Genomic DNA, 288,358 nt, shown 5'->3' with positions numbered 1-288,358 from the left:
GATAGGACAAATTGTTTCCAAAAGCATGATCTGACCTGCTGATGTTGCCTGTGGGGTTTTACTGATGATAAATATGGCCTAGCAATTGCCATTGAAGGCAGACATCTCTGCAGGAACTTCTCTGCAGACATCTAGGTCTGACTATCCTCTGACTTATAACCAAGGTGTTAACAGTTTTCTCTGGAAGATGAACAATTTGCTTGCTCATTGGAGTTTTGGTCTATTTTAAGACAGTAATTCAGTCCATACTTCTTCAGCAATGATCAGGATAAGATTTAATAAAGAAAAAGGGGGGAAAAAGATCCAAGTCAAACTTATTTCCAAAGATCTCTTTAAATTCATCAGCTGCAACTGGTGGCAGGATCAACACAAGCCTTGTAAATGGAAGTTAAGGATTTTTGCCTGAGCCAGCTATTCCCAGATGCAGCACCTGGTTTTCAGCTTGTTAAACAAACTTACAGTTTGGTTTATTAGAGCACAGGGAGTTCAAGTGACCTGCCAGAGGTGTGTCATACCTGCAAGCAGTGCATAGCACGGTGTCTGAACCCGGGTTCGACCTATTTCCCTAAATTCTACTCTCTACTCTCTTCCCATTCATCAACCCTGCTTCTCCCTGCCTGCTCCTCCACAAACAAACTGATGGAAGCTCCTTCCAGACCAGGTTTACAGGTCAGGTTTTTTAGCATTCATGCAGCATGTACTGAATCTGGTGAATTCAGTGAAGCCTAAATCTGTACTGAAGCTATGTTTTGAGTGCACTGGAGTGGAGGAACAGTATGAAAGCCCCTTTTGCAAGGCACCCTCCCCACTCAGCACTCTCACAGACACACTCAAGGATGTGAAAACTTCAGTAATGCTTAACCAAGGACTGCCTAGAGCTGGTAATGGCAATAAGGGTTACTGCTCCCCAGACATGCCAAGTTGGGGGTGAGCCAAAGCCCTAGAAAATGTTGGAGCAATACATGTTTTCTGTTTCTCTTAGGCAATCTGCTTCCCCTGTTGCTCTTGGAAACATTCATTAGCTGAACGCCTGCTTCTTGGAAGCAGCACTTTTCTGAGCTGCTCATCACCACTCCGCTCTGACCTGCATCCCAGTGTTTCCTCACTCCTCAAAGCCATGAGTGAGCACATCACAGGCCCAGGATGAATTGCTTTTGAAATCAGTAAGAGCTTTGAAACAGTATATTTAGGGGGAGTGGAACAAGGAAAAAAATAGTCATTTTTTTGTTCCTTATATAAGGACAAAATTATTATAATTATTATTAATTGCAAATGTAACAGTAAAGTACACGCTGCTCCATCATACAGCCCAGGGGTCTTAATAGATTTGAGTTCCAGGCTTTTGCTCGGCCCAAAGTAATAAATTTCTCCCTGGAAATGTAGAAATCTTTGGCTATGCTGGCTGTGGAATAAAATTGGAAAAAAAAAGTCAAAATAAAATCCAAGGCTTCCTGCTAAACCGCTTCTCAGTGTTAGATAATTCACCGCATTTCTTTGTGATTCAGCTCCTCTCCTGCAAAGCAGAGCTATTGAAAAACCCCTCCCTCCACCAAGCAGTGTGTTTTCCAGGTAATGAGGAGCACATCAGGTAAAATTCTTCTGAAAAATTTACAGTGTTTGAATCACTCCCTCAAAATTCAATTTATGACCTGGGGGGGAGAGGAGGGGAGGAAGGAGGGGATTGACCATCTAATAAATGACCAGTAAGAATGACAAAAACAAATAGTACCTTAATAATAGCCTGGGCATGGGCACAAGAAATACATAATGTTCTTCGAATGGAGCAGTAGAGCATGAGGGTGTGTAAGTCCTGCCTGGCCTCTACCATGGCTGTCTATAGGGCTGGGCTCTGATGCCACCAGGGGAGCTGAACCAACTTAGAAAACAAACGTACAGATCCAGATTCTTAGGGAGTTCATTTGAACCAGGAAACTCAAGATAGGATTTTACCACAAAACGAAAGGACTGATGTTTGCTAAATAACTGGGTAATGCAATATATGGCTTTCTGCTCAAACTCAATCTTGCAAGGAGGGGTCTTCAGAGTTGCTCACCCTGATGAGGATAAACACTTGCAGTGGAAACACCACTGCTGGCTACCTTGCGAAAAGCTGCCTGGGACCACCTTCGTGATTTTCAGTGGACTGGGAGTTTATCAAGGATAGACATGTGGCTTTGAAAATTCCTCTTGAAAGGCCACCACAGCTGCTATTAATGATCCTCTCCTGCTATTCGTGTTTGTGTTCACATTTTTGTCTAAAGCACCTTCTAACAGATGCTATTTTACAAATGCAGCTCTGCAAAGAAGGAAAGACAACCTTAGGTCATTTCCACATCCTAATATGATACTAGATTCAAAAGAGAACTCTCAAATGACAATTATTAAGGCATGTAAACTATCTAATTCAATCTATTCCTACTGAGCCTAATTGTTTTAGTTAAAAAAAAAGAAACCCAACACAACAAACAAAAAATATATTTAATTGCTGAGGTTTCTTTTGTTGGTCACACCCCACTACATTCACACCCTAATGAAAGGCCTTGTTGTACTCCATCACAAAGGATCTTCCAGTCTTTCAAGGCACATAGCAATTACTGCTTTTTTTAATCCCCTCACCTATATGAGATCTAGCTCCCAGTAGAGTTCAGTTGGTAAAACCTCCTCCTGACCATCCTCTTCTCAGTCCCTGTTGTTCAGGCAGTCAGCAGTACACACCATGTTACAGCATCAGATTATTCAGGACAAAAGAGTTCCTAGTCAGGATAACATAGGAGCAAAAAAACGGGTGACATGCCAGGACCACTGGTACATGTAGAACCACTTTGCTGACCCATGCTAGGCAGGTGGATGGCTGTGGCAGATGGGTCTTGTTAGCAGGAATGCACAGTGTAAAAGGGGGTTTGTGTTCTCCCTTTGAAATAAGTGAGTTTAAAGCATAAAACATCTTGTAAAGTAAAGCTTTCAAAACAGAAAGTGCCTTAAAATACTCAATGTTTGAATTTGCTTAGTTTCAAGTTACAAATAAAAAATCCAGGTCTTTCTCCAATGCAGAAAACAGAATCTTTGCACATGGTTTTTCCTGTATGTGCATGTTGCTGCATCATAGAAGTTATGTGATACATGGTCTGACATTGCTTGTAACTGTCTTCTGTTTTAGTTTTAAACTAACAAACAAAAAAGAATAGGTACGTTTCTCCTGAATTCAGCTCCAGACTTTGAAATACATTTTTTGAGATGAGCAATAAATACATTCTTCTTGTAACTATACCACTTTTTTTTTTCCTCTGAAGGAAATGAACATCAGCCAAAAAGCAAAAATATAATGCACAAGTTCCTGTATTTTAACTGTCTCTCATCTTGAAGCAATAAACAAAGGTTAATCAAATACTTACTAGCTGAGTAAATATTTTTGCTCATATGTATAAACCAACCTAGGTCAGAGTCTCATGTTTTGGCTCTGCATTAATATGTCTTTGGAAAGCTTTTCAAGGTTCATACATTCAAAATTAGTTTTTTCCATCTTAGCTCCATATGCTAAATGAGGAACTATGCATATATATACATACATATGTATATACAGACACTTGTATATACATTGGTTTTTTACAGACCCTCCAAGAACTGTTTCCTTTTCCTCTAAACAAAGCCCATCAGTATGTTCATAAAAGTGTCCCTAAGGAACTACAACAAAAAATCTAAATGCATTCGACAGAGGTCAGCATGTTCCAGCAAGGTAACACTCTCCAGCTGCCTACAATGGAGGCAGAATGATTTTCCAGCCCACCTTACAGATTGTGAGGATACGCCAAAAGCTCCACTTAGGCGACATACTCCTTACCATTCATGTTCAGTCCTACCTGGCTTTCAGCAAGCCCAGGTCCTGCATCCCTCCTACCAGAGAGAATTAATGATTTTCTCCAGGTCTGTGGAGGTTGTGCGTTAAGCTCTTAACTTTGTTTTAATCAGCCTTTCATTCTTTTCCATTGTCTGAGAGCTACATTGAAGGCCCCAAAGGGCATGCCCCCACGCTTTCTCCAAGAACTATAGAGAAGGAAATGAAGAAGTAACTGCCTGTTCTCTGAGTACCTCCCAAAGGACACTTGACCTGCCAAAGAGCAGACAACACCCTCCTCCTGTCCTACCTGGAGACAGCACCAGACAATGACAATGTCAAGTAGTATGTGCCAGCACAACTTTTTTATGCTATACAGAGCTGTGTTTCTCAGTCCTACACAATCTGTGCCCATGTTTTGAAAGCTTTCCTTTCTAAGGGCAACAGTCTCAGGTTTATTCCAAGCTCTTCCCACACTTTGGCAGATTCACATATATTGTGGTTGGGCTGAACTGCTTTAAGCTAATAGTTCTGCTGTAACCGTTGCTTCAGATAACTGATTGCTTTATGTCCTGAAAAATATCTGTGAGACGTTACTTTTGGAGACCATATCTGCCTCCTGATCCTCTAAGGCTCAATTTTTTCATGGGAAAGAAAAGGGGGTGAGCATTCATAGGATGGACAAAGTCTTTCCCCTTCTCTGCAATCACTGCAAAGCAGTACCTGTAGTATTCCTGTAGTATTCCCTAGCTGGAAGCAATGAAGCATGAAGCAGTACTTGAAACTTTTTGTAGGAGAGCTGTTATAACATGTATTCCATGAATATGGTATGTGTTGTGGAAACTGCCACCATTTTCCCCAATTACCTTAGTTCATTAAGGACCACAGCCTTGCAAACCAGCTCTGTCATTCTGCCAGCAAGTGGGTGGCCCTAAACCAGTGGGCTATACCTAAACCAATGACTCTGGATCTTAAAAGCAAAAATGCATGGCAAGTATTATCAGACCTGCCATCCACTCCCAGCCTGTAAACCAAACCTGTTGGTAAGCCATTTCAAATAAAAGAACTTCTTCTGATCTTTCTCTGGGGAAATATTGTGCCAAATCCATGGATGCCAGGTGGATCTGACACATCTGGAACATGACCCCATAAGCCAAGGCTCCACTGGAGACAGGAGGGATATTTCTTCTCCAGGAGCTGGCTGTGCTTGTTTATTCTCAGTGAGGAGGAGAATGTACAATTTGTCTTATGGACAAACTATACAAACATTTTAAAACGGAAGGCTAGACTCCAGATAGTATTCTGACATTTATATAATATAGTATGAGGCAGATCAGACAAAACAGATTGGTGAGAATCTTATTTTTTCCAATAATTGCCAGTAAGTTGGGCTGAATAGCTTGCAGTTAGCCCATTCCTCCTTCATCCACTAATCAGGCTCCGCTCTTCCTCCATAGGCCTCCGTGAATACATTTGCCCCATGGGACCCAGAAGCCAACTTTCTCTGCAGCTGTTTTTACTAGACTAACCTTTCATGGATCCAGGCCAGACCACAGGGAAGCAAGCCACGGCCATCTGCCCATTTTAGGTCTTATCCTGGAAGGATGTAACATTGCAGGTCTTTGTCAGCAGTGGTCCAGCTTGGCTGTATCCCCAGCATGGGATTTACCCAAAAGCCACTCCTGGGAAACCCTCACATGACTTCTCCTTACAGGATCTCTGTTTGAGCCAGCTTTCCCTGGATTTTTTCCTCTTTATCCACCTATTGGTTAGGGAAGGAGGGGTTTAAACCTTTTAATTTACTACTTTGTCACAATATTTTTAGGAAGACATGATTGCACCTCCTCAGTTATGAGAACTGACTTCTGACTACCGCCTTCTCTGAGGGACTACCCCACTACTGACACTGAATCCTTTCCCTCCTGTTATTCTTTTTATAAGACCCAACCCTAGCTCAATCTTTAAACACAAGCCTATTTAAACAATCCATACAGACACCAATGATGTTCTAGCTGTTTCTTTGGGCATCAGTAAATCGATCAGGAGTGGAGGCTATACATGAAGCAGTCTAACACAACCTCTTTTGGTTAAATCAGTCTAGAATAGAGAACAGATGGCAAAACTAGAACAGATGGCAAAACCAGTGAACAAAACGATAAACTGAACTTGTATTGCTTTTTCTTTCTCTCCTGATTCCATATTCTCCTTCTTCAAAGCTGAATCTCACCTTGTCTCCTCCCACCTGAAGCCTCCTCATTCTCAGTTACAATTTTCACGATCTCAGGGAAGCAGCTTTAGGACGAGTTCTGCCTGATATGGGTGATACAGGCATGCAGGATCTTCCCCAGGCTGCTGTTAGGACGTGGGCTGCATCCCTTTGCCTACATGTTACAGGGTAGTTCTTCTGCTAGAGGTGCCTTCAGCAACCCTCAGCACCCACTCACACAACACTGTTACTCACCCTTAATAAGACAGCCAACCATGGCAACTTTCCTACACTTCTTGCAACTTGCAAGTAAACCACTTTTTTTTTTTTTTTTTTTGTCTTACTGACTCCTTTGAGTAATCTTGGGGTTTTTTTCTGCTGTGGTCACTTTATGGGAAAGAGTGTGGTTGCAGAAAGAGCCAGTCCTAGTGACTAAACCAGCTGCTGTGGCTCAGCAGGAGAGCTTGCTTCTGACCTTTATGCAGTCCCTCTGCAAGCACATCCCATCAACGTTAAGGTCATAGGCCACTACCTTTTCTGTAAGAGTGAACTGCATTTTCTCAAGTGGTTCTTCCAGGGCTTTTTAAGGAATCTGAGCTTCTATAAGAGACATAGCCCTTCAGGGAGCAGCAACCACCAGATGTTTGGAGTGGAACAGGATAACATTTTCAAAACAGCAAAAAAACATCTAATAGCCAATGCTAATACATTTCTAGCAAGCCCATACCAGTCACATTATTTCTCACTCCTCAACAATGGCCAAAAAAAAAAAAAAAAAAAAGAAAAATTTCAATGAATATAACAAGCACAGAGCTTTCATTCATTGACACTTCTGTCTGATTGCATGTTCCAGTTACGTTATTTTAACTGTTTCTGAATCCCTTGGCTGGTTAACACTCTCTGTGAGCATAGGTTTTCCACAGTAAACAGGTCAAAGACCTCTGGTCATTAACAACTTTACTTAGGCATGGGTTCTCTACCACATTCACCTGCCCAGCAACTCTGGTGGACCCATTCAAGCACACATGGTGGAGCTGGTGTTGCATCACTGCAACAGGCACATGGTGTGGCAGCATAGACATAGGGGCAGAATTAAGGAGCTTCTGGTACCTGGATGGACACAGCTCTAGCTGAACATCTGCATGCATCTACGTGGCTGAGCTCAACACTGGAGGCTGAAGATGCATCCTCACTCACATTCAGTCATTTAGAAGACAGAGCAAATTCAAACAGAGAGTCAGACATCTGGAAACTGTATGGCCCAGAAGCCCTATTTCATAGAATCACAGAATAGTTAGTGTTGGAAGGGGCTTTAAGATCTACTAGTTGCAACCTTCCTGCCACGGGCAGGGACACCTTACACTAGACAAGGCTGCTCAGGGCCTTTTCAACCTGGCCTTGAACACTGCCAGGGATGGACATTCACGTACTAGGGATACAGCATTCACAAGGAATTCACAAGAGCATTCACAAGATACTTTCCATGCATTTCCAGAATTTGTTTCCATCAGTATTTGAATGACAGTTATAACTACATGCCCTGAATCAGAGGCCATATTGTGTATATATCACCAAGTGTCCCTGTTAGGGTGCGTGTTCCTTATGGATCTAAATCTGTTCTACATCTACAGCCCCTCTCTGGTCCCAGATGTCTGTCTTTATCCTCTCTGAGCTTGAAAAAAGAGAAGCCCTCATCTGAGGCTTGTCAGGCAGTAGAAACATTTAGAGGAGCAGTTAGTAACTAAATTTAGATATGCAAGAAAAGACTTAGCTAACGTCAGTGCCTTGGATCTAACTTCAAAATTATTTCAGCTATGTGTTCAAAGCTATCTCCACAGTATCTTCTCCAAGTTTTACTGTATGGCTGAGAAGATTTTCTTCTGTTGCTGCTAACTAAAATGATCATCAGCAGAAACATGTGTACAGTCCTGCAACTAAGTTGTTTACATCTGTCTCATCTAGAGATTTCCTGGGGCATGTTTTAGTTTAGATATCTTGTCTGAAACTGAGGTGACGCTTATTCCCACACAGTCCCCTTACAAATTTTCTTTAACAAACCTCCTAGATCTTCACTTCTCAGTTGCTTGTCTTCATCCCTTGAAATTGCTTTTATATGCCCTTCTTAGCGAAGAATGTTTCTTGAAGCCACTAGAAGCCTATTCTTGCCAGTTACAGCTTTGAAAAAAAAAAGGCAGTGTTTTTCACCCCAAGGAGTTTTACCATAGTCCTCACTGCATTTCAGCTCCCACTGTGGTGAGTGCTGAAGCCCCAGCTTGTGAACCAGGTTGTAAGTGGGGTATGTGTCATGCTGAGTAATGAAAACCTTGCTTCCCAGCTGTCGTGGTTTAAACCAAGTCCCCCAACTCCTGGAGAGTTAGGAAGGAGAATCCAAAGAATGTAGCCCCCACGGATTGAGATAAGAACGGTTTAATAGCTAAAGCATAACACAAAACCCCTACTGCCATTTACTACTACAAATAATAATGATACAGCAAACAGCAAGTGAAAAGAATACAACACCCCACCAGCCACCGACCCATAACTCACTCCACCCTGCCTGGCCGAGCACCACGTGCTCCCTCCTCCATTTTCCTCTAGAGCTCTCCCCCTCCAGCCCTCTCTTTCCCAGTATGCATCCTGGGCATCACATGCTATGGTATGGAATACCTCATTGCCTAGCCTGGGTCAGGTGTCCTGTCTCTCCTTCCTCCCGGCCTCCCCTCCTCCACCTGGCTGGAAAAAACCTTGAACAAAAACACCCTCAAAACATGCTCAAACCATGACACCACCTTTGCCTCTCACTTCCTTTTCCTTTACCCACCCTCCCAGCACAGCTTGGAGTTATGCTTTCACTGGCTTGCTCTAGACCCTAAACCCAGAGCAAGAATTTCCAAAAGGCAACACAGGCAAAACTGGTCTGTGTTCAGAACAGATGCGTGCACTTCTATGACACTGGGATGCCTCAGCACCAGCATCTTTCACTTACTGTCAAAAGAATGCTATATTCTATGAGGTTTGCAGTGATTAATATGAAGCAGTATCACCTTCTGAAAGAATATTTAATCAATCTCAATACAGTCTTGAAAGTAAACAGAAATAGCAGACCAAAGTTGTATCCAGCAGATGCAAATCAACTTTGCTCCGCCTGATTCTCAAGATGCCTTTGACTGACAATCAAATCTGTAAACTAATCACTGTGTTGTCACATTCAGAGATGTTTTAGTCATTTAGAAGAGAACAGCAAGGACTGCTGTGAGGGCAGGGACACAAACTTAGAAAGAAGTACAATGTTATATTCCTCTTTGGCTGTATTTCTGAGTTCTTAACAGACAGCAAAACAAGATGGCATTTATCCTCTGCAAACATACAAATTATAAAGTCCTACAAGCACAAAGTGTGCAATTATGTCTGGATTTTGCATATAGAGCACAAAGGAGAGAGTGATGTGGTTTCCTACAGATTACCTTGTCTGTTTCTGCTGGAATTAAGCCCTTCCAATTATGAGACTACTAAGCACAACAGGAAGGCACAGTCTATTTTGATCAAGTAGGAGGTTCTGCCACCATCACACAGAAAGAGACAGGGGGCAGTGGCTGGCCCACTCAGTTAGCAGCAATGGCCGATGCAGAAGGCAAAACCCCACATGGGCTGCCAAAACAGTCACCTCCCAGGGGAGTTTCAGTCCCAGGGAAGGAGGCAGCTGTGATGGCTCTTGGCAGCTGGCATGTGTCTGGTTTTGATATATAAGTCTGAATACAGCCATAGCACACATCTATAGGCCTTAATTAAAGCCATTCAAAATCTATGCATCATGACTGAGTCTCAAAAGACCATGATTTGTACTTGTGTATACACACTCACTAGAGAAAGGGTGAAGGCAACAAAGGCAATGGCTAAGAAGCAGGAAAGGTCTCGTACAGAAGTTAGGTCTAGAACAAAAATTACTTTAAAGTTATGCCAGGCAGCATTGAAGATAGAATTAATGTACAGGAATTAATAAGGAGATAGGAAACATAGACAAGAAAGATGGAGAACTCAGAAAACACTGTTAGCATTGAATCAAAGTGATCTCTAAAGAGCTGTTACAAAAAAAGTACACAATACACTTACATGTAGATACTACATTGAAACACTAGAAAGTCAGCTGCAAAACTGTAATAATAAAAAAAAAAACAAGTGTCTGAATGCTTTGGCTTGTTTCTCAAACACATGTTTAATTGAAAACACTAAAGAAACAAGGTCTATTAAAATAATCTCTTCAGAGTATCCTGCCCTAATAAAATAAATGTGAGCAAGAGTTCAAGACCCTTTTACAATCTGATCGTGATGTTCCAGGCTTACACTGAATATAGAAAATTGAATGTTAGATTATGCCAAAAAGATTGTTCCTTCTAATGATAGCTGTAAACAGTATGTCTATTTGAAACCCTGAATAAAAGAGGCAAAGCATCCTGTGTGACTCAAACACACACTGCTTGTTACAAAAAAACCCCATCACCATTGTTACACCTAAAATGAGCCCAGGCAGCTTCTGAAAAATAAAGAGCATGAGAACTTTCCCTCCTATCAATAAGGTTGGGATGACTTGCCTCAAAAAGTCTGAGAAAAGCCCTATCAAGATTAAAATAAGCTAGGTGAACCAGCTGCACCAGGCGCACAGAAGCATCTATTAACTGTGGCTATTCAATTTGTTATTGCCAAGAGTTGCTGAGTAATTTAATGAGGGTCATTTGGCTGTTTTCTTTCCTTTTTGTCCTTTTATTTTTCCTTTTCCAGTCAGCTGTCAGGGCAGGTGACAGGAACCGGATCGAGCTTGCTGGACCTGGGGCCTCCCCTCTGGCCAGCCCACTCTGGAGCTTTCACACAACCTGCTGCAGGGTCAGTACCTTTGGTTCTGCCTATGAGCATGAGAGTGCCTCTGCTGCTGCATGGACACAGTATGTGAGCATTGTGGGACAATCAGGCAGTCCTAAGTCTTTTTATTTCCCAGCTTACTTTTTCTAACAGGATTGAAACATTTGCTTTTTACTACTCACATACCTGGGTAGTGATTTTTTTTTGGCAGCCAGTACTGCTTTTTCTTAATGTGCGTTCTTCAGCTGAACTACCTTTCTTGTTGTTATCTGTACCTTCTGCATGCTTACTTGGTCTCTGCTGATGCTGACTACCAAACTACAATTTACACCACTATGTTGTCACGTCTGCCCTGTGTTATGCTGGTAAACTCTCACTGCCCACCACACTGCCCTAACCCAGCACAGTCTTCACAAGGAGAAAGACTAAAGATATTTTTTTTTCAACCATTCTGTTTCACTTCTGGAAACCTGCAAAAAATGCAGAAGGAGGAACAGAAGATGCAAGAAGAGGAGTTGAACAGAGGCCTAAGAGCCTGCACGGAAAAGCAGTGCTGCAATACCAAGTGCAGTTACAGCATTTCATAATTGCCTTAGCGAGGAGTCAGTTTATTTTTACAAGAAAGGAATCATATCTCAATGTTATTATTAAACACCCCACAACTGATATGTCCCCCTTCGGAGAGATCTGCCTGTCTACTTCTGATATGGAAAGTAGCCAAGCAGATCTCGGAGCAGGTCTTCCGTGTGCACAGTGGAGCAGCAGGAGGACTCTTGCAGGACTCCCTGCCAGCTGGCAGTGCTTCAATCTAATAATCCCATACAGCACTTTCCTACAGCGCCATGCAGGGTGTTGTAAGGCTTCATTAGCTAAAGCTTGTAAAGCATTGTGAGTGCTTAAATAAAAGGGACTGGTTTAATGTTAAGTAGTACAAGGGGTTTTTTTTTTACACCACGCAACACTCACAGTTCCAGCCCAGGGAATTCAGTTCACACCCTGCCTCAGCTCAAGTAAGGAGAGGCATCTGCCATCAGCAATAGTATCATCATCACTGTTTATGAACAGGATTGCCTGGGGTGGACTGAAAACAAGAGTGGTACACTGGTTTCTTTCACAGCTAAAGGAACATTTCATTGATTTCTTAACAGAAAGCTTATTTTTCTCCACTGATAATACTATAGCAGCTCAGCCAATTTGCAGGCACGTCATGTTTCTAACCACTACATTTATTCAATTACATTTCAAACCTTTGCAAAGAATAACAAACAAAAAAAAGTAACAAAATTAAGTAAGAGGGCTATATTTTAGTGTAAGTGAAAACTATTGCAACTGCTATTAACAAAGCAATTCACACTGAACCTTGGTAAGCTTTTACTGGTGCATTAAATAATGAAATGACAGTTTAAATTAAAACATTAAATCAACTGCTAGTCTTTGCAAATATTCCTGCACTTTGTCATCAAGGCTGTATGCCCATACACAGGACTTTTTTGTCCAGAACATCAGTTTTGAAGAGCAGAGGAAGGAGCCCACTGACTGTGACCCTAACAAATGGTTGTTCAGCATTGTACCCCCAAAAATAAACAAAGACAGATTATTTACAGGAAGTAGGTAGATCTGTGAAATTAAGAGAATCATTCTGACACCAAAGAAGAATCATACATGTCACTATCATAGAATCATAGAATCATCATTTAAATGTGTTGGAGATTACTACTATAAATTACAAGAGTCAGTTTTCTCTTTAATTTTATTAACTTGTATCCATCCCTTTCCCAACAGTCAAAGTACACTATCTTTTGCTTTCCGTAACACGAAAACCTGTAAGCATAGAGAACCAGACTTATTACAGGGGTAAAGGCAAGATCTTTTCTCAGGAAGGAGGGATGACATGAGGCTGGCTGGACAACTGGGCTCGGCCAGGGAGCAGCAGGAGCAGGACTGCTCCATGCTGAGAGGAACAAGCAATCCACAGCATCCTGTTCAGAGCATTACTGTGGGGAATGGAGGTATGGCCAGGTTCCTCTTCCCATGGTCTTCTCCCCTTCTTTGCCATTCCTCACTCCTCCCAAGTAATTACCTGTAATGACATCTGCCATTAAATGCAAGAATTGAATTTCCTTCCCTGCTTTCAATGCCCAGCAGCCTCTAAAGAGATCCAAACATGCTGACTCTGGGTGAAGTTCACTGTAGATGGCATTTCTGCTGCTGCTGATATTCTGAAAGATTTGTTTGTCAAAGAGGGAAGAAACATGAATTTGCTCATCTTTCTGACCCATAGAGCCATCCGCACAGCATCTACCCTTCAGCACTCAAGACAGCTTCTCAAAAGCAGGCTCTGGGATGGGTTAAGTCTAGCAGTCGGCCTTGTAATCCAGGTTTTGGGAATATTCACACAGCAACTGAAAACAGTGCCCACACTTTCTCCCTCTGTCTGTCAGACTGTCTCCTTCCTTACAGACACACGTAGGTTTTAACTTCATTTCACCCCAAACACTTTTATCATGGTTTTATGCAGCACGAGCATGTCAAACAGAGTAGTCATTACTTAATTACTTTATATCTAAATCAGAGAGTTTGGTCAAACATCTCAAGTTTTCTTAATTATAGCCAACTTTATATAAACATCTACTAGAAAACACCAGGCTCATAGGCTTGCAGGAAATACTCCACAAATGACAGGAAGGCACAGGAGAATAACCTGGGGTAACAAAATAAACACAGTGGTTCATCTCCACTTGCTAATCTTCTGAATATTTTCATTCTCGAGTGATTTTGACAAGCATTTTTGAAATTCAACCAGAAGCCTATGTATCATTGAAGTGTTTTACTTTGCTAGTACCACAGACTAGGGACTGAGACAGTATTTTTATCTCACATCTGGTTTCTCAAGGAATTCTGTCATCAACATTATGCCAATTCCTTCTTCCCTAAAGCATAGTTGGCAAGACCTAAGCCCAGGAGAAAAAAAGTATACACTTGGGTTTACATCTATAAATTTTGGTTTGGCCTCCTTTTCACTCACAGAACGCTCTCTTGGATAAATTCAAGACAAAATTTATGGCAGACTGAACTATCAGAACTTTTTTCCATTACTCAATGCCCTTCACCTTGTGTAATCATGCTTTTTTAAATGGAAGAGCACCCTTCAGGCGCTGAAGATCTCTACCAAGACTAGATTCAGCTCTTCCTTGCTGCTTTCCAAGAAGAGACCTTAAATCTGCAGGATAAGTAGGGATAGGTGGTAAAACAGTTCCTGACATATCCAGCCTCTAATTCAAATGGGAAAGAGGTTGGTCCCTCTCACATGCTTTGATCACCGCAGGGTGATCACCACAAGGGTAGTGACCTGCACAGCTGAAGTCCATGATGCTGAGGAAACTGGGTGCCAGTGCAGAGATGGGGGACCATGGTCAGAGCTCTCATGGGACTTACCAAGCTTCAGTAGAAAGAACCATCAGAAAAGTGGATGCCAACCTATTGAGTGATTGCTCTTTTCTCCCCTGACTGTCTTTGCTGGCAGCTATGTCACTCTGAGGAGTGCAGCCAGAACACAAAGCATATTTCCAAACTAACTTTTGTATTATGTTGTGCTTTCTAGCAGCACTAGTAACAAAAAAAAAAAAAAAAAAACAAAAAACAACAGACAAACCAAACAAAAAACCCAAACAAAAGAAAATCCAAACAAAATTATCAATTTCTTTCATCAACCTGAAGTCTTTGTCAGGCTATTTGCTGTGCAGCCCTTATCCATGCTTTTATTTAGAATCTCTGAAGGCTAGTGTCATCTCATCTCCTTGCAGCTAGTGCTATACCTGCCAAATTTAGCATTAAATAATCATTTCACCATCTTTAGTGGAGATAGATAGCCATTGACATGAAAAGTAGTTCTACCTGATGGAGGTGCCTAGGTTCCTCGGAGAGCAGGATGGCCACTGTGTGTTTTGCCCAGACAGCAGGCCACTGCATATTCACAAGATGCATTCTGTGGCTATGCAAGGGGAGGAGACATTAGATCCATTATTGCTCCATGTCCTGACTTTTCCTATCCTGTTTAGTAAGCCTACGTGAAATTAATACTTTCTGCAACCTACGTCATTGTTCATACTTGACAAAAACCTATTAGAATTGCTGAAAAATATATATGATCCTACTTACAAGTTAACAAATGGCAACACACATAAATATGAAGTATTTAACTGTGACATCCAGCCATTTCTACTGCATTGCATGACATCCCAAGGGAGAGTTGTAGTTGCACATGCAATTCTCACTCTGTTGTAACCTGGTTCTGGTCAACATGGCAGGTAACCTCTTAATATTTTGCCTGTGGAACTATGGTATTAACAGCCTATAAAATTACTAAAAACAAAAATAACAAGAAAGCAGTCTTGACAGAGTAAAGCCTATGCCAGTGCTTCTGGAGTCTTAAATCACCCACAGGGGAGGAACTTTTCCTGCTTGGCATAGTTTAATAATGGCTCCAGAAAAGAACTAATGTAGCTAATGCCAAGAAACCTAATGTGAATATTGAGCATGATGTAATTAGCTGTGCAAGTGCCAAAGAAATCTTTTTTAAAATTATTATGTGATTTTTGTTACTGTTGATCAAATTATGCTGAAAGATGTTTCACCTACCCATGATCTTATACAACGTACATTTATATAGCTTCTGCTGTGCTTGATAACCACCAAATACCTTAAAAAATTCTTTACAGGGTTGGAGAGAGATATTTTTATACCCACATGGGCAGCAAGCAATCTGTGGAAACTAATACATAAAAATCAAGCGAAATTTTAAATTCATTAAGTAAGTGTGAGTTGTCCCTGCCTATGGCAGGGGGGTTGGAACTAGATGATCTTAAGGTCCTTTCCAACCCCAAGTATTCTATTCTGTGATTCTGTGATTCTAAGTCTGTTATGTCCATAGTGTTTCAAGGTGGAAAAAAAAATCAATTCAGTTTCCTAAACCTGCATGGATCCCCTTTGCTGTGGGTGGAGAGAGAAATTTTAGTATTGAAAGTAAGCAAACACAAGAGAAAAAGAGTTGAGAATCTCTACTAAAATGCAATTTCACCCCTGCAGTTTTCTTTAATTGACTGAAGAGGCTTTGCCATACAGCTCCGTGCTATTGCCTGCTATCAATAAGCTTAAACTGCTCCTTAGAACGTTGTCCTGAATAAATTAACCTCTAGACTAACTCATTGTGATGGATACAAAAATACACATGCAGAGGAAGAGGAAGAATTACAAATACCCTCATAAAATTAATTTCTCCCATCTTGGGAATTCCTTAAAGTATCCAGATTTATCCCTTTTGCACTGCATCAGAAATGTGAACCTAAGTGTCCTTCCCTCTTCCCCACAGTAAAAAAAAAAAAAAAAAAAAAAAAATCAATGATTTCATACCAAATCAGGTAGCCACTTTTTTTTTTTTTTTTTTAATGATGTGAAACTTGCAAACAGTACTGCCAACTTGAGTTACACTCATGTAGGTAACGGTGGCAATCTTTGAAATGTTTATCAGCTTACTGTAAATTAGGTAACCTCCATCTACAAAAAGTGCCAAATTCATATTTAAGAGCTAATGTGTGTGATACTTACAGAAATGTATAAGGTAGGTAAAGGCATGAGTCCAAAATGTGCTCAAGGAATTAATGATTGCAAAGCACATAAAATCCTTTAAAAACTTGTCTGGTCTCTATATTGTAAAGGACAGAAAACCTAAATAGCTCTCAATACTCTCTCTACTAAGGAAAACCTATTCAACTTGAGATTTTTTTGCTATTTTCTTTTTTATACTTTAGCGTATTGATCAATTCTTAAACTGACATCCATTGGTCAATAATTCATTACATTACCTAATGCACTTAACTATTAAACTAGCTGTGGCAGATTCCTTATCCTGAGCATTAAAGGGAGCAACTCTGCTGAATTCTGGTTGCATCAGAAACATGGAAGGACCAAGTTCCTTCTTGATTAAAAGTGCATAAGGCTGTTAGAGACTAATCCTACTATTTTCTATTTAACTTTAAAAATCTTGCAAGTCAGGTGTCCATCTAATTACAACATGTGGAAAATGAAAAAAATTTGTTGAAGAGAGAAAAAAAAATCTTGCAACAAAGTGTGTGTGTGAAGTAAAATGAAAAAAAAGTAAAAAAAAAAAATACAACTCTTACTGCTCCCAAACCCCATATTTAGGCACACACATGTTCAGCTTTGCTCAGCCTACAAGCAGACATAATCAGACCCATCGCCAGAGCCAGTGTTTTTGCTGGGGTGAGTCCCTATACAGTAAAGATGTCAGAGCATAACATGTGGCTGTTAAAAAGCAAAGTGCTCTCTGTCACTCAGCATGAAAAGAAAATGCGTTACAGCCTGGCATGAAAGAAAAACATGTTAGCTTCCTTGTGGCAGTTTTTAGGGGGAAAATAAAATTTCATGGTTCTGAAATGCAAAGCTAAGCTGCTTGGATTTTTCTTTTAGTTTTCTTTGTTATCTAGGCAATTAAATTCCCTGGCCCCTTTCCCTCCTCACCAAATCACTTACACAGGATCACTGCCCAAGAATTAATCTCTGACAGTGAAAGGACAGCAGATTGCTGTGCCTTTGGGTTAAGAGCCTCCTGATATGTTAGGGATGTTTAAAGACAGGTTGCCACTGTCATTTTCAGACTTACTTCTTATACGACTTTTTTATGAGCTTCTTTAAGGTACGCAGGGAGAAGAGCATGCTGGATGTGTCTGGAGTGTCCTTTCGCTGACCTTCTCCAGAGCTGTGTCGCCTTGGGAAACCTGGTTAGTGTAAGGGTGTGCTGGATGACTACGGCTTTGAGGGAAATACAGTTTTCAGAAATAGTCTCTTCTCATTAATTTTCCCATTAGCACTGAGATAAAGTTGCCTGCTGATTTCTGATGCTCTTTCAGGCATCAAATTCAGTTAGATATGTACCTCTGAAAAATGAGGAAATTAAGAGAACAGATCTATGCTACAGCTGCAGAAGTAGCTTTTGCATATCCAGCAACGAAGATTCCAATTACATGAAGTATTTTCAAATCAGCTGTACCAAATTGCTTAGCCACAGTTGAAGGTCTGTTTGCATCAGTAAAGTTGATTATTAAATAAATATTAGAAAAATCTCCAGCCTTTAAGTGGTATATATCCTAGTGTAATTCCATTTCTTCAAAACAGGGAAAGGAAATTTCCAATCTGACATTAGTTTGCCAGATATTTTTCAGGATTTCATCAAAAAGGACTTAGAGTATGAAAGTACAATGAATACCAGTCAGTACAGCTTCCTGGAGAATAGGTCTCATAAACACTTGTTCTTTTACTTTGAAAAATACATATTTTAACTAATCTGTGTTGACACAAATAATATTCTTACTATCACACAACATTTTGATTAAAAATCATGCATTCTGTGGAATTAGTCAATATTTTTTAGGGATAGTCCCCCTAAAAGTATCACTCTCCAAACTGTGACATTAATGAAAAGATACCAAGAAGCGGCCCTATGAGAAAAGAAATACACTCAAGAAAATGTCTTTGGTCCAATGTTAGTTGACTTTATCGGTGACCCAGATGATCAGAATGGCAGGCTAAAATTCTTGCCAAGGGAATATGCAGGTGTCAGAAAGACTGGCAGGATGGCAAATGAGAATGGGTTGTGGTCTTCTGAACTGACCTGAATCACCCCACTAGATGGTCTTTGTACCATTAAGGATTAGTATTGCACTGCATTGCACTGGGAAAGGTTATGAGATAGCCTGTGCCCACGCAAGGACTTCCAGAAGAACAGAATGAAAGTAAAGGAGAAGGGTTAACCTAAGCTTAAAATTCACAGGTGGGAGCTGAAAAGAGATAAATGTGACTTTGCAATAAGACACTGCTTCATGGCAGTGAAGATAATTGAAAGGTAGACAGGATTACTGGAAGAATTGGTAGGCTTCCAGTCACTTGGCCTTTAAAATGAGATAGCCTGCTTTTCTAGAGTACTAGAGTGCTTTAACCCTCTTCTGGACAAATTAAATTGCCTCTGTGCAAAGTGGGTCAAGAGTAAATGGCCATAGTTGTTCCTTACGGCCTTACAGCCTGCGAATAATTTATTGGCAAGATGTTAAGTTTACAGCACAGCGGGCAGAAAAAAAAGCCAGCTTGACTTTGGGCAGCATCTGTAAAATGGACAGGCTGGCTTTAGACATATCTGAACACCTGCACAGGCCACCACCTCTACAAAAAGTCTCACAAAACAGTCTAGAAAGGACAACAAAAACCATCCTGACAAGGAATGATTTTTGAACAGAAATTCTGGTGTGTGACCTGATCAGACGTAGTGACACTATAGCATCTTAGAGAGAACAGTACTAGGCTGATGCAGAAGTGTTTCCAGCACTTTATCTGTAAGAAATAAACTGTAATTAAGAAAAACAAAATACTAGGGACTTGTATATTTCACTGTAGACTTGTGCAACTACATTAAAACATGACAGAAAAAGTTCTGCCTTTCAAGGAGATGAACCCAATGTTTTAACAATATTTTACCTTTAACTTGTTTAATAAATGCACCAATTTACATTTCCAAAATTCCTGGATTTCAGAACTGTGCCGCACTCCCCACATCATGGTTACAAGGAGACTGAGTATGGCACATCCTCCTTTCCCATAACATTCACTATGTTACACCAGGTGGTAGTAACGAGGGTGGCTATATCCCTGAATCCTCCTCTTTACAGGTATTGGAAATGTAAAGTGTTCTCATTGCCTCTGCACAGCCCCTAACAAACGGAGTATCTGAGGATAAATGACAGTGCCCTTTGGGTAAGAGTTACCATTCAAATTCAAACAAATTAAAAAAATTAAAAAATAGAGGATCATGTGCCATAGAAAGCAAGGCAGAGAAAGACAATACATGAGCCTTGAATAAAAATGAAAATCTAATCATGCTATACTGAGGCCATGGGTAGAACATTTCATCCCCTTTTTGTATTCTGATCACTCAGGCAGACATAAAAATGACCTTTCTTGCATGTGTGTTTCCAGAAACCTGTTTCAAGCAGATGTTTATTTTACCTGACTGGATCTCAAATCTCAGCTGGCCTTCAACACAGATGACAGCAGATGCTTTCTATTTACGGACTTTCCTTTGAAAAGTTAAGCTTGGGCAATATGGCATGTGTCTGTGTGCAAACAATTGAGCTTCTGCATGTCCAGGATCATCCAGTGCTTCGTGATTTCAGCAGAGGCTGCCAGTGAGCAAGAAAGCTGCCTTCCTTCACTGCTGTTTTTGCCTGAGAGCTCTGGGTATGGCTTGAAGGGTCCTGTGCTGGTTCCTGGCCCATGATAAACAGCATCAGAGTTGCTCTCCGACAGTTTACTGGTGTGGCCTTCCAGCACTGGCACTACACAAACCTTCAAGCCACTCATTTCTCCTACTAGAGTGAGGTATTCTCACTAATTAACAGGAGTTAAAACCAAGAGAGTTTTCCTTCCTTTCAGCCTCACTGCAAGGGACTCTAGACACCTTTCCCACTGTGTTTTTTCTGGAGTCCAAATCCAGATAAAGCTGTCTGCTGAAATAAGAGTATAAAAGACCACCTCTGCTATTTAGACTCATAGAATAGCTAGGATTGGAAAGGACTTTAAGATCTACTAGTTCCAACCTTCCTGTCATGGTCAGGGACACCTCACACTAGATCAGGTTGCTCAAGGCTCTGCCCAACCAGGCCTTGAGCACCGCCACGGATGGAGCTTCCTTGGACAGCTTGTGCCTCACCAACCTCACACTGAAGAACTTCTTCCTTATATGTAACCTGAATCTCCCCTGTTTAAGTTTGAACCCATTATCCCTTGTCCTGTCACAACAGTCCCTGATGAAAAGTCCCTTTCCTGCATCCTTGTAGCCCCCCTTCAGGTACTGGAAGGCTGCTATGAGGTCTCCACGCAGCCTTCTCTTCTTCAGGCTGCACAGCCCCAGCTTTCTCAGCCTATCTTCATATGGGAGGTGCTCCAGTCCCCTGATCATCCTCATGGCCCTCCTCTGGACTTGATCCAACAGCTCCAGGTCGTTTTTATGTTGAGGACACCAGAACTGCACACAGTACTCCAGGTGAGGTCTCACAAGAGCAGAGTAGAGGGGCAGGATCACCTCATCTAACCTGCTGGTCACACCTCTATTGTTGTAGCCCAGGATATGGTTGGCAAAAGTTTAGTTTACCTAGTACAATGTATAACATCAGCTGAAATGAGCCATATCAAAAGGTTTGTCTGGCTCAATATCTTATGTCTGATGGGTGCCAAAATCAGGTGCCCATGGAAGGTGCAGATAAGGTTGCACCTAGAGGATACTTCACCCAGCTAATGTCTGGTATCATGTAGCCCGGACCACATTGAGCTGGGGACAGTTCCTGTATATTGGGTAACCTCTACTGTATTTATCTGCCATCAACATTTTCAATCTCCACAAATGAACTTGGGCATCTACAATATCCCTTGGCAGACAGTTTACATTTGAGCTATATACAGTTGAGCTATGTATCACCTGATCAGAGTATCAGTGAGCATGTGAAGGTTCACATTGTGTGAATCACCTGCTGTCTGTTTTGCACCTGCCACTTGTTAACAAAGGGTTGTATAAAAGAAAGTACTTGAAAATGAGATTATTGTACACCAAAAGGTGGAATGCCATGAATTAAAACAGAGAAAATGAGGTATTGTCCTCAATACATTGCTAGTCTCTTCCTTGCTTTTAGTCCTAACTGAGGAGTATTGGAAAGCTAGAAGGGTAATGTTTGCATTTTGTTTGAGGGTTGGTTTTTATATTATTACTATGGTGCAGCTGCTTCATTTGTACTTACAAAGACCTTGACTACATCTGACTGCAATTACCTGCTGTAGATCTGCAGCAGTTCCAGTGACAAAAATGCCTGCAAGAGGAAAGGTGAAATGAAAGAGAGGCTTTACTGACTTCTAGTAAGTGAGTAGAAGAGTGGTAGAGAGACATCTGCCAGTCCTAATCCACTTATCAGCCAGGATTTTGACCTTGAGGACATTTCTTAGTCTGGACAGACAGCAGAAGGAAAATGAAGATGTCTGTTGCCTCAGTTGCACTGTTATGCATCTAAAGGATTTGACTGGAGGAATTCATCTGGACTTAGATTTTTCCAATATAAGGATCTTTGTTTGTGGAAAATTATAGAGCATGGTTCACAGAGCAGTCAAATTTCCTTGCACGTGTCATTGGGGATTGTGAGATTGTTTTCAAAACGTTGTAGCCCTCTGGAGTTTTCCAGCCATGACCCACATCTTCAGATAATGAGACATTATTGCTGCCATATCTGAGAGCCCGTAGGCAAAACTAAGCAAAAGTAATATGGCCAGAGCCAGTCTGCATGCTTGCAAAGAGTGAGTGTGTATATATACAGACAGATGTATAATCAAGGGACAAAAAATAACTATGGAAAGACATCACTACTGTCCCTAAGAGGTAGCTGTCCCTTAAACAAGATTTTTTCACCAGCATATTCCAGGATTTAATTACATTACTATGGATGACAGGAAGTCATTGTCCTTCATCCACGTGTGGATGTAGAGATTACTGAAGGATAGCTAAAGAGCTGAGTGCATTATACCATTAAAACTGTTTTGTACCCCATTAATGAACATGGTTTTAAGAGAATAAAAAGTATCACCTTTTGTTATACAGAGAAAAATATGCATCAAGACTGAAAGATATTCAGCACTAAGGGGAGCTCACATAATTTAAGAAGGAAAAATAAATAAAATAAAGACAGGAAACTGTGTGATACAGGATACAGTCCCAATAAATATTGTGAAAACAACCTAAATGCTTTTTCACATGATATTTGTAAAGCTTTTGAGGTTTGCAACATGCCACTTCCTTTATCAGTTCTAGAAAGAAACCATACACTTTCACATCAACTACTATATGTCAAAATAACTGGGACAGTTGCATAACAGTTGCTGAGCACAGAGGGAAAAAAAATATCTTGTTTTTTGTACACACAATATGGAGCAGAAGGGCTATTTGTATTTAATTTCTATAATATTGTGAAAGGGTTTTAGTGTTTCTGTGTTTTGGAGTACTTTCTCCCAGTTTGTTAAGGATGCTTTTCTACTTCATATGCTTTTTTTCTGTGTTTTGCCAGCAGCTTAGTTCTTAGGCAGATAGACCTCAATTCAAGACCAGTGTCAGTTCTTTTCTGATCAGTGCTAAGTCATGAGCCAGATGCCACAAACACTTAGGAGCTATGTCCCATATTCAGCAGGTTAGGCTGGAAGCTGGATAGGCCCTTTTACCCTGACCTAGAGGGTGTGATTGAAGCAGCCTTCATGGCATACCTGGCTCAGGTCAGCTTCATCTGAAAATACTTCTTGTTCTTAGCTTGCAAAGAGTAGCTCTAGCCCTCGAAACACCCTTAAAAACAAGGCTAATGCCACAGACTTGCTTCACAAAGACCTTTCAGATGCTAGTAATTTTATCTACCAATATTGCTGTCCATGTTCAGCTGCTTATAACACAGAAGTAAGTATCTCCTGGAGTAACATCCCATTCCCTGGAACTGGCACTTGCTGTATAGGTCATTTGCTGAATGAAACCACTGTGCTGATCCACGACATGTACATGACTAGCTCCACTCACCCTCTTCCACACATAATATGCAACAAAAATCCAGAGTTTAAATTCCATTAAGAAGTTTACTCCAGAAGTGTGATCATTTAATAGGATCATGAAATTACTTAAAATATGCTGTGAGCTTTAGCATAAGAAAGCATGGATTTTTTTATACAGACACACTTTCTATGTTTCTTTATTTATTAGAAATTTAAAAGAGGAATTACAAATTTATCTCTACACTACCTAACAAGACAAATTTAATCTTTATTTAAAAATCAGATTTTGGAAAGATAACAATTCTTGCTGAACATATCAGAGCACAGAATTCTTATATGTGTAGCTCCTGTTCCCTGAAAACAGGGCAACAATCCTTGGTAAATCCCCGGTTATTTAAGATTACTATGAACAAACACTAGAAATATCTTAGCGAAAGATTTAACAATGCCTTAGACTGTAATTATGTGCAGATAAAGGCCACTGGGTAGAATACTCTTGGCATGGTTTGAAGTTCATAAAACAGCAAGGGTCTTATTCTAAGGTACTCTTAATTCCACTCTGCATAATTGAGGTGGAAAAGTAGCAGCATGACAGCATCTGATTTAATTTTTAGGTAATTGGTATGCCTCTAATAGGATTTTTCCATTGAACAATAGGATAGGCAGGAGGTATGTGAAGCAAAGGTCAATAGGAGGAAAAAAAAAAAAAGAAAGTGAGAGTTTGGAAAGCTTTGGGTAGAAGCACATCTTGAACTATTTGCTCCTCTTCAATAAATAAAGAAGTCAGAGTTTTTGCCAGACCATGAGGAAACTTCTTTGTGCTTATCCTTCCTACATGCTTTCCCCTTTTACCCCAAGCCCTTCGCTCCTGCAGCACACACCCATTGAAAAAGGTCCCTCTAGCAAACAAGTTCAAAACAGCTGCTCCCCCACTTTTCAAAACCAGCTTGTCTCATTATTAAGACACTGGTGGTAACACTGGGATTTTTTCTGGCACCAGCTTCATGCAAAAGCAAATCTGAGTGCAGACCCTACATCCCCAGCCCAGAGACGGAGACAAGGCTGTTGTCTTTGCCTGCTGTGAGACTGCAGAGCAACACTGATCTGGATCTCCAGTGTGATTCCTGTGCACAGCCAGCTCAGGCTGTGGCATGTTAGTGCCTATCTAATAGCATGTCTATCAGACATCAACAGCTTATGCTAGGAATTGCATGGCAGCGTACCCAGTTTCCCTTGCCTTTACAGGGCAGTGGTCACTGCAGGCTGTACACTCAAGCTGCAGGCTTGTGGGCACTCTCAGAGCTGAGTGGCTGTTCGCTCCCGTCCCAGCACACCTCCTGTTATTGTCTATTCAAATGTATGTTGAGAAAATTGCACTTTTCCAACAAAAAATCCCACATTACCATGCAAAGATGGGATCTCTCATGCTAACAAAGTCCTTTTCTTCTCATTGTTAGTGAGAGTGCTTTTTGGCTTCAGCAGGATTCTGTTCAGGTCTGCTACCCTTCTAAACCACCAGCATCTAGCACCAAGGCTAACTGACCATGCATGTACACTGTAAAGGCTGCAGAGGGAAGACGATCAGTGCGCAGGTAGCCCCAAGGTCTGAAAGTCCCCACTAATCACAGCTCCTTCCTCCCACTCCCCTCAGTAATCATAGTACAAGAAATTTAAGGAGAGAAGCTTCCTTGCAAGCAATTTATGAACCAAAACCAGGTAAAAATATTAATGAATATAGTGCTCACATATCAACTGAACAAGGCTTAATTACTAGGAAACACCTACTGTCACTGTGATTAGGGTTTGGAACAACGCTGTAATTAAAGCATTAGCTTTCATTCCCAAAAGACTAATGAATCAGGGAACTGACATTCAGAGTGCTATTTAATTTTTTAAGAAACACAAAAACAATGACCTACCAAATTTGCTTTCTTTCAAGACACGGGATTTTCCCTAATATTCAAGGTTCCTATGGAAAGGAAATAGATTAATGTGGATTCATTGCAAGAAAAATAATTCATTACAGTAAAAACAATGTTTGGAAAAATTACATGTAAATTGTGTTTTGCCAGGAAGCTGAAACTAACAGTCAAATAAAAAAGTCCTGAATAGTCACCATGGTAGCACAGATGTTCTCCTGCCACACTTCACTTCCACTCTTTCTATTCAGGTTGTTCTAAAATAGGTAATTGAATAGGAGGCTGTAACAGCAAGTTACAGACATTCTGTCCAACTCGGGCTCACAGGCCTTTCCTTTCCAGCTTTATTCACAAACCTCTTATTGCTGGGCCATATTTCCTGTATATTGAACATGGTGAATGCTATTTTAAAAGAAATATGTTTCACAGAAATACAAGCTCTGCAGCTGTTATGGTGCCTTTTTTAAGCCCTCTGCACTGCATACCATTAACATTTCATAGAATTTGGCTGAGAAGTTCAAAACAAGGGCAAATGTGCAATTCTCAGAAGATCAGCTAATTCAAAGGCTTAGAGAGAGTGCTCCAAGAAATTCCATTAAAAACTGTTGAAAGTGCTGAGTCAACAGCAAACTTGGCATACAGAATCTATTAACTGTTTTCAAGGAAAATTTATGCCTGTGCCTACAAAACCTTGCTTTTTGTTCATGAAAGCTATAAAGGATTTTTGTTTCAAAGAGGACTTCAGAGATCAGAGCTCTGCAGCCTTTCTGAAAGTTCCTGAAAGTCTGGTGCCATTGTTTGCTTAGGAGTCGTATGACTGATTTTGTCAGTCAGTTGAGTTAACTCAAAAACCCCCAAACAACCCTATACACCCCCAAAAAACTCCAAAATAAAAAAAAAATCCCAAACCATCAGTTCTCTCAGCAAATCAAGAACTGGGAAAATATATTGGGCAATTGAGAGAAGCATTTTTAATGGTTTAATTTGGAAGCTGCTTTTGTAATATTAAACACAAGCAAAATTCACAGCCAAGGCTGCTCGGACCACTGCTATTAATCCTCCACCCTTTTTGAGAGAAACCCTTCCATTCAAAACCATTTAACAACTCTGTAGTTGCTTTCAAAATTGCTCACATTTACCCCAAGTTGTTTATTTTAACAGCAAACCATATACCTGACAAATTTCAACCATCTTGCTTTGGACTTTTTGGGAACGGGCAAACCAAGTTTTGCCTCCATGTAGACATTGCCCTCAAATACTGCTTCAAAATAAAACACATTTCTTTTTCTTGGACTTGCAAAAACTTCTGTGACTGACAGAGCAGGCCTTTACCCTTCCATGCTAGCAGAACTTCAAGCACAGAAACTTATCTAAGAAGTAAAGCTCTGTCCTAAAATTCACCCATGGCATGGTGCTCTGCACCAGCCCTTGCCTCATGTTCAGTCAAGACCAACAAACTGAAAAGGCTGAATTTTGCACATACTGAAGCCACTCAACACTAGCCAGACATCACATCAGGAAGCTAATACATTTGTGAGAAAACATCCTCAGCATCAAGTTATAGTCCCCAGAAGTGACCTCCATAGCCCCAGAAATTCCAGACTGATGAATAATCCTACAGGGAGCTTTGTACTGAAACCCATTTTGGGGGCACAGGCTGAGCTGTTATTTCTCATGGCTATGTACAGTGCATCTGCAATGTTTTTCTTCTGTATCTACCAGACCTTTCAGTGAGAAAAATCTCATTTCATGTTTAGATGTAGTCTCTTTCGAAAATGCTCTCAGATTCATTATTTCTGCTTCTTCTTCCTTTAACTGAAGTAGAAAGCAAGCATTGGCTGAAAGAAAGCATTTCAGGTCAGTTGATTAAATGGGGTGGCATTTTATTTACCAGTACTTCAGTTTGGACAAAAAGAAAGCAACACTAGGCTGAAAGGCTGAAAGGCTGAACTATGCCAATCCCTGTTCTGAGGACAGAGATTTACTTCTGAGCAGTTCTTGGTACTAATTTATTTTTCAAAATTTCATTCACAGCTCTTTAGTTAATTTAATTTTTACTTTCCCTGCAAGACATCGAAGTCCCAACATCATGTGTTGTCCTAGAGCAAGAAGCCCTGTGACACCAACAGGCATCTTATCTGAGGAAAACTCAGGCTAAGTCCAGAAAAGCTCCTTTGGACCTTCTTGCCTGAAAAGGAGAGAATTTGAGGAGTCCAACAGGTAATCAACAGGAGTTTGGGCCATGAGACAATTTTTTGTAAAACAAGCTGCATTCTCTAAAAAGAGTTGAGCAGCATGTCATGTTGCAACTTGGTGCTACCGACCAAACATGCTTACCCCACGCATAAAAAATACCATTTCCTTCAACTCTGTATTTGTTGTTTTCTGCTTTTTATTACAGGATTCAAGAATTGCCTCCACAGCTGCTTGTCTCTGTTAGATCTCCAACCTAAAGGATTTCTAGAGAGAGCTGGAGAATATTTTCTTGCTGTGTCTGAGAAATGTGCGTGCTGCACAAATGGCTGATGTAAGAAGAGCAGTTTCTTGCACTTCCTCTTGTGATTTATGTCAAGATTTCTACAGCATGGCTGAGAGGCTTGTGGCTGAGGGTCTCATTGCTAGCAGCTACTTGTGAGTGCAGAGGATTTCCTGTACAGAGCTCCTTACTTTTTGCCTGTGAGCTATGCTTTTTAGTACTTGCCAAAGTGAGAATTTCAAGGGTTCTTCACAGCGGTGAGGATGTCACATATTGGCCAGGGGCAGGTAAGTGACCACTCTGCTGCTTTTCATTTCACATTTCACTAGCAAATTACCTCCGGTTACCACAGTTCACAACACATTTACTGCCAGAAATAACTGCAGCCCAGGCTTTCTAGAATACATAGGTATATGCTTTTCTGACACCCACTTCAGCCTGCGCATCATTCAGAAGAGCTACCAAGGAAAGACAAGTCCAAAAGGCCGTTTGCTACCTCAGTCCCTTCTTCTCCCTAATTTTATAACCTGGAGCTGCCACAATAAACTTGCAAATCTACATCCTTGTGACTGGGAACACTCTTTGCCAGCTTGGAGCATAACCACTGCGAAACAGCTAGGCTGTAGTTATATGTTTCCCCCAAGGTCCGCTCCTGCAAGAGCTCTGCAGGACCTTCTGCTTTGGAGCTCATCACTAACAGGGCTAAGTTGCAGGATCTAGCAGCCACCCTTCACCTTCTGATGTGACAGTAAGGAATGGCACTGTCCCACACCAGGGAGCAGAAGGGCTCCGGGAGCAGGAAGAAGGCAGGGCAGAGAGCAGTTTGTCCCCAGCACACAGGCTCAGCTGCCCGCTGCTGCTTGCACTGGGGCTTCCTGACGTGTGGCTCACACGCAGAGTCTCAGGTTGGCCTATCTGCCACGGGCTTAAGTAACCCTTTGTGTGACCCTATTCACACCTTCAGCCTCCCAAACATTCTGTGGCAGGAGTTCCTCAATTGAAGAATGCATTGTGAAAAGAAGGAATTCTTTCTCTTTGTTTTAAACCTACTGCCTTTTATTTTCACTGGGTGCCTCAGACTGTGAGATCACACTGAATAGTCTTCCCCTGGTTATATTCTCTATGCCATTCAAGTTTCTTTATAAAATTCCACCATTTTTTCTCAGGCCCCAGAGTTCTCTCTCATGCAGAACACAACTTATTAGACCAGAGAAAAGCACTGAAAAGCTTCAGTTTAATAAAAAAAAAAAAAAAAAAAAAGAAAAAAGAAATCCCCCCCACACTTTTATTTCTGCTTTGTAAGCAACAACTGAACAGTGATAAGAGAAATATCTCACAGCAGCCACAGGGCAGAAAGAGAGGAGTGCTACATTTAAGCAGGAACAACAGGGGAGTTCACACAGATGTAGCATAGTGAGGAAACATTCCTGGCTTTGAGAACTATCATAGGATTTTTACTGCTAATTGTGTATTTGAAACTGAGCTTTGCACCTAGTTTCTCAGCTTCCTTTCTTCTGTTTGAACCTATAGAAAAGTCACTAATATTATTACCTCAATCTCATTTTATGGGAATAAGTGCCATCAGAAACTCAGCATAGCTTTATCACAAGAGGAGGGCTCTGTGTGCAGTGTGTTTGTACATATGCATTAAGGTGAAGAGAGAAAAATCCATTTAAAATAATTTAAGATCATTACCAATATCAAATAGCAAGAGGAAAAACTTTTGTGTTCATTGACAGGTTTTAAGCTCTAAGCAAAAAGTAGCAGACTATTTTCAAATTGTAACCATTTTGCACCCAACAGATCAAGGTGATACCCAAAGCACAGCTAAGTTAGAGTGACTGTTTAAATGCAGATAACTAGTACATCTTGCATTTATTATTAAAAGCAGCTCATTCCACCATCACAAAATTTGCAGCCAGGAATCCCCAGCTGGTTTATTTCTCCTTTTTTTGTACATTTGCCAGATCACTGCTATACTCAGCACCATGCTTCCTCCTGTGAAAGGTAAAACCTCCATGAAAACAAGCAGCAATAATCCCCAGAATGGAGCTATTGAAGCCGTTGAATTAGACAGGCGAAGCTGGCAGTAACACTGTGGACAGAAAGAAGCCCCTGGTTCAACTCCTGCCAGTGGTGCCAGCAGCGCTGTAGGAGTATTGCCACAGGCCAGGGCTGGAGGTGTTGGCTCTAGCAGGAGCCAGCACTTGTGAGAACACCTCTAGCAAACCTGCCTCTTGCTGTGCTTATCTTGCCAGTTTGCAGAGCAGTCCCTCCAACACCTTGTCACCTGTCACAGCCAGTTGACATGCACAGAAGGGAAGGAGACCTCCGTTAAGCCAGCTTCCTGGAGAAAGAAAGCATCGGTCTCTTTAGAGATGTTATATATAATAATACATGATCCATGTATTATATTATGTATTAGTATGTATTTTGATATTGGGACTGGCAGAAAAGAGGGAAGAGCCCAGGCACAACCACACAGTGCCCGCGGCTGGCCAGGTTGCCCTAGCTAATACATCTGGAGCAGGGCCTTGCCGTGGAGCCCTGCCTGCCCCTTCTGTTTGACCAAGTGGGATTCCCCAGGCAGGTCACAGACAAGTGATGAAACACCCATGGGAGAAGCAGGTTTCTGAGGATCAGATTCATTACAACTATCTTAGGATCATATTTTGACACTGACATAGATCTTATTTTGAAAGGGATTATCCTATGTTTCACCTCTGTTACTTAATAACAACCTAGCTGAAGTTATGATGAATGTGGCAAATGAGAGAAGATAGCTATGCAGATTAGATACCCATCATTAACTTAGAGAGCGATAATGAATAAGGTTAATAGCACTGCTGAGCTGAGAGAGTTCAATGTGCTGAATGTAGATGAGATCTGCAGTCAAACTTTCTGAAGATTTCTCTGGGGGATGTGCCTTTCCTTCACCCAGAGGGGATAGGAGCCCACATCACAGATCTGGACCGGATCTCTTTGATCCCGTCACTAGGACTAGTATTCTTCAGTTAGGACCCTTCTCTTGCTCTGCCACTGAAGACTCTTATTCTGCAATCTCCGGGCACTCCTTTTCATGACAGTTTTATAATACACACACAGTGGAAGCTCTTTAAACATTTCCCATTGCTTCAATGCATAGCACAATAGATTAATCTCCCAAAGACAGGACTTGTAATGAAGCTAGCAGACCAAGGTAATGCAAATGCCAGAGAGATCAGGAGTAGGGGAAGGTGAATATCACAGGCTACTGATTTATAATTACACTGGTTGACCTTGCTAAAATTTTCTAGAAATATGTGTTAGTTTAGGCAAATCTCAACCTGTCTTCTGGTGAAAATGCTCCTCACACGACAGCAGGTCTAAACAGGCATTATTTACTACTATTTTGTTCCCAGTGAATCATTCAGTGTAATTTCCAGATGCTCACTAATAATGTGTTGGACCAAAGTAATAACTCCCTGTGGATACCAAAGAAATAAAGTGCTTTACAATTCAGTCCCAACTTCCACCCAGCGAACATCCAACACTTTATGAACTCATGAATTTACCTTCACTGTCTGTGAAGCCTGGGGAGAAAAAAAATGTAGGAAAGATTCACCTCTAACACAGAGCTCTAACTTCCTTGTGAAAATATAATATAAACATGTTTTAAATCAGATCTTTTTTCCCACAAGGATTTTCCATTGCAGTTCCTCTCATCACTAATTTTAATTGCAAAATACATTCCAGAGTGACAAGATAAGTTTTGGTAGCGAATAGAAGTAGAGGCTTAATAAAACTGATCCTAACAGAGTCCTGAGTCACCTTGATCATTCTTCAAAGATAGGGCATGCTGTATCTAGTGTGCTTCTAGTTATTCACTGCAAAGCCATTAAAATACTTGTATATGGCATAACATGACATGAAATAGTAATTCTGCGCAGTTTAAACATAAGCAGCCTCTCCTTCCAAGGAGAAATCATAGTTCAGTTGCATCTGGGTCAGTGAATGTCCTGAATATCTTGATACCCAAATGAGTAGTACTATGGCTCAACAACAAGCAAAAAAAAAAGCCTCAGATAGAAACCTATTTGTCTTCCAGTAGATGCCTGAGGGATATGTAAATCATTCTTACCAAAGTGATCAATATTCCACATGACACTTCACAAAGGAATTAAAGAAAATCAATTTCCTTCAGGCCTTCCTATTTCTGAGTTCTTTTTATGAGTCAATGACAGCTGAAGTGTTTGCATCATTAATGAGGTCTTTCAGCACATAATACCTCAAATGCTGTGCAAGGGCTCTCTTGGGATGGATAAAACAAACTCGCTAGTTCTCATGTCCAGACTTCAGAGCAAGGACCAGGAAGCACGGCTGCATTACACCTTTCATATGTGCATACACATATATCTTTTTAAACCTAGCTTGCATTATGCAGGATAACATTTTTTGCTAGCTCTCTGAACCCAGCTGCATTCATATGAAATACCCCAGGCTCCATAGGAATCAAGAAAAGCAAAGGCATGACTACGTGCTAGACATTGTAAGTCTTGGAGGCAGAGCCTCCAAGGACTAGAGGAATAAAGGTAGTTCTTCAATGTCTCACAGAAACACTATGTGAATTGCAAAGCGTATTATGGTTGTTCTTTTCCTCTGCAGCAGCTATGTCTACCCCAGAATTGGAAGGTTTGGCATAGGATGTCTCAAGCCTAAATATGTAATTTGACACAGCAATTATCAGCAAATGGTTACTGCCTCTTGGAATAACTAGCCAGTAACTCCACTAAGAGGTATCCCTTGCTGTGGTACCCCACCCCCCAGAACACGAGACACGACAGCCTTCTCAGTGGCATCTCCCACAGGCTGTAGGAGCCTCCTGCTGACTGATGAGAATTTCTGAGGTCTTTAAATGCTCTGTTTCTTACTGGGAGGAAACTACAGTTGTACTCACATGCCCCTGCAGCCTCCAGCTCTCCATGGACTGGAGTCCAGTATCCTCCTCCTCATGCTTATGGTCTCCTGAAGTCGGCCTCTCTCCTGTGATCTGCTCTTTCACCTCAGTTTTTGAAGACAGCTTGCTGTGTCCTGGGTTAGTTTGCCAATCCAAAGTTCACTGTCATACTCAGAAAGCACACATATTCAGGTTTCACTCCTTTCAGAAATCTTAGTCTTTCAGAAGCCCTGTACCAACTCATGTGTTTTCTGCGATACCCTGAGATTTCTAATATTTAAGCCTCAAGGCTCTGACAGAAAGTCCTCTTTACTTTACCTGTACTGTAGCTATTCACAGCTCGGTGGTAGCAGCTGCATGGTATGCTCTTTTGGTAATTTTTCATCCCACTTGCCAACTGACTCAGTAGTACTGTGCCCACTGCCCTGGTCCTTGTCACAGTGTGCGCACAATAGGAGTACAGCAAATGGGGCAGGAAGCACTTGAACTTGCAGAAAGTTCAAACAACATTTATCTTGTGTTTCCAAAAAGTTGTCCAGCACAGAGAGCCACCCCAGCAAGTGCAGCCCTGCTATGGTCCACAGCACTTCAGTTCGCCAAGTGCCAAGTGCTGAGACATGTTCCCAACAGGGTGGTCACCAGCAGAGTTGCACCAGTAACTTCCTTTGCAGATGCTATGCAGGTCCTACTCTCCTGTCTTTTGGTTCCCTTGAGTGAAGGTTTCAGTTGAGTTTATCTTGTCTCAGCTGAATCCACCTTCTGTGCCTGATTCACCACACTTTTGTACCCACCTTATGGCAGAAAATTGCATCACAGGTCCACAAAATGGGTGAAAAGGCCCTCCAGACCCAACAGAAATCAAATCAAATCAGACCCTCACCTCTGCCTAAATATTTGGTGTTTGCATTGTTGCTTGTGCAAACAGTTGGGGTTCAGCATTTTTTTAAGAGAAACAATACAACAAAAGAGTATTTGTGTGAGTCTCATTTTACTGAACAAAAGGCTGTCACCAATGATCACAGCAACAACTGTCACCCAACCAGTCAACAGCAGCTTTACAACACAAATGCTTTTTAGGGAAAGACTGATGCTTAAGAAAAAAACTCTCTTGCTTGCTTATGCTTGAGCTGATGCACTTCATTACAAAAGCCTGACCATCCTGTTAATTGGCTAGATGATGCAGTCATTAAAATAAATGAGCTACACTTTTGCAGGGCTAGCAATTCAGGAATCCATACTACCCTATTATCTTAGAGCGAATAACAGACTGTAAATAATGCAGACATGTAATTAAGCTGACTAAACATTAAAAAAAAAAAAATTCTAAAGATTCTCTTGTTTACCACTTCTGCCAAAAGCTGTTACCTATCAGATATCCCACAGGTTCCCCAACAAGCCCTCTACAATGACTGCATAAAACAAGTCTCTCAGACATCATAATTAGTTAGACTGAAAGCTTTAATGCTTTTTCTTCATGAAGAGACTATATTAAAGGCACATATAAGGGAACACAGGTATTCCTGCACAAGAATCTCTTGCCATCTTTACAGTTTGATTGCCATCAGGCTGCTGTAAAAAGGGAGATGAGATAGGCTGGATGCATATTGAAGCCATCTATGTAATTTAAGCTATGCCAGACAGTTTTAACATGTAGTGGAAGATGTCAATCTAACATAGATCTATAGTAGATTTAAAATGCAAAAATTAAGCTAAGGTCAAGTCTCAGTCTTGCACAGAGAGTTTGCAAGATCATGTACTAAAACTAAGTGTAATGTGTATTCTGTGCAGGGAGCTTCTGCAGGCTCATCCAGCTGCAGGCACACAGCTTCTCCCTTCTTCCACCATGCAAAAAAGGATGACGTTTGGGTCTTTCTCTACAGATCTGATATCATCAGTGAGGTAGAACAAAGACTAATGATGAGAAAATACTCTGCTCTTCCAGGGAACACATTTGCCAACCAGTTACAAACCTGCTGGCATCAGCTGGGACAACTTTGGGCTCAAATCACCATCTTCAGCCCCAAATCTGCTACCATTCAAGATGAAGAACTAAAGTGATTGTTACTAGGTAGGACTGTGTACCAAAAGCTATATATTTGGACCAGAGCTGCTTCTGAAGCATTTTGTCATGAATATTTCACACAGTGAAGGAAATATGACTATTAAACTGTATATACTGAGTATTCCAGTGTTCAGGCCTGGTTGGATGGAGCTTTGAGCAACCTGGTCTAGTGGAAGGTGTCCCTGTCCATGGTAGGGGAGTTGGAACTAAATGATCTTTAAGCTCCCTTCCAACCCAAACCATTCTATGATTCTATGCTATAAAACTCAGCTCAGGGAATGTTCTCTAAGGAGAACGCTGTCCAAGTCCACAGCTACCAAATACTCTGGTGAAGGTAAGAACCATCTTACAAAGCCATGCCTGTGACTTCAAAATGTCTTTCTGCTGCTGTTTTCTTAGTTGGTTGTATACTAGCACTTCAGTGTGTCTATATTTGGGTGTGGTTTTTGTTTTCTTTTTGTCTTTTTGTCTACCAGGCTCATTAGCTGAAACTCATAGTGATTTGCATGAATGAGAAGGAGTTAGGGCCTCGCTGCCTCATCAGAACTTGTCTCTGTCCTTCCAATCCTGAATAAGGCTTTTGGTTCTTTTTAATGAGACAAAGCACACATTCATGAGACATATGCTGTTTGGGTAGATCTGAGATGCGTATGTTCTTCAGCTAATAAAAAATTTCTAGATTAAGTACACGAGGCAACATGTGCATATCTAGGAAATGATGGGCAAATATATAAATATGCATAAGTGTATATTCAGACTTCATTTCTCATATCCTGTGGCTAAGCATTACCAGCCATGGGGCAAGAGGAAAGGGAATAAAAACAAAAAGAAGCATGGGTGTCAGGACCACTTTTGCTGCCCTGCTGTTTAGTACCTCTTCTGCCCTGAAAGCGAGGCATGCAGTCTGCATTCTAAGAAATACCCAGTCCAAAGCCAGGAATAATGTATATATTTGAGAGCAATAACCCACTCTAAAATGTTCTCGTGTCACCTAACAAATGACAATTACCCATACACTAGTTATTGTAAATGAGAAAAAAAAAGGGAAAAAGAAAAGAAAAAGCCCACATAATGAGGCATGTAATATTCTCAATGGTTTGCTAAAAAAAAAAAACCAAACCAAACAAAAACCAAAAAAACAAAAGCCTTCTGTGAAGTATCAGAAATACACATCATATTTCTGAATTCTGGGAAAATACATAAGCTGATTTAGCTGAAATTTGTCTAACAATATATGTAGGCAAATACCTTGCAATTGAAAGCACATTTGAAATATCAGAGACTTATTTATTCCAGCAGAGGTCAAAACAAAAATTATATTCCAAAACATTTGTTCTCTAACTGCTTGTTTCATTTCTTATGGCTAGCTGATATCCAGAGCTAAAACCTCTCACTTCCAGTCAAAAGCAACCTCATTTACAGTGCAAACTTCATTTTTATATCTTTAAGAACAAGCAAGTTGGACAAGCATGTCCCTGTTAATTTATTATCTGGAAAGGCAACAGTGTCCTGGAGGCTATGCAATATTTTATGCAGCAATTGCTGATCAAGCCCTTAGACGTGTAAAGTGTGCCATTTTTATAGTGTCTGTCAAAAGACCCTAATGGCTGTCAGGAGGGAAATTTCAGCACCAAAAGCAATTACAATCCTCATTAAAACACTGGATTTGCCATGCTTTTTTTAGATTCAGTTGAAGAAGCAATGAAACCGCTTTCTATATAATAAAAAAAACATTTTAGAGCTGCCTTACAAGGCATTAAATTGCAAAAGAGGTCAGGCCTAAGTTATTTTGCCTCAGAGATTCTACTCGTTGCTAAAGAGGCTGGAATATTAGCTTTGCAGGATTTGAACTTTAGAGACACAAAGTCAGGTGAAAGGAATTGGAGAGGAAATTAAAGAGAGATGGGGCTTTCTGAATGCTTAAGACTGTGGAGTTACAGTTTTTGGATGTACTAAGAGCTGTACCCTGTTTGTTCTATTTTGTTAAAGTACATGTAACTGAGAGTGTAATACCAACAAGTTCAGTCCGTAATCTCAGTCTCCATATGCATGATTTATAACCCTGTAAATTCTCTCATTCACAAGCTTTATTTTCACAGTGTTTCCAGAATTTCTGAAGTTGACCAGAGTTTTCAGCTTCACAAAACAGAAAAGCTCAGCACATCTTAGAATTTACAGAAAATTAATATTTTTTTTATAGATTGTACAATTACACTACACCACATCAATGAGCCTGCAGGACTCCTGGGACTGTTGTGTCTGACTTTGTCCTGGTTCTAAAAATGGGCACGGGGCAGTGTAAAGGATAAAGAGAAAATGAAAAAGTGTCTACCAGGAACTGATAGATTAAAACACCTTGAGGATGAAAAGGCACAGTAAAGCTTCAGCGATATGTAGTAAAAGTCTATTTACACATAAAATATACATATATACATACCTGTTCTGATAGGACAAACAAGTAATAATAAGGAAAAGTACATCCATCTTTTAAATCAGGTCTCTGCTGATGTAGCAAAATATCATACTGCTCTTGTGTGGTAGTTCAGAACTGGGGAGAAGGATGGAAACAGATGAACAAACATCACCTTTTGATTGCCTTTGACTGGAGCAGTACCAGACCATTGCAACAATACGCAGTTCATAAAAAATAATTTAAAACTAAAGATCAGCAAGATTTAAAAATATTCATCCTTTTGATCCAAAGAAACCACTCGTCTTTGCTGTTTCTCTGTCCACCTATTCCCTGCTTATTAACACTCAGAAGACCCATCATAGTCCATCCTTTCTCCTCTGTCTTTAAATTGTTTTTCAGGTTTTTTTCAAGAATTTATGTAGATCATGTATGAAGTGAGATCTCCTTGGTTATTTTATTTGCACTCTAAACCTTTCATGTTCCCCTCTGAAATCTCTGGCAATTCTTTTTCTCTCTGCTCTTCTATTTATAAATTCTTGTGCTGAAGTTCTGGAATCTTCATTTGTATTTTGCATTTCAGGGCTTGAAGGATGAAGAGGATGAAGTGAGGGTTATTTTGGAGTGTTCTTTCCTGTTTGTTTTCAAGACCACAACATTTATTTTTTCTTTTTTCAAGAGCACAACCTTTTAATTTTAAGAGTAAATAACCTTGCAGCTAGGTTACTTGTTGTTTCTGCACTAAATCCTTTATGCCTTTTAGCTACGTATTATTTTACCTATCATCCAAGGGGCTACACTGCTCTGCTCTTGAACTGGAACATGCTATCATATTTCCTTCAAGACCTTGTAAAAACATCTCTGGGTTAAGCTAGATGCTAGTCCAGGCAAGGGTAGCATTTATTTGCTGTGGTTATAGCTGGTAAATAGTTACTAAGCATTCCTTCTTCTTTCTGTTTCAGGAAATATGTATTTCTGCTTTCAATATATCCCAGTCATGTAAAGCTGCAACTTGAACAGATCTGCTTTGAGCATTTACCTATTGTGCTTTTGAATGTCATCAAATAGTAGTTTGTGCTCTTACCTGCAAAAACATGGATTCTAAATCCCTTCCACATGTGCAATAATCATTCTAATGAAGTAGACAATATTTTATATCAGCCTGAAAACATTTATAAAGCTATTGACAGAGGTCATCTCATTAAATTAGATGTGATCTCCAAATAATAAAGCAAAACAAGATCTAAAAGTGTAGGTGTCCATAAACCCCAGGAGCCCTCTAGCTGACTTTTATGTGCAGGATTTTCACTCTTTGCACATTTTGTATGTGTTAACTGTCCTGTTACCTAAAACATTTATAAACCCCGACATACAAATATGTTAAGATTCAGACCTACGTAGTGTCAGTCAGCAGTTTGTCTTAATTTCACCTGCTGTGCCAGAAGATTATCTTCCCGAGAGGAATAATTCTCCACTTCAGGAAAAATGTAAAGCCAACTCCATCCAAAGAAAAAAGGTTTGGTTCAGCAGTCTCTTGAATACAGTGGCTGTGGCTTGTTCTTATTCTGTCCTCTCCCCTTGCCATGAAAAAGCCAAAGTGAAACAAAAAGTCTCCATATGAATAGGAAACAAATTTGTGATTGTTATTAATATTTGGCATGGATTTGGCTATAAAATATGAGAATTAGAAAGACTATTAGAAAGGTACAATAGCTGCATTGGAAAAGTAATCCACACAAGGTGCGTAAGTATGCCCTAGAGAGTTGTTATTTCTCCTGCTTGCTGTCCCTTCCCATCCCCCAGTCCTTGCAGTCTTGTTAAAATTGCTGCAGACAGTCCCATAACAATGTGATCCAGGGATCCCACCCAGATGTCTGCAAAGAGTGGGAGAGACAGAAAGCACATAGTCTAAAAGACCCTAAAATGTCTGACTCGGACAGATTGAAGAAATGGTATCAGTACTCACAAGTGCCTCAGCCACCACAGCTGAAACACAAAAATCTGCACTGATTCTGAACACAACATAAATTTTAAAGTAAATAATTATTCATAGTAATAACATAATGAAAGTATAATAATAGCATGAAAAATGTTGATTTATTATCACATTTGCACTAAAATCCACTGATTAGCAATACTTAATCTATTTTAAATGGAAATTAAGGATTATTTAATCATTACACACATTAAGGAAACAGACATTATACCACAGACACCAGATGACCATGATGCCAATAACCAAGATGAATGACAAGCAGGCAGTCCACCATCAGAAAAAGTAGTTAACAGCAATACTTACTGAGTCTTGGCAAAAATAGTCTGGCCAGAACCTCCTTGAAACAGACAGTGGCTCATAAAGGCAGAAAACATAGAGGATAAGTGAAGATCATAAGCCCACTGTAGGAGAGGATCAGGTTTGAGATCATCTTAGGAACCTGAATGTGCACAAGTCCATGGGACCTGATGAAATCCATCCGCAAGTCCTGAAGGAGCTGGCAAATGAAGTTGCTAAGCCACTGGCCATCATATTTGAAAAATCATGGCAGACAGGTGAAATTCCTGATGACTGGAAAAAGGGAAATATAAATCCCATTTTCAAGAAGGGGAAAAGGGATGATCCAGGGGACTACAGACCAGTCAGTCTCACCTCTGTGCCTGCCAAAATCTTGGAGCAGATTCTCCTGGAATACATGCTAAGGCACATGAAAAAGAGAAAGGTGCTTGGTGACAGCCAGCATGGCTTCACTAAGGGGAAATCCTGCCTGGCCAATTTGGTGGCCTCCTATGATGGGGCTACGGAACTGATGGACAGGGGTTCCATTGGACATCAGCAGACATCATGTCAGCAGCTGGCATCATCTACCTGGACTTGTGCAAAACATCTGACACTGTCCTGCATGACATCCTTGTCTCTAAATTGGAGAGACGTCAGTTTGATAGGTGGACCACTCAGTGGATAAAGAACTGCTTGGACGGCAGCACACAAAGAGTTGTGGTCAATGGCTCCATGTCCAGCTGGAGATCAGTAACGAGTGGTGTCCCTCAGGGATCGGTGTTGGGACCGGGCTTGTTCAACATCTGTGTCAGTGACATGGACGGTGGGATTGAGTGCACCCTCAGCAAATTTGCCGATGACACCAAGCTGTGTGGTTCAGTTGATACACTGGAGGGAAGGAATGCCATCCAGAGGGACCTTGACATGCTTGTGAGATCATCAATGCCAACCTTATGAACTTCAATGAAGTGAAGTGCAAGGTCCTGCACCTGGGCCAGGCAACCCCAGGCACAGTTACAGGTTGGGCAGAGAAGTGGTTCAGAGCAGCCCTGCAGAGAAGGTCTTGGGGTGCTGAACAGAAACTGAACATGAGCCAGCTGCAGCGTGCGCTCACAGCCCAGAAAGCCAACCGTATCCTGGGCTGCATCTAAAGGAGCGTGACCAGCAGGTCAAAGGAGGTGATCCTGCCCCTCTACTCTGCTCTCATGAGACCTCACCTGGAGTACTGTGTGCAGTTCTGGTGTCCTCAACATAAAAAGGACATGGAACTGTTGGAACAAGTCCAGAGGAGGGCCACAAGGATGATCAGGGGACTGGAGCACCTCCTGTATGAAGACAGGCTGAGAAAGTTGGGGCTGTTCAGCCTGGAGAAGAGAAGGCTGCGTGGAGACCTCATAGCAGCCTTCCAGTATCTGAAGGGGCCTTACAAGGATGCTGGGGAGGGACTCCTCATTAGGGACTGTAGTGATAGCACAAGGGGGAATGAGTTTAAACTTAAACAGGGTAAGTTCAGGCTAGATCTAAGGAAGAAGTTCTTTACTGTGAGGGTGGTGAGACACCCAAATGGTTTGCCCAAGGAAGCTGTGAATGGTCTATCCCTGGCAGTGTTCAAGGTCACATTGGATGGAGCTTTGGGTGACATGATCCAGTGTGAGGAGTCCCTGACCAGGACAAGGGGTTGGAACTAGATGACCTTAAGGTCCTTTCCAACCCAAAGCATTCCATGATTCCATGATTCTATGTTAGAGCAGGCTTTGCTTTCTGATAATGGCCCGTAGCACAGGTCTTATGAGGAACAGCTGAGGGAAGTGGGGGTGTTTAGTCTGAAGAACAGAAGATGCATGGGGGACTTTTTTTTCTTACACATTATCACTCTGTACAACTACTGAAAGGAGGATGAAGAGAGGAGGTGGCTGGTCTCTTCTTCCAAGTAACAAACAACAGGTAGCCACCTCAAGCCACACCAGGGGAGGCTTAAATTGGATATTAGGAAAAATTTCTTCACGAAAAGGGTGGCCAGGCACTGGAACAGACTGGAATCACCATCCCTGGAAGTGTAGATGGAATCATGTAGATGAGGCCTTTAGGGACATGGTTTAGTGGTGCCGTTGGCAGTTCTGGTGTAATGGTTGGACAGTATGATCTTAAGGGTCTTTTCCAACCAAGCTGATTCTATGCTGTAATTCTATGTTAATATCTTCTCACCTCCTGCCAGTCTAGAAACTTCTTATAGCTACTAGAGGACAAAAATTCAAGGGTCCTAGACTTGCTGTCCTGCATCATGACCCTCAAGCTTCCAGGACACCTGGGAAGCCAGTCCTGTGAGACTGGGAAGCATGAAGTCTACTGTAAGGGTTATTCAGCATCATGCTCAACATGTGGAAGCTCTGCCTTTGCAAATGGTTTTCACTTCAGCTATAAATGAGTTGTATTCTCCTATTTTTACATTATCTCCATGTTCAGTCTCAACACACACACAGAGCTGTGGGGTATAAAAGTCTCCAGAGAAGACTGAGTCTCCAGTCTTGGCTGGCAGACTAACGTAGAGATCAAATTTACACCTAAGAAAGATTGAAGAGAGAGGATTGTTGCAGTTTCACTGGGAATATCAAAAAGGCCTGGGGCAGCTCAAAATGTGAGATCAGAGCCATCAGGGAACAAATAACATGAGCCTAAGAAACTGGAGAAGGAAGACAGAAGTGACTTAGGTGCACTTGAGGCAGAAGATCAGAGAGATTACTTGTGAATGAAAAACATCAGATTCTAAACTAATTGAGTAAAGGGATGAGCAGACAAAAAGACAGAAGCAAATCTGGGTTTTTTTACTATCTTCTGTTTAGTCTCAACTGTGCTTATAATAGTTACTGTGATTATCACGGGAATATTACAATCAGGGTACTGAAGGAGGTGGTGGTGTTAACACACAGAATGATTGTATCAGAGGTACTCTTTGTTAGGCTAAGCTATATACTCTGCAGTTGAAACGGCACTGTTATTACTTGCCTATTCTTTTTCCCTGTTCAAATAATACTTAGGCAAGGATTACAAGAGGAGAAGCCCAGGATCTTTGAACCTGAGATGCTTTGCTTTGTCCTGTAGTCACGGAGTCAAAGGTCGCTCACTGGGGCACTAGAAGGAAGATGTTCCACGGGACACTGAGCTGGAAAGAGGCCAAGGAGACTTCCAGACGCTTCACAACATAAAGTTGTCTCTAAGATTTAAACCTCCAAGGAATGAGTCTCTGTAAAAGCAAAAGCTGTTTCATACAGATCTTTTCAGTTTTGACACACAGTTACATAAATTATGTCAAGAGATGAAGCAGCTGCTGATACTGGGGCCTCTTTTTTTCCTCTATCTTTTGCACCCAAATAAGAAAGGAGGAGGGGTGAACTAAGACCATTGTTTTAGTTTTTAAAAGCTTTTTTTCCTCAATATCCTGTTCATGCCTTTCTCTAGTCATTTTTGATAGTGGCATAGAAATCTTTTGTCTTAATTATGCTGGTGAGAGACTCTTCATGAGGGATTGTAGTGATAGGACAAGGGGCAATGAGCTTAAACTTAAACAGGGGAAGTTCAGGTTAGGTATAAGGAAGTTCTTTACTGTGAGGGTGGTGAGGTGCTGGAACAGATTGCCCAAGGAAGTGGTGAATGTTTCATCCCTGACAGACCTCAAGGCCAAGTTGGACAGAGCCTTCAGCAGCATGGTCTAGTGTGAGCTGTCCCTGCCCATGGCAGGAGGATTGGAACTAGATGATCTTAATGTTGTTCCCAGCCCTAACCATTCTGTAATTCTACCAGAAGCCAGTTTAAAAAGAAAACCACTTAGAAAACATAGCAATAAGCCGGTAATAAAAAAAATTTAACAGGCTTTGATTTAGGCTAGAGTAAATGAGGCTCATAACAAGACCTAGTTCATACATTCACAATAGCAGAAAGTGAGGCTTCAACTACAGAAAACACTTTAAGGAAGAAAGAACCCCCACTTACATCAAAAGCCTGCAAGAGAGAGACCACCCCTGCAAGGTTAGCTGCCAGTCAAGGATGGCCGTCATCTTGCTGGTCCCTCCACAAGCACTTAATGTGAAGCATGTCAGTTAAACTTCCTATATGCCTGAAATCAGGAATACGTTTGCACACCTGCCTAAATGGAGCTGCTGGTGGGAATTACAGCTCCCAGGCTATTGCCCCAACAAAATTATAAGTTACTTCAGGGCCACAAATCATCCAGGCAGATTCACTGCAAACACTAGCAATGAGTGAACATTACTGCACCTACTGCTTCAAACTGAGGAAGACAAAAGTAGGCAGTCTCCAGTATAGACAGGCTAGATTAGGAAACACCTTTTTTTCCCTTCTTACCATGTCTCCCTCCCCCAGTTCTGCAATATACACCACTGCAGAGGCATCCTCCATTTGATATTTTTGCCCATAAAAGTCCTACAAGTTGATTGACAGGCTTCTTACATACCACACACCCTGCTCCAGCTCATCACAGCAGGAACACAGAAATAGGTATATCAGTATGGCTGCATCTCAGCCCCATCAATCAACTCAGCAGTGATGATGAGGCCAAACGAAGTCTTTTCACTCATTAGATTCCTGTGGTCTATGATGTGCCAAGAGCTTGACCACAACTCCCTGGCGTACGTATATGGCTTCTGTGATTCCCAGGTGGTCTCTCATCAAAATATATCCCAGGCCTGGGTCTGGTTAGCTTCCTAGAACAGATGAGACTGACACAGCCATGAGTTACGAAGATAGTTATTTCTTGAAGAATACACACTTTTTTTTGTGTAGAAACAAAGTTCGGCAAGCAACCAGCACTTGCAGTGGCATAGATAAGAAGTCAAAGCAAACCTGATGGATAGGGTTATTAGCCCTCTTTTGTTTGGAAACAGCAGAAAAGGAAAGTTATAGTGTCTTTTTCTTAAATAAAACAATACTTTAAAAGTAAGACCTTAACAAGCAGTAATTTTTGCTATTTGCAAATAAGAGATACTATCAAATTCTTGTATAACCTAACCCCCAGCAGCTCTGATCTCTCCCTCCTCTCTGCCCAGCCTTGTTCTGACACTCCTCATGCCCAGATGATTGCAGAATTAAGGAAACAATTCTTACTGTGACAGTAAAATAGATATATCCTCTTTTTATTTTTTTTTTACAAAACTCCCTTTTGAGTGGAATTTGAAACCATTTTGTGATTTGAGTCTGTAAGAAGAACACCCAGCTGAGCCCTGAATCAATACAGAATTTGTTAAAGATATGAAACATGCAGGGAAGTTTCAGTAAATCAGTAGGAGGATATGTGGATTTTTTTATTTTTTTTTTCTTTTTTTAACAGGAGGATGAAATACAGGGAAAGAGCCACTAGACACAGGGAGGGAGAACTAGGGAAAGGCAGCAGATGTTGTAAAAGATTTACTTTCATGTTCCCTGTGCACCAGAAAAGTGCAGACGTATGTTGGCAGAGCTACAGTCGGAGTCCATGGTGAGGCTACATGTTACACATCTGGAAGCTATTTGGCAGAGTGCAGAGTTCAAATGTTTTCTGCTTCAGCTGGTTTCAGACATACCTTTAAGTGCCAGGCTGAGCTCAGGACAGCTCAACCTACAGGCTCATTAAAGAAGGCGTTCACTTCAGTGCGTTCGCTTCAGCTGTTGTCAAAAGCAGGCGCGGGGCTGGGCTTTGCTCTCCCCCCTTTGGCTGCAGGGTGCCAGTAACACTCAGCAATGAGAATGATAATAGAGAAACAGGGAGGAGAGCAGGGAGAAGAAAACGGCACCACAATTCAGCAAAGCCTGGCCTCATATCAAGAAACAAAATGTACTTGGACAAAATCCAGGGTGTGAGTTAACTCGAGTGCAGAGCAAGCCATCAGGAAATAAGAAGGTCCGTGCTGCACAGGAACACAGAGGGGTCACATTAGAGCCCATGTGCTTCTTTTTTTTTTTTTTTTTTTCAGAAATCCCTCTGTTTTAAAAAATAAATAAATACGAGCAGAAAGGAAGGGTTTATTTCTCTCTTCCCTAGAAGAAAGACCATGTTAAGCCAGCAGGAAAGAGAAAGCATGTTGCTGGATCTGGGGCTGCTGACATTGCAGTGACCCAGCATGGGAGCTCCCAGCAGTCACCAGAGGTTAACTGCTTCGGTAAGAAATGTTTCCCAGCAGAGATGCACTTTTAGGACCACCCAATATTCCAGCTAGCACAACACAGTGCCCACAAGCTACCTGCCGTGCCTAGTGGGGACAGAACAAACCACCAGCATGATGCATGACTTACCTTGTCAGGATGAGGCCCGTGGGTGCAGTAAAACTTTTAGTGACCCACCTGCCCAGCAGGTCTCTACAATTAGCTATTACCCCATTGCCCAAAATCCTGTGGATGTGCATGCATAGCAGGTATGGAACAGACCACGGCAGAGCAAGGGTTTCCCCCAGTGATGGCACAGGTCTGACTGTGCTGCCATGGGAAACAAGCCAAGGACTTTCACTGGTGAAGGTGTCTTATTTGAAGAGGTGCCAGGGGCCAAGTTTCATCCCTGTGCATTGACTTTGGAGCACACAGCCAATGTTTCCCCCATTTTCTCTGAGTCACAATTAAAGCATTCATATCTGCTTAATTTAGATACAGCTTATCATACTCACCTGCAGTTCTGCCTTCATGTTCTCTGTCCAGAGCCATCCTGGAATTAAAACAGGGAAAGAGAGGAGGAACGGGACAAAATAGCATCTAAAAGTAGTGTGCCAAGACATTATCACTGAACAACTCTTTGTGGCAGGAACACTTTGCATTACAGCACAGTTCTTGCAACACCTTCACCTCCAGCTCCCCCTACCCTCACCTCGCTACTTTTGCTCTCATTCTGATGGCACACGTACCCAAATGCAAGCAATGTCACACTTCAGCTTTCTTCCCTCCACTTCAAAGCTTGGAAAACAGCAGTTATGCACTCAATTTACGGCTAAAGCATGGACATTAGCAGGGGTGACCCAGGGCACATGGCTAAGGGACAAAGGGGTAGGAAGCCCCTGCACTATGCCATCTCTGCATGGTCACTGCAGTCATCTCTACCCTGTCTCCAGGTGCCTGGCCATGCTTTCCTGGTTTGGAAACACCCAGTGGCAGGGTCTGTTGGCTGGGCTTGTGCTCAGAGGGTGCTGCTGCTCATCTGCCAGCCCAGTCATTGAGTCCTGCAGTGACATTTTCCCTGGGTCAGCGTTTCCAGATGTTTTCTCAGCCTGACCCTACCTCCTCTCTCACCCGATCTCCTCCTTTACTGGTTCCCTCATGCCATCCCCCCACACACCCTGACAGCGTCTCCAAAACAAGCATCCATTGCCTCCCTGTCCCTCGGCTACCCATGCGCAGCCCTTCCGCCTTGGTGCTGATGCAGGGAGGACACACTATTTCTTTAGTTGACATAACAAGAAGGTCAGTCAGGCATTAAAAAAGCCCAAGAGAAACACCAAAATGTTTTATATCAACTTCAAATGAACAGCAAGACAGGTCTTTCAAAATGCTGGTCCCACAGGTCAAAAGTACAGCCAAGTCAGAGGAAGAACCCACACTTGTGGCATAGCAAAAACTGAACCCTGGAATAAAGTTAAAATATATCTGATTATGGTAGCTGGAAAATTGCAGCAGGCTGTGACCCTGATAATAATTAGTCTTTTCCCTACAGACAGCTTTAATAGAAAATACACGTAAATACCAAATCCACTTTTTTTTTCTGAAAAAAAACTTGGTATGTGGAGCTGAACAGTCTGCACCAGATAAGGGGTTTAACCACAGTGTCCAACTGCTCTGTCTCCACACAGTAGTTCACTTCTACCATCTACAGCCTAATGGAATAAAGGAAAATGGTTTTTAAATGGTAGAGCCCCCATTGAAAGCACCCCATTACCTGTGTTTGGCCTACATGTAAATGTTATGAATTTAAGAGCAAGTTGCAGGTTTTCACCCAATGATTCTTCATACAAAAGAAGTGAAAGCTCCTGCCAAACAGAGAACAAACCTATTTCTCCTCCAGCCTTGCAGAAAAAGAAAACAAACATCTCAGTCCTAGCTGGGGCCAGGAGCCCTAATACAAGGACACAGCATGAGCACAAATAATGCACAACTTTTCCCAAAGCTCAGAAAGGGTAAAGGAAAGAGGTGCTTCAGGCATTACATCATCTGTTTTCCTCAAGACTGCTTCAGAAAAACCATAACCCCAGCAGGCTGATGTGCCCAAGCTCTCAGTCACAGGTACCTCAGCTTGGCAATGGTGGTGCTGACAGTCATGAGGTACAACAGCCTAAGAACGTGAAGCAACAAGGTCTGTGGACAGAGGATACTATCTTTATTAGAGCCATTAGAACAGTTAGGGAAAAAAAAAACAGAACAGACCAGCTTTCAGCATGCCAGCTTTTCTCAGTTCTGAAATGGAAGTATGTTATCTCGGGGGAGAGCAGTGACCCAAGGGGAGAGCAGAGCATTTGAGAAAATCACTGGATGCTGCAAGTCAGTGGATTATTCACACATACTTGAAATATTGAGTAGCAGGGTGACTGGTGCAGTATTTGGCCAGAGGAAGGGAGCACCCAGCTGCCTCCCAGGGGCTCTCCAAAAGCCAGCTGGAAGCAGTCACACTGCAATGGGCAGAGAAGACCCTGCTGCAGCCAGCCAGGCTGCGATGGGGCTGGGAACCCATGTGCCTGGGACGCCAACCAAACCAGCTGCTGAGGAGGACCAAGTGCTGCCCAAGTTCTTAGGCTCCGAGGGATTTCCCAACATGTCCATAACAGCACGTACCTTTGCTCACAGCCCTGGTGGAAGTTCAGCAAGGCTGCCCAGCTTGGTGAGGCTGCAAAGACCCATTCCTCACTTCCATTAAGGTTGAGCTGGGAGCTTGTAAGGAGTTGCTGCTGCAAACTGAGAGACAATGGGGTTTAGAATTTTGCAAAAAAGAGGCTTATGGGAGAGAACACTTTTTTGCGCTGTTGATGAAACTTGCCACATCCTGACAGAACAACTTTGAAAGAGCATGAAAGCCCCATGGCCAGTCTCAAGTACAGTGAGAAAAAGTAAATGTTTTCTTCCCTCTGAGATAAAGGTCCAGTGGCACATGAAGAAAGGCATACTCTCCCTTCCTGAGATGATAAAACCTGGTGCATTAGTATTGTCCTGGAAGCACAGAGGCTGCTGCAGCTGCCCTGCCTCATTCTGCATTCTCTTTCTTGCAGCCTATACAAAGGGAAAAAGGATGAAAGCATAGCCCAGACCTGCTCCCACAGCTGGAAGGCAAACAAGAGTGTGGAAAAAAGAGTTTGTTCCTGATTTTGAACCCCTGTTCAGAGAACAAGATCTGCATGTGACGAAGACTGAAAATACTTTGTCTGGTAGAAATGTGTTAAGTATGTATCCTTCAGATCAGGGGATGAAACCAATTAGAGAAGGAAGGGTGGAGGCAGCAACTGGTAGGGTTGAACACATGAAAACCGAAGTATTTGCCATTGTCATTGAGCAGCTCCAAATCCAGTACTGAATGGTGGTTTCTATCCTTCAGTGTCAAGAAACACACCAGAATTAGAAAATAATGACTGAAGTTTTATCTAGAATTCCAAGGAAATGCAGGAATATGGATTTTTCTACTTATCAGGGTCCTTGGAAAGAGGAAAAAAGCTATATGGAGTAAAAGATGGACTATTGAGCTGGCATAATCTTTACCCATCATCTCTCCACAATATGTTTTCTGCTGTGATGAAATCTCAGGAGTTGATGATAAGGAAAGGCTGGCTGCCAAAACAAGTGCAGTAATGTCATTGCAGAGCAGTCCAAAGTTCCCAGTGCTCAGTCACACTTGCAAAGCTCAGTATCTCAAGTAGGATCTCTAGCTGACAGCTGCTTTTCTTTCATATATGAACTTTAAAAATAATTTTTCTCTTTTCAGATCACATGAAACCAGCTCACTGTTTTTAAAAATCACATATCTGGTGTCACCAAATTGAAAATAGAACCATCAACTGCCATTAAGTCACGGGGCCTTCCTTTGGCTTCTGGAAAACCAAAAGACAACAAATGATTTCTCTGTCTTTTATCCTTCATCTTTCCTAGGATGTTATCAGTTTGTGATGCTCAGTGGCACATCCTCCTCCAGAGGAAAAAACTGCCTCAGGCTCAGCTCAGGAAGAGTAAGTGTCTGAAGTGCTACCATAGGTGCAATCATCCTGCTTGGTGAAAAATCAAGTGGAGATCAGAGCACAGGTTTTGCTGCAGCCTTGCCTCTGACAGACAGCACTGGCCAGCTGAGGCTCATTTTCAGGATTTTGCAGGCAATGATTGTTTTCCTGATAATGGAGCCATGACATTGATACCTGGTCATTCACCATTGCTACACTAAGTGATTGTCCCAGAGAGAGTGAGGGGTAGGACATGTTGATTTTACTGGTTGCCAAAGTCTGTGCGGGAGAGATGTGGCTTGCTGCAGAGCTTGAAGACAGAGAGGAGATGCTTCTGCCAGTGTGACAACGAAGTTTTTCCTCCAGCTCTGGTTTTGGTTGTTCTGCCCTCTTAGGCTCAATGAAATTTATGGCAAGCTCCTCGTGGACTCAATCCCAGTGGTTGCTACAGAGGAGACACCTTATATATGATTTCTATTTTCAGTGTTTGTTTCACATCCAGTGCAGTTCTGTGTTTTACCACACAGTTTCATCCTCTGGCTTCAAACCCACTCAACCCTGTCCATTCCCTGTCCATTTGGAACGAAACAGCTTAAGCATGGTTTTGAAGAGGAAGCACTGTTGCCCTATTAGACACCAACACCTATAACCTGCATCAATAGCAGGAAGACAACCAGAAAAAATTCAGGCATTTTGAAAGCAAGTTTACTTACTACCTACCATACATTATTCCCACCTAGGAACCTAACCCAGTGCTACAGATGAGCTTCAAAGATTACAGCGTATGTAATCTGGGCAAAGCCTGCCCTGCCTGCACTTGGTGCCAGGTGCTGTGTCCCAGGAGGGGCAGGATCTGGCAACCCTCAGAGCACCCCAGTGTCCCATGTGCTCTTCTAATTGATGCCAGATATTGGCTGATGGTTTAAAGTTTATATCTATTGGTCTGCCAGACCATTTTCCTTGCAGTGTCATGGAGGCTGTTTCCATTTAAAGCATGGCTCATTTTGCTATTGTTTAACCCAGCTCTCTGTGCTATTATATTTTTCCACATTAAAATATATTGGACCATCTCTACTGAAGCATAGAGGGAATCCTGCTTTTTACCCCAGTTGCTGACTATCATTTTATACACAGAGGATTTGCTTTGCAAAAGCAGCCAGAACAGCCAGAAAGTTTGGTGTAGAAGTACTTGAGGCATTGCCAAGAAGTAAAGACCACAAATCCTCCCTGGAATGGTGAAGCAGGGTGATAGCAACACTAAGGCCTCATCTAGCTCAAAGGAAAATCTATATCTCTTTATATCATCTCCACAATGGAAATTCAACAAAACTGTAAATAATTACAACCACTCTTGCCATTGGCAGTCTCATTGCTTTTTGTTTCTGAACTTCTTTGTTTCAGAGACCACAAAAACAGAGCTAATGGGTGTGAGGGGTGGTTATGAATAGAACTGCAACAGAATAGGCAGTTTTTAAGATGACCAAAATTCAGCTGTTCATAATTCAAATCAAATAGCTTTAGCTAAACAAAGGTGGGAGAGAATTTCTAAACAAACTGTTTCAATATTTTCAGAGTGCAAAAAACACTTAATTTGAGACAAAATTAAAGTACTTGGAAATTCCAAGGTGAAATTTTCCTTTATATTACATTTCACTGAAAAATGGACAAAAAAAACTGTAATTTTTTTGTTTTCTTCCTACACCCCCCCTTACTTGGCAGCTGAAACATAGTTCAGTCCAGGCTTTCATTACTCAGGCCTTTCATATTCCTATTATCCATGTTAGTAGTTTTGCAACAGTTATAATATCTAACAAAGACATAGGTTTCTCATCAAAAGATCCTCAACAAATACATAAGATAACAAGAAGGGGCCATATTAAATTTGTTTTACCAATCCACTTTATCAAGAAATCAAGTGAAATCAAGAAAAGGTGCACTGACAAAGTTTTGCTTATGTATTTACATATGTGAATGATAACTTGATCACTTGATAATGTTTTCTGTGTAATCCAATATTAGCTATGACACCATTTTCTTCTGTATCTGATAACTGCACCCTCATGGAAGTTTTGGAGAGACAATCTTAAAGGAAAAAGCAAGCCATATGGCTCCCTTCCAAAAGGGCACTGCTTGCTTTCACCTTCCCAACCCCGGGTTTGCCGAACAGAGGTTCAGCTATTTACAAGCTCAAGAGAAGGGAGAATATGAAACCAAGGAGAAAGAAAAAAAAAAAAAAAAGCATTTTGAGAAGCAGAAGCTACAGAGCCCCATTAGCCATCAACACCTTTCCCTGACCACATCATCTCTACTTGCAAAGGAAAGACAACAGGGCTGTAACAGCCATAAAGAAGGATTTCTCTTTATCTGAAATGCTAATTACTGACATAGAGCTCTCTGAGGGCTCTCTGAGTTATCTCACCACAAACCCGAACTACAAAGACATACAAAGAACCACCTCCTTTGGGCAGTCAGGTAGAAATCCTATACCATTAAATTGTCGAATATCTTCATGCAATATCAGGATGGAAACTAGGTTCACAAAATTTTTGAGAGAAAAAAAGCAGGATATTGCAGTCTGAACCTTAGCTTAAAATAATTACCAGAAAGGCAACAAGCTGAATTTAAGTCTTGTTTCTGCCTCATTCAGAAAGGAGTCTGAAATCCAGATCTCCCACACCTTGAAAGAGCACACTGAAACACAAGCATACTGAGCTCCAGGCTTTGCAAGGAAACCCCAGTGTGCAGACAAGAAATTCTGGTGTGACTGCTGCTATTGAGGGATCCAAGTTTCAGGGTGCCTTACAACAAGTATGGTGTAAAGATTATAGGGCACGATAACAGATACAGACATTGTCCTCCTTAGCCTCTGTGAAGCTGAAGAGCTTCAAGCAGGTATTCTTTGTGTGAGAGAGAGATTTCACTTTTATTATCTTTCTCTTTCAAAAAGAAGTTTTCACTAAAACAAACAATAAACTGTCAACCAGTTCTAGCTGTCCCAGAGAGAAGCCCTGCCTCTTGCCTGCAGTAGTAAGTCAGACAAGGGGTTGTGGTTCACCCCACAGAGTGTGTAGGTCTGAGTGTTTGAATAGCTGGGACAACAGGGTGGAAGTGTTGTTGCAAAGGGAATCTGCAGCTGCAGTCTGCAGTCAGCTAGCTCTTCCTCTTGCATTCCTATATATTGAGGCGGCAGTCTTCAGACCTACTCTAAGGCCTCTTTGTTCCTTCCCCTGGGCAATAACCTGACTTTATGATACCCAGCCCTGCTCAGGAAGCCTAGAAGCATCTCAGGAGATGCACACTGGCTTCCAAAACTGCCACACTTCCTTGAAGCAAGATGCCATGTTTAACCTTGGAGGTCACAGGCAGCCAGAGACCTCTGGAGATTCCTGCTTTATCTGGAGTGGAATAAATGGGAAGATATCAACAGCATTAAACTTTCAGCCAGTAACACAGATAAGGTCAACAGACAACACAGGCTTGCTATTTATGAAGAAATAATTGGTCAGACCACTGCAGTTGCTTAATCAGCAGAACTGCAAGCGTAGTGGAACTTAACAGATATAACATGATGGTACAACCTAAATTTGTCTTCAGTGCTTGGAGGCAAACAGGGGACCTGCTTTGTTTTATTTAGTGTTTTCAGCAATAATTTTTTGGCAAACAGAAGCTGCAATCTCCAGCTGAAGAAGGAAAATGGTGCAGGAGAATTACATTATTGTCTTCTAGGATTTAAATGCACTCACTTCAAATGCATGATGAAGTGAAATGATAACTACATCAGCTCCACACAGTCCCCTCTCTGATGGGGATCTATGGGCTGGAGCTGATTCTGTGTAACAGGTGAACAGTGTTTTCTTTTATCAGCTTTGCTATATATTCTTCATAGGGAGGAGCTTGTGGTTGCAAGTTAACAGTTTGGTTAGTAACAAAGAGGAAGAAGTAGAAACGACATGTCACAACTGTCAGCTAATCCTGTTCTGTTGTGGGACTAGTTTTGTCAGGTTTGGCAGCCTGGGCTAATGCCATCACTTCTCTGGAAAGTGCTCTTCAATCAGAGCATGTCAACATCATGAGCAATATCTGCAGTCGAAACCATGCACAGCTCTACTGCATTGAGCTCTGCACACAGCAGAGAAAAGCCATCACACAGGCTCTACCACATCAGTAACAGGCATATGAGAACAGAGGTGCATGCAGGGGTCTGATTAAATATATTTTGGAGCTGGAGCTGTGTTGCAGTCCTCCACTGACTACTACAATTGCAGGCAGTGGGGATGTCCCAGGGCAGTGCCAGAGGAACACAGCAGCTGGAGGTGGAAACTTGTTCTTTAGATGGTGCTAGTTGATGAAGGCTTTGGGAAGCTTCTCACCATTAGGCTTAGTTTCCCAACTATGTGGTTCAAATTCTGGCTGCTAGGACAGCTTTGGTTCTTCCCTTTGATCTTGATGTGGAAAAGCCATGAAGTGAGAAAGATTCGAGGTAGAACTGTGCAAGACCTGTCTCTCCCCTGCCAGGATGGAGCATGGCCCTCAAGTTAACACTTCTTGAACAAGGCAGGTTTTGCAACAACATTTGATTTCCAGTCATCTTAACATTCTAGAATCCAAAAATGAAAGCATCGCAACATTATTCTGCATATTTATTTTACTGCAATGTTCTGTGTTCAGTTGGGGGGAGGGTGGGGATCTTGTTGGAATGTTTTAAAATAATTGTCTCACCAGAAAAATGTTGAACTCTTCTACTGTTATCTCTTCTTTGTGAAATTCCAGAAAAAAAGCTACTAGATTTAATAGAACTCTTTAATTTTAACAGAAATGGTTGGAATTTCATGTTTGCATGTCCCACAAAAAAACAAATGTCTGAAACCCTTCAGCATGAAACTCCAAAGGATTTGCACTAAGATTGAAAGCGTTGTATTCCAGGAGCTTATTTGACTCTTTTGACTTAGCCCTAGATAACTGCTTAAAATTCAATTATAATGCATATAGGCAGGTAAAAAAAAAAATCTGAGAAGGTAATTCCTGCTCCAGATAGACTACACAGTTGTCTTTGGTGGTAAAAAGCTGCAAATCCAGTCTACTTTTCCATGTGCCCAAGCCATTAAACCCCACCTGGGATTTTCAAAACTCATTATCTCTCTCCCCTATGCTCACCCGCCTTTTCTTCCCTTTTACAGGCTACATCTTGTTCATCTGTTTCTTTACTAAGAAAAACCACCAAAGCCACATTCCTACTAATACTATTCTTAGCTTTTTGTTTCCCCTGTAGAAGCCACAGTTCATATGTTACCACAAAACAGACTTACAGAAATTTAATTGCCAAACCAAGCTGCAACTTGAACAAAGCTCCCAACACTTTGTATTCAATAGTTACCCTTGTTTAGCCAGGCTACATACTACAAAGGTCAGTGGCATGTTGGCTAACAGAGGCACACAAAAATTGGAGCTGATGGGGAGCAGAGACATTGAAAGCTCATGATAAAGCCACATTAGAAGTGGTGGGATTCCAAACATTCAGCCCATGTCAGCCTGCAGCCACAATTAATTGCAGAAGAAACTTTTCTCCAGAATGCAGACTTCTTACTTTTTCTTTCATTTCACACTAGCGTTCCAGAGAATGAGCCAAGGTAAACTATTACTGTGAAAAGCAAAGCCACACGGCCTGACACTAAGCATATCAAGTAAGAGAAACCTGAAATCAGATTGTCTTCTCTTTCAGTTCGCTCAGTGCAAATGCTTTGAAATATTTGTGTTGTAAAATCATGACGGTATACAGTTCAGAAGGATATGAGAAACTATGAACATCTTACCACTGTCCCAGTGTGGAATCAGCTGCTTCAGTGTCATTACTGGGAGATGTTTCTCCCATTTGGTTTTGAAAAATGTCATCCTATTCCTATAGTTTATCAATATTAACATGACACATTGCAAGTGTCATTCCCTTACTCTGCAGCAGTGCTGCAGTACCAAAATATCTGTCTCTTCCCTCTTCAGTCTCCCATTCTTTGGGATAAAAGCTCTCAGCTCTTCACCATCAGATATTATTTAATGCATCCTGAGGACTCCTACTGCTCTTGTGTGGACTATTTCCAGTTGGTGCCTGGTTTCTCCACTCTTGACACAGGTCTTGAGCTGGCTTGTACAGTCTCAGACCAAGCACATCCTCCTACAGCTAGTACTGCTACCCCTAACAGCACTTTCACACCACCCACCCTCCAGCTAGAGGATAACATGTCCTTATGTTCACCTTGTGACTAACTACATCTCCCAGATCCCTTTCTGCCAGACTCCTGCCCAATTAGCCCTTCTTTTTCTCATTCCTTCTGAGAAAGTGATTTGGACTTGTCCTTACTGAGTTACATCATCCTTTTTCAGTTCAGATCTTTCATTCATTGAGATCCTTCAGACTTCAAAGCCCTCCCGAAATGTGCTCTTTACTCTTACCTTGGTGTCATCTGCAAGTTTAATAATGTGTCTCTACTTTCTGAAATTGTTGAGTATTGATGGACAAAACTCCACCTCAGCAGACATCTCACAAAAGTCTGTACTTTTGACTTACGAGTTTTCCAGCCTCCCTGTTGAAGGTTTATTGCTGATTGCCTCACCTGCATCTCCCCTTGATTGTAAAACCCTAGTCTACTTGCTCTTTCTAACACACACTAAGTCTACTTATTTATGGTGAGTTAGAAATAAAGATATCACTAAAAAGGGATAAGATTTTTCTTGAACATAAGCCATCACATGTAATTGGAGAAAGGTGCAAACACCTGTGCATAAGGGTTTTACCAACCTAAATGAATAAACCTCATATTAAAATTGATCACTAGACACTGCTTTGACTTTCTTCTAGGGACTTAGCACATTTAATCATAGGATCATTGAACAGTTAGGGTTGGAAAGGACCTTAATATCATCTAGTTCCAACTCCCCTGCCATGGGCTAGGACACCTCCTGCTATACCAGGTTGCTCAAAGCCCCATCCAACCTGGCCTTAAACACTGCCAGGGATGGAGCAGCCACTACTTCCTTGGTCAGCCTTGTTCCAATAATTCTAAGAAATCGAGCACTGAGATACACAGCTCATTCTTACAGCAAGGAACCAAGATTTAAAAAAAAAGAAGCAAGGGGAAAGTACGAGGTGAAGAAAGGATAAGGTATCTCCTCACCACTATAACAAAGTCTAGAGATCGGTCTTTAGGAAAAATACAGCTACTGGTGCCTTGTTGTTTGTTATTTGCACTGCAAGTGGCATTTCTGGTTTGGCTTGGGCTTTTGCACTGTGCCAGGTGTGTAAGACCTGGCTCTCTCACAACTGTTCCTCCTTAATTTAGCATTACAACAGCTTCTTCATGCAGTTTATTCCTCGAAGCATTAAACACAATTAAAAGCATTAAAAAGATCAATGTACATTTCTAGGGTTATCTGTTGATATTTCTCCACTGGCTGTCTTATCTCTTGGCTTTCTCTCGTGCTGTTCTTTTTGTCTGTCTAAAATCTGACAACTACGTGTTTGAGAGTGTCTTGAAGATCAATGCCTCTGCAGAGAGCAATTGAATCTCTGCTTGAACATCCCCTTGGACTGGAAACAATATAAAACCTAAAGCTACAGGCATGTGATGTTTCTGTCTTTTGATGGTGGGAGAGGGGGTGTTTTAGGGTTTTGAGAGTGGCTTTTGAGGGGTGTTGGTTTTGGTTTGTTATTATTTGGTTTATTGTATTTGGGTTTTGGGGTTTTTTTTAGTTTTGGGTTTGGTTTTTTTTCATAATAGCAAATTTTTTTGTGTCCTTTTGCAGAAGCTTCTGGCTAATAACAGGTCACAGTGCTGACCAGGTGGGCTTCTGGCTGCTGCACAGGTGACCCAAACAGTTACTCCCCTGGCCACCAAGGGATATAGGTAAGCTGCTCAGGCAAAATTTGTCCCTGCCTGTGGTGTGGCCACAGGTAAATTTCATCATTCCAAGGCAGATGTACCCATTCTTTATCATTGACACTGCAGCATTCACCCATTTCTCATAGTAAAGACTAGGCCAGCAGATGAGGGAGTCAGTCTGTCATCATCTACTACCACTCATCTTTGTCCCGAAGGCTTTACATTCTTCTTTGAAGCAAGGCATGAAAGAACATAAACAAACAGGGGAAGGACAAATGGAGATGAAAGGTGATCAGGAAAATTAAGATAAGATCAATTAATTATGTGTATCTGCCCTTGCCCAATTTAATGGTTACAAATAGTCTTAAAAATCAGCTGACCTTCCAACAGGATTAGGGTTAGTTACATTGCATGTGGTTTGGTTTTTCTATTTTAAATCAGATTATTTTCTTTCCTCAGAGGTGTCCCAGGAGAAGTAATTCGGAGTGGAAACTGCTTGTAAAAGCCCAAAGCTTTTGACCTAGTTCAGAAAGGGAAGTCTGAAAACAGCATGGGGGAATTCAAGGGAGGAATGGAGAAACGTGTCACATAGGGTGCCAGCCCAAGGAATGACAAGAACAAAGTCACAGAGGAGATCAGATTAGAATTTGGTGGTTTAAGCTACTTGGAGATCTGGGGATACAAATTTAATCCCATTTTGCTTATTAAGCAACAGGATCTTGTGCCATGGCTTCCCAGCTGCAAGAGGAGGGCAGAATTGTCTTTTTTGTCTACCAGAGGTATATAAGGAGAAACTAGAAAAGATCAGAGAAAGAGTGATATCTTTGAATATGGCAACTGACAGCACAGTGCAAGAGTAACAGAAACAGCCTGGGGAAGAAGGCTAACACTAAAAATTTGCAAGCCAAGTACTGCATAGTCCACAGAGCTGTGTGACAGGGAAAGCAAGGAATTTAGAAAAGCCATAAGGTGACCTGTCTGCAATGACTCACCATTTAATAAAATTAAGACCTAACATTTTCTGTAGTGTCATGTGGGTAAGTCACAACCATCTAATATAGATTCAGCTCAGTAGATCTCCACTATCATTTCTTGCTGTGAAATCATATTATTCCAAATGCTTCATTTCATTACTATTGCAGACAGATCACTGTTGTTACAGTACCTTTTTATGTATGATACACACTTCTCTGCTTCTCTGCTCTGTTTACTATCTTTTTTCATTGTCTCCATCAGGCACAGAGTGACAAGAAACCCTACTGGTGTAATTTACTCTTCTCAGTATGCTATTTTGCTAAAATATTTTTCTTTCATATGGCATCACAAAAAATAAATAAAACTAAGAATATTACTATGGTTGAAAAATTAAGCTAGTTGGGTAATGTCAAATTGGCAGACATTCAGCATCCTTCAATTACCCCCCCTTGTACATACGCATTCTGGCATAGCCTTTAATTAACGTGATCATGCTTTTTTTTTTCCAGTGAAAACATGTCGTTAAGTACCCAGGGTGAGTGAGGACCCAATACAGAGCATTCTGCTTTTTCCTTAATGTTTAATAGGCTTATTTTCTATAATCCACAAAAACCCGCTCTGAAGACAGACTAATTTCTGCCTGTTTTTCTCCCATGCCACTACAGTATATGAGTGCTTCATAAACAACATGTTAATTTTCACAGCTGCCTGGGGAGATGGGTAAGGGGTAAGGAGGTGTGGGAGGCAGTAGTTTTCATTATACAAAAAGTGAGCCAGAACTGTGGAATTCAGCGAGGGCAAGGCTCAAAGACAATCCCTTTGATCCCATCCCACCCCAGATGGGAGAACCACAAATCACCTAACCCCAAGATGCAGCAGAGTGATGGGCGCCATGGGAATGGCACACACTTTGGTTGGTGTCAGAGGCACTAGGACAGGCTTGTGCAAGTCCCAGGGCATGTGGGTCTACAAAGCTGCCTCAAGGGATATGGCAAGATTGGGAGCCCCAGGGGATGATGTGCACCAGGATTTATACTCAAAAATGGCCAAGCTCTTTTGGCTGAAGTTTTCCAGCAGAATCAGCTTGACCCAGAGATCTGGTGAGGAAGTGCTCAACTCAGGGTCAACGTATTATCAAAACCTATACAGCAACTGAAAATACAATTTGACAATCAGGAGCAACAGATGACCGTAATAATAAACTCTAATCTCTGTAATGACAAAAAAAAAAGTAGCATGTCTAGCCAGATCCAAAATTGAGATTGATTTTGACAGTCTGACAACACAGTTTTAATTGCTGTTTATAGCATAGCACTTTTGTGTACCCACATAATCAATTAGCAGAGCTGCCAGCAGCTAAACACAAGCACATTCACACACGATCTCAGAGAGATGGACTGGAATGGTTTCACCTGCTCTGGGCTGCAGATGGGCCAGTACTGCACTGCCCATCACCACCTCTGCCCAGCACCACCTGCACTCACCCACGTCCAGGCATAGCCATCAGTGTCATGACATTAACATACATGTCTGTATACACTGTAAAACCCTGCTACAGGGGAACAGCTCAGGGCCATATCCAGTGCCAGGGGCTTTCTGATGAGGAATTCAGTCTATAGGAGTTTGGAGGACTCCATTTTAATCTTGACAGGTGAGTAGAGCAATATGGGTCCATCTAGTCCAGTTGGCAGCAAAGTGCAGCTGTGAGGATGAAGGATCCTGGCAGGATGTTAAGAATCACAGCCTGCTGTGGTTTGATTGCTAAACAGCAGTTACAGTCAGAGACCCTAGAACACAGATTATGTTCTTAAGCCCTGACATGAGATTCTTACCCAGCTACACTGAACAGAACAGACATGACTAGGTCCGAAACATAGCTGCTTAAAAGAATGTTTCAAATGAACATCTATATGGAAAGCTGACAGCTCAAGCATACTGTCAAGTGGTTATGCAAGCCAACTACACCTGGCACATCTGTGCCATAGACCAAGTGCTTTAGGTGAAGCCCTCCCTGCTGAACCTGAGATGCCTTACAGTGAACCACATGAAAAACCTTGCATTGTGGATTGTGACATTTATTCACTGCTACAACAGTTAAAGCTATCATAGTGCTGCTCCACCACTGCCACTTTTTACTTTGATAGCCAAAGACTGGAAAGACTCTACAGTAAAACTTCGTATGCCCATCTGTCCAAAACCATCATGATCACTTTCTGTAACCTAGTGGCAAATCACTCTTTTGCAGCCCCTCACCGCTGAAAAAAAGATGCTTTGCAGACATGCTACACTTTCACTCTCTTAAGAGAAAGGGGTCAGAAACGGCTTCAAACAGCTCCTCCTTTCTTCCTGAAGTGGCACTGAAGCAGGACACATCCTTCCAAATTCAGTGGAGAAACAGATGGTCCACAAAGTTAAAGATGTGCTTATAGGGCTGGATTGAAAAACATGCCTAGATGCTTTTCTGAGTCAGAGCCAGAAACAATTCCCCAAATTCACCCGTTTTGCTTGAGACTCATCACAGCAGCAGATAGACAGCAGCTTTCATTAAACCACTGGTATCGTGTGAGTTTCAACACATCCTTAATTACAACACTCTGACTGGCATCCCCACAAAATGCAAAAATCTTAATCTCCACAGGACCATACCAGGCCACAGCAAACAGCCCTGGGAACAACACACAGAACCCTGTGAGACACAGGTAAGACAAAGTGTTCCACATTAGAGCAAACACCAGCGCATTTTAATCTTTCTCTAAAACCAGCCAAATGAGAGACTTTCATTTAAAGGAATTAATGTGACTAATTAGATTTAAACACCAAGGCAATCTGTCTGCAATTCTTACCCCAATTTGGTAGGTAACAGGTGACTGCTTGTGCCTTAAGCAAGCACAAGCTCTTACTGAGAGAAAATAAGCCGGTTTCTGAATATTCTCATGGTAAGCAATCATCTTAAATCTAAAGACAAAGCAGAGACTTTAGTAGGATCTGTCTGCCAAGCTCTCTGAGAGCTCTGCTCTCTCATGCACCTTTTAAGCAGGCTCAGACAAAATATTTCATATGTATTGATGAAGTGACACGAATGGGCTCAGTAAACCTTCTACCTCTGTTTTTATGAGCTGAAAATAAAGTTACTTTTTGGACAAAGGGAGAGTAACAAACCATGGCTACTGATATTCAAATGACAAAAACATCTGAGTAAATTCCAGATGTCAACCATGTGTTACGGTTTAATAGTTCAACTCTGAATCACAGGCACAAAAACCTGTTATGAAACACATGCCTGCCTGCATGTGTGCGTGCACACACCAGTGTGAACTAGTTAAAAAAGAAAAGCCATATTTTTTTGTGGCAGTAGCAGCAATGGAGAAAGGCAGTTAATGTGAGCTGAGGTGGAAGAAAATTGGCAAAGTTTACCCTATGCCAAGGACCAATGGTGTGATAATTTGTACTTTCAACATTTACAAAGAATGAGTCCAAACTGATGAGAAATTAAACACCCACTTGACAAGCAAGTGTAATCCTTTCAAATACTAAAAGTCCAATCACACCCTGTGTCTTGAATAATCAGTGGTGTAAAAGTCACCCACACCCCTGCCATGTAAAACTTGTGGAAGTCCAAATAATTCCTAGCCCTGATCTCTCAAACAATAGTATTTATATTGTGGTTTCTTAGACCCTTTCATTATTTTTTTCTTCTTACATAAAAGGAAGAAATATCCATCACACTGACGTTTAGCAAGAGCCGTGCCTCATATTCTTTCTGGTGAAGAAACATAGAGAAGAACCATTTATTGCTCTGTGTGCAGCCTGTGGCTGTGAGCAGGCACCCCTTGATGGGTGTTTTCAGCTCTCCCTGGCTCTGGGTGGTGGGCTTGCAGGGGAGCTGACAAGTGAGATACTCCCTCTCAGCTGTGCTCCAGCTTGGCTGCCTGCCCAAGTAGGAACCTGCAAGGAAGGGGAATAATTTACTTTAGCTCATCAGTTTTTCACTCATTCCTTCCTCCTGGAACCAGTGTTGTCTGTGCCATGCTCTCACATGCTGCAATCAGCCTGCTCCCGCTCTCCTTTTATCCAGGTGGTCCTCCCAGGATCAGAGTAAGTCAGGAGCTTTGGGATCTGGACAAATTGGTCTCAGAATTTGTGCAGCAGTGAGTTCCATAAGAAGCTATTGACACTCTCCACCCCCAAGAATCACACCCCTGAACACCCAGAGGCAATTGCACATTGTGTGTTTTCCTGGTTGATTTCAAACTCCTGTTTGTCTTTGGACATGCACGTGGCAGGTCTGTGCACCCACACAGTCACTTGTGAGTGCAAATCTGAGCCAGCACACATAGAAAGTGCATGGTAACTACATGCTTGGCTTGCCCAAATAGACCTACATTTTTATGAAAATAAAACTTTTAAAGCTATGTTTAAATAAGCTGTATTAGATTATTTTAATGACTTCATAACAAGGCAAGTTGAGATACTGGCAATGAACTGGCCCAAGAAGAAACCCTTCAAGGAAGGTCATGCTGCTAGGCTGGATAGCAAACTGCAGCCGGGGGAGCAACAGCAAGGGGCTCCTCAGCTGCTGCAGGATGGTCACCATATTAAAGAAGCTGGAATTATGTTGGTGCTATCCCTGTCTTGGTCTTGAAAAGCAAAAGACAGGCTGTGCTTGTTGGTGAGTGTTGACAGAGGTTTCAGTCCTGCAAAGAGGACAACCCTCTGCTTGCGAGCTCACGAGATGTTTTTACGTTTCCTCCGAAGTGCTCTTCACTGTAAAGCATAGGCCTGGGGACTGGGAAAGAGGGATGTTAAACCACGCTGGAAAAAACAACCACCCAAACCCAAAAACCCAGCACCAAACACATTTATGCTCCAGTCTGCAAATTAAGATTTCACACGGGAATCTGAACAGGTGCAGTGTTACTCGATCCATCCATGGAGCCGCCTGCCCTCCATAGCTGACCCTTATTCATTTTGCTGTGGTTTCCACTCAGCCGGGTCCCAGTGGTGAGGATTTCAGACCCTGTGTGGCTGAGAAGCAGCAGCTGGCTCTCTGCTGTTCCGGGCACAGGGATGATCCTGCCCCGGCACAAGGCACTCACTAGGGACAGAAACCTCTGCACACCAGCTCTGTGCATGGCCACGGAGCCGGGGCAGGCACACACGGCCAGCAGCACCTTGTCATGGAGATAACCGCTTATCTCCTGTGTGCAGAGAACACCAGCTTCTCATAACAATGCCAGGACAGCCCTAAACAGCTCACAAAGCAGGCAATGAGCAAGAGGTTTTTAGGACACCCACGTTTCTACATTACCAATATTTCTTGTATACCTGGCCCGAATTTTGACAAATCCCCAGATAAAAGCCTCTCCCTGAGCTGCTGCTGTTTGTAGGGGCTGCAGAGAGAAAGTATACCCAAATTACAGAGGAAGGAGGCGCTTGGCTCTGCACGCATGATCTGGTTGAAGGCCAGGTCATACCATAACATTTATGGACATACATCACAGAACAGCAGCATTTGCATGATATTTTGGCTGCAGTGTGACTCAGGAGGAAATGGGGCTGATGGGGGTGAAGCAGTGAGGGAGTAAGTGGGTGCTGGAGTGGGGAGAAGGTGATGAGTGGAAACAGATAAAACTAGATAAAAAATAGATTTAAAGGATAGAAATGTCTCAAAAGGAGGTCATCACAGGAGGGCAGAGGCAGGCAGCTGTCCCACGAGGCTGACTGAAGTGGGCAGACTGGGGCTGTGGGCAAGAGCAGGTGGGTGTCCCTGAGCATGGCAAGGTGGCCCCCAGCAACAGGGGCACTGGAAGTCTCCTTATCCACGGCAAAATAAACCCTATGGAGAGGTGAGCCTGGAGGCACACCCCACCAACTGCCCCAGTGCGGGGCAAAACTGCTCGGTACACAACTGCAGCCCCTGGGAGCAATTTCTGCAAGGAGATTTTGATGGCAAGCCTGGCAAGGTGCCAGATGAGCTCCAGATCTTTCTGATGGGTTGCGGTTTTTCTTTCTTTGCGTGATGATTTTTCATAAAAAAGCCTACCCTGCTCGGAAGGATTGCCATGGAAATAAAATAAAATGCTCTGTAGTGTACTGCTCTCCGGGATTTGGGTGCTGCCAAAGCCGTGTTAGACTAGCTCCATCTCGTGGAAATCAGTAGCAGAATTGGGACAATGAACAACGAAGAGGGAGAAAAGCTGTAGGAAAATGTTGCCAACTTGCTCCTTGGCTGTGTGTGCCACCACTGGTTTTGGTTCCCATCTGCAGAGGTTTCACTGGTCCCAGCCTTCCTGGAGTTTCACTCCCACTTGTAGGTTTGAAAGAAATGAAAAAAGAACCTTGTGCAAAGTCAATAGAAATGGTGTATTTTTTTCTGACTTTTGATATCTAGCTGTAATATTCACATGGTTACTGTATGATGGTACCCAGACCTCACAGGAGGGATTGGGGCTATGTAGTGAAGCTCCGCCACACAGAGCTTCTCTTCAGACCCATGAAGAGCTTTGCTTCAGAAGGTGTCCCAAAGAGACTCCTTCTCCCTCCATCACTCTCAGCCTCCTCTGGTTAATTTACAGCTGCATCTGCACCTTGTTCAGCATTTCTTTCTTGTCTCTGTCATCTAGTTTCCCCTTCTTATTTTGCAGCTTATTCCAGCAGTGTCCACACCCCTGTGCATGTACTTATAAATCAGAGGGAACATCTGTACTGCAGAGCTCAAGCACGTTCCTGTCTTTGAGAAAGTTTCCAGTTTAGATAAGCAACTCTTTCAATCATTTGCATGAAGTACACAACACTAAATCTATGAGGTTATATTTTAAAAGAATCGTTACTCCCTCTTTCCTAATGCACTCTTAGATTTTTCTCCTGCTTATTGAGACTCTGAGCCTTTGATATTAGAGTTTGTCTTGCAAGTCTATTTAATCTGTGTCCTGCGGGACAGGGAAGACAGTTAGTGGATTTTATCTTCAAAGACATGTTACCACCACTTAGAGTCATCTAAGAAAATACATATTTCAGGCTTAAAAGGTCTGGCAAACACCCATGAACTGCAAAAGAAACCAGCAAGCCATGTGCATATATCGCTGAACCCAGATGCAACAACAATCTTCTTAGGTGAAGCTGCACTCACTTGCAAGGTGCCCAAATGCATAAATTATGCTGAAATGATGAATTGCCACTTGGACTTCAGAGGACCTCTGCATTCCATTGCCATGCTTACAATATCCCCAAGTGCCTTAGCAAACAGTGCCCACTCAGCACATGGTCATGAAAGCTGGAGCTCAGTCCCAGGAGATGTCAGCAGAAAGGCACAGCAGTGTACACTGTGGAGATCCCACACTGCTGGCTGTGATGAGGTCTGGCCTGCTGGCAATCTAGAAATAGGACTTGACAAGAGAGGCTGTGGAAAATGCTACTGACTAAAAATCTATGTGTCATGGTGAAAGGAAGGTTCCTTGGCATAACTGGGCATATCTTCCTTTGGAAATAAGTAACCTGCTGCAAACTCCAACTCCTTGCTGTGTTCCTCCATCTCTTTTCTGTCTAGGCAAAGATATTTCCTAGCCTCTGAGTGTTCCACAGTGCTGGGCATGATTTTCCACATGAGCTACTGCAGGATTTGGGTGAGTTGCAAGCCACACATTGCTGTTTATGCTGCTTAGGTAGCTAAACCTGTAAGAGACAGGTGAGGAAACTAAATAAAAGGGTAATATGGAAGGCAAAATTTGGAAATCTTGTCTAGATTAGAGGAATTTCACTTTCTGCCCTTGTTCACCCAGCCACCCTCCTCCAAAAAGTTATTTCTACTACTGCAAAAGAGACCATCTCTACAGTACTATTGCACCCTATGTCTGTGTCATTTAACCAGGCCAGGCAAGTCCTAGCCAGGGAAAGCTTGCTGCTCACAAACAGCAGCACATCGAAAGACATTGCCATTTCTCTCACACCAGCACAACTTCAGGAACTGCCTCTTTGTGTATTCAAACCTCGGGCGAGTGCCCAGCCCCTTGTGTTTCTTTTAAGATCCACTCATCTGTGATCCAAGGAAAATATACATCCCGTGGTGCACTGCAGACAGAGATGTGTCTGCCCCAGGCAGTGCAGCTCGGATCAGCACAGCAGCGTGACAAAGTACAATTCACACACCTGCTGGGAACATTTTTTTAAACACAGTTTTGTCCCCATGAGCTGGAGACAACAACCCTGATCAGCAGCTGCTGAAGCTGAATGGGCATCAAAACAGCACAGCAGAGCGGATAGGGGCTGCAGAGCCAGCAGTCTGTGGATACTGAGGAGGAAAGGGTTAACTGTTCTGAACAGTCAATACCAAAATAAGCAACGAGTTAAATAAGAGCAAGGAAAATATAGCTACACCAAGAGGAAAAAGCTTGCAACTGACAGCAAGTGTGATTAGGCAACGGGGTCCAGTGCCAGAGGAAGTGATGACTACCGGCTAACACCATCCTGGTAAGACTTCATCATCATCGCCTGCAGGAAAATGGAGCCCGGCAGTGGGAATGAGCTACGTGAACCATTGCTGCTCCCTTCCTTTTGAGCTAGGCAGATTAGCCACCCGAGGCCTACCCTGCTACAGGCCTAACAGTGGAGTTGTTATTCAGCAGCTCCCAGCCACTCCAGGGGAGTTCATTGTATGGTCCTTCAAGCATTTCACTGCTTTTTCAGAGGTTATTGAAAAAGAAAGAGAAAGCTATTGCTGGCTTATGGCTTTGTTATGAAAAAATATTTTGGAGGGATGTCAATATGCAAAGAATTAACACCAAGCAAAGCTTCGGTGTGAAGCTCTGATGTTTTTTTTCTGATGACAATGAAACCTTGCTGAAGGCTGAGTTGCTGAGTGAAACACTTTTAAAAGATTAATCACCAACCTGCAATACTGTAGGACATTCATCCAGCAATCATTCAGGGGGCTGAGGAGAAAACAAGCTTGTCTCTGACCTGGATCTGACAAACTCACCAAGTCCAAACTCTTTCCTTTCACATACTTTTGCAAACGATGATTAGGTGTTTGGTATGTGTGTACATATATATATACATATATCCATTAAAAAACCTAAACCAAACACACACATGAAAGCAGATGTTAGAGCAGGTGGAACTTCTGGAGCAAGTATCTGATGGAAGGAGACCTGTGACTCCAGATCATTGGTATCTGCAGAGGCCAGCGGGCAGAGGAGGCGCAGCTCCAGCACAGACCACCATGGGATCGTTTTGCACATTCAGGACCAATCACCTCATTTCCACATCATTAGTCTGGCTGAGTGAAAAAACTTTCTCTTTCAAAGCTGTCTGATAGAAACAGCTCATCAGCAGCACCCAACCACGGCCTCCTCTCCCAGCAGCCACACTGAGAACGAAACTCTGAGTTTCAGCAGCAAAGTTGGTTTGTTCTCCCACCAAGCAAACCAGATTGGTCAAGGATTCATGCCTGGCAAGAAATGTGAGAATCGCTGCAAGGACAGAGACTTCAGAGCCACATCTCTGAAGCACAGTGAAGACAAAGGAACAAATGTTACCCTGTGGTAAAACACATTTAGGGCATTGACATTTTCCAGACTGAAGCAGCATACATTTTACCTTGTTACAAAAAGTCATAACCAGCGTAGGATACTGGCAGCTGTGTGGTTGCTTTTCTGTCAAAGGCCATCAGTGCAAAATGAACAGGAGAGAATTTGTTAATACAAATAGGGAAGAAAAAAGAAAGAAAACCGAGAAGTGAATTGAAGCAGTCAAAACCATGCATAGACACCATTTCGGGTTCCAAGCTATCTGGCTGAGTATTAACTACAGGACTTTTTCTCCATTGTGGTAATTTTGGGTTTCTCTCATTATTCTCATCCACCCTAACCACAGGTGCTGCCTACTCCTGCATTTCAGCACTCTCAGACCTGCAGGTGGAGGAGGAGAGGTGGCTCTCACCTGTACACACAGTCCCACTGGTGGCCACCCTGCACCAAAAGGTCATGGAAACCCTCCCTCAGCCAGGACATAGCCTGAGACACTTTCAACTCACTTTGGACTATGGGGCCTGAGCCACAGGCACTCCTCACCAGCACTGATTACTTGAAAACGGAGGGAGAAGTTTCTTTCCTCTCTTCCCAGAGCTTTATACATGGAAATGAATGTCATTGAACAACAAGACTTCCTTTTAAGATGCTGTGTTGTCATTTCAAAACCTCTCTGCTGAAAGTGCTTTAAATAGCCTGAACTCACACCAGCTGCCTCAGTCTGCCTTTTTTTTTCATATCTCTGACCCTTTTCCTCCCATTGAAGCTTAGTATTTGTGGCCAGACAAAGCAAACCAAATCCATCAAAAATGCAACTCCCAGAAATCGGTCCAGCCTCCTCGTGCAAGGGCTGGGAAGCTCCTTTTCCCCACAGCTGTGCCAAGCTACACTTGATGGAGACCAGCTGGGGAAACAGAAAGCTCAGGAGGGTTTTAGTTATTACTTTTTATTGCTACTTAAATTGGGCTTACAGATGTAACCAGATTTCTCTCTCATCAGTCTGAAATCTAGCCTGCAAGACTTGTGCAGCAAGACCTGCATTTTTTCTGGGCTTTATAGTACTGATACTGATATAGTACTGGGCTTTATAGTACTGATAGAATCCATGGGGAGAGAGAATACTGGGTATTTTGCTTGCTTAGCAGGGCACAGAGGCTGCAATTTTAAGATAGATAGGGAAAAGTCTGATAGCTGTTTCACAGAGTGACAGGGGGTTCCAGCACCAAGATCCTCAAAACGTCTTCTGAATGTCTGAAAAATAGCAAGCTAGTCTAGGAGGATAACACAGCAACAGCAGTAATATAGAAACAGTATCTGAAGGGAGAGCACAGGAGACTTCCCTCTGTCATGCAGATGAAACATGGACATACAAGATGCCAGTAATTAACCAGCTGCTAATTCCCATCAGCAATTTCCTACCCACACAGCACCTTTGTCCTGACTATTTTTGGTTTGTGTTTGGTAGGACTTCACACAGCTCCGCATGCGCCAGCCTTGGCCAGCCCAGCTTTCCGGCTGGCAGGCAGGGTACAGGATGCAGGCGGGGGGGCCAGGAAACCCGGCATCTCCCTGGCCTCCAGCAAGCTGCAATCATCAGCTGAAAGTTTGTTCATCCTGCCTGCTAGAAAACAATAGTACCGATGCTCTCCAAAGCTAGCGGTTCTAGGACCTGGTTGCAGCAGCAACACCCTGGGTGAGTGCCTTCTGCATCAATCCTTTTGAAAGCTGCCCCAAATAAAATCCACATGAGAACAAGCTATCCAAAGAGAGGTGGCTGGGGGAACACTCATTTCATTTGTTTGGGATATGTCTGTACACAGCCGTTACACCACATCCCTGGTTAAATTCTCTCTTTCTCAAGGGGCATCTAGCTCACTCCCTGCAAAGATGGTTTGGTCCAGTCATGGAAATTTTGGATGGAAGGTGCAGCATGCTTTGAGAATTAACCTTGACCATCCATGCCAGGTAACAGAAGCTTGCTGTTTGTTCCTCCACCAAGGAGCAGCAGCAAAGCAGAGGAAAAGGAACCCCCAGGGCAGGGTAATGCTGCAGCCTGGCTCCTGACTGCCAAAGCACTCAGCAGACAGGATGGCACCCAGCCGGAGATGGCATCTCAGGCACAGTCCTGCAGGTCTTGTACCCATTGTGTCTCCACAGCCCCTGAGTGCAGGCGAAGGGACATTGCTCACATGCATAGAGAGTATGGGCTGGAAAGTACATCTGGCTGCTGTCTCCTACCCTCTCTTGGGGTTTCCAAAAGATCAGTTGCTGTAGAACAAAGCAGAGGGGCTTCACATGGAGTCTGGTGAAGTTTGACATGTTTTTATGGTAGTGTTTTCCACCTGCAAGTCATTTATGCTCTTGCTGCACCACCTTGCTCTGTGCTTTTCCTCAGAGTACAGGCTGAGTCCTCAGCATCAGCAGCAGAGCCCTCACAGGGTTTCCAGCTGGAAAATGTAGGTCTGTGGTAGGACATGGCGGGGATGCTTGGTCCTCCACAGCTGCTGTGCCTCCTTTTGGAGCACCATGCAACCACAGCAGGAAAATGGTCACAGCCCAAATCCCATTGCCCCAGGGATAACTACAGTCAGGGTTCTTAACATCTGTTGTTTAAAGTAATCATTTGGATTTCTATTTCTTGTTTGTGATACCAAGAAAACAGCAAACAGAAAAATCTTGAAATCCCTACCTAAAGGAAATGACTGAAAATTGTTTTAACCCTTTGATCCTGTATAGACAAATACTTGGGAAGCCCTGCTATGTTGGGCTGTCAATCCTTTTTTCTTCAGAGCTACAGAAGACCAGGGATTCACATGATTCATCTGTTAAATAAGAGAGAATTAGCATCTCATTGGAACTCTGAGGGTAGTAAAGACTGCTTAATACATCCACATAACTCATTGCACTTTTCTTTTTAGTGTCTTAGATTGATTCCCACTTACTCCTACAGTCATTACATATTTTTCCCAAGTCAGCCATGGAAGAGGAGCAATTTCCCAAATTCATCCCACCTGTGACACACTTTGGGGGCCAGGGTTTCTGGAGGTGTTGTGCTCAGTGTTCTGACTGAAGCCTTTCTGAAGATGAAGGCCAGCAGGGCGGATTTGACACCAGACAGGATTTCCCCTTGACCTGACAAGCCAGATAGGCTCCTGCAGAACCAATGATCCCACCCAGAAACAGGGCCCACCTTTCTGTGCTGGGGTGGTAATTAGTATCCTGTGACTCCAGTGTCATGCCAACAGCCCACAAGATGCCCACATCCATGCCGCTTGGCTGAGGAACATGCCAGCACCTTCACTATTGCTGTCCCAGCTAGGACCAGCACTTCATCACTGGTGGTTTTTAAGTGCGGGGAGATCCACTGCCTGTGGGCACGCGCCATGCGTGTCTCACCGCATTTTGGTGAGCATCGTTCCTCCTGTCCAGCTCAGAAATCAGTGTAAAATGGAGAACCTCTGGGGAGATACAGCCCTCTCTTGGGGACTTTTTGATTGAAAGGCAGACCTTGTCTGTGGGGTGGCAGGGGGCCACAGGGGCAGTGCAGAGGGAATGACGTACTCAGCCCCCAGCAGTTCAACATCTCATGAGTGCTCAAGCACAAGCACCATTGCACTAAAGCAATGGTGCTTTTCTTACCATCTGGTAGTATTACCGGTCAGTAATTACCATTGGTGTCTGCACGCTCTTAGATTTCCTGTCATCAGAGCAGGAAGTTTCAACCAAGCACAGAGGGAGTAAAGTTTTTAGCACAAAAATACTCTTGAGGGGACTGTCCCAGTGACCCCTGTGGTCCGATAGCCACCCTGAACACAATAATGGAGAGAGGAGCCACCCAGCAGTTGGGAACAGCAAATAGAAGAGCATACAGAAAAGGAGCACTCCCTGTTTAATGTGGAAGGTGAATCAGCCCACAACAGTCATAGAGGGGCTGCAGACTGCACAAGCCCACAGCTGGTGCCATAGCAAAGCCCCCTGTGAGCATCAAAAACTGCTCCTGCTAACTACTGCCATAAAATCTTATCCCTCCACATTTTGCTTCACAAGCACAAAGGCCTAAATTAATCAGATAGGCACACATAATGAATAATTCAGATACCTCTAATTATTAGTCATCTTTACTAAGTGCAGTGATTGCTTGTGCATACGAACAAGAAGAGGAACTTCAGTCACCCAATACCAATTTCATAATGAATTCTTCATTGTCTGAAATTGAGGCAGGCCCTGGAATTCATTATTTGCATCATAAAGCTTCCCGATTCCTCAAAAACACACACACCCCCCAGACACCCCCCCCCAAAAAAAAATCTCTGGAGTTATTTCTATTTTGTTACATCAAACATAAATTCCACAGCGCATAATGACATGCTTCACTGCTCTGCAGGAAGAGGCAGGACTAGCTTTGGGTGATATCCCCTCTGATTCAGAGGACTTTTCTTACAAAACAATTCATTCATCTGAGATTGGAGGTTTCTGGTACAGGAGGTTTGAGGAAGCATCCGTACCAGTGGGGCTCATGTCCTGGCAGAAACTAGACACAGCGTGCAACTGTGAGTCCAAGCTGCTGCATGCCAGGAAAGAACAATGGGGACGGCAGGGACACATCAAGCCTTAGCCTTTGAGCATTAGCATGGAAAATGGCAAATAAAGGAGGAAACATCCTAAACAAATTCCTCTGAACTTTCTGCTACCAGCTGCAGGTTAAGCAGGATTTCCAGCAAACGCAGAGCTGGCTGGGAGGGTCAGGGCTGTTAGTGAGATGTACAGAGAGATTTTCAGCTTGTCATTCAGGTAAGTTGTTTTCTTTTGTATTTTACAAAATTAGGAGGAAAAGAGCCCAGTGAAATGAGATCAGCAGAGAAGCATCCTGGCAGCAGACAAATACAGCAACAGGGTATTGCTGCCATGGCCTCTCTGTGCCTGCCAGCCCCAGCAGCCCACCTGAGGGGGTTAGGCAAAGATTCAAAAGAGAGTGAGCTCTGTGCTGGATTTTAAGCTTCACTCCAACCACATTGACTGCTCCCCTGTCCCAGCCACTGGCAGTGATGAGCACAGTGTCTCAGGTGAAACCGCAAGGATACATCAGCTCCAGCTACCTGTACAGCCATGACCTTTGTGCAGTTTTTCAGAGCCAAAGGTCCTGATTTTCTGTGTGTCTTTGGCACCACAGAAACCCAGATGTCTCCATTTTCCCAGGTGTCAAGCTTAATGCTCTCCAGATGGCACCTTGATTGCTTGAAGCTTCACTGATCAAGTCACCAGGATAGATAGGCTCCAACATGCGTATTTGCCAAGCCCAGTCTATTTTCATCATGGCTTTCTCTACTAGGTGGTGAAGAAGGAATCACAGAATCATAGAATGGTTCAAACTGGAAAGGACTTTAAAGATCATCTAATTCCACCCACTTGCCATAGGCAGGGATACCTTTCACTGGAACAGCTTACTCCAAGCCCTGTCCAACCTGGCCTTGAACACTGCCAGGGATGGGACAGCCACAGCTTCTATGGGAAACCTGTGCCAGCACCTCAGCACCCTCACAGTGAAGAATTTCTTCCTAAGCTAAATCTACCCTCTTCCAGTTCAAAGCCATTCACTTAATCCTATCCCTACATGTCCAGAAAGTCCCTCTCCAGATTTCTTGTAAACTGCCTTTGGGTACTGGAAGGCTACTGTAAGGTGTCCCTGAAGTCTTCTCTTTTCCAGGCAGAAGGTGCTCCATGCCTCTGACCATCTTCATGGCTCTTCTCTCAGCTCACCCCAGTTTCACATACCTCTTGTGCTTGGTGCTCCAGAACTGCACACAGTCCTGCAGGTGAGCAGCACTCATGAGAGGTCTCGTGAGAGCAGAGTAGAGGGGCAGGATCATCTCCTTCCACCTGCTGGTCACTCTCCTTTTGTTGCAGCCCAGCATACACTTGGCTTTCTGGGCTGCAGGTGAGTACTGCTGGGTCATGCTGAGCTTCTCAACACTCCAAAGAGCACCACTTACTTAAGCCTGCTGAGAACAAAGCTGTCAAGCTAATAACTCAGCCAGTTAAGAAAGAAAGAAAGACAAAGAAACACAGTCAAGTTGAGCTGTCTGCCTGGAACTACTGCTCAGCGCTGTCCCAGGCAGCAAGGACCAGAGCCCCTGGCCTGCTGGCACAGAATCCCTCCCTGCCTGCAGCTGCCACACACATGTCTATCTTAGGGATGGTTAGAAATACTGTCCCCCTTAAGAAAACTGATCATTACCTGTAATATGAATACAAGAGGAAGAGAGTTCATTTTTAGATTGAACTAATGCTTTTTAGCTTTACTGTTTCTACTGAGAAGCATGTGTCAGCATTATGATCCTTTTTGAAGCAATATAGGAACAGATCTTAGAATCATAGAATCATTTGGGTTGGAGAAGATCTTTAAGATTGAGTCCAGCTGTAAACCTGATACTGCCAAGTACACTATTGCCACCAGTCCCCTCAGCAGAGCCCTGCTTTTCACTTGCTTCACGAGTTCTTGTGACTTTTGAGTTCTTGTGACTTTCATAAGCAATGTATCAAATTCTTTTCAACTCAAACTTCCCACTGCATCAAATTCCCCTTTGTTGAGATGCTGAATTCTCATCTGCCCTTTTCTTGTTCTACCTCCTCTTTCACACTGAACTGGCCTGTACCTAGTGGGGCATTTCACTCTACATGAGCATAAAAGCCAATTTCCCACAGTTCTCATTTTTAAAAACTCTGTTCTGCCCCAAAGAAGTGTCAGTTCATAGTAATTTGACTATATTTAAAGCAGGGAAGTTCCTCTTTCACACCAAAACCACTGTTTTGCTCACACTGAATCTGGGACGCTCAGCAAACATTTATTTTCCTTATGACCTGCCTTCCAGTTGACTTGCCAGCCTGTGTGACCTTGGCTGCTCAGTCTTGCTTTCATTGAGGGAAGATAGCACCAGATCACCCATTTTAGCAACGCGCCTCTCTCCATAATGGCCTGTGATTTGTACCTTTTGATTTTCACAGTGCTCACTGGCCTGAGCTGCGAAGCACCCAGCGCTGCCGAGATGTGTGTGGAGGTGAGTGAGAGCTGTGTACGATCTCTGCTGCATGCCTGCCTGCTGACATTAGGCTGTTTTCACTTCCCAGGGGGTTTCTCTTGGGGGGGATCTGAGGGCCTTTGTCTATTTTTCTATAAGGCAGGTGTCTTGAGATGTGCTGAGGGACATTGGTCACTGTTCTCCTCCTCACACCTGCACATTTGTGCATCCTCGTGCTCTCTCCTACTGCTGCCAGGGACTTTGGGAGCCAAGCACCACACTTCACCTCTCAGGGATCTCTAAGGGTGATAAAGTTTCCCAGGGGTGTTTAGTGGATATTAAAGCTAGGCAGAGGACAGATACGAGGATTTTGCCTCTTGTGCTGCACTCTCCATAGAGGAATTTGTATACAGTGGTGAGTGATGGTGTGTCTATTTGCCATTTGGTCAATGTGTGATACCACACGAGGGTAGTAAGAAAGTACCAGGATTTTTCCAGGGCACGAGAAAAGGCTGACCCATAAACTTTTTTTTTTTGTTTGTTTGTTTGTTTTGGGATTTTTTTCTTTTCTATGTTGGAGACAAGAAAAAAAAAAAAGGGCAAGGATTTTGATGTATGGAAGAGGCACCCAAGGCACATCTGGGGCCAATAGCAAATTCCTTACTGAATTAAGTGTACAAATCCCCAAGTGCGCAGAGTTGCACAGTGGGATACCTTAGGGGATGATTGTTCCCCAGCTCTCCGTGAGAGCTATTCCATACTCTGGAGCATATGGCAAGAGCTCACTTACTCACTGCTTTATTTGAATGGTAAAACATCGGCACTGTTCTCATTTACAGTGACAGCTATATACTTTTTATCTGCCTAAACCATGCACCACAGCAGTCAGCTCCATGAGCTCTTCTTTGTTTATCAGTAATAAAAGCACTAGCTTTTCTAAGTCTGTATTTGGCTATTTATTTCTGTAGTTACCAGCCCCGTACTATTTCAGTTATTATAGGCTGGACCTGACACATAGAATCACATTCCACAGGTTGGAAGGTACCTCTGGAAATCACCTAGTTCAACCTTCCTGCCAAGGCAGGGTCATCTAAAGCAGGTTACATAGGAATGCATCTAGGTGTGCTTTGAATGTCTCCAGAGGGGGAGAGTCCATCACCTCCCTGGGCAGCCTGTTCCAGTGCTCTGCCTCCCTCAATGTAGAGAAGTTCTTCCTTGTGTTGAGGTGAAACTTCTCGTGGCTTAATTTTCAGTCCCTGTGCTATGGCCACATGCTGTCACAGCAGGTACTGGGCTGGTTTTCTGTCCCCAGCTCAAGGCAAACACCCACTCACAGGGGCTCAGCTGTGAGCAGACCTGGCTTGTCCCTCCCTGCAGATGCAATCCTGGTGTCTGGGCTCCAGCAGTGACACATGGGCCAAGGAGCCACACTCCTCATCCAGTGGGGCATTTCGTTGTGAAAGTCCCTTTCCACTTCCCCCATGCTTCACCACGCTGCTACCGCATCCCTTTGCTCTGCCCACCGGGCTGCTCTGCCTGCAGCAGCACAAGGACATGGCACTTCCCCAGCACCCTCCAGCTACACCATTTGTGCTTCAGAGGAAAGGAGGAAAGTGCTCAACCTATACAGCTTGTGGCTTGCAAGAAATACTGCTGCTATACCCCCTGCAACGAGGCCACCAAGTGCAGTCAGTGCCCACCTGTTTCACTTAAGCCACAGGCATGGTTTGCTCTCTAATGCTCACAGTCCCATGTGAACGGAAAGACATTAACCCCATGCACTGCTCCCCAGGGTCCACATGCACCTCCACAAAACCCCAGTGGGCCACAGTACACGCACCTGCACTGTTCCCTGCTCAACACCAACTCCTTGCTCCAGTGCGTTTCTCTCCAGACAACCCACTGACCCCTGTGCTTGCCTTATTCCGGGTAAAAGAATAGCTTTGAGTCCAATTAAAACAGCCAGACTGGCCAGCTGTCTGCAATATGTGCATTTTCTTCCCTACAAGCAGAACATCTCTGAGCTTTCTGGCAGGATATTGCCATAGCTGCTGCTGCTGCGCGGCCACAGGGACCCTGCCCCTCACAGGCCATCCCGTTTCCCTCTGGGAGCAGGGCTGGGCAAGGAGGAGGCTGACATGACGCTGGCTGTGCCCACACTACCATCACAGGTTGGCAGGGGATGAGTGCGATGCTCTGAGCATTTCCATTGCCTTGAGCAGAGCAGCAGGCTATGTCAGGGTGACTCTTCCCTCTGTGCTTGACTGACCTTCATGCAGGCAGCAGGCAAAGGCAGGTCAGATACCTTTAATGGCTGTCCCTGGTATCCACAGAGTGGACTTCTCTATAGAATAGATTGATTTATTTGCAGTTAAGTTGAAAAGCCTTCATAGAGATTTTAAAGACTATCTTTGTCTAGTCTGAGCTAAGCCTTCCCACTGTCCTCTTACTGCAGGGTGTGACTGTGGTTCAGATCCCATTAATTTGGACATTTTCCTTCCGGAAACATTTCCAATCCTGCTCTTTTTTTATGTCCTCTCTGCAAGGTTTTCTCAAGACTTCTCTTAGAATAAACTTTGTTACCAGATTCATGAAATTCAGAATTTAAAATACCTTGTGGGGATTCTTTGGGATAATTCATCCAGAAAAGTAAACAGTCCTCACATGTGCTGATGTTGATAGGAAAGTACTACAGGTGAGACAGGCTTCAAGTTAGTACAAGACAGATTCCAGGCATTTGTTTTAAAAACACTCCACAAACCCCAGGGCTTTGCATTACAAGCCTGTGCTGAGGCTCCCCAGGGCTCCGGCTGCTGTGCTTTTAAATAATTCAAAATTGTGATTGGTTTTGGTGTTTGGTTTGGGTTTTCTTTAGCGCCATATTTTCCCATTTACATCCACAGTGCGTGCTTCTTGCAGTTTCACTATCTAATTTTCACAGGTTGCAGTAAATAAAAGCTACAACTGTGAAGGTTTAGGACTGACAAAGATTCCTGAAGAACTGCCTGTCACAACAGAAATCCTTGACTTTAGTTTCAATGTGCTCCCTTCCCTCGAGAATTCAACCTTCTCTGAGCTGAAGTCTCTTCTCCTCTTGGACTTAACAAGGTATACCAATTCCTATGCCATTCTTTTTATTCCCATTTCTATAAAGATAGGGTTCCCTAAAACTTAAGAGAAAGACAAATTTGGTCCTTGGAAATGTCCAGCATTTCCTGTTTTTCTGGAAATCAGGAAAACAGATTTTGTTTTGTTAAGCTGGATGCTAAAACCTCTTGTCACCCTGACTTCCATAGATGCCTCTTCACATCCATTATTTCAGGGCAGAGTTTTCATCTCACCAGACCCTGTATTTAAATGTGAGCTTAGAGGTACCAGCAATACTGGAAAAAAAGAAACTTTTATCCTGGTGAAGGCAACTAGCCATGAGTTTTTACAGCTATGAAGCGCAGTTTGGGCTATCATATATATGGGGACAGCTTTAAAAGACAGGCCACTGATGCTGGTTTCTGTTGTTTTCTCAAGGTGTCAGATAAACTGGGTGTATGACGGTGCCTTTCACAGCAACAGGCAGCTGAAGACACTTGTACTGACGGGAAACCTGCTCATGTTTCTGTCTGACACAGCTTTTGTTGGCCCACAGTCCCTGAAGCAACTTGTTTTAACACAGACAGGAATAGCCAGTATGTTCTTTATTCCAATGACGAATCTGGACAGCTTGGATACACTCATCTTGGGCAATAACCACATCTCCTCACTGCAGCTTCCTCCTAACTTCCCTACTCAAAACCTCAAATACCTCGACTTTCAAATGAACAACATAAAAACAATCACAGCAGCAGATGTCTCTCTTCTGCAGAAGACCAGCAATATAACTCTCATCTTCAAAGGCAATGACATTACATACATTGAACCTGGAGCTTTCCAGTCCAATTTCTACAGTTTGGACTTTGGGGGCTGTGCTGACATCCCTGGAATCCTGGCAGGGCTACAGAACTCCACAGGCCAGACCCTTTGGCTGGGAACATTTCATGGTATGGAAAAGGAGCCCTTCATTACCCCAGATGTTTTACAAGGCCTCTGTAATATCTCTGTCAAGGATCTCTATCTGCAGCTACGGCACTTCAAAAACCTGAACACCGACATGTTTCACTGCTTGACCAGGCTCCGCAAGCTGGATCTAACTCAAACCCACATCAACATGCTGCCTGCTGGCATCAGTGGCATGCGCTCGCTAGAAGAGTTAGTTCTGAACGCAAACTCCTTTGAGCATCTCTGCAACATCAACTCTGCCTCCTTCCCCTCCCTTATCCACCTCCACATCAAGGGGAACTCAGAGCTCCTGCAGCTGGGCTCTGGCTGTTTGGAGAAACTGGCAAAGCTTCAGCATCTTGATTTAAGTAAGAGTTATATCAAAAGCTTTGACTGCTGCAAGGAAGCACTGAGTGGTTTGAGCAGTCTTCGGCAACTGAATCTGAGCCACAACATCAAGCTGCACCTCCACGATGTGTTCATAAAAGACAGTGCTAGCCTGGAGCTGCTGGACCTTGCTTCTACTGCTCTTCATATCAACACTTCACAGGGCCCTTTCCGAAATTTGCATCTCTTGCAAGTGCTGAATCTTTCCTCCTCCCACATTAATACTAGCATTCAACATCTCTTTCAAGGCCTGGAAAGCCTCATATTCTTGGACCTTAGTCAAAATAACTTTGAGTTGGGGATCATGCAAAACAACAAACTGTTCCAAGAGCTATCCAATTTAGAGGTGCTAATTTTATCATCCTGTGAACTGGCAGCAATAGGTAACCAAGCATTTCACAGTCTCAAGAAGTTACGGCATGTTGATCTGAGCCACAATAAACTTGCTGCATTCAGCACAGATGCATTTTCAAGCCTCAAGAACATCTATCTCAATTTTGCACACAACAGAATCCATATCATACCACATGACAAGCTAGCACCCCTAGCTGGCCACTGCATAATCAATTTAAGTTACAACCCTCTGAACTGTACCTGCTCCAATATCGATTTAATCACCTGGTACAAGCAGAATCTTGATAAAATTGAGGACCCTAAAGAAACGAGATGCTCTGAACCCAAATGGCATTCTGGGGCTCAGCTGGCCACTGTCTCGCTCTCCTGTGGGATCACCACAGGAGGAATCATTGCAGTTGTCCTGGCTATTTTATTCTGTGCTGTCATCTTCCTTTGGGGTGCTCGCTATTTCAAGAAAAATTACCAGAAAATATAAGTGTATGATGGAGACACAGAAAAGCTTTACAGCAACTGTATGAAGATGAAAGACAACAAACTGGTTTTGTGACATGTATTTTCTTAACTTTTGTAATACGCTGTCCACCTGTATTATAAGTTTTAGAAAAATAATGAAAGAATTATTGAGAGCCGGAAAAATAAACTATGACCTAAGCCTTGAACATGAGTAACTTGTCTGACAGAGAAACCCCAGTTCAACTCAGTGCTAGCCCTGATGCCCCAGCTACTACAGTTAATGTATTTGTAAAGGGAAGATCCAATGACTACAAAAAGAAAATCAAACTCCCACCACCACTCCCACAGACAAAAACCAAACCTAAACCAACCAAATCCCCACCTCTACAAAATGCCCTTGAAAACCAGTGCTGTGTAAGAGGTGGGTCTGTTAAAAGGAAAAACATCTTTCTGTGAAGAACAGGCACAACATTCATGGTCACTTAAGATTCGCTCCTGTAAGACTGCTAGATTCTGTACCATTATGAGGGAAAAATGGGCAGCCCTTCACCAGGGTACTCAGATTAGGAAGCCTATAAAGTATTTTTGATCCTTAGCTCCCAGACATTAAACCTCAGCCCATCTCTCATCCAGGACAGGTCCTGCTCCTGTATGATTTCCTAGACTCCATAGTAAACAGGGACCAGCAGTGATTTCATCTCTAACCATAAAATTTCTAGATTTGGTCAAGAACTCATTGGTGCTTGGCTCTATGCTTTGCTTGCACAGGGCAAAAAGTCAACACCAACAGCTATGAGGCTGTCCTGTGCCAGCCTGAACTGTTTCCTCTGGAAGCAGTCTGAGGCAAAACTAGGTACTGCAAAGGGGGGTGGTGCAGTGGGAGCAGCAACCTCATCCCACCAGTGCTCCTGGTACTGACAGCTATCTCATGTTGCATGCATCCCTGGAGAGACACTGGAGTCTCTTTCCTCCAGTGGGATATGCAACAGCTAGACAGAAAAAGACAGACTTATTATTTACATTTACTGAATAATCAAATACCTTTTTCTGACATTGTATGTGAATAAACCCAGTGGCAAGACAGAATATGTGCATTTGACCAAGGGTGCGCCTGCTCATCTGCCTTGTGTTACTAGCATGATTTATGGCATGACTGCTTTAATAACAGGCTAACCTTCATGTATAGACACAATCTCCTCAGAGAGTATGACCCTTCTGTCTCCACAACAGAGGATGCACCATGTGGAGACTTGCCCTGCCATGGCAAGGCTCTCCAGTGTGTCACCAAGATGTGGAAGGTGCACCCTCTCTCAGCACTTCCCATGCAGGACTCCACATTCAGCTTCTTCCCCAAAGGCATTTCCTCAACATTTTGCTCCCTAACATGCTGATGAGCTAAGATTTCAAAGATCCCTGCTGGACTAGAAAGCTTTTGCTCATTTCTGAAGATACGGCTACCAAAATTCCTGCTTGGTCTTAGGGAAGAAAAACCTCTCTTGAAAAGCTGCTATTACTGTCTGATAGCAGATCAGACTAACACAACAGGGTTCTTGCAGCTTTCAGATGCTTTCACATCATGTGTTGCCTGCCTTACCCCACAGCTTCTCTTCTTCCTGTCTTTATAGCCATATGCTGCCCAAGAGCATGCAGTGGGAGATGTCTGATGCTTCTTCCACAGTTGCCTATAAGCACTCCTGGATTAGGGCTACCAAGACGTTGTCTCTCCTCACAACTCTCCCACTGCTCATCCCTGTATTCTCTTGTTTCTGCAGCCGCTGACATGCTCCACACATCAACCTCCTCCTGAGCCCATCCACAGGCGCTGTGCTTCCACTTCCCAGCAACAGAACACCAAAGCTGTGAGGGCTGCCTGTGCAGGATGTGCGCTTCAGCAAGGACTGCTCTAATGGAGAGTATATGACCCAGTAAACCATGCTGTCTGAGGAGAGGAATCCCAGGCTTGTCCTTGGGAACAAGTCAGCCCAGGGTTCAACACACCTTTTCCCCTCCCACTGCAAATCCAACTAGCTAAATGAGCAACCTCTGATAACTGTGTTACCTAACAATCCAGAATGAATGCCAGTTGTGAGAGACCAGCCTGACATCAGACTCCATTGTCCATTGTCTCAGATTGGTATGAGAAGCTGAGACGGAATTCCACCTATCTTTTGTCTCAGAGATGGGTGGGAGGAGTTAAGACTCCAACATCCACTGCCTGAGAGCTGAGTGGGAAAGAGCTAAGACTCTTCCATTACCTCAAGGATTGGTGTGAGGAATTGCTACCCATTATTCCAAGATTTGCGGCAGACGCTTGTGTGTGTGCAGACACATGCATTTGAAGAGCTGGCTGCAAGGCCAGCAAAACTGGTGCACCAGAAACATGTAATATGTGACATTAAGAACAGAGGTACTCCTCCTAACTCATTATAAAAGGGGGCAAAGGTAATCACAAAAGGAGTCAATGCCATGAGGATGACTCCAGGAGGACACCTCTGTGAGGACACTCTCCACCGATGACTACTATGGACCCTGAGGGACACTCTCTGTGAGACATCGCCATGAGGGCAACTCCATCAGGACACCTCCAGAGGTACCTTCAAGGGGATGACTCCAGAAGAACACCTCCATGAGGACACCCCCCTCCAATGATTACGACAGACTCCTGGGGGACAGTGCTCAGATATTGACTACAAACCCAGGAGAACTCCCACCACTAGCGACAACAACAGATCCCAGGGACACCACTGGATCCACTCTCTCTCTCTGCAGCCCAAACACTTGCTTCATTTCCATCCTTTTTCCAATCTGTCCTATCCCTATCCCCTTTATTACAATAATGCCCCTTTTTTATAGTAGTTGTCTTTTCATGACAAATCAACAGACTGATTACTTGACCTTTGTGTTTCAATTTCACTCTTGGGATCACGAATGAAACATGGTCTGGCCCAGGGTTTTTTCCCAATCAGATCCTGACACCAGTGTGTGCACCATCCAAGACAGACCTGCTTATTCCATTGTTTTGTTTCCTTCTTGAATTTGTGGATTCAGAAACACAATAGACAAATACTGAAGTTAAAAGGGAGCATGGTGCAGTTCATAGCCTGGGACAGGCACAAAAGATTACTACGAGTACCAGAAAGCAACTGTGGGAGATCCACATATATCAGCAACCTGGGGGGAAAACTGCACATTCAGGTGATGCTTTCTGATATATCCCTCCATTTGGAGAGAAGACACTAGGATTTAACCACTACCAGTTTCTGAAACTGAAAAGTGGCTGGTGTGAACTCATGTCATGGTGTGAACTCATGTAGACTTCAGTCTGCTAAAACTCGAAAGAGCCTTTAGAGGTGGAACCGTGAATGTGTTCCTATGCAATATTTATTTACACACAGGGTATTAAGTAGACTTTCCTGTGACCCCTCTGTTTCCTTCTACACAACTTCATTCTGAAGACCATTTCTTCATCTTATTTCTCTTAGATTTCCTTTAGTGTTATTTCTGCTTTATTTGCCTACAGAATGTCATTCCTAGGACACCGTACAAACAACACTGCTGAACAGCATGCACTGTATGCTTCAGGATACACAAATCCTGAATACAGGTATTGATTGTTCTGACGAAAAAAAATTATATATGGCTATAATACACCAAACCATTCAGATTATATCTTAAAACTTTCTGAAGTATCTAAAGATTTAGTCTTCTGGGATTACTTGGCAAGCACGCAAATGGAAAGAGACAGTGATCTCTCTGTAGAATTTATTTACCCCATCAAGCTCTGGTCTGATGCAGTCCTTGGTTTTTAGTCAAGCCTTTTATCTCTGGTATTTTCAGATACAGCTGGGGAGTCAGCACACAAAGAGAACAAGGGACTCGCCTGAAGTGAGTGATGCCTGACAGGATTGAACTCATCACCATGCTGGCTCCTGGACTGCAGATGTCACTGAAGTCACTGTACAACATGAAATTGGCAAGGAAAATTTGTTACCTGTACTTACATACAGAAGAAACTTGAGCAGATCTTGGCTAATGAGACATGTCGGAGAGCACTTTATCAATTGGAGAAACCAAGACTCAAAGCCAAGTTCTTTCTTCCACGACTGAGTTTAAACAAGATACTATCAGTTACAGGCAATTCAATTTTTTAAAGGCGATTTCACTCTGGAGAGGATGGTTTAAGAGGCCAATTTCTAAATCTGTTGACTTAAAAAAAAAACAAAAAAACCCCACCTGATATTCATGATGCACTTGTTAAGAACTTTCTTATTCCCTGGTCTTGCCTGCACCTGGAAAAAGAGCAGGCAAGATCCCTTCCCAACCATTCACCCTTACCACACCTCCTCATCTGGCAAACACCATGGAAATTCTCCCCCAGCAGCAGACATCCTTCTCCAACAGATCTCTCAAACATCCTCTTGCTCCTGTATTTAATTCACACGTACATTTTGAAGGGCTTACTGTGTACTAGAACTTACCTGCATTAAGTCTTCTTACTCTACAGCCTTCTCCACTCTTCCCGATGCTCTCAACTCTTTGCAGCTTGAACTGCAATCCCTAACATTGCTTCCTACCCTCAGGACATTCAAACCCATCTTTGGCTGATGTCTGGGAGTTTGAGCTGGTCAGTGCTAATCAAAATACTATAGATACATTCAGAGAAAAAATGTAAATCCCAAACCATGAACTGGACCATTTGTCCATATACCCTCCAGTATCTTCACACCCTATGATTTATTCTGTCTGAGCTACCATCTGAATCCACCAAGCTTGACATCCATGCTGAGTCTTGCAAACTACCTAAGAGGAAAATACGGTATCTAAGGGAGCATTGCATACTGGGAATTCAGTGCTGAAAAAGGGTGCTCACGTTTCCCTTTCAGATCATTAAACCATTCCCATTCCAGGAGAGGTGCCATCTCTTCTTACAACAGTAAATGTGAGGATGACAGGCCATGCCAGACAGTACCTGTAAACTTTCTCTCCTGACTTCTTCCTCAACACAAACCCCTTACATCACCCCTTTCCTCTGGCCACAAACACTATGGAGACTCATTCAGGGCACACAGGTTTCTATGCCTCCCTGGACAAAGGTGTTTGCTGCTGTCCACAGCCAGGAATGGCTTAACTCTGTCATTAACTCTGGTCATTTCACATCCTCTGGGCTGCCTGCCACACTGCTGCTCTCCCCTCCTAGACTCATCATACCCCTTTGCAGTGCACTGTTTTCACAGATTATCTGCCTTCTGCTGGGTTGCAGCAAGTTGGAAAGCTTGAGGGTGACCTGCAGCTTCCCCTCACCTACTGCTTTCAAATAGAGAGCAAAGCAGCAAAAGCGATGCTGTAACACTACTGCAAGAGCTTTGTACAGGGGAAAACACAAAGAAAACAATGCAATAGCAAAATGTGAACAAAACTAAATCCCTGCCAGGCAGCTACACAGAGCTACCAGCAATGGAATAGTGAATATGTATGTATTTTAATAGATGCTGCTCCTATTGTAATGGATGATACACATTATGGAGGAAAGATTTAAATGTCACATTACAGCCTGCCAACCGTTAACTTACTGGTCAGGGTATGCCATCCAGAATAGCCATGTGCCTACCTATGAACAGCACATCAGCAGTTTCAGCCACTGAGACAAGATACTCAGCTATGCAGCCCTCCTCTGCCTTCAGACTGAGCTGCATTTCCTCATGCAAAATCCTTGGCCGCATGCACTTTAAGAGGTGCACTGAGCTGGCCGCAGAGGAAAGAATTCAAAACTGTCCACCTCTAAGCACAGCAGACATGTGTCCTAAGTTACAGGAATGAAAACAGTCCAAGGAGAAATGCTAACACAACAGCGTTTCATGCTGAATTTTTATTTCAATGTTATCCAACTGCATAAGTATAAATAGTTGTGTTCAATGTATAACAATTATGACATCCATAAGGAGTTTCTTAGAGAAAATAAGACTGCAAACACTTTATTGCACAGACCCTAACAATTTTTTTTTCTTGATTTTTTCTTTTTGTAAGCTGAGGAATCTACAGCAGGAAGTCTACAAAAGAACACATCAGATCTACGATCACATAAAGACTGACCAAGTAGAACACAGGCAGGAGGATCTCTAACAGCTCACTGATAAGGTAAACACCAACAAACAGGTACTACATAACACAAGCTTAAGCACTGCTACACTTCCAAAATGCAGAGAACTTAGTTGTCAGAAGTGATGATGAGCTATACAAAATATACATAAAGGTTACCATAAACAAAAAAGCTAGATGTACTTTAAAGGAAACAAAAGGATAGCTGAAAAAATGCATGACTGTAAACTAAGAAATACCTTCCAGACAGAAATGTTATTTCGAAGTGCATTAGCATTCATTTGTAATAACTGCCAAAGCACAGATGAACTGTAAATGTTGAGACCATTTTATCTTTAAAACTGCCCAAGAAACATTATCCATTGTTCACTAGCTCCTCTGTGAATGCATCAAAGGCAGTATGAATGTACTAGTGCCACATGAAAAATCAGAAGGACTTGTTTGTGATATTATCTTTCCATGAGAGGTTTGCTGTAATCTAACTCAACTGATCAGTATAATGGAGTTTTCACCAGAGGGAAATTAACTCAGCACACTGTCAGCTGTCATACAAACCTCCAAGTCAAGATTACACTGTGCTTTTAGGAATAATTTTCTAGCTTTTGAGACAGAAAGACAATTCATAAGCCCTGACAAAACGGGAAGGGCCTATCTCTACTGTGGGCACACAGAACAGACATAAGCAAAACCACCATTCTACTGATCCCAATAATTAAAAAACATGCATCTGCAAGGGCACTTTGTAGTGCTTCTGTTTCAGATTTTACCTTTCATCCTTCAAAACAAACTAAATACCTCTATGCTAAAATGATTAAAGTCTACATGTTCCACAGTATACAAAATTTAAATAAGGCTTAGCAAAAGTAAAAAGACAGTCACATTCTAGCACCAAATAGCTCCAACAAGTTCCTTTGTTACAAAATGCTTCTTTTGTAATTACAGTATTTTTTTGCATACAAATAAAAAGATTATTGTATGAAACGTATGGAGCTACTCAATGCGTTTAGAAACGAATGTGAAACCCAGAAACACCTGCTAAAAATAGCAAGTTAAGTCTACAACATAAGGCCCCAGCTATGTATTAAAATGTATCAGATGTCCTGAACACTTTTGAAGATGACAGTAAAATAGCTTTTTTTCCTTTTTACCTTGTTGTAAAACAGAAAAAAAGATGAACTGTATGAAGCTAACTATGCAGACCTATATGCCATGATAATATGCATTCTCTAAATGCACTAAACCAGGGATGAACATACTAGTACTGCAAGTCATGTGCTTATACTTGTGCCTCACACTGCAAGGGTCTGAATTCAAAAAAGCTCAGGGAACTCAAGAGAGAACTGCAGCAAAAAAAGAAGCACACAGCATGTGCTGCAGTCTCAGCCTTGATGTGAAGATCACTGAACACTCCGAACAGACAAGATGAGAACCATCATTTCACCAGAGAACACAACTCTGGGTGGGATGCCTTCATAACCAAGTGGTCCTCCTGCAGCTTTAATGACACCTACTTTAAGAGACAGGCTTTGTGCAGTAGGGAGATGTGTTTAGGTCTTGTGTTAGACCTGGTGAATCAGTCAACCAGTTACAGTACTATTAAAATTAGATTATTAAAAATACATGTAAAAACTCACAATAAGTCACTGTATTTATTCTCTACTAGTAATTTTTTAACCTCTAGCTAGGATTTTAGCAAGTAAAAATGTGGCCTGTTTTTGTTTTCCAGTCAGACCAATGCTTGTGCATGTCCATACCAGGTCAGAGTTTCAATAATTTGGTTTTGTATTTGAGCACGGCAAATAAGTGGCAAAGCAACTATCTTAAAAAAGGGAAGAGTAAACAATGCAATCAGCAGCAAGGTATATATGCTACATTCAACCCCCAAACACATTGCTAGGTATTTACAGAGGAGATCTTTTCTTCAACAGCTCTCAACTGTAAAAGTATTCTTGTACAAATACTATATGGTAACAGTTTTACCGGTTAAAATTGGGAAGGCATTAAAAAAAAAGAAAAAAAAGAAAAAAAAAGGAAGAAAGTAAGAGTCCTGTTTTTATATATCCCCTTATTCTCGCTCTTCAGTGACATGAAAGCTTCGCAGCACAAAGACAAGACACAGTGCTGGTTTAAAGGCAGTCTAATATATTGACATTAGTTCAGCAAGTCTTGAATTCACACCGGCCAGGTCTTACAGTTAACTGGATTTTTTGTGAGGACTGCTCCGTGGAGCCTCCTTTCCTCGCCGCTGCCGAGCTGAATCTTTGTCATCAGAAAGTGCGTTAGGCCGGTCAGGTGTGGTTGCTGATCTGGACAGATCTTTACCTACATTCTGTTTTCTGGAAGCAGACTGCTGAGTCTGAACAGTGTCTTTTACCTTTACATCCCCAGTGTTAACAAAAGACTTATCTTGACTTCCAGGCTTTCCCCCAAGGTTTGAAGCAGGGTGGTGGGCTTCTGCTACAACAGCAACACTGTGCAAGGCCATCAGTGAAATACTTTTAGTCATTTCTGCCTTACTGCTCCCTGCGGAAGAGGTGCCTTTCTTATTTACCTCCTTGCAGGCTGCAGGAAGCTCAGGTGAACCTGCTTTAACCTTTGTAGAAGATGCGTCACTCTTCGCTGAAGACAAAACAGAAACTTCTTGTCTACATTCAGAGAAATTGGTTGAACAAGTCAGCAGCTTTCCTGGTGTTGCACCCACACGACAAGAACTCTGCCCGCTGGCAGCTGACATTGTGATCTGCTTGTTTGCATCCTCTGGTTGTTTTTTATTAACTTGGCCCTTCCCTTTTGAATCTTGAGAGCTTTTGCTACTTGCAGTTGTTTTTTCAGCTCCTTTCTCTCTGGCATCGCAGTTCATGAGGCAAAGGGTAGGCTCTACTCTCCCACTGTCAAGCTGAACATAAAGTGCGTCAGTGCGTAATTTTCCTTCAGGTCTTTTGTCTGCAGAGCTCATCTCAGCACTAGGACTCCTGTCTGCCTGTTTGCTCAGCAAGGGAGGGTCTTTCACAGTGGAAAACTTTGGAGACATGGTTTGTTTTTCACTGAGGTGAAGTTGCTTTTGATCAGCATATCCCCCCAAACCTCCTGGTTCTTGCATCTGCACCTGCTTGGAACTCTCTGAGCCTGCTGATATGGGGCCGACAGTGGAAGATTTGGGTTTGGTGTCAGGGGTGATGCTGCTTATTTGAAGGGTGGCTACTGAGCCATGCTCCAAACTCATAGGCCTTTCAGCCTGCCCATGTTCAGTGGTCATTTTTTTCACAGAGCCCGAAACAGAAGAAAGGGGATCTAACACATTTTTACTGGCGTTTTTCCCATCTTTCCGGGAGCTGGTAGACACCTGAATAGTGGTTTCTTTTTCTTTTATGGTTGGAGTGAATGATTTTTGTGACAGTGCCTGTTTATCGAAGTACTTAGCCTTAGAGGAACTTGTATCAGAGGCGGGTCTGTGTTTATTACTGCTGCTTTCCACACAGATGGCAGCAGGCTTCACTTGTTCTTGAGCACCTACATGAACATCTACAGCACATTTTCTGCTTACAGTGTCTCTCACAGCAGGGGAGCTTGAAGTGCTAAGCTGCTGCTGAGGAACTTGGCTGGACTGCTCTTTCTCAGTAGTATGAAGCCTTATGTCAGTGAGCTGTTTCTGACCTTTTGTTCCTAAATCTTTGGCATTGTCTTTCTGCACAGAGGAAACTGGTGCAGTCTTTTCATTTTTCGGACCACAATCCACTGAGGGTTGCACAGGCCGTTTGGATGGAAGAGCTTCAATCTTTGACTCTGCAATAATTTTCTTAGACTCAATGTGAATTTTCTGCTTGGTTATATCCCTTTCCCTGAAACTACCAGCAACACTGCTGTCATCTGTACCTTGCTGTTTCAGTGACTCTCTGCCATCCTTAGGTTGGGCCTTGGGACCAGTTGCTTGCATTTTTCCTTGCGTCTGAGGTGGAATGGCAAAATCAGCACAGTTTTTTTCACTGCTTTTCAAGTAGCTCGTTATCAGGACATCTGAGACAGACACCTTCAGAGATGGCTCTCTGATCACCTCCACCTTTGCAGAAATAGGCTCACAACTTCTCTGGGCTACTGGCTGTTTGGCTGGCAACTCCTTTTGCATTTGCCTCTCTTTCCCTACAGCTTTTTCAGGAGTGCTTTGGACAGCAGAAGGTTTGGAGTATGTTTGAGTAGTTTTAATGCTCTGACTTAGAGTAACACATGACTTCACCTCCACTGAATTGTCCTTCTGCTTTGAAGGGGAGATGTCTTTCTTTTGAACAGTGTCAGTAACAGAAATATTGCCTTTGGTAGCTGGGCTAGAAACCTTTTTCTCTGTCAGTACTTCTGGAGCCACAGGGGTGAGTGGCAAATTTGGAGAACTCTCGCTTGTCTGCAAAATCTGAGGCTCTGACACACTGACTTTGCCAGATTTTGAATAGCTTAACAACTGCTCTTTCTGACAGGCCAGTTCTGCCTTCCCACCACTCTCTTGTGGTGCTGGGGGTTTAGGAGATCCCCCATCACAGCTGGTGCTCTGTCCTTCTGGCAGAATGCCCAAAGGCAGTTCAGTCTTTGAAGCCTGTGGCCCAGAAAGTAAGGCAATGTCTAGTGTGCCTTCTATTGGCTTCAAACAGGAAACAGACCTCCCATCAAGTTTGTATTCTGAGGGACTTTTTCTGACAGGAGCCTCAGTGGAAATAAGGGCTGACTTTTCCACACTCATGTCTGCTCGGCCATTCAAGGTCTTGAGAGGAGCAAAAGAAACTGAGTTAATCTGAGCAGCATGTGCACTGCCAATAAAAGCTCTACCATCAGCAGCTGCAGTGGAGTCCTGCTGTATGTTTATGGGTCTTCCTGTACTAAGTTGAAGGCATTCATGAACATTTGATGTCAATTTAGGTTTTAGCACAGGACAGACACTGTCATCTTTTTCTTCAATGGACATTTTCTTTCTAAGATAATCAATATTTACAAGTTTACCATCTAATCTTTCAAATTTGACAAATTCTTTTGTTGGTACATTTTTATCTGTGCTTTCTCCCTTTCCATTTAGCATCCTGTCAGTGGACTGAGACAGAACATCTTGCAGTGTACACGGAGGGGAAATTCTTTTGAAGTCATAAGAAATATAACCAAGTTCATTAGGCAAAGACCCATGACACAGCATCTGTGCATCTAAAGCAACACCATCATTTGATCTTAAGTTTGCATTCTTTTGAAGAGTGTCTTTGAGTATGCCGCCAGATGACTGGGTCTCCAAAGCAACAATTTTTGTTTCAAACTGATTTGATCTTTCCAAAACCTTCTGGAATGCTTTTTTGTCTCTTTCTTCCAGTCTTAAGGTATTGGGATTTTCTGGTTCACTGCCACATTCATGTACAGCAGCATCTGCCTTTTCAGTAAAATCTTGTTTTTTCATAACTATCTTGACCTTCAACTTCTCTCTGTCCAGCTCATCAATGGATTCTTGCCTACCTAATTTTCGGGAGATGGGTCGTTTCAAGCAGCCTTGCTCTGCAGGCCTGACTCGTGTAAGGGATGGCATATCACATACATTCTCCTCTAAGCTCTGAAGAGTTACCTCCCTCTGGGACATTTCTCTATTCACTTCTTCCTGGGTCACTTCCAGACTGTGTTTTCGTGAACATAAGTGTTTCTTATCACTGCCATAAGAAGGAGCAAGTTTCTCTTCAGATTGGACTCTCTTTAATAGCGGAGATCTTGGTGGTTCTGCACTCTTTGGTCTAACAATATGCCTTACAATAGTTGGAGGAGAGTGCATTTTGCTAGGAAAAGATTGAGCTATTTTTGTGTTTCCAATTGAATGTCCTAGCAAGGGTGATGGAGATCGCTGAGGGGATGTTGGCTGGGGTGTTGGAGAAGGTGTCCGGGCAAGAGGAGAGAGAGGAATGCTGCCAGCTGATTTGCGTCTTCCTGATCTGTATCTCTGCCCACTAAGCTTTGGACCTAAGCCATGAAGAGTGCTGGGTCTTATGTGCCCTGAACCAGCTGGAGAATTGGGAGCACTTGAGCTAGGGGAGCTACTCTGGGAAGAGTTAGTACCTACAAAAAGAACAAACAAACAAAGATTAGCAAGATTTTTGAATCTTGTCTAAATGTTCAGTGAGAGACAAAACTTGCACCAGCTCAAAAGGCTTATGTGCCATTTGCTCTCACAATGCTGCAAAATCTGGAAGGTTCTGAGTTACTGGACTGTAAAACCCTTATCAATCCAATTACATTGCTGTTTGTCTCTTTCCTCCTCTGTTCATCCCTTTAAATTACCACTTATTATTTAAATAAATAGTTACTGTTTTCTGCCACTTCAAAGCAATGATCAAGACTTTCCAAATAATTTATGTTTGTCAAAGGATCATACAACAGCAATTAAATTTAGTACACACTAAAATAATTTCAGAAATAAAACAGGAAGAAGCAGCAGACTTTTAGGAGCCAGAAAAATGCGTATTTCAGAACCCAGCCTACCTTTTCAGCAATAAATCTGCATTTATGAGTGCCCAAGCTAGTTCCATTATATAGCAACTTTTTCCTCAGTTTCATTCTTTTATCAACCAGCCTCTCCTAGGCAGGATTCCACCTTTTACTCAGATCCCGAATTATTTATTGCTCAACTTATAGCACTGGACTTGGATTTAAACTCAAGAATAAACCTAGCAGCCTTTTAGGTGCTACTATATCATGAAAAGACCTTTCATTTTGCATCAGGAATCATTTACCCTTTTCCAGACAGAAACCAGCTGTTTAATGATTATGCTTGTCAGAACTGACTGCTCTTAGCAGAGTATAACAGATCTGGGGGGCTCACAGATAGAATACACTTCACGTCCTCTTCCTCTGCCCTCCAGTCTTTCACACTCACCAGAAGGAAAGTCAGTAGAGCGGCAGCTTGGGGTTGGTGACCTAGGAGATAAACTGTGGGTTGGGGATCCAGGCAAGCTCTCCCCTGATGAAAGTGATCTGTTCAGGCAGGAGAAACTTCTGCTGGTGTGAAGAAGAGGAGAGGGTTGCTTGGCCAGCTTTTTAAAGAGAGATCTTCTCCTAGTATGAGAAGAGCATGGCATTAATCAGAAGATGCACAGAAGATACCATTACCCCAGGCAAAACTCTTAAAACCCAACATTGCTTCCTCCTCCCATTACCCCAGAAAAGCAACTATCAAGTCTATGCTTACATGAAATCAACCAACGACAGCGTAGAGGATGATGTTTAGAATATACCTTGATTTGCCAGTAGTTGGGATTGATATTGTAACTAAATCTGTACTAAAATTTACTCACTGTATTTCAGAAGAATTATTTAGCTCCTTATGAGTATAAATCTTAATTTTCTTGATTCAAGAGCATACCAAAACTGAAGAAATATGTAGAAACTACTAGTGATGTGTATCATCAATCTAAAAATGTCCATAAACTTAGCACTGGGAAGTTCAACTGAACAAATACAAAAAGATAGACCAAATTGATGCAATCTCAGTTATTCACTTTCTTCTTCCTATCTATGGGTATGTCACACAAAATTTTTAGGGGATAGCAGATCTAATTTAGGCAAAATAGAATTGGAAAGACATGTTACAACCATAGGATCTCACAGAAGAAAGTAAAAGGATGGAGAAGACAAGGGAGAGAACTCTATTAACTTCACCCTTTGTATTGTTATGTATATATACACACATGTGAACATGAGACAAAGGCACTACTCACCTTTCTAAACTCTCTTTTTTCTTGGTTTTCTTACTGCGCCTGACCATTCGGCTCCTGTAGCTGTTTCGCCTGGCAGGTCCTGTCTTGATTGAAGTATTTTCAAAAGGGGTTGTCGTTACTGAGACTCTGTTACCACTCTGCCAAAATGGAGGAGCAACCTTTAAGTGTACGTAATACAGGACAACTTTGCCTTAAATTGAAGCTACACCACCAATGTGAATGCAATGGGAAAGGACTCCATCATCAAAGTTAAGAGCTATTAGTGTACAAAGCCCTGTACAGACATTGCCAGTTCAATTTACATCAGATAAATGATGGCTGGACAACTCTTAAAATTTTGCCAAATCTTCTCAACTTCCTTCATTCCAGCTTCAGGACAAGAAGAAAGCCCAGTAATTGTAGCTATAGAGGAGAACACCAAGACTGGAGTTCTTAAAGCTGAAAGCTTCTACAGAAAGCTTGCCACAACGAACAGCTGTCACTGCCCAGTGGTCCATTCACCTGCCATTCATGCCTCAGAATACCAACTGTTACAATGATGATAGAGAACTTTGATAGTATCAATCCCCAAAAATTCTTTTATCTTGGGGGGGTTGGAACTAGATGATCTTAAGGTTCTTTCCAACCCTAACCTTTCTATGATTCAAAACAGATAATAAATATAATTAAGCTTTTTAGGACCATTAGATGACTCAATAAAACGAAACAGAAATAACCATATTATGTTTTAAAAATCCATTATGTGCTGCCCACCACTGTATTTCACAACAGCAAACTTCTTTTCAAAGTAATTCCAACAGCCCAAATTAATTTATTATACAGCACATTCACAGAATCACAGAATCCCAAGGGTTGGAAGGCACCTCGAAAGATCATCTACTCTAACCCCCCTGCAAGAGCAGGGTAACCTAGAGTACATCACACAGGAACATGTCCAGGTGGGCCTTGAATATCTCCAACGTAGGAGACTCCACAACCTCCCTGGGCAACCTGTTCCAGTGCTCTGTCACTCTTACAGTAAAGAGGTTCTTCCTGATGTTAACGTGAAACCTCCTATGCCCCAGTTTACACCCACTGCCCCTTGTCCTATCACTGGATATCACTGAAAAAAGCCTAGCTCCATCATCCTGACACCCACCCTGTACATATTTGTAAACACTGATGAGGTCACCCCTCAGTCTCCTCCAAGCTAAAGAGACCCAGCTCCCTCAGCCTCTCCTCACAAGGGAGGTGTTCCACTCCCTTCATCATCTTTGTGGTTCTGCGCTGGACTCTTTCAAGCAATTCCCTGTCCTTCTTGAACTGAGGGGCCCAGAACTGGATGCAATATTCCAGATGCAGCCTCACCAAGGCAGAGTAGAGGGGGAGGAGAACCTCTCTTGCCCTACTAACCACACGCTTTCTAATGCACCCTAGGATACCATTTGCCTTCTTGGCCACAAGGGCACATTGCTGGCTCATGGTCATCATCCTATCCACCAGGACCCCCAGGTCCCTTTCCCCTTCACTCCTTTCCAGCAGGTCAACCCCCAACCTGTACTGGTACATGGGGTTGTTCTTCCCCAGATGCAAGACTCTACACTTGCTCTTGTTGAATTTCATCAAGTTTCTCCCTGCCCAACTCTCCAGCCTGTCCAGGTCTCACTGAATGGCAACACAGCCTTCTGGTGTGTCAGCCACTCCTCCCAGTTTAGTGTCATCAGTGAACTTGCTGAGGGTACACTCAGTTCCCTCATCCAGGTCATTGATGAAAATATTAAACAGCACTGGTCCCAGCACTGACCCCTGAGGGACTCCACCATTCCCACGACTTACCAAAGATGATGGAGAGTGGCCTATCAATGACCTCCACCAGCTCCCTCAGCACCCGCGGGTGCATTCCATCCGGATCCATCGGTTTATAGATGTCCAGATTGCATAGCTGATCCCTAACCCAATCCTCATCTACCAAAGCAAACTCCTTTGTCCTGACTCCTTCTGGGGCTATAGGAATCTGGGGCCCCATTTCTCATTTTGAGTTTACTCTTTTAAGTACTGTGCAGGGTTGTTATGTTTCTCTTTTTCTGTATCTGACACAGAAAACAAGTGCACACCCAACTGCCTAAAATTACAGAATTTTCTCTTACACTTCTCTTATAAAATTGGAAATGTTGGAAGCTTTTCCTGGTTTCAGAGAAGGAAAATAAAAGACTTAAGAAAACTGTATTTTGCTTCTTTCCTCAACTATTCTTATTTCTCCATTACTTCACTCTTTCCAATCTTCTGTCATAATTAAGTAGTTCCCTTCACAGGCAAAGCTCTGCATGTAACCATAAATATACAGCTGTCTAAAATAATTCTGACCTATGTTTGTCTGTGCTTAAAAGGGTTCATAAAACCTGCAATACAATGAGCTACAGTGAAAAGCGAAGACACTATTATTAATTTTAAAAGTTGGGGGTTTGTTTGGTTTTAAGGAAAACCCATCATTTTCTAATAGGACAGATTTGGAAAACTCCACACGAGACAAATACGATAGATTATTCATAAAAGTCCAACTGTAGGGTCAGAACTTCATGAAGCAAAGCAGCTCTTGTTGGACATCACTGGCCATATAACAAAAACCTTCTGGGCCTTAAGATTATGAAAGGCAAGTTCATGTACAGTAGGCAAAAAATATTTCATATTCTTTGTTATCACTTTTCCTCACTGATGTCACTTTAAAAGGAGAAAACAAGAAGTAGCTTCATCATCAAAAGCCTGAATTACCTACTGAAGACAGAGTAATTAAAAAAAGTGCTCAAAAATAACAAATTTTTTGAGAGACAGGGATTATCTCTTTGTATCACTGCCTCAAAGTTACTTCAACTATTTCAGCAGCAGTGCCAGTTTGTTGCATAAAAACTCGAATCATAGCAGGATATATGAAGTCACTGACCCTTCTCCAGAGCTGTGCTTGCTATAGTACCTTAGAGCTTGTATTTGAACAACTACAAAATCCAGTAACTGATCTCTAAAGGAAATCAACATAACCTCGCAAACCCTTTTGCTGTCAGTGCTTGCTGTCAAAACAGCAAGCGCTTTTGTATCCCAGTTGTTCAATAGTTACCTTTATCAACAACTCAATGACTTCTGTATGAACAAGACCATGCACTGGCTCTTCATTGATATGAGTTATCAGGTCTCCAGCTTTCAAACCTGCTTGGTAAGCTGCACCTCCTTCTTCAACATTCTGGAAATCAGAGATGAAGAGAATATACACAAAATGGACCCCTGTTTAACCTACTTTAAAGATCAGGCTTTGTTTACTGAAATCCTTCTACATCAGTTGGTAGTAAAGAAAACTTACAGATACTAAGTTATATAAAGGAAGGGGAAAAAAAGAAAATCAGACCAGCCATTTCACCACCAACTACCCTACTCAAATTTTATATTTACATGGGGTGTTTCAAAGCTCACTGAAACACTGCTTGTTGCCACTGCTGTTATGGAAGATCTGTATAGCAGGGCAGTTTTTATGCACAACAGAGAAGGGGTGATTCACTCCCCATGGCAAAACATCATAACTGAATTAAGACTTTTAGCATGGACACTGAGAAACACTGATGTAATTAACACAGTGGTCATATGGAATACTCTAATCATGAGAAAAAATAACTCCACCATATAGTTAAGGATTGCTTTCATTTGGTTCAAATTCACCAGGCTGTCCATTAGAGGAAACAGTACATCACAAAGGGGATGACAGACCAAAACAAGCTGAATTTCGAATTATTCTGAAGAGAGGTTAAGTAATTTATTATAATTGAAGAATTTTAAGGCATGCAGCCACCACTAAAGCTTACAATGCTTATTGAACTAATCCCAAGAAACCTACAGTGTCTTGAAAAAAGCCAAGGTTTCACTTTTACTGCAGTGTACCATTTTATTCTTTTCACTGATGGTGATGCTACACCAGTGGCAAGAAAACCTATTTTTATATTTATTCCATTATCAAATGTACCCTTTCCTCTACATTCAATGTTTTTGATGGATTAATAGGTCTGAGAGATAAACGTGAATGAAAAAATGAGTAATACACTACCATATCAGTAGCATTGCTACTTCAAAATCTACAATACATACTTAAAGCACTGTGCAAAACTTCAAAGATCTTGATATTTGTGGTAACCAGCTTTTCAAAATTACTTCAGGTACTTTAAATATTTTATACACAGAGACAATATTAAGCCATGTATAATATATGATATAAAATACATGATGTTAGCAACCTCAATTATGAAATTAATAGTGCATATATATTTACACAAATACATATATATTTTACAATTAAGGAGGTTGAAAACCAATGAAAGCACTTCCATCTTTTCCTTTAGACTGTCTTCCACTTGAAATTAGTTGTGAAGAAAGAATGAGAAATACAAGATTCATTCAAGACAGCTGAGTCTTTTTCCTATGCCTAGCCCTCAGAAGTATGCACAATTCCAAGTGATTTATACATTTCTACACAAAAAAAAGCCAGTGCTTGAGGTCAACCTACTTGTGTCCAGTAAAAAATACTGCTGATTTCATTAATCCCTTAATTGATGCAGTTTAATAGATTCCCTGTGTATTTCAACTATTTCTGCTTACCATCTCCTGGTTGTGCAGATACTGCCCTCAATCAAAGAGGGGGGCTGCATCAACCCGTTGGATTTCTAAGCCACAGCACTTTGAACTTACACACGGCTATTCACAATTGCCAAACTTTCCAAAAGGGGAAGTGCAGAACCATGTGGAAGGGCATCATATGTGGTAGCTTGTGTTGTCCCTACAGTCAACATCAGCCTTGTGTACAGGCACAAATTCCATTCTAAGCAAACTGTTTTGACACAACATCATGATTTATACAGCAACAGTCAACAAACAGATACCACAGGTATAAAATTCAAAAGAAAATTCATCATTACAGTTTTCTGTGGCTGAATATAGGCAAAAAATGTATTATCTTACCCAAACAATATGATGTACAGTGTAGATATCGCTGTCACCCACGTAAACCCTGATTGCTCGGATGGTGAAGCCATACTTTTTTCCTGAGCTGTGAATTACTATTGGTTGATGAGGACTTGGAGCAGCAATTGATGAATCACGGCTGGGAGATGAATCTCGGGAGGATGAAGGGTCAGATGACAGGGAATGAGGAGACATAGGACTTCCCAAAGGAGAAACACCAAACACATCTGGAAGAAAAAAACTCTGGCTACTTAAAGTACATTCTGAGCACACACAAATACAGACACAGAACACGCAATGTGCTTAATTTTATGACATCTTTATGTCAAATTTTATCACTGTCTTTGAATAAACACTCTCCTCCTCCATCAGTTTTTATCCTACCTGTTTAAGCAACAACCAGATCGTAGAACTTCTTCCCCTGTAAAGTGCACTTTTTAATGCAAGAGTTGCCTTGTTACATGTGTTTCCTTTTAGAAAGGAAATACATTCATTGCTAACTTTCAAAGACCAATTCCAGACTCTTCCTAACAAATACTCATTTAAAAAAAAAAAATCGAGTTTGGTAGCAGATATTATTTGAGTACACCCAAAACTATCCGCAAATCATGCAGCAATGATAAATAAAGCACTAGTTTGAATTTGGGGTTGTTTGGTTTGTGCTGATTTTGGGTTTTATTTTGTTTCAGTTATATATACATACAGATAAAGACTAATGTAATTAAGCCACATACTGGTATATAGGACAGTAACTCAATGCTTATAACAAGGCCCCACTACTACATTTTGCTGCACCCATGTACGAGAATTTCTTGCAACAACAGTACTAGTTACAGCTTCATTTTATTTCACCATTTTGAAATCACTATGTGCTCATTATTGTGCAAATGTAAACACAACTGCAGCAGCAGAAAACATACTCTGGTGCCTGTAACAGGGTGACAGGTCTGCAAAGGAATGCATCCCAGGTTTGGTGTTCCATGCCAAGCCATGTCATGCGAGGGCAGATACACTTTGACAGCAGAAGCACTACTCCCTGAATTCGAGTCATCAGAGGCTCCCAGAGATCAGTATCACCAGGCTAATACTGAAATCCCATAGAACAACCAAGCCCCAAGGGTGGCTGTCACTGTCACCTTCTAGCTCTGAAACATGCCAAGATTTCCGACACTCTGCCTTCTACTGTGCCTGGGACATGCTCTGTGACTCTCAGCTATATGACTCAGATCAGGAATACTGGTTGTCTGTTGCTGTAGTTTACTTCATGGATAAATATGAATAAGGTAGGGTTTTTTTGGACAGCAGGTACAGCTAATGTGTAAGATTTTGGTTAATACGGATATGATGACAACAGTTCAGGTGTAACTAAAGCTAAGTTTGTATTTTATAGAACAATGCTGAGATTAAACTGAAAGAAAGTAACTCAGCAACTAAAAGGAAGTAACTCAGTACGTATCATCTCTGAATTTAGCGATTCTTGCTTGACAACTGTGAAAGAACTACTAGAGTACAAACTGATGACAAACCCTGGAATGTTTCTTGGCTGTGTAATTACCCATGTCTGTATCATGCTCCTGTGACAGCTAATCTTTCTGGTTTATCACCTTTCTTTTGGGAGAAGAGGAAGACCTAGTAAGGCTGAAAGTGCTGCTGTAACAAACAGCTGTAACAAACAAACAGCTGTAACAAACGGCTATTCCTGTGGCTGCATGTAGCGAACTACTTAAAACTTCAGCTACATCCCTACTGTACAATGGGCCAAACACTGAATCATGCTTCCTGCTGTGCACACACATGGTCAAACACAAAGTAGTCACCACAAAGCTGTATTTCTGCCTGTCAAAGAAGGTCCTTCAGCTGTAATGTGACCACTGTAACTCACTGACGAGACTGTATCATCTAGTAACGCATGGGAACAAGAGAAGTGTGACACAATTCATCGTGGCCTCTCCAAAATCTTGCATTTACGTCATACACCATCAGATATGAGTAAATAGTAAAAACTGAAACAAAAAGATTTATCTCTACCTCCTGGGATCATGAGGGACAAAGCACTCGCAGAAAGGGACTTTGTGACTTTTCCAGAGGTCTTCTTTTTCTCTGTGCTTTCTAATCGCTGGCGAGCCATGTGAGATGCAACTTCATTGGGTGGCTTTGAGGAGTTATCTCTGCTGTCGATACTCTCAGTTCTTCCATTTATCTGATCTAAGTGCTCTGAAAAACTGCCAACTGTACAAAGAAGAAGGGACAAACATGTTGAGGGAAAACTGGGGGTCAGGGAGGAGAAATGGTACAACTGCGACATAGGGTTTTTTCTTCCATGTTCATAAAACTTTACAGAAATCTGAGCAATTTTTCTGCACTCAAGAATGAATAAACATTAACAAAACGAATTGAAGCAATGGGATCAGTGTTGGGACCGGTCTTGTTTAACATCTTTGTCGGTGACATGGACAGTGGGATTGAGTGCGCCCTCAGCAAGTTTCCCGATGACACCAAGCTGTGTGGTTTGGTTGATAGCTGGAGGGAAGGAATGCCATCCAGAGGGACCTTGACACGCTTGTGGGGTGGGCTGATGCCAACCTCATGAATTTTAACCATGACAAGTGCAAGGTCCTACACCTGGGTCAGAGCAATCCCAGGCACAGCTACAGGTTGGGCAAAAAGGAAATTCAGAGCAGCCCTGCGGAGAAGGACTTGGGGGTGTTGGTCAATGAGAAAATGAACATGAGCCAGCTGTAGTGTGTGCTTACAGCCCAGAAAGCCAACCGTATCCTGGGCTGCATCAAAAGGAGCGTGACCAGCAGGTTGAAGGAGGTGATCCTGCCCCCCTACTCTGCTCTCGGGAGACCTCACTTGGAGTATTGTGTGCAGTTCTGGTGTCCTCAACATAAAAAGAACATGGAACTGTTGGAACAAGTCCAGAGGAGGGCCACGAGGATGATCAGGGGACTGGAGCACCTCCTGTATGAAGACAGGCTGAGAAAGTTGGGGCTGTTCAGCCTGGAGAAGAGAAGGCTGCATGAAGACCTCATAGCATCCTTCCCGTATCTGAAAGGGGCCTACAGGGATGCTGGAGAGGGACTCTTCATTAGGGACTGTAGTGACAGGACAAGGGGTAATGGGTTGAAATTTAAAACAGCAGAGGTTTAGATTGGATATAAGGAAGAAATTCTTTACTGTGAGGGTGGTGAGGTGCTGGAATGGGTTGCCCAGGGAGGTTGTGAATGCTCCATCCCTGGCAATGTTCAAGGCCAGGTTGGATGAAGCCTTGGGTAATATGGTTTAGTGTGAGGTGTCCCTGCCCATGGCAGGGGGGTTGGAACTCGATGATCTTAAGGTCCTTTCCAACCCTAACTATTCTATGATTCTATAATTTTTTGCAGCCACTGACTAAAAATGAAGCAAGTTTGGTATTTCTATATGCAGCACTCACCAACTTAAGCATACACCTATCTTTCATGTGAATTCCTCCTGAAGTAAATGAAAGGCTCTAATGCTGCATACATTGCTATCAGCTTCACAAGTTTTCCAAAAATCATTAAAATACTGAGGATAATTTTATTTTTAGTCATTTGCTTTTATTCTTTAGGTGGTTTTCTATCACAAAGCAGAAAGATACCTGGCAACACTAAACTCATCATTACAACTACATTGGTATTAGTCTATCATAGGTAAGGAACTTCAATGACACTAAATGGAGGAAGGACAGCGATGTTTCAGAGAATGAAAAAACCATAAAGGCTCACACATCATGGGTAGGTTGCCTATTCAAAGACACAGCATAGAAATTCCTAGTATTAGTTTAAGGTCACTGACTATTGCACTGCTGATGGGCCAAAAAAAAAAAGAAATTGTTCTTAAGTGTAACAGAAGTGGTTTGCTTTGAGTAATTACTGTGAATGCTATGTTAAGGCCAACGCTCTAACACAGGCAGTGGGCAAAACTTGGTATACAGCACAGTCACGGTTTTTGCCAAGAGAAGGAAATGGAAATGGCTGTGAGCCCGAGGAAATTTATCTTTCCAGAAATGGAGAGGAAGGGGAAGGAAAATGCGAACTGCAAGGGAAAACAGGAGTATGGGAATAGAAAGGGCTATCTTGGAAAACTCAGTGAGATACAAAAGAGAAGTAAGCTGAAGACAGGTAAATGTGTAGAGAAGGTAACTGGAACCTATTTATGGACAATAATGAAACCGATATAGGCCCAGATCTGTGTTAAGTATCAGGAGTTCCAAACAGTTATACAAAGCTGTTGTCTGAAAGAATAAATCAAGCAAGATGGTAGGGCCCTAGAGTCTACTGAAATGCATGCAAATACTTCTTCTGGGAGAGGGATGCACAAAGCAAATAAATTAAGGAAGGAATGGTTTACAACACTTCCTTTTAGATTCCTAATGACAAAAATGACTTCCACAAGTCAAAGACAATCCTACCAATTGTGAAAATTGTGTGTCATCAAGATGTCTTAATTAAAACCAAACAACGGTGTAGCATGGAGAACAGTAATACAGGTCCACTGCAGGATGCTCAAAAAAATAAAAAAGGAACACCAACTTCAGAGAGGAAAGATGAAAATAGTGCTTTAAGTGCTCAAGGGATTTAAGACTCCTTTTTGCCACAGAAGGATCCTGCAAAGGCTCAATGATCAAGTCACTGTTTTATTCACTTGCTGAGATGCCCTCCAGACTCTGTGGGGTAACTCCATATGTTGGTGTTTCCACAAATGTTGAAAATTTCATACATATTTTCACAAGATTTTATTAACTTGAGCCTAAGCCCAAACCAGACCTCTTTTAGGATGGCTATTTTTTAAAGCAGTTCTGAAATACCTGACTTTTAAATCCATGAATGTTACTGCTAAACAAAAAAGGCCCATAATTTTAATGTCAAAAGAGACCCATTGTGGACTACCTGACAGTGTGGAGCTGCTGATTGTACTTGCTGGAGTGGTTACTTCAGGTTCATCTTGCAGTACTTCCTCACTCACAAACACAGGCTTTTCCTGTTCCTCCTGGCGTCCTACTAAGCCAGCAGAATCATCCTGTTCTCCTTCAGCTGATATGGCCAACTTTGGAAGCAAACCAGAGCTGCAACGCTGCCTGCTACTCTCAGTGTCAGAGGAGATGGATGTAGATATTTGTTGTCTGCATTAAAAATAAACAAACACTCATGCAGTTATTGAGATAAGGAGGCCTGTCACCTGGCAAGCAAGACATGGATCACTTCCAGAACCTCCTTCTACTTACATTTCAGAATATTCCGAACTCCAGCTTAAAGATTCCACAGAAGGCAACGTCACACTTTTTGTTTTGTCTCCTGCATCTTCCTTTTCTTCACCTTGTGTTTGAGCAACTCGATCTATGCTACTAAAAACCTATTGCAGACAAAAAAAAAACCCAACAACAACTAAATAAAACCCCCAAGTCACTGCTGATGTATTTGACAGAAAAAGATATGCAGAAAAACACATTTCAACAGTTCCGTGATTCTAAACTTTTACACAGTATTTCCGAGTGTAAACTTCAAGCTTCTTGAGCCTTTTAAAATTCCAAAGTTTGTGCTCTTAAAATGCTTTCCTGTTTTGCTTTCTTCCTCCTCATGTACAGGATCATGAATAATATCTATTCTCATTAGAGATTTATAAGCCTTCTCCTCATTTTGCTGTGTGAACCAAGAGAATACAAACAAAATCCACAGCCTTGGGGTCTCTAAGACCCAGGATAATGTACATCTTGGATACACAACCATAAAACAAATCAAGGTAAAAAAAACCTTAACCCTAAGATACTTAGTGTTTACCAGTCAGGTGTGGAAAACTGAAAGATTAATCTGAATTGAATTTGAAGTTAAGAAAAAATTACTTAGCTAAAGGACTTATAGCAAATAAACTCTGATCACTGAAGTCTGTTGTTTGCTTAGCTAACAAACAGCATACATGAATTGTCAGCTGTATATTCTACAGCCTGAGAGGCACAGCTAGAGATGCAATGACATAATGACATTAACAAACCAAACTATTACAGTGGTACAGAACTTTGAAAAGGACAGAAGTTCACAGAATCACAAAATGAGGTTGGAAGGACCTCTACCAGGTCATATTGCCCAACCCCTCTGTGCACAACCAAGGTCAACTAGGAGCTGATTGCTCTGGCCAATATACAAATGGCTTCTGAAGGCCTCCAAGGATGAAGACTCCACAACCTCTCTGGACAACTTATGCCAGTACTCAATCAGCCTCACAGTTAAGTGTTTCCTTGTCTTCACACAGAACTTCTTGTGTTTCAGTCTGTGCCCACTGTCCCTAACTCCAAGTCCCCAGAGAGACTGCGTCATTTACCAATACCTGATTTTGAAACATACCAAGTTAAAATGAGGAGTCTACATCAAATGAGGATAACTACATCCATGATTCCTGTCTCTGCTCTGTCATGTTACCAGAGATACAGTATGTATGTTGTACTGCAAAGCCAGCATAAAATCCACCATTTCTTTAAAACATAACCCAGGACAAAGAAGATACAAATGCAGACTTTCCAGATACCTTTAAACTGTCCCTAAAGTGAGTTAAAGAAATGTTTTTTAATAGAAAGCTTTTGAAAAATCACTGCTGGATGCTATGTTAAGACTAGAAGCACACTCATTAGGTATTCCACTTCCATTATTTTCTGCCAATTTACCCTTCTGAGCATGTCCACTCTTTTCCTACTGGCATCCCTTATCCAGCAATAATTGGCCCTCATCTCAACTACTTAAGTATACTACCCTTTGGACAGTCAGTTTTACTTTCAATTCCTAAAACTCAAATCACTCCCTCAAATACACATTTCTCCATGACCAAACCTCATGCTAACCACTACTTTGCTTTTTCTTTTCAGTCTAATGTAATTTAATTAATAGCTACTGTAGGCTACTACTATAATCTTTATTATGTCACCACCTGCCAGATACATAGGGCACAACTGGAGCAACATCCAAACTGCATACATGGAAATCTATGTAATGAACATGTATTACCATTTAAAAGAACAGCTCCCCTAAAATTTCTCTTATGCTATTATGAATTTGCTACAGAAATATAACAACCTATTTATGTAACCTTCTATTACCTTCTTACGGATTCAAGAGATAAGTTCCTATAGAATCCTCCCATGCTTTGATTTAACAGTATTCATTTAATTTAGCTCTGTTTCAGTTGACATTTCTTGAAGAAACAATGCCCTATTTCTTCCATATTGTTTCCAAACTCTCTACAAGTAGCAAAATGTTTATTTAAACAACACATACTAATAATGCAGTAATTTTTACTTACTTTTGAAAATCTGTGTGAACATGAAGAAAACTGTCTTATCTCCAAATTAAAATCTTCATCATTAGTGTCATCTTCTTCCTCGGTTTCCATATGGTGGTATTTCTCAGACCGAGCTATAGACAACAGAAATAAAGTATGTGCATTTATCATAAAGAAGGGGTACCAAGCTTAATATTAACTAAAAAGAGTAATTTTATTCCCAAGATTATTATTGCTGAAATGTCAAACCACCAGTGAAATTGCAAGCTGCCAGTGGTTCTGATGAAGGACATTTTCAAAGCAGTAAGCAAAAGTCAAAGGCAGTGATTACTTAAACAAGGTGTTCTTCACAGGATTTTTTATACCATCAAGCACCTACTGTCAAAATAACTTGTGTCATCTTCAGATTCCAACTGTGGAATAAATTCTGCTTTCTGCCTAAGCAGGCTATTCCAGTCAAGGCTCCTGAAGAACTGATGCTGCTTTACTTCATATGCACCACCTGGGGGAGCCAGAGACAAAACACTGAGCAAATGATACCACATCCTCTGACATTATTCACCTAAAAAAAACCCTGGCCAAAATGTAAATTAGCATGGAAAGCCTTAGTCCTTAGGCAGGAACATCTATTAGCCATTTCCACTAGAATCTAAACCTATCAGAGTACCTCCTCGTCTCTGTTTTGTTGTGGCTGTTTCTTTAGTACCGTTACACTATCATCTTCCCCCTCTTAACATTTCTGTTTTTCTGGATATACTGATTATGATCTCTCAGTGGCAATTTAGTCAAAAGCACAATATGTAGTAATCATAAAAATGTAAATATGTATATTAGATCAGTAAGTGTAAGTTAGAAAGTAATGAAAATGATTCTTAATAGGAAATACTTTATAATTTATCTTCTTAAAGATTACTCCCCCTTCTTGTTATACAATGAAACTAGTTTCAAGTTAAGAAGCAACTATAAGAACACAATGAAATACTGGAATTTTTGTACTGGGGGGCTAGGTGAGTATGTTATTAACAAGCATTAATCTAACACTAAAAACTGAACAGGTAACCTGCAGCAAGAATTACTGCCAATTGGATTGTACGGCGTTTATGTGCCACAGTTTTGGTAGTGGAGGGCTGCAGGGGTGGCTTCTATGAGAGGATGCCAGATGTTTCCCCTATGTCTGACAGAGCCAATGCCAGCCAGGCTCAGGAGGAACCCACCACTGGCCAAGGCCAAGCCCATCAGTGACACTGGTAGTGCCCCTGTGATAACACATTCACAGGAGGAAAAAATCTGCTGCACAACAGCACAGAGAGGAGAGAGAATATGCAAGAGCAGAAACTCTACAAGACACCTAGGCTGCTGAAAGGAGAAGATGCTCCAGGCAGAGCAGAGATTCCCCTGCAGCCTACAGTGCAGCCCACGGTGAGGCAGGTTGTTGAGGGCTGCAGCCCATGGACGTCCATGGTGGATGACATATTCCCCTGCAGCCCATGGAGGCTCATGCTGGAGCAGATCTCCAACCTGAAGCCCCTGGACGGGGGGCCCACACCGGAGCAGGGGGATGCCTGAAGGAGGCTGTAACCCTGTGAGAAGCCCCTGCTGGAGCAGGCTCCTGGCAGGAGCTGTGACTCCACGGAAGGGACTCATGCTGGAGCAGTTAATGAATAACTGCAGCCCATGGGAAGGACTTATACTGATAAAGCTGGTGGAAGACTGTCTCCTGTGGAAGGGATCCCGCACTGGAATGTGGGAATATGAGGAGAGGAATGAGCAGCAGAGATATGTAATCAACTGACTGCAATCCCCATTCCCTGTGCCTCTATGGCACTTGCAAGGAGAAGACAAAGAAACTGGGAGTGAAGTTGAGCCCAGGAAGAAGGGAGGGGTGTAAGGAAGGAGTTTTTAGGTTTGTTCTTATTTCTTGTTATGCTACTCCAATGTTAAATGGCAATAAACTAAACTGGTTTCCCCAAGCCAGGTCTGTTTTACCAGTGACAGTAACTGCTGAGTGATCTCTCCCTGTCTTTACCTCAATCCACAAATCTTTAAATGCATTTTCATCCCTGTCCAGCTGAGAAAGGAGAAGTGATAGGGCAGTCATGGCAGGCAGCTGGTGGCCAGCCAAGATCAATCCACTACAATGATACAGCATTGGTTATGCCAAAGCTAAGTCAGCAGAGAGCCACTGACAAAGTCTCAAGTCTCCAGGATTGGTCTCCAACTCAGTCTCAAGATTTCTAAGCTGCTTCTTTGCTTTTCTGACTGCAGCAGGGAAAAAGTAAAAAATCCCAAATATTCCTGCATGAAACCAAAATCACATCTCATAGCTAAGGAGTGAACATTTCTCTTCAGCACAGCAATGTGATATTACAACTGAACTGTGTAATTCTTGATTGGTATCAGACACCTCAAACCCTAAGAGGTCCTTTTCCTGTAATTTTCCTTCTTCAAAACAAGCATAGTATCTCTCTTCCTTCAATTTAACTATGCCACTCAGGTCTCCTGAGCAAATACACAATTAGGATTTTCACAGAGTGCTATGCAGCTAGCTAATACATGTTAGACAGATAGTGCTGCTATTTGAAATGCATGGTGGAGCCTGGGATAAACAGTGCTGTTTTTCCAGAGCCCCGATGGGACCTGTCACATTGCAGTCTCTTGTTCCTGAAGTTCTTTCTAACATTAATAAAAAACCCAACAACTTTGTTGTGGCTTCTGAACACCCCTCTGTGCTCCAAAGAAATGGCTGCCCGATTTCCTTCTTCAGGCTGTCAGCTTTGAGAGACAGGCTGTCAGCTTTGAGAGACCACGAACAGTTTAAAGAAATCAGCCACTGCACAGATGTTCCATGTGTTGGCACTGACCATCACAGTAGTAGACAGCCTCATTCTAGCCAATTCACTTTCTCAACCAGCTGTAGCAAGACAGGCAGAATTTGCAATCTACTTCTGACCCAGCCGCTCACAGGGAGGCTCACAGCCTTGAATTAACACTGTATTTACCAGGAAAAAGCATCTTGGCAATGAAACAACAATACCTGAAAGGAGTATACGTAAAAGAAAGGAATGGAATTAGTTGTGGCTCTTTATTTTGCCTTTGGCAGTGGTGCCCTTTGTAGCAGATGAAGCAGGCAGCAGCAAGAGAAGCTGACTAGGACAAGACATCTGCTTCACTCTTGTTCAGCTCGGGGCACTGGACTCAGATTTGCCAGCAATTTTCCAAGTACTGTCATGCCGATTCAACCTGCCACTAGGTTTCCTTAGCATCCCCATGTATTCTATTCATGGCATACAGTGTTCACCATAAATAAGACTATACCTTTACATTCAGGCTCTTTTGCACAGGAAGTCTTTTTTGCTGTGTTTATGTAGTGCTTTGGTCAGTGGAATGGCTGCCAATGACAGGGGATTCCATACATTAACACTTCAAAAATCATGTGCAATATTCTTCATTAGTGCTTCTCATCCAATTCCCAGAAAAATCCTGTTCCATCAGCTAGCAAATTCTATTACATAAATGTACAATGTTTTCATTAGCCTAAGCAGGCTCAATGCTCCTAATACCACATGCTCATTCCATTTTAAGAGGTTCTTCTCTCAAAATGGAAAGAGCGTAGCACTGAATGACCACAGGGGAATAAGGTGACAGCTTGTGTTCCCACTGATACCCATTTACTTCCTTAACATTCACACTTAGGGTTTTGTTCTTTTTCATGCAAGGCAGTAGTGCTTGCTGAATTACAAGACCTTTCACAATACAACTTCAGACAGTCATTTCTGAACAATTAGTTAGAGTACCCATAATCCACCCTAAAGCCTGGAGGAACTAATTTGCCAGGCTAAGATACTTCTGCAAAAGGAAGCATTAGCTGTGTATTGATTCCTCTTCCCTACTTCTATGTTATTTAACGCTGTATCCATGAAAGAACACCATCTAACAGCTAACTGGATCTTTGAAAAATTTATGGTTTATGTAGAGAATTAAGAGAAGAGTAATTCCAAATGACCACATATATGTAAACTCCAAAAAAAGGACAGTCATCATCTGCTATCATGGCATGCTGTCATGCTACTTGTCCTGATAGGTATTTCCCAAGCAAAACAAACAGGTGAACAAAAGCTCGCAATGCTGAATACACAAACCATTTCCAGCACACTAACAATATAAAACAGGGCCTCCTAACCTGTTCCCAGTCTTTCCAATGGATTCTGCCTGAGCAGCAGGGTAATCAGATCCTGGGCATCTGGAGGTGGTGCTTCATCCTTTTCAGGCCAGTTGATTTCATCTAGCACAACAAAAAGTTGTTTGTTATTACTGAAGTCTGATCCCAACACTTAGCAGAAACTCTGAAAGCTCTCATAGCAAGCTATCAGTCAAGCTGCATTAAGGCAACTTTTCAAGTTGCTGTCTGTTGCATACCAATTACTTCTGATTTTCCTACTCTCTATACAAACTCCATAAACACGCTGTTTATGAGAACGTATGTTCCCATTTTCCTCCGAAGTATCCTTTCACCCCAAACTGTGTTTAACAACAGAATAAAGGAATGCTTGGCTGATGGAAAACTATTGCAAAATACGAGCACAACTTGTATGCTGTCCCTTCTTCCTGGCCACCCCACCCAAATCATGCTTTAAATTTTAGTTCTGTTCAATGGAAATTGCTGTTAAGGACACAGCTGACCTGGCCTAGCAGTCACTGCTCACATCTGCAATCTTTCTCTTCTAATGCTAGCAGACTTCCATGACTAACGGCCAAGGTATTGGACTCTGCTCTGGAAAGATACATACTAATGGAGCTTTCTTGCAAGTGCTGCATACTTGCACCTCACTCTGACTCTTCTACCACTAAGGCTTTTGCACCTCATAGCAAGTTGGACTTAAATCATGCAACCAATATATTAAGTCCTGCAGTATTCATGTAAGGCTGAAAAAAATCTGCCACATATTCATTTAAATTAAACAATGGAAAATTGTGCCAGTTTTGATAAGAACATGACCTTTATAAGAAGCTTACACAGCGAGTTTTGTCTGATTTCTATCAGAAGCTGCCTCTAAGAATGTAATATACTACAGGTTTAGACAAAACTCGGCAGAATTTTCTTAAGAGGTAAAAGAATTTTGGCATCAGAGAAACAGAATGCTCAAAAATCAGAGAAGACTTACGGATTTGTCATTGTATGATCTAGACTTTTCCTTAAAAACTATCAGAATTGGAGAAATAACCACTAGAAGCTACACAAAAGGTTAATTGCTGTATTTCAGAGTTTAAGGAAAGGTACTGAAATAAGAGGCATAAATGTTTCTGAAGCACTATTTTTAACATTCTGTTTTAATTAACATTTTAAGCGTCTAAATTTATTTATACTGAGGCCTGCCATGGCTGTTACTTATATAGACTGGGGGCAGGGAAGGCAACCTACAATGAAGAAAGAGCAAGGTATAATATGAGGAACAAGATTTTAAAGTAGATTATAGAATTTCACCCACAGAAAATTAACAAAAATCCAGGCTATGGACTGGGTTCTTTAACACAGCTTTTACAGCTGAATATCCTTGTACCATATAGTTCAGCATGTATTTTAGTATTTATACCCTTGGACCGTATATTTTAGCATAGGAAACTTATACAACAAAAGAATTCTCCTGCAGATGCTGCAAGAATGGTTTCAGAGAGTAAGGATATTTAAAATAACAGTCAAGTACAAAAGAGGAAACTAAGCTGACCAAGAGGCTTGGAGAGCCAGGGAGAATAGATCGAGTTTACAAACTTACACTTCTACAGTTTCTGGAAGATAAAATGGACACATTCAAACAGATAAGGTTATTTACGTAAGTATCAGCTAGATTATAACACATGATAATTTGTTTTCCAAAATTTAAAATTATTGCCACGCACAAAATAAAGTCTGAAGTGCAAATGTTGTCATTAATTTTAGACTATTCCCTCCCCTTCTCTCAGTCAGAGAGCATAAAGATAAAAACACATGCGCACATGTCTGGAAATGCAATAAAAACATGAGTTATTTTCATGTTTGCCTGCCTACAGCTTCCACTGCAGTTTGAATTTGATTTGGAAAATAAAGCATGAATATGCATTGCAGCCATGAGGCATTCAGAACAAAGCCAGCATTTGCTGCTTACGTTAATTAAACAGTTGATTCTCCTTGCAGCTCAGGACTTGGCGTATCACATCAGAAAACAACATGGTTATAAATCCATGAACAGCCAGGATGTTGTATAAAGAGGTCATATACTAGAGGCAACACACAAATCCATTTCATTACAGTTTACAAGCAAGTTTGGCTTTCAGCTTCACATACGGAGGAAAGCGAGATGATGGCAGTGTCTCCATAAGTACAAAAGGGGCTTTGCTGCATTCTCACTGTCTCAGAGTATAACACCAGAGGTATGGTCAGTTTTGTTTCTGTCAGGCTTTCTGGTTGTTGTGTGGGCTGTTTTTTTGACAGTTGTTTTGGTTTGCTGTTTGGTGGTTTTTGTCTTAGCTACTGGACATTTTAAGCAGACTATAAAACAGGCTGGGAAATAGTAAGAGATGCTATTCTGTTAAACTCTTGGCATAAATAGAGACCCTCTACATCTATGCATCTGGGAAATTTATGGAAACAGCAGGCAGGATAGTAAACAATTCTGTTTAATTATCATTCAGTTTTGCCATAAGCCACATAACAATACTTAGGGTCAGCTTGCAGGTTAAGAACTAAAGGGTTATTGAATTTTAAATGGAAGAACAGCTGCTACAGAAATAACATTGCACTACAACAATCACCAATGAAATCATTTGCAATCTGTGAACTGAATTTGTTTCCTTCTCTTTCCCATTAGTTATTATTTGTGAGACATTTGTTTTAGGGTTTTATTACGTCTTTGTTAATTTCTTCATTGTGCCATGAGGCATGTTCCCATTTATGCAAATATATTTTAACCGTTTCTTCTTGGGTATAATTTCTTCGCTAAAGACTGAGATCACTGTGCCACAGTGGCACTACTTTTCTACTAATACTGCTTTTCTAAACAATGCAGCTTAACCACTGCATTTCCGCATTTCTGTACTTAGCAACAATATACTGTAAGCTCAGCTTTTAAACCAAATTTAGTCTTACTACTTTGACAGCAACCTACTAATAAAATAACATGATAGTGGTGGGGCTTTTGAGCAAAACTATTATTATATAGCTTGAAAATCTAGCCTATCAGTAAAGTTGTAGATATATTTACTAGTAACAGAAATTGACATGTTTCACAGCAAAATAAGTAATCCGGGTTTTTTTTACAATGATCCTCACCACTGATTACTTGTCCAAACAGCTCTTCTGGTGTATCTCCAAAGAATGGCACACACCCAACAAGGAATTCATAAAGGATAATTCCCATAGCCCACCAGTCCACAGGTTTTCCGTAACCCTGTCTCAGTATCACTTCAGGAGCTATGTATTCAGGTGTACCACAGACCTAAAATAAAGAAAGTAAGTGTGAAAGTAAAACAAGTCTAATTGAGCTGTATCACATCACTGACAGTTTTGGAAACATAACATAATATGGAAACATGGAAAAAAGGAATTCAGTACTTTTTAGTCTTCTGACTTCACATAACTGCTAATGTTTTTAGAATGACCTAGCTATGTTTACAGGCATCACAATGAATATTTGCATATCGGTCATGTAAAGGACAGTCTGAATTTTGTACATGGAAGTCCATCATGACAAGTATTTTATTTAACTTAAACATACTCTTATCTTTGTATGAAAGTTGTGATGGTTTTATCTTAAGTAACTTTTACAGTGAACAGATTGTGAGCAATGGTAATGAGGCATGCTTAAAGGGAAATGGGCCATAGCAAGGATTTTAGCACCCTTGGTTGTACAATGCATAATGAGCTCCACAAGTACTCTGCTGAGACTCCTGAATTCTTTCTAAAAACAGTTTTCCATTTGTCTCTCTCAAAGATTCACTTTCACACAATTAGGCTGTTCATCTTACTAAAAGATCCTAATGTAGAAAGGAAAAATCTCAGAATAATCTGCAGGGCGTCAATAAAAGTAACTGACACACATAACTGGAACACCAATGCAGAAATAACAGTTTATACAGTATCATGCTACATTCCACTTGCAAAACATCACTTCATTTGCACACTCAGTGTAGAACTGAAAAAGACTGTCTCTTACTTGTTTGTCAAGGAATTCTCTGGCATCCTTCTCAATGTGACCCTCATACAGATTGGTAGTCAAACTCATTAGCCCCACCTTTGACAGGCCGAAGTCTGTAAGCTTTATATGGCCCATAGACGTTACCAATAAACTGTAATTAGAATGATTTGAAATTACTGTGATATATTTCAACATTATGCAGTGCTGATTACAACTATCATTATTATTACTATTATTAGATGAAAATGTTCCATTAGCACTGCAAAAATACAGACAGCTTAAAAGTAATTTAACAAGGTACAAAATAAAACAGGTTAAAAATCTGAGTCTTACATTTGTTACTATTAGCAGATGTAAACAGTTTGTCATATGCAATTGCACAACATTTTATAGAACCATACAAATGTTGAGAGCTGAATGTTATATGCTTTGAAGAAAAAGAAACAGTCATAATCTGAAAGACCTAGAATAGAATAAATGTTGCTTTTTAAATGAGGAGAGCATTTTCTGTGGGTCATTAATTGAAAAAATACTCAGGTATTAAGTTAGTCAGTAACTAATACTACACTGGCCTGAAGTATCATGTTATGAAGGTACTGTCACTCAAGAATAATGATCTAATTCTTTCTCTTTAAATGTGAAACTTGCAGCTACTATACTTTTTACTGCAGCTACTTGCTGTAATGTTATTTATATGTACAGAAGAAACAGTTTTCTAAATATTGAAAAAAATAACCAAACAAAACCTCATGCAATAGGAAAGATTTCCCAATCTGGGCAATCTTCATATATGCAAGTATCTGCAAGTTGGTGATACTTAAGTCTTAAAACAGTGTTTTAAGCATACTTAAAAAGATCTTTTCCTTAATAACCAAAATCAATTTCTCTCAATTCAGCTGGAAGAGTAAGCACTTTTTTTTTTCCCCTGCTACTCTTATCTTTTGCATCTGAAAGACCAAAAATTCAAAAAATCTCTTTTGGAAAAAAAACAAAACAAACAATCCACATTTTCTGTTACTGCAGGTAGGGAAAAATTCAAATATTGTGCAGAAATTGTGAATCTACATAACATTTCATTTTAAAAAAAACCCAACAAACAAAAACCAACAAAACATTTCAAGTACATTTCAAAGGAAGTTTATACCTTTGATATTTTATCTAATAACTTCTAAGTCTTCTTTTGGGTATATTCTATATACGTACTTGTCTGGTTTCAAATCCCTGTGTACAATTCCATAATTATGAAGGTATTCCAAGGCCAGAACAGTCTCTGCAAAGTACATCCTTGCCATGTCTACAGGTAGGGGACCCATGTTCTTCATCAAAGTAGCACAATCTCCACCTGTGGAAACAGAACAAATGTTCCAGATGACACTATAGATTTTGAGTAGTATCAGTATAAGTCATATATGCTGCAGAAGGAGACACACACTGCAGCCATAAATCTTTATTTGCCAGTCAAATGATTCAATTGACCATGTAACCATACCAACTATTGTACTGGAAACACAGTGTGAAGCTGGGAGTGAGTAGTTAAAGGGTTCAGCTGGAAACTAGTAAAATCTGTGCTGCTACAGGTGGAGTGATCAAAAAAAAATCCCAACCCCACACAACCATAGTCTACATATTTCATCTTGCACTGCCTCTGTTCACTGTCTACTTCAGTATCAGAACCTTTTCAAATTACTTCCTCTTGCCTCTTCCTTTCTAAAAGTAACTAGTACAAATACCCCATGTGCTAATGAAAATTTCAACTCCAGAAAAGCAAACTGCATTTCCACAAGAATTTCTGAACACTAGGACACTTAGGATTATAGTCCATGAGGAACTTATTCAAACAGCAGTTATTTCCCATTGCAGCTGGAGTTCAAGTGTTTTACAAGCTCCGTCTGGAAGATGACTAGAAAAAAGCCACCTTGCTGTTGGATTTAGAGCATAAATCTGTATTGCCAGAGTACAGAGGACCCAAGGAAGCCTTTCTAATGCAAGTACCATATGGGTTATTTTTCTTTCTTGTTGTAAGAAAATGAAAATAGAACAGCCACTTTACCTTCTACATACTCCATGACCATACATAAATGACGCCTTGTTTCAAAAGAACAATACATGCTGACTACAAATGGATTTTCTGCAAATGTCAGGATATCACGCTCAACAAAGGCCTGTTGGATCTGGTTTCGGAGGATGAGATTCTGCTTATTAATTTTCTTCATGGCAAATCTTTGTCTGGTTTCTTTGTGTCTCACAAAATAAACCGCACTGAAGAAGGTTCAAATGGGAGAGAGAAAGAAAAAACTCTGAATAACTGTTAAAATATATATATTTTAAAAACTTTTCTTTTTTACAAAAAAATGTATTTTTTAAAACTGTGTATGCATTATATAAAAGGTTTATGTTTTCCTTAATGTAGTTGACCTGCCTTTTACATTACAGAATGGCTACAAACTTCATTTTATTCTATAATCAGGATGAACCTCAGTCAACAAAAATCAGTACACAGACTAAAACCAAACAACTCCCCCTTGCCCTGTGTCCCAAAACCAAACAGCAGATACAGCAAATGCTGTCCAACAGACATAGCAAATGCTCTCAGCTCAGGCAGATTTTGGGTGTTTCCACCAACAAAGGATTATATACAAAACCCAGCTGTGGCACATTGTTATAAAATCATTCTTACAAATGCTTATTCTGTAAGTGTGTTGATTTTAAAACATGTCACAGGTTTCTCAAGAGGTTTGCTTCAAAGCTGTTTGATGGGGTAGCTCCCTTGTTGCCAGGTGCTAACTATTCTGTTCTTTTTCAGTCCCTGACATCAGCACTGATCCATATCAGGGGTAGGTCACCAGTAGGTAATCCGAAACAAAGATCACTACATTAACCACATGGTAGCATGGAGTTAAGATGTATCTTGACATACTGAATTTCCACTGAGGTACTCGGTACTGAGTCTCCTGTAAGCCTGGTTAGATAAGGTTAAGGCAGGGAAACCAGCTGAAAGAAAACCTCACATGTACAAGCCTTCTTTCTTTCAATGCTCAAGGAATCATCCAGCCATGAAACACTGACACAGGATGTTACTGCTGCATTTCTCAGAATCCCTTGAGGCAAATCATGAAAATGTCTGCCTTGCCTGAAAACTGCATTGTAGCATTTAATGCTTATAGCATGTCCAGTATATAATTACCACAGCAGTGAGTGTTTACAGACAGAAAAGACTACAAGGAGAAAACGGGGGATGAACTCCTGAAAGACAGATACTAATCAGAACAAATTATTACAGCACCTTAATAAGTCTTTGCAGATCATGTGGATCTATAGGATCATTACAACCATATTTAAAGATAAGAGCCAGTAAGTTCTAAGGACTATGTAGTCCAGTAACTATTTGGGACATTCTGGCTGTGTTTCTCCAGCTCTCTAAATCCCATTCTCCAGTCATATAGTCACAGGCAGGCAATTGTGATACTTTCCACTGGGATTCAGTTATCTTCAATTCCTCAGGGAAAAAAAAAAACACCTGTTTAGTTCAAGTTTACTAGACCCACAAGACAACTGCAACACAATTGTCCCTCTCACACTTACAGAGGCATACACTGTCTATGCGATACTATGTGCTTTTAAATAATCCTTAACATACAAAAATGTTGGGTATTGCTTATTCACACCCTGATTACAGAAACTGCAGCAAACAGCATTTATGCTTTACAAAGAAAACTACGTCCTAGCCAGCAGCACGTTATTCCTGCAGAAGACCCTTGCTTCTTCCTCCAGGATGCTCCCAATTCACAGCAGTGGTGCCATTTCCTTAGCCTACCAGTATGCTGAACTGAGCACACTACAACTGTGCCTGGGACTGCCTGTGACACCGGGGTGTCCTCAGCTCCCACAGTTTGAAACTTGTCAATAAAATAATAAATAGAAAGTGAAATATTCCCAAACAGTTAAATAGCAATACATAAACTACCTGGACTTGAAAAAAAAATAAAAACCAAACAAAAAACCTTACATGTTCCTGCACAGAAGTGGGGCTTCAACTTAATCTAAGTAGAAAGCTTGGAGTAAAGCTCACATCTGCTGAGACACAGCTATGAACTTGGAGGTAAAGTGATGGCAACAGTCACAGTAGCTTTAGCACATAACAACTTTGACTTCAGTAACTCTGATTTGCCAGTGGTATACCTCTGTTACTGTGTAATAACTTATCAGGTAAATTTTGATGGCCTTCTACTTTCTCCTCGAAGCTGTCATCTTGCTTTATTCTTATAAACCCGGCACTGAACGTGAGCCTTACTTTCTGCCCCACACAGGCCTACTATCCCACATATCTCTATTTTTCATAATGCTATAACTGGAGCACTAAACAGAAGCTCATCTTTGTTTTATATGTACTTTTAGGAAAGAGCTCAATACCTCAGTTCCTGGTTTCTTGGCCTTGGCTATTAAACGCTGCTCATGATTTTCAGTATATTATACAGACAACTATATATCTGAGGATTGTTTCGACACAAAAAGTATTAGGAACATGCAGACCATCCAATTGTGTCAATCCATCCAATGACAGTGGTATGCCTTGTCTGGCCTGCAAAGCCATGGACTGGCATTGGCTTTACTACTCCCCTCTTCCTGTTCTCGTAACATGACCCCAAGAGATTTCCAAAGCATCCTCTGAATTCAATGTATGGATCCCAACAGGTACAAAAGTGCTCTGTATTTTATTGATGCTGTGTTTTAACACAGCAAGAAAAAGTTTGCTTTTCAAGAGAAGTAGCAAAACTCAATGGCATTATTCAAACATTACATTAGTCCCTTAGTCTACTTCCAACATAAACCTTAGCTTTTAAAAGTATCACTAAAATGCCTTTAGCTAGGCACAAATATAGAACATTGCGTATGTGTGTTAAGATGACCAAAATAAATATTCAGAAATTTAACCAGGTTCCTGAATTGCTCAAACTTGTGTTATGCAAGCTATCTCTCCAGTCTTACAACCAAGATTCCTGTTTGTTCTCTAAATTACTTAAGGGTTCCAGGCCTAGTTTTCAGTAACTTCAACTTTTAGAGCCATTTTACAATCCAGTCTACATTCAGTGTTGAGCCTAATGTGGCTGTGCTGCTTTGCTTTGACCCAATTCTCTAATTTACCAAAGAACCTTGAACTCCTTGTGGAAACAGGGGTACTGTACTTGCTGCTTAACAGTTACAGCTGCTCACCGGAAGTGATGTTTCATTTTCATAATTAATTTCCTTAAGGAAACTGATTATGAAATCAATCAATTCCTTCTACTACCTTCTGTACTACCCTGGAATAAAGTCTGAGATTTCCTCTAGTGAAGAGGAGCCACTTGTGAGGGTGTGATTCATGATACAGCAATGTGGTAAAGTTTATGGAGAGTTATGTAAGATCACAATTTACAAGCAGCACTGCACCACCTCTTAGCTAGGTGATGCCCATGACCAGATTGGATTTATTTGGGGACAGGGTGAAATGCTGCATAAAGCACTACAGTACTCCTAAAAGGAGCATCCAGTGCAGTGGGGGTTTTCCAAGCCCCGGGACAATGTGCACAGCCTCAACAACATTTCAGACTTACCCTAGTCTTCCTAAAAGCAAATGAGAAGCTGGCTATCTGAAGAACAAAGAATGACAGCTGTGATCCTTCTCTCACAACTGGTACCAGCCCTAGTTAGAATCACAGGTTAGGGTTGGAAAGGAACTTAAGATCACCTTGTTCCAAGCCCCTGACATGGGCAGAGACATCTCCTGCTAAACCATGACACCCAAGGCTTCATCCAATCTGGCCTTGAACACTGTCAGGGATGAAGCATTCACATCTTCCCTGGGCATTATGTTACAAATTTTAGCTAAGAAAGCCACCTCTCCACATCTAGCAGTACCAACGCCTTCTATCTTTAAATAAGCAAGTAAACACAGACACAAAATGATGAAGCTGTTGTTCCTATGGGTAAACTGTTCCATACTTGCAATAAAAAAAGCTTGAAAAACGGAGCTCTTTACCAGTTCATAGTGTGCTGTACGTTCAGGAAGGACAGAATTCAAGACTTTCAATATGGTAAACACCTTTTTCTACCACCAAAGAGGACTGCACCGGGAGCCAATTTTAGATCCTCACCCATTATTAGTGACAGAGAAAAGAGAAAGCACTTTGCCTGTGCTCTACTGGGAAGTTCACTTGAGGGCAACACAGTACACAGGTTAGAAGTTCATAATTTTGAGGAAGTCCACAACGAATTATAAGATCCCTAGCACAGAAATTGTTTGACTCTACTTTTTAAGCTGCTCTTCAAAGCTACAAGCTCCTAGGAATCAAAGCCTCTTACCTGCATAGACCTGTCACCCATAGGGATAAACAGAAAGAAAGTAATATAGCTTATTAGACCTGTAGTCACTCAGAGTTGGTGATACATAAGTGAACCTATAAAGCCAGACTTCCCCCGACCCCTTACAGTTCTGAACTGGTGTCTGCCAGGCTGCTAATGAATTAACCTGAATCACAGGGTGTTACTCTGCAGCTGGGTAGTTTTCTTACACCCATTCACAATGCAACTATCCATGAGCAAGTACTGTCAATCAGACAGAGAAGGGACAAGAATGAGTAATCACAGGTTATGGGCAGCAGCTGCTCAAGCAAACACAACCTCAGTTTTTAAATTTATCAAGCAACACCATTGGCCAGTATGTGACATACATATCAACCATTACACCATATAAGTAAAAGGATTCCAGGCAGTCACAAAAGAAGTATCATGTCCATGCTTTAAGCAGATGCAGTGATACATTAATGAAGAACTGAACTAACATCACTTGCTTCCCTGAAATCAAACGTAATCTTAATTTTGTTGAGCTGGTCCAGGAACCCAGGCTGATGCCAACTTGAAGATATGGAATACAACTTCCTGCTACCTCTTACAAGCTGCAATATGGAAAAAATGTTGCTCTGTTTGCAGTGAAAAACTTAAATTTGGGAAGTATGAAAAGTTTTGGCTGGCTGACAGAAGTCAGAGAGACAGCTTGTGAAATCATTAATGACTTGGCCAGCATCCTACATGTTTACTGATTCACAGCTTGTTTAACTTCTTGTATATTCCTAGCCGTTCCCAATAGCCTGATACACCTCATCTACTATACAGTCACTTAATTGCACTACAAATGAGTTTACCCAATCAATTAAAAGCACAGAACTGCTAAGATATTTACTCAAACCTTCACAAAACCAATAGTTTATACTCAAACTCATCAAGTTTAACACATCTGACAAATCTCAGCTACACCATGCCAAGTCCAACAATTACCCCGTCAAGCAGTCAAAGCTTTCAATTTCACTAATGAAGGCAAAAACACCACAGAAGAATCAAAGACAGCAGAATGTTTGTTTTTTCTGTCATTTGTTAAGAATGAAACCCTCCATTACAGCCTCAAAATACATAAAATATTACAACAGCATACTGAATCTTTAACAAGTCAGTGCACAAAATATGTCCACTCACATATTTTTGAGAATAAATCAGTGAAGCACAGATAGAATTCACACATACTTAGGTTATTTCAGAAAATTAATGACCTGGAAAAACATGGATGCAGGGGGAAAATAAATAATCCTTGTAGGTAACAACCATAACTTTTATTTCAGCTGCTTATACTTGTAAATAAACTGCCTATGGGGCAGTTGATTGCTTGGTATTCACAGGTGGAACTCCCCATTTTGTAGATGAGTTTCCATTTTGTAGAAGAGCATTTATATTATCGTGATGTGTCCCTCTTTAAACTTGACTGTAACTTTTAAATTAACCACCATACTGGTGCTAACAGAAAGAACACTTACTAAAGATCAAAAAATGGGTCTGTCAATATTATGGTCCCACTTACCTGACATTCCACAGTGGAGATCTTCAAGCACACAGCTGGTTTTGAAGTGACAGTCCAGACAATTTAGGAGCATAAGCCCACTCAACTTACAGTAGCTGGGGGGCAGTGACAAGTTTGCAAGTTTACTGTCTCACAGTTCACTGAATGTGTTCCTTTCCCTCTACATTAATTAGTAAGGGGCTGTATCTTTGTTTTCTTTCTTGTTCTCGACTCTTAAGAAGTAGCCATTTAAAACAAAAAATCCAAGCCAACAAAATCTTTTTTGTTATTGCTTGCTTAAGGATGGAACTAAGAGCACTCAACTAAACTCACGAGATTTTCAGCTTTGACTTCTTATGCCACAGTATAACCTGCCAGTCTACCCCTGTTTTAATACTTGCTAAAGAGAATAATGATTCATGCAGAATACAGATATGCTCCAAGCTATTCACCCTCTTATCAGCATTCCATTTCCCCGCAAACCTATCAGGTTCTCTCCCAATTTTTATGACATTTGCATTGCCAATTTAAGTATATTATTGGCATTAAAAAGGTGTTTCAAAAGTATTGATTTTGCCTTCCACAAGCATGAGGAAAAAAAATTCTACAGCCCTACATCGTGTGTGCCATAGAAAGCCATGGCTTTTCATCCTTTCTTTTCCAGCTTTTGAGGTAAGTTCTCTTTGGTTTCAAATGGACAGTTGTCTTCAGTTTGTATTTAATGGCTCATCAAGGCTCCTTGTAACTGAAACACCTATGGAGCAAGAGCCACAGGCCTACCAAATGTCTGACTTAGAAGTCTAGCCACTAACTGCTGGTTGCAGCATGCCCTTCTAAAGCTGCTCTCTCTCTACCCATCCCTCAGCATCCTAGACTGCTGGGAAGTTGGGCAGGTGTAGTGATTTGGACACCTGTTTCTCTGATGAGGACCCACCCCACACCATTCTTCTTATGCTCCTTCAGTAGGATAAAGAGGAAATTGGGTAGGAGATGAAAGGAGAAATGGAGGAGACTAAGGATCTGCAAAATGAAGGAGAAAGGGGTTTGCCCAGGGAGGGGAGAAAGGCTTTTCAAGTCCTGGGGTAACTGGGAGAAAAAGGCATACAGTAAAGTAATGGGCTTGCCTAGGGAGAAATTCTGAGAAAATTAATTGTGCAAGTTGACTAGTGAGAAGTTTTATTTGGATATTTACATAATTTTAATGCTAATTATGTTACTTCCTTCAGGCTTTCTGCTATTTAAGCAGGCCTGGACACAAATAATAGCCTCCACAAGTGCTATAATGACCTACAGTACTAGGCAGAACCCAATGCCTCCTGTCCCAGGGCTCAGGGTTACCTTTAACTATGATCGGAAAGTATTACAATGCTCACCAGCCTCAGGCCATTAAAACAGCATGCAAAATTCAACTGGGCAGATTGCAAGTGCTTTCTCTTCTATGTCTATGGTCTTGTCAAAGACTGCTTAATCCTATTCAGGTTGTTGCTGCTTCCTACCTCAAGCAGAAGTAGCACAGAGAAGAGCCAGTCTAGTAAGTTTTGTGCTGGAGAAAAGCACAGGCCTCTCCACTGCCAGGCTGTGACATGGTCTAACTTGGCAATGAGCTCCTCACCTCAAGACAGAAACCTCTCTTTTTTTGAATGAATATAGAATATATCCCTCCTGACTCTGCTAACAGGCTACATAGATCAAGCCTATGTCCTGGTACATTTCAGTTCAAAGGAGAAGCCAAACTGTAGCTGATCAGAAAAGGGGAATAAAGACAGATTTCTGCCTGCTGATAGACACAACACCTTGATCGTACTTCAGAAAACATTCTGTGTTCCTTTAAGGTCCAGGCTAACATGATTTCTGTTGGTTTCTAGGATATCTCCAAATGATCTGCATACCACTGGTCAGTAAGCTGTGTACCTTCCAAGTACCCAAAAGTAATCAAGTAACAGCAATTACTTAAAAGCTAATGGGTTAAAATTTGAAGATGAAAGACTGTCTGCAGAGAAGCAACAAAAAAGTGGTGACCTATTGAAGGAAATTTGCTTTTACTTCACCAGGATGTTTAGGTCAAATAAGCACTCATTTCAAAACAGATGCAATTTTATTCTCTTTCACATCTGCATAAACACAGACTGTTTCCACTGCTCTAAAGGTGGCTTTAAATCTGCCTTTCAATTCATTCAGATTTCATCTTTGGCATTACACAACACACACTTCTGAAAAATCTTTGTGATGTGATACTCAGTATTTTAATTTACTGCAGCACACAGTAATTCATTATTGCCTAGCAAGCTTTTCAGAAACTTTTTCTTGTGAATTTCAAATATTAGCAATAAAACCAGAAAACAAAACGAAAAAGCAGTGCAAACAAACTCCCTCACATAAACATCCTTGCAATAAGTAATAATGGGAAGTTAAGCAAATATAAAATGCTAAAAAGCTGCTGCACTCGTTACTCACCCGTAAGCTCCATTACTAATCAGTTTAATTGTTTCAAAATCACTTTCCCGAGGTTTTCTCTGCAGCTTCAGTGAGGTATTAGAGCTCTTCAAAGTAAAAGAGTAGAGAGAACAAAGTTAATACAGTACTTTTTTCAAGACCAGGGAAACATAAAAACCAACAAAAACCCCCTTAACCTATCACCACGCTGTCAAACCCTGATGAGCCACCTAAAAACTGTCCAGTTAAGTCACAGTCCAGAGTTATAGACTTAAGTGAACCCCACCAGGCACTTGTTGTCCATTGCCTTCCCATTTTAGTAAATCTGAGCATGGTACAACAGCCTGGTTGTAACTAAATGTAGATGAGCTCTTGTTCACTCAAACTTCTGCATACTTCTAACTAATGTTAGGATAGACTGTGAAAAAAGACATAAAATGAAAGACAAAAATACAGAAGATAAAAACACACAAGTTCTATCATTATGGAGGTCACTTTCACCCATTTGTATGCCAGAACATTTTCAAATGTTGTCCTGAGAGTACTGCATAACCTTTTCTCTAGCTTTAGTTTTTAATTGATCTTGAACATGTAAGTGTGAAATGGAATTGGGGTGTAGGGGTGTGATGAGGGCGCCAGACTCCAAATACAGTGTTCCAAACCCACAAGATCTTTTTCAAGATGCTTTCCAAATCTCCAAGAAGTCCTACAATCCCTACCCAGGCAGTTTGGCAGTAAAGGTTTAAAGCAGAGCTGGTTGGAACATTTTTAATTAAACTCTTGCTGAAGAAAATTCAGTGCAAGATTAGTTAATATGTTAATATAATAAACTACACAGGAACAGAGATGATTTATTAAATTGTTCAGCCCAGTTGCTTGCCAGTACAGGATTCTTCTGACTTGCATATTTATGACGATTTTAAATGGTTCTGTACTTTAAAGTTATGCTTCTTGTCACTTCCCATGTATGTTTATTCCACAGCTACACTTTAAAGAAAATGTTTCCAACTACTCACCCTGTATTTTTCTTTATTTATTTCCTTACATTGCTTTGTTACACTGCATTAACTTTTTCTGTAGTTTTTCAACATCTGAACAACACAAACTTTACAACTGCAATTTCTTAGCCATTGCTAAGGCAGTTTACACTTCAGCTTCTCCTAAGCACTTCAGCACTTCATTTAAATCTCCTAGCTGTTATTTCTCCAATTTGTCAATATCCTTCCACTAAAGGCTACCTAGGTCTAAATCAGATGAACAGAATAAGAAATACCATTCATGTCACAACTCTGGAAGCTTTTGTAGGTGGCATTTGTTAAAGTCAGAAATTACCTCAAGATAATATGACATGTATTATGAGGATGATGTCTTTTCTGTAGCACTGTTTTAACAGATACCCCACACCTGTGTTTTAAATTCTAATATTTGTAAGTCTCTGTAAAGTACCACTGAATAACTATGCATGCCTCAAAACTGCACTTGCCTTTTCTATCCACTTGCACTGAGTATCAACACTAAATTGTCAGGACTCTATCCAGTGTTGACTGAAATCCAGTGTATGAGAAACAACTTTTAAAAATAAGAATTTAAGTTGAGAGCATTTAAGCCTACAATATTCAGACCAATAAACTGCTCCAACTAATTTTTTTTTTGCCAACACAAACAAGCATCTGACAAAATATTACTGTAAGATACCCACTATAGTAGACAAGAATTTTAAACACAGATTCAGAAGAACAATGCACAATCTTCCAGATTGCAAGCTAACTTTCTGAATCCAGACTATTTGCTATATTGCTCATTTTTTTCTTGTGTCTTCACTGGATCTGTTCAGTCTCCCAGTTTGATCATTAGCTGTTTTAAAATCTGTTTAAAATAATTCATTTTTTATGAAAAGGTTTTAAAACCCTTCTGAAAGAAAAATCAACACATTAATTAAACAGAAATAAAGAAAGTAGTGATGAATTTTGTGGTAAAACAAATGCCACATGGTAAACACTAACTTTGTGGAAGCTAAAGATACTGTAAAATCTAGAAAAACAGGAAGTTTTGTGCTAATATGTTTTGCAAGCCTTCCCTCTGCTGAGCACCATGGCATTGGTCTTGAGTATTAACCACTGTTCTATTCAATCTCTTTACACATACCAGGAGAAAATAAAAACAGAGGGAACACAACACAGCTATTTTTCCTTGCTCAGATTCAATAAAGTCAGCAACATAACATGAAAACTTACATTTATTGATTCGTCCCCTTCCAGATTTTCTGCTGTCCCACTGTCACAGTTTGCTAGCTGAGCTATTTCTGGAAACAAAGATTAGAAACTTCATTTTAAGCACAGAACACCTGACAAGTGACTCTCTTCTAGAATACCCAATGAATATGCTGTCCAATCTGTATTATCTGCAAGTAACTTTCAGGGTATCTCCAAGCACATACAAAAAAATCACACCCAGAACACATGCCACTCAATGCCTACATAATCTTCCACTGAAGAATTCAAACAGCCATAAATCAATGAAGAGCGGCATTGTTATCATCGCTGACGCATGGGAATTCTCAGATCTGAGAGATTAAGGGTAAAACAGCACTAATCTGCTGAAACTCCTGAGGATCTCATCCCCTGAGGGAATAATAATAGGCTGCATCCTTGTTGGGCTCTTCCACAGTTAAGAAGAAAATTTTTTTAGTTTAGACCAGGTGAGATGGATTCATGGTTTGCATCTTCTACACATAAATACTAATATGCTTAACAGAATAAGATAAAAGCCATTTTCTTAGAAGCTTATCATTTATGGGGTCACTAACAGAGATGACCTCATAGCAGCCTTCAAGTGTCTGAAGAGGGGCTATAAGGATGCTGGGGAGGGTCCCTTCATTAGGGACTGCAGTGACAGGACAAGGGGTAAGGGATCAAAACTTAAACAGGGGAAGTTTAGACTGGCTATAAGGAGGAAATTCTTTACTGTGAGGTTGGTGAGGCACTGGAATGGGCTGCCTAGGGAGGTTGTGAATGCTCCATCTCTGGTGGTGTTCAAGGTCGGAAAAAGCCCTGGGTGATATGGTTTAGTGTGAGGTGTCCCTGCCCATAGCAGGGGGCTGGAACTAGATGATCTGAAGATCATTTCCAACCCTAAATAGTCTATGATTCTATGACTTCTCTGGGATACAGATTTTGGGAGTCTATAACTTGACACAGTTGTTCCTGTCAGAGTCAACCCATGCTTATGCTGCAGAGCTCCTAAGCCTATCCTGTTCTTCAGGAGACAGTAACTAAGAATTCATCTTGAGAAGCTAAGCATTACTTTAATCTCACATGTTGTTAATTATATACTCCACATAGCCAAGGTTGCACATACTATTGTAATGTGTGGGAGATCAGAGATATGACCACCTGAAGTTTGTGAGGTGTGTTTTTATCTCAGAACTGTTAAATGAATTTATGAATATGGGAAATAACTGAATATTCACATAGGATATCTAGACTGTATTTTTCTATATAAAAAGTGAATATTACAAGAGACAGTCTGCCCAACACTCACTGTAATCATTAAAGCAAATTAACCACACAATCTTCTGTTGGAACAGCTAAAGATTTAAGAAGTGATTCTGATTTATACTATCCAAAATACTACATGTGTAAAGTGTAAGAATCAAAAGTAACTAAAATGTCACCTCAAAACCCAAACAAATCTTTAATCTATTAAAGAAGCTAAAAATTCAAAAAATTCTGAATATGAAATCAATAAAAATATCTCTACTGAGAACAAATAAATATTTTTAAAATAAAACAACCAACAACAATAGCAAAAAAAGAGCAAGCAAGCCTAAGCTAAATGACAGACCAAACTTGAAACTGGAGTTGATTTCTCTGGCAAAAGTCACAGTTTTGTTAACGTGGAGTTTTCATGCCAAAAGTGTTGATAAAACCTTTATTGTACAGGTGAGAACCAAACAAGCTAGAAAAATATATTTTGACAGCCTTCTCAACTGAAATTATTTTCATAAATAGAGAATTAAAATAAGCCATTTTTAATCAGAACTTTTGCAGAATAACCATTATCTGAGGAATACATATTATTTGCAAGCAGTAGGTAATAATGGAACTGAACCAGGCATCAGCTTTCAAAACGGGGAGCTGTGGAACCATTTTGCAATGCCTGAAGAGATCTTTAAAACTCATCTAAATACCATTAAACATCTGCCCTTTTTCTTTCATTGATTTAAACCATTTCTGAAGACTCATGATTCAAAAAGGTAAAGATGGTAATTTAAAAACCATGGGAAAAGATTTCTCCCTGGGGAACTCTTCAGAAATGCAGCCACCAGTCCCTGCTAAATGATGAATCTGCTCTGGTATTGCTTTCAGTACAGTATAAATTTATCTAGCATTATCTCCAAGTAATACATGCATCATTTCACTCAAAGAAAGGACACTACAGCTTTACCAGCACACAAAGGAGGTAAGAAGAGAAAGATATAAAAAAGTAGGTTGCTCTTCTCTGCAGAGGAAGTAAAATATGTGAACATGATAAACACTACAGACATAATTTAACAGCTTACTTGAAAATACAATTTCAGGATAATTGGTGTAACTGAGGTGGGTTTTCTTTGTTTTGAAATACTTCATTCACCTATTTTAAAATTTTCTATTTTTGCACAGGAAGAATTTACATATCTCTCACGCAGATCATCTTAATGCAGTATTTTTTTGTAGTAATTAAAACAATGTTTAAAGAATCTAAACTATTAAACCCCAGATAATTTAATAAGGCATTGAACAGTGACTGTTTATAAGTATCACTTTTTCTAAGGAGGCATGAAAGGATTAATATGAATCAGATGGCCTGAATTATTTGATTACAAATTATACTCATTAACATATAAAATGATACACTAAATAATTCAACCACCCAACTCTCCAATTCAAACAAAGATCAGCAGTCCATATATCATACATCCCTTAGTATTTACTGACAAGCCACACTGCCCACTTTATCCTCATTAAAAAACCCAAACACCACATTTCAACTACCCCTTCATGGAAAAGTTTGTTTTACATTAATACTCAATTTATGAAATGTAATTATATGTCCTAGATGAAGTACTCTTACATAAAATAAGTATTTAGTCTGAGAAAACAGTATCCCTTATTTATATTAATAATAATAATTATATAAAAATATTTATATAAAAATACCTATAAATATAAATGTCTCTATACCTCTTTCACAATAAACTGTTTTTAAAAGTTCAAAGATATTATTAAAGTTAGGCAGTGTCCAATTCTTGACTTATGCAGAGAAACACTTTTATCCAAGAGGTCACAAAAAATTAGTTAGTAGGATAAGGTTCAAGTGGCATCCAGGGTCAATTATACTAGCCTCTCAATGAGCACTTCAAATTAAGCCTTGTATACTTGATCAGTGAACAATTTATGAATTGTCAAGTCTAGACCAAATCTAGCTCACCAAATCCAGAAGGCACCCCTTTATCTTGCAGACAACTAAGCTGCTTCTCAATCTCTTCCAGTACCACATGGAAAATAATACATACACGTATTTTCCCAATTCACCTGGCTTCTCTGCTGCATTCTGAATCTAAGCAAAAAGAGTCAGAGCTTCTTTAATTTATACCTCAGATAAAAATAATACTAGATTTGGATGAGGAATTTCTTCTATGAAAGCAGGAAGCAGAATAATAATAGGCTTGACTGCCTTACCTGTTAGCATAATACAAATATAATCTGTAACTATCCAATCTAATTAAATTAGATCTTACAAAATTACTGACAACATATGGCAGTGCAAAACTTCACAAGCTGTTGAAGTTGAACAAAAAAGTTTTCTTTTAACACACAACACACTACCCGTTCATGGAAAAGTGATCTTGCATCATGAAACCTGGTTTAAAAAAAAAATTATGGTGTTTTACCATTGTGTTATCAAGTGACCACCTATGGATCATCCACACTCTGAGTTTATAACACAGAAGGTAAGCGGCACAAGCTGGACTTATTTTCCATGATGGCATTTCTACTAATTTCTTCCAATTGCAAGACTAGCATTGAACACAATTAACCAACTTCCATCTGTCACCAGTGATAGAATGTGGTCTCAGGATGAAAAAGATTATGGTCTGGTTAGGAGACAGAAGTAATTTTAGTTTTCCCCACGTTCTCCTTAAAAGAAAGATCAGGCAAACAAAAATTCTGCAGTTCCAATTGGAACCCAAATTTTCCCTACACAAGTCCTCAACATAGACACATAAATTACCCAGAAAAATAAGTATCTGCAGTTTTAATAGGAATGGGAGATATTCCTCTCAGGGACTCTAAGATGTGGGAGCCTGGGGGCACTGAAGGGCACATAACAGCTCTGCCTAGGTTTCATTTATACCTATGGTTGGCTAACAGTTGCCACCAAATTATACCAGTAAATTTCAGTTACAGCTGAAGAAAAAAAGTTGCATTGCCAGGCTGGAAGATGACAAGTATTACTGATGCAGTGTGTTTGTGAACGATATTCACAACAGAAAGATCTCATATAGCCATTTTAATGCCTTTGAGCTTCTGAGGGTACTGTGAAGGACAGCAAATGCTTGTTCTGTTACCATTTTTGCATTAACCCTTTTCCAGTATAGAGATTATCAGAATGATTAAACACATTGAGAAAGAAGAATCTAGGTGGATAGCTGGACCACAAGATGCACTTACCTTCCAGAGGATCTTTATTTAAGCCCAGTTGGCTAATAATGTATCGAGGGATGTCTGTTTTAATGCCTTGACCCTCTTTAGCATGGCCTTCAGCTGCTTCCAAAAGGTAGTAAAACTCTTCAGGATCAAATTCCTAGGAAAAAAAACCACAAAAACCCACCATCATTCTCTATGTAAAAACGGAAGTCTTGGAAGTCCAACATAAAAACTTCATTTGCTTCTTCTATAGCAAATATTTGCCATTTCCCTTACTAAAAACAATATCACCTTATTCTATTACTAGTAGTCTATTACTCTATTATGATTCCTATACAACACACTAAGCAATGAAACTTCATACCATTACTTTAGAGCACATCCTTGTAAGAATAATAAGTTCACTGCCCTCAGAACTTCCAATTATATGTAGCAGCAATAAGATTTCACATACAGAAAACTATCTCCCTACGGCTGCATGCATATATAAATCCACTACTGAAGAACCTATGTAAATATATTTCTCTCCGCTTTGATTCTAAATGAAATTCTAAATGAAATTTTCAAATATTTTAATCAATATATGTGCACTATGTTTTGTGGAAAATACAATTAAATAAATCACTAACTTTAAAACAAAGCCAGAATTCTAAGTTGCTGAAAATAACCTCTGAACTTCATTGATCCAATTGTTCTAAATCTAGAAATTACACATCCTCCTTTGGGAGCCAATTATATTACAGCTATCATTTATACTATGCCTAAAAGATGAGTACCAAAGAGAAATAAAAACCCAGAAACTCAAAACCCTGCCTATAACTCAAGTCTCTTGGAAATATATTTATTTTACTGCCTTCTAGTTGATAAAAATAGGAAAGCATTGAAAGGAGCAAAGAAGTTTCTAGGATGGCTTGGTTTTTTTTTTGTTTGTTTTTTTTTTAACAGACTTTCTCTATGTACAGGTATGAATTAATACCAAAACATCTCTAACATAACCACTGCAATCTTCGTTTTTCCAACCATAGATCACAACAGATGCAATGCTTAATAGAGTGAGAGCCAGTCAAGAGACATGAAACATCAATTTAACAAAAACAAGACTTTCTCCTGGAGTATGTCAGTGCTGTCAACAGTATCTGTGGAAGTCAGGCAGACTGCCCAGCTAGTTAGCTTCCCTGGTGGTCACTCTGCAGCTTGCCGTAACTCCCCCATGTGGCTGTAGCTTGCGTGCTGAGTCACAAGGCTCCTGTCCTAGCTCCTCAGCCTACCTAGGACTCAGAACAAAATGTTCCACCCTGGAAAATAGCTTGAGAAATTAAGTATCCTGTTTCATTTTGGAAGCCTCCAAACCACTGTGGCTACCAGGAAGAGTTACAGTGCATCTACAATGAAATGTCTTTGGAATTTTCAGTCTTGTGGAAACAATCTTAAATTCATTTGTCATGAAACAATTTTCATAATTTCCAGCCTAATCAAAAGGATTCACCAAAAACCAAATGAACATCAGCTGCTCAAATCCTGTCATTGAGCATAAAGCCTCAGGATGCTGCCGAACTGCTCAAAAAATCTACATGCACCTTTAGCCTTTCTCTCCTATCTGACATGCTGTCCCCAGCCATCTCTCTTAAATGTTACTCCTTGGCACTGACAAACACAATAATATGATGATGTATGCCAAGAAATCCTATCTACCTTTATCAGGAAAACACAATCATCTCCTTACCTGCTGCACTGGCAAATAAACAGTATCTCCTCCACTTGCTAGTAAGTCAAGGTATAATTACAAAACAGATACTTTTAATCATATGAATATATGTGTGTGCCTGTACACATCTATCTAAATATACACACACATATACACATACACAGATGCAAATAATTAAAAGCAACAGATTTCTGATCTTTACAACTCTGTGTTTCATCTTCCACATACAAATGAATAAAAATCTTTCAGTATTTGCCAGTAGCTCTTGGCACAAACAAAACTGAGAAAGATTTATTCATATGATTATCAAGTGAATAAAAATAGAAATTCACATATCATGATCATCTGAGCCAAGAGCACCATCAAAAACCAGACAGCATTACTGCATGGTATCTGAAAATTCTCTTGATGAAAGTGCTGGATTTGTTTCCTACAATGCTACAAACTTTCTTAAAGAGGCTGAAGTCTTCCATACCTAGTATCTATTTCAGTCAGACATTCTAAAATAACAGCCAATATGATTCAAGTTTCCAGAGGGATGCTATGGAAAAATATCATTTGTGTCAGATTACATGATTCCCATTTACGGAACAGGCTTAATACCTTTTTGCATGAGAAACACACTGGTTTGTGAGAGTACACCTAAATTTTTTTCAAAACTCTGCCTCTGCAGAAACATATCTTGCAGTGTTGCTACATTTCCGCTTATGTGTCCTAAAGATCCTGTATGAAGTAAGAACACTAAGTGAGCTGTGTTGGCTTTCTCTGCAATTGCTGCTCTGAAACTCTCAGCTATGGGACAGTTATCTCGCCTCCTGATACTGTTCTCCCAGCTGCATCGGCAGGTCCAGCAAAAAGAGGGATACGAATGTGCAACAGCTCTGCCTGAAGCGTGGTAAGTGTCAAAGGATATAGCCCAGGATAAAATCCCAAGGGCAGAAACCAGGGACTAAGTGAATGGAGATTTGGACTAGCTAACTATTATATTTAGAATTTAGGGACACTGAACTATTGGGCAAATAGGTTACCACGAGAGAACCTGAATTAAAAAGCTGAACACAATGATGACGCTGGGGGAGAGGGTTAGGTGGAGAGGGTTAGGTGGAGAGAGCCAGCCAAGCATGAAAGGGAAGGACAACCATCATGAAGAAGCCTGTCAGCCCACAAGATGTATTTAAGGGAAGTTTTGGATGTGTGATGATAGAGGATGCAGAACAGAACTAAAACAAGACACTGCATAAGAAATTGGGTGTAGAGGTGGAGAAAGATTATGCAAACCCTGGAAATGAAGCAGGGAAGACCACACTAGATATGAGGATTTCTGGGTTCAGGACAAAGAAGTAACGCAAGTTTGGGTTCAATAGCAGAGGTAAGACATGCTAAGGCATCCTCTTCTCTACAGCGTGCCTTTAAACATCTCTCATTTGAGGCACCTTATTTTAGATCACTCTGAACTGCAAATCATGAACAAACTGCAACTAGGAACACTGAGACATGTTTCCAAAACAAAAGAGAGGCAGCTCTCAAAATGCCCACAGCTGAATGAGCCAGGTTGTGGATTAAGTGTGCCACAGATGAAGAGACACAGCACAGAGCCAAAATCAGGCTGGAAAGACTTACTAGCTCAGATTCAGTGCCATGAAAATGTAGTTTGACACTTCCAGGCATAACGTGAGTCTAGCAGCAGTTAGTGGCTCTCACATAAGCCCTGCCAGCCTCAAATAGCTGTATTCAGCATCAACACTGCAATCCTGGTACTGGTAAGCACAGCGGCTCAACAAAGTCAGCTCAGGCTGCGTGCCAGGCCTGTTGGACCCAGGCTGGTTCTTACATGGAATTTGAGTGTCTACAACATCCTCCTGAGCACACTGTGTTCTGCAAGAGTCTATTATTTCCACTGAACAACTGAAGCACACTGCTTCTGTGCGTAGGAGTAACTTCCCACACCTGAGCCATCCCAGATCCCACAGCAAGGGCAGTCAGAGAAGAAACACACCCACATGGCCTTGCACAAGCTAGCCCAGTCTGGTGACAACAGTGCTATGCTCATGCATAAATCAGTTAATTCTTCTGCTCCTTCTGGTACCCAGCATAAAACTCCAACTACCTTTATATCCAGCTGAACTAATCATTCTGCCTGTTCCCCCAAGATCAGGTAATGCAGAGCTTACTGCAAGCTGCTTATACCTCTGGCAGCTATCGAGTGAAGCAAAATTATGAAACTTGTAAGAAGAGGAAGAATAACAACAATGGGAAACCACAAAGCAATTAGGATTCCAGAATAATCTTCCCAAGGAATAGCAAAGTCTAACAAAACAACAGAAAAACCCAACTGGTTTTGATCTGGAGCTTTATCAGTTGAGGAAAGGGATTCTCTAACATAGTATTTGCAACAACAGGGAACTAAACACAACTAACTGCAGGAGGTCTCTGTCAGCTCCATGCAATGTTTCTGAAATAAAAGCAGAAAGGATCCCACCAACAATGAAGCCCTATGCCACTGTTTGACAGTTGTAAAGAGCCTTGAATAGTAAATCAGGAACCTTCCCACACTAACAATTGAAAAACATAGTAAGCATGATATTACCAGGCATTCCAGTAAGCGAGCAGGACGAGCAATAACTATCAGAATTTTCCGGACAAGTTGTTTAATAAATGCCATTTCTCCACTCTCTGATCGCTCCTGAGCCTAAAAGAGAAAAATAAAGTGATTATAAAAATAATCACACTTGAAAAGAATATATGATATCTGGAACACCTTTCAGCTTTGAAAAGTGTTTGAAGCACATACTTAAGACAAACAGCATGTCGCTTTCAAGATGCCAACAGAAATAACAAGGATTTGAGCAAGGCTGTGATTTCAAACTGAAATAATCCCATCTGTACAATTCTAATATGGAAAAAACAAAAGCACCTGCAACGGACATAATACCTATCTTTTTTTTAAACTTATACATCAGTTCTGCAAAAGAGACTGTATTTTCAATACAACATACATCTATCTACATGTACAGCTATGTCTTAATTTGTTCATAATTTTAGGGTGAAATGAAAACCGACCTAAGTAATATTGATTAGCATAAGCAACGTCCATGCCAGATTGATACTGATTTCCTATGGTCACATGTCATACTATAATGACAAGGACATGTAAGTGTATATACACACACATATATATGGAGAGAGGTTCCATATAAAGGTACATGTAGAAAGGAAGACAATGAAAAATGGAGTTCTACAAGGATTACAACAGAGGTAAAACTACTGTAAAAGAATGCATACATAAAAAATAGAAGGTTTGCTAACATTTGCACAATGGCCTGAGCTGCATTTCAAATTTCTTCCAAATGTTCCTAAGAACCAAATATATAATTTTAGTATGCTAATGAATGCAAAGAAACTGTATTATTCTCCTCCTGATTAAAATACGCTAATAGCCCATCACTCAAATACCAAAGTATTTCTTTGTTCCGAACAGTAAATTGTAGTTTTTCGTCATCTCTTGCTTAATAAAAAACCACAGAGAGAATTCAGAAACAAACATTTAAAAAGTGATTAATGAGGGTAAGTAATTTTCATATAATGTATCTCATAAGGAAAAAACTCAACATATTATTGCAATATACCTACTGCTCTTAATACAAGCACCACAATTTTAAACTCCACCAAATATCTGAGAAAGATTAATCTGTGAAGTTTGAAGCAGCAAAAGAAGAAAAAGGCACAAATACCAGCTGGCATTCTGCAATAGATTTTGGAAGACCTTTAATTGGACAGAAGCATTTGTGTTCTCCACACTAATCAACCATGTCCAAAAAACCCTCTTTTGCAAACAAAACACCTGCCTATTTTAATAACCAGCATAATTCAAACCACCTTCATGCTCATGTGAACAAAAGACTCATCTCAGGTCACATTTTGGAGGAATGAAGCAGAAAAGCATTCAGGTCCACCTGACATTGACCTTAGCATTATAAAAATGTTGGTGGAACAGAGCTGCTCAAACCTCAAGGGAACCTCCCCCAGCATGCAAAGTAACCACAACATGCCAGCTAGCAGTAGGAGGTGTAGCTTTCTACTGAGCCTCACAGCTGGGAGCTGACAACAAACGAACTGCATGACCCCACAGCACAACTGAGTGACCACAACCAAGTTGTGCAAAGAGAAAGTTTTCTTCCTGGTAGATTTTGCTATCAACAGGTACTAAGTAGTTGACTTAAAAGTTAAATCTGACTATTTTAAGGTATTGCTTTGCAGAACAGGAAATTTTTACATTATAAAGAATTAGTGTCATAGACCACAATAAAATGCATCTTCTGGTGTTTTCTGGTTTGTTTTTGGCGTTTTTTTTTTTGCTGTTTTGGGGGGTTTTATAATGCATTAATTTATACGCAGACTGCAGAATAACTTGCTAGAGCAGGTTTTTTTAGTGGGTTTGAAGGGGGGATATTAGTATGTTTGCCTGAGTGCACTAAGTGAAGCCATTTTAAAGGATATATTCTTAACAGTGATTTACAGTGGTTCCGTGAATCTTAACTTAGACATCTTTCCTTGTATTTTGACACAAACACCAGCATAGCATAATTCACAGTCAGATATTTCCAGCCAACTGGCCAACTCTGCCTGCACTTTGGCATTATAAAACTCAGCCGTATTTCACAAGAAGGTCACCAGTTCACACTTCCTTTTGACTAGTAAGCAAGCTGTATTTATTTTCTGTTTAAAACAGGGTTTCAATAATCCAGAAATAAATCACAGATCTCCTAAGTTTTGCATTGTTTTATGAAGAAAAGTTCAGAATAGAATAGTTACAGAAAATCTATTTAGTGAATAGAAGTTTGCAAAAAAGCAACACAGAGGGGGGAAATTAAAAATATAAAAAAAACCCCAAACCAACCAAAGCCTTTAGCAACTGCTCCTGCATTAAAAAACAAACAAACAAACAAAAAAAAAAACAACTCGAAAGACTATACAGAAATTAAGGTAGACATGCTATCTTAGAACCTCAGTCAGAAAATTTCAAGTCAATATCAAATCTGCTGGTCTATCACATTAACTTTGTCTCAAAATGTGCTATCAAATCCCACACAAACTAATACGTTACATGATGTACTCACTGGTTTTAAAATGATACATTCATAAACTGCAGTCATAGAACATTTATTTTGTCTTTTAAGTTCTTCATTCATTTAGTTGATTATGGAAGTTTCAACACTTTCAGAAATTACATTATGTCTGTTAATAAGCAGTTTAATTATGAAAGGATTATTATAAATATTTAAATCATTAAATAAGCTCTAGCAAAGGGAAAGCTAAAGGTTGCTTTCTCAACACAGCAGGCAATTAGTAGGGTTGATAAAGTGGAAAGTATGTATTTCCTCATTTATCCACTGTAAATGGAATAGCAAGCCTTCTCATTTAGGGCTTATGCACACACTTCTGTAAGCAATCTACAACTCACACTGAATGACAAAATGCTGTTGTTTTTGGAGTCTTTACAACCCATCTATTCTAAACTAATACACTAGAATACCATATACTCCCTGCAGTGGTCCTAACATAGAATAAAACTGCTGTGAATACTTTGACAATAACTCGAGTGAACAGTCGTGATTACTTAAAGACAACTCCTCTTAGGCTAACAGATTTAAATGATTTTTCAAGCAAACACTACATTATTTCATAGCTCATACCTCCTGAAGCAATTTGTCTAATTTCTGCTGTAATTCAAGGAAGTATCGTGATGTTATGAGGCCTTGGCGAGACTTATCCAAACAATCTCGAGCCAGTTCTGTGATCTGATGGTGGGTAAAACTGAGCACTCCATCTGCCAGGGGAAGGACATTCTCTGGAGAGTGATTTGTTATGATATCGCGAAGCCTCTCTTCCATCTGAGCTGTGGCCTATAGACAAATAGATATATGATACATTAAATCAGCTAGCTTTACATAAATCTAACAGCCTCAGTGCTTGTGTTCTATGACATTTCTCTACTGTCTAAGATGCTACCATGCTGGAATGCATGAAAAGTTACCAAGTTGGAATGCATGGAATAACTGAAGCAAAAAAGTAAGCCAACAGAAAGGCAAAGTGACAGATGACGTCTCCCCCCATTACCAGTTCAGAAAAGCAACAGCCTTACTGTTCTGCTATTCAGATCCTCCCCTCTGTCTGCCACTGCTGATTAACTGTGCTGATTAACTAATCTTGTGACAATCACTAAAGAGAACACCCATGATTATAAAACTTTTAAGTCCAAAATAAAAAGGGGGGAGGGGAGGAAGAGAACTCATGGGGTTCTACTCTGTTCTGCTAAAACTGCACATACTACAGAATATCCAGAATATCTTGCCTCCTTTCAGGCAGGTTATACCACATGAATATTTCACTGGGCAGAGTCTGAATGAACACAGACTGACTAAAAGCATCACATGCTTACTGGTCCTGTCAGATACGCTTGCAGGTTCCTAAGCATGTCTGTTTTACTAAATCTACTGTCTGGTTCTCACAAAACTGCAGATGCTTAAAAAAAAAATTAAAGGTAGCTTTTTTATTAAAAAGTAATCTCACACACCTCTTAGTTATATCTAAAATAGTGAAATGGGTGGATCATTCCACATTTGAAATTGCTGCTCAATTGCTCTGCAAATTCCGACAAATCTCTCTGCGTGTATCTATGAAGAGATTTCTTCTATTTTTACACACTTTTTGTAAAAAGTATCAGCTTTACCATATTTTATGTTCCAAGGATCATCAAAATCCTAGAAGCAATGAAGACCACAGTGCTCTGAGCTACACACCTGCAGCTAGGATCTCATTTGTGTCTCAGACCCTCAGATCACTGGACATGACAGCAATATGTCCCCATTTGGTATCTCAGTTAGACCTCCACACCTGTGTAGTGATCTTCACAGTTAAATTAACTATATAATGAGTATTTGGGAAAAGGAATAAATGTCACTTCCTTTCTGGAATTTGCAGGTGTACCAGCAGATGTTGTACAAGACTTCTCAACAGAAACCATTTTTCATTTATTAATTCAGTAAACATTTGCCCCAAGTACACACGACCTATATAAATCAAACGTACCATCAGTTACCAATCAGCAGAATATATTACCAACATGATTCATTTCAAAACCAGTTCAGCAGCTTTGCCAAATTGTCCAGTTCTCAGCAGGGATTTTCTTTATTGTGATTTTATCTTTGTAGTATGAGTTTAGTGATGGTTTATGAAAACCATTACTGGGTTGGATCATTAGTTCTCATGAAAAAAAACCCACCACTTACTTAAAACCTACGTAACCTATCAATTTAGATACTAGGTATCTTAAATATAACTCATTACCTTTGGGAACCTTTCTTTGTAGACATGGTTCATCATAATTATTTCATTATCACAGCAGGCAGGAGAACGTCCAGGGCTGCAAGCAAAGCAAATTAATCCTTTAAACTTCTCTCATCATGAGCTACAACTAGTTACTATATTTTTGCACAGTTTATTTGCAACAAAAAGTCAACATAGGCTTCACAGGAAAAGTGCATTCTCTAATATGGTACATTTGGTTCATTTCTGTTATTTCTGACTAGGCCTTAAAGGTTATTTAATGTTATATTTAATGCTTGACATCTAACTGCTAACTATGTTCTTAGTTTGTAACTACCCTTCAGGATATAGGCATTTTTGCAATACTTGTGAACATCACCTCTTTCTCAGAAGGGCAACAGAGATATATTTAACTGCTAATTGTGGCTATACCTGCCTCTTTGAAGGTTACATGCAATCAAAATAGCAGTAACTGAACAAGAACTGTTAGCTACAAGTGAAAATGTTAAGAATGAGCTTGGGTTTGTTTGTTTGTGGGTTTTGCTGTTGTTTCTTTGTTGGTTTTTTCTTTTAAATCAAAACTACCAATTTTCAATCTGACTAGCAGATAAAGGCAGCAACTTCCTACAATTAATGCCAAACATATGCATGAGTTCCATCCATGCTGGGGCACTGTGCCTCTAAGAAAAGCACGAGACTTGCAGAAAAAACAGTCCATATAAGGTACCCATGGCCTCAGCTAATCTACAAAACTGCTTTCTGCAATTATGACCCTCTCTGTCCATTGTAATTGCCTTTGAAAAATTTCTATCTGATTTTCCGACTGGTGACACTAGCCTATGCAATCTGGTCTAAAAGATAAGCAACAGATAAGAAAACCCACAAAGGCGATTCTATCCTCTAGGAGGGACTTTATCATAATGTACATAGGGGTTTCTTGCATGAGCAAAAGAACCCAAGTTGCCAGGGCAGGGCAACCTCAATCTAGGCTCCTCCTACCAGTTTGATGCCAGTGCCAGCAAAGAGATGCTCAGAGCCTGGAGACCTATAGCATGTCAGCAGGAGTGTACCTGAAGAGCAGCATTAAAGAATTCTTGCCACTCCAGACAGTATGTCAGCTTCATAAAGAGCCCAACTTAATTGCCTCTATGCCAGTGCATGCAGCATGGGGAATAACAAGAGGAGCTGGAAATGTTCACACGCCTGCAGGGCTTATTAGCATCATGGAGACACAGTGGGATGGTTCCTGTGGAGTGCTGGAATGGAAGGATACAGGCTCTTTAGGAAGGACAGGTTGAGGATATGACAAAAGGGTGACACCCTCTATGTCAACGACCAGCTGGAGTGTGCAGAGCTCCAATTGGAAACAGATGAGAAGCTGACCAAGAGCTTATGGGTCAGGATTAGTGAGGGCAGGGACAGGGAACTTTACAGTGTGGTCTGCTACAGGCCACCCAACCAGGAAGACTGAGTGAATGAGGCCCTCTATAGACAGATAGGTGCAGCCTCACATTCACAAACCCTCGTTCTCATGGAGGACTTCAACAACCCCAACATCTATTGGAGGGACAAAATAGCAGGGCATAAGCAATCCAGGTGGTTCCTGGAATGTGCTGATGATAAATCCTTCTCTAAGTGACAGAGGAAGCTATAAGGAAGGATGCTGTGCTGGACCTTGTTCTCACCAACACAGTGGGGAATGTGAAGCTCGAGGGAAGCCTTGGCTGCAGTGACCATGAAATGGTGGGGTTCAAGATCCTGAGTGCAGCAAGGAGGGTGCACAGAAAACTCGCTACCCTGGAGCTCAGGACAGCAGACTTTGGCCTCTTCAGGGACCTGCTTGGTGGGGTACAACGGGATGAAGAGCTGGAGGGAACAGGGGCTCAAACAAGCTGGTTAGTACTCAAGGATCACCTTCTGCAAGCTCAGGGGTGATGCATCCCAACAAAAGAGGAAGTCAGAGAAAAATGTGAGGAGGCCTGTGTGGATGAACAAGAGCTCCTGGACAAATGCAAACACAAAAAGAAAGCCTAAAGAGGGTGTAAGCAGATAGTCTTCCAGGTATATAGACAAATCGCCCAAGCAGCCAGAGATCAGGTTAGCAAAGCTAAAGCCCTGATGAAGTAGTCTGGTCAGGAATGTTGAGGGCAACAAGAAAAGCTTCCATAGGTAAGACAGTGATAAAAAGAAGATGAGGGAAAATGTGGGCCCTCCTCTGGAAGGGAATGAGAAACCTGGTCATGCGGAACATGGAGAAGGCAGAGGTACTCAATGACTTTTTTGCCCCAGGCCTCACTGGCAAGAGCTACAGTCCAGTAGAAGGAGAAGATGGGGACTGGGAGAATGAAGAACTGCCTGCTGTAGACGATCAGGCTTGAGAACATCTAAGGTACTTGAAGGTGCATTAGTCCATGGGAACTGAAAACAGGGATCCAGGGGTCCTGAGGGAACTGGCAGGTGAAATGGCTCAGCTACAATCCATCATCTCTGAGAAGTTGTGGCAGTCCAGTGAAGTTCACACTGACTGGAAAAGGGGAAACATAATCCCCATTTATAAAAAGGAAAAAAAGGAAGACCCAGGGAACTACAAGCTAGTCAGTCTCACTTGGGTGCCTGGCAAGATCATGGACTTGATCCTCCTGGAAACTACACTACTGCAGATGGAAAACAGGGAGGTGATTGGTGGCAGCCAACATGGCTTCACTAAGGGCAATTCATGCCTGACAAAATGTGGTGGCCAGGGTTACAGTTTTGGTGAATAAACGAAGAGCAACTGATGTCATCTGCGTGGACTTGTGCAAGGTATTTGATGCTGCCCCATATGACATCCTTGTCTCTAAACTGGAGAGACACTGATTTGACAGATGGACCATGTGTTGTATAAAGAACTGGCTGGATGGCTGCATGCAAAGAGTTGTGGTCAGCAGCTCGATGTCCAACTGGGGACCGGTGACAAGTGGTGCCCCTCAGGGGTCAGTATTGGGATTGGCACTATATAACATCTTTGTCGGTGATATGGGCTGTGGGATTCAGCGCACCTTCAGCAAGTTTGCTGATAACACCAAGCTGTGTGGTTCAGTTGATATGTTGGAGAGGAGGGATGCCATTCAGAGGGGCCTAGACACACATGAGAAGAGGTCCAATGGCAACCTCATGAAGGACAAGAGCAAGATCCTGTACCTGGGACAGGACAAACCCAGGCACAGCTATAGGTTGGGCAGAGACTGGCCTGAGATCAGCCCTGAGGAGAAGGACTTGTGAGTGTTGGTCGATGAGAAGCTAAACATGATCTAGCAGCATATGCCTGCAGCCCAGAAAGCCAACCACGCACTAGACTGCACCAAAAGGAGCATGCCCAGTACATTGAGGGAGTTGATTCTCTCCCTCTACTCCACTCCCATGAGACCCCACCAGCTGTGTTTACGTCTGGGGCCCCCAGCATAAGAAGGATGTGGAGCTGTAGGACCAAGTGAGGAGGCCACAGAGATGTCTCAAAGGGCTGGAGAACCTCTCCTATGAAGACAGGCTTAAAGAGTTGGGCTCTTTAAGTTCCCCAGCTCAGGAGGAGGGGGAATGGCTTCAAGCTGAAAGAGGGTAGATTTAATTTAGGTATTAAGAAGAAATTCTTTACTCTGAGGGTGATGAGGCACTGGAACAGGTTGACTGGAGGAGCTGTGAATGCCCCATCCCTGGAAGTGTTCAAGGCCAGGCTCAACAGGGCTTTGATCAACTTAGTCTAGTGGAAGTTGTCCCTGCCCATTGCAGGGGGGTTGGAACGAGATGCTCTTTCACATCTCTTCCAACCCAGATGGAGAGAAGTCTACGATTCTGTAACTGGCTTCTGGCTTTCCAAAAAGACAAAAATTAAAGCTGAGGATATCACCATGGTGGGTCCTTTAACTGATAGGGACACGCTGTTATGGACATCCACGGGCAAAACCACTGAGGAGGGCAGGTGTTCTTTATGACATTTCTTTCTAGATAGTTCTATGATATAATACATTTTGAACTTGTTTTGCAAATAAAGACTTTATTCTGTGAACAGTTTGAACTCTGGAAGAGAACCAGTGCTACTGTAAGATCAGCAATGACAAGCTCATTTAGAGTTCACGAGAGTTAGCTGCCTTCTATTAAGACCTAGTTTACAACATTAAGTGGTTTACAACCACTGAAGTGAAGCCATGATTAAATCCAGAAGCAAGAATCTAAAAGAACTATTCATAATTCAGCCTCAGATGCATACTTCCTCTATTATACTCTAGCAATTTAAAAAACAGTGAACATCCCCAATGTGCAAAACTATGATGCTCCAGAATACATTAATTTAGATCCAACCCTTATTTCCAGGTAGACAAACTCACCTGAGACTTCGGGATCGTGGGCGCATTGCAGTGGTCCTGCACCTGTTGTCACTGGCAATGCTCTCAGTGGTACAGAAATGTTTAGACAGAAAATGTAGTTCATCAGGTGTCGGTTGGTATGGTAACTGATGTAGTTTCTCTTGAGATGAGCAGGATGACTAGAAGAACAGAACAGAACATAAGCTTCTATTGGAGCAAAAAAAAACATTTTGAAGACCATATTCAGTGCTTATGAATAAAGCCTTTCAATTTAAAAATTACAGGGACTGTTTCCCATGCCTGACTACCAATTTAAAGAGGAAAATAAATAATTAGTCTCAACTTGAACAGCTAAATATAGAGTAAGTATAAACAAACTACTTCAGTCCCAGAAGAAAGAGCCACTGCATTTCAAAAAACTTAATTTCCTGTAAGTTTAGATGACATCTAATGTCAGTAAACATGCAAATATGTAAGAATAGCTAAAATGGGTCTGCTGAAAACTGATTATTTGAATAGGACAGAATAAGCATGGTAACTATAGAATATAACTTACTGACACAACACGTCCGTTACATAATGAAAGTACTTCATTACTGATATATAAGACATTACTGATGCTTTAAAAAATAAAACTAAATGTAATTTCAGTTCTGGCTGACAAAATTCATATGCTATTTTCTTGTAAAACCCTATACATTCAAAATGAAGTGAAAGAACATCATTAAAAGAAAGAACATCACTAAAAGAAAGAAATACTAAATCAGTAATTTATCAATTATTAATGCATTTATGAAGACAGTTCTGTGGCTTAGAAAAGTGAAAGAATGTACACACAAACCATCCACTTATTATAAAAATGGAATATACAGACAAGTATGAAATTTGAAGTTCTACCACAATTAACTAACCTTGTGAAACTGCATGTGTAAAACTACACTATAGAATGCACTGCATGTGATGATCATATTTTACTGTCATCTACAGGGCTATGATATAATAGGCATCACAGAAACATGGTGGGATGGCTCCTTTGACTGGAGTGTTGGAATGGAGGGTTATAGGCTTTTTAGAAAAGACGGGCCCGGTAGGAGGGGAGGGGGAGTTGTCCTTTATGTTAGGGATAGGCTGGAGAGTATGGAACTCTGTCTGGGGACAGGTGAGCAGTTAACAGGAAGTTTGTGGGTCAGGGTTAAGGGGAAATCGGTGATGGGACACATTACTGTGGGGATATGTTACAGACCGCCTGATCAAGAGGAACCTGTGGATGAAGAACTCTACAGACAAATAGGAAAAGCCTCACGCTCACAGGCCCTTGTTCTCATGGGGGACTTCAACCACCCTGACATCTGTTGGGGCAACAGTACGGCCCGGCACAAGCAATCCAGGAGGTTTCTTGATTGTGTGGAAGACAACTTCCTTCTGCAAGCAATAGAGGAGCCGACGAGGAGAGGTTTCTTGCTTGACCTCATGCTCACCAACAGGAAAGGGCTCGTTGGAAATGTGACTCTCCAGGGAAGTCTTGGATGCAGTGATCATGAGATGGTCGAATTTGACGTCCTCAGGACAGCGAGAAGAGCGTGCAGTAAGCTCACTGCCCTGGACTTCAACAGAGCAGACTTTGGGCTCTTCAGGAACCTGATTAGCAAGGTTCCATGGGATACAGCCCTTTAGTGTAAGGGGGCCCAAGACTCTTGGTTAATATTCAAGGATCACCTGCTACAAGCTCAGGAGTGTTGCATCCCAACTAGAAGGAAGTGCAGCAGGAGGACCAGGAGACCTCCTTGGATGGATAAGCAGCTGCTGAGAAAAATTCACAGGAAAAAAGGGGCTTATAAAAGGTGGAAGCAAGGACAGGTGGCCTGGGAAGAATACAGGGATATTGTCTGGGTAGTTAGGGACCAAGTTAGGAAAGCTAAGGCACAATTGGAGCTAAACTTGGCTAGGGATGTGAAAGATAATAGGAAGGGATTTTATAGGTATGTAGCGGCTAAAAAACAGACTAAGGACAATGTAGGCCCCCTCCGGAAACTTTCAAGAGAACTGGCTACACAGGACTTGGAGAAGGCTGAGGTTCTGAATGGCTTCTTTGCCTCGGTCTTCACTGGCAAAGGCTCTGACCACACCACCTGAGTCTTGGAAGGCTGACACAGGGACTGTGAAAACCTAGACCTTGGGCCCACTGTACATGAGGATCTGGTTCGAGACCATCTTAAGAAACTGAATGTACACAAGTCCATGGGACCTGATGAAATCCATCCGCGGGTCTTGAAGGAGCTGGAGAATGAAGTTGCAAAGCCACTGGCCATCATATTTGAAAAATCATGGCAGTCAGGTGAAATTCCTGATGACTGGAAAAAGGGAAATATAACCCCCATTTTCAAGAAGGGGAAAATGGATGACCCAGGGAATTACAGACCAGTCAGTCTCACCTCTGTGCCCAGCAAAATCTGGGAGCACATTCTCTTGGAAGGCATGCTAGGGCACATGAAAAACAACAAGGTGCTTGGTGACAGCCAACATGGCTTTACTAGGGGAAAATCCTGCCTGACCAATTTGGTGGCCTTCTATGACGGGGCTACAAAAGTGATGGACAGGGGTGGAGCAGTTGACGTCATCTACCTGGACTTGTGCAAAGCATTCAACACTGTCCCACATGACATCCTTGTCTCAAAATTGGAGAGACATCAATTTGATAGGTGGACCACTCGGTGGATAAAGAACTGGCTGGACGGCAGCACACAGAGAGTTGTGGTCAGTGGCTCCATGTCCAGCTGGAGACCAGGAACGTGTGGTGTCCCTCAGGGATCGGTGTTGACACTGGTCTTGTTCCACATCTTTGTCGCTGACATGGACAGTGGGATTGTGTGTGCCCTAAGCAAGTTTGCCAATGACACCAAGCTGTATGGTTCGGTTGATACACTAGAGGGAAGGAATGCCATTCAGAGGGACCCTGACACACTTGTGAGGTGGGCTGATGCCAACCATGACAAGTGCAAGGTCCTACACCTGGGTCGGAGCAATCTCAGGCACAGCTACAGGTTGGGCAAAAAGGAAATTCAGAGCAGCCCTGCGGAGAAGGACTTGGGGGTGTTGGTCAATGAGAAAATGAACATGAGCCAGCTGTAGTGTGTGCTTACAGCCCAGAAAGCCAACCGTATCCTGGGCTGCATCAAAAGGAGCGTGACCAGCAGGTCGAAGGAGGTGATCCTGCCCCTCTACTCTGCTCTCGTGAGACCTCACTTGGAGTATTGTGTGCAGTTCTGGTGTCCTCAACATAAAAAGGACATGGAACTGTTAGAACAAGTCCAGAGGAGGGCCACGAGGATGATCAGGGCACTGGAGCACCTCCTGTATGAAGACAGGCTGAGAAAGTTGGGGCTGTTCAGCCTGGAGAAGGCTGCGTGGAGACCTCATAGCAGCCTTCCAGTATCTGAAAGGGGGCCTACAGGGATGCTGGGGAGGGACTCTTCATTAGGGACTGTAGCAACAGGACAAGGGGTAACGGGTGGAAACTTAAACAGCAGAGGTTTAGACTGGATCTAAGGAAGAAATTCTTTACTGTGAGGGTGGTGAGGCACTGGAATGGGTTCCCCAAGGAAGCTGTGAATGCTCCATCCCTGGCAGGTGTTGAAGGCCAGGCTGGACAGAGGCTTGGGTGATATGGTTTAGTGTGAGGTGTCCCTGCCCATGGCAGGGGGGTTGGAACTAGATGATCTTGAGGTCCTTTCCAATCCTAACTATTCTATGATTCTATGATACTGTCGTTTCTACAGCGCAGCCAGCTACCTGAGCCACTCAAAGTGTTTGGAGGCAAAACTAAGAAACTACTACACTGACACTGATGTCCTTTTAAAGAACATGTACATAGTTCAATGCATTAACTATAGTGTAGTTAATGACTAGTATAGACAGAGAAATGCTCTACTGTTTCCAGTTCCCAAATTAGTTTCCAAGACAGCTCATCCACAAATACCCTTGTATGACTGCACAAAGCTGACTGGTAGCATGCAGCTATTCCCTTTGTTTTACCTGAAGAGGAAAAGTCAAAAACTTGAATGTCTTTCTGGAGCTCTTCAGTCTCCAGCTAGCTTTTTTTTAAAGAACAGCAGTTTCTTTTGTATGTTAATTTTCATGTATACATTATTGTTCTTATCTGTCTTCTCATACAGGACACCAAAGCCCCTGCCTTTTTTTGGAGGCCAACTCATTAAGAACTTCTTTGCTGTATCAATTCTCATGATGGAAATCAATATTTTTGTACTGTACAAACATTAACCTACATTGCTAAGGTCAGCAGGTAATATCCAGGCAGGTAAGCACAGAAGCTAAACAGTCCTCTTAATTTCATGGCAACCTGTGTGGTAAAGGCTGAACATATCCTGATTCCTAGGAACCCTATAAGAGCGTACTTACCACACTAACTCTCATGAAGTCATCTCTTAAAGGCAAAAAAAAGAAAACTACTGCTGGGAAAGGTTAACTCACACAGAACTGGTCTTTGTGAGAAGGCTGCACCACATCAGAACAAGACGAAGTTAGCAAGACTGCATGACCTTGCTTTGCTGCAGGCTGAGAACCACACACACACACACCCCCTGCAAGAATCTAACACAGTTCACATGACAAGCAGTAACTTGTCAATTCACAGAAATTCATCCCGAGCACATTACATTACATGCATAATTCACACAGCATAGATAAATTCTTATCTCACACTACAGCAGCTAATTGCAGTTAACCTTGTGGTGTATTTCCTACAGCCATGCTCTGTAAGATGGATGGCCGCGTGCAAAGAGTTGTGGTCAACGGCTCACTGTCCAGCTGGAGACCAGTAACGAGTGATGTCCCTCAGGGATCAGTGTTGGGACCGGTCTTGTTTAACACCTTTGTCGGCAACATGGACAGTGGGATTGAGTGCGCCCTCACCAAGTTTGCCAATGACACCAAGCTGTGTGGTTTGGTTGATACACTGGAGGGAAGGAATGCCATCCAGAGGGACCTCGACATGCTTGTGAGGTGGGCTGATGCTAACCTCATGAAGTTTAACTATGACAAGTGTAAGGTTCTAGACTTAGGTCAAAGCAATCACAGGCACAGCTACAGGCTGGGCAAAGAAGAGATTCAGAGCAGCCCTGCAGAGGAGGACTTGGGGGTTTTGGTCAATGAGAAAATGAACAAGAGCCGTAAGTGCGTGCTTACAGCCCAGAAAGCCAACCGTATAATGGGCTGCATCAGAAGGAGTGTGACCAACAGGTTGAAGGAGATGATCCTGCCCCTCTACTCTGCTCTTGTCAGACCTCACTTGGAGTATTGTGTGCAGTTCTGGTGTCCTCAACATAAAAAGGAGGGCATGGAACTTTTGGAACTTTTTTTTGCATGGAGACCTCATAGCAGCCTTCCAGTATCTGAAGGGGGTCTACAGGGATGCTGGAGAGGGACTCCTCATTAGGGACTGTAGTGATAGGACAAGGGGTAATGGGTTGAAACTTAAACAGCAGAGGTTTAGATTGGATATAAGGAAGAAATTCTTTACTGTGAGGGTGCTGAGGTACTGGAATGGGTTGCCCAGGGAGGTTGTGAATGCTCCATCCCTGGCAGTGTTCAAGGCCAGGCTGGATGAAGCCTTGGGTGATACGGTTTAGTGTGAGGTGTCCCTGCCCATGGCAGGGGGTTGGAACTAGATGATCTTGAGGTCCTTTCCAACCCTAACTATTCTATGATTCTATGACACATCTATGGATTAACATGAACCTTAGTTATCCAGCACTGAAAAGGTATTGTTCTGTATGTACACTTAGGCTATAGTGTGTGAAGTGGTCCCTCATTACCTGTATTTCTAAGAATATGGAGGAAGAGGTTGCACACTGCTAGCTGCTTCATCACGTACTTTTGAATCATGTATTTTTGATTCTGGAAAAGTACATGAAAACAGTTACATGGGCACACTTCCAGTCTTCGTTTTCTCTTTTTTTCCATGTATACCATCCAAAAGAAAGTGAAAAACATCTCTAAGAAGCAAATAATAGTGGCTAGATTTAAAATTCAGAGGCTGTCCTAGTGTTGTTGCACAGCTTATCACCAGTAGAGGATTTTTGGTGAAGGGGAGTGTGGTGGTATGAAAAAATCTCGCAAGAAACTAACCATAAGAAATGCATGGCATAAATTCCCTACTGGTGGTTTCTTCAACAAAATTCAGACTTATTTATTGGAAAAACAGATTTCTTTCCACAAGTCAGAAGCTGTTTGTTCAATGCTGGAGAAGACATCTATTTTAATAAAACATGGTCTGGTCACAAAATATCAAGGGAGAACTCAACAACAGTCTATTATGAAGTTAAGGTATCTACGTCTATAAATGGCAGTGCTGTATTTTTTCATAAGAAATTCAAAACAATGTAAAACTGATCCACATTCCAGGACACAAACACTAGATAGTAAACTTAAGTGAGAATGAAGTATATGAACTAGAATTACCATTTTAAAATTGAAGATGTCGAAGAAAAAGCACAAGTACACACTGAAAATTAAAACTGTGTTTTGATATGTTTCTGAGACAGCTTTTCATTTCCTTTCTAGCACAAACATGTTTCTTGCAACAATGATGGGGTGGCTACAGCAATTACTTCTTATCTGACATAAACTTCTTTACGTTCACATATTCTAAGTGAAGAGCACAGCATATTAAAAGTCTAGCTCGAATGAGAAGTGTACAAACATGCACTATGGAATGTGGTTATGGAATTAATGTGAAACCAAGCAATTTGTTTAGAAAAAGTAAGATCTACACAGGAAGGAAAGCAGAGGTCAAAAATCAGTGCAGCTGAGAAACAGTTCTTAATATCCACAAAATCCTTAAACTGGGTTTGAAGCATGAATTGAATTAACTCTCTAGAACCTTTTGTGGACAAAAATAAAATAAGAGCTGATTACAACATAAAATGGTCAGCTCTCATCAATGTGTAAGATATAGAACTTAACTATTCCACAAAAGAAACAACACACACAGGAAAAGAGAAAGTTTGTTTACCTAAACTGTAAGAGAAACATTTACAAAAAATCAGGTGTCAGGTGTTGGTAAAATGTATAAAAGGTAAAAAAGAAAAACATTTTTTGCCATAAAAGATAAAAAACATGGCTAAAGATACAAAACAATTTTTGAAGAGTTATAGTTGGATCTACAGGGACCAAGCCCTCTACTGCAGATTTAATGTAACTGCCAAAATGCCAACTATTTACTATTTCCAAAGCAGGCTTTCTCCACAGCGTTACTTTCCCAGTCCTTCTTGTGTGACTATCACAACAGACAGGTAAGTTCCCAGGTTGCAACATGAGCCAGTACTGTGTAGAAGTATGAATGTGTACTACTCCCACTGCCTAGCTCCTAAGTATTGAAGCAGGATCTCATGCACTGCGATGGTGCACATCATGAGTCAGACAGCACATGCCTGGCAGGGAGGATGATACAACATCACATCAAAGGGATTGCTCTAACATGAAAAAATATCAAGACTTACATTTATCCAATTATATGTCCCAAAGATTATTCTATTCTAATTATAGCCATCTAAAATGCTAAATATCTAACCTGTTATCATGGAGTAAGATCTCATTACTGCCAAAGAAAAAAGGCAAATGCATGATTCATGCCATCTTAACAGAACAGTCTAACCTAGGACAGAGAATTCTCACTATGACATGATTCATCTTTCTTATCAAGGCTGCCTCACTTGAAACTTGGTATCTAACTACCATACCGTTAAAATAAGGCAGTAGGTCTCCCTTCCTACTGCCCCACACATCAAGAGAGGGCAGCTGAACACTACTCACTGACAGAAAATCTAACAAAATCATACATTGCCTAAATTTTTCTTATTGCAGGGAAATAAAGTGGTTTTGTATCCCATACTACTCAAAAGTCTACCCATAGCAACAAAACCCACACCACCTTCTAAGAGAAGCAAGCTACATTTGAGATGATATGGCATGTATTAGAAATGTATCAGCACACAAAATGGATACTTACAGAAACAGTTGAGCTGGGTGTATTTGTCCCATAGCCAGAAGAAGGGAGAGAAGCCAAAGACCAGCGGCGCCCATCAGTCCTGTTGTGAAACCGAGGTTAGTCAAATGAACACTGAAATATCCTAACACAGAAACATCTATGGAAGTATTACTGTGCAAAACTGCATTCCAAAGACATGATAGAAACAGGTTTTTTTAAATTAAACTTTCACGAAGCACCACAATAAACAGTCAGCAAGCATGACTTGGGCTTACACATTTTTTTCTAGTTAAAGATCTGTGAGATGAAACAACCAAAAAGTGGATGAACAGAATCTGTATCTCACTGAACACACAAAAATGGACACAGAGAGCAGCTCCACAGAATCAGTGTCTCACTAAATACATAGAAATTGACCACAGAGAGTGTTCGCAACTCTAAGGTCAATCAAACAAAAATTAATGAGAAGCAAATTAAAAACTTGTGAACAAAAGCAAACCACAACGCTCTGAAACACAGAATAACCACCACAGCCTGCTTGAAACACAGGGTAGTGGAGTAGTGCTTAAGTGACATCAGTACAGGATACCATCAAGCTAGGAGGCTAATGTCAAATAACTGCAAAGAATGAGATAAAAGCAAACCTGTCAGAGGTACATAAATCAGGAAAAAATAATTCTGCAGCAAAAATTAAGCTCACTCAAAACTAAAACTAAAAAAAAAAAAAAATCATGACCAAATTCAATTTCTGTTCTTCACCACTCAAGGTGAACAACATGGAACTTGAACATTCACAGTGATAAGTCAAATAACCATGGGAATCGTGTTTGGATTTTTGAAGGGGTAACATTTACCATTTACCTGTCATTTCGGTGCCCATGACTGGAGTACAATTGTACCAAGTATGTTAAAAAAAAAAAGGCAAAATAATACATAAATAACAAGATAGGACAAGTTTTTATTAACAAACAGTATGATAGTGGGGGAAAGGAAAACAGGAGAATTAAAGCTGTGTTTTACAGTCAGTGAAAAGATCATCTGTTAAGTCTGATTTACACAAAAAGTGTAATTCCATAAAGGAGAAATTGAAGTCATGCCAAGAAATCTTAAACCTCTTGATGCAGCTCACTTACTTGTCAAGCTAACTGCCTAAAAAACCCTTTGCTTTTTTCCATTTTAATGCTTTATTTCCTACTCCCATATATCCATCCACAAGTCACAACTCAAGTCTCTGAAGCTCTGAATACATACAGAGTGAGAAAAAAAAATCCCCGACAGTACATAATTAGTTAAAATGTAAGGAGAACATGTGCTAGAGGGACTTCTGACTGTATCAAGGACCGAGCTACGGAAAAAAACTTCTTCCTCCTCCATAATTTTGTTTTTAATTCATTAAGTCTCCTCCCTTTTCTCCTTCCCACAGGTATGCATGAACTACCTCCAGATGAATGAACAAGTCCAAAAGTTTTCATTTTGATTTGGTTGCGCAAGCTAAATGCGTTCAGAGTTGAAAGAACAAGAACTTGGAATGTATTTAAACACAGGTGAGACCCATATACTCTGCAGCTGTGAGATAAAGTACTTCCTTCCAGAATAACTCATACTGAACAGGTTCCTGCATCACATAGCAATTCTCACACAGAAGGACCATCAAGGACAGGGAGGGGATAACATGGGAAGTTACCTGGGAAGCAAAGACAAGAGAATAAGAGGCATCCACAAGGGAAGAAGGGAAAAAACTGTAGCAAGCCCATACAGCATTTTCTCTTCATACACTCCTTATCCCTGCCCTACCATGTGGTCCTACCTCTTTGCAGGAGCTCTGGAAAGCATGATCCATGACCTACCCATGGACTTGCAGATGCTGGATGTATACATACCAGCAGAAGAGGCCTAAGTGGTGGCTACCAGAAGCACAGGCTATTTCTAGGTATTGATCACCTTGCCAGATGTGGGCACAGGAAGCTGACACTCCTGCTTGCTGCCAAGGGGCCTGGGGAAGGCTGTCTCCAGCCACTGGCAGAGGGCCACTTACCCGCTGAGGCTTCCTTTCCTGACACTGCTGCCTGGCGCAGCCAGCAGCAGATGAGAAACAACTGCTCTGGGAAGCCCTCCTTTCCCACATGAAGCTTCCAAGACATTTCCTATGCCTTTCCCTCCTTTCCTCACACCTTCCCAGTTTTTTGATACCCTCACTTACTGGGGGGCAGTGGATGGAAAAGGAATATCCATACACATGTGACACTATGTTTCTTCAACCTGCTCTATCACACACACACAGTTCTTCCTTTCGTCTGCACTGTCACTAAATTTACAAAATATAACAGAAAAGGCATAAAGCCAGAAGTCTGAAAAGTGCTCTAACCACAGGTTATTTTATTACTAAGATGAATCCTATGACAGGTTATATGAAGACAGTCACAACACACATACCAAATTCTTAAGAAATTTTTACATTAATGCCATTTTAAAACTAAATGTCATAAAGCATTACAGGCGCTAAAAATAGTCAAAATCCAAATGATACACTGGTAAAGAAATTAACTCTTTTTTCTCTTGAATTTTAAGGTTTGCAAAAACATAATGATTTAAACTTTTTGTTGATTACTTGTGGGAAAGGAAGACTACTTCCTGCCTACTGTATTTCTAAGTAATGTTTGGTCTTTCACATCTGTTTTTTCCATTATAAGCTATTTCTGTATTTAATTAATCTTTCTAAAAATACGCTCACAAACAAATAATCTATGAAGAGATAACCTGCTTTTTTTTAAATATGTTATCAGAAAGAAGCAGATTCAAAAGAAATATTCTAGGGTGTTGATTAAAGACGTTACATCATATGCTATTATAAAGATTGACAAGATCTACTGTCACAGATGAATCAGATTCAGTTAAAAGGATTACACAAGTAAAGTTTTCTCTCCTTTGCAGCATTTAAAAGGAGTTAAACCATTTCGCTGCACTTACTTTCAAGAGTTTGTGTGCGCTACTTTTATTGAACAGACCACTCCCACTGAAAATACAACAGTTACATGCCTGGCTCTAATGACAAAGAAAGCCAAAGCATTTCAATTTCATTTTCCCGCATATACTCTTGGATCAAAATCCAAACTGCCTACCCTCCCAGGCTTAGTTAATGAAGATATAATCTGAGATAGGCTGACAAGGTGTTAAGTGATAGGGAACCACAATGGCACGAACAGGCAGTCTCCAATGACATGCTATTAACTCCAGTTACGGTTCATTTAATAGTAATTTACTTCATAGATCACTTCAAATTCACTTTAGATCTTCAAAAATTCTACTAGCATCAATTAATCCTCACAACACTCTTATGAAGAGCTGCCTGTAGTACAGATTGTGGAACAGGTCAAGGTCAGGTATTAAAGGTATGGTGAGCATATCAGCTGCTGCCAGTAAAATCAGACCCTGAACTCAAGACCTCTATGAAAGTGCTCTTAGAAGTGATGCAGTTACATTGTTTAAAAAAAAAAAATAAAAAAAAGGGGGGGGAAGTGGCTTAGAATTTTCCCAGTTCTCATTCCCAGTATAAGGAGATAGTGTCTAAATTGGATCCACTACAATTAAGTAATTATTTTTATTTTTTTGGTGTTTTATTAAGAAAGGTACTATTGCATTGTATCAATCATCCAGCACAACTTCACTGCAGCTGAGGTTTAGGAGAGTTTATATAAGTGAGATAGCACTTGTCATTCTAAGTGATAGACGTGACAGATGTATTTGCAATCATCTTTTAATGTCTGTGTCCAACACCATTTCCTCTATGCAAAATACATGCTGCACACTACAAACCATCTCTTACCTTCGTGCAAAAGAAAAGTGGGCTGAGGCACTGGGAGAGAAATTCCTAGGGCTATCTTGAGGGCTGTTTCCTGTTGGGGGGATACACAGACAAATAATTATAAAGCAGGAAGAATTACAAAATAAAAATCAAGATAAAGAAGAAAAAACTGAAATGCTAAAAAACATTCAGACATACTAATCCAAACACATCCAGGCATCTTAGAAACTGATTTCAGAATGTCTTCTCTCACAGTCTCTGAGAAAATAAACTCTGAATCTTATTTTACTGGCATTTCATTTATATTTGATTTTTAGTTACTGGATTTTTGTAATTCATATTTAGCTCTTTGAGAATTCTCAAATTTATTTGAGAATTGAAGCTTAAAAAAAACACAGTATATTAGCTTGAAAGAAACAAGGTTCTTTTACATCACACAAAACTTTTGAAAGATAGAAAAATCATAAGTGTGAGTCAGCCCTTACACAAAGTCTCTGCAACATTTCCATCTGAGCTTTATTGTGATTTTTTTCATAACTTGTTTCTTCTTAGCTCCAAAACAAGCAAACAAAACACACTGAATGATTCACCCCCCCCCCCCCTTTGTTCTGTTAGACCTAGGCATGGCCACACCACCACCGAGTGTGATGAGACAAAGCAACTGCACATTGCTGAACACGTTGTAACTTAAGGGTCTGTTACTTCTTCATATTGAAGCACCCGACCTCCTGCTGACCAGTACAAGCACAGAAAGAATACAGCTGCTGAGAGCTGCTCCTGCCACCTCTGCCCCTCAGCACCTACAACTAGAGGAGACACACATCTGAAAAAGAAATAAAGATGATCCCCGGGAAAAAACCAAAACAAAACATCAAAAGCTAAAAGGATTCAGTTTAAAGCAGCACTGACATAAAGCTAAAACTCAGTCTTTCCTTAAACAGAGAACAGACTGAAACAACAATACATCAGAAGAAATATATTTGTTGTAGCATTTTATAACATTAGGCAACAGATAAACAAAGCTCTTGTGTACCCAGTTAGAAACGTCATTTAATGTTTGAAAATTGCTAAGTACATGTGAAAATGCCAGTACAACAGAGTCCTTAACAGACTGTCAAGTGGCCTTGATTTCTGCTCAAATTTTTGAATTAGCACTGCATTTGTAATAGCAATGGCCTTAACAGATCCCATTGAGTCTACCCAAGAAAGCATAATCATGGAGCCATTAGGTAGAGAATGCAGAGAACACCACCCCACAACATTTTTTTTTACTAGAAGTAGATGCAAGATGCTTTTTGAGCTGTACTTAAATCACATCTTTGCAGCTGCTCTTCTTATGGCCCCAGGAGACAAGGATTCCAGTCTTGATGGCCAGTACCTCCAACTCCTTTTTGCCCGTTTATCATGGCTGAACTATGTTCTTCTGACATGCCCTCCTCCTCCTCCTCAAGACCCCAGCTTCTTCATTACCATTCAGCACTTCTGAGGGGCTCAAGAACGTTAAGATGGCTTGGGGAGGTGAAGGGGGGAGAGGCAGAGTGAATTTGAAACCATACATGTTCATCTTTATTTGGGGACCCACACAATTTATTCTTGCCCTCCATTAGCTGCAAACACCAAATTACTGAGAGCAACAGTTTGTTTAATTTAACAGCTAACTGGATTCCTTTTTTTCTGCTACCAGAGCTTATTTACAAAAGATAAACTAAAAAAAAAAAAAAAAAAGTAACACTGTGCATATAAAACATGGTCATAAACTTTAGCTACTGCACTATCAAAAAAACAGCGGTAACTTGGAGTGTGTCACAGACTTAGCTTGTCTTTTTTCCCCTCTTATCTACCTTAAACTCTGGTAAAAAGACAGGAATTAAGCTTAACATGGTGAGATGTAAGCAGCTTCTGACAGGAAATAGTTTGACAAACCAGCATATGGGGGTTTGTAAACGAACTCCTTTCCTCTGATAGCCATTTTAAAGTTATATATGGATGTATACACATATTTAACAGAAATCAAGGACATGATGAACTATCCTTCAGACAGAACATATGTGCAAACTTCACATACGAGCAAAATAACACGGTGGAAGAATGCAGTGATCTTACAGCTATTGCAGTGGTTTTGAGGAAACACAATGGTGCGAACTACCTGACTAGAATCAACACAGATCACTTCCTTACAGGCAAAACCTGAAGTAGTCAAAAGCCTTACTCCGGAAGAGCATCAGATTCTGTTATTAGGAAAATCAATTTGCAAGCACTATTCCAAACGAGCTTTTAAAATAATGGAACTGGTAAAGCCATACATATAATGCCTGGATACTAAATCCTGCGGGTTTATCTAGAAGTCTAAGAACTCTAGCCTGGGAACAGAGAAAGGAAATCCAAACAGCTAATGCTTTTATGGTTCTAAGGTATACTGTTTCAGAAAAGCAAGACAGGTTAGAAACAGAGTCCTAGACATGACCTTCATCCATCACAGCATCCATCTACCCATCTGCAAGTCAATACCTGGGAGACTTTCAAACAAAAACCAGAGCCAGTTAATTCTCTGCCCATATGTGCAGTGCTTGCTTATTAGTCAAATCCCACTGTTATTTGGGATCTGCTGGCTGTTGTATGTTTTAGTCCTAAGGTTATCTCTATGCTGCTGATAACTGTCAATGTTTCTGACCTGGTAAAGTAAATCTGACTGGTGGTCAGGCATTAGGTTAAGTAATGACCTCCAGCATCCTCTGGGAGACACAATGAACAGGCAATCAACATACCAAAACAATTCTCCACCTCATGACATCAGACCGGGTAGCTCATTTTGCAAACAGCTATTGTTAAGAAAACTGAAAGGAGACCATTTCCATTGTGACTGCTTTGTATGTAAGGTCAACAAGTCCTGTGCCTTTGCCACAGAGGTAAGATATTTTAAATCTTTCAAAAAGACATGTCACCATCACTGTGTACTGTTAACGTCTACTTACAAAGTAGTTTCAGATACAATGACTTTGTTAGTACTGAGGGAGTAACAGATTAATAATTGTTAATCCAAAATTCCTAATGGATCAAAGACAAATCCAGACTGATTAATTAAATCATTATTTGAAAGTCTTTTAAAATGAATCATAGTAAATCAGCACTACAATAATACAATGTAACAATGGGTCATATGTTCCGCTGTGTCAATTTAGTTTATGGTGAACCCATGCTGCTAAATGAACAATACACAAGGAACCATCCATCAACAGTTAGGTCTGACTTCCATGCAATAACAAATGCTGCCAGCCATCAGAACACACAGCTGGACAGCAGAATCACTTTGAATACTTCTATAGGTGCTTTGAACTGAGACCTACTCACAGGTGAGGAGCTCAAAACCTGGATTAATTATGCTTCACACCAGCAAATAACTTTGCCCAGTACAGCAAGGAAGGTTTGCACACTCCTTAAATCCATTTACTAGGATGCTCTGCATGATCTGACCACTACGGTATGTTTTAATTGGATTTAATTTAGAAGACAGTTTTATTTGCATGTAGCTTACCGCTTACAATTTCCTCTCCTGCCCTGAACTAGTAAAAAATGCTCTGAAATTGCTGTAAGAGTTTTATTTTACCCAAAAGCAAGACTTAAGTAACCCCTTATTTTAGCAAAACCATTTCTGTTATTCTACATGCGACGACAGTCAGAATAATTTAAATATTGTATTATTTTTCTTCCTGTAATTCTCTTTTTTCTTTTAAAAAACAATATTCAGAAGCCTTCTTTAATCTTTAGCTGTCAGCACTCCCATATTTCACCATGAGAGGTGAAATTAATTTCTAAGGCTTCATTCATTTAGAAAGCTAGTCCTCCTTTCCCCAAATTCCAGTCAACCCAGACTGTAGCTAAAGCATAGTGGCTGCATATGAGAGGGATCCTTCTTTGCTCCAAATACACTGTAATAGGCAAAAATAAGTACTGACTTATCTTGGACAAAACTTACAGGATTTTTAACTGGGATACTAACTCTAAATCTGATGCACATACACAATTGTCTCCAGTGTGATTCAAAGCCAAACAAAAATAAACGGTGAACAGCTTTCTTCATTACTACTCTTCAATATAGCTAGCTAAAGTATGTTTTTCAAACAAAATAATCTGCTGCAAGCAGCAAGCCCTAATGAAGTGAGATCAGAATATTAGCAGTTGGTACTCTAACAGTGTCTGCCTAGAAAGGTCTAGGCAGGCCTAAAACATCCTAGAAAAAGCCTTACAGATGTAGGTTAAGACTTCCTTGGTCTTAAATTTTGCTTTAGGCAATTGCATCATTCCGCCCCATTCATAAACTGAATCCAACCCAAAAGGTCATGCCATAATTGGTGAACATTTCTTCAGGAACACTCATGTTCTGGTATGTATGTCCAGCACATGTTTCTTTTCCTGTTCCATGAAGAAAATACCTCTGATTGATTCAAATGACAATACAGGCTTTTCAGTTGTCATGGTTTAGAACCAGCCACACAGCTCATTAACTCACACCCCCCGTCGCCCCGCCAACTCTCGGAGAGCTGGGAAGGAGAATCCAAAGAATGTAGCTACCACGGGTTGAGATAAGAACAGTTTAATAGCTAAGGTATAACACAAATCACTACTGCTACTACTACTATTACTAATAATGATAAAGGAAATAACAAGTGAAGAGAATACAACACCGCACCAGCCACCGACCCATAACTCATCCCACCCTGTCCAACCGAGCACCGACCGATTATATCCTGGGCATGACGTGCTGTATTATGGAACACCTCTTTGGCTAGCCTGGGTCAGGTGTCCTGTCTCTCCTTCCTCCCGGCCTCCCCTCCTCCCTGGCAGAGCATGAGCTCAGAAAAGGCCTTGGACAAACCAAACATTTGAGCAGTAACTAAAGACATAGGTGCTATCAGCAACCGTTCCCAGCCCGAAAGTCAAAACAGAGCACTGCACCAGCTACCAAGGAGAAAAAATGACTGCTACTGCTGAACCCAGGACATCAGTCTTCTTGTTGCTAAGGTAAGCAAATAGTCTTTCAGTATGACAAAAAATGTTCTCACATTCTATCCTACCAGCCTTTCTCCTTCATCATACCATCTGAACATGGATGACCATAAAAACATACAGTACTCCAGATGAAACCTATTTAGGATAGTGTATAGTGGCATGAAATCTTCCAAATTAAATTGAAAATTACTTCCTCCTTATACATCTTCAGTTTTGATTTCCAAGACTACAACTAGACTGATCCTTGCAAACATCATCTGATGAAAAAAAATGCAGTCAGGTCCTTCCCTGAATTCCTTACAATAGTTAAGTCCAATAGACATTTCTGTTACTGATCCTCCAGCACAAGACAATTCATGTTGCTACATAAATACATAGCTTTTTATTTCAGTCCTCAAGATCATTCAGTCACTTTGACACAGTTTCTGAATGCTGTTTCATACTTTATGTCTTCCAAATTTTCATCAGCTACAGTAATTTCATGCCAACGTCACTTATGAGAAGAATTACAAAGCTTGGCCACAAACCTAACACCTGAGGACTCTACTGATAACCTTCTGCTCCCTCTTTACAGTATTTCTCATTCTAGCACAACCCCTGTCCTCTTCCCTTTAAACAATTTCCTACTTAACTTGCAATTCTTGTTCTAGTACCTGTTGTCTTTGAGGCACCACATGAAACATTTATTAAAATACAGACAAGTAAGATTTACAGCATCACTCCTAACAGCTAAATCTTGTTCCTTCAGCAGATACAATTAAACAGCACCACATGTGACTATTAATCATTAGGGGTTGGCATGACCCACAGGAACAAGCTCCTGTGACTACTGAGGTGGGGACACCTGAATTCCCTGACCTGCCGAGATTATAATCATTCAATTTGCAGGCTGGGTGGCACAGAGGACCTTCCTAAACAACAGAAGCCAGTCAGCTGGAAAAGCCCATTAATGACCAGGGCACCAGATGTTGTCCAAGCTGATACTGCAATTCCTTGCTTCCCACAATTCTGAATGTACCCACAATTCATGCAAAAATTAAAAGGACCTTTCAGCAGGTTTTCAGCTCAGATACTAAAGGCAAAGGATGCTCAAACAACTAACTTAAGACACTCACTAAAAATGACAAAAGCTTGAACCCAAAGAAATAACATGGTATAGTTTAGTTTTCTATTTTCATTACAAAAGAAAGACTTTATGCAGTTAAAGCTAATATTATTGTTTGTCATCTTTGCGCTCTTTCCCATCTTTATGTGTAAGGCATACGTAAACTAAAATCTGAATTTAGACCAACACAAATTATCTCTCTGCAGGTCCTGCACAGAGAAAAAGGGCATTACATGTACTGTATTAGTAATTGAAGTATACAGCAGAGATATATTTACTGTATACATTGTCTTTCTCCTATCCCCATTTCAACCCTCAGTCTCGCATCTTATACTTATTTGTATGCTCCCAAGCCTTGGATTACTTATTGCTATAATAACTGTTCTCTAGCCCATAGGCCCTCACATCCACTGTTGCTTACAAATGAACCTACCCCTTCTTTGACAGATGTTACCTGCACACTATTTGTGCCCCCTAAAATATACTTCATCAGTGTGGTGCTGTCTCACTTGTCTCTCCTTCCCATCCTACCATATGAACGTGAGAATGACCAAGCTGATAAGGCTAACAATTAAAAAACTTTACATAAGTATTCAGTGTTTGTCCAGTTTAGTTTGCATCTGTACAGATTAACAACAGACACCTGTGTAGGAATGATCCTCTGTCACCTCCAGACCAAACAATGAAAACTAGGGAGGAGGGAGAAATTTGCCTGAGACCTCTGACTTTCTCATATAGGCAATTATCATCACTGTAAATTTAGGCCACTGGTCCTTCTCAAAGCATGTCTATTTAAACTACAGAACAGCCAGCATCTTCAGTGCAGACTGCATCTGGGAAAAAACAGGACTACAAAGAAAACGGGTATAAAATGAACCTCAAAAAACTACAGTTATGTTCCAGCTTTTCTATTAAAATAGAGCAGGACTCCTCACATCCAATGTTTTGTCTAACTAATCCAGATTGTTATGACCACTTAGCAGCAACCTGAGCTTCTGAGATCTGAAGTAATGACACACTGCTCCCAAGGGTGCAACCAGACCTCTAAATCATTGTCTGCAGATACCAAAGATGGAAATATTCTTGAGCAAAGCCACAGTTACTGGCATGAGTGCTAATGCAGGCTCTGACTAAGAGAGCTCCACCTTGAGATTCATAACATGCCTTCACGCATCTTGCTTCAATTGACATGGAAGATGAATTACCACTTTTCTGCCCTCAAGAGATGTGAAGTACTTAGGGGAAAAAAAAACAAGCAACAGGTAGCTTAAACTAGTGGTCCCAGTAAATCTCATTCAGGTATGAGATGCAAGCAAAGGTAACCAAGTACGTATTCTTTCTCCCAACAAGCAATGGATTAACACAGAAGGGCAGAGGCCAGTTGTAGATCCAAGGATATCCTCATGAAGGACGAAAATACTGACTTCAGATACCTCTGAGGCACTGAATCCAAAAACAATGCCAACAACCTTACTATGACTTACTCTCATACTAGCTATTATGTAATATTACACATAAAATCATAATCGGACTAGGCCCAGGATGACACTGAGGATTATCATGATGATAATTAATAGAAATTGATCCTGAGTGGATATTGAAGAGTCTGACAATCTTGATTCTCCTTAGCTTGAAGAGCCTGTAAGAAAGGGATAAGAACCTACCAGCTCTGGTAAGATGGCCAAAGTACCCTGACGTTAGGGAGTACGGTGTGGGATACAGGAACCTAAGAGAAACAGTTCTGGCAGAAAAGCTTTAATAGTATGAAAACAGAAGACAAAATGCTTCTAAAAAGGCATGAGCAACCAGGGTCATGCATAATTTATCCATCTATCTATTGGAATTACTCAGACCACAGCAGGTTATGTCCTTCATTTTCCACTTCATGCAATCAGGAAGATGCCCCAGAAGAAACCTCTTCTGATTCACAAAAGCATGTTAGCCTTTAAGTTATTTAAAATATAAATTTAAAAAAAAATATTTTTTGCCTGCCAAACTCCAGGCAGTATCTAATTGATCACTAGACAAAACAGAAAGCCTGTTAAGGGTGACTCTGAACATGCTTTAACTTTAAATTGCCTCTTCAGAGGACTAGTCCAGACAAACTGATCACCTGAGCTAGGAGCCAATGCTTGCGTGAATATTTACTGTAATTAATTATACTTAAAGGCAAGCTACTACTAAGAGAAACAGCCACACACATGGGAATTTTCATCACATATATGAGATTTCCTAGTGCTACTGAAATGTTTGGCACACATACCTTGGGAGAATGTATCGGCATTAAGGGAACCTACTGTACCCTCGGTAACTGGAGAAGCTACCGAATTTCCACAATAGGTTTTTGAATACACAGTGCATACTGCTGAGTTTATGGGAAAGAACAGCTTACACTTAACCTCTTATAGTATCACTTTTCCATCTCCAGAGCTACTAGGTAACAGCTGTGAAATCAGCAATATTATTCCCATTTTATGGTCTGAGAAAGACACAAAAAAGTCACTTAACTTGCTAGAAGTATGAGTCCACTGCCAGACATGAACTCTTTGGCATTTACCAAATAAACAATTTATATTCAGGTCGCAGGTAACATGTGCTGGTCACTCCATATTCTAAAGCCTTCTAGGCATTGTGTGTCTAAGCTATGACTTTCCAAATAGGTGGTGTAGCCACTCATTGCAGCAGACGCACTAGCTCTCATAGCAAGCATTGCCTATTGCTTTCATTAGTCAGAACAGCACAACTAAAGCCTCTTTCTATGGTGACCACAGATTCCCTGTGCCAAACCACAGTTCCTGCATTTGGGGGACCCAGAGACAGATCCCAAACACTACTATATTTAATTCTCAGTTTTAAAATAGTCTGCACCATATTTTTCTTTGTTCGTTTGTTTTAAATGCTGTGCTGCCTTGAACTCCACATATCTCCATGTTGCCTGGATTTCTGATTGTGACAGCCTGTTGCTCAAGAGTGAAAATCACCACTATATTTTCTCTAATACTATTGCTTCTACAACAAAACTGGAGATGCCTTAATAAATTTGCCCTCCACTTCAAAAATTCAACTTCAGCTCTGCACCTTTTCTTTTAGCATCCATCTGACAGAAGTTCTCCAAAGTATTCAGTGCCATTGCCTACAAAAGTACTGGTGTATGGCTTTCACTTTGGTGTGCAGCTACAAGCCAATGTCCCAAAACCCAAAAAGACACAGTAAGTGTTTGAGAAAATGGGGTTTGATAGGCTAAATATGTTCCTTTTAAAAATTAAGACAATCATTATCAATAAAATATTTATGGACTTTCACTCAATCTTTAAGTGCTTCAGATGTTTCAGAAGCAAAACATAATTATCATCAATTTATTGCCATATAAAGTGAAGCACACAAATTTCCATCAGTGTGCCTAACACCACAAACCCTAGGCAGCAAAAGCACTAGGAGCAGTATGCAATTCCCTACTCACCAACTCCATTACCTTTACCATGTGTGCAAGCTACTCTACATCCTTGTCACACTGAACTAGGGCCAGAAAGGGAAGGCAAGGGGAAAGGGAGAGAAAATGCATCATAATGTCAGAATGCAAGATACGGAAATAAAAAATTGCTACATGATCCATGTTAGGTATTTCTGGACTGCTTCTCACTATAGCATAGGATTTATGGATCTAAACAAAACAGATGCTTGGATGAAACGATACACAACTTTTTGTTCTTACAAACAGTGGAAAGAAGAGTAGTGGGATAGAGAATTTGTCTTTTTTTCCTTTCCTTATATAAAGATTTTAAGAACTTAATAATAGCAGTAGGACCACAGATACAAAAATCACCTGTATGAGCTGAGAGTGGTGAGTGAGGTCGAGGCAGAGCTGTAGACTGGCCATTGCCCATCAAACTCTTCCTGTTGCTTGTTCTACAGCTATGAACAAAAAAAGATAGGAAAGAAGACATTAGCATCAGAAATACGACATGTACCGCATATGAACATTTTAAGATTCTGCTTCTTTGTTCCTTCATTTCCCAGTCTCCTATTAAAAATCAGAGCTACTATTGTTTTTGTAAGCATGTCCAGGAAGTCTATGATCACACTGGATAACAGCAAAGACAGCAGCTTCCAGACAAAATGCACCATGGATATTTTTCAGGCTTCCACATTTGCTGCTCCGTGCAGAGAACAGCATTCTCCCGCAGTAATCTACAAATGTTCTCCTTCCATGACTTCAGCTAGTTTATCTGCCATACACTTTTTGCAATACATAAAAACATAAGCATAATGTGAAAAAACAGTCTCAAGTTTAGGATCACCATTCAATGATTAAGCCTATTTCTGTTGCATGACCTGTAGTGCTCCAAATCACATGCCACAAAGAGCAATGAATTATCAATCTGAGAATGATACAATAATTATAAATCTAATTATTGAGATAAATTTCACATCTGTGCCTTCTGTCAATGGAACAGATGATGCCTAAGAAGATGAATGCATTTTTTTACTCATACATTTTTCATCTGCGAAGAAATTTTCCATATCAGAAGATCTTTAGGTGAGATAAATAGTAAATTAACACATCTATTAAACATGGGAAAGGAGATATTTTTCTTAAATACACCATACAGTTCTTACATATGTGTTGACAAAAGTGTTTTTTTTTCCTGCTTCTACTACAGTCTCACAAACACAAACCCTCACACTGCAAACATTTGTGCGTGAGGAAAACAGTACCCTGAAGTCAGAGACTGTAACTGCATATGAACTTGTGCGCACATGCTAATGTTTACAGTACTGCAATCAGAATTTTTCTGTAAAGGTTTAAAAAAAAGCTCAAAACCACTAAAAGCAGGAAATTCATACACAAACACCTTTTTTTAACACAGCAGGTTCAAACAGGAGCAGATTCAGATCATATTTGTAGATGTCTCCAAAGATGAATTTTGTAACATGATCTCTAAGCAACAGCCAGAAAGCAGTACTGATTAGTCTTGATTCTGTGTAAGCTGAATACAATGCAAAAGAAAAGATAGCTATTTAAGCTATAAAACACTAAATAAAATATTCAAAAGTAATGTGAAGTAATACTGAAAACAAGGAAAATAAAAGCCAGAGGAAATGCTGAGTATGAAAACAGTATAGAAGATATCTGCAATATGCAAAGAGTCAAACACTGAGATCAGTCTCCCCTTGAAAAATGTTTTGTGAAGAAGCAAGGGTGTCATTCCCACTTGTTTAATGGATTAATGCAAAGTTCATCTGCATGAACTGCACCATTAATTGCCATATCTATTATTATGATCAATTACATAATATACTCATGAGTATATAAATCATTACTGCAAATCTATGTCCAAAAAGCAAGCTTGAAATGACTGCAGAATTCCCATTCAGAGCACTGGAAAACTCAAAAGACATACACTGCAATTTCTAAGCTGAACAAAGGAGAATTTTGTAAATGTAAAATTACATACATGTGGTTTTTTTAAATCCTTCTAGATTAAGCACAGCTATCTATGTTTACTTTTAACATACGCAGCACTTAATCAACTTTTTAAATGATGGAACTTGTACAAATATTCTGTATTTTGTCAGACAAGATTTCAAAGTTGTATTTCTTTTCCCCACCTCTAAATTTTGTCCACCCGAAGTACCCAATTCTTTGTTTTGGCTTTCATGCAACGTCACTGTAGTTTTCACAACTTTTCTTGTATCATACCATGACAAGCCTCACTTGATACACTTGTTTTTAAAAGTCTGAATAACTTGTCCTTTGCAATTTCCCAATCTAAAACTGAACCCAATAGAAACATTTGTTATTCACTGAACATTTGTTAAACGACATACATATTGCATCTATCCACAGAAATGTGATATCATTACAGCATCTATGGTGCAGGCATATATCCCCTGGGTATGTTCTCAGCAAAGCAAACATTGCTTTCAACAAATTTAGGCACCCTATTTTGCTATGAAGATGATTCAAGATACAAGTTTATCAGTATCATTTGCCCATATCTGTAGAAATTGATAATTTTATCACTTTTGCCAGAACTTCCTATGTAAAATAAATGACTGCCTTGTATTAACTTTTACATTAAAATTCGAACTTGGCATTCTTCAGCTGAAGTTAATGCAACACCTTTCACAAATCACTATCAAAGATACCTAATTCGAGTTATCTCAGTTTTTTGGGGTGCTATTTTTGAGAATTATTTCTGGGAAGCACAATGAATTGCCTTCAATAAAAAAAGCTTATGTAATGAGAAAACTTTCTCCAACCACCATCTCAAAAAAATCTTTGCTATTTGCTCAGACAAGGCTACAGCTGTATAAAGAACTTCTCTTTCATCACACCTAAATGAAATGTTTTATTCAGAAATAGAAAATAAAAAATATTAAGTTTCCTCTGTTTGTCTCACCAATAAGGTAAGATCCAAATCACTGCATAAAAGGACAAATCCACCCTAGAGCACCTGCTGTAGCTTTGTTTTCTCAGTTCTGTCCCACAAGGATTTTGAATCAATCTTATCCCTCCTGCATGATCTGTGAAATACAACTCCTTCCCCAGAATAATGCTGTTGTAAGAGGCCTTTTTGTGGGTGGAAAAAAGAAAACAACCCAACTCTTGAGGGAACCTTGAAAGACGATCTAAACTGCTAGAACCCCACAAATGGGTTTGAACTAAGGGAAGTACCAAAGCATTACTTACTGAATTGTATTCAGCCTTAAAACAGCAATCTTCTGTATACAAACGAATCTCAGACCTTAAAGCCATTCTGCAAACAAAATCACTCTGAACACATTAAGTAACTTTCCCCTTCTATTGTCTTCATAAAACTATTCTTTTCCCATTCAAATCTGACAAGATAAACCAACTGATAAGAGGCAGCCCTGAAAGAAAGCCTCTTTGTCTGCAGGAAAGTTATAGTAGTGCTGTCTACAGGGGCTGTTAACTTAGGGAAACATAAACCTCGGTAAACCACAGAATGTTACACTCTCAAAATGTCTCAGATTTCACGTTGTGATCCAGCTGCATGGCACAAAGGAGAGACTAGCAAGACAGGCAGAAGATACAACACAGAGTTTACACCACTGAAAAAAACAAGGGGGAAAGAAACACATCCTTTTTCCCACGGAGAAGAGAGTACGGCAGAACAAAGGCGGGGGGTGGGGGTGGGAAGACTTCGGGGTGCATACAAAACTTAAGCAGAATAGAAAGTTTACAATTTTTTGCCCTTTGTTATCTCTGTTCCAGGAAGATCCTTCCCAGATGTGAGTCTGTTTCCCACAAAGCGGCAGTCCTAGGTGACTACCTATCTGGAAGCAGTTGGCATTCTACCGTATCAGCAGTGCCCTGAACTACTGGCACTATTCCTTATCTTGGAATCCAATTCATAATTTCCTATTTGGTTTCCAAATCACGCATTGACAAATTCTGACTTGCCTCCTGCTCTCTGCTTATGCTCCTATATGCTCACGCCTCTTCTCCCTATCCTGACTTCTCACCATGTCTCACTGCTAGGGAATTCCTCCTTTATGCCAGCTGCAGTATCAGGCCCGACACTTCTCACGAGAAGTATCATGATAAAACAAGTACAGTATATCAAAAGTGCTTTGAGTTCAAGCTTGTCAATCACAAAGCAAATGTGAACTACAGTTGCTGAAAAATGAAATCCAGTTGCATAAAACTTTATTACCTTGCTCCTTAAACAGCCTCAATTTATCCCATATCAGGAAAAAGCTGTCTGGGCAAAGATATGGCAACAGCTAGATGGAACCCAGAAAAACACAAGAGACAAATACTAGCATGGCCTTTAACATAGAGCTGCACTCCACAAGCACTTGGAGACATTAAATACAACAAGAAGTCAAAGCAGAAATCCATTTCTAGGACAGCCAGTATTTAATCCAGAGCTGAAATACCAAATGCAGATTTTCTGATAATCAAGAAACAGCAAAAGGCATGCACTGAATTTGAAGTTTCTTCCTCAGAACAATGACTCATCTGCAAGCAAATTACCAGCAGTATAATTAGGTTGGGTTATTTTGGGGGGTGGGAGTTCTTTTGTTTGCTGGAGTTTTTTGGTTTCGTTAGGTTTTTTTTTGGGGGGGTGATTTTTGTGGGTTTTTTGTTTTGGTTGTTGGGTTTTTTTGGGTGGGAATTACCAAAAATGTAGGAAAGAAGGCTGTATGGGCAGAGATTATCGCCATACTTTTCATGGGAATTTGGCATCTGCTCTAATCGTTTATAATGATTTCCTCTCAACATCCTCAATTATTAATATTTACACTTGTAATGAAGATTGATTTGGACTGTAATTTATGACAGTTCACCACCTATCATAGGCTATGCTGAGTACAGCACTACTCTGCAACACAGCTTCTTAATTTTGCAATCAGTGTAATATAGTGGTTTATCAGAAGGTGTAGATTAAAAGGGCACTCTGTTTTGAAGAAAAGTTGCAAACAAAATGTTTTATTTACCAATATACAGGGAGAGAAATTAAGATATTGTCATGCATAGAATACAAAGCCTGACCATCTATACACAAAAAAGATTAATAATGCAAGACCAGCACTCCCACAGAGGCTCTAGGGATAGAAAAGGTGGCTATAATTTCTCTGGTGTTAAATTTGCATAACTGAAAACTGCCTCAGGAGGAATATCCTGTCCCTAGCAAGACTTGAGATATTGCCATTTTATTCATACAGGAAAGTTAAACTTAAGTTATATTTATATTACATTTAACTTCTTATGAAGCTAGCTAACCTATGGCTTCATAGGTTATCTCCATGAATAGCAACACTGAGGAGTCAACTGTGCATGCAGCACTGACTTCAAAAAAATTAAAACATTTAAAGTGAGGAATTTTGCTTGTTTTGTGATTTTTGTTTTTAAAGAAGTCTTTTGCATACTCAGTTTGCTGAGCATTTCCAAGCTCACCAGAATTTAGCCAGGTTCTGTGGGACATTAACTTGAATGCAAGAAACAGCTGCCAGCAAGAGATGATGTACACCAATAGTACAGCAGCCTGCTTGTCAAAAGGCATCTTTAAACTTGTATTTGATGAAGCATCTGATCTATGAAGTCAAAGTAACACATGGCCTGCAGTTAATGGTAGTTTCATACTTAGATCATCTTAGAAAAGAAAATGAATCAACCAAGAGTGTTCCTCTCTGAATACTGTGGAACTAGGGTTACATGAACAAAATCCACAGGCTCCACCCAGTGCTATTTCTTGCTGCCCTGTTCCACCCTACAGCTAAGAGAGACTGCAGAGTAAGGAAGCAAAGATTTGCAATTTTGATAGGTATTTCCTGTATTGCACTATGTATATGCTCAAGGTGCTACAACCATTGAGAGAAATGAATAAACCATTTGAATAGAAGTAAAATATACCATCAGTAACACCTAGAATTTTCTCTTTGTTCTTTTAATGGCTTTTAATGTTTCATGCTGACACTCATTTACTATCACCTAACATTATTTTCTGGTATATATTTACTTGACTACGTATCTGCATATAAACTTTCTAAATTTTGTACATGAATATAGATATGTATATAAACATACACATATACATATTTACATACAGAAGTATACCTAAGATTTATATAAAGACACATATATATAGTCCTGTATTTAAAGCATTATATATGCAGCTGAACATTCTACTAGTTACATATCCTACTCTTTGTGAGGAATTATTCCATACCAGTCTTTAATAAGCTGGGGGAAAAAGGGTCTTAGAATTTAAATTTTAACCACTGTAATGTAGGGATTCAGCTTTTACTCCTTTGTACTTGCAGTTTAGTCAACTTAAATGAGGCCAGTCTTAGTCTGAAGAAATGAAAGTGCTGTCAAAACAGAGTGAACACGGCACTCTAAGATGAAGTATGCAGCTGAGAGTTCGGCAGAATTTGCCATGAATTTTGTAAGACTACTGTCCTGGGTTAAGCAGTAGCAGCCATTTTTCTCCTTCTTAGTAGCTGGTGGAGTGCTGTGGTTTTGACTTTCAGCCTGAGAACGGCACTGATAACACCATATTTTTACTTGTTGCTAGGTAATGTTTAATCCAACCAAGGACTTTCTCAAACTCATGCTTTGCCAGGGAAGATGAGAAGCTGAGAGGGAGCAGAAACAGGACACCTGACCCAAACTAACCAAAAGGGCATTCCATACCACAGCACATCATGCCCAGTGTACAAACTGGGGGCAGTTACCCAGAAGGGCTAGATCACTGCTCAGGTTGGGCTGGGTATCAGTTGGCAGATGGTGGGCAGTTGTATTCCCTTCCCTTGTTATTTCCCTTATTATTATGGCTGGTGGTAGCAGCAGTGATTCTGTGTTATACCTTAGTTACTGGACTGCTCTTATCTCAACCCATGGGGGTCACATTCCTTCAACTGTCATTTCCATCCCTCTGGGAGTGGGGAGGGAGAGTGAGCAAGCGGCTGCATGGTTCCCAGTTATCGGCTGGGCTTGAAACACAACAACTACCTTCACCATTTCAGCTACTGGCCGGGTATGCACGGAAAGGGTGCTCTCTAGGTATTCATGTATTCATGCACTTGCCTTCAACACCTTCACCCCTGCCATTACTAATACAGACCAGCATGCCACCAGAACCTCATCTTTCCTCAACCATATAAAAGAGGAGACTTCAATCTTTTTCTTCATTGGAAAAAAAAAAAAAAAAGTAGAGAAAAGTAAAACTTAAAATGCAGCCCACTAGACACATGATCAACCTTTGTATGGCCGGCCTGAAGAGTTCAATCGCATGTGAGACAGCATCACTGCAAAAAAGGCTGCCAGGAAAAAAAATATATATAATCACAGATGCAAAAATATCTGCCAAATCTCTGCTGTTCGCATCTGAGGAAGAATGTCACAAGGACAAATATTTTATGCTATAGAAGGCCTCTCAATTTCCATTCCTCTAGTATATTACCAAACAAATAAACAGATCCTTCATTAAGCTTTCCCAACTGCATGTGCTAGACATGTGTTAAGTGCATTCAGCTCCAGGGACTGCTCTCACTTTCACTCTAAGCAATTATGATCCATAATTTTTAATCTCATACAGGAGAAAACCAGTAGATGAAGAAATTCTACAGAACTAAAATGGTTTATCTCTATCTGTTCCATTCCTTCCTAAAACAACTGATTAGGTTTAAACTTCTTATAGAGATAATTATATCATGCAAAAAAAGAGTATTAAGGTAACTACCAACTTCACAGTTGTACAATATTTACAGAATAGCTGCATACAAAACAAAGTCTGTAATACATACAAAGTGGGCAGGCAGTGGAGAGTAGGCATTATAAGCCAGACCACGGCACAATTCTGCTTCATTATCCACAAAACGCACTTTCTACATGTATCAGACAACCTATTTAGAAGACAGTGATGGGATCATTTAAATCCCACTGCTTCTTGAACTTATTTTTTATTTTATTTGCCTTTTGGAAAGGGACATAAACCAAGTTATTAGTTGAACAGCATGTTTGCTATCATACTGAGATATTCAACTAAATTTCTTGATGCACAAATATTACTCTTTCAAAATACAAAGGTAAGTAGGAAGATAGTACCAGAAGCAGAGGAAAAAAAAACACAAGGCTGGCCTAAATCATTGCTATATATCAGCATCTTTATTCTATGTAACTGATGAGAGTGAAGGAAAAAAAAAAAAAAAAAAAACCCACCTTATTGGGAAAAAATAATCAGGAGCCCTAGTGATATGTTTGTAATATTTAACAAATGCAATCTTAAAAAAAAAAGGAAAGTATTATATGTCACACTGTGAAAATCAAGACATCAATCATGTGAAGATATCAACCAAATGAAGCAGTGCTTTGATTTGCATAGTAGATAATCCTGCATTAACCATCTGCATTAAACAGGAAATACCCTGTTTACCAGAGCAAATGCCTATCAAGGCTGCAGCACAGACAGAAGGTTTAAAACACGTTTCACTGTGCTCTTGGCCATCTTCAGCAGTTTCACATTAACCCAGATCATTCCAGATTTTGACTCTACACTACAAGCTCCTGGTGCCTCTTTTGGGGTAAGAGGATACAGCCAGACATTTCTTATCATGTTGTGGTGGCCAGGAAGGGGCAGGATGTTTCTCACTTTGACCGCTTGCTCATTGCCGACAGCTTGGGTGAAACTGAGGGAGTGTGGGGAGCCAAGAGAGGTGACTTGGGGTTTCTCGATGCTGCTGTTCCCTCCACAGCCTCCACTCACCTCCACGTGGACTGCTCTCTGCCAGGCTGCAGCATAGACACTGTCACAGGTGGTGCTTGCTGCTGGCTCTCTCCCCTGTTTGGGAGCTAGGCTGGTGCCCTGTGGCTGCTGCTGCTGCTGCTCACAATACCAAGAAATCAGACTCAGGTGAGGAGGTAGCTCAGGGATCTCCTCCTCACCTTTCCATTCCCAGCTGAAGTTAAAAGTATAGAGCTAGAGCCTTTTCCACACTTACACTGACCTGAACAGTTCATCACTGGCAATTTTTAACCAGGCTGGCCCTTCAAAGAAAAAAGCCCTCAACAAAACCAACAAACAAACGGGACCTGTTCCAGATTTACTTCCTTTAAAGAACATCCATCCAAACTTGAGGACTAACCACAGCCAACTCCCCAGGCCATTTCAGTACTGAGAGGGAGCCAAGTACATGCCCTGAGGTTTCTGCCACTCCAGTTGAAACTGAGGCCAGCATAGTTCAAAATTAAGATAAAACATGGGAGGTGTCTCCAAACTACAGATGGAAGACCTGTTTATCCAGATACCTACCACAGTGAAACCCTGTCCACCTCCTCCCCAGCTTTCTCATTCTGTTTTCCACAGACCTATCAACTTTTGGCTTACTTTGCTTTTTCCTTGCTGGTGGTTGTTCTTAACAATCACAGTTCTGAGCACCACCGTGCACAGCTCACCGTACTGTCACAGAAGTAGTGGAGTAGAATAAGCCAAACAGACCCCTTGTAGCATTGAAAGCATTCCTCACACAGCACAGAGAGTAGCTTTAAGGAGTGCCTCTCTTGGACAAAACAGCATGCACAGGACACCCCTCAGAGTCAACAGGGTTCCATTTGGGGGAAGAAAAGAAGAAATTATTTAGTCTGCTTTGCTCCTTACTGCAGAAGTTGTGCTTTATCTTCCTTTCAACCTCCTCAGTATCTTTCTACCTGTCAAAATAATTTATGTTGTCACAGCTACTTTCACATAAAAAGAATCAAAAGCTTATCAAAACAAAACTCTACACAGTACCCTTTATCACATGAAAAATCATCTGCTTTGCACCACACTCCAGAGACTCCCCATGAGAAAAGACATTAAAAGAAAAGCTCCTACAAATATTTTTCCTACACATACACACACCCTGTTTCCTAACAATAATGAAGTACAGCTAAATTAATCATATCCTAAAACTCAACAGTAGGAAATTGGAACCTGTCTGAAGTAGAGAGATTTTACATGGTTTCACTTTCAAACCCAGTGGCTCTCCTCCGGTTTAACCCCTAAAATGATTTATATCTAACTTTCTCCTATAATTAAATAGTAACAACTTATTTTTACTCAAAAGAGTAGAGAGTCCAGACAGGACTGCTTCTTTCCTCCCTTGCTAAATTTGGTGGCTCTCAACTCCTCAGAGCAATGAGGGGGCACATGATGATTACATTTGTGGCCTTTAAACACTTAGCAAATACTACCAAGGACTCACAGGATGCACAGGTAAGACAATGCCAGAGCAAAGCAGCTGGCTGAAGAAAAACTACATTCCCAGAAGAAACCTAAGACACAAAAGAGTTTGATTTTGTTTGTTTGTTTTTAATTCATACTCGGGCAAGATCCTAAATTTAAAAGATACTTTTTCACAACAAGGCTTGATTTCTGACTGAAAAGTAAAATACTTACAGACTAACTGCTAAATAACTTACTCTCCCTTGCTAGAAAGGATCTAAGAAATTAAGAATGTTTCTAAAAATTTCTACAAACCATCTATGTAATTTTCCTATTTTAAAAATACAAATGTGCAAATCATAGCTTGGATTGTATCTTAAAGTATTTTTATTATTCCTAGCACATTGTTGATGCATATTCCTGGGAGACTTCTGCCTTTTCTAGAATCATAATTCTTCTGAAACTGGCAGTTGTAACTTTCTAGTTAATTCACACAAAGAAAAGGATTAAAGATTATAGCTCACCTGTAGATAATCACAACCAAAAAGCAAGCCACACATGGTGTGCATGTGCACCTGTACATACATAACTTTAACCCCTGGCAGAAGTTATTCTTCAACAAGAGAATGCTAGAACATAAAGAATGACACGAAACTGGATTTTGAAAGATGTTGCATAAGCCTCATTTCACTGTTTAACACTTCAATGCAACTTTTTATGGCACTACACAACCAGGACTAATCGGAAGAAAAGCAAATTAGAATTTAATAGGACAAAAAGATGAAAAGAAATTACAAGGTTTTAAAAGAAAGGTCTGTAAACTCACTCATAGCAAAAATATGGGGGGGGGGGAAAGCCACTCTGTTGTATCTCATAAATATCCCAATCTCACATTTCCATCTTAACAACAAGTTTAAGCAAATGACTCAACAACAGTTTCTTTCAAATCATGTTATTCACAGGAAAATTTCTGCCTTAAACTTGAAAGACTTGTCTGTGAGTTTTATCACAAACATTTGGGGAAGGCATTGACACTACTTCTACTCTCAGATGCCACTGTGCCATTTGAGAGATACTTAATTGTGACACCTTCACTTCGACTGGCAGAGATGGCACCTACTATATTAGAAAAAGGCCTTCATCTCTCCCAGAAAATGTGCTAAAAGCACAGTGGGCACAACCAGGATGCACCGTATTTCCAGTGTCCTGGGGAAAGCAGGTACTCTCACACTCAGTTCCAGCCAAATTTTCCCAGACCTTCCTAGACTCCTCATGAGATGGCAGGAGAGCCAGTCTGTCTGCCAGGGAACTGCCATTGCTGCTCTTCAGCATAGTGAAATTGCCCAGCTCCATGTCACAGCTTGGCCTGAGGTGCCCCAGAGCTGAAAGGACTCAGCCTCCCTCACCTGAGAAATCACTTCAGGAATAAGAAGATTCATGAATACCAACCCAGCAAACCTTGACACCTCTTGCACCAGACCTCCCATTTCTGTAAGCTTCACATCTTCAAGAGAAACAAATGATCAAAGGAGTGCCAGCCTAAATAAGCATGGACCACATGTACTCACCAAGATCACTGTTAAGCCCAGCTAAATACATAATGCTTATCACTACTTATGCAGCAAATGCTTCATACAGTTTTGAAACTGAAGTGGGGATACTGAGCACTTCCTAGTAAAGGAGCACCTTCACAACTCCCCATCCCATGTACTCACTCCTGGCCAACCGGTAGAACCACATGATTTTTGAAGCTGGCTAGAATGATGGTGGAATAGTACAGCTGTACAAACTACCACCTTAAGCAACTTAATTCAGCAGAAAGTTTCCTGCAGTAGTTTCCGAAACAACAGAAACAGACTTCCTTTTGTTGCAGCCTGGGGACACAGGGACAGAAGCACTCAAGGATGTTAGTCTCTAGCAGACATACTCTCCCAGTAAGAGCCAAAAATTCTAAGCACTGCCATTATTTAACCTCTTGAGAACCAGAAGTGAGAATACAAATCCACAGATTGGAAAGCAGGGGCACGATGAAGCACAGTTGCCTACTGAGCATTTGACAAGTGAAGGGAAATAAGCTTCATCCTCTTTAAGGCACTTTGGCATTAGCTGCAGTGGTTTATCTCCTTTCCTACATGCGAGAGCTGCCAAAAATTTGCAATAAACATCTAATTTTAAACTAAGCAGTATGAAATAAGTTTGCAACCTTTGTTTAAATCAATTAAGGCAAACAACAGCAAAACAGTCCCGTTTCTTTCTTTAACTGAACTTTTAAAAAAGCCAGGAGACCATACTATACAACTAAAGTATCATATCTTGCATATGAGTAATAAACATTTTTAAAATTAATATTCTGTACTGTCTTTTGCTTTGACACAAGTAATCAGCAGTGCATAAACAGTTAAAACACTGGAATTGAGGAAGCAAAGCACTTAAAAAGAAGTATCACTATTTAGGACAAAATACAGTGTTTGAAAACTATGGCCTTTACTGGTTAGGAGTTTGAATAAGAACAATTAAGCAGAAGGCATTCAACCTGAAAACTATGTCTGTTCCCATAAGACCTCTGCCAGCACCATCAGTGCCCCACATTTCAGTATGCACACATTGATTGGGGTTCAGAAATCTAGTTTGCAAACAAAAGACCCCTTTTCTTTACTGAGACCCATGTTTTCCTTCCCTCCCAATCAGCTGACCAAAAGTTTTTTAATTAAATCATAATTAAGCACGTAGAAGCATTATATTCTGGAGGGGGGGGGGGGTAAAAGATCCTTTCATTATGCCCATTGAGCTGTTGGTGTCTATTAAGCCTGCCAAAGACTGCATCAATTAATGCCAGCTTTCATAAAGAAACTGCTTGTTCAGTACGAACCATACATCCACAAAGTCATGCTGAAATGTAAGTGACCAGACACTCCATGGTCATAACATTGAATCTTCCCTGGACCCAAATGTGCAGGCAGCTAGGTGGCATTTCCCATCAATCATAGTGTCCTGGTTTCATCTGGGATAGAGTTAGTTTTCTTTCTAGCAGCTGGTGCAGTGCTGTGTTTCAGCTTCAGTCTGAGAACAATGCTGATAACACACCAGTTTTTTTAGTTGTTCCTCAGTAGTGCTTATCCTGATCAATGACTTTTCAGTCTTTCATGCTCTGCCAGTGAAGAGGGGCACAAGAAGCGAGGAGGAAGAAGAGAGAGGACACCTGATCCAGACTAGCCAAAGGGGTATTCCATAACACAGCACATCATGTCCAGTATATAAACTGGGGGGAGTTACCCGGAAGGCTGGGTCAACGGGTGGTGAGCAGTTGTATCGTGCATCATGTCTTTGATGTTTGGGGTTTATGTTTTGTTGTTGTTGTTTGTGTATGTGTGGTTTTTTGGGGTGTGTGCTATTCCTGTATATATATTTCCTATTATTTTATTTTACTTTAACAATAAGAATCAACTGCTCTTATCTCAGACCATGGGGGTTTATTTACAACTCTCTCCCATCCCACTGCCAGGGAATAAGATGCTACATGGCAGCTGCTGCATAAGATGCATCAGATAGTTGCTTTCAAGGCTTAAACTACAACACATGGAGCTGTAACAACTTAAAGAGTATTTTTGCCCTTGGAGCTCCCAAACACAGCCACATTCCTTTTATAGCAGAACAATAAATAACCTATATAAAACTCCTTATATGTCTGGTCTTTCTTTTTTCTCCACATGGAAATGGAGCTTATGTAACTGACATTATTATTGTTTAACAAAGTTTCATGAGGAATATACACATTTACGAAACTACAGAAACTTCTTACCAGCACAGTTTATTCTATCTACACTTCAGGACTAGCTGTGTACCTATACCGGTAGTTACACAAGCATATTCTCCCTTCAGCAGATGTTGTTACACCATAGGGTAAAAGTCTTTTACTGGTTCACATTTTCCCAGATGGAAATAAAAATGAATCATTAGAATATAAACTATCTTCTTCAAATGTAACTGTGTACTAAACAAAGTGATGTCAGCAAAATTAACTGACTAGCGATAGGTCTAATAATTACCCCTGTACAAAACTCAGCATGTAGACTAGGTCTGGGAGCAAACTTCAGCTCCACACAGCTATACACCTACCAAGGCAGGCAATCTATTACACATGCAGATCACACTGCTTGGCTGCAAAGTCATGGTGAGGTAATTGGAAACGTCTGAATAATCTCCAGTGAAGCAATTCAAACTTCTCCAGGCATAGTAATCAGCAGGGATGACAACACAAGGCTTCTCATCTACTCCTCTTTCTTTTTTCGTAATGCTTAATCATCAAGCACCACACAAGCCAGGAAAGATCAGATGATTTACATGTTTCAGTTTGTTGCCACAGATGTGGCATTATATATAAATGCACATTTATACTATTAAAAATAGTATGGTGCGGTATTAATGTTTCTGTGATGTAGCTTTCAAGGGACTGGATTACTCAAACAGTGAGGTCAGAAACAAATTATCTAGGCCATCCCAAATAAAGTGCTGATAAAGTGTTCATGTTATGCCACAAATGGTCCCTTCCCCCTGACATGCCATGTCACTTTAATGATCCAAATATCCAAATCTTTTGCCCAGAAATAGTGTACAACTTCAAAATCCTTTTAAGCTAGTTAAGATGAAAGTTTCCTGGTGATCAAAACATTATAGTGCTGGGCTGCAATCTTTTTTGCAGGCTCTGAGGAGAGATAATGCATTATCAAGGGAGAGGGAAATTTTTCTTCTCTGTAACGGTACATACTTCAAGCTCTGTCCCACAGCTGGCAACCCAGCACAACTATAACACAATCTGACCTTAAATTTATCCACATGATTACATCTCATAAAAGTCTGGCTAACCGAAACTTGAAAAGGAGCAGCATTTTCTTAGTGAAAAAATTCAACACCACAAGTCTCTGAGTAGAGCTCTAATAAAAAGAAATGCACCTCCAGGAATGAATCTGGTCCACAAAAGCCATTCATACTTTGTCTTTACCAGGATTTATTTCTGTGACCAACATTCTACAGAAACATAGCATTTTCAGGACCAACTAAGCTTGATTTCTCATATATACTTCTCCTCATTCCTTCAGTGGCCGATAACACCCAATTTTCTCACAAAAATTCAGAAACACAAAACCAAGGTGAAGTCATAATTCAAAATTATCTTTTAATCCCTACTATACTTTACTAGACTTCATATAATGATACAGTATCCAACAAGAATATGGGGAAAAGACTAAATACATCTAATATAGCACAGAGTATATAAGCAATTTATGAAAACAAATTTTGCATATACTTTGCTCTGTAAAAGCATCCTTACCAGAGAAGAAGTATTTTAGTACCAAAGACATGTACTAATTGCTCACAAACAGAAGTAGGTCACAGAGGATTCATGAAAGCAAATGCCAGTGACTCAGTGTAGAAGGAAGAAGAAAATAAAAAAAAGAGTGCAGGGATATGATTTATAGTGCAAATAGCTATGAACTAATATTGTGAAGAGGAATAATTTCACAATGTAGATTTGTTTAATTCATCCTGGTGTGTCAAGAATGAAGTAATACATAAAATGACAAGTAACATCTACTGTAGAGACAAAAAAAGCAAGTGGTGATAATTATAGTTAACATTTTAATTGTTAACACATCAGTTAACTTACTGTCTACAGCTACAAAAGCCTACAACCTATGTGATGCAACAGCTGCAATAGCTTTAGGTACCTGATCTCAGTGCTGCTAGCAGTAACAAGAACAACCCACTGCCTGTCAAACTATACAACACAGGATGGCATACATCTGTGTTAAAACTTAACTGTTTAAATAGTATCTGCTCCAACACAAGTAGGACTGCAGGCAAACCAAACAAGAAGAAGCCAAACTGAGTTGTCAACTGTTACAAATGTATGATGTAGTATAATGCTGTTACTCTTCAAGTTCTAGCTTCTGAATTCACACAATGACTTGAAAAGTCCAAGTTTTCAGTGTTTGAGGGCAGGGTTTTTTTTGTTGTTGGTTTAGGTTTTTTGCTTTGGGGTTTGTTTGACAATTTCCTTGCAGTCCGTGTCTCAAGACCCATTTTGGCAATGAAAAGATTTAGTATGAACCCTAAACTTCTAAAACCAGATGAAAATGAACTTTTATCCACAAACACTTCCATACTAAAAAAGAAAGTGTTAAGATCCATACAGCAATAATAAATTCAAAATATAAAGGAACACTGGCTTGGACACACAGAACATAGTTGAACAGTGCAATGCAGTGTACAGTGTTTCTTCTTTACACATTAATCTCTGCAAGAATTCCAGTATTTCATAGTTAAAAAAACCCCACAGATCTGTCTGGCTTTCTAACTTCAGTTAAAATTCCACCTCAGAGCAGTAATGTCTGGGTCAGCAGAGACATGATGATGAAAGAGTAAACCTGAAAGGGAGTTTGTGTCAAAGTTATCAACAAGGAGAACTGTACCTCTCCTACAAAAAGTGATTTTATGTAAGCCTTTGTTGTTTATAAAAGGTTAATCACACAAAAGCTGTTCAGACACAAGCAATGTACTTAAAAGAAAAAAATAGAGGAAAAAAATCTCATTTTTTGCTTCCATGGATCATAACTGCTTTGAATTAGAATTTGTGCCTATGACTTACACTGGATTTAGACATAACAAATACTAAAATTGACATTAAAACAGTACAATGGGATCAATATTGAGGAAATTTCCTCCTTTCCTCGACTATGTATTGCAAGTACAATCACATCACATTACGTTCCTCAAAATACTCTAAGAAATACTACTATGCTGGCAATTAACTCTTAGATGAACAAGCTACACCTCAAGGCTGTCAACACATTTCTGGAAGCTCTACTGCCACGAGGTTACAGAATTGTCATTCTGAGATTCACACCAGTGATTCCACCACAGAAATCTTGCAGATTGCTGGTAAACTTAAACAGCACAAATGAAGAGAACTGAAAGTTGAAACTACAGTTTGAGACAAATTCAGTAATTTTAATACATGATTACTCCATTCCACTGGAAGCTTGCTTTGGCACAACTTCCGCATATTGTCTATTTGATGTAATGGAGACACGTTCAAGGGGAACTAGCACTCTGTGATCTTCTAACCTTCTCAGCAGTAAGTTGAGAGTTTGAACATTATTCTTACATTTCCTGGATTTTACAAATAGAAGCCCCAAACCTCTAATTTGGTTTAGTGGTTTAATCAAACATTAGACTTTCTGTTAACATAAGCTCTAGCTCAGCTTTTCAAATAATCATTACAAATGACCTTAAACAGGCTATGTTCAACTTGAAAGACAAATGTAGGCATGCACCTGAAAGACAAAATAATGTCAGCCAAAGCCACTTCCTGAAATGGCTTGAATATAAAAGATAGATACACCTTTTCTTCAGACTATAACTGGAAGAATTACCACTACCCATATAAACTGATTTAACTTTTGAAGATGCAAATTAAATAACTCATTCACATAATCCAATGTTAATGTAATCACATGCTTTTTAGTAATTTCCCTTCTACAAATGCATAACTAAACATTAACGCAAAATAATCTTTCAGTCTTTCAAAATCTCAACAAAGTCTGTGCAGGCAATGGCAGCACACAGTCCAGAAGGGGTGGACAACTATGCTGATATACATATGGGTCTGTGACCAATTAAAAAGTGACTGATTGTTTTCTTAACCTAGCTTACATTGATTTCAGAGCTGACTTGTTCTTATGAGGATGTATAATCTCTTTCCTCATTGTGACTAGCATAAATTCTAGTTGATATAAGAAAGTAATGACAATTAAATTTTAAAAAGTGACCAATAAAGAAAACTCCAAAACTCTACTTGATAAACCGACATTCAACAATGCATACTTCCTCCCACAATTTGCAACATAATTTCATCATCTCTTCCTTGCAAAGTGTTGCAGTATTTCACACAACTGAGGAGACTGTTTACTGATTGACACAGTTTATTTCTTCAGTTTATTTTCTTCAGAGAAACAGCATAATTTGTCCGAATTTTTTTTATTCATTTTTCTTTTTCTTCCTAGCCAACAAACTCAAACACAAGAACAGCAGCTTCACACCTACTGAACACAGAAGGGATACAATATAATTTTGAAAAAATCTGCTAAACTCCGAAGATTTTCTGTAAGACTGAAGTTGAACTGAACATTTTGTTACTGATACTCACAGGTTTGATACTACAGCTCAGCAGATAACCACTGAAACATCACCCACTCAGAGTTCTAAAAACAGCTGTGGTAATAATTCCAGAAAATTATATTCTGCTTTTAAATTCTGACTATTCAATATATTAGCCATACCTTTAAAACAGATAGCATAGTGAATCTCTCTAACCCAACCCTAACCCAAATTCTGGTCTTCATATTCATGACTATCTTCCCGTATGTTTTATCACTATGGAAAAATAGAAGCATGTCATTCATCGGTGGTGGAGACAGCTACATGTCATATCCTTTACAGGTCTAGCTTTAATAGTCCAAATGCCTGTAGCACTATCACCTCATGCTGTGATTTTGTCTCATTTCATGCTACGTGGCATTGGGCTAACTAGTTGCTGCAGGAAATGACGATGAACTTCGAGTCACAGCCAAGCACACACCCCAGTATGGTGCTGCAGGGCACAGTGCTGTTTTTCAGATGAATCTGGGCTGCCAACCACGTGAGGTCATCACTCCTTTTGGTAAGCTAAGGGTAGTCAAGCACGCACTTGTGAAGCAACCTGCCGAACATTCAGAAACACAGATCAACTGAATGTGTTTTCTTCAGCCCTGGATTGCTCTTTTAAGATCTCAACAAGCTAATTAAAAATTAGTTTAATGCAAATATGCTGTCAAAATGATTAAGCAAATCCCTGCTCACCTCAAGGTTTTCTCTATCAATGCTTCATTTAAAAGCAGTATGTCTTTTGATTGAATCAAGTTATTGAAAACTACCCAAACTAACAAAAAACTGGCCTGTTACATACTATACATACACAATTCTACCATTCAAAAGAATTTATCACCACTGATGATAAAGTGCAATGAGGATGTTTTGAGATTAAATTTAACAATACGCAATTACACAGTTCAACAAATCAAATTCTTACCAATTCACAGGCCAAGCTAAGAAGTAGATAAATTAAACTGATAACCTTTTCAGAAGGTTATCACCACTGAGCATGCAGAGGAGCATGGAAGTTCACTGATTCTGTTGAGGCAAACAGGTGTTGTGTGTCCACAGCACAGATTAGAAGTCAGATTTTCAAATTCAGTCAATGAAATCATACCCTCAAGACATACAAATATTTCCAATAGAGAAAGTACTCGGCAGAGCTCAATACTGGGTTTTTTTTAATAAATTCAGTGTGCTGGAAGAAGGAAAGGAGAAACAGAAAACCAAATAAGCCTTAAGCAAAACTACTGCTTTCAGGGTGTTGCAGTGAGGTACCTTCCAGCTTGCTTAAACCAAATAAAATCAATTGAAATTAATCACACATTAATCTTATACTAGGTACTTGCTTGAAAATCTTGATAACCACTAAGCCCATTACGTACATTAACACTGTTGCACATTTTCTATTCCAATATTAAAACGCAGCAATACATGAAAAAATAATCTGCCACTTTCGTTTTGTAGGTACTCCTGTGCATGCCCCTACAGTCATGTGGTATTCCTCCCAGACAAAAAAAAAAAAAGGACACCACACCACCATGCCATTACCAGCAGATACAATAATACTTTCTGGTTGAAAAAATCTTTGGAGTATAATTTATATATAATTTATTTTAGATGTTTTTACTCTAGATTTATATGACTGTGAGTTTGTTGTTGCTCAAAAAGTACAAAAACTTCAGACTGCAGCCTTCCTCCTTTAGGCTGCAATGGAGTCAATTTGCAAAAACTCTGGAAAACTGGAGTAGGTCATCTACAAGACTTTTAAAGAAAAAACTGTTTTCAGGGAAAATCTGTCATAAGTAAGAAAACCTCACACTTTCTGCTCTCAACAGCAAAACAACTTGGTCCAACATGCAAAAGAGCCTAGTAATGAGAACCATTATTATTCCTTATATATGCAATAGTGCTATGATTCTTCATTATTCTAGGCACCGTACAAACACAACAAATGACAGCCTCTGCTGGAAAGAGCTTACACAGTCCAAAACTCCAGGCATAACATATAGATGAGACAGACATCTCTGACAGGTTAGAATAGGGTGTGGATGAAGTAAGGTGACAGAAAAGGGTGTGCTACAATTTTTTGCCATCAGGAAGAGTAATCACCTCACTACTCATCCACCCCATTTAACCCATTAGCTAATTTAAGGTTTGTATTTGCATCACAGCAGAAGTATGCTTGAAGAAGTGATGTGCAGAAAGGATAAATCTACCACTTCTGCAGTCTTTGCTTTTGTTTGGAAATGTTTTATGCCTTGTGAACACCACTGTCAGGATTCAAGGAAAAACAAAAAAACAACAAAAAAGAGAGCCTGCTCCAAAATCTACTTCAGTACCATCAAAGCTGTAGCCACATCCTGAAGCCAGGAACAAATTCACCTTTCACATCAGTTTCCCTTGCTCTCTAACATTTTGATGAGGTAATGGCAGCCTCACTTTTGGCAGGTCTTAGAAAAATCTACCACCTAACAAATGCAGAAATCAACAGATTAATGAGTTGTCTCATAAAAAAATTATGATTATTAAAATAAAAACCTGATGCTGCAAACTTCTTATCCTAAGAACATAAAGCACCATATCCCTTCCAAGTCATATTATAGAGAACTATATTTTAACTACTTGGACTTCTGCTGTATTTGAAATCAAAGTCTACACCTAGCCACCTTCACTTACCTTGAACAGCTGTATTAATAGTATTTGCTGCCTTTGCCCTCAGGATATCTATTGTCTAATGATAAGTCATCCACTTATGGTTTATGAGTTTTATGTTTATGGAATCTTGATATCCATCAGAAAAGCGGTTTTGCAAAAATACATGGTTTGCAGAGAAGAAACCACAAACTGTTCAGGTGGAATATCTGTAAACGTATACAAAAATGTCCTGGGTTCAGCAGTAGCAGTCATTTTTCTCCTTCTTGGTAGCTGGTGCAGTGCTGTTTTGACTTTCAGGCTGGGAACAGTTGCTGGTAGCAAGTATGTTTTGAGTTACTGCTCAAATGTTTGGTTTGTCCAAGGCCTTTTCTGAGCTCATGCTCTTCCAGGGAAGGAGGGAGGCCGGGAGGAAGGAGAGACAGGACACCTGACCCAGGCTAGCCAAAGAGATATTCCATGCCATAGCACGTCATACCCAGGATGTAACCAGGAGAGACCAGGAAGGGCTGGAGCTCTGGGGGGATGAAGGAGGTATCGGTCGGTGCTCGGTCGGACAGGGTGGGGTGAGTTATGGGTCGGTGGCTGGTGAGGTGTTGTATTCTCTTCACTTGTTGTTTGCTTTATCATTATTATTTGTAGTAGTAGTAGCAGTAGTGATTTGTGTTATGCCTTAGCTATTAAACTGTGCTTATCTCAACCCGTGGGGGCTACATTCTTTGGATTCTCCTTCCTAACTCTCCGGGAGTCAGGGGAGCAAGGGGGGGAGTGAGTGCACGAACTGTGCGGACTTGGTTTAAACCACGACAAAAAAACAGAATGAAAACTGTCTCTATCCTCACTTTTGGTTGTGCAGCATTACATGCAGTGCTACTGTGCCTCCAAAGAGGCTACTGTCTAACACAGAGCACTGAGCCAGCTCTCAAGACTCTCTTCCCTCCTCTGACACCAGCAATATCCACAACTAAAAAAAAATTATACAAATTTTCCACGAAATAAGGTAATTACACTGACTTTCAGAATTTTCTATCTTCTATTACATGCATGTTTAGTAAGAATATTTTTATTAGAGTAGCAATGTCTTGTAAGAACGCTTAAAATATAGCTTAAAATAATCTAAAATTTGGCAGATACTCTAATACTACACCCATATGCTATCCCCGTATTAAAACTAAGATCAGTAGCATCTCATTTCATTGTGGTGCTGGATTTCCAGTATGCACTGGGTGTTCCTGTCACATATGATACCCTAATCTGTAGAACATGGTTTTCTGATTGTCTGTACCAGATGCGCTTCACTTCATTCCTGTACCACATTTTAGTATTTACCTACAAGATGAAATCTGAGAGCAGGTCTATGGATTATTTCTTAGAGCCTACATAAATAAAACCAACGGGACAGTTTTGCCTCCCACTGCACTAAAGCCTCCCACTTTCATAAGACATGCTCCTTCATGCAATTCCTGCACACTTGCATATTTTCAGACAGTCTGGCCCACACAAGATGGAAAAATAGCACATGATGCGCTCCCCACGTCATTATACTTGCCCAACACTCTCAGCATGGACAGAAGCCACACCATGCTGCTGGCCCGTCAGCCAGCTTCCTAGGGCAGATGCCTTTTGGAAAACACATTTCTGTTCCATCAGTGTGAGTTAAAGGGAAAATTCATTCTTCCATACTGACTGAGGCAAAAACATGCAACAGCCCTTTGGATCTCTTCAGATTGTTTCCTTCTATTAATACCCAACTGATGACCCTTGGACTGAATTTATGCAGACACAGCCTCAAAGAATGTAGAGAACATTTTTTTTCGTGTTTAAAAAGACTGGCCCAATGTCTCCAAGGCCATTACCAAGGTTAGTGGGAGAGACAACAGCATCAGCAATAAATTAGTAGTGAAATACAGCTCACTTAAAGAGCAACAATAAAAAGAAAGCTGGCCAGAATGGCAAACCTTTCAAATTTTCACAAACTTGTCAATGACTAAACAGTGACAATCCAGGAGGTCACAAAAACGATCAGTGACTGAGCATCTCTCTTACGAGGAAAGGCTGAAAGAGTTGGGATTCTTCAGCCTGGAGAACAGAAGACTCCAGGTGGGAATCTTACTGCAGCCTTTAAGTTCTTAAAAGGGACCTAAAAGAATGATGGGGAGAGACTTTTCAAGCAGGGCCTGTTGTGACAGGACAGAGATTTTAAATTAAAATATTCAGGCTGGACGTGAGGAAGAAAGTTTTTACAGTAAGGGTGGTAAAACACTGATACAGGTTGCACCATCCTTGGAGACTTTCAAAGCCAATCTGGATGTGGTTCCAGATAACCTGATCTAGTTAAAGATGCACCTGCTCACTGCAGAAGTGTTGGACTAGATGACCTTTGAAGGTCCCTTCCAACCCAAACTGTTCCATGATTCTATGATTACCTTGACTGGGAGGGCCAAATTACTAAATCTCTAACACTACTGCTGTGTGTCTTGTTTCCTGTAGACTGTCAGAGTAGGTGATCCTACTGGTTTCTTCCCGCCTTATAATTTATGAATCAGAAGAAGGAAACACATGATGGTTAAAAGGTATTAATTTATAGATAATGCTGAGTGCTTAGGTCTGACCTACACAAACAATTTGCATATTTAATAAAATAACCTAGTATATTCATATACTCTAGTATGTTTTGTATTTCCTTTGAAACATTTCCTTTAAAAAAAAAAGTGAAAAAAACCCAACAAACAACCCCTCCAAAAAAACCCACCACAACAACAAAAAAAAAGGGGGGGGGGGGCAAGAAAAAAGTTTTGGGTTTTGGTTTTAAATTATTTTCCTACCAATAGAAATTAAAGCCTAGTGAAAAATAGCAATATTTTGACATTTGGCAAGATAGAATAGCACATGTGAGGCACAATCAAGCAGGAAGGAAAAAAATAGATAGAAATGTATTTCCCAACAAAACTCGTGTTCTCTCATTAGTCACAGGCCACAGATGGGGAGCAGATGCCTTCAAACACAACAGTTCAATCATGAAAACATGGCAGAAGGGCCAGGGAAGAAGCTACATCACCAAGCCTAAGGTAAGAAAAGAAAAAAAAAAACAAAACAACAAAGCAAGCTTACTTACAAAATGTGTTACACATTTTCTTTGTCCATTATGTGAGGAAAGCAAAAGGAAGATGTTCTGGTAAGACTTGATGGTACAATGAACTGACATAATTGTCCTTTTGCGTGGGGTGTTCGCAGACAAGGTGGATAGAGCATATTGGACTTGTCTGACTGCCTTTGCTTCTACTATTACAGCACTTATGGAAATTCCCTTGACATACCCATGCGTAAGAACAAGCCAGACAGGCCCAGACTCACTGAAAAAGCAAATCTGTATAACAAATGTAGACAATTTAGGGTTTTTTTTCAGCTAACTTTGAGAGGTTTAACAGTATTATCACAAAAGATATTAATTATGACTTCTCACGGAACAGCACTGTCAGATGAATGAGTTAACGTTCAAGCATCCTCTTTCCAGTTTCATAAAACAGAATAAAAGAAGCCATGTGTTGATTTACATTATGAAAACTGTTCTTACAACAAATTCTGGTGAACACCAAGGCATCTGTTGGTAGAAGCGCAAGTCTGATTTATCTCCTAATCAGTGTCTAAAATCCATTTCATCAAGAATAGGGTTATGTTCATGTCTGAACTACTTTTGCTTTCTCTCTGCATGAACTGTACTCAACACGAAACAGGACTGAAGGCAGAATTTCACTCCATATTGCTAGGCTCATTGACAGTAAGCTATGTATTGTTGAATTAAATGACGTCTCTGTTACAAATAATGCTGTCAGGAGAAGCTCCATTTTCTATGGTTCCATGCTCTCTCAATCACAGCACTATCTTCTACAATCCTGCAAAATTCTCATTGCTCATGTTCAATTTGCTCTCCAAACTCCCTTTGGGGAGGGAGTGGGGTGTCACTTTTCCTCACTTTTATTTAGTTCTCGTGAATGCAAGATATGCTTCTTGCAGCCACTGCAATGCCTTCTCTGCGACATTTAGCCAGAATGCCACCAACCCTTGACTGGAAGAAGGTACTGCCTCCCAGATACAGACACCTCTGTGTATCCATCAGGCACACCAACAAGTTCCCACATACCATTAGAGTTTGGTTTGCGTTTGAGGAGGGGAGGTTTCAGAGTTAAAGTACCTACTTACCAAATATGCTATTCTTAGGACTTTCTTCTGGCTTCTGCTTTTGTGTTTTCTGTGTATTTTTATGTAGGATATCTTCCAGAAAATAACAGCAGCTTATCCAAGAAGTGATAACACCAGTTGCCCAAAGAGAATTTCAAGGAGAATTTAAATTAGAAGCTGATGTGTTAGACTCAGATTCACCAAAGGAAGCTCAGACAGTTCACACTACTGTACCATCTTTCCTGTAACAACTTTAGAATTTAAAACCGATGCATAAAAACACTGTATTTGAATGTATTTCAAAGACAGAGTAAAGGCTTCTTACAGAAATCTGTGATTAATAGTTTTAATAAAACTAATAGCTATTATATAGACTCTTCTCAGGTACACATGAAAAAAAAGCAAAGGGTCAAGAAAGCACTGCAAATTGCTCCACATGTGCAAATCTTTCTCTTGTGAGAAGTGAGGTTCTGTTCAGAAGCCTGTGCCAAATCTACAGGATGGGGGCCCAACAGCCCAGAGAATGAAGACTGCCCACCCCACGTTCCCAAATGCATGCAGGAAAACAGCTGGGGAAAATAAAGAAAATAAAGAACATTCTGAGTGCTACTTAAAACAATCGCAGGTAACAAGTACCACCATTCAAACAAAGTAACTTTTACCTTATTAGGCCTCTCAAGTTGAGCTACAGACAAAACTACTACAAAAATACAAGAAAAAAAATTAAAAAGAGAAAAAAATGTATTGTTCCAATATTTCTTAAGAGAAAAAGAGAAAGATGCCACAGTATTTCACAATGTAAGTGCTATAATAGTTTGAATAAGTCAAGTTCAAAAATTTGAAAGAAATAGGCCAGCTTCTTCCAGTGGTGCAACAGAGCCAAGAGCCTCTTTTAATTTGGGAAGAGAAGCCATATTCCCAGTATCATGAACAGCTGCACTTTGGGAATTTTCAAAAGCTATAGTATGAATGTACAGTCTAAACAACAAATACCCTCAAAGATGGAAAAGCATCTTCGTATTTATGTTAGACATGCCTTTGAGTAAATCATAAGTAAGAAACGTTTTTTCTGATTGTTGAACTTACCTCATAGTATCAATCTCATTCAGCTTCTCAACAAGTATTGTACAGCTACTACTATTTATGTATACAAATGTCTGTGCACCCTTACGTGTGCTTTTTTTCCCCCTTAATTTATTTGGATGTTAATAACTATGTTTTAAACCAGTCTAGTTAGAAATGACAGGCACTTTGATCACATATAAACAGACATTTTTCTGCCAGTAAGCAGTGCCCCATTTGTCATCATTTTCAACACTTTGGAGTGGAATAGGGGGAAAGAAAGATCCACTAGTGGGTAGCCTTTTAACAATTTTTCTTTAACATACGATTTTAAACCTAGGCTAAAGCCAAATTATAGAGATCAGAAGCAGGCTGTTACATGCTAGAACATCACATAATTACTGCATATGCAGAAAAAAACCCAGCAACAGGCGGATAAGGAAACTGCACCAGTTTTTACTTTCTAATCACCAAATTGAAAATGCCAGTATTTCACGAGAATAACAGATTCTACTTACAATAATAATTATAATCTTTCAAGAACAATAGAGCATGACGGTTTTCCTTATTCCTAAACAATTATTTAGGGAAGACCATTGCTAACAGAAAGAAAGGGCAAATAAGCTGATATATTTATTCTGGCATGGCCCCAGCATTTTTGCACTCATCGGTTAGTGGCAGGAATACCAGTAACGTGCCGTCTGTAGTTCTGAAGCCTCCATGGGACAGATCAACCTAGGAATTGTTCTGGTTTACGGTACTTCTGAGATATGTTTATATTTACTGAGAAACATGCCAAAAGGAGATTTCTAGTTTAGTACTATTCGATTTGGTTTGAGCATTTGAAATAAAAACACAGAACTGACCTACCATGAGATTTAAGGCAGCACTGGAAGTGTTATTTTTCATCTCATCTTTATTCATGTGGAAGAGTCTACTGACGTAGATCTAACTAATACTAGTACCTATCAATAATATATAAAATATGCACTGCTACAAAAAAAAGACTGGAACATCAGCGCTGAGAAATACGTGGTCTCAGAAATTGATAGAAAAACACCAGTTATACGAAGTTATCTCCTTAAACATCTCTACCACTTTGCATTTAAGTCACCTGAAAAATTATGTCAAGTAACCATGCACAGTGTTACGCAGTAGACCCTTACATCAGATGATTTTCAGAGTCCAATATATGACACTTTCATATTATGCCTAGACCCAACGTATGTATTAATACTATAGATCCTTGCATGTGACTCCAAAATTTCACAATTATTACAGTTAGTGGATTTGCAAATGTCCAGAGGCAAAAATCCTCTGAAAGGTTTCCAAGAGAAAATCCAGGAGCCCTCACTGAATGCAACACACCTGTTGAATAAGCCTGAATCAAAGACAATTGAACTTTTTTGTTTTCCTCAGTTTGGGAAATACAGTGAGGCATGTATGATTCTGCTCTGATGACACTGCAGTACTCCCTCCAACAAATCTTCCACCTACTAAACATTTTTATTAATGACATATAACATGACATCCTGAATCAGGTCTACAGCCTACATATAACAGGGCAATATAGATAGAAGAACTGCACACAACTTTAAGCAGTTCTACACCATTATTAGTATGACACATTTAATAAGCTTCATTAAAAATATTCAACTTAAATCAGTTAACAGTATCTTCCTGTTCTAAACAGAGTGGCTCAAAATAACACATGATTTCAAGTCTCATAACTAACCAAACCATTACCACTCATGTTTCATGCTTCGTAAGCCAGGCACACTGACATGTTTAACAAATTCATGGGGAACCTACCCTGAAATCCACTTTACCTGACCACCATTTCCAGCTTTGATAAAGAACTACCAGAGGCAAGCCCATCAATCAGTATGTGCAGCCACAGAAGTAGATACATAGCTTACCACTACCAGAAGCTTGAAATTCTCTGACAGAACATGTAGCAGAAAGGGCAACTATTAACCACAGCATGAGCGAGCCCTTGTGTGCTTAAAAATTACATTTGAGAAGGATCAGCCAACTTGTAATACAATAAGAACTGTAATGGCTCTGCAGAACACCAACAGCAGATGCAAGCCAAATTCAACTGAGAGGACTGAATCTCTGTGTAATGTGCCCACATCATGTGATGTGTCCCAACAACCACAGCTCATGAAGGAATGATGTCTGGACTACTGTCCTTTAGATTCCCCAGTTAAGAAAGATCAAGACTGTATCCTACTGTGTAACAACAGACTCTAACCACTATGGGAGGTGGGGGGAAATAAAGCTTCTTCCAGCACTTTTATAGAGAAATAGAGCAGTCTTTCAGGACTTCAAGCCTTTTATTTTGCTCATATTTCAGCTTTCCTCCAGTTTTCTACAGCAAGATTCTTCAATCAACCCTAAAGAACTCAACTTTATTCTAACAAATTCAAATTCTTTTTTTCAGAGTAAAAAAAAGCAAAACCCAAGAATATGACCAGAGGAATCCTTACCAGTCTGGCTGAAGCTAGAAATAATGATGGCTCACTGGAGAAAACTGACTGTTGCCAATGCCCAGATTGTTAAGCAGTACTTGAAATACATTAGCTCTTTGAACAGGAAGATTGGCTGAGTAAACCAACCAGAATAAAAACAACACACTCATTTTGATGGTGAGATGTAAGTCCGTCCCCCTAACACACATCCCTTACTGCAAATGAAAAGAAATATAATTACCAAGATATATTAACACTTCACTATGTAGCACAGAAAGCAGTGAGATCATTAGTACAATAGATTAACTTCTAAGTAAACATGTTCAGTGACAATGCATTTTGAAAGCACAAATAGCCTGCACAGACACATTTCTTCTTTCCTCCTCCCCACCCCCCTCCTTCCCAGTTTTGGGATGCTGCTTTTCTCTCCAAACTTACTCAACATTTCTTACGATGACAATTCCTATGTGCAAGAGGGAAGGAGCCAAGGTGAACGAAGTGGGTTGAAAGTAAGGAACAAATAAAGCTCTTCAAATCACCACATTCCAAAGCATACAACAGCATTTATGAAATTACAACAAAAACAATCCTTTTTAAACTTTAAACTGATGTTTAATGTAACAAAGTAAAGTAACTCAGAGCACAGATTCAGCTAGCATCAACACAATTATATGTAATTTCTGTGGCTGTTTTTCTGTTAATAAGTGTGCTTGGTTTTCTTATGTCATCAATAAAACTACTTCTAAACACCTATTATTAAATAATCCATTTAGAATATACTTAACATAATACTACCTTGACAAAGGAAAAAGACATCCATGCAAGAACCACAGAATCCCGAGGGTTGGAAGGGACCTCGAAAGATCATCTAGTCCAACCCCCCCGTAAGAGCAGGGTAACCTAGAGTAAATCACACAGGAACTTGTCCAGGTGGGCCTTGAATATCTCCAACATAGGAGACTCCACAACCTCCCTGGGCAACCTGTTCCAGTGCAAGAGTTTACATAACAGCTTTAAAATCACTACATTTACACGAACAACCAACTCGGAGAAGTTCAAAAAAGCCTGCTCAATTTTTTCCAGGAAGCATGCTGTCCCCAAACCAGTAAAACTGCAACAGGTTTGGCAAACTTATTCTCCGAATTGCCAATAAAAGTTGTAATTTTCCTTCGTTTTTAACTTTTCAGAAATAATTATGAACTATTAGAATGTATGAATTATTATTTGATGATTGATGAGTATATCAATCCCATATCAAGGAAGCCTCCATACCACTTCAGGGACTGTACACAAATAACATGAAGTTTCAACACGTATCTTCTAGGAGTCTAAGTTGGCCGAGAAGCAATTGGACAAGCATTCATGAGTTCCAGGCCTCTGGAAAACAAACACACAAACAAACAAAAAAAACAAACCCACACAACAGCAAAAAAACTCAACACTCTGACTCAGAATAATGATTGTAATAACATCACTTCAGTGCAACTACCACACAGAACCAGGAGTAAATCACACACAAGAACTGGCTTGTCGGTTTTGTAAGAGATACACACAGAAGACCAGAGAAGAGAGAGAGTTGCGGCAGAGAACTAAATACATAGCACAGACTGAGGAAGAAGCTACTGTGGGCTTCCCCTATGAAAAGGGTGTGTGTGTACATGTCTATCCATACACAAATCTACACACTGATCTATAAAAAAAAAATGTATACACATACATACAGACTCTACTTCTCTACTCCTATACTCCAGACAATGTCATTTCAGGCACTGAAATCAGCATTATGAAGGAATCACACACCCGTAGCAACAGAAAAAGAAATTAACACGTGGTGGTATACAAATTTCTTCTCTGTAAAAGTACACGATGTAACCCATGTCATGGCTCAGTGATCTGAATACCAAATACCTCCAATTTATAACTGAAGAGAATTTTTCTACCCGCCAGTCCTGAAAAACCCACTCCATGACTTGAATGTCAGGCTGGGATACTTCTTGTTCAAGTATCACTTCCAGAAAGAGAACTCTAAGTCTACTGCTGGAAACAGAAGTAAAAAAATCTTAATGAAAGACTTCAGTCAGCAAATAGGACTATGAACTACGTTTTATGCCTGTTTTGTAACTGAGCTGCCATGCTAAACACTGCAGCCTAAATAAGAATAGACTATCTTTTCATTCTTCTTAGAACCTACACAAAGAAAAATAAATCCTACATCAAGCAAATCTGTACAACGAAACAAGTTCTGCAGCCCTAGCAGACAATTCTCATGACTCCAAGTGTCAAAAAAGTAGGATAAGTGCTCACAGCAAGGATGAGGCCTAACAGGCCACCAGAATTCTGGTGGTATAGGTAAAAGGATTATACCTAAGAGGCAAAATGCCAAAGCAAAATATAAAATTAATGCTCTCACACTGCAAAAGAGTTCCAAAATGAACAGCGGTACAACCAGAAAAAACAATGCATGTCTCTTGTCAGGTTTTCATGAAGTGCCAAGGCTTATAATTAGCTGGACAACAGTTCACAGGCAGTGTTGCTATTGAGAAAAAAAATTTCTCTTCAACCAGCAGGCCCAAACTTTCACTTCAGCACAGCCAGGAGACTCAGATCACAGGAACCAGACTTCCTTCAAGCCTGCTCACGGCCTACTCTTTGGTCTCCTAAAACATCTGAGCCACTGTACAAAACATGAGTGGCTACCACCACTCAACAGCACTCTTTTCAGAAAGGTGAGGTATCCTGTGACAAGTAAGCAGCTACCCTTCCAGTCTTTTCATGTAACACTTGGTTCTATGGCTGACTGTGAGCCTACAAAGACAGCCCAGGTGAGATACAACTCAGAGCACATAGACCAGCAGGTGCCTTAATTAACTCAAGTCCATTTCTGCAGCAGAACTTGGAGAATTTGCACTGTTCATATTAGTTTTCATTTCGTCTGACAGTTCTATCTTTCTGGGATCTATCATTTACATTAGTAGATTAATGATGAGCATAGGGACACAAGGGGCAGGTCTCCCTTTAAGAAGGCAGCTGAAGAAGCAGGTCTGTCAGCCTTCCCCTGGCAATGGCAATGGAGCAGATGCTGAGCTCCCCAATCAGCTTGAGACAGGAGGTAACTGGGCCCATTAAAAAAAAACAAACAAACAGATTTTGCTATGGAGAAAGCATTAAATATTGAATATCCCTACAATACATAAAATGTAACCACATATATGGCATGTACTATTCACTGACACAAAATACGTATTATATACTGAGACAGTATTTAATGCTGCTTTAAAAAGTCTTTCAAGTATTTTTACAAAAAGCCAATATAGTATTAACTATGTTTGAAAAGCAGTAAGGAATCCAAATATTAAAAAGAAAAAAAGTTGGGACACATGTATTTTATGCTTCCTGTGAAGTCTACCAAGTTTCTCTGCTCAATCTGCCATGCAGCCACATACTTTAAAATGGCATTTTTAGCTCTTTATTGACACAAACTTACTTGAGTAAAAGAAGATCACAGATGATTTCAAAAAGCCCTAGCATGTTCCCCACTTTAAACACAGATATATTCACAGCAGAAAAATGCATAATGCCTATTTGGACACTCAGCTGATGCTACGTAAGAGCAGAAAATTATTTATGATAGAGATATAATAATTAATTATAAAATAACTCAGCACTTACAGCTATGCCAGGTTAGGTACATAAAGAATAGATACACACTGAAGGAACAGTTTTGCACTGATGTCAAATAGGCCACCTAATTTGTTATTTTAACTCTCTGCCATTTAACAGACATTTTTTCCCCTTTGAAAAATATCAGTACCTAAACATTTCTGGCTTAGAACAGCCAGGTCTGCTAAGCCTCTATCCTTGCTTTCTGTCAGCCTCTCAGCCAGCAGAAGAAACATTTCACATGCTTTCTCCAAAGATAACACATAAGCTAATACTCAAGGTACTTTCATAGACAGAAGCATACCATAATTTAACACTACAACATACATTCTGTATGCCTCAAAATGGCATACAGAATACTAAGGGAAAAAGTTACAAACTTACATAAACTTTTGTTACTCCTTCTGATAGAAGCATACACTTTGCAAGGAATACCTCGGCACAAAAAACTACCAAGATGTCAAAGCCTGTCAGTTTTCTGTCTATCGACAACATAATCTTTTAATTTTTACTTCCCATTTACTATTTCCAAATCTTTTCTGCCTTCTAACGAAAATTAAAACACTACAAAAAGACCATTTCTGTGCTAGCTTGTCTAAAAAAATAGTTAACACAGACCAGTCTCTTTAAGAACACTGAACAACGTACGCTATCTTAAGTTGTCCATATAAAGTATATCTGCTATGGATAAAAGGTCAAATATTTGAGAGCGCGCTGAAAGTGTTTTTAAGAAATAACAAAGGGGAAAGTGGAGATCAGCAGAAAAATTATTATATAAAAACAGTCAAATCTAGAAACACGCAGCGTTTAAAACTGGAAGAGCCCCAGCGGACTCGCCAGGAGAGTCTCGCAGCTCAGGACGAGAAAACGGGAGGCCGAAGCTCCGCCGCCCTCCAGGGACATTCTACCGCCCGCCCGGCACCAGGAAGCTCGCCGGCCCGGTCAGCGACAGCAGCCCCCCGCGCTGTGCGCCTAGGCTGCCTGTTCCCCCACCCTACCTCTGTGTCCGGCGGAGGCGGCTGCTACTCCTCAGGTGCGGCAGCGTGAAGTTAGAAAGGACCGTCCAAAAACTTGGGTCCGACATATCCATTCTCCTGTGTCCAAAACCTTAAAGACACAGTGCCATAGTACAAGGAGAGCGGAGGAAAACTCCCCACCGCTCTAGGGAGACTGAGAACACGGGGAGACAGAAGGGAGGCCCCGAGCGACCAGCCACCCTGCCTCCCCAAAACCAAATCGACGGGAGGTAACAGCGGCTCGGACGCAAGGCAACTTTACCGTGCGGCCCCGCCCCGGCAGCGACCATTCGCGCCCGCGCAGGGGCCGCGCCGTGCCCCAGGAGCTCGCCTCTCAACTCCTTTCTGCGCAACACCGCCGGCGGCTCCCGCGCCTGCGGCCCGCCCGCTCCCCCCCCCCGCTGGCGGCCCGTAGCGGGGCGCGCTGGCGGACCTGCCCCTCCCACCCGGCGGCGCGGGAGCCAGGCAGCTTCCGCCTCCCTCCCTCCCTCCCTGCCGCCGCTCCCCTGAAGCGCCAGGTGCGGGCGGCACAGGCCCGGCCCGCTCGGGAGGTGAGGCGGCGGCGGCCTGGTCAGGCAGCCCGCGGCAGGGCCCGGCTGCGCGGTCAGTCGCTCCTTGTCGGCGCGCAGTGCTGCGGCCTCCTGTCTGCCCCAGCACAACGGACGGCACAGGTACTACATTACTGGTTCCCACGTTGGCCACCTGCCGCTCCAGACACTAAGCGTTGGCCACAGCAAGCTAGGACACAGGCCTCCATTACCAGCTATCTCTTTTGAGAAAGCGACCCTGAAACACACAAGCTAGCAAAAGACGGGTATGGAAAGACTGGGCACCTTTTCCCCTCGAAACAGTGACCTAATCCCTCAGGTACTTTGAGTCATTTCCTCCTCCTCCTCATTCCTCCTACCAACTTTCTTCCTCTCTCCAGCATTCCCCCTTCGGCTTCCCAGCTCAGTTTGCTTTCTTAACCTTCCACCTCCCCCATCATTCCACCTACCCCCTTAGTGCTCGTTTTAACCCCATGGCTGCTGTCCTCAGTGTTTTCACTTCTAATTCCAATAGCACCACCCTCAAGCCCTCTTCTCTCCCTGCACAGCTGTCTAGACTAGCATTTTTCTTCACATCTCTGCAGTACACAAGAATCTTCCAAAAATTACTACTATACCGCATTGTCATCCAGTTACTCAAGCTGTTGGAAACAACAGTGGTCAGGTACAGAAAAACAGTTACTATGGCTTAAAAAAAAAGTTTTGTTTTAACATACTTAGAATTTCTATTTACCTTTTTGTTTCTCTCAGGGTGGTGTTTAAGGACTTGGTGACATTTACACTTACGGAAAGAATGCTGCAAGTTTTCATAGAATCATAGAATAGTTACGGTTGCGAAGGACCTGAAGATCATCTAGTTCCAACCCCTCTGCCATGGGCAGGGAGACCTCACAGTTTTGTGCTGAGACTTTACTTGTTTTACTGAAAGCAAGATCCCTGCACAATCTCAACGTTCCGTGAGGTATTTCTTAGAAAAACACAACCATGATAGGTGGCAGCATAGCACTCACTGAGCAAAATGACATAGCACTGGTTAAATCACTTGAGGATGCCTGAACTAGTAGGAGGAAAATCAGGGAAATAAGAAAAACCTGATGTAATACATACTAGTCTATTGCTTGGATGAAAGAAAACTTGTTCTGGTGTGCAGAATGCTACAGAGCAAGAAGCGCTCACATGACATCAAGGATCAGACAGCTCTTGGGGTACCAGCTCTGCCTGTAACAGAGCATTGCAATGTTAGCCCTCGTTTGGAAAAGCCTCCAGAAATACTCATTGGAAAGCACTAGTGTCCTCGAACAAACTAAGGTATGTGGTTTTGGGGAGTGCAGCAGAACATTTTCTTGGGACAGTTTTACAAATCACAGGTGGAAACTTTTATTCAGGGCAGATTAGGCATTTAACAAAGTGTTAACGCAGCAGTTAACCACCGGAGGCCTTAGTACAAACCCCCAGCAGACACACCACTGTAAACAGATCAGTTTAACACTGATCAAACACAGAAGAGTCATGTAGCACTTCTCTAAAGATGTCTTAACTTTAGAAGAGACCAGTTCCACATGAGAAGGGGAAACAGCCTTATGTAGATCATCAGATTTTCTTGTGAGTAAGGCTGAAATAGCTGCAGAAGCTCATACCAGCCAGTCTCCACCCATGCACTTTAGTGTTCAGAAGGGCACTTCCCAGGCAGCCTGCGTGCCTACTCTATGCTCCTCCATTGAGGTGGAGAAGTAATAGTCATATCTACCGTAGCCAGGAACCTAAAACCTCTCATCCATTTCTTTTCACTTTAAGGTATGCTTGTCCATACTGAGTGTGAAGTTTTAAAGGTTCATGTGAAGACAAGAACAGCTGGCAACCCTCCTTTCTCAAAACATCTTAAAAAGGAAATTACAGAATCTCTGCATAAGCACTAGAAAACAGCTCCTCCTCCATATACTTTACTATCTCAACTTCTCTGCTATGTACACAAGTTTTTGCCTGTAATTGGCATAACTGCAGAAAAAAGTGTACGTAATCATGAAACCAGGGACTTTTACCTATCTGATGCTGTGAACAGCCCTGGCTAAACAGCCCCTTACTAAAGGGTAACAACAAAGTCTTCCACCTGTCATGCAGGAAAAGTTTCAGTGTCCCATCACCCTGCAAATTCTGCCCTCTGCTCCCACTCTTCCTAAGGCACTTAAAGGAGTACCTTCCCTCTCCCAACAGCAAAACCATTCAGTTTCCGTAACTCAGCCAGGTATATCACATGTGGGGTAATCATGGAACATGGAGGTCAAAATTCATATCAAGGCCAAAAATTGGCAATCTTCACCTGCAAGGCCAGGCTCTAATTCAATTCATTATTTCTCTGTGAAAATCCCTGCCACCTTATCAACAATGACATGAAGCCTTTAATTCTGAAAAACACCCTAAGAACTTACAAAAATTAAGCAAGACTAGCCTGTCATACTGTGGGCAAGGCCCACGTGAATAAAGATTACTGCTGCCTACAAGCAGATAAATTCTGATGGAACAGAAGTTTAGTCCTTTTATGTACAACCAGAGAGATAATCTTACCAAAAGCCACACAGACCTGTTTACCGCAATACACATTTCTCAATCTGACAAACTGGATGTTTTCAAAAACAGGAGTGAAAAAATTCTAGGTAGAAATTTCTATTTATATAGCAACAGAGGGTATCATAATCACATCAGTATTGTTCTACGTTCAATCCTGAACATCATTCATTTCAAACTGTGGGTTCTCATGATTTTAATTCTGTCTCTAGACCCTTCACAGCCTATTCACAAGCAATAGCTCCCCAAGTTACATGACTTGTGGATTGCAACATAGCTTCACCTTGGTTTTCTGTGCACAGTGAGATGCACACACAGTCCTGCTAACTAGTCAGGCTGTTTCTAACACTCAAACACAAGAAGACCTGAGTAATTAGTTTTTTGAAGTGCTTGGTGGACATACACATATTAAGACACTATGGAGACTTCGACAAAGGCATGGAAATAAAGGGAGGAGTTGTGAGAAGTCCAGCACAGTCACACAACAACCTTACACAAATTCATATGCTTCATAAGGGCAAACACAGACCTTAAAAGGATAACATGTAAATGATGACAAAGATTTTGTAATGTCTGTCAAAAAACAACACAGCTTCCAAACTGGTGCCTGCAGTTTCTGACTTCCCTTGACACAAATGCTTGATTTTAAAGCAAACATCACAAGAGATAGTGAGGTTTGGGGGGCTAATTAAGGGGGTACTACATAGCTGCCAAGGAGCTACTTCTCTTCTAATTTAGTTAGCTGAATCAGCTCAGTGAGACCAGACCCAGTAAGGGGGAAGCAGATGGAGTGAGTGCTCAGGCTGAAAGGCAGGGGCAGCAAGACCACTTCTTTGGCAACAGCTGTCCCTTAAATCAGAGCCTTTCTTACTATCAGTACTGATAGTGCTGCTTATCCTCCCCAAACACAGGCTTAACAGCCAGATTTTGTCTCATTTTGTAAGCCAGCACAATTTACTTACCTCTGCCACAAAGAACTGGACAAAAAGATTTGACCAATGCATATAATAGTGATCCAAAATATGTAAACCCAAAATAGTAAGAACAGATCTATGGCATCCTCATAAATGCATACTTGACATTTAGATGTATTTCCCTACAATAAAATGTTATTGTATCAACTTCAAATAACTCTCCTTCAGTATCCAATAAAAACCACTGAATTTGGAAATTGTCAAGTAAAATACAATAGCTACGAACCTGCAAACATGTCCTTAACAGCCTTTGTTGCTTAAGTTTTCAGCTATACAGCCGAAACAACAAGAAGCTCAGGCAACTTCATCTCTTAGGAGATGCTTTACTATGTAAGTTGGATTATGAGTTTCATTTATCACAAAGTATTACATAAGGTAGCACAAAACAAGTGATAAGGATCATTTTCTCTTTTATATTCACTTGAAGATAAAAGTATCACTTAAGTCAGAAAAGGCTATTAATTTACCCTCGCTTCAAAGAAAGTTACATTTCCAAAAGCAAGCTTACAAAAGTGTCATGGTTTAAGCCCAGCTGGTAACTCAGCACCATGCAGCTGCTCACTTACTCCCCCCTCCTTTTCCCTCCTGTCCAGGCAGGATGGGGAAGAGAATCAAAAGAATGTAAAGCCCACAAGTTAAGAACAGTTCAGTAATCAAAGTGTAATATACTAATAATATTAATAATATACACCACTAATAGTAATAACAATGATAAGGGAAATAACAAGAGAATATAAAACTAAAAAGGGTAAAGAAAAAAACAACAACAAAAAAAACAAACACAAGTGATGCACAGTACAATTGCTCATCACCCACTGACCAATACCCAGACCAACCCAAGCAGCGATCAGTCTCTTCCAGGTGAATCCCCCCAGTTTATATACTGGACATGATGTGCTGTGTTACAGAATACCCCTTTGGCTAGTTTGGGTCAGGTGTCCTGTTTCTACCTGTCTCTGCTCCCTCCTCACAGCAGACCATGAAAGACTGAAAAGTCCTGGATCAGGGTAAGTGCTACTAAGCAACAACTAAAACACTGATGTGTTAAAGGCAAAGCACAGCACTGCACCAGCTACTAGGAAGGAGAAAAATAACTGTTACAGCTGAACCCAGGACAAAAAGGTCTCCTTTTCATCCTTAGAAGAGTCACATTCAATACACAAGCAGAAAAGAATTCAAAATGTCATCATTTACTTCCATTAGCCACAGCAATAAAAATTCTTCCCAGAAACATTGTAATTATGTAAGACTGACTACTAATTTTAAGTACCACCATGAAATACTTATAAAGTTCAACAGCATATCTTTGAAACAAAAATGTTATACCAATGCTTAATATTTTGCCCATAGCATTCCAACACAATAGTTACCTAATCCTACCTTCTTCAAAATGATGATGATGTAAATATGCATTAGAATTTTTCAGAACATATGTGAAAATGTTTTAGGGTCATTTCACAAAAGCATTACAGACTGCTCAAGTGTTATCAGTTTTATAGCAATATGTACACAGAATGCAGTTCACCAGCAACAGTGAAGATAATAAGAGTTCCTTAAAGACACTAAGACTAGTACAATTGTAGTATCATCGGCCTGATACTGAATAAGGAGGACAAATTTGTGAACCAGGAAAGAAAAAAGGTTGCCTTAATGCATCCTTTCTGTTTTCATGTGGAAGGACAATTATGTAATCACATCTTTCAACAACCAAAAAATGCCACTCATACTCTTGGTATCTTGAAGGATGTTAGACTGTTGAGTGGAGTTTGTTTTGTTTTACTTGGCCCTTTTTAGTCAGATAATTATCATCCAAATTGTAAAAACGGAACTGGCCATGCTGCTCATTCAATTACTGCTATTTTCAAAGTACCTTGGAGAACCTGGGGAAGTTCTACAGCAGTGAAACTAAGCTGTCATGCTGTTGCATTCCTTCAAAAGGACAAACAGGATACTAGCTACTGTGAAGAATGAATTTAGGTATGGTAACATAGAGTCACTAAACACAGTTTTACACACAGAACAGTCTGCTCAAACAGGTCTTCTTTCAACTGAGATTCCAAGTATGGTCAATGAACTTCTCAGCTGACAATACCTGGAGACATTTGCAAAACATTCAACTGATCTCACAATGTTCTAATAACTAGCACAGCACAAAAACTGACATGTGATACAGGAAACATTAAAATTCACCAATGTTTTTGGAAAACTAAGTTCACATTAAATGTTTCTGGAGGATCATACAGAGTTATGTTCTTTATTTAATACAATCCATTAGCACTATCAATGATCTGGGAAAAAAATATGAGAAACCTCTAGGAAACAACAAAAAAGAGGTATATAACAACAGGAAGAGGATGTCTCATTTTTCATTGGATAAAGCAGGCTAGTTTGAATGATATGCATTCCAGTTTTGCTAGTCATATCAAAGAACAACCCTCCCTCCCCCCATGACAGATAAAACATACAGTAAGATTCTGGAAGGCAGGAGCAATGCAAAGAATTTAGATAAATCTCTAATGGGAGTACAGAGAAGATAAAACTGAGCATTGAGGAACTAAAGTAGTGGTAGTTGAGGCATTTGCTAAAGGTTGGAGAAAAGTCAGGAGCTGTTCAAGAAAAACAAAAGAAAAAAAAAATAAAAGAAATCTGAGCTTTAATGTGCAGCTTGAGAAGTTTAATTCATTCAATTTAGCCAAAGCCAAAGGAGAACCTTAGCTGCTCAGTATCTGTATCCCCCAAAGAAGTAATTTTGGGATGATACAGGTTTTAAGAATAGTGAACTACATCCTGTATCTCCCTCACACATAGTAGAGTTAGGGGTTCAAAGTGCAAGAGTCAGATAAGAACCCAGCTTTAAATTCTTTCACCTTGCTATTGTAACAAAGTGGATTTCCTATCACTGTAAATCTTGCATATTATATGGATTTCTACCTAGAAAAATAATCACACTTCAAACAAGTTAGAAGGATAAAAAAAAAAGCAAACACCAGACAAGGTTCTACAGCCTATTTTATATAGGAAGTCAAACTAGAAGATCTAATTGGTCTATTCAATCCTTAAAATGTACTAACCGATAATTATTATTATTCTTAATTACAATAATTGAAATCTTGCTCCCTCTAGCGGCTGATCTTAATACTTATTACCTTCCCCTAGTAACTGCACATTTTTACTGTAGGATGTACAGTGCAAAAATAAGTTGAAGAAATCACAGAAAGGAAAGAAGTATTTTGTGGGTGTACAATGTATGTCTGCCAGATTTCTAAGTTTACTTAGAACTGTTCATAAATACACACAAACACTACTGCTCTAACCAGTTCTGAAGTAACATGCAAAATTTAAATAAACCTCCCACTACTCTAGTTTATTATAGATCATTTAATATAAACACAGTTACGAAAACCAATGGTCCCAGAATCTCTTTCCATTTCTGAAGGTTCTAAATAGATGCACAATATTAACCAGAAATTAAATACATTGTGTAGCCACCTGCATCAGGCATCAAAATTCACATCTGGCAGCACTGTTTTTAATCAAATTTTGCTGTTTGTAGTGGAGTGAACCAACCATGCTAACAGCCATGCTGCATATTTCCACTGGTCCCAGAGATCAGCTTCTCCTTCAGAGCTAATTTAGCAAACAGGCAGACTAATAAGAAAGTGTAGAACAATTATTTCCCATTTTTATCACTGAATTTTTATTTATTTTGGCATGTTGCAAAAGCATTAGTATGCTTCAGAAGTGCTACTTCATGTGGTAAGCAAGCCCAGAAAAGAAGAGAAAACAGAAAACATCAGATAAAAATGTCATAATTTTCCAGATACCGTGCTGCTTGGACTTTGATTTCATTATCACAAATGCCAGAGACAGGAGAAAAAGTGTATTACACAGCTAGTATTAACCTATCCTGCTTTATTTTTCTTCAAGTGCCTTTTTGCCTTTTGCAAGCACCCTAAGGTTAGCAGCACCCTAAGAGGATTTTTTAAATCAGTAATTAACCATTTTTGTGGCTCCAGCACCACTGGTTTAAATGTGAAGGTGGATGTGCTGATCAATAGATATGTAAAGACCTGTAATGAAGTTTTCGATGATTTGGGGCATTCATGTGAAGCAGTTATACACTTAATTTACTTAATTGTACTGGCTCAGGCCACTCTGTATACTTAGACTCTCTCCTGACCTCACACATCCAGCCATGTCTTTACCATGAATCTTTCAAAATCAACAGCCATAATCTATATGACAAATGTAATTATCTTTAAGGGTCAAAGTGAAATTCCTAACCAATTTCTGAAGAAAATGGGGATATTCTTCCTCTTGTGTGGATAATCATTCTTCTAAATCAGCGTGTACTTAGCTGTTACATATCCTGCATTACAGCTGCAGTCAAGTAAGCCATTTTTTTTTCCAGAAAAATTCTTAATTCAACTGTAGAAAAACTTCTTTTTTTTTAATGGAAGTTTTTGTTTGTTTTTTTTTTTCCAAGTTGTGCTCTTTAAACCAAACAATACAGGTAGTCCGTATAAGCATTAGATATAACATATAATCTTTCTGTACCTCTAAGATGAAAAATACCTATATCAGGTGGAGGGGAGGGGTATTTTTTTTTTTGCTAGAGAAAGCATGTTGTTTAAAACAGTTTGAAATACATCTGTATTAAAGACTAATTTTTCACTGCATTGTAGAATGATTTGAGTTGGATGGTACCTTAAGATAATCTAGTTCCGTCCCCCTGCCATGGACAGGGACACCTTCTACTAAACCAGGTTGCCATGCCACAGCATGAGAACCTCAAACAACATACTCCTACGAGAGGAATACTGCTCCCTCTACAGAGCCATTTCTCCTGCTTTAAGCTCTGCCCCCAACAAACCTACTGCTGTACTCATCAATCAGAATAACACAATTTAAGGGGTTCTCTATACAGAAGTCAAATGAAGTAAACAAAATCAAGCTCAATTCCTGTTTGATACCATTCAAACCTGACAGGTTTGGAAAACTGTTGTCATGAATTTTAACTTCTCTCATTTTAAAACTTTCTGGGGGGGTTTAATGGACATCAGCACAGTGAAGCTCTAAAGACTGTCAAACTCAGTGTAAAAAGATCAATTCTGGTGCCACTGAATTTAAAAGCAGTTATTCAGTATAAATGCTGTCTTCAGTGAAACAGAAAACTTCATCAGCTGTAAAGCTTACCACTGAATGTCCTAAATTAGTCACCCGATCACAAGACACGTGGCTGCAGATTCATTACAGGTCTCTGTCAGAGCAACGAAATTAAATGTTCCTCCCCAACACTAGCAAGTCCTATGTTTATTTCAGACATTTCGAACACACAATTTCTTTCCAAATCCTGATTTAAATCACAATGATTAAGAATCTGGTGCTAAGAATTCAGAGCTTTGCAGTAGTTGCATGTAAGTACTTCAGGGGGTATGTGTATATATATATATACAGTTGCATTTCCTGAGCTTTGCCCTGCACTCATCTGGCTTCATGCTTCAGCTGTTCATGTGATGAATCTGTTGTCAGCAGAATGGTGTGCAATGAAGCACCCCATGCAGTGCAAGCTGGCAAGCTGGAACTCAGGGACACAGGAATTTAAAAGCAGAAACATTATGCTTAAAAGAATATTATGTGGACTGCCCATTAATGTTACCCTTGGTATTTCAAAAATGAGCTGAGCACAAAGCACTTCAAGTTGATAACATCCTTAAATCTCTTCACATGTCACCCTTAATGCTCTCCTACTCAAAAGGCTAAAATAATAATAGCTGTGTTTCGGCGTACACCCCACAGTTTAAATCAGAATTTCTGAATAACCCTAATTACATTCAGCTTATACTCCTGTGTGTGCGGAGTTTTCTGAACCATTAACTACCCTGTCCCTCAAATGGTGCTGCAGCCAAATAATGTGAACTGTGCATGCAGATAATATGGTTAACAAACCAAGAATCTCCAGAAGTAGTAAAATTAGCTACATAGAAAAATTATAACCTTACAGAAACAAGATGGAAACCAAGCATCTAGAAGTACAACAGTGGTAAGGGTTATTTTAGTTAGTTACGCTTGTCAAATCATGAGAGCAAACCCTAAACATGAAGGACAAAATACTAAGAAAGATCTTATGGTTAAGGTGACCCAAGATCTAAAACCTAATGTTATCTAGTCATTTAAACTGTGCTTCAGTTCTCCACCTGTAAAGATAGTAATGCCCTACTACTTCCTGTAAGCGCAGGAAGGATAATTCCAGAAACATTTGCATTAAATGCTCAGATACAAAAAAAGGAGGAAGGAAAAGTATACAATAGCAGAGAGATCTTCAGGGTGACCACTTTACCAGTTCAAAGGTACAAAACTTCTACAACCCCCTCCTCCCTGCAGACAAAGACCATACAAACAGAAGGGTTTAACTCACCTGGAGGGCCTTAAGATGAGTTAAGAAACAGTCTTAAATCTCACACATACCAGGGAGAATGACAAGAATCAGCCTGACAACATGCCAAGTGTCACAGACTTCCACATTCCACCCTCAAAGACAGGCAGGCACATTTTGTTTTAACTTTGTGAGACTGAGAGTGCACCTCAGCATTCTATATCATACAAACTACTGTTGTCACCTCAGCCATCATCAAAATTCTGTCAAAACTATGTAAAACAAGGAGTGCAGGACCAGCACAACCTATGATGGCTGTTTATACCTCCAGCATCCCAGAAATGCTGGAATAGGCTACCTGTCACAGTGGAAATGAAGGAATTACCTGCTCAGCTTTCAATAGCAATTCAAACTACTGTCTAGGAGTCCTGATTTTGCTGACATCAGACAACCTGATTATTCTATTCATGTAACTGCCAAGGATGTTAGTTTACAGAAGTATCAATATCTTGATACAAAAGGGACTTAAAAACATTTATCACTGCAAATATACATTCTTTATATGCCAGCAATAAAACAACAACAACAACAAAAAAAAACCAAACAAAAAAAACCAACAACCCAAACCAATAACAATACAAGCTCAAATCCCCTTCATCAATCAATCAGCCTCTCTTTTGACCATCTCTAGTTATTGTCTGGACATAGCTTACCATGAATTTAAATGAATCTGAGATATGTGTGTAAAACTGCCTGTTTCTCTCAAACCAGCATATTCTTTCATCTCAGTATTTGGATTTTATTTTTTTTCTTCCTGTGGAGGGATTGCTGCTGTCAAAAATTATGCAACACTTCAATCCTATAAAATTTAGAAGAAACCACGCTTAACGTCAACAAGGGATTATCCCAACGTACTCCACCAAAGTTATCATCTATTCTCTATCCTACTCTTCCTCAACACCCATGTTTACACAAGATTTCATCAGTCCAGTGGCAGACAGCACATGGAGAGCCTGAACATGGTTCTGGCAAAGAAACCACAGTATGAAGGCAAAAGAGGAGCATACCAGACTGCTCATAATGAAAGAGACTGACTTCAGTTAATACACACAGAATCACAAAATCATAGAATCATAGAATAGTTAGGGTTGGAAAGGACCTTAAGATCATCTAGTTCCAACCCCCCCGCCATGGGCAGGGACACCTCACATTAAACCATATCACCCAAGGATTCATCCAACCTGGTCTTGAACACCGCCAGGGATGGAGCATTCACAACCTCCCTGGGCAACCCATTCCAGTACCTCACAACCCTAACAGTAAAGAATTTCTTCCTTATATCCAATCTAAACCTCTGCTGCTTAAGTTTCAAATACATCTGCAACAGCAAGTCATGACCCCTCCTCTTAGGTACTACAGCAATTTTGAGAGGTATTTCCAGGTTTTATCAGCGTGGAAGGTCACACCTTGACCTTACCAAACTCAACAGCATGTTTTGGAGGGTACCTGCCAACAGAACCATAGCAATTATACAACTTCTAAAATACAACAAAAACTCCTTCCAGACTGTTGTGGCTGGATTCTGGGGGCTGATGGGCATGTCTTTTATGGTCTTTGTTGTGTCAAAGTTTTAGGCCTACTTCAGGTCACTGCTCACATCTCTACCAAATTGCAGACCTGCATTCCTGGCTAAGCAGCATCATGTCATCTCCCATCCAAGAGCCCCACATGGAGCAATCCTCTTCTTAACTCCTTCAAGGTGAATGGCTGGATTGTGAAACACACAAGCTTTTTGTTAGGTAGCCCTGAGGCTCTAAACTCCCATCAGCTTTGTTCTGCTGAAATGTGCTCAAGCCACTAACTGCAAGCTATTCTCCTCTAGACTGAAGAGGCCTTGCTGATCTCCCCTAGCAAAGGGTCCTGAAGAGCAGAAAAAGCAGCCTGCATCACTCCTACCATAAAGAAAGGATGAGCTATACTTTTGCTTTGACAGCAGCTTTCTTACTGCTAAGAAAGAATTTCTCAGGCCAGGGTCATTCCCTCTCTACAAAGCTAACAGTCAGTCTGCCGCAGAGTGACCTATCAATTTGAGCAACTGAGAGCTCTAGTACAGGCTCAGGAGGTCATCTTGCTAAAAGCCAGACATCCCAACATACACCCAAAACAATGCAATATCACTTGAATACTGACATTGTTGTGCACCCACAGGGAATGGTCATCCCATAGTGATGAACACACCAGTGTTTGAAAGTAGAATTACCAGGAGATGTAAACAAGGACACATCTAAGTTGGTGTCATTCCAAGACCGGGCTCCTCAACACCTTCCAGCACACCTCACTACTTCCCAGCACTATGGTGTAGCCCAGGACTAGCTTCCAAGACTTTCTAAACAAAGTGTACCAGAAGTCGATGGAATCACTTCCTCAAAGTTTCTCAGGACTACATTCACTACATTGGCCCTTGGACTACACAGTGCATTTACAACAGGCCAGCTACATCTCATCTCATAGCAGAGGGTAGAGTCACTGAAGAAGCGCATCAGTTGGTGCTTAAATCATGCCACTGGCTGTCCTCCCCACATATACATGGGAACTGCTTTCTTGTTTAAAGCCAAGAAACGATTTTGCGATCAAGGGCATTGGCCAGCCCTGCTCTTACCATTAGCACATCTCATAGATCAAGATGACAAAATCGCCAAAACTGGCATCAGGGAAAGGGCTGCTCAGTCTCAAATACAGCAGTTTGGTGACATTCTGCAGTTTTCTGCAGCTGCAAGGTACTCTAGGAACATAGACATGTACTTTTCTTCTGAAATGATCGGAAGCAAAATGAGGAACAAGATACCTGAAAAACAAAAAGGATTGAGATTTCTAGTTGGGGGAGGGGGCTGGGTCTCATGCTTGTTCACTCCTGTTTGCCGCTTTGTTTCCAAAACTTTAATTTTTAAAAGGTACTTTAGAACTTGCAGCTCTGAAGCTATCACTTTAAGAGCATTCATGAATAGGCTAATACCAAAGCAAGATACTTTCCATAAGGGATCACCAACATCTATTGCAAAGCAATTTAGCCTGCACAGTAGTGAAAACAAGTTGTGTTAGGTACAGCACAAACAAATGAAGCCCTCAAAAAGGCCACTGCAGAGGAAGCAGTGGTCTTCCTACACACACCTCCTCCTTGTGCACTCCTCACTTAGAGCTTTGAGAGTCTCAAAGCATTTCTTCTGCTGGAATTGTCTCTGCATGCAGCTCTAGTTCCTGTTCTTTATCTATTTTTATCAAGGTATGATAAAATGATGCGGATGCAACATAATGCTGCAGCATTGGCACTGATCAAGATTGAGAATTTCCATCTCAAGAATTTAGCCGCAGAATTCTTTCTCTGGCAACTTACACAAGGACCAGCTGAAAATTGTCACTGTGCTGCACAAAGACTGCAGAATTTCTGAATTTGGCATTACAGAAGTGTAATTACCTAATTAAATAGCTCTCCTGGAAGAAGTAAGCCACTGACATTCCTATCAGATCAAACTTTCAAAGAGAAGTAAAGGACAATTGGCAGGCTAAACTAGCAGTTTTTCTGTACCTGCAAGAACTGATTGGCAGATTACAGACAGTAGTCACATTTTGGACAACAAATGGACCTTGAATTTAAAATGTTTTACTGTTTTCTTATTAAATCAGATTAAGCTAATTATGCAGCCATACTACAGAAGTCTGAATTCTACATGCAGGTTCAGACAGCTGAGCCTCAGAACATATACAGTCAGTACTAATAGACAGGTCACTGTCTGACAAGCAAAGCCTCTATGTTAATAGGTACAGCCACAGTAGTGATTAATGATGCTGTTAGTAGGTATTTGCATGTACATGAAACACTGGGGTCTGACAGCATAGGAAGAGACCAGACTGTCCATCCTCAAGCAGATTTGAAGACCTGCCTACAGTTATTTTCACACATACAATGTGGATTAGTTGTCAAAATTTTAACCATCTCATTGGCTTGGAATGACTTCTTCACACATAGAGTACTCAGCTCACCTAGTCTTTATGTGGCTCCAGGCACAGTTCCATGCCATACATCCTTCCTCCTATTTCTGATTTAGATATGGCATATTTGGTTGTAATATTGCAAATTTTCATTGGTTTGTTTTTTTAAATTGAAAACATTAGGGAAAAAAAGTATCTCCTGAGCTCCTCTCTCCACATCTTGCTTGCATTTCACTCTTTTGCCTTTCAAACAAGACACAGGGAATGCAATTAACAGCTTGGGTCAACTCTTTATTATGGTATCACTTGTAATAGTTAAGAGAAACCAAAATTTGACTCTAAGGTAAACAAAAACCTGCCCGAAGAGTAATTAATGCAGGGGTTTGGTTTCATAAGGTCATTTGTCTTTTAAGAGCTGTATGACAAAAATGTGCACAGATTAGCCAGTGAACATTTAAACATTTTAGGCTTTGAAATCGAGTAATCTGAGCAGCACACCAAATTATGGTAAAAATACATACTATGGTGGTATATCTCAGTGGACAATACTTCTAAGAAGACTTTTCATTCTCTGCTTAGAAAGAAGTAAAGCAGTTCAAGAAACTTCCACTCAGGTCATTCTTGACTGTGCAGCCTTCAAAGATGGTAAGACATTTTTTCAAACAGTATTTTGAATAAAAAATAAAATCTCTTTACTGTCTCCAAACCCAGTGTTCCTGTGTTAAACTACTACTCTACTATTACTATAATTTGCAAACTCATATTCGTATTACCTCCTCAAAATGCTTAGAAAGCCTAACCTACTAACTTAAAAATTTAACTTGCAACAGTACATCCAGAACATAACCCAAAAGGCCAGAAGATTTAATGAGACTAACACGACTGTTTTGGGAGGATTTTTATGAGAGTTCAGGGAGAGGAGATCAACAAATTGGCATTTAAAATGATTCAGATGAGCTCTGCCTGTAGCTTTCAGACTACTACAAGGAACAAATGTCACAAGAACTTTCTTGATTTCCTAAGATGCACCTTACACGCATGTAATAGGAGGTAAGAGGACAGAAAGGGGAAGAGAAAGAGAGAAAGAAGACCACGGCACTACAGCAAAGAACTGTATTTCTGGTAAACTCTCTAAAATGCTGTTAATTACCCTGCTAAACTGGAATATGCTGTAGGGAGAAGGGGCTGCTCTTCTTGCTTTACTTGATCTAAAAAAATATATATAAATAAATCTTTCTTCCGAGTCACATCAAGTAGCACAAGCCACATATCAAATTGCCTCATTCCATGTAACCTTTTCAAAAACACATCAGAAGAATGCACTTTTCCCCTGGGATATTTTAAAAACACACTTAAAACTGAATCTTTACAATATTAACAAATTATGTTTTACTCTATTCCAGAAGCTGTACAAAATATCACTGTGAGAACATTGGCTTAACCTCTCTTGATTCTGCACCTGTGTGTGGCAAATAAAACTTCACTTTCTTTAGCCCCTAAAGTCCCAAATGGGATTAGAAATAGCATCCCTATATGACTCACATGTGGAAAATCAGCAGTAAGGATTCCCCAGGGAAGCCACACTTCCAGATGGTAGCTGTACAGCTCCTGCAGTTCTCAACTGGACCCTTGTTTACACCTAGGAAACCCACCCCAATACAACACTAATAGGCTTATACAAATGTAGTAGGCTAATGCTCAATAAAATACTGATGCTTCAACAAGCAACAATAAAACCAAAATCTTCTCCCCTGCTGTGACTCTGCAGAGCTCAGAAAACCTTAAAGCTTTGAAAGTATTTCAAAAGGGCAAGTTGGTATAGCAGGTTTAAGTACAAGAGGTCAGAACTGCCGAGAAAGATCCTGCTTTTACTTAAGCACTCTCAAATCCCAATTCTACACCATAAAAATCTTCAGCAAACAATGTCATTTTCCATTTTCTGAAGTCCCAATGGAAACAGCTCTCCCTCTGCCCTCTCAGAAGTCTTAATATGGTAAAGCATAGGAAATATCTGAGGAAAATGTGTTTTCTGTGGTTAAATAAGTGCTCACAGAAAGGGGTAAAAGATCAGCAAGGTCGTAAGAAAAACTTCAGATTACACAAACTACTTCTGGAACAGAAAGACAAAGACTGCTTTATTTCATCTTGAGGATCCTGTGCTTTATGGTAGGTGGTCATGAATGCTAATCAAATTATTCTGAGATGAAACAGCAGGTTTTCCTGATTTTAAACAGAAATGAACAATTTGGGAAGAAAATCGAGCCAAGTGATTCCTTTCCACATCCACATCAGCCCTTCTCATGACCTTCCTCTTTAAGGGTAACAAAACAACAGATGCATCTTTCAGCATAACCGTAAGGTCGATGTACTTTGTACTGATCTCAGAGAGTAAAAGTGGGAATAAAACATAAATTTTGAAGAAAAATGTTTGCTTGAGTATCCCTGGGTATGGCAGCTGTGGCACTGAGACACTGGGAAAGGAGGCACTCTCTGACATACACTCCTATGTCTTTTAGGAATCCAAGAAGTAACAGTTCTACATTGGACTACACAAAAGTAAAGAAAATATTCGGAGATCAGAAAGACCCACATTTAATTGCTAACTCTTCCACAAGAATTTTGCCCTGCCTTGAGAAGGACCATGTCATGCTTCTGCACAAGTTCCTCTGCCTCACAAAGGGAATATTAATACCTGCTTTTCTAGAGTATTCACTGTCTGGTCTATCTAGACTATACACTTATACCAGATTTTATCATTAACTAGTATGTACAAAAGCTGTCACCTTGGCAGTTACACAGGTCTGAGCAGCAGCCTTCTGAGCTGCAGTGCAGCACTGCCAAAGGACATGACCTGAGGTCAGTGGAGTGCCAGCCCAAGTATACACTGCTTCCCATGCTGCTGAAAACTGATCCCTTACTCCCTCTCCATTCCCCTCCTCTTAAACAGGCCTGTTCTCACTGGCAGTGGAGATTTAACTCAGGGTCAGCCACACTACTGCAAGAGCTAACACAGGAAGAGAGTAGGATCACAGCCATGGCAACAGGGCAACAACAGGACTGATGGGTTTCAGTCGTGGATTAGGTTGTGCAAGTCCCCATAAGCAAGCTGCCCCCTGCCAACCTCACAACCATCCCAAGCGCCCCAGCCCAGCTGTCTTGAACCACATAGCAGAACGAATGAAGACTGACACCACTTTCCTCCCCATTGAAATCCAGGAATATTGGTAAGTTTAAAAAAATATTATTGCCTTCTGTAATGCAAATGCCAAAGAGCAGACTAAATTCCCACTGTCCATTATGTATGGGTGCATATACTCACATGCACACAGAGCATCACACAAAGCTACAAAACATTTTCACTTTGAACATGCTTACTTTCAGAACAAGAACACAAAATTACTAGAAGCCTTCCTGTTCACTTGTCTGCAGGATCCATCCATTTTATTGAGGGTTTCATGAGACAAACCAGTTTTTAGAAAGCAGCTGTTTTGTTCTGTCCTTACCTGATTCAGGGGTCCAGGAGTGTCAGAGGAAAAAAAATAAATAAGAGATGCAAGCAGAGAAAGGGGAAGAAGAGGAGGATACCAGCTAAGTTTTGATACCTGTATCCAACAATATGGTGTATGAATTTAACCAGTTTAAATATGTTAAGAAAGTTAATGGGAAATGTGTGCCTACCTGCCTGAAATTCAAAAAACCTCTGCATCCCCCATCCTCTCCAAGGAGTAACAGTGAAGTATAATAACTTCAGGCTGCACCAGCAGTCTCTCCCACCACAGGTACTTAAATTCACAGGGGCAGTACTGTTTCACTTTGTCTACTTAGATCTTCATCATCTAGCTGCCAAAAGGTTCCCTTTAGTCTAGTACTGTATGCAACAACTGCTATAAGCAGAACTTAACAAGAACAACTGCCCAAGGAGCAGCTGCGCAAGTCAAAGGCCATGAGGGAGATGAGCCAGCATGCTGGAGAGAGATTATACCACATTCACTCTGGTAAGGCTACCATGCTGCTAACGCTTCTGAATATAAGCAAAATAGTTGCACTGAAGTAAATCTTCTCCTCCCACACACAGGAGTACTCTGAGCTAACGGAACAGGAAATTCTAGTTACTTATATATCCTAAAAAACAACACATATGTTCTTCCCTGTTAACCTAGGTCAAGCTTGAACAGTAACTAATAACTAAAACATTTGCTGTTCAATACACCATCATTCCTCTACTGCTACAGCACAAATATTCAGAATGAATCAAACCTTTTAAATTTGCATTCCAGGGAAAAATCAACCATTCCTGCAGAGCTTTAAATACACTTCAGGACAAAACAACCCAAGAACAACCTTTAAGAACTTTGACCCTTTTCAGCAAAACCTGGGGAGGAGACTTCACACAAAGCAAGTAATATCCTCTCCATTTCTTCAAAAAGCATCTGTTCCCAGTGTCCACAGCACAGTTTGCATGGCAGCACGTCCATGCGTCTGGAGATGCTTTTCAGCAGCTTACGCAAATTAAAAACTTAGTACACAGCTTTCTGATTCCAAAAAATTGACATTTTGAAAAAGAGCACTTCCTACTCCACTAAGGAAAGCTATTTGTTCTGGCTGTATAAATTAAAGACATAATTAGAAAATGCTAGTTTTACCAAGTATTCCCTACCAACAAGACAAACTCCACAAATATACTGATTTTGCTGATAATTAATTAAACAAATATCACAAACGTGTTTTGACTGAGGGGAAAAAAAGGTGTATTTGCTTAAATCACACTGAAAAATGCATAAATTAGGGATTCACATCCCATCTCTTCTCTTAACAAAACAGTATATATAAAAAATTACAGTATTTCTTCAGAAACACATAGCAAGTTACAAAGTTATTGCTCCATTTTTAATATCACATGAAGCCTTGATAGAAGGAGTCTTTATTATCAGTTTAACTTTAAAGTATAGTGAAGCAGATTAACACATTCAAGCAACTCTCTCCTCTGCCATGCTATGTTCAAGAGTTGGTATACCAAACAGACAAAAATGTGCCTTCTGTCATTTAACAAGGTGATGTTTCTCTAAGTGTCCCTAAACCTCACAGTACCAAGTAAGACCTTAATCAAAATTAAAAGGTATTTTTACTCCATGAGGCATCAATAACTCATTAGCAACTCACTTTAAAATCTATTTTTCCTATGGAGCAGAACCTCAGTAACTCACATGTATGAGATCCCTGATTTGCAACTAAAGTTTTCTGCATTATAAAGAGAACAAAGGCAGCAAAAAATGTTCTTCTGTATCAGAAACAACCTTCAAATATTATTTATGTTAATTTTACCACAACAGCAATTCTTAGATAGTATTTTTTAATCAGTTACTGATTTTCTCATCTCATAAAAATAACTACCTTTACAACAGGAACCAAATAAATGAACTTGGCAGTACAAGAAAAAAAAAAGAGAAGGATATTATGTGTGGCTGCTTAGGGCTCATCTAAAACATTACTATGTTAGAAATAAGGCTTAAAATCCTCCTAGTCCTGAAGAAAAAAAACACTCCTACTAATGCAAAGACTTCATACTCTCCTAAATAGATGTGCATCTTGGATAATCAACTCACTAAGCATACTACTCTCTCTCAAGTAAGCAAAAAACTACACGTGTTCCATGAATCACTCTCATTTCTGACCTCACCTTAAACTTTTGACATAACAGAATATAGCTTGAGGTATGATCACAGGAAGCAAGCTGTAAAATTTCAATAGCAGGTATTTCCCTAAGCAAGCATAGGATCACAGAATTATGCATCAGTATCTTGAATTGCTGTACTAGATCTCAAATTCTAAAATACCCTATTTTTTTCCCCATAAAATACTTCTGAACAACAGCTGGTCAAGTAAAACATACTTTGGATTGCAGAGAAATTTTTTTTTCAGTTTTCCCTTTGCAATATGTTTTGATTGTCAGGTTTTGGATGCAGAAAAAAACAGCAACAATGGAAGTTTACTTGCTTACCTCCAAAAATGAAAAGCGAACAGAGGGCTGCATGGACTGCAAGGGCTTGTTGGGGTTGGGCTCAGGCTCCTTGGGGTGAGACTGCAAGTTAAAATAATGTCATCTCTAGTGAACAGAAGGTTTAGCAAGAGTTGCATGTTTTAGTGTAGGAGTTATGAAAGGAGTTCTGGTTAGAACCAAAACATTACCATCCTCCTGAATGAAGTGATTGACAGTAGCTACACAGTTTCTGACTTAAGATGAAATTGACTTAAATAAAAACAAGTATGGAATCTGGTGCTGGTGCACATGCTTGACTGTGTTAGACTTCCTCTGGGAACAATGCTTGTGTACAAAGCCTCGGAGAGGGGAAAAAAAAGGCATTCCGTATGAAACAGGGTATGTAACTGGGGCATTTTTGTCTTTTAAAAAATCACAGGGGTTCTGGTTTTTAGTTTTGTGGGCTTTTTTTGTTCAGGTTTGTTGAGGTTTTTTTGTTTTTCATCTATTAAAACCAAAAGAAACACTAAAATTTATGATTTTTCATCAGCAATATGAAAACCATAATAAAGATTTCCAATTCGAGAGACTAAAAAGTCTAGAAAGTGAAATTGTCCTAGATAGGTAGCATCAATTTCCATTGATTTCACTATGAAATGTTGCCTCACAAACATCAAGTTCTTTATCTTACTTACTAACTTACTTACTTACTAAAAAAAACCAAAACAAAACTCTATCTGAGCATTTGGTTTCAAAGGTGCCTCCAGGAATTTACCTGAAGTGCATCTTCATTTCAGGATGTCTCTCAATAAAACAGTAGGTCACTGACTGATTTCACAGATGCTCTTTTAAAACATACTCGTGCAGTTGCATGCACTTGTCTGCACAAAACTTGCAAGAAAGCTTTTTAAAAAAAAATATTTAATAACATGAGTCTTGTTTTAATTAGCTGAAGTTATTTGTCAAAAAAAACACCCATGGAACTCTGCCTTCTGTGCAGACTGAGCAAAGACATGGGCTTACAAGGAACTTCTTCCAGATAACCTTCATAAAGACTTGTTCTGCTATGTACCAGACCCTTGCAGCCAGTCAATGCTAGCATTCCTGTCCGGTCCCCAGTGGAGGCACAGATGGCCAGTATGCTAAGCACAGCTAGCTCCAACTCTAAACCCTTCAATCACATGACACTTTGCCAGATTTTAAAATATTCCCATTACAACTTTTCAAGATGGATACCTGGTTTTTGGGGATTTTTTTTCCTGAATATTCCAGCAGTAACAGTACTACTGCTTCTAAAACAGATTAGGGACAATGGTTTTGTGATGTTGGGCAACTTTTCCTTCCTGTGATGGTTTGGGGAGGACAGAGAGTTTGGCAGGGAGATGCATACTGAGTTAAGGGTGGGCCTGCTGTTAACTTTCTGGCAAGGGTACTGTGCTAGGGGCAAGTTCCTCTGGCTGCTGGCTGTGCCTGCAGAATCCCTGAGGTAGGTGCACAGAAGAGCATGCAGCCTATGAAGCCCAGAGGCTCAATATGAGCTAGCTTGATTTCAGTTACAGACTAGCTGTGCTAGCACAACAGTATGTCTGAGCTAACAAGCTCCATTAAGAGCCAATGGCTCAATACCTCACCCTGAAAATGACTAAACTGAATCCAGGCTCCTGTCATTCAGCCTGTGCAGGCCTGCGGAGAAAGATGTGGATTGACACACAGATTTCTGCTGTTTCACAGGGGCACTCTCTGTTGCACTGCACTGACCTGCTGCAACTTGCACTGGAAAGCTCTTTGTGTATGATCAGTACAGGCTTGTAAAAAGTTTGGTTTTGTACTTCTAAGATCTGCATTGTCTCTTATTTCTCCACTGCAGATCTGCTGCAGCAGAGCTGGCCATTCATCCCCATTTGTTTGCTTGTGCATCCCCTTTTTGCTTGTGGATTGGCCCTTGCTGACTATAGGCTGGTAAACTCCTGTGCTGCACCATCAGTGCTCACACTGCTGTTCCCAGGGGTGCACAGCAAGGGAAAAGACAAAGGCAGGTGATGCAGAGAGCAACCAACCTCCAGCAGGATCAGGGAGGGGAGCAGCCACTGATCAAAGAGAATCCAGGTGGAGAGAGAACAACTGCCAAAAGGCACTGGCTGCGGCAGGGAGAGCATGCGCACTGCCATGGAGTAACAGCTAGGGGCAAGGAACCTACTGAAGCCAAGACAGTGAAAAGGAGAGGGAAAGTCTGGTACTGGGCAAGAAGAACAGATTAACTTCCCACCACAGAATGAGGTTACTCAGTCCCTTTGCTGTGAACAAACTCCAGAGACATGCAGTAGCAAAACACATCTTCCTTCTCTAGTGGATGGCACATACACAGCAGGTGGAACTCCTACAACTGCTAGTAGGAGTACTCATTTTCTTCCTCACTTTCTTTACTGTAACACATCAGAGTCTCAGTCATGCAGCAGACTCTCAGGGCATTCAATATCAGATGTGCTTGTACTATGGAGCTATAAACTCCCACCATGATGACACTGGAGTGTCAATCCAGTTCTTCTATAGAACTTGCTTTTCAGCTTTGCTTTTTTAAGACCTACAAATTTAATGCAAAAACCTGTTAAAATAAATTATCACAGTGCATATGCACGAGGCTGACAAGCAGCCTTAATTCCTACATTTACTAAATTTGGAGTGCTTCATTTTGGATCCTTAATATTCCTTGAAAGAGCTTTCTGCAAGTAATGAATATAAAATAGACAGTGTACTAATTTCTTAGAGAGACAACGTAACTCTAGTCCCAACACTTAAACTTTACTGAAAGCAAATTCATGAGAATTGGTGTGAAGAATGTTTCAAGGAATAAGTTGGATTTTTTTTCCCCCATAGATAATGCTTTTATAGATGATAGAAAATAAAAATCTGGGAGGCATGACCTCAGTCTGCATCAACTCAACTCTGACAAATCATGAGAGAACAACTCTTAGGGAAACGTTAAGTGCCAGCAACCAAAATATGATGCTTTCTTTTCTCTACAAGTAAATTAAGTTTAGAAAGTAGCAAGTGTGATGGCAAAAGAAAGTCTAACATATGAAAAATTAAATATATCCAGACAATGTTTTAGCAAAATAATAATCAATGCTGAATTTAAAATGTAATCCTTATCTGTATTAAATATTGTCAGAATATGGCAAAGCAAGTGTAATTATGTCAGGTTACCATGACAAACGAGGAAGCAGTACATGATTACTTCATATTACAAAATCACACACATATGTTGAAAAAACAGTAATATGAATCATTTTTTGTCCTTTGCAGTTACTGATGTTATTCTCATATAATGATTACATAATTCAGTGAAGATTGATTTAAAAAAATTTAAATTGCCACACCTCAAAAGGAATCTAATTATCAATTATTCATGGAAACCATTTTAACGAGGTCCCTCATCAGATCCCTCCTCCAAAACTCCTGAGGAATTAGCAATGCTATTTTCTCCAGCAAAATATCTAGAGCTTAGCCTGCTCACAGCTCACACATACTGCTCTCAGCAGAAAGTGCCAGATTGAAATGCACAGATTTCTCACTGACATTTCACAAACATAGTTCTGGGGAACCCAATATAACATCTACAATTGTTCCTGGGAATAAAGTGCTCTGTCACCTTCATGTGATTATTCGAATAAATTATTTGCTATAAATTATTTGCTGCACACTTACCTATAGTTCTGTGTTTAAAACAGCAGATGTCAGAGATAATACCTTTCACAGCTAAATAACTTTACCGCAGGCATCTGCAGCATTCAGGGATTTTTTCTCTCCAGCAAGAATGGGGAAGTCCCAGGGAATACTAAAGGATCTGACGTAACCATATCTATTTACCTAGGTAAAATTAGCAAGTTCTCATGGTGACTGTAATGTGCATACATACGTGCCTGACATGGTCGAAGTATACTGTAGGTATGTATGTATAGAAATTAATATTTAACTTTGACTAACAAATCTTGGGTAAACATATCCTGGCATTTTTGAATAAAAGACTATACTTACTATACATTAAAATGGTGTATTTTCCTATAGTTACTCTCTACATAGCTGAAAGCACACAAATGAGTTAATCTGTTCTAAGCAAGTACCAAGTAAACATTCTGCTAAATTAGGTAAACACACTTACTGCAGAGACTGTCAGGAATCCTCCAGAATGTCAATACAGTTCATTAGTGTAGTTACGTATGTAAAACAGGGCTGTTCCTGATGGATTTTTTACGAACAGCATTTCTGTATTGCTTTAATCTCTCGCAATGCTCTCTATTATTCAGCAGAGACAGAGGCCTTTCTAAAAGGCAGCAATGGGATAAACAAACAGTAACAGAGAGCTGGAGATAAAGACCACCATGGCCTACTGACAGATTCTTCCCCTATGAGCTGACAGAATGCTCCATGCATTGAAATCCAGTAACTTTAAATATGCAGAAATGCTTTCTTTCCAAATGTACTGCAATATCCCAGCTCTGGGCTCACGCATTTGCTGAAACCAACTGCAATGCATTTAAAACGTGTTCCTTTAATCTGGAGCTGCAGTGGTCCCAGACCATTAGCACAAATATATGTTAAACAGCTCCTGGTTGCACAAAAGCCAGCATCATGCAGAAACCATTAAAATATTAAAGACAGACAATACTTACTCCAAGGTCAGCCCTGGAATTTGTAGCCTTTCCCGCTGGGCTTTCATGGCTGTTATGTGTTACCACATTCTATTGTAACCGTGACACACATTCACTGGCAGCATTCTGGCGATGACAGAGAGCCAAAATGAACCACTATAAAGGAATGGACTAACGATCTTTTGGGGGCGGGGGGAGGACCGCAAGTTTGGGTCCTTCCACCTCTAGCTGTCACGAGGAGCTGCCGGCTGCCTCTCTCAGGGTAGCAGCAGCACACAATCTTGTGGAGCGAACGGAGCCTTCAGTTGTGCACATCAAGTAATTCATCCCCGGTATTCTGCAGCGGCACGCCGACACACACACATGCACACGCTGCACCTCAGAGGAAGGAGAGGTCCCCCTCGCTACGCCAGCCCACAGTGCAGAAAAAGCCTCTATGCATAAGACAGTTTCTCATGGCAAATGTCAAATATTCACCACCCCCTTTGATCCTGCCGAATAGGATTTAGCCATCTTGTTTAAGTCACATTATCCCTTTCCTTGGTAAACAGACAGGCAGTTCCTGCAGTATGAGAATAGCAAAGTGCTGAATGAAAAAACAGGCTCTTCTCCTTTAACAGGGAAAATTAATTGTTAAGGCATTTGATGAACAAACACGCTCCTGTTACAGTGAGGTTAATACAAAAGGAGAACTTATGATTCTCTTCTGTCATGATTTTACTTGAATTTTAAAGGGAAATAGCACAGAATTTATAGTAAGGTTGAAAGCCAGACCTAGAAATTGCAGAGAAGTGTATTAATTTCAGGTAACTTCACTTGAAAATAAACCAGCACAAAAGCTGAGAAAGGCAGTTTTAGATCAGCACTGCTGTGCAGAATGCTGGGTTTAATTTAACTACATTCAATTTTTGTGTATTCTCTAGTAGTCTGAGGTTATCTTTTTAATAAATAAATACTCCATGAGGGCTAGCAATTTTTTCCAGTGCTCTACAAAACAACATGAAAAGCAAAGGCACTGTGCAAGTACATATTTTTGGTAATTTAAGGGTTAGAATATTTCATCTCAGCCGCATAGTTTTCCTGTGTGATTCTTAATGCGTACCTCTTGCGCAATATGATAATGTCAACCACATGATTTTATTCTTTTGGCAGAGCTCTGGCCCTGCTCAGGGCATGGACAACTTCTACAGCACAAGCTGGTGCTTTCTGCAGCCCTGGCTCGGTTTCGGAACAAATCACTGAGTTCACAGGTACAGAGCCATAGGTTTCAGAGACAGAAGTAAATCTCCTGGTTATGGAAACTGAACAGGATTTAGTGAACTAGACTGCTCTTTCAACCACACAATAAAAAAATAACCATTAGATACTCTTTTTCTTTCTCCTACATATTTCTATTGGAAAAATACTTTAAATATAAATTACGTACCACTTAAAGCCTCCATTTACAGGTGTAAATTACCTAGGTATCCTTCAGGATCTTATGGGGAAGAAAAAAAAAACAAAACCCCAAATCAAAAACCTGAGGGATACACAGAACTATGCATTCAGATTTCTAAAAACAGATACCTGGACTCTGATTACTAAAACAAGGCATCAGCAAGCACTACTAAGCCAAGCACCCTGCTAGCACTCTCTCTAAGGAAGTGCTGTATTCTCCTGCCTCCTGAAAGAAAGAGAAGGGACTAGACCTAAGGGATTAAATTCAAGATCACAAACTGTGATGGGTGAATTCACAGATTTGCAAAAGCAGACAGATCAGTCAGGTGTCTGACTTGGATTGGTCCTTTAAAAAAATGGTCTTCAGATCTTACTCAAAACTCAGCAAAACATCAGTTTGGTTTTTTTTTTTAAGATATTCTCAAACTTAAAAAAACACTACAAGAATCAACTGTCTAACAGTCAAACAGCTCCAGCACTGAAACTACAAGGTGAAGCTGTCCATGTCTACAGGTATTTTTCATGACTGATATTGGAGACAACCATTTAGGAACAGAAATTTAATGGAGTGAGGCAGAGTTTGAGGTACAGCTTCAGCCACAGGCCCCTGGCTCTCTCACAGCTGCCAAGAACAGGCAGCTGCCTATTCTCATTGCTCAGCACCTCTCAAAACAAGCTCTGTTCCCTGAAAATGCCTCTGATAAAATCTCTTTTGTACATAAGGCTTCTGGAGATGAAAAACATTTTAAAAGTTGAATGCAAGGGCACATGGCTCAAGTTAGTAATTTAAATCCTCACTGAGGCCTCTGCGGTTTAGTAATATTAGATATATGGTTAAAAGCAAGCAAAACCAGCAAAGCATAGTGGGATGTTTCACTTCATGAAACACAAACCTGAAAGATTATTCTTCCATGGCTAAGCATTTTAATACTCTATCCTTTCAAGGCCCTCTTCTTGTACAGCTGTTGACTATGCTTACTTCTTCCCTTAAATGATACTACACACAATAATACCATTAACAGTGCAGGTGCCTCTGACTTTCATTAGTTAACATTTAACAGCAATTACAATGAGAAAATAAACATCCTTGGTTTGGCAAGCACTCTTGGCTAGTGTTTTTCAAAGGTACTCAAGAATTAGTAATAAACTCTCAAAAGAACAATGACAATAAATACCTACTTTCTGTGACAGCCCTTAAGGCAAACATCACTTATTCTGAATTTCTATCATCTGATCTTCTTCACACACAAGTTCAGATATTTAGGCATTTCCAGCAAACAGACACAGTCAGTTTACCAATGCCTACACAGATATACAGCATTTATTTTTTCCCTTTCAAACAGGAATTCTATTTGGAAATTGTAACACAAAAAAAAATGTGCCTTGCTTTAAAAATAGCCATCAGAATCCAGTGAACTCTTACAAGACTGAAGAATACCAAAACTGTAATACCAGCATAAAGTGACGCAATTTGTTCCCAGTTTGCTGTTGGTCAGGTTTCTCAACCTCCAAGTTAAGGACAGCACTTACCAAACTTATGGGGATGTTAATGAACAACAGCTTTATACCATAATTTGGAGACAATAAGCAGTGAAAAAGCCTGAATTTAGAAATATTTTTAAACAGATTTAAAATTTTAGTATGGGCTAAATAATTTCAGAATGACAATTTATTTAGCAGCTTTTATCTTGACTTATTTTTCCAATTCACAGATTGCAAAACTCTTTACAACACGGTTTTGAAAATGGGAACTAGTGGTGCCTTCATCATCGTGGCACTCAAGAGTTACTACTTGGTCTTTGGTTCCTTTCTCATGGGGAGAAAAATGAGAGAAAGAATTAATTTTGTTCACTGCAGCCTTCATACTGCAGTCTGTAATTCCACAAGTGATTGAGAGGTTTAAGAATAGCTTCAAAAAGTCACAATGACAGAGGCAAATGGTTTTGTCCACATTTTCTATGTAAGTCAAGTTACTGTTTTCTTATGCTTAGAAAGGAAAATTGGAACTTCTATTTGCCAGTTTTCGAGGCGCATTGAATTCTGTCCCTGTGTCCATCTACTCAGTGTGCATCCTCTCTGCAGGTCTATCAGTCAAGCAGTTGTGATTAGTAGCTCTCAACTGCAACCATAGTCCCAATACAGTACTCTCTAAGAGAAATGCACCTCTGTCACAATTATCAGGAACACTTACTGGTTAAAGTCAGCCACATACACTAACTAGGTATTCAAGTCTTGAGACTTCAATTCATTTCATGTATTCATTTCAGGTATTATGAGAGTTCATTCGAGAAGTGTTACTCAGAAACAATCTTTCCTCAGGTTAGTGTTGCACTGGCACAACCTGTAAGGATGGGAAAATATTAGGAACATTTGTGTATATATGCATTTGTATGTACATGAATATACACACAACACACATCTACATGTATGTATACGCTTGTGGGTGTTTTAGCAGCACTGTGTCCAGCATGTGATAACTTAGTATCCTTTCATGTCAGTAGGAAGACTTAAGATCTCAGGAGCTACAGCTAAATAAAGAGCAGTTCGCCATGATGGCACAGCAGCTCTGTTGACAGATCAGGTCCTAGTACTCCTGCTTCTTCAACTGACTTCTTTTCCTGCTCAGCTGAGCAGGTAACAAGACTGAATGTTGAAACCTGACACAACACAGAGTTATCTAGCAGGTGGAAAGCAAAGTTATAAATCTGAGAACATCTTAACAGCTGCTTCATTGGTAATACCCTAGTTTCTAAAGATCTAGCAAGAATGATGCAGAAGCAGTTGGGTGCAACACTGCTGCCTGGCATTAGAGAGAAGCAAACATGGCCCAACCGCTTCTTCGCATTCTTTTCAAGACAGCATGTTTGGGCACACTACTAAGTAGCCAGAAAATGTCTGAAATATGAATCTGTAACCTCTGGCTGAAGTCAACAGACTGACACAATGTGTATAAAACAAATCTTATGCTTCAGCTATCTGCCAGAAAAGGTCAAGTAGTATTGTTCTTATCAACGTGATGGCCAGTTTATTCTGAATTGTTATTTATCACATACTCTATCCAGAAGTATTTGAGAGAGACTACAGCTTAAAGAAGCAGTTCCGGATGGGGAAAAGAATCCTTTTTCTTAGATCCCTGGCCGGTATGTCTCACTCATATGCTCAGGCTCAAAATAATCACCCAGTTTGCAATGGCAAAGAATTTTTCATCCTGGTCAGATTAGACAAAGAGTAAGAGAGGGCCTGTCTTCCACTTGTTTTCCTGGTGAAGGAAGAAGTGGGCAACGCTGATGGAAGCTGTTTGCATATGCCTGTACCCAGGCACTCAATTTGCACAATGGGCTCAGCATGGTATGCTGAAATGAACTCCTTGTCACTGCATGGTATTGGCTGGACTTTGGTAAAACCTGCATGTTCTTTGGTATCTGTGTTCAATATATGTCAGCCCTTAGCACTATAGCACAGAGAGGCGGATGACCATTTCATACTCAATGACAGAAGGCTTCCAGCCTTAAACTCTGTAATTCTCTACGTCATGAATCTATTGACATTTACAAGCATACCCAAGATGTGACACTAGTAGCAATTTACAATAATGCATGTTATTAATGTGCCACTGGAGTACAGAGTAAAAGCCCAGGTGGTCTTATAACACTTTGCTGGAACATATTTAGAGCTGTAATTCTTACTGTTCTGCAAGGGAATTGTTTTTAAATTACAGTTTTAAACAGCACTCTATTAAATTCAAATGTATTTTTAATAACTTTTTATAAATGAGTTGCATATTCTGCTGAGAGATCTATGGTATTGTTTACATTACTAAACAAAGTAACAGATCAAAAGAAGGTGTTTATTAGTAATGTAATTAACTATTAAAAATTACAGAAGTGCTTTGTAGACCTTTGGAAAGTTAAACCAGCAACTGGCTGTCACATTGAACACCTTAATGAAAAATACTGATCCTAGCATATTGCAGATAAAGTGTATCAACAACCCACACCAGCCAAGAACTCGCAAAAAAACACTCTACAACCTCACTCGCTCACGCTCCTCCACACTAAGTTTCAACAGATAGTTCTGAAATTTTCCTTGCAGCCAGAAAAGCCTCCTTGTATGCGCAAACAGAAACGTTCAACTGATGTTGGCTGGGCCAGAAACAGTGAGCTGAGAAGACAAACATAAGGAAAGTATCTGGCCAAACAGTGTAAGAGAAAAGCTCTCTGTTCTTTGTCTAAATATAATCTGGCTCATTATTATAGATGACAGCAAGAAAACAGCAAGAGGTGCATCTAATACAATGTGTTTATTATCCTTCCTCGCATTCCACTACAGTATCCCATCTCAGTTTACTAAGCAGTATCATTTTTGTACCTCTCTGTGAATGCTCCAAAATAATATGCCATACAAAGGGAAAAATTAAGCAACATAATGGTACACCTTTTGTGAAAATTTCTTCTTCTAGGAAACTTCCAGAGTAGTTACATACTACTAGAATAGTTAGGGTTGCAAAGGACCTTAAAATCATCTAGTTCCAACCCCCCTGCCATGGGCAGGGACACCTCACACTAAACCATGTCACCCAAGGCTTCATCCAACCTGGTCTTGAACACTGCCAGGGATGGAGCATTCACAACCTCCCTGGGCAACCCATTCCAGTGCCTCACCACCCTCACAGTAAAGAATTTCTTCCTTAGATCCAATCTAAACCTCTGCTGTTGAAATTTCAACCCATTACCCCTTGTCCTATCACTACAGTCCCTAATGAATAGTCCCTCAGATTTAGATAACCTCCTACCATATTTCACATACTATAGAACAATTTAAAAATCTAATCTTAAATCAGAAAGCAATAAAAATAGCTTAATTAATAAAAGTTTCTTGTCGACAAACATCAAGCTAATATCAAAACTGCAAAAAGCTTGAGAAATTAGGCTTTAATAATGATTATGATCTCAATCTGCACTGCCTTTAAATAGAAAAGAAACATCATTAAAAAAATTGAGGCAAAAACAGACTTCTTGAAGAGTTCTACATTAGAGTTTAAGCAGTTATTTTTAAAAAAAATAATAATTCCAGAGGCTTGGTACACAGGGATAACCCAAAACCTGGCTCTTAATGAGTATTTGTTTACCTGGTCTTTGTTTAAGCTGTATCTCAGTGCTAACTGATGCCATTTAACTTTCCTGTGGTTATTTTTTCTACAGAAATACATTGAAAACATTAAAAAAAATATAATCTATTAATAGTTTTGTAAGATCATGATGGTATCTGAGTATCTTCTTCAAAAAGTTAAAGCACCAAAAAGGAATTTCCTAATTCTATAACCCAGCCTACACCCCAACACCCTACACCTGTCCATTAACAACTAGCATGCACCTGAAGTTATTAAGTCCTGTTTTGGCTGATTGATTGATAACTGATTCCTTATTAAGGCCCCATTACGCACACCAATATACGTCTGCAGAAGCTCCTCCCCAACAGCTTTTTAAGGCTACAGCATGTATGCTTGAATTCTTTTCAAAAGCACAACTCCTGGTTCTCTTTAGATCAAACGGGTTGGCAGCATTCTGAAGGGAAGCAAGCAGCAGAAATACAGCCATCAATCTTTCACCAAAAAAAAAAAAATTAAAAAAAAAAATTGAAGGTCATTGTCTTTTTTTAATGTCTTATGCTTATGTGAAGCCCTATAAACATTTCCACAGGGAATTCAGTGATTATAGACAAGCACAAATGAATAATAAAATGTTGTCTGTTATGAGACAGTATTTTCTTCCATGAAAGCAGATACTGAAAATATGGCATCAAGTTTCAGCAGAAAGCTTTGGCAATTAATCCCAGGAAAGTAATGATACATTATAAAGAGAGTTAAAAAGATATCAAGAGAACATCTTCCCTGTCCCCAAGCAAGGTCCATATATTAACCCTATCACTCCATCCAGCTGTTTGCCTCACCCACAACTCCTCCCAGGTACTCCTCTCCTCTGCTTCACTATTCAGAGACACACAAGTGTTTCAACAATGTCTAAATTGAATCCCCCTTGTTCCAATTTAAACATTATGTCTTGCTTTGTATCCCAGTAACATAGAGAACACTTATTTCCTACTTGTGGCAGATGTTTTACATAGTTGAACGCTTTCACAATCACCCCTTCTACAGAGCAAATAATCCCTCCTTGGTAAATATTTTTCCATATATTATGTCAAGTTTCCAAAGCAGCTGACACTTGGTATGTGTTGTCCAGCTGATACATCTCAACACACAGCAGATTAAGCCTAAATGCAGCACTCCAGATTAAGACCTTGTTAAATTCTGCATGGGATAGAATAATGTTGCATGCCTTGCAGCTCAAATCATCAGCTTTCCAGCATGGTACACACTCTTTTCCCATCTCTTCCCCCCACCGGAAAGCATCACACTATGGAACCCATTATACCTCTCAGATCCTCTTCTGCAAACCACCACCTATCCAACTATCTTACATGCAAAAAGCTCATTATTTTCTGCTGAAGAAAGATGTCTCCAGCTTGTCCTATTTTAGTATATTTTCTCCACGTTGTCAGACAGATTTTGAAACCCCATACTGTTCTTCAAAATACTTGCATTCTTCCCAGCTTGCTGTCTGCTGCAAATGTAATAAAACACATCTATTCCATCATCTAGGCCACTAATGAAAAATAATGACTATAGCCAGTCATCCAGGTTTCTTACACCTGCAGTCCAGTGTGATTTTCTGCTTCGTGTTTCTACCCTGCATGTAACATAGAAGGAGATTCTCACAAGTGACAATATCCCCACTCCCACAGAGATTTCTAGCAATGTCTTACTGGTAAAACTTACCCAAAAACCAACCAACCAACCAACCACCACCACCCCCCCCCCCCCCCCCAAACAAAGAAGCAAAGAAAAAAACACACTACCACACACCAAACAACAAAACAACTGAACAAAGTTCAGATTTATAAAGCAGTAATCTAAAAGCTTTCTGGATTTAGATAGATATACTTTTGGTACCTCTGACAGACTTGTTTCAACCAAATATCAGACATTTTTAAATGCAAATAAAAAAATTTTAAGGTTCTCCTAGCATAATCTTGAAAAGAAGCACCCACAAAGTATGACAACAATCTATAGAGACTTGTCTTCAGCAGCATTCCAGTGATACCAAGAACAATCAACAGAACAGCTGAGGCTGGGTCTCAAGGGCATACTCATGGTTGTAGAACATGCCTCGTTTAATCCCATTTCCATCATATGCCTTTTTGAAGTGGAATGTGCATCTAGTTCCCTGACTGCAAAACATTACCACTTAGAAGAGAGGAAAAAAAGCATTCCTAACATAGATGTTTCCTGCATAGCCTTTACAAAGGCACAGAAGACCTTTTCCATTTAGGCTAGAATGGCAAGAAATTCTTTTGTAGAATGCATGTAGTTCCAGCTACATGCACAGCCCCATGTTAGTGACACCTGGGATAGCATGTTTGTCTCAAATGCTATGCTGGCCTCCACTGCCTAGGGGTACGACCACACTAAACATTTATGAGAGAAGCCACTGGTGTATGAGGAAATGTGATTACATGCAATTACACTGCTTTTTGTACTCTGGCAACCAACAAACAATGAATGTAAAGTATGAGACTCCCTAAACCTGTGTCAGCCTTTTAGACTGCCATTTGCTCCCCAAGTGGCAGTTTTCTGCCATTCCTTTCAGGCAAGTATGGCAATATTATGGACCTGCTTATCCCCAGTACTCTTTCTGACCTTTTCACATGCCTATGAGAGCTGGCACAACACACCTCATTAAACCCCACAGGTCTAAGCTCGACTGTCTTGCTAGGAAAAAAACGTGACAGAGAAGTGCAAACACTACACATTTGGGGGAAAGGACAAGATGGCAGAGACAGCAGAGAAGAGCTGCACATGGATGGCAGAGCAGTATGTTAATGCCAGGTTAACTGTTGCCACAACTTGTGACAGACTAAAGAGGCAGAACTTGCTGAGAAGTCCTTACAGAACAGAAACATAACCTGTCAAAGCAGCATTTGTCATCTCCAACTCTCTAAGTGGTCTGTCACAGTGCCATCCATCCCCCACTTCTCCTTTCAGCCCAGCACAGAAGCTACCACTTTTCTGCTGCCCACGGTTTTGGCTGAAGTAACTTATTCAATTTCTGCAACCTGTGGTCTCACAGAGAGCTATCAACCCCTCCCCAAGGGCTGCCCATGCTGCCTGCCCCTCATTATAGTCCCAGGAGCCATTACCCATCCTCGCATACACAAAGCACTTGCCAACCAGCTTCCTGGCATGCCTATTCACAGACTAAACTTGACTGAGGATCCCTTCCCCAGGTCTCCACTGCTGTGTCCCAGAGAACACACCTGCAAGGAAGGTGCTTGGTTTTAGGCAAAGGCTGAAAATACAAATGGACCGAAAACCTCCAGCAAAACAGAACCGTGTCAAGAACTGCATTCCATCAACAAAGCTTCCTAAGAGGGTAAACATGACCCATACCTGGAGTCAGATACTAGGCTAGACAGATGTCAACAGGGCCCATACGTTTTAAGTAGAGACAGAAGTGGTGGCAGAGGAAAAATGGCCACAGCCACAAATATTACGCAGCCTGCTCACAGGGGACTAACAAGAAGCAGCCAGCGTGGCCTAACTACAGAGCAGGCACCCCTGCCAGCCAAGAACAACAGAAGCCCTGACAGTCAAAACACAGTGAGTGCCTCCTACTGCCACACTGTACTCTGGTTGCTTTAAAACTTTTAAGTCTGTCTATAGACCATGGACATATATTCCTGACCAAGATCAAACCAGCCTTTCTCCTCCTCCAACTCTTCCTGCAGCTGTCTCACCCACTGCTGCCCAGGACTATAGTGTTAAGACTTCAGAGAAGTATGCATCAGGATTTTTGGCATCTCACAGTTCATTCAAGATGCCTGCCAATGAGATGTGCCTGCTTTGCTGCTCCCCAAGATCCAGCTGTTGTCTCTGGTCCCCCAAAAGGAAGTGTTCCTCTTCTGAAATTTTAATCTGACTGCCAGTCCCCCTCACATCCAGCAGCAGTACCCAATACTGACACTGAAGTAGCTTTTACTCTTCTCAAGGCACAAGTTAATGAGCAGAATCCATTCCTCAGGGCCCCAGACTGGCATTTTTAGGAAGGCAAAAGACTGTTGGAAGGTCAGCTGTAAAAAGAAAAGGGGGAAAAGAGGGAGACAATCATGAGGATCCAAAATGTTCAGAAGGGAGCCCATCACGGGGAGACTGACGTAGAAGACAGGCAGAGTATAAAAGATGACTAGCTTAGAGGAAGAGAGACAAAAAGAACTGTGGGTCATGAATGACAGCCAACGTGAAGGCACAAATACCATCCAGCTCTTGACATAAGAAAGGTAGCACGTGAGGACATTACATGAACTCAGTGGTCCAAGAGCACTTCCCTAGTACACATGCACAAACTTATTGGTCCCTTACTTCCCCATTTGGTGTAGGAGTACATAAGACTAACCATCTGCAGAGGATGGTTTGTCTTAGTTTATTTTGGTTTCATCCAAAATAAATCTCTAGGGTGCACATTACAGAACAATACAGTAGAAGAAAATGCAGTAGAACACTACTGCAAACTAAAGAGGCTAATATTAGAAAGTTATACAGCTACTTTCTCAGGTGGTCTTCCCATATTTTTACTCAAGGCTATGCAGCAACTAGGATGAAGATCCTGACTTGAAGTTCTGGGGGAAGCCAGCACATACCAGCAGGTTTCATTTGCTCTTCAGAAGACACTGAAGCATTCTGCAGGAACAGGAGTATCCCAAATGCTTTATGCCAAGGCATTTAACACTGTGGTAGTCCAGCTGAATAGCAAAGAAACTGCAGGCAACAAATACATGAGTATCCTTTATGATAACCAACAGTGCTGGTTTAGAACGCAGAGTAATTATTAAAGTTCAAATCTGCATTTCATAGAAAAGAGGGACGGGAAAAAAAAAAGGACTTCCCACCTCCAGGACAAAACAGAAGTGGTTTATTGTGATTTTATGATCCTGACATCTCTAGGAAGTCAGCCTATACTTTACACAATGAAATGGCAATAACATTGCAAATTTCAAGGGAGAAATCCATAATGCAAGAATGCCTGCCTGAAGATGCCAGATGGGCAGATCCCTGATGTTCAGCAGCTCCTCTTTTAGCTGACAGATCTTTTCAATACTATCTTACAATATATTACAATACTGTAATATTGCTACTAGAGGAACAAACGTATTGTGCAGAAACCCAAGTGCATCTTTCCTTAAAATAAAATCAATTCTTTATTTGTAGGCTATACCTCACCTTTAATCTCACAAAAAACAAACAAACAAAAAACCCCACCCCAATCCCCTCCCCAACACCCTCTTCCCCCCCCCCAAAAAAAAATCAATAAAAGCCCCTAAAAAAAAACAGTGAGAAAAAAATCTATTATTAGAATTCTTTAAGCACAGCACAGGTTCATCAAACAATCATAAACTCCCACCATGACCCCAATCCTACAGAGGCTAAATGTGTGTGAGCTAAATGTGTGCACAGCCTCAGAAAGCCCCCTTCTGTAGATTAAGAGATTATTCAGATCAACACCAAAAAAACATCCCCCAAAAAAATCAATTCATCAATACAGCATTGTGCAGCCTTGATCATGCAATTCATGAGGACATTACAGCTCCTTTGTGACAAACAATTATTTCTGACAAACTTCAAATTTTCCTCAACTGAAGAAAACTGGACTTCCCGAAACAAATGCCACTGTGAAAAACCAAACAATAAATGAGAAACTGTTTCAGTATGTCATATTTTTGAGGTTTTTGTGGTATTCTGTATTCTATGCGATTAAAGAACGTAAGACAACACTCTACATATGTTTCATTAGTACAACAAAGAATAGGTTTGAAATACACAAAAAAGTCATCACTACCTGACTTTTTTTTATATGTATACACAAAGATTTTGTGCATGCACACACACAAACAGGTGAGCATAAATTTACCAATAACAAGATTTCACAAAGCTTTAAAATATCCTTGAGCAGTGGATACATCTTTCACTGAAAAGGGACATGATGAATTACATTAAAACAGATAGTTCCTTTCTGTGACACATGATGTGATAAATCAAAGAGAGGATGTTAACTGTGTAAAACCCAGACATATACTAGCAAAACCTGAGTTGAGAGACAACCTGCAGTGACAGGTAGAAATATTAATACTGGTACAAATGAAGCAGGGAGGCTTCATTTGTAGCACCAGAAGAAACAATGGAACAAGATTTAATAGAACACCCTATAGTGATAGTCAAGGACACAACTAACAGCAACAAAATACTAAGGGATGTGTTGTTTATCTCAAAATCAGACCTGTGCCCTCCACAACATGAATGACTAGTGCACATAAGACCTTGCACCAACAACAGGAAGGTGGCAACAAAGCTACATAGCACGCTGCACGTACCATTACTCTTCCTGCTAGCCCAACACAACTCTAAAACAAGGAAACACAGACAATGGGCACCAGACTTGGATAAAATTTATGGGGGCTGAAATAAGCAAAATTGTGAGAGAAAAGGATGATGAGATGGTAACTGCTGGCTCCTAAAGCATACAAAAAATATGTCCAAAACAAAGTTTTTCATTGTCAATCACAAGGAGCCCAAGAGGTGCAATGAGGGTTCAACATCTGGTGGCTCTTGTCCCACATGTGATAAGCAAAGCCCAAAGACACAGACTTTGTGAGGTATGAATTCCTGGTTCAGAATTTGCATCAAAATCTCAACAAAGCATATATTAAATACAATTAGAGTTCATTAACAATCTCAGAAAAGAAGCCAGTGGAGAAATCTCCTTTATAAAGGCAATTTTTTAATGAGTTCACAATATTTTATCAGCTGGCTTGATGCCATTCAGCTTTTTCATCAGCAACAAGGAAATCAGATTTAAAGCCACTATTGAAAGTTCAAGGGTGACACATTGAAGAACTTATAAGTATTGAAGGTGATAAGGTTGTCACATACAAAGCCATGTGCATCTCTTGGTAGTCTATGCTCCTGTAAACAAAAATGCATTTTCATGACAAATGCAATGTTAAGCATCCAGAAACTTAAGAGTGTCCACTTGCAACTAGTTTTGTTTTCATGATCAATGCTTTGTTATTACAAAGATAAATGATCAATATATTGGACATAAACATTTGAAAGTCTAAGACAGAGTTTCAGCTTACCTTAAACTCAGATGAAGCTGAAAAAAAATGACCAGATAAAGTGGAAATGAAAATTAAATGGAAGAAAAAAATAAGCTCATTCTGCTTTCAAGACTCTAAAGTGTAAGACCTCAGCTCTACCCACAGCTTGCACCCCTTCCAGAAAAGCCCTCCATCTTTGACAAAGTTGAACTGTACGCTGGTATCAAAATAGCTATTCTTGACTACGACACCAAAAAAGACAGGATTTCTTTTTACTACATCTGAAAAAACCTAACGTAACTAACTCAACAGAATAAAGTTGTTTTTTTGTTTTGTTTGGGTTTTTTTTAGATACAATTTACATCAGCAAAGTAAGTCTATTGCTCTAAAACATAGCTAAGTGTGATAAAAGCATCTGATGCATATGCAGTGGCAGTGGAATTTTATGAACAGGTGGATCCATAGCTAAGCATAAGCTGTATCCACAGCTGCACCAGCCAAGCTATCCAGATCTGAAAAAAAATGGGCTAGCTCCTGCCCATCCTGGCTCACAAGCCTTCTTACTTACCTATTTTGCCCCTTTCACTTCCTGCTGAAGTTCAATGCAGTAGAAATGCAACAAGGACTTTATGTGGGGGCAAGCCCCTTTGTCCGGACAAATGCAAAGTCCTTAAGCTGCCATCAGATGTAGTCTTTTATCAGCACACACTAATTTACAGTAAAAATTCCTTCCAACAGAAGATTTGTGAGACACAGATAAAGAAGCAGACACTCTAAAGAACAAATTGATCTAAATCTCTGTATTTTCTCTCAGTGTAACAATGGTCTTATGAAAATCCCTCAGGTCAACTTGTTTACTTCATCTCTACACAAACAGCGGTAGCAGCAAATTATATGCAGAAGAGAACTACAGCAGTACAAATTTCCAGTTCAGCACTGTTTCACAGCTCTGCAGAAAGTTCTCTCAAAGTAGTAATTTTTGTCCTATAGTAACTTTAACAGGATATTGCACATTATTGTAATCTACAGTGCTCAATTTCTCTCAATGAACACCAGATTACAGAGGCTGTGTACTTTCAGGGAAAAATTAATAAAAACAAGCTCTAAGACATTAATTAACAGAGAAAGAGTCTTTATTTTACTTGGGAACACAAATATTTACTAACTTGAGTATCTCAAGACTGCATTTTGAATAATTCTTTTAATTAACATGGAAAACATTTTATTTCTCAAAAATCCAGTATTACATTGATATGTATAAAATCACTTAGATAATATTTTCCAAAACTAGTTAACTATGTTTTAGAACTTAAATGAACTTTGTCTTCAGCTATAATAAATGAAATTTGAATTGCTGTGCTGACATATCAGCACACAAGCATTTTCAGCACAATAGCACCCTTCTGCAAAAATACATTTGGACAAAAAACAGCGCAATGCTACAAGCATAAGCACACAAACAGGTCTTGAAACATAAACACGTCAGACAAATGAAGTAGCAGTCTTTCTTACATGTGTTGGGGAGGATGGAGGATTTTGCTTATTTTTCAATTCTCCACAGTTATTCAAAAATAATTTTCTTGACTGTCCTTAACAGTTGTGTCTTACAAACCACAAAGAAGCCTATGCAATTCGGGAGAGAAAGCTCAGGGGCAGTTGTTGGGAGAGAGCTAAGCTTGCACAGTCAATGTATTTCACTTTTCAGGTTTCCTTTGAGTGCTCTGATGTCCAATCCAAACACTTTTCCTATCACAGGTCACCTACATACAAAATTTTTCACAAATAAGTCTATCTGTAAGCATACATATACACGTGCTCACAGAAGCTGTCAATCAAATTTGTTTTGTCCTTTCATCCACCTACACGACAGTGGCCTTAGAACTTTATTTACTTCATAATTCCATTCCACCCAATTTCTCTTTCTCACTTTTTCCTGAGGTTAACTGAAAGTCCATATTTGTCATTGATACAAAACTTTCCTGAAAAACTTATCAACTTTCTTGAAATTTATTTAATTAAGCCCCTAAGAAAGCAGTGGTTTTAACTAGTGCTTCTCTTAAATTGTTAGCTACTCACACTCTTGCTTAGCTGTTATCCAAGGATATCAGCTGCTTCACTGTAATGCATAAATGAATTTTAGGAAAATTCTGTGACCAGCTTTGACATTCCCACAGGTGCAAGTAGATTAGGTAGCTGCTGCTACTGCACTAGAGTCTGGATTTCATAATTACTGAAATTAGTTTAAGAAATGTCAGGAGAAGGACAGATGCAGCAGCAAAAAAATACATGAAAGTTATCTATTCTGAACTGAACTGAAATTGATAATTTAAAAGAAAAAATAAAGAGAATTGATTTAGTGTGGAGAAGTCAGGTATATAGTCTTTCTTTAGGAGTTGCTATGTAACAACTATGTAAACTCAGAACCTGATGTAGTTGTACAAGACCCACAGAAAGCTTAACTTATTTCACGAGATCCAGAATGAGGACCCACAGCCACAGACAATCTAGGGAAGTGTTAAGATAGCCAGTCTAGAATAGGCATAAAAAATATTTCAATAGGTATAAATGAAAGCTTAAATATTTTGCAAACTAGCTCTTTGAAACATACACATGGTGAACCATAAGACACTTTTTCTGATGCATCCCTCCTTCCTCTCTACCTCTGACTGCATCACATCAGAGAATAACACACCATTTAAAAGCAAAGGGGGATAAGGGGGTGGAGAGTGGAAAACAGTACCAGCCATTCATCAACTCAAACCTCACTCTCCAAGTTTCCCTGCCAGATCACTCCTGAAACACTTCTCCCTGTTCTGCTTAAAGCTGCATTCTTGGTACGGCATTGGCTCTGAAGCTCCAGAAAGCAAAGTGACATATGCCTACCTGGAGGCATCCAGGACCTTCAGATGTTTCTGGCAATGGAAACATATGACTTCTCACGTTTTGAAATCCAATCTTCATGTCAACATGCATATAACATGCAAATACAGCAGTCAACATGACCTGCCCCCACAGCCCCTGATGGTACAACCCTTGCTAATCTCAGCACTATAAGCCCTATGAACTAAGGTAGTATTAAAGATATTTTAAAATATCATCTGAAGAATTTTAAGCCCTTAATAACTAGATATGATTATGCTGACAAGGGGCTATATTCATTAAGATGTCAGCAACATTACAGAATGTGCATTTACATCTTAGTGATCAGCTATAAAAATGTATGTATGAATGGAACTGAGGGGATTGCTTTGCAGCCATTTTTCAAACTTGGATGAATAAATATCTAATCATGTTTCACGTAAAACATCACAGCAAGATTAAGCAAGGTCATGGCTATAGATCAAAAAAAGGGTCTCAAAAGCCACTTCCTGTTTTGGCTGAAGTCAACAACAGTTTAGCAATAAAACTTCAACACGGGCAGTCCTTTGCCCACACAACAGCTTCAGGTTAATATTAAGCACCAAGTACACCAAAAATCATTTTCCTGAACTATTTTTCTATCATTGCAATAATCAAATACTTTTCATTGAGTTAGTTTCACATTTTCACGACTTTTCTTATATAATGGTCTTTCATACTATTTAGCGTAAGACTTTTCATGTGTTAGAACCTAAAACAACAGTCTTTTTCAAGTCAGCAGATACCGTATGAAGTAGACTTCCTATATATGCCATTTAAGCCAGAACAACAGAGCACTTAACCAGACTTACCCAGCAATTACAGCTTCAGTTATTCACATACCTGATCTTATTATCATCAAAAGCTACACAGCACTATCAAGTTGAAAACAAGTACAGAAAAATAAAACCAAGTAAATGGACTTTAGTGCAAGGGCTTAGGGGTTTATTTACATGCTGGAACACTAACACAGCTTTTTCATAGAAAGTGATAAATTAATGTCCTAATGTATTTTCTGATAGAAAGTAGTAAGTGAATAGTTTGGGTTTTAAGCCATTTTGCTATGTTCTTCTAACAATATTTTCCCAATAAATTACTAAAATGGAAAAAGAAATAAAACAGATGCAAATAAAAAGACAAGCTTTAAAACCAAACAGCTCAAAAACACCAGAAAAACAAAGCCAAGGTACAGAAATCTGAGCAAAGCACAACCAAACCACTATATCTTAGTTCATATTATTCTAATTCAGTAACATTTTATACAAGAATACACTTTTATTTCCACTAATCAATGTAGTAGCATAACAATACTACTTAGTAGAACTCTTCTATTCTTTGTTCTCACCTTTTCATCCACTGGACTAATCACAGAATTTCATATGGAAACATAACTTTTAGTTATGTGTCAAGTTTCATTTATATCATTGACAAAGAAAACTTACTTCGTCCTTGATTTTTAACAGGAGAAATCTTCAATACAAAATCAAAGCTTCAACCTAAGAACTTCTTGTCATTTTGGAAATACCTCATAACAGCTCTTTTAGAAGAGGGGAGTTGGCATGAAAAAGGGCACTGCACAGCCCACAGGTTTTCATTTGCAATCTTGATTTCTTTGTGTGTATTCTAAGGCAGATCATTTGCCACATTTAACCTCCATTTTATCTGTCCTGAAAAGAAAACTAGCATATTCAAAACTACACAGTATATGGTGAGCACAACAGAAAAAAATTGATATACTTACAAACTTCCTCTTCTTGGAAGGCTCAACTCTTTCTGCAACAGAAAAAAAGTTATACTGTATTAGCAATAAAACAGTTTAACTGGGAAAGGCCTTTTTGAGACAAGTATTGTAATCCTCCTTTCCCACCATCAGCAAACAGATAGAAGCGGTGTTATATGGACTCCAATAAAAGGTAATACAGATTTTACAAAAACCACCTTTTACTTGTTGCCTTCTATTCTTACCTGAAATATTAACATTAGCAATGGTAAAAGTCTACACATTTTTCTAAAATATTTCAAACAGAGGGATGTTACAGGAAATCCTTACAGTCAGAGCTATGACGCACAATAACAGTATTAAAATTTGCAAGAATCAGTGATAAACATATACTACATTCTTACCAGCATCCATAATTTGCAGAAAATGTTAACAGCAGAATCAAGACCTGAACAGGTGACCATTACCACCAAGCTTTCTACACTATGCTCTTTAACACAAAACAGATTAAGTGCATAACAGTTTGGTCAATTATAAATCATCATGATTTATTATAATTTTCTGCAAAATAATAGCATAACAGAACTGCTGTCATAGAAACATTTTGACAACTTTTGTTGGGAAGAGTTATATTACTGTTTATGGGACTAACAAGATAGCCTGCTAGCCAAATGGAAATTGCAGACAAATATTTCACTAGCATTTTAGTGTAGAAGAAAGCCATAATATCCATTATATAGCGGCAATCAGAAAAAAGCACAATATATACACCCACAAAGAGATTATCTTGTATCGTATAAATCACAGAACGATTGAGGCTGGAAGGGACCTCTGGAGATCCTCTGGGCCAGTTACAGCAGGCGACTCAAGATCACATCCAGTTGGGTTCTGAACATGTTCAAAGATGGACACTTCACAGTCCCTGCGGAAAATCTGTTCCCTCACTACCCTCACTTTTTTCCATTTCTCACACAAACTTATATCCTGAATGTTATGTTATTCAAGTCTTCTTTGTAATCATTTCCAGCAGGGAGTACAAACTGCATTTGAAAAAAAGGACAACTTGTCTGATCTAGAGGATACATTTGAAGCTGAAGAGCATCATGAAAGACAAAGTTGCATACGAGAATGATTAGAGTTTTATGGACAGATGTCTTTAGTCACTGAATTGCATTATTTCATGTTTACTTTCAATATTCTCACAAAAGGCTGTCAAGTAACACTTGACTTCCATTCTAGAATTATTAAGGGAACAATCACAGAATTCTCTTTCAAAAGGAAACATATATATATACACACACATGCATACTGCGTAATTGTGCACACAGGTTATTTCACATAGCACATCAAATTACAGTTATTGAACAAAAAATGCCCATGAAAATACAACTGGATAAAAATAGTTCAGCCAGGCACCTCAGAAAGGCTGTAAGGGAATGAATAATTCTGTATTCTTTAGAAACTTCTAAATGGTGTGCAGCAAATAAAGCCCAGGCTGCTAGCTGAATGATAAGGATTAAAATATCAAGTAACTGCTCAATTCCTGAGCACCACCCATCCTGTTCACTGAATTAAGCAGGAAAAAATAGTGTGAAACAATGCAATTAGAGATCATAAGGCAAAGGCATAGGAGAGCAGAATTAGGGGCCTTGGTAACCAATTTTCCCACTTCCTAGGAAGTTCCAGCAACTGTTCAGAATTTGCAATTTAAAACAACATCTTTTAGCATAACATGTGCTTACATACAAAAGAACAGTTACACCTGCATACAATATTGCATTATGAAGCTGAGTAACTCCCCTAAATTTAAAATGTCACATTCATTATGAACAAAATGTAACTGTAATTTAGAACCCACGTACTTCCCTTTGTATGGGTTTTCCCCCTCCCCCTGTAATATTTACAATGTCATTGTGTTCTATTTCTAATGTAAAACTTTACTTGTAATTCTAGGCACTGTCACACTGTAACAGACAATGCTGGTGGAAAAAGTGCCAAAATGTATGAGCGAGATTTGTACTTGGTTTTGCATCCCACTTATCAGAGTTGCAACATATACCTTAAATTTGTTTATTATGATTAGAAGAGGGAACTGGGTTCTTTTTTATTTTTTTTTTTTTTTTAATCACAGTGCTTTGCCTATAGTTTATCATCATAACAGTACAGCAAATGACAGATAGAGCCTTTTCTAGACACTTGAAATTGCATTAATTACTTGGCCCATTTTCACGCATGCCACCCTTTTGGCTATAGAGTAAGGTTCCATGAGAAATGATTCACTGTAACGACTTGTTAGTGAAGATGTTAAGGACTGCCAAGATCTACCCAAAGTCAAAAATGAAACAAAACCTTTGGTATGTAATTCATACAGAACCTTTATAAAACACTGCAAATAAGCATTTGTAAGGCTAGATTTTATAACAGTATGTTTCAAACAAAACAAGGAATAAAACAAATATCCTTTTTTGAATAATATTTATAGCCTTATTTCTCCTATATATTACAGCATTAAACTGTGTATGTACTTTTAACAAAAAAAAAAACAACAAAACAAACAAACCATAGTAAACTAAAGCTTGTTTTTCTGTCTCAAAAACCTGAATGTTTAAAGCTCTTATGCAATTTGTTAGTGCCACTTAAGACTCACTTAGGACTCACCTACCACAATGATTTCTGCACAGCCTGAAGAAATTATCAGATTATCAGCTGTGTCAGTACAGACCTTTTTACCCTAGACAAGACTACCGACATTATGCTAGCTTTGTAATAGTACCACAGAGCTCCATAACTGGGTCTACACAAAGCAGGTAAGAGAAGTGTAAACATGCTCTACAGGGAGCTAGCCTATAGTTTCGACAAATCATTTATTTACTAGGTACATAAAAAAGATCCATACCATTCAGAAGCTAAAAATGACATTTTCACTACATTTCTCCCAGGTGTTTCACCCACAGCCACTGAAAACAGGGAAGCTGGAATGAAGGGTTACAACACTCTAGCTCCAATCTCAGTTACACCAAAATGACCAGTAACAACTTCACAGTTTTCTGGCATTACACTGTTCCCTTTCTGAAAGCCTCAATAAAGGACTGGCTGTTCCAGTTCTGTTGCACAGCATGCAACACATACATACAGCTGAAGGTAAAAGCTTTAGTGGTGTCAAGACCTCCAGGTCAAGTACTTAGCAAGCAAACCCCTGGAGTATTGAAAAAAAGATGCCTACCACTCAGCATGGTTCTCGGCACCAGTTCTGCCCAGAGGGAAACACTGTGCTCTTTTGGCCTTTGTGGAATCCTCTTCTGGCCATTTCAAGATGGGCTGGTTTTCGGGCTTTCTTTCCTTTTTCATTCCACTATAATAACACAAAGCGGACTTAATGGCCTAGATACACTCTTGCCATTGAGGCTTTTTGTGTCTCAAAACCCATTGTCTGGAAACATAATAAACTTTGCCTTAGGTTTCAGAGATCTGGGCCTGCTATGTTAAATTGCTATAATGCTGCATTAAGAACCATGTGTACTGAATTTAATGGCAGCTATCATTATTCAGTTCAAACTCCATACTCTAACTTTTACTACCAGTAACATAGTTCTACAAGCACAGACACTTTATTATTTCAATAATTATGAAGCCACTTCAGTATGGACAAGTTCAGTCAATGCACCAGTGCGCAGATATCTAGTCTTACAAAAAAACTCCACACTGGCTGAATAAAGCACACTGAACTTTATTCTGTGTCAAAGTCTTCAGGCTACTAACTAGAAAAATTACCTAAATAACAGAACTATATAAAGAAGTTTTTCCAAGTCACCTCTGTCATTTAAATGCTAATTTAATCATATTTGTTGTAAATATTAGCAGCCAATTACCAGAAAAAATAAAATACTGAATTTCCTCCCTTATATGGCAGGAATAAAAGATGCCATTAGCTGATTGCTCATTACTCAGTTTAATTCTAAAGAATCAATAAAAAGCTGACACATTCATAAACTGCTAAAGACACAGTTCATATTGTCAATACAGGCTGAATTGAAAGCCACAGTTAATCTGCTACATCTTCCAACAACCGAAATGTTCAAATATTCAGAAAGTCTTATTTTGAGAGTTTTCAATTGTCCATGTAGTCATGTGAAAGAATGAACCTTTTAAAGACAAAATTCAGTAATTCATTCTCCAGTTGAGGAGGTGTTAAGTGTGGTAGGATTAAGATCAGGGTTTTTTTTTTCCACTACCCATCTGTCATAGATCTGTAATGTGTGCTAGATCTTAATACACTCTATTAAGAATAGGTTAACATTGTAACATTAACACTGCGTTAATAACAGTAGGAAAAAAAATCAGCAACAACAGACAATTCACCTCCTTATCATAATCACTGATAGCAAGAGCTACTGCTTTGAGGGATGAGTTTGAAGGATTTTCTTCAGCAATTACTGTGTTTTTGCTGAAGAAAAGCTGGAGGATGACAGCAGATTCTGCATTTGGATTTGGAAATAAGTAAAAAAAAGCAGGTCAAGTAATATAACGTAGGATTGTTTTGATTTATCAGGAAAAGGGGTTGCATTGTGCAAGAGCTTTTTACAAACTCATCTTGACTTCTTAGTGAGATTTATATATTAAGCCATTGTATTAATCCATTCTAAATATCTTCTAAGTGAGGTGGTGGCAGGTTATGCTTTTTATCTAATTGCTTCCTACTTTACTAACATTCAGTTGTTCAGATACACAGAGCACGCTACCAAGGGGCTCAGCATGGAGACAGATCGAGTACCAGAAATGCCAGGTGTTAAGTGCCTCACACCAAATGTGCCTCTCCTGCTGTAATTTTGTTTCTCTGTCCAAGCTGTACTTTGTTTTTATGCCAAATTACAATGTTTCCTGGTTCCAAGAACACCAAATGTCTGTCTTGAAATGTTTTTTTTTTTTTATTAACACTAGGAATAAATTTCAGAAGTGGCCATTGACTTTAAAATTTCCAGTTCAAAACAGGATCAACCAATTTCAGAATGGTGCAAAAAGGTGTTCAGCTATTTGTTTGTCAAGGTGTTCTCACTCAGATCTAATTTCTTACAAAACAGGTGTAACTATAAAACTATTATCCCTTCTAGATGACATGAGTGAGATCATGTTTGGACCCCCTCTTTCTCCTATTCTGAACTGGCTTAGCCAAGACGCAATTCAATATTCACTTTTCTCAGGAAAACTGTACTGATACTTTCTTCATTAGTAACACAAATCACAGTCAAGGTGACTGCTTTTCCACTTCCACACTGGTTGCCAAGGCGCTAGGCATTTGTAATACCTTAAAGTCTGATATTCTGCCTTTCAGCTGAAGGGCTTTATGTTCTCTCTTGTCAATCCAGTTACAGCCATCAGCCTACCAGAGTTTTTTCTTAGTATGCACCCTCACCAATTAGATTAAAGGTCATCACTTTGCAAGCATTTTCATGAATGAAAATTGTCACTTCTGCATGCAAGCTCTGCAAGCTAGTTACTGCTACTGAGTAAGACTCCATTCACAGTTCTCCCTGCATAATGCTCCCTGGCACAGAACACAAGGCTTCTTTTAAATATTTTTAACTGCATTTCAACATACGAAGATGTTATTCTGTATGGTAATTTGCTCTCCTCACATCCCTAAACACTAAAAAACACCCTTGTATTTACATAATAATTTCATTTCATAAATAATGAAGTCGTGAATTAGCAACTACCACAGATTTTAACAGGGAATATATTGTAAAAGTAAAGAGCCCAGAACTAAGCAGAAAAGGTTACATTTTGTCTACTTCAGTATTCTGTGTTGTCCTGGGTTCAGCAGTAGCAGTCATTTTTCTCCTTAATAGCTGGCGCAGTGCTGTGCTTTTGACTTTTGGCCTGAGAACAGTGTTGATAACACCTATGTTTTTAGTTGTTGATCAGTAACATTTACTCTGACCAAGGATGTTCTGAGTCTCATGCTCTGCCAGGGAGGAGGGGAAGACAAGAGGAAGCAGAGACAGGACACATGACCCAAACTGACCAACGAGGTATTCCATACCACACCATATACCCATATACCCAGTATATAAACTGGGGGCAGATACCCGGAAAGGCTAGATCACTGCTTGGGCTAGGCTGGGTATTGGTTAGCGGGTGGTGAGTGGTTGTATTCTCTTCCTTTGTTATTTCCCTTATCATTATTGGTGGCAGCAGCAGTGTTTCTGTGTTATACCTTAGTTACTGGACTGCTCTTATCTCAACCCATAGGAGGTACATTCTTTTGATTTGCCTCCCCATCCCTCCAAGAAGCAGAGGGTGGGGAAGAAGGGGAAAGTGAGAGAGCAGGCAGCATTTTTTTCAGGTTGTCAACTGGGTTTAAACCACAACAGTTCTTTCTGGTGCCCAGCATGGGGCCCAAAAGGTTGACATAATGACAGATCTGACCAGCGTGTGTCTAAGCATATTTGTGATAAGCGTTCACTGTTTTGGATTAACAGTCACTTGTCACAATGCTCATTTACTGGCTCTCAAAGTTGTTCCTCTTGATCTCATAGTTTCAGCATGTTGTACCTCACAGCCAGTATTTGCTGTGTTAGTGTTTATCGGCTGGGGGCCTTGGGCTAAGGTTCTTGTTTCACTCTACTTTATGGTAATGACTTGTAATACAATAGAATCATTGATCATGAGACTGATCTGGCTTGCGTTCCCAGTGTGGTCACAACCTCTATACTTTGGGAGGTATATAACAGAAGTGTTTACCAATTACAAATCTTTTTCCCCTCCTCGGGTGGTCAGCCTGTGATGGAGACATTCCCACACACCCTAGTGACAAGCACAGCAGCTACTAAAACTCCAACTGCAGCAGATATCACAGCTACTCCAGCTCCAAGCACAGCAGCTACATCAGCAGCAGTGACACGTACAGCAGCATCATTTGAGAGTTCTGAAAGTTTTGAATGGCCTTTGGGTACCCATGAAACCTGCCTGCTGATCACCACGCTGGCACATATACAGTGTGTTCTATCCACGACCATTTCATCTGATCTCGAAAGTTAAGCAGAGTCGTGTTTGGGCCTTGTCTAGCTCTTTGGGGAGCAAGAGAGCGGGCTGCATGTTTTTTTCTGGGTTGCCAGCTGGGCTTAGAAAACAACATGTGTTCTATATAGTTTGTTTTTATCTTAATTAACGAAGTTAACTTATCTGCTTTTGTTACAGGCACTGCTGACTATACCTTTCAAAGTACAAATTTATCTGCATGCCAGCTCTAAGGGATCTGAAATATGCTGTAAAAGGAATTCCCAGATGTCTGCCTACACATAGGTATTCTCAATTTAAATACTAATTAACTGGATCAAAAGAATGCCAAACAGGTTACATATACAAAACACACAATAAAATCAATCAGTTTATCACCATGTAGAATAATACTAAGCAGCTTAAACAACCTATTTATTAATAAGTTATTTAATAAATAGACTATTATTTAGGCATGTATTTTCCTATACATGAATGAGATACATTAAGATTTGTAATAGACTAGACTCAACTAAGCTAACAGCATTTATATATCTTTTGCTTTGCCTAGTATTCTCCTACAAACATTTCTACAGAAATAAATAACACTGATCCTTATGGAAAAGGGTGAAACGTTTTAGAATTATTCCATGCATTAACAATAAGGATTTTCCCACAAACTACAGTTTGCAGTGTTTCCACTTATAGCACGGGCAGTAACTTCCATCAACCAAAAGAACAGCTACAGAAGTCAGTCACTGGAGGAAGTTTTGAGTATAATCACTTTGTTTATGTCAGAAGGAGAAAAAATAATAATCAAATAGACTTGGCCAGAGAAAAAGAAAGAAAAGAAAAGAAAAAAAAAACAACTCTAAAGTGCTACAAACATACTGCTTGTGGGAATAAAATTCATTAATACAGAAAATCAGAGGGGAAAAAATGTCAATAAGCACATTTCTTTTTAACTGACATGTCAAATTTACAGCAACCGAACCCATAAATACTCGTGGACATACCAAATCAACAAAAAAACAACCCCACACAAACACTGTATCACTAACCTACTGGTCACATAAGAATGCAGTTAAGATTTATTCAGAGTATGATTAATAACATTATCTCTGCTATATCTGAAGTTTTTAGCCAAAAGCAGCAGTGACAGAACACATCAGCTCTACTTTCTTACAACAATAACACAGTGTAGCTTGTTTGCAGAGTAGTTACTGTAACTTGTAAAAGCTGAAAATTTCCTTTAATGAGAAGCACAAACCCTTTTGAAAGAAAGCAATTTGACTGATGCCAAGGTAAGCTCAGTAAATATTTGTATTCATTTTCTAGTGGTCCAATCCTTACTTCTTTCAAATACTTCCTAGTAAAATATAGCAAAAAAACACATTACTTTAGGTTTTGTTTGTTACCATATTGCATTCTTAGCTGAACTTTTTAAGTATCAACAAATACGTTTCTTCAATGAAAAAGCATGAAAAGTTTGTATGAACCTTCCACCTCAAAGTACACAAAATTATTTAATCCAACACAATGTTAGAAAATCCATGCTCCAGGACTGCAAAGTGTTTGAAACACCAACACTAAATAGATTCCAGCTACCAAATTCACAAGAATATTCCCATGCACTCATCGAATGATTATGGTTGAAAATTACCTTAAGATCATCTAGTTCCAACCCCCCTGCCATGGGCAGGGACACTTCATCTTAGGCCATGTTGCCCAAGGCTCTGTCCAACCTGGCCTTGAACACTGCCAGGGATGGAGCATTTACCACTTCTCTGGGCAATCTGTTCCAGTGCCTCACAGTAAAGAACTTCTTTCTTATATCTAACCTGAACTTCCCCTGTTTAAGTTTGAACCCATTACCCTTTGTCCTATCACTACAGTCCCTGATGAAGAGTCCCTCTCTGGCATCCCTGTAGGCCCCTTCAGATACAGGAAGGCTGCTATGAGGTCTCCACGCAGCATTCTCTTCTCAACAAGCCCCAGTTTCTTCAGGCTGTCTTCATATGGGACATGCTCCAGCCCCTTATCATCTTCATGGCCTCTTTTGGACTTCCTCCAACAGCACCTTGTCCTTCTTATGTTGAGGTCACCAGAACTGCACCCAGCTTTTCTTTAAAGAGTGCTACCATATATTACAGAAAAAGGAAAAGGAAAATAAGGCAGGCAGTGGGAGTGGGGAGGGGGGAAGGGGAATCACACAAGACATAAATGTCAGATGCTGGTATAACTGTTCACCTGTACAAATATGAACAATGATACAGTTTACCAGACTGGAAAACCCTGAATCCACTTCAACTAAAGCCAAGGATTTCTCTGGGTTTTGTCTGATTCTCTAGGTTCTTGCATCAAATAGAAAGCAGTGTTTTTTGTATGGGCTTACTTATATAGGATTTTGCTTACTATTAAAAAGTAAAAGAAAAAAGCAACACCCAAGCATGCAGCCGTCAGCTTCGCACAATCTTGACAATACAAGTTGCTGGAGACCATTATGCACACAGGAATCTAGTTGCCTTCCTCTTCCCAGCTGCAGTTCATGTTTTGTATTACACAATGAATATGTTCCAGCAGCTGCCGTTGCACTTTGTTGAAATCAGTAACTAGAAGATAAGATGATTAAGCCTGCCTTTGCATGAAAGAGACTTGTCTACATTAAGGCTTTGATTGCAACAGTTTTCGTTAGTCATTTTGCACAGGACAGAAGGGGCCTGAAAAGTATATGCATATTTACTCTTTTTTCCAGGACTGATTACCACTAGTAAAACACAGGCCTTACTCTACATTGGCACATTCACAATCATTAGCTGGAAGAGACCATGTACACTGAAAGGGAAAAGTACACTAGAACTAAAACTTAAGCCATGTTAATCAGAGGAATTAGGTCACAAGAGTCTTGCCAAGACACTCTTATGCCCATAATACCCATGCAAGGACACACAGACCAGAGCTCTGCAGCTGCTACATACAAGGGTGAAAAGAAGATTTTGGGCAGGCCAAGAATAAAGGACACAAATAACTCTCTTCCTCCACCCCTCAAGTCACATGGAACAGAAGTGGCAAGTAGCTACTTTCTCACAGCAGACAACACAAATATCTCTTCTAGGGAAAGCTAATTTGTATTTGCTCTGTTAATGATTCCAGATCTTCTGCCCTTTATGGAATTAAAGGTCTCAAAATTAGAGATTTTGCTTAATGTTGACATTTTAATCAGTATTTATAAATTTAAATTGGATAGGTTCAGCTGACCCCACAGCTTACTGATAATAAACTCCACTGCTGCAGAAAAAAGACTCATACTCTAGGGCAAGGGTCACACTGGAAAAAATGAGACTGTCTGCAGACTAGAAGGTGAGTATTAGCTCCATTTGTGAAAACAACTTAGTCAAAATGAAGCTTCATTTTTTTGCTTCAAAATTATAGTCACACATTTCTCTCAACAAGCTAAAATCCCTACAGGGCTTTAAATGCCAAATTTGAAAGATCAACACCACTGTTGGCTACTCCAAAAGAAGATCCCATTCTGACTTAGCCACACTGTCACGATCTGTTGTCTTTGCCACTACTATAAACCTAAACACTGCTCTTCATGGGCCCTCTCAACACTTTTCCTACCTTGTTTCCTGCTTGTTTGATAAGCTTGCAGCTAAAGCGCAAAATGCTACTGTCACTACTCCTCTTTCCTATATGGTGTGCAAGAGCACACCCTCATCACCAGCTATGCACAAATCTTCAATTTCTAGTCAACACTCCAAAGTAAGAAAAAATTATTTCGATCTCTTCAAAGACAATATGGCAAAATATCCCATGAGCCTTACAGATACTACAGTGCTCTCCCTGCTGATGTAATCCAGATCCTCTAATTAGCTGCAATCTCAATTTTGAGTACACACTGCTGGGAAGACAAGAAGGAGAAAGGCAGTTTTTCTTTGTGGATTTTAATGCTCTTTTGATGTATTATCTTCCTTACCAGAAAGGGATTATAACACAAACATTACCAGTCTGCTGTTTTTGTTTTCATTCAAAAGTCTCAAAATGTGTGCAACAACAGATATATCTCCTGCATCAATCACTGGTCTAAAGACTGATGCAGGCAGGAAGCTGATGCTGCAAATGTAGCTTCTTAATACTCACAATTTCACTGGAAAAAACCTTGACAAAATAATGCAAATTACTAGTCCAGTGCTGGACCGCCATCTACAAGAATCTGTGAACTCCTGACAAGAAACAAATTACTGTTTCAACCTATGCAAAACTGTCAGCTAAAACTACAGTGGACAGAAAATACTTCTTACCTACAGAAAGCGAAAATGTAATACTGATAAATCCTTTTCCACGATTTATATCATTACTTGGTCTCTCTGTATCTGCTAGCAATAATGTCAGGTATATTTTATAGTTTTTGCTTGGACTACTAACATTCTAGGTAAATCAAGATAAGGACTCAGATAACCTTTTGGTTTATTGCCATTCTATAGCCAATTTCATCCCCCTCCTCGTTCAATATGGTAGATGGATTGTTGCAAGTCAAACCACAGTAAATCACACCAGCAACTGTATTAAGTTTGTGCAAGCATTACATTTTTTAAATTCTCTTTTACCTTTGACTGATTATCCTATTTATACTGTCTTAATAAGGTCTAACAGGATAAGTGAAGGTTACTCACATTTATGCTTCTACCTAGTATGTCTGTCTGCAAGTCAAAATATCTACTAGTTAATGATAAGAACTTTTAAAAGGCACAGTGATTTCTTGTGTCAGAGACCCTCAAAAACAAAACAAATAAACAAAAGGATTAGGACAAACACCTTCAGTTACATGTCTATCCAGCATGAAACAGAAGTTATAAGAGTATTCAACCACAGTTTCCTCTATACACTTTCGAGTTGGTTTAAAGCTAGGAGGCAATCCAATCCTAAACAGAGTGTACAATACGGAGTAGTACATCCCTCCTAGTTCCAATACTGATTTATACAAGTCAGCTTGCAGGCTAAGCCTAGCAGCTTTCATCTCTCCTGCAGTCACATCACAAAGATACTTGAGTAAAGGAAAGCACCAGTGTATTTTACATGGTAGTTTCCTTAGTGGAGATAAGTACATGCAGAATAAAATAATTCTTGGAGGGGGCAAAAAACCCTGTCTTTTTGATGATACAAATGTTACCTCAGTATGGTTGAAACACTTCCCACTCTACTGGTTTACCCACCACCTCCATTCTTAGTAAACATTTCATGTTCTATCCCACAGTTTGGTCCCACTCCACCCTGTGTTTCTGATCACACTATGTGGACATTCCACACCTAAATGAGGATGTATGTCCACTCATTTAATCGTATCGTAAGACTAACTTTACATTCTGCAATACTGTTTTGCATACATGCTAACATTCATGCTAGCCAAACAATTTCTAATACTATTTCTACTACAGCTATTTCTATTTTTAATCCATTGGGAGACATGCAAGCACCATTGAGATGAAGGCCACACATTTAAAGTAACAGCTGAAAACATCTAATTATAACTTGCTGTTACCTTCTACAAAACTAAAGTTTTAGTAATGAGAAACGGGAATATTGTGGATTTATTTTGTTTCTGTTTTGGCACAGCAGGTCAAAAATACCCCATCTAGTACCATGAATATTACACTACTGATTGACTGGCTTGTTCAGATTTTATAAGGAAAACAAACTTAACTCACCAAAGAGAGGATCCATTTGCAATATCTGACTGCCAACTATCTTCTGCTTCTATTTATACATCTGCCAGGCTCTCTAACCTTTGGTAAACATAACTTCCTAGCAATCAACTGGCCATCAAATCAACTTATATCAGCTGTTGCCAGAGAGGAGTGCTAGGGAATAGTACTTTTTTCTTCTCTGCACTCCCCTGCTGACTGAATGATTTGGGTTCTTTTGTAAATGAGAAGATCCCATAGTGAATGAGTTACAGGAATACCTTACTCTGGATTACACCCTTCAACTTGTGTTGAGCTTATGGCAAAAGCAGTAAAATTCTACAAATGCATGTGTGTTTAAAACATACTTAAGATGTAGCTTAGCAAGATGCACAACAGTATCTGATCTATCTAGCCATTTATTATTGATAGCTATACATAATTCACTATTTTTACTCAGGCTTTCCACCTATTTTAAGACCCCCAGCCTCAGTTTGGCAGGCAAAGACATGGCTCTCAATAGCAAACTATTTCTTTACAAGCCATAAATCACTGAGGTAGGCAGAGAAGAAAACAGTTCTAGAAAACTTTCATCAGTTTAAAAAGTAGAATATGTGCAATAGTGACTACTACTGTTACTCCAGAAGTGCCTTCATAAGCAAGAAAGTCTTCTTTTTTAGAATCTTTATTTACAGATGCTACTGAAATTGTTTAGCATGAGTTGAGGGAAGATTACCACTCTCTGTGACTAATTAATAAGGTACCCACACCAGAATGACTTAAAGCCAAACAAACTCTCTCTGTTGAAATGTTCTCTCTTTCACAACCAGCCTGGAGTTTTTCATGTGATTCATTCTATTATCAGTGTTTTTTCAAGCTAACAATATTCAAAGTAATCTTCATAACTGTTATTTACCAGTCTTCCAAATTATACTGGCAGCCTATCTAGAATAGAGCTTTATTCTTACTATGCACTGAAACATACAAGTTTGAAAATAATCTGAATGCTTTCCCTTGTAACTTCTCAACCTCCATGCTCCTGTATCAATCACTAAACCACAATGCCATTCATTTGGGTCCAGGATGATCTGCAGAATGCATGCAGATGTTCACCTATAGTCAGCTGTCCATACATGGAGGATCTTCTGGGCAAATTGTACCTCAGTGTCCTCTGATACACTGCCCTGCTTCCTAGTCTGCCAAAGACAGTTGTTCTCCCATACCCATGAGGTTAGGAGCCAGATGCAGGAAACCCAGGCACCAGACATGCAGAACAAAACACCCATAACAAGTCCACCAGGATGCTTTCCTGGGCACAAAACTAGTATTCCTTTACCAGTCTTTGTTTTCCTCCACCCCCAGTGTCCCTGACACAGACAACAGTCTGCAAGCTGTGCAGCCTGGGCTTCCGTAACATCCTGCCAGCTGCACAGGAAGGCAAAAGGGATGAAAGGGATCCCACCAGCCTTTACAGAGCAGAGAGGCAACATAGAATCATAGAATAGTTAGGGTTGGAAAGGACCTTAAGATCACCTAGTTCCAACCCCCTGCCATAGGCAGGGACACCTCACACTAATATCATTTAAAAGTAACAAGTTGGTTTGGTTTGGGGCTTTTAGTTCTTCTGGGTTGTTGGAGCTTTTTTTGTTTACCTGGGGGTTTGTTTCAGGGGTTTTGGGGAGGGTGGGTTTGTGGTAGTGTGTTTTTTTAAACTAGAGAAAGAGCTCAATCAACAAGCTTAAAGAAAGGCATATTAGCTTTGTTAATGGACATTTGCCATCTTTAGTCTGAAAGGACAAAGTAGCTCTTGCTTTAGGATGGTGTCAAGACCACAAAACTGCTGGTTTCTGTGCATCTGCCACAGGGCAGCTCTTCCTGAGGCAATAAATTTAGACCAAGGAATGTAATAAAACAAGCTGCTGAAGAAGCTCTGCCAGTCCCGTTGCCTTTCTACAGCTTCCTACTTCCAGAATTACCAGCACCGCTAAGACTCACCCCTATCCTCCTACTCTTGATCAGGAAAGTTTTCCTGATCTTCACAGTCCTAAGAGCACCTGCATGGCCAAGGGGACTACCAAGAAGGCACTACAGCAGGTTTATCTGTAAGTGAAGTCTTCGGTAGGGCTTGGAGACAGGTTGCACTGGTTTTGTCTTTCAAGATAAGAGTCCAACTTTCTCAGGTGGATTCTCAACTTCCTTTTACAGGGTAGGCTTTCTTAACCAGCTGCACTGCACATTGATTTCTTCAAGCAGAGTGTTGGTCAAGTTGCCACAGCAACTACAGCTAAGGGTCCCTACTGCCCCACAACCGGAAAGAAGGGTGAAAGGACTCTGATGACATTTCTACTGACTTGCAGAAGTCTGCAGGGGAGTCTGCCAGAAAAAGGCCACTCCTCCCACAAGCACACAACTACTTGTAGCACCTGCTAGAGGTCAGGTTTGTCTTCACCCCTTCTCCTGAGTAGCTTCAGTCCATGGAACAGTAGTCCAGCACAGCCCTGATTGTCCTGAGCAAAGATTGCAAAGGTTTTGGACACGCACTTCTCACTGCTCCAATGTCTGCTTCCAGGGCTTGTCCCATGCCAAGCAGCAAATCACACCTCCTTGGTTCAGAATCATAAGGCAATATTCCTACTCCAAAACTTCCTGGCAAAGGGCAGCTCTTGAGCTGCCCAGGCCTATTCCAGACCTTACTTTCCAGGTGGGTTGATCTATGTGGGGTCTGATCATGAGTAAACATGACATTTCCCAGACCTAAGACCTAAAGCAGTATGAGGCAAATAAGAAAGAAGTGGGACACATGCAGAAATTATTACCTCAAGTAATCTCAAACAAAGCAGCTGTAGCAATTGATTCCAAGAACACACAGCAGTGGCCAAGGGCCCTGGAAACACCAATCAAGACTCTTTCTGGTCATTCTGCCCCAAAGAAAACACAAGTGCAAATACAGATAAGGTTGCTCTGCAGCTACCAGATTGTTTTGACAGTGCATCTACCTTTGACAAGAAGCATCCAGGGCTATAGTAGGGCACTGGGGTATGGTGGAAAACTGCTGGAAAACTAAGTAAGAGGAGGGAGCAACTGGTAGCACAACTTTTAGCCGCAGAACTGCACTTCAGAATATATTTTTCCTTTGGCTTTCTATGCTGAAGGAATTACCTGGAATGATTCTAGTGTACATCAATGCACACAAAAAGCAGCTCATCTAGAGAATGGGCTCCTTAAGAGACAGTCTTATTCAGAATTGATTTCTATTCCTACACAGCAGCCTTCCAGTATCTGAAGGGGGCCTACAAGGATGCTGGGGAGGGACTCTTCATTAGGGACTGTAGTGATAAGACAAAGGGTAATGGGTTAAAGCTTAAACGGGAAGTTTAGATTGGATATAAGGAAGAAGTTCTTTACTGTAAGGGTGGTAAGGCACTGGAATGGGTTGCACAAGTAAGTTGCAAATGCTCCATCCTTGGTGGTGCTCAAGGCCAAGTTGGACAGTCTTGGGTGACATGATTTAGTGTGAGGTGACCCTGCCCATAGCAGAGGGGTTGGAACTAGGTCCTTTTTCCAACCCTAACTATTCTATGATTCTACTTAACTAATCCTTAAAATACACACACACAACACACATATATATACATACACACACTTTTCATTCACTTTTTCCTCTGTAAACACCAAAATGCTCACTTCCAGAGTCACAAAAGATAGTTAATATTGACAATGTTGTTACAGGCTAAAAGGAATAGTTAATTAATAAATAATAAAAGCTGGCAACAGTAAGTCACTGCAGTTAATACTTTTAAAGTCAACACACTTAGCATCAGGAAGATAGGTCTGACAACAGTGACTGGAGTCATAATTTAGAATGCAAGGCAAGACAACATGTGTCCAATTTTTCTTCTTTGACAAAACCAGGGCTTTTATTTCAGGACCAGGACTACTACCATTGATCTACTCCAATATGTATCAAAGGTTCTATGTAAATATTGTGATCAATTCTGAAAGTATCCAAATCTACAGAAAAGTAGAGAATGGGACTTTTGGGAGGTAGTAGCATTGGATACACAGTTCCATTTTTGCTGGTTTCTCACAAAAAGTAGCAAAAGACAGATACAGCTGAACAGCTACTGATGCTCTAAAATTTGCATTACATATTTTAGGATAATATATCCTATTAGCCTAGGGAATAAAAGATCCATAATAACATCACACTCACTGAATATCTCAAGCTTTTTTGTGTCCTGTTAGCAAGTGTATCTCTAGAAAGATGGAACAACCTTATAACCAGTACTACTACTGTATCTGCTAGCCTGAAGGCTGACTGTACTGACTACTGTCATCTTTTGATGACAAAGTTGGTTTTTTTCACTCTGAAAGTTCATATCACATCTTAATAATAGACTATGCAATCATTTTCCACATTCTTGCCAAATTTTTTATCCAATGAAAGCCTTTTAAGAATGAGACAAATGAACTGCATGTGTTTAAGACATCCCACAAAGTAGTAAAAGCAAAGCAGAACATTTCATAGAGTTCCTGTTTCTCCAACTCACCCCAACTTTTTAAAGAAAGTATGACTGCTGCACTTGAATACAAATCTCTCCAATGCTGAACTTCACCTTTAGAGACAGTGATTGTATCACTTGCAGATGAGTAAAAATCTCTCACAAAGCACATACAAGAGCTTCTCTTAGGCAACAAATACTCTGCTGACACAAAATTCCATTTTAAAAATGGTCCTTCAACAAAGAGACTCACTTTTGTAGCTGTTGGTTCCACTAGTCTCTGACGGTGGCGTGCTGAGCTGAAATGACTCTTCTGAGGCGCCCCTTCCTGACAGTGAATGAAGAAAGGGGAGGAAGAAGAACAGAGAAAAGGGGATAAATGGATTGTGGAGGGGATGGAATGGAGGATGTTGGAGAAGGGAGAGTATTTAACTGAACTGTATTTTTACTAACTTTGTAAACACTTTATTATATTAATTTCAATAATACCACCATACAAATATTAGAAAGAAAATTAAGCTTTTGCTAGAAACAGCTTCACGAGTCTTTTATGTATTATTCCCATGCATTTAATGGCACTGTCTTCTAAACACATACACACATGCACACATGTCTACTTCATTTCTACATACACACAGTAAAAAAAAAATCACTCATTTCACTCTTCCCAAGTATATACACACTATCTTACAGTTTATATATCGATTTAATAAGCTACACACAAAAGAATCCAACACACTAACATCCCACCCACCCGGATTCACAATCTAACACAAAGAACAACATCTCCTCTAATAAAAGAGGACTTTTTTAGATTCACATTCTCCATCCAAAGCTTCAATAGACTTATGTTAAAAGATTTTTACCTAGCAGAGATTAGCACCTTTTCCTGAGAAAACCTGAGAAATAGCAGGCTCACACATGTGAAAGAGCTTTCTCTTAGAAAGAGAAATTTGAAAGAGCAAATAGAAACTGAAAACATAGAAGCACTAAATTCTTCATTACTTGTGCAAAATCATTTAGGATAATACCTCACTGCAGTCAGCCTTAAAACTACCTGGATTTGCTGGAGCTGCAATGGGAGGACTGCCTCCTAGGTTTCAAACAGTGCACCATCTGGTCATTTATCCTTGCTGTTTCTTGCGGTTTGCTCTCACTGATTCAAACTGGAACCTACCAACCTCTAAGAACAGGGACCAGTCTGTCCCTACACTTTTCTTACATAGATGGAAGTGCTCACATTTCAAGGAAAAAAAAAAGCATGACCAACAAACAAACAAAAAAAACATTCACATCCACAAACTGCTTAAGCACTCAAAAAATTTTAAACTAGAAACAAATGTAAAGTTTAAACAAAAATATGTATTTTGAGTAACTATACTCTATAACCTGAAATTTTACAAAGGAAAAACAGCTTTTTTGGAAACTGGTTCAAATTTTTCAGTTTATTCCCTACTTCTTGACAGCCTAAGTACATACGTCCTGTTTAATAGCCTTGCAATGTTTTAACCATCTGAAACAAAGCACTTGCTCCGTTTTGATTTCAAAATTCAGAAAGCTTAAGTTAAGTTTCTCTATGAATTCTACCATATATGGCACCTGAATTTTTCAGAGATAATTTATCACAAAAAGGACTGAAGATTAATTAATTCCATCATTTCTAGAAACTCTCAAGAATACGTTCATTAACTTCACAAATATTACAGAAGTACTACTAAGACAGGAAACAAGGATGGTTTACGCATATTCTTTAAAGTCTTGGGAGAAAAGGAGAAGACGTAACTAATATTACAATACGTAAAATCAAAGAGTTGGCTTTGTGCTCTCTTCACAGCTTTTTAAGTACAAAACAAAGCAGTATGGCACATGAATGCTTTTATTGAAATCTGGAAGAAATTAAGAAAAAAGGTACTTACCCAGTGCTGCCTGTATCTCAGACAGCACAACAAAGATTTTTCCAGGATATAAAAGATACTGCTTCAAAATACTCTACATGCTTGATATTCAGAAGACAGAAGACCTATGTTTAGTTTCTTACTCAAGATACTTTAAATATTCTGCTTCAGTCTTTCCACAAACTCTACAATGCGGACATAGTTGTAACAAGTATGAACTCTACAGGCTGCTATTTCAGGTATGCATCTGATGGGGAGGTGATATGGGTCAAGAGCCTGTTCCAAATCACAGGAGGCAGAGGGTGAAAATATATGAGCCTGTTTCCCTTTCTGTCTCACCTTCAGTAACAGTACACAATTCCTTCTAGCAGTATTTTCTCAAGAAATATATCCGAATATCTTATAAGTGCAAGATAGATTTGCTCATATTCATGGAAAGATATCCACAGGGTTCTTTAACTGAAAATACAGCTCCACTCAACTTGGCAAGTATTTCTCAAGATCTCAAGACTCTGCTTTTCTAAGAGTAGTTTCTACTCCTCCTTAACAACAAGGCTTCCACTCTTAGTAAGACACCATGTAAAATCAGCTCTGTAACAAAGAAAGACCTGGTGGAAGCAAAGATTATGGTCACCTCGGAAAGTCTGTATCATACTCACTGCTAATTACCAGGCATTATAGAAAAAGTAATTATCCAACACTTGCATAAACATTTGGTTACAACTGAACATTCTTCTACACATGGTAATGTCTTTTGATAACACTCCATTAAATTACTTTTGTGTAATTGGCTAAAATTAGAAGTATTATAGAATATTTCTGTACTCTAGGAACCTTTAATAATTCCTTTCTAAAAATTTCTAACACCCTTCTCATTATCACTTAATATAAACTTTAACATGGATGCTTGGAAATGGATGCTTGAAAAGTGTCTTCTTGGCATTAGCTAGCAAGAGTGGTGATCTTCGGAGTCCTATACCTTCCCTTTTACTAAAGTTAACCTATGTAACATGAGATCCTGCACCAAACTGAGAAGCACAGAATTCTCTGTTATTGGCAATTCTTTTTTTTTTCCTCTTCCTGTGTCCCCTTCAGAAAGCATTCTGGGAGTAATTCAGAGCTGTGATAAACACAGTTTACACCTAGAAAAAACCCAATACATCACAGACCATTTCATGAGTATGAAAGTTTACCTAAAACAATGTGGGTTTTCCTATGAAAAAGGAAGATTACTTAGATAATTAAAATGCTTATGGAGGCTGTGCCTCCAGTGCCACCAGCCATGTTAGTACACTGGTACAACATTCTGAATTAGAGTGTATTAACAGTTCATTTTATTAGCACAAAAGAACCAGACTGGTAGACTTGAGGCAGTACTGTCTTTTGGCAGGGTTAACATCAGCAAATACAAGATACACTGCTGGATTGCAGAAAGCGCATAATAGTTTTCGTACTAGCACGCACTAAAACTCAACACAGCTACTAGATTCATTATCCCCTGTGTGAACAACAAAGGTTATTTCAGTTCTATTTTTAATCATAAATGCTTTCCACTCACTTTTGTGCCACTAGTCACTTGGTGCAAGAGGCTTCACCTCCTTGCTTGTACAAGGAACAAGTGTGGTTTCAAGGTGTGCCATGGCTTTCCACCATGAAGACTTCAGCAGTAACGAGATTCAGGAGCTCCTCTCCCCAGCTCTCCCACCAGCTCATTCCTGCCCTGAAGCTGGAGTTCACTACTCCATCTGCATAATTATATGTGGTTCTATTCTGTAAATGCCAACACTGAAACAATCCAGGTTAAACATAGCTGTTGTTGGAGCAGAAGAGTCATAGCCAGTCTGGTGTGTTAGCCTTTCTGCTGAACACAGAGCTGGGCTGCTGCGAAATGGATCACTGAAGAGAACAGCTGGATTGAAAATTCCATATACCACTCTGAGGCTGAAAAGCTTTATGATGGAACTGCCAGTGAAGCACAGTAGGAAAACCTGAGCATGGAAGGAAGTCTATCATCAGCACCTGTTAACATATGAAGAGAGCCACCTTGACAGTGTAACTGAGATCAGCAAGAGATTAACAAAAGATGCTGGGACACTGCATGTGAAATCGTAATTGGAATTAGAGATAAGAATAAAGATGAGAGTAAACAGAAGAGGGGTGGAAAAAGTACAGGCTGAAAATGCTATGCTTTCAGAGAAACTCTATAGTTATTACCTGCAACGCATATGCAGTGGATTCATGATACCTTTGCAGATAGGTTAGTTGCAATTATCAGTCAATATAATAAAATGACAGTCAGAAAACTAGCTCCTTGGCAAAAGCCAACATGACTCAAATTAACACAGACAGCTGAGGGAAAAGCAGAGTGCTTCTAAATAATTCTTGTCTACAGCAAGGTTTTTTAGCTAGATGGCTGTCATGGTTTGAGCATGTTTTGAGGGTGTTTTTGTTCAAGGTTTTTTCCAGCCAGGTGGAAGAGGGGAAGCTGGGAAGAAGGAGAGACAGGACACCTGACCCAGGCTAGCCAATGAGGTATTCCATACCATAGCACGTGATGCCCAGGATGCATACTGGGAAAGAGAGGGCTGGAGGGGTGGAGCTCTAGAGGAAAATGGAGGAGGGAGCACGCGGTGCTCGGCCAGGCAGGGTGGAGTGAGTTATGGGTCGGTGGCTGGTGAGGTGTTGTATTCTTTTCGCTTGTTATTGGCTGTATCATTATTATTGTGTTATGCCTTAGCTATTAAACCGTTCTTATCTCAATCCGTGGGGGCTACATTCCTTGGATTCTCCTTCCTAACTCTCCAGGAGTTGGGGGACTTGGTTTAAACCACGACAATGGCACACAGAAAACTGGTCAGAAAGCAGAAAAAGTGAGAAACTTATTTATCAGGTAAGTAGTCCAAGAAGCAACCTTCTGGACAAAAGACACTGCCAAAGGGAAACAAAGAAGGAACAAACTAAAACAAAAAAAAAAAAAACACAAACAAAACAAAAAAACCACCACCACAACACAGATAAGGGGCATCACGTATTGAACATTTCATGTAATTTTTTTCTGATGGCACAGAAGCCTGAAAGCAGTTGCGAGGAGAACATGTTTCTGGTTGCATAGATTAGTAGCTAATTCAACAATGTACAGGCTTAAGAGATACCAAAAGCAGTTTCCACATATGAACAGTTACCATGAACAGCACAGTTGTTCTCATAAAAACAGCAATGTCAAGAGACAGGCAAGTGACAACATCAAATGACAGAAGCATGTACTCCTATCTGAAGAGATTTCTATCTTGAGATCGAAGTAGCCACTGGCCTTTCTGTTCTTCCTCTCCATTTTTGTTAGCCACCAAACCAAGATCAGAAGCAACAGTGCCATTAAGTCTACACAAAGAAGATGAATCCATCAACAAACACCACAGCTTGCCCCTGACAGCTTTGCAAGTAGTTCAGCACTGAAGAAAAAATATTTACAGCAACAACTGCATCCACGTCAAGTTGGACAATCCTGATGCTGTCATGTCTATTTCAATGTTTTTATTTTACAAAGTGTCACAATGAAGAACACCTCCTCAAATATCCCCAAACGATGATCTTTAAGCATACTTTCTCCTCCAAGACTAGTCCTGTGCTATCTCATCAAGAGGTATCTGCACCCAAGATTTAAGTCCCTGACACATCCTCCAGGCTGAGCATCTTGGCATTTGCATCTAGCAAAAGCTGCAGTAAAGCTTGTGGCCACCGCCTGCTGTCATGGTTAAAATCATACCTTGAACTGCTTTACACAGAGTGATCTACCTCTTGCTCTGTAGTGTCTCGTAATACATGCAGCTGTTCCACTCAATTACCTAACCAACTGTGCTCAGAGTGCAATGTCACAGAGTCTGTGAGAGGCCACAGTGCTGTCCTGCAGCTAGCATATACACCATAACACAGCACTGCACACCTCCATCTTAATTTCAAAGAAAGGTCAAAAAAATTAAGTCACATCTATCATCTAAGTGTGTTAGAACTACATTTGATAAATAGCTAAAAAGAGATTGGAAAATATAAGCTAAAGTAGTTTACCTTTTCTCTTCCTGATACCAAAGGAGAATCTGTGGCTCTGTTGATGATAATCCACATGTTTTAGCATTTTTATATTTACCTATATGCCCAAAATAAATAAGTATACGAAGATCTAGAAATCTTTATAATCCCACTGATTTGGACATTAAGGCAAAGAAATGTGAAAAGAAGTACTCTATTATGAAAGCTTGAGCCTCAGACCTCTCACCATCCCTCTCCTACACCCACAGTTCTCAAAGTAAGATGCCACACAGGTACCCTTCAGAGTGGAAACAGCTCTTGATCAGTATATTTAGCTACTTCCTAGTAGCAATTATGATATCTACAACAAGGGCTGAAAGAAGGAACTACACACCTACCAGTCTGACCTCAGTGGCAGGGAAGGTTATGGAGCAGATCAGCTTGAGTTCCATGACACAGCACAAGCACAACAACCAGCGGATCAGGCCCAGTCAGCATGGGTTTATGAAGGGCAAATTCTGCTAGACCAACCTGATCTCCTTCCATAACAAGGTGATCCACTTAGTGGATGAGGGAAAGGCTATGGACGTTGTCTTCCTGGACCTTAGCAAAGCCTTTGACACCATTCTCAGAGCATTCTCCCGGATGGCTGCTCATGGCTTGAATGGGTATACTAGTCACTGGGTAAAAATCCATCTGGGCCCAAAGAGTAGAGGTGACTGGAGTTAAACCCAGTTGGTAGCCATCACAAAGGGTATGAGATAGTCAGAAATACACTGCTTAGAATTCACTGTATTTACAAACGGATCTAAGGTTGTGGCTAATACCAGTGCTTAATGAAGCTTTAAGCAAGTTTAATAACATACAATGTATCTTTCCAGTTTTGAAAAATCACACTGAAAAATACTATTAAAAACTGCAGTGTAGAAAAGCTGTCCTATTTTTCTCAGACATACAGCATTTGTAATCAAGTGTATAACTGTAAAACTGAAGTTTAAAAAAAGTTTGTATCTTTAAATACATTTCCATTTTTCCCCAATTTACACAACAAAATGCATCAAGAACTCATACCCAAAAGAATTACTAACAAGGATTGTAAACTTGGAAACCAGTACATTGGAAAAAAAAAAAAAAAATCTATCTCCAGTACACTGCAATTTCCATTTCTTTTGTCAGTAACAGGTAAGATTTTCAAGTCTGGAAAGCTTTACTATAGGCACAAATGTAAACCTACGAAATCAAGTAAAAATGCCTAAATTTCAAAATTATGGAAGCCACCATTTACTACCTCCACCACCTATTCTGAAGCACGTTTTACAAACTGCAGTTACTTATTTGTTCTAGTCTATTAGACTGAAAATCGTATCTGAGAGGCATTAATGATATCCTGTTTCTATTCAGATTGCAGAGCCACTGCAGCTAAAAGTGAAGCTGTATTGCATACTAAAGCACATACCAAAACCATAAGCTAACTGCTAGCTGCATAGTGGGGTGAGACACATGTACAAGATCAGAGAAACCACCTAGGGAAAGCAGATTAGCTGAGAAGAACAGGCAAGCCCCACTTGAGGCTAGGACCTTCAATCAATGCATGCAAGTCACTGATGAGCCTGTCTGACACACCATCCAGTCACCCCAAGGGACAGGACACCCAGGTCGCTGCTGACTGCAGGTTCCAACCCTGCGTCTCAGAACGTGCACTGCAGGTCCCAGTCATCTCATTTACAGCTTCAAAATGGTGTCAACACAACTCTTACCCTCATTGACACTTTGGGTGGCTACAGTGCTCCTGTAAAGGGAACACACCTACTGATTTCTTCGCAAGGACAGGCATGGTCTTAGAACCGCATTTCACAAAAAAAGTTCAGCTTGGCACTTTGCAGTGACACAGAATGCCCAAATTTTCCTTAAAAAATAAAATCAAGTTTTAGGGAAAGACTTTTTTCTGTTCATATTATATGACAATGTATGTCTTATTTTCCTAAGACAATTAGTGAATACAAAGACTTTCCCCCTTTTCTCTCTCTGACAAAAGAGTTGTTGTTTGTCATGCTAAAATAACTGGTCAGAAACCTTTTGAAATAGCATACTGATAGAATATGGCAGTCTATCAAAATAAAAATGGGTTGTCAAATTAGTCAATTTTACCAGAATTTTATCTTGAAATAGTTCTAAAAAAATAATTAAAAATGACATTCAACATTTTCTAAGTGAAACATGACACTGTGCTAACACACAAATAATATTTTTAAAGACAAAGCTTTAGTAAGACAAGACAAAATAGAAAAAAGGAAGAAATAAATCCAACCACAACATTGTATATATTTTTAAACGCTCCAAAGCATTTTTCCTTTCATTCCAATACAATAAAAAGTCAAAAGACAAAGTCCTTCAAAAAGTTCAATTTCCATTCTGTCACCATTCATCTTGTTAGGAGAGATGCATAAACATAGCTATGAAGAGTACATTGGAAATACAATAAAGGGAAAAAGCAAATAAGAAATCTAGAAACAAAAATCTTGGTTCAGAATGTGGTATGTTTGGTCTGATTTTTCTCCCTATTGGCTCCCAGGGCCAAGACACCATAATCAAAGGACACCATTCGAATTCTTATAGCTTAAAGTTTCAAGGTGAGCAAAGGAAGCAGTAAATACTGTGGGATGGATACAGAACCCAGAGTTCCACATTAAGAAAACTTCAGTAGCATCACTGCACCACTAATTCAACATATTATCCAGTTACCATTAATTATAACACAATCCAGAAAGTCAGCAGTAGCATTTCTCCACAGGCACAGCTTCCTAGCATTAATTACCTGTTGAACACTACCAAGACTATTAGACAGATGTTCGATTAAAACAATTGGTGATTAGATAAGGTTTGTCCAGGTATTACAGTCATTTTATTCTTAATGCTACTAGTTCTTGAATTGTATTAAAGATGAAATTTTGATATTTCTGTGTTATGTTATAGTTGATCTGAAACAAAACGGGCTGTTCTAGGGTTATGAGTTTATGGTAACAACAGACAACCAGGAAATTCAAGATCACAAATAGCCTTAACAGTCTTGAACAAATAAATCTTTCTGTGCCCCAAGTTACTAAAAAGATAATGAAATGCTATTCCCATTTCAATGATAACAAGACACTGGGAAGAAGCAAACCAGAAAGACCTAGAGACGTTAAAAAAGTAAATAAGTTTCATGTTTTCAGTGTTACAGCTGCAGACTATTTAATTATCTTATCACTGTTAAGAAAAAGGGGAAAAGAGTATCGCCTTTAGAGGCAATAAGAGCCTTTTTCCCATAAAGCTTAATTTAAGCCATTAAAACAATTTGATTCTACAAAGGAAGAAAGAGGTACCTAGGTTGTGCAGGGACAGAGGGAGACTGCGTGTATCCTGTTCCCAAATATATCTCTCAAAACTAGATAGAAAAACACACTCTGCTTACATGAAATGACAACAAAAACTCCTGAACATTTAAAGGATGTACAGCATGGAAAAATCAAATTACTCAAGGTGACATGCAAGAACGCAACAGGCCGATGACAAAAAATAAGAGGATCAATTTAGGCAGAGCCAGAAAAGGTGCAGAAGCTGGGGACTTACCTTTCTGAAAATGCAGTACAAGACAAAAATATATGCAAGCCTTGCACCAGTGTGAGAGGTAGCAAACAATGTAGTATTTTTTCTCACCATAGTCTCCATGAATATTTAAAATACTCTGAATTTAAAACATTTATTTTTGTAAAACAGACCAAGATCTTCAGACAGTAGGCAATTCTTGTGCCAAGTGTGGAGGCAGGACCAAATTACAAATTTTAACACACAGTTCTTCCCTCTCAGCTTTGGATTCAAGCAAGTGTGAAATGTTTTGGGGTTTACTGGGGGTTGGTTTGGGTTTTTTAAAAAACCAGTAGGATGTTCATTTTTTGCTGATCTCCACTGCCTTAAATTTAGATTTTCAATGAAATACTTAACTACACACTGTACCAAGCTTTACACGCTGATCAAGAAAGCTGTCTCTGTTATAGAGCTACCTCACAGCAGAGCCAAAGCATAATAAGAAAGAAAGAATTTTATCTAGTTACAGAATTTTTTAAAAAGAAAAAAGTAATGTGTTGTCAGTTATTTGACAAAGACACTTGTATTATGGTACATCTGCCAATCCTTACAGCCAGGGTTGGAAAACAAGCCAAAAAAAAAAACATACATGTATAGCTTTGATTTTAAACAGTTAGAAAACAAACCCTTGAAAGTTATCTCCCAGAGAAAAGAAATCAAAGGTCGGGCCTGTATCTTGCATCCATTAAGCTGTCCAGCAACAGAAGCTACTGCAAAGGAAAAATTTACCTGAAGTGACTTTCTCGATTGCATTCTTGCAGCAGACATAAATGTTATATTTTGCATAAGCATAACCTCTAACTAACAGGTTTACTCCAATTGCTTGGCAGTCTAACACATTAGTGTGCCAGATACTCTCCCATTAGCACTGCTAGTTATGGCATTGCCCTCCTTTTTCCTAGCTACATCCTGTTGAACACAATCGTTACAGCATTGAACAAAGAACACTGGGCCATGTTGAAGGAGAAAAGGGCAAGAATTAATATCTGAGAGGATTCTCATCGGTTACTGCATTTCCTGAGAGATGCCAGAGGGAACACACATGAAAAATAAATGCTCTAAATATGGTATTTTTTTCTAGAATAGCCCCTTTGTGGAAATGCATCAATTTTTAAGTGCCTGCATCTCCTTAGAGCCTGAAGACAGGAAGACACACTTCACATAATTCCGACAAGCTTTACTGGGTTCGGCATCAGAATAGCTTAGTATTGATTTGTCATATAGACTCCACATGAGAGGGAAATGATACTGAAATTGTTTAAGGTATCTTTAGGGTGAAACAGGCAATACACTACTATATTTTTGCAGAAGTGCTAAAAAACTAACTGGAATGTTCCATTTTTACTGTTAAAGCAAAGCAAGAGTCATAAGGTGCTACAGAAACCATTAAACAGACATCATTCCTAAACACACATAAATAAATACATGGGAACTGAAGGGAGAAAATGCATGCACAAAAAAAGGTGGTTGTTTTGTTATAATTCTATTTTAAAACTCCCAAACACCTTATAAAATGAGACACCAAGTTCAGTTCTTACACAGTCTTGTCACAGATGCTCAAAAAGAAGCAAGCCCTCAGCTACAATCTCTATCAGAAAAGAACACGGTTTTCCCATCTTGAAGAGAATATAAAAAAGCCAAAAGACAAACAGCAGAAAAACAAAGTTTGCATTACTCACAGAGAAAGTAGCAAGCAACATGAACAAACCAAAATCCAATGACTCATGAAAGAAATCCACGCTGAAAGATTAAGATCTATGCAGAGTCCAAGAGCATAGAAAAAGAAGTCAATCAAATGCTATTTGAGAAGTGAAATTGAATAAAGATTGAGTCAACTGAACCAATCAAGATGTTACACCAGTTGAGCAGCTGCTTTTTCGAACTAATTTGGAGAGTGCTATTTTTTGGCAGGTCATGGGGAAACACAATGAGGTCTCAGAAGCCATCTCATACAAATAGCTTTGTCAAGAGTTAAATCTCTTATCACAACGGCAAAGCAAAGGACACGAACACAGTAACATGCCCTACCTAGTGATAAAGATGATACATTTGACATTAGATCTTCTCCTCTCTTGCCAACGAAACCAAGAAAATTGTAGATTTTGGCAACCTTGTCCTAAGAACAAGTTTGAATTGTAGCTTACAGACAACAGCAAATATGGAAAAAAAGAAAAAAAAAAGATGCAATTCAGCTTCATGTCTGAAAGTTAAAATCTGCAATTTAGCATTTTCAGTCACAGATACAGATTAACACCATGTATTCGATCACTATTCTGTTTACACCAAGTAAACAATGATAATCATTCTTGACACCATCTCTAGACATATCAAGGATGAGGGGGTCATTAAGAACAGCCAACATGGCTTTACCACAAGAAGTCATGTTTGACCAACCTTACAGCCTTCTATGAGGAAGAAACTAGGTGGAGGGATGATCGTAGAGCAGTAGATGTGTTTTTTCTTGATTTCAGTAGGGCATTTGATACTGTCTCCCACAGCATCCTCATAGATAAGCTAAGGAAGTGTGGGCTTGACGATCAGGTAGTGACGTGGATCAAGAACTGGTTGAAAGGAAGAAGGCAGAGAGTTGTGGTCAGCGGGGCAGAATGTAGCTGGAGGTCTGTGACTAGTGGAATCCCTCAGGGGTCAGTGCTGGGACCAGTGCTGTTTAATATTTTCATCAACAACCTGGATGAGGGAACTGAGTGTACCCTCAGCAAGTTCGCTGATGACACTAAACTGGGAGGAGTGGCTGACACACCAGAAGGCTGTGTTGCCATTCAGCGAGACCTGGACAGGCTGGAGAGTTGGGCAGGGAGAAACTTGATGAAATTCAACAAGAGCAAGTGTAGAGTCTTGCATCTGGGGAAGAACAACCCCATGTACCAGTACAGGTTGGGGGTTGACCTGCTGGAAAGGAGTGAAGGGGAAAGGGACCTGGGGGTCCTGGTGGATAGGATGATGACCATGAGCCAGCAATGTGCCCTGGTGGCCAAGAAGGCAAATGGCATCCTAGGGTGCATTAGAAAGGGTGTGGTTAGTAGGGCAAGAGAGGTTCTCCTCCCCCTCTACTCTGCCTTGGTGAGGCCGCATCTGGAATATTGCATCCAGTTCTGGGCCCCTCAGTTCAAGAAGGACAGGGAATTGCTTGAAAGAGTCCAGCGCAGAGCCACAAAGATGGTTAAGGGAGTGGAACACCTCCCTTATGAGGAGAGGCTGAGGGAGCTGGGTCTCTTTAGCTTGGAGGAGACTGAGGGGTGACCTCATCAGTGTTTACAAATGTGTACAGGGTGGGTGTCAGGATGATGGAGCTAGGCTTTTTTCAGTGATATCCAGTGATAGGACAAGGGACAATGGGTGTAAACTGGAGCATAGGAGGTTCCACGTTAACATCAGGAAAAACTTCTTTACTGTAAGAGTGACAGAGCACTGGAACAGGTTGCCCAGGGAGGTTGTGGAGTCTCCTACGTTGGAGATATTCAAGGCCCGCCTGGACAAGTTCCTGTGTGATGTACTCTAGGTTACCCTGCTCTTGCAGGGGGGTTGGACTAGATGATCTTTTGAGGTCCCTTCCAACCCTTGGGATTCTGTGATAATCTTCTATGTTTAAACACACACTACATTGTCTTGAAGAACCTAAAAAGGAAACAGCCCATGAACTAATAAAGAACCAGAGTGCCATAAATACAGCTGTTACCCTATATTTGCAAATCATAAACATTGGTTCTTGCTAACTTCATTTATATGACTCTTTCCTGCACGTCTGCACATTTACTCAAATCTTAAAAAAACTGAAGAAATTTAAAACTAGGAAACAGTGTTCATAAGGGGCACTGGAGTCCTAAATCAATTTTCCACTCACAACCTAAATTTTCCATCTGCACCTATGAGTGTTGTATTCAGAAAACATAAGAGGATAGGGATTATTTTCAGGTTCTGCACACAATTTCTGACTGCTAAATTCCCTATTGTAACTACAGAACATGTGTATAACTAGGCTTTTTCAGAGAAATAAAAATGGTATCCTTTTTCTTGTGGCATAATTTAAAGAGACAAAATACATTAAAAAACTTCTCACATCAAAAGAACCCAAAGCAGAATTTAATGCAAGCACTCATTTCGTACACTTTTCAACATGTCTCCCTTGCTTTTTACGTAGGAAGATAAAGTTACACTGTGGGACAGGAGAGGAATCTGCATTAGTTGAAATGCACCTTCAGGTACGTTTCCTTACATAAAAAGAATCATCTATCTGTAAAGAACATTCAGACACATAAAACACAAGCAAAAACATATGCACGCTTGAAGTTCAACATATCAGAATCATAGAACCAACTAGGTCGGACAAGACCTTTAAAATCATCCAGTCCAACCATACTAATGCATTCCAGTCCATTGTGCAAGCTAAATATTCTAAAAAACTATCAGGTTCCAGACAGCTGAAAATGAAATTCAGGAAGGTTGTCTGGTACCAGGAACTACTGGTTACCAGTTATGTCACAATCCCCATTTTTTCAACTAAGGCCACCTATTAGTTTCTTTAAGATTGTGTGTTTGATTACTTAAGTGATAAAATTTCCAGAAAATGTTTGAAATCTTTTCTTTTACAGCACCCACACAAGGATTGCCCTGGGAAGAATACAGGGGTGTTGCCTGGGAAGCTAGGGACAAGGTCAGGAAAGCTAAGGCCCAGTTAGAATTAAACATGGCTAGGGATGCGAAAGATAACAGAACTGTATAGGTACATAGCATGTAAAAGACAGACTAGAGACAACATGGGCCTTCTTCGGAAGCTATCAGAGCTGGCTACCCTGGATTTGGAGAAGGCTGAGGTTCTTAATGACTTCTTTGCCTCGGTCTTCACTGGCAAAGGCTCTGACCACACCACCCAAGTCTTGGAAGGCAGACGCAGGGACTGTGAAAACCTAGACCTTGGGCTCACTGTACGAGAGGATCTGGATCCAGACCATCTTAAGAACTTGAACACACACAAGTCAATGGGACCTGATGAAATCCATCCGCGGGTCCTGAAGGAGCTGGAGACTGAAGTTGCAAAGCCACTGGCCATCATATTTGAAAAATCATGGCAGTCAGGTGAAGTTCCCAATGACTGGAAAAAGGGAAATATAACCCCCATTTTCAAGAAGGGGAAAATGGATGACCCAGGGAATTACAGACCAGTCAGTCTCACCTCTGTGCCTGGCAAAATCTGGGAGCATGTTTTCCTGGAAGGCACGCTAAGGCACATGAAAAACAACAAGGTGCTTGGTGACAGCCAGCATGGCTTCACTAGGGGGAAATTCTGCCTGACCAATTTGGTCATCTACCTGGACTTGTGCAAAGTGTTCGACAATTGTCCTGCATGACATCCTTGTCTCTAAATTGGAGAGACATCAATTTGATAGGTGGACTACTCGGGAGATAAAGAACTGACTGGATGGCTGCACACAAAGAGTTGTGATCAATGCCCCAGTGTCCAGCTGGAGACCAACAACAAGTGGTGTCCCTCAGGGATCGGTGTTGGGACCGGGCTTGTTTAACATCTTTGTCGCTGACATAGACAGTGGGATTGAGTGTGCCCTCAGCAAGTTTGCTGATGACACCAAGCTGTGTGGTTTGGTTCATACACTGGAGGGGAGGAATGCCATCCATTGGGACCTTGACATGCTTGTGAGGTGAGCTGATGCCAACCTCATCAAGTTTAAACATGCCATGTGTAAGGTCCTGCACCTGGGTCGGAGCAATCCCAGGCACAGCTACAGGTTGGGCAAAAAGGAAATTCAGAGCAGCTCTGAGAAGAAGGACTTGGGGGCGTTGGTCAGTGAGAAAACGAACGTGAGCTGGCTGCCGTATGCATTTGCAGCCCAGAAAGCCAACCGTATTCTGGGCTGCATCAAAAGGAGCGTGACCAGCAGGTCGAAGGAGGTGATCCTGCCCCTCTACTCTGCTCTCGTGAGACCTCACTTGAAGTATTGTGTGCAGTTCTGGGGTCCTCAGCATAAAAAGGACATGGAACTGTTGGAACAAGTCCACAGGAGGGCCACAAGCATCATCAAGGGACTGAAGCACCTCCTGTATGAAGGCACGTTGGGAAAGTTGGGGCTGTTCAGCCTGGAGAAGAGAAGGCTGCAAGGAGACCTCATAGCAGCCTTCCAATATCCGAAGGGGGCTATAGGGATGCTGGGGGAGACTATTCATTAGGGACTGTAGTGATAGGATAAGTGGTAACAGATTCAAACCGAAACAGAGGAAGTTTAGATTGGATATAAGGAAGAATTTCTTCACTGTGAGGGTGATGAGGCACTGGAGTGGGCTGCCCAAGGAAGTTGTGAATGCTCCATCCCTGGCAGTGCTCAAGGCCAGGTTGGACAGAGCCTTGGGTGACATGGTTTAGTGGGAGATGTCCCTGCCCACGGCAGGGGGGTTGGAACTAGATGATCTTGAGGTCGTTTCCACTGCTAACTATTCTATGGTCTATGATTTTTGGTGTAGCGCTACCAAACTAGATCTCCTATTTCTGACAGTAAAGCTATCCTGAGTTTAGTAGTAGCAGTCATTTTTGATCCTTACTAGCTGATGCAGCTCTGTGTTTTGACATTCAGCCTGGAAACAGAGCTGATAACACCAATGTTTTTAGTTGTTGTTAAGCAGTGTTTACTCTGACCAAGGACTTTGTGAGTCTCACGCTCTGCCAGGGAGGAGGGAAGGCCGGGAGGAAGCAGAGCCAGGACACCTGACCCAAGGGAGCCAAAGAGGTATTCCATACCACAGCACATCATGCACGGGAAGGTAACTGGGGTTCCCCAGAAGGGCTCACTCTCTTTTGGGTTGGGCTCATTTCAGCGAGTGGTATCATATTCTCTTCCCTTGTTACTTCCCTTATCATTATTATTATTGGTGGTAGCAGTAGTGATTTGTGTTATACCTTAGTTACTGGACTGTTCTTATCTCAACCTGTGGGAGTTACATTCTTTCAATTCTCCTCCCCACCCCTCTGGGAGTGGGAAGGGGGAGGGGGGGGGAGAAAGGAAAAAAGGGGGGGGGGATGAGAGAGATACTGTGTGGTTGGTTGGGTTTAAACCAGGACATAAGTTTTAAAAAAAGCATCCTTTACCACATTTCAATGCAAGTGTTCCTTTGCTTCGGTTGAGGAAGATACCCAGGAGTCACAATTATTATTTAATATTCCTATAAAACTAAACCAACTATATACATAAAACTATGGGATTTCAAAAAGGACCAAGTAGTCAAAACACAACATGCTCTTAGAGACTCAGCGCTTAGCATCAGAAGTCTCTGAAGAGCTTGTTTTTTCTCAAGTTCACAGACACTGAGTGCAATTATTCTTTTTACCAGGAATCCCAGTTGCTGTGGAGTGCTAAACTCGAGAACTACAATCAAGCAGGTCTAGAATGAAGAGGTGGGAGGAAACCAAGAGGAACACAAACGTAGAAATTGAGAGCAAGTAACTGAATATAATTACAGAGGACACAAGTTGTTACAGGAAGCAATGTTGTCCTGATTTACAAAGGATCCCATAGAGAATAGTTAGGATTATGGAAGAAGTTTGTGCTACATGTAAATGGGAAAAAAGTAAAGCCAAGAAAACAAAACTAATTATGAAATTACAGTTTTGAGCATTTTGATTTGTGATCATAACTATCATCTATGGATTTTTATGTAATTTTAATGTTCAGATGGATAACTGGCACTGCTATAAGCAAAAAGTTTATTGCTTCAATCTAATACAAAAAGGAATTAATGGCATCCCACAGCCTATGGGCAATTTTGATAAACCCGTTAAGAAGTTTAAAGCAAATATAGTGTATCAGTTGGTGAAAACAAATCTCAAATCATTATGTTAGACATGACATTAAGCAGCATCACAGTCAGAACTGCATCAGACTTGAACGAAGCATCTTACAAAAAATTTCAAAAGAAAACATGGAAAACTACTCGTTTCATTGTTACGAAGTGAGTTAAAGCCAAAGCTAACAAAATGTCAAACCAAGAACTATGCATGGCATTGAAAACAAACAGACAAACAAACAAAACCCCACAAATCTGTTTCAATCAGAAGCTGCTATCCTTCATGCAGCTACTATTCCTACTAACTAAACAGGGTCAGGAGGGAGGATGATGGACAGACAGACAGACAGAACAAACGAACCACAAGCCAATTTTGGGGCTAAGCCAAGTGAATCAGAAATAGGAGCTAAGAAAAGCACACAGACCACTCCAAAGCTGGCTTTCTTTGAGTCTTAGAACACAACCAAGCTCAGTTCAAATCATTATAGATTCCACCACTGAGCTCACCAAAGGATTTCAGAGGTTCAGGAAAGGAGTACTCAAGGTTAGATAACAACTGTACCCTTTGTCATCTTTTCTAGAAATATATGGAATTTGTATAAACTGGCACCTCAGTTGTGTCAGAACAGCAACACCCCATTTACACCACGCTTTTATTTACACTGCCTGTTTTCATTTCTACAGCAATAATCTGAATTTTGCTTTTTTTATTATTATTATTTTTTACCTCACCCCCTCCCCAAATCAATGTCTGAAGTACAGTATCAGAAGATCTTCAATTGGAATTTTTCATGTTGGCTGTAATCCTATCTATGCAAACTTAATGTAATCAGTCATCCTGAATTTCAAGAAGCCTTTTATCTCCATGAAAATTTCTCAGCATTAAAAAAAAGAAAGCATACCTAGAGACAAGAAAACAAATATATCCAGTATTTTCTTTGACATTTGGAAGGTTTCATGTATAGCTAAGTTCTCCGCTGTTGGTCAATTCTTCTGCAAACCTAATTAAAAAAGCTCATGTAACCATCCCAAGATTTACAAGACATTGCTTACCAGCCACTTAGAGACAGAACCAAAATTAGCAAAAGGAAAAGGGAAGGCCCAAAGCATCTGTTCAACAAAGAGAAAGCTTCATCAGCTGTGGTAGTATGACTGAAGCTGCATCTGGCAGTGAGATATCTCTCACATTCCCATATCCTTCTTACAGACTGAAGGAAATAAATGTGTTACCTATACCCACCATCAAGTGGGTTCGGAGTTGGTCTAAGGCAGGATAAAACACACTGCTCAGACAAACACCTAATAGACAAATTCATGCAAGAAAGATGAAACATAAGCTGTTAGCAGAAAGCAATTGAGAATGGTAATGCAAGTACTAGTTAGCTGTTTTCGGGGGGAAGAGTGTTAAACTTATTCTCAAGATAGAACTATTTCAGTCCACATTAAATTATATTTAGCATTTTTAGAAATTGAAAGAAATACACAATTTTCTCCTGATATTTCTTACAAGCAAAATGCATTCTTTGTAATTAAAACTTCAGAAATCACTCATCGAGCAGGAACAGATACTACAGATTCAGAAGCTTTTATTCCTCCATGAATACAACCAATATAAGTAACTGGACACATAGGAAGTTGTAATAAGATTTACTAGGTGTACGTATTCAAGATGCAACAAACTAAAAGCTCAGATTCTCACCAAGAAGCCTGAGCACCAGAAGAGCCTTCCACATATCAAACCAAAACAAGATTTATCCAAGTCTACATATTTACTTAAGGCTTATATTTTGAGATTCAATTCAAGCTGCTTCCTGGCTTTTTTTAAACACAGCATGATGGTACATGGCATTATACACAACTACATCGGGTTCCCATCTAAAAGGAAATGTTTTGTGTGTCCTGTAAATCAAGCTTTGAAGCAAATAGTGTACAAACACAAAAAAACAGCAGTTGCACTGATATGGCTTTTCATTTAAGCATGTGTTTTTTCCCGTTATAGGACTGGTTTAATTTAAATGCAACTTCACCTAAGAAAGCTCACAGCTTTTAAGCAAATTTACCTACTTTTATCACTTCTACTTCTAACCAAAAGAACTGACAAAGTCAAATGAAGTTAGCTGACCTTTCATTGAAGATCTCAGAACAGCCTTATCCCAAAACCTTTTATTTTGGTTGTTTTTTTTTTTTAATCTCTTTCAGAATATTCTCAATAGCCTTCAAAGGAAAGTATCAGTAACATATAAAAAAGAAACAGAAAAAAGAGACAGAAACATATAAAAAAGAGACAGAAGATACCTGGATTAATCCCAGAGAACAGCACAATAGTGAGAGAACTATTCAGGGTTTTTTCACTGGTAAGAACATATACTACTACTATAAATTAACCAACTAATTACTTTGAGATGTACTAAAAAAAGCAAATGTCAGCCAAGCAAACAACTTGGAAACTTCTCCTAATCAGTATTTACTGACAAGAATTAAACAGGGGCTACGCTCCTTGTCACATGTCATATCAGCTGCTTTCTAGCTCACAAACTCAACATAGTAGTCTCTAGGCAAGTTGCATGGACAACATATGAAGACAAAAATATAGCATAGAAGAATGTAAGGGAAGGAAGAGGACAACATGAAGACAGATTCAGTTAAGGGTCCAAGGAATACAACTTGGGTGTAAACAGGATTTCTTCCCCTCCATCTTTCTCTAGATGACAGCATGCCAGCTACTACAAGTTCAACCACTGACCCTTTTTCTCCACCCTAGAATCCTAGATTCTGATGACAGTCATGACGTACAGATCTTTAAAAACAGCTTCAGTTTATTACTGCATGCACTGCAAGTGTGAACTGGTCTTCCTGTTACTGGGATTATTCACTATATAGCTTTTAATACTCTTAAGTGACTTCATATGACATAAGCATATGAAGAGGTAATCAAGTATTCTGTGAAATATTCTTGCCATTCATTCCAAATCACTTTGTTGAAGTTGCAGACAATAAACATACACCAAAAAATAAAAAATTACGGTTGCAGGACTTAACAATAGCCCTTCACATTACGGTTTAAGTTACACCTTAATCAGAACAGGCTGCTGTTCAATTCTTGTCAAAAGGCAGAAATCCGGTTTACATTGCTCAATGGATTACAGCAGGTTTAACAGGAGGAAATCCGGTTTCTCTGTGAAGATCCACCTCTTTAAATTTTTAAATCCTCTCCTTTAAAAGCTGTCCTGAGCAGTCCCAACCTGCAGCAGAGATCCTCCTTCCCACTTTACAATCCATTAACTGAAAAGATTCAGGATTTGAGGACTAAGCAAAATCTCAATCTTTTCATAATTATTCACCTTTCAGAGGCAAATGTTATCACGCAAAAAGTTAAAGAAAAGCTAATGGGTTCTTAAAAGACTAAGAGGTCCCGAGAGATTTAGGACTTCTCTGTGCTATGTAAAAACACGGGCTACAGATTCTACTTGTATTCAGCCATCTAATAAAAAGTGTCACAGTTAATCAGCACCAAGTTGAGAGCACTGATCAGAAAGGGCATCCTTCTGAAAAGTTCAGAACTGCACAAGTTCAGCGCATTTTAAGCATTGTAAGTGCATTGTACATTACTTAAGACTAACGATCTCAACTGTAAGGAGGTTTTCCTCTTCACCCTCCTCCCAGAGAAACACTGCGGATGTAAAGGAAAACAAAAGAAAGGAAGTACATTCATCGTCGAGAGGACTTGGGCAAAGGGGCTTTCTAAACAATGGGTCAGAATGATGTAGTTTGAGGTTGTGCTCCATTTTGGTGAAACGGTAAAAAACTGCACCCTACACTCGACTGTTGTCACATCCTCTTTATTAAAACGCTCTCTGCCTATATATATATATACATATATATATATACTTAAACTTCTAATACGTTATCCAAAAAGAGTATACAGCTCGAGTCCTGAGTTCCCGCAACATACGGTACCAACATTTGGCCATAACCCACACTCTATTTGGGATATGTAATCTTCTTGCGTTTATGAACACCAGTGAAAAAGTCAGCCAAAAGCTGACTGCGAACGGCAACGCTCCCCTTCTACAAAGTAGACGCCCAGAGAGCCGTCAGCAGGCGAAACTTTCTCCCCCAGGTAATGGCCGTCGATACGCCACCTCCAGAGCGCTCTAACGGGGAGAACAAGCCCGCAGCGCTACGGCTGCTCCCGCCTCGCCGGCTCCCCGGGAGGCGCCCGCCGCCGCGGTGCACAACTCCTCAGCAGGCGCTGCGCCGCGCCCAGAACGCTGCCCGCTAGGGCCACGGTTCGCGCCGCTGCCGCCCACAGGTGTGCCGCCGCCGCCGCCGGGCCCGCCGGCACGCCCCTGCGCCTCCCGGCAGGTGACGGCAACTTTCCTACCTGCAGCCCTCGCCTGCGCAGAATGCCCGGCTCGTCCATGGCTCCGCTCCGCCACCCTCACGCCGCGCGGCGCCTGGCCACGCCGGACTGCCCGGACCCCGCTCCGCATCCCCGCAGCTGCTCAACGCTGACATCACGGCCGAGCCGATTGGCGCCGCCGCGGCACGTGACCGCGCGAGTTGTGCACCCCGGCAACTTCGGCGAGCGCCGATGGGGCAGCCCTGCGAGCGGGGCACGGGCCGGAGGTGAAGTGCGGGATCGGAGCGGGGGGAGTCGGGGGAAACAACGGAACCAGCTCGGTCCGCTCCGGCCCGGCACCGCCCCTGCCCCCAGCCCTTTGAGGATGAGGCGTCTCAGCCTCTCCTCAGGTCCGGATGCGAGGGGGGGCGGCGGGAAAGGGCACCGGCTCCTCCGGTCGTCCCACGCCGCAGCCAGGTCCGGCCCGTCCTGAGGCGAGAAGGCAGGCACACACGGCCCGCCGGCACCGCCACCTCACTGCCTCAGTGTTCCAGTATGTTTATCTCCCCTGTGTCGTTCTGTTTCAACTACCATTCAGCTCTTGCCTGCCTGGGAGTTTTCAGTCACTTGCATAATGCAAGAGTTTTTTATACACACACACACATATATAATAGCACCTTATGAGAAATTACGCCTCCAGGCAATAGGGCTTCCTATTCGAAGCTTCTGAGAACGGCGGCGGGCGGGCGGGCGGAGTGCCCCAGGGCGCCAAGCGCCGCAGGCAGCGGGTCAGGCTGTGTGTGACCTTGGGCAGGTCGCCTGGCGCCGAACCAGCTCAGCTGAGCTCACCTCACCTGACTGAAGCAAGGAAAACTACCCTCTGTCAAAAACGCGGTGCTGAACATGAGAAGGTTACGTTGAAAACACAGATTCTAAGGAGGAAAAAAAACGGTACTGGACTTCTCTTTGACAAAAGAACCAGCTAAGATGCTGGTTAAGCAAACAATTGATTCCCACACACACACACTATTTAGCTATTCATTGATTTCCCCACACACACACTATTAACCCATTAACAGTCTAAGATGCGGATTATGACAATCACACCCTCAAATCTAGAATGAAAAAAAAAATACTGATTTCCTGTCAGACTGCATCATTTCGAGAAGGGATCCATGTACATTCCATAGTAGTAAAACCTGCTAGGGGCAAAAGCATTTACAAAAAAAAAATGACGGATTACTGGGAAGGATAACGGTGAGCAGTAACAGCTTATCTGAAGAACAGAGTAAGAAAACGCTGCTGTATCTCCTTCCCTTCCACCCCAGCTTTGCTTCATATCATTGAAATGCATTAGCATTATTTTACACTTGTTGCAATAAAAGAGAAAGAAAATTTCAGCACTTTTGGTAAGCTATGTTTCTCTGAGACCTCCGAATATACTATGAAAAAACAAACAAACAAACAAAAAAAAACCAAACAACAAACCAACACAAGACCAGTCAATTTTTATGAGAGTTACACATTAACTGGATATTTCCCCTTCCCTGAATCTCCATACCTCCAGCTCCAAATTCATCCTTAACACCAGGTCAATAGCTTCAGCTTAGCCATTACCAGTTTCAGTTACAGGATCAGAGCTGTATTTCTGTCCACAAAGGAGACTCTCGCACTGACCAAAACTACAGTTCCACAAGAGTGAGACAAGAAAATCAAGCACACTGATAAATTTATAGATTCACAGGCCAGAAGGGAGCATTGTGACCCTCAAGTCTGACCTCTGTAGCAAAGGCCGATCAACTCTCCTGAATTAATTTATGACACCTCTTTGAACAGCAAGCTGAACCTGGTGAGAACTTTGCCACTTTGCAGCAGCAGACTTGAAAAGTTAATAGATCCCTCACCTATGTGAAACTAAAGGAAAACATTAGTTACATAAGGATATACAGGTATCTCCTTTTAGGTTCCTCCCAATGCTCCTCTTTTTCCATTTCCATTTCAAAGAAGCTAAAGACCAGCTATCTAAATAATACTGGAAGGCAGGAGAATGAAACAAAGAGAAGACTGCCTTCCAGTGGAAGATGAGATTAATCCCAAATAGAAAAGTGCAAAACTACTTTTCAATGAAAAGTACATTCACTGTCACTTCTAGAAGTGGCACTTTTCTCTGCTTATGCTGCAGTTTATAAAGGCATATGAGAAGGTAACGGAAGGCATGTTTGAACTGATTTAGATACAGACTCCTAACTACATTTTTATTTAAAGCTGAAAAGAAACATTGTAGCAGATAGTTTTCAGGACAATTACACAAATTTAACAGTTTTTTTCCTCATTCAACTGCTACTTTTTTACATTAATCATATTGCTTCACTTGGGAAAAAAATACTCACTGACAGAACTAAGAATTCAGAAATTACTGTGATTACTGAAATCACCCAATTAGAAGATAAAAAATGGGCATATGAATATATATATAAACACGTAATGCAGTTTTACAATGCAGATTTAATTTTATGTATACATGTATCCCATGTGTGGCTGCCTCTTCCATACTACACATGGTGGCAGCATATGACAAATTGTATTTATTACGCACCACGTAACAACTAACTCATACTCTGCCCTCTATATCTATCTCTGTCAGGACTATTTCCTACGCCTTAAATACTCTACATCATCAAATCACCATTGAGTTTTAAAAAAATTATTTTCCCAAATGTGAAAACTCTGATGCTTAGAATAGATAACAAGCAATGCAATAATTGCCTTACATTCTGATAAGGATGTATCATCCTTAAGGCAGTCCAAAAGAATACGAATGGGTTTTCCTTAGCACTGGTAAAAAAGGGAGCTTTTAATTGTGTTTTTGTTCACTGATAAGCAATTCAAATGACTGCTGGCAGAAAAATGAAAATATTTTAAGAGCTGTTTTCACAAGCCCAGGTAAGTGGACCCAGTGTAGTTACAGATACCTGGGTTTACAAGTACAGGAATGGAAAAACATGGAAATGTTTAACACTAATTCCTATTCAGCCTCTCTCTAAGCACATTAGAGAAAAGAGAAATAAATAGAACAACCACAGTGTGCCCTGTTAGATGTTACAATAAGAGTTATAACAGTTTTGAAACAAACACATGTAAACACTGCTTTTGCGTGTGTGAAAATTCCAAACAGAAGCAGTGCAAGTTAACTAGCCAACCACACATATATGCATGCAGCACATACACACACAAAAAATCACGCATCAAACCAGACCTAACCTCTGCAGCCAAGTTCAGGATCATCATCAAAGTCTTTTCTACATATTCCAGTCTTTACATCACAGCTAGCCAATTCCAGTTACTATTTTATCATTCTAATCATTCCAGTTCAAGCTTTTAAGATCCAGCTTCCAATTTCTATAGGTCTCCTACCAGAAGAATTGTGGTGGCAGATGATGCTGGATAAGACTAATACACAGCTAACAGGAAAATAAGATAAAGGAGACAGTTTTTTAAAAAATTATTAGTAAAGCACATCACTGAAGAAAGGTGGAAAGGTGGGACAAAAATATGGCTCTATCTTCACTCTTCCTATCCGTCCCCTAAAAGTGTTTGTCTCTCACCACAAATGCAAAGGCTCACACAAAAGCATCAGAGATTCCTGATATCCAAATTTCCGTAGCCCAATAGTTCATCTTCTTCACTGCACACTGGAATTAACTAAAAGCTTTCTATTCTGCAGGGGTATTTGGTGCTACAACTAGTTGTTAAGGTTGGAAAGGACCTTAAGATCATCCAGTTCCAACCCCTCTGCCACGGCCAGGGACATCTCTCACTAGACCACGTCATCCAAGGCTCTGTGCAACCTGGCCTTGAACACTGTCAGGGATGGACTATTTACCACTTCTTTGCGCAACCTCTTCCAGTGCCTCCCACCTTCACAGTAAAAAGTTTCTTCCTTTTATCCAACCTAAATTTCCTCTGTGCAATATTAAACCCATTACCCCTTGTCCTATCACTACAGTCCCTAATGAAGAGTACCTCTCCATCATCCTTGCAGGTCCCTTTCAGATCCTGGAAGACTGCTATGAGGTCTCCACACAGCCTTCTCTTCTCCAGGCTGAACAGCTGCAACAGCTCCATGTCTTTTGTTGAGGACACCAGAACTGCACATAGTGCGGCAAGTCCGGGGTCTCACGAAAGCAGAGTAGAGGGGCAGAATCACCTCCCTCAACCTGCTGGTCATGTTCCTTTTGATTCTGTAGTATTCATGATAACCTGCTCACCATGCAAAGAAACAGTATTTGTTTCTCCTTGCAGTCTAAAGTCAAACATCAGGTTTAAAATGAAACAGAAAACACTCAGAAACCTCATCTCAAAAAAAAGTCTGCCACATGTATGCTCTTGATCCCAAAAATTTATTTCATTCATGCAACCACAGAAACCTGCAAACCCACAAGAACATCAAGCCTTCTAGGAACAATACTTCAGACCTGACTCTCTAAAGTCTTTCAGAGTCCAGGGCAGCATAAACTCCCTATCCTCTGAATGAAATGTGCATCAAGTTCCAGCAACATTTTTGACCAGCTCCCAGGGGTAGATCCCACTTTGATTATTTCTTCTCCAGACATACCATGGGTCTCAAGGTTTTCAAGCACAAAAACTTTATATTGAAGCCTTTTGAAGTTACTTTTAAGGACAACTTAGAGCACAAATTGTCAAGAGAAAATTACATTACAATTTCACAAAGGAGCCCAAAATTACCTTTCTGAATGGTCATAAGAGCCACCTTTTACGTGCCACACCAAAATAATCATATTGTGCATGTGAGTAGAAATCATAACACTGAGATCACATTTCTGTTCTGTAGCATTCTGAAAATAGTTTCAGTTCCTAAAGGAATTTACCCAGTATTCAACATTGAATTTCAAATACCCTTTAACAGATTACATTTTTGTCTATTCAACACACAAAAAAAAATCTGTTTAAAAACTATGACCCAAAACTTTTCAACCCTCCTGTAATATATGTTTATCCACATCAAAACTTCCATACTGTCATTCCATAATGCTCTTGGGACAAGGGTATTTCATTAGAAATCATAATGAATCCCAGATCATCAAGTGAAGTTACAGAAGCATGAAAGCCAAAGCCATTTATGATACTCAGACCTAGATTATGTGCATCTATTTCTTGTATCAGCTTGAAAAAATCATTCTGGAAGAGAAACACAATTACTATAATCTGTAAAGAATTTTATATGATCAACACCTAGTCATCTTACATAAATCACACACTTATAGTATCACCTACAGTGACACTCTCCAAGTTTTCTTTAATGCAATGATTTTAATGTTTTCTGAGGGGAAAAAAAGACTATGGAAACACATTATCCATCTGCCTCTTGTTCCTGCAAGCCCTGAAAGCTCTGTTACTCTCTGAAGTGTCATTGAAACCGGCTACAGCATTGGAAGTGAGACATTTCATCAAATTAGCAGCCAAAACTGACAGACCCACATTTACACTGTCACTGAGATAAGGATAGCTATAATCCACCTGAAGCAGCAGATAACCTTTTTAGTCTTTATGTGCAGACTAGTGGACAGAACTGTAGCTCTACAATATATACAGCAAGAATTTCCTCTTACACAACTATAGAAAGGTTTGTTCCTTTCAATTAAGAGGAAAGCATATTTAAGAAGTCAGTTGAGAGAATACAGACCAGCCTTGCCACAAGCTATCTGAACAGGGTAATAAATCCACCACGTGGTTTTCATTATTATTTTCCAAGATATTTATCCATAGAAGCTATGCATCGGTATCACATGAACTTGCACCTTACTTTAGGAAGCAGGAAAAGCAATTCTCCCATTTATGGTGGCAGGAGGTAAAGATTTCTTGTTTAAAATTGAGATTAATAAAGACAATTAATTAATAATTATTAACATACATTGTAATACTGAGAAACTAATTCATCTAACATAATCAAGTAACATCCATAACATCATCATTAACTACTAATAAGACATAATAATTCACATCTAATTTTAGACACTGTCAACAATACACATTTTAATATTCAAAGTGTAAAAGTTACAGTGTTAGGTCTACATAGGCATTTACGCTCCATTTGCCTAATGTCCCTTTTAAGGGCTTAGAAAAAGTATGGAACAACTGCTCCATATGAAACCAACAGCTCCTTTTCAAGACTCAAGATAACAACCAGTAGCATCCCTCAGGAAAAGGAAACAGACTAAGCTTCACCAGCCAAATGTTTCCAAGGCACTGCTTCCTATGAGTCCCCAGCCGCAGCACTGAGAAGGCATTGCTGGCCTCACAACAAAA

The 288,358-nt window shown here is 40.4% G+C and overlaps 2 protein-coding genes and 1 long non-coding RNA gene across 3 annotated transcripts; 1 reads left to right on the top strand and 2 right to left on the bottom strand.

Moving 5' to 3' along the window:
- Positions 1-12,624: 12,624 nt before the first annotated feature.
- Positions 12,625-14,819, bottom strand: LOC115946957 (uncharacterized). Its single transcript, XR_004080955.1, has 2 exons — positions 14,787-14,819; positions 12,625-12,972 (listed from the first exon to the last, which is right to left on the bottom strand). It is a non-coding gene; the product is annotated as an uncharacterized lncRNA (long non-coding RNA).
- Positions 14,820-75,104: 60,285 nt separating this feature from the next.
- Positions 75,105-80,403, top strand: CD180 (CD180 molecule). The gene is made up of 3 exons (XM_005152084.4): positions 75,105-75,191; positions 78,094-78,260; positions 78,678-80,403. The coding sequence occupies exons 1-3, from the start codon at positions 75,105-75,107 to the stop codon at positions 80,401-80,403; spliced, it is 1,980 nt and encodes a 659-aa protein (XP_005152141.3).
- Positions 80,404-86,232: 5,829 nt separating this feature from the next.
- Positions 86,233-200,025, bottom strand: MAST4 (microtubule associated serine/threonine kinase family member 4). The gene is made up of 26 exons (XM_031051512.2): positions 199,804-200,025; positions 166,733-166,821; positions 156,819-156,888; positions 153,017-153,095; positions 145,012-145,169; positions 140,672-140,747; positions 139,018-139,227; positions 135,912-136,013; positions 131,644-131,776; positions 127,165-127,232; positions 124,952-125,037; positions 116,684-116,892; positions 115,837-115,975; positions 114,652-114,784; positions 113,769-113,934; positions 110,646-110,747; positions 106,845-106,967; positions 106,487-106,599; positions 104,424-104,551; positions 104,089-104,321; positions 101,204-101,404; positions 99,173-99,402; positions 97,290-97,412; positions 94,202-94,338; positions 93,361-93,539; positions 86,233-92,543 (listed from the first exon to the last, which is right to left on the bottom strand). Exons 1-26 carry the CDS (start codon positions 199,893-199,895, stop codon positions 88,672-88,674), a joined length of 7,251 nt encoding a protein of 2,416 aa, XP_030907372.2. The 5' UTR covers positions 199,896-200,025; the 3' UTR covers positions 86,233-88,671.
- Between the last annotated feature and the right edge of the window lie 88,333 nt (positions 200,026-288,358).

Source organism: Melopsittacus undulatus, chromosome Z (genome assembly GCF_012275295.1).
Source record: "Melopsittacus undulatus isolate bMelUnd1 chromosome Z, bMelUnd1.mat.Z, whole genome shotgun sequence".
NCBI lineage: Eukaryota > Metazoa > Chordata > Aves > Psittaciformes > Psittaculidae > Melopsittacus > Melopsittacus undulatus.
This window is presented reverse-complemented; position numbering and strand designations above follow the sequence as displayed.

Coding starts and splice junctions, on each gene's coding strand:
- CD180 (XM_005152084.4), top strand. CDS start 75,105: ATGGCCTGTGATTTGTACCTTTTGATTTTCACAGTGCTCACTGGCCTG. Junction 75,192..78,093: donor CTGCCGAGATGTGTGTGGAG/GTGAGTGAGAGC, acceptor TAATTTTCACAG/GTTGCAGTAAATAAAAGCTA. Junction 78,261..78,677: donor CTCCTCTTGGACTTAACAAG/GTATACCAATTC, acceptor TGTTTTCTCAAG/GTGTCAGATAAACTGGGTGT.
- MAST4 (XM_031051512.2), bottom strand. CDS start 199,895: ATGGATATGTCGGACCCAAGTTTTTGGACGGTCCTTTCTAACTTCACG. Junction 166,822..199,803: donor CGCCTCCGCCGGACACAGAG/GTAGGGTGGGGG, acceptor TTTTGTTCATAG/CTGTAGAACAAGCAACAGGA. Junction 116,893..124,951: donor ATTAGTAATGGAGCTTACGG/GTGAGTAACGAG, acceptor AACCTTCTTCAG/TGCGGTTTATTTTGTGAGAC.